The 238,283-nt window shown below is 43.2% G+C and overlaps 1 protein-coding gene and 1 long non-coding RNA gene across 9 annotated transcripts; one reads left to right on the top strand and one right to left on the bottom strand.

Annotated features, from left to right (window-relative positions):
* Positions 1 to 9,447: 9,447 nt before the first annotated feature.
* Positions 9,448 to 54,939, top strand: LOC106028160 (uncharacterized). 5 transcript variants are annotated; one of them, XR_010047989.1, is made up of 5 exons: positions 36,217 to 36,353; positions 36,690 to 36,807; positions 36,899 to 39,410; positions 52,675 to 52,875; positions 53,739 to 54,939. It is a non-coding gene; the product is annotated as an uncharacterized LOC106028160 (long non-coding RNA). The 5 variants fall into 5 exon arrangements; XR_002791830.2 differs by having other exon boundaries at positions 52,962 to 54,939; XR_010047985.1 differs by having other exon boundaries at positions 52,675 to 54,939.
* On the bottom strand, positions 20,739 to 231,600 carry Apba1 (amyloid beta precursor protein binding family A member 1). Of its 4 annotated transcripts, none has more exons than XM_063250102.1 (13): positions 231,447 to 231,600; positions 91,128 to 92,396; positions 62,102 to 62,197; positions 58,627 to 58,666; positions 55,640 to 55,785; positions 41,158 to 41,190; positions 40,053 to 40,139; positions 39,202 to 39,387; positions 36,058 to 36,237; positions 34,476 to 34,688; positions 25,797 to 25,916; positions 25,039 to 25,179; positions 20,739 to 24,427 (listed from the first exon to the last, which is right to left on the bottom strand). In XM_063250102.1, the coding sequence occupies exons 2-13, from the start codon at positions 92,325 to 92,327 to the stop codon at positions 24,356 to 24,358; spliced, it is 2,514 nt and encodes an 837-aa protein (XP_063106172.1). In that variant the 5' UTR covers positions 92,328 to 92,396; positions 231,447 to 231,600; the 3' UTR covers positions 20,739 to 24,355. The 4 variants fall into 4 exon arrangements, with proteins under 4 accessions (XP_063106172.1, XP_063106179.1, XP_063106182.1 ...); XM_063250109.1 differs by having other exon boundaries at positions 231,346 to 231,560; XM_063250112.1 differs by lacking the exon at positions 231,447 to 231,600 and adding an exon at positions 231,224 to 231,243.
* Between the last annotated feature and the right edge of the window lie 6,683 nt (positions 231,601 to 238,283).

Here is a 238,283-nt window from a genome sequence, read left to right as displayed (position 1 = left end):
CACCAGGAGACTCTAGGTCCTGGTTGGTGGAAGTTTTTCTGTGACTTTTAGCGAATGCACATGGATTCTGGTCCAAAAGGAGTATTTCCTAGGGGCAGCAGCGAGATACGAGATACGTTAGATAGGAAAGAATTCCAAGCAAGGAGGTTTGCTGGATTTCTTCCTCTAGTGAGCTTTCTTTCCTACTGGCTTTACATCTGCATGGAAGAAATGAGCAGGATTTCAGCAGTGGGACAGGCAGCATCTGCGGCGTCAGGCACAGAGTTCTGCCTCCTTATTAACAACCAGCAAGGGAAACGGGTTTGCTTCAGATCCTACAACCCTCAACTGCCAGAATGGCAGGACTTCATGATATGCCTTCTGCTTCCATCAAAACATTGCTTTCTCTTTCCGGAGCTCTGAGCTAGAAACACACCCCAGGAACTCATGTGGACTGAACATTAATACCAGGGTTTCACTTAAAAAGAGCTACAACACACGGTATTTATTGTGAGTACTTCTAGGATTGTCTTACCAAGCCCAAGAAACCTTCACAGCCATCTTCACAATTTTTACCACTTCCTAAGACTCCCCTCGCCTTCTGTGGTCTCATCATAGTGGTCTATATCTCTAGTTGCAGAGTAGAGATAACGCACATCTGCACTTTGCTTCTTATCTTAGAGGAAATGCCTTTAATGCTTCCCCATTAAATATTAGTTAGAACAAAGGCATACACCATTATCTTAGGATGGCATTCTTTGTTCCTCTTTTCTTTTTGAACTGGGAATTGAACTCAGATCCTTGCACTTATCAGGCAGGAGCTTGTGCTGCTGAGCTACATCCCTGCCCCCTATTTTCTTGAGTATTTTTTATTTTTTAATTCACACCGGAGTATTGACTTTTCTCATAGGCTGTATTAGCATCTATGGAGATAATTGCAAGATTTTTGTCTTTTTATTATTATAGACTGTGACAGTACTGAATTTCTAATAGTAAACCAATCATAAAATACTCATTAATTCATGGTGTTATTTTCATAATATGACGTTGGATTCTGTTTGCTAAGATTTTATTTAGACATTCCACAGTGACATTTATTAGTGATACCTATCCCAATATTGTTTATACTATGTTTTGCTTCATAAAGTGCATTAGGAAGTTTTTCTTTTCAGTGCTTTAAAATATTTTATACAGCATTGAGATAGCTGGTCTTTGAAAGTATAGAATTTTTTTGTGTTGGTGCTTTTATGGGAGTTAGATCCTTAATAAACTTCTGTATTTCTTTTGTGGAAATTGGTCTGTTTGAATTTTCTACCTCTAGTGGAAAGTCAGTTTGGATAATTTTTATTTTCGTCAGAATTTTTTTATTTTCACCTGGTTTTTAAAATTTATTTGCATAGAAGCCTATAGTCTCTAATAATTTAAAAAATTTCTTGTGTTCCAAGTTATTTTCCTCTTACTGTTTTTCTCTGAGTATTTTTGATTCCTCCTATTTTTCTTGATTGTTATGTAACAATTTGTTTACTATATATACATGTTTTAAACTAGGATTTGTTTCTTAATTACATGCACTGTTTCTCTGTTGTGTGTTTTGCTAATGTCTGCTTCTCTTTATTATTCTTTTTGTTCTTTTGGTTTGTTTTTCTGTTCTTTTTGTGTTATTGAGTTGGAAATTGAATTAATTTTATTTTTGTTGATAAAGTAGTGCAATGGATTTTCTTGTCATGCCTTGAATTGCATCCATCAAGGCTGGTATATTTTCAGTGTGCTTAGGGCTGCCTCTTGGAGAAAAAGAATACAAAATCAGGAATACAGAATTACATGCAGGACTTTGGAGGAGGAGACTGCAAAGCTAATTAATTCCATATGATGGCTCCTTACTTCCACTGGCCTTCTCTCATACTATCTTTGCAAGACTGACCTCTGGCTTGAGAACTTGCACCTTAGTTTTGGTAAGTGGTTGGTATTGTTGAGACAGACAGTAAGGCCAGCCTGATGCCATAAAGGAAATAGGAAAAACATGAACTGTAATGGTGTTCACATCTAGTGCCAGGCGCTTAGCAGAACTATGTATTTTATTTGATTTTTCTTATTTCCTCCCCTAGAATATAAATTACGGAATACCTGGGGTTGTTTTGTTTTGTTTACTGTCTTTTCCCCAGCTGCTGGCAGTGAGGCGATAGCACTAAATAGCACAAATTGACGTCCATGGACTGCCTGAAGGCCATGGTCTGAGTAAAAGGAACCCAAACATTTCTCTAAAACCACTCAAAGGCCTTCAGATCTGCCATTACTTTAAATAAGTGTGACGTGCCTAGGCATCTTTAGTGGTAAGCTTTCTTGGTGCATCTACACTTAGATTCCATGTTAAAGAGTTCCCTTTTCACATTACTGCTTGGTTGGTATCTTTGCTTTAGGGAATGCCTCGACCTATGGCTAGTGATCAGAGGGCCAGTGGGGAGAGACCTGGGTGGGGTTCTGGGAGGAAGGAGGAGGGGGGTCCCTGGGCCTGGGGCTGGCAGATCTCCCTGGAGCTGCCTTGGGCACACCCACCCCAGCGGGTACTGGCTGCCAGGTGTGAGGACAGCACCTGAGGCTCTCCTGCCGCAGCCCCTGGCCTGGGCACTGTGCTCCCAGCCAGTGTGCTCTCACAAACACTGTGGACCTGTGGGTGTGTAGGCCGTGTTCTCTGGGGTGGGCCGTGCTTCTGGCATCACTCCCACATGAAGGTGTCCCTGGGCACCACCAAGGCTGTACTTGGAGATTCCTGGGTAAGCGCTCTGCCTTTCTGGGGCATATTGGAATCCGGGTGGCCTGACCAGATTGGGAACCCCAGAATTCAGTGAGAGCCACTGTGCTGGTGACAACATTTTAAAATGTGGGGTAGGGTTGATGGACACATAAGTCTCTGGGCTCCAACCTGATGTCGCCTCTCTGGCTAATTTATCTACTACTTATGGAAGTTATTTAAAGATCAAAGCAGAAGAAAGGAGAGGTTTCCTTTCTCACCCTGTGCTCATCCGGTGTAGATAAATAAACCAACGAGACATCAGGTGACTCTTTCTCTCTTGCTAAGGATAAATGAGCATAACACAGAGCTGGCGCTCAGGCTCACCTCACCACACACACACATACACACAGACACACACAGCGCTGCAGTCCAGAGAGTCAGGGAGCCATGCTGTGTTCCCCAACGGCCCACCAGGTGGCTGTAGAGCATCACACATGATGCTCTACACAGGCACCCAATTAGCGGTGCCCACAGAAGTTCAGGAGAGATGATGCTGGGCGCCCTCCAATAGGGTCCTTCCCAGTATTCCCAGGGGTTCACCAGACAGATGTGGACCACCCAGAGTAGCCTAAAATAATCCTACCTATGTGCACAGAGCACCCCATGGGGCCCCTGCACCCCCACACGAAGCCTAGGCTGGCAGCTGACGAGTGGCACTCGGGACTCAGGGGCTGGCAACTGGCAATGTAGGCTGATGGTGCCATCACCCCAGAGGCCCGCGTGGGCCTTGTAACCTTACTCTGCCTCTTTTGACAAGCTGCGGTGACCGTGCTCCCCATAACCAACACGTCTGTCCCCTGCTGCCTGATCGCAGATGGATGCCCGTCTCTCTGCCAGCCCTTCCCCCTCTTCAGTCCTTATGCTGTGCACTATGTGATGGCTTTAGAAAGCAAATTTCACCTTTGAAGCGCATTAGTAACCTCTCTCCATGCTTCTCATCAGTCTGGACAGTCAGTAACACACACCCCGTGGAAGCACAGCATGGCCTTCTGTGGTGCCACCCATGCCAACGTAGTAGGTGCCTGTCCCCAAAGGAGCAGACTCAGAGAATTGCCTAGGGTGTCATGAGCTTTGCTGATTTATTACTTTTTTAAAATATGCTCATTAATTTGATTTCTAATAATGGCTGTTCAACAAGAAAAGTCCTAAAAACATCAGTATTGATTCTGGCACCTGAGTAATAGCTGACCATCACACCCCCACGGCTACAGAGAGACAACCCCTGGTGGGTGTGCAGAACCATCCTGGGGCCAGGCTTGCAGGGCACAATCTTGGGCTATGTTCCTCGGCTCAAGGCCGGGGTGCTTAGGAGGCCTGCGTCTGGAGCAGCTGTGACCCCATGTAGTGGTGGGGGGGTCTGGAGTTTGCTTCAACAGTCGAGGAGTGCAGAGCCTGTCCAGTCCTGGAAGTCAGAGCCAGCCTGGATGTGCTGCAGGGAGGGAGTCTCTCTGTGGCCCTGCCCTGAAGCCAAGTCCATTTCCTCCGGCTTTGTGGTGTGAAGAGAAGGCTGGGCTGGGGCTCCCGAAAGGGGAGGTGCAGTCTCCCCCTGCAGCCGGCTGCAGATCCCTGACATGGAGAGTGGGCCCCTCTCCTTGGCAGCTTTGGGCCCTTGGGCTAAGTCTCCTCCTGTGGCCATGGAGGAGGACTGGGGTGTGCCTAGGGCAGAGGGGACAAAGGACATGGTCCTGCCGCCCCCCACCCGCACCCCCACGGACTCGTCTTTGCAGGGTCGAGAATCATGCTTCTAGCCCACAATTCTCTTTGTGGCCTTCGTACCACAAAGATGAAGTCTCACAAAATTCAGGGGTGGGGGCAACTCCTCGGGGAGCCCCAGGGAAACCGAGGGCACCGAGCAGGTTTTGCAAAGCATTCAGTGGCAAGGCCTGGGCGGAGCTTCCCCGTGCCCCTATCCCCGCGGTAGCGGATGGCAGAGCAGCAGGCGCTGGAGCTGAAGGCCCCTGGATGGGGGGCCCAGTGGCCATGCAGACCATTGGCCAGGGCCTGTGCATGAGCTCTGGCAGCCTGCAAGGGGGGGGGGGGCGGGGAGCGCTACACTGCTGTCTCAGAAGCTCACTCGGACTTCTGCGGCCAGTCCTAGCTTAGCATCACACAGGGAAGGAATGGTAGAAAACACTGTCTCCTAGCTTTCCCACTGACTGGGGAAATACCTCTCTGTGATGTGCCGGGCTTCTACACCACTGCATGGAAAGCTGTCCTTCATGGCATGACCTGGTAAACTACTACAGCACCTTCAAAACCCTGCAGAGACCTATTCTTCTCAGAGAAAACTTCCCTGATGCTTTGCCTGCAGGACATTTCTAACCCTCACATATTATCGTGTCACATACAAGCTTCAAGGTCACATCCGAAGTGGTCAGAGCAATGAAGAAAGTGGGTCTAAGTAGCTGAGTAACTTGTCAAGGACCACATAGTGAAAACGAATATCAAAGCTACCCTGTCTGTGGCTCTTCCAGTTCTAATCCACAGTGCCTGGAAAACCGAGGAAGACCCGGTCCCGGACCCTAAGAAACTAATGGGGAGCAGGAAGAGGCAGTGAAGGTGAGGTAGCTGGCAAACTGCACGGTGCCCAGAGGAGCGGCCTGGGGGATCCCATCGAGGGGTCCCGGTGGCCACAGAGCTGCCTCCCGCCTGCCACTGCTGCAGCGGTGCCTCAGCCTCAGCCCCAGGAAGGGGTGGGGCGCGGCAGCCATCTGTGCCATCTGCGCTCAGCTTTCATACAGAGTGGAGACAGTGGGAGCTCCAGGGTCCCAGGGTCTCCCAGGGTCCGGCCAGCAGGAAATAAGACGTCCCACTGCTGTCTGTCTGCAGCTGGGGTGGCACAAAGGGTCATTAGCCTGTGAGCCTGCGAGTGACAGCTCATGCGTCCACTCTGTGGCTCCAGGCGAGGGTGGGTTGCTAGGGTCTCTTACTAGCTGGATAGGAGCCTTTCTTTCATTGCACCATTAGAGGGCGCCAAATCCAACTTTTGGTTTCTTAGGGGCGGGTTGTTGTTTCAGCGCGGAGAGCACCAAAAAGATGGGGAGCCAGTGAGGAGTCTGTGGATTTGCAAGGAGGCAATCAGGGTGTGACGCTGCACTTACCGCCACCTGTGTCCCTCAGGCGCTTGGCGGCACCTCGTGGTGCTCCGAGCACAACCCAGTAGCAGAGCTGGCCTCAGGAATCTCAGTCTTGCTTCCCCTTCAGCTTGGAGCACTCATCCCTTAGGCACCCACAGATCTTCTCTCGCACCCCGCCCCATAACTAAAGGCCTCTGCACAGTTACACCCCAGCGCTTTTTACTTTTTAAGACAGAGATTCACTAAGTTACTCAGGCTGGTCTTGAACTTGCAATCCTCCTGCCTCAGCCTCCCCAGTAGCTGGGATCACAGGCATGTGCCACCCTACTCTGCTTCCTGTCACTTCTTTCTGACCAAGCAAGACATACTACCCTAAGACAGCTTCCCCCTAAGTTCATCACCTGCTTTTGTTTAAAATTTTAAATTGTGGCAAAAGAAACTATACCATAAACTTTACCCTTTAACCACTAAAAAGTTAAAATTATACCTAAATAAGTAGAATATAAAAATTTGCACCTTAGCTTGTTTTGATCTTTTTCTTTGTGGTCCTGGGAACTGAACCAAGAGCCTCACACATGCGAGGCAAGCGCTCTGCCAACCTCCATCCCTAACCCTGCCTTAGCTATTTTTAAGGGAATGGGTTAGTGTAAAAGGCATTCACTCTGGTGTGCAACCAATTTGCATGCTCTTTTAATCTTGCAAAACTGGAAACTCTATAGCTGCTAAATAAGGACTTCCCCACCAGGAATAACGCCTCCATTCCTCCCCACCAGCCCCTGGCAATAGCCAGTCCGCATTTGCTTCTATGCGTCTGAGGACTCTAGGTATCTTAGAAGGCACCGTCCTTAGAGTGTTTGTGTGGTGACTGGCTCATTCCCACAGCAGCATGTCTTAGCCGCTGTTCCTTTGTGCGGCAGCATGTGTCAGGGTTCCCTCTCTCTTCAATGCTGGGTGATAAGCTCTTGCGTGTGTATACATTACATCTTACTTATCCATGTATCCACTGATGGGCTCGGGTTGTGTTATGTGTGCAGTTATGAATGTGGGTGACACACACATGTCTGAATGTCTACTTTTTTCTGTTTTATTTTTCTGCATAATACCATGCAACTGCTCACCCTTGAGCTTCAGCTAGAGATGCAAATAGTTTGGAAGAAAAAAATAACCCTAAGGATCATAACTGCATTGCCTTAAAGGACATTAAGGAACTGATTAGCAATTTTATTCTAACACTCCTTTTTGATTTGTTTGTTTTTTGGTACTGGGGATCTGCTTATGCCACTGAGCTAAATCCCCAGCCCCTAATATTCCTTTTTAAATGCCTATAAATATATTTAGTTCCCAAAATGTTCTTTGGACCAGCTTTTATATGATATCTGTTTAGTCTTAAGTTAATCAGTCTGATACATGTTCTTGCTATATTTGCACGAGTCATGTTTTTAACTTTAAAAACCACGCACTGACATTCCGGAAGTTTTCTAATGAGGGATATACTTGTGTTTGTGGGGTGGGATTCAGCACCCCATCACTTACAACGCTGTTATGGATAAGGTTGAGCAGGTAGCTGATCTGGGTCACCTGAGTTAAGCAGCACACACGCTCATGTGTCAGGGCCTTTTTGATTGTGGTGCCTGGTTGTGTACTCTGAGGGTTTGCAAGCTCTGGGAGGTCTATGTGGACCTGGATCTGCTGGGCCTGGGGGCATGGCAAACCTGCAGTTTTCTTCTGGAACTGGGGCTTAAACCCAGAACCTTTGCTCTGAGCTACATTCCCCACCCTTCACTCCCATTAAAAAAGTTTTTTTGAGATAGGATCTTGTTAAGTTGCCACATTGTCCAGGCTGGTCTCAAACTTGTGATCTTCCTGCCTCAGCCTCCCGGACTGCTGGGATGTCAGGCATACACCTCCTAGCTTGGCGTGACTGTTTTGGTGCCACAGTGGCCAGCACTGCCCAGCTCTCTCTCTATGAGCCGTCACATCCCGAGAGCCTCTTGTGTGGTGACGCTGACAGTCCACACCAGAGACGTGATTCACAGATGCAGAAGGAGCTCAGAGAGGTAAAGCAACTCTGAAGACCACAGTTTAGCTGAACATTTGAGAAAGAAGACCGAAGCGAGGTGGCTTTGTGTGCACTGGGCTGGTTGGGCAGGCTTTTTCTCAGGGTCTGCCGCTCCAGCCAAAGTCAAGCAGAGAGGAAAGAGGGGCAGCACTGTCCGTGTGGGCGACCCGGTGCACACAGCAGACACCCCCACCCTCTGGGATCAGTTGTCTTTCTTGGGGATCTGCACCACAGGCTCTTTGCTCGCAGCTTCTCACCCTTGTCCTGGTGACAGGAGAGGATGGCTGAGGCTGATTGTCACTTGAGGAAGTGTAGAATTCAGGAAAGGAGCACTTAGGACTTCTCTCCACCAAAGGAGAGAGAAGCGTTCCTTACCCCAGAAAAACCCTGTGTGCAAGTGGGGCGACCCCAGCCCCCATGGCCCCGGCAGCTGTCTTCCCTGACGTGGCTGAGGCCCTGGCGCCTGTGGAAGGTGTGGTCCCATTGGTGGTGGAGGGACAGACAGGGGGCAGATGATACAGGGCGGGCAGGTGACAGAGGGCCAAGGGTGGCCTGCTGGTTTTCTTTGAGGGGTAGGGAGGGGGCCGGGGTAGAGTGTGCTGCTGTGCCCTGTGGGACCCTGCGCCACTGAAGTGCTGTGCACTTTGGAGGACCCTGGCCTGGGGACCACACCATTAGGGCGCCCCACCCCCAGGCCACCTGTGTCTTAGGGAGCCCTGCTCAGGAGGTGCAGCTGCAGAATGAGCCAGGCCAGGGCTACTCCTAATGCTGGGGAAAATCTGAACCCTCTGCCCATCCCAGTCCCTGAAGGACGAAGAGAGGAAAGGAGAGAGCCTACAACCAGGGCCCACACCCTGCTCCTGGAGGGGGCTGCGCCAGGGCTGGGTGAACAGGATGTGGGGGTTTGCGGTTTATGAGGACTGCAAGGAAAGCAGTTAGCAAAGACCAGCTCATCAGCTGGGGGTGGGACCTGGATTTCTAGCACAGTTGGAACCACTGGAAAAGCACATGCAGGTCTCTGAACTCTCTATACCTCAGTTTCCCTATCTATAAAATGAAGATAATAACCCCAGGGTCCTGTAGGAGTCAAAATTAACCAAGTTACCCCATGTGCTCCAAAAAGCACCTTCCATATCAAAGGCCCGAGAAAGACCAGCTGTTAGTCATTTTGCAAGCGCACCTCTGTGTACATCAGCTAAACCTGTTTCCTCCCTACCTAACTCCTCTGCGGATGTCTTGGGCACAGGCAGGAGAGGTGCTGGGGGCCGAGAGGCAGCCCTGCGGGGGTGGTTATGATTTGTCCCCAAAGGAAGATGCGGAAGTCCTTGGCTGGGAGTGTGGTGTGGGGGTGCCGACCCCTTCCCAGGTGAGGTGGGTGAAAGCTGAAAGGTCACCATGCTCCACCCTCCGGCGGGTTCCTGCTGCCCCGGAGGGGTGGGCAGTGCGGGCGGTTGTTAGGGAGCAGAGCAGAGCCCTCTGCACTTGGCCCCTTCAGTGCTGGGCTCCTCTCTCCAGGGCTCAGCCGGGTTGTGATGTGGCCAGGGGACTCTGGACTGGATGCTGGTTCCATCGAGTTTTGGACCCTCCAGCTGCCACAGTGGTGAGTCATGACAGATGTCTTTACTCTGGTTGTTCTTCGCTGTGTTCAGATTTTTTAATGGCTGTGAGAAAGTGTCCAGATTTCTGGGTTACTGTGTGACATTTTGGTACATGTGTATTGGTGACAAAAATTCCGAGAAGTTCCAGCAACAGCCAGAAGATGCAAAGGAAGCGAGATGGGCAGTGTTGGCAACCCTGCTGCTTCTTTTCCCACTCGGTACCATTTGCTGGAGCAGCCAGGAAGTTTTATTCCTTGCTCCGTGGAAAGGAAAGGGCTTTGGATGCTGTCCAGGTGCCTTCCCCAGCAGGTGAGGTTTCTGTGGGGGCCAGGGTGTGGGGTGTGTGCTGTGTTCGGTGTGATCAGCTCTTTTGGGAGGGGAAGGTGACCTCCAAGATTCAGGCTGCCACCTTTTTTCTTCCCTGATTTGGACATCATTGTATCGGTCATGGCTCTGCCGGGTGTATTTTTAGGGCTACAGTGAAGTCATAAAGAGCCAGGGTCATCTGGTGGGTCGACATTGGGTGCAGACTGGATCAAGCTGGTCCAGAGCCCTAAACCCTTGGAGAACGGGACACAGGACAGCTGTGCTGGGGAGCTGGGAGTGTGGGATTATCCCCACCCAGGCTTTACCTTGCAAGCAGGTGATAACATTGCAGGAAAATCAGTAGTCAGATAATTTAGGAGTCTCCAAAGATTACAGCAGAGGTTCAGCTGTGATAAGCTATGGGCTGAAAAGAACAGGAAGACGTTTTATCTGCTTGAGTGTATTTAAAACCTTAACTAAAACCCCATTACTGTGGTCAGCGGGGTCCTGCGCCCTGGTTACATGTGAACTCTCGGAACTGTGAAACTGTCTGACCCAGAAACAACAGCGACCACACTTTAGGGACCTCTCAGCTCCCCAAACTCCCCCTGAGTGGTGTACCCTGCCCTTCTCATCTGTGGCCGTGTGGGTTACAGTGTTCTCCTCCCCTGGTGGTGGTTGGTGAGAATGCCCTTGGTTTGGTCCCTTGCACAATCTACATTTACTCCCTGATGCTGGAGTTTGGGGAACCTGTCCCAGGGTCTGCTCCTTTTCTGACTGGTCACCATAACAGCTCCACAAACTCTTATTTCTCAGATCTGTTGTTCTAGGAGGTTTGATTTAACAACACATGGTGTAGTGTGCAAATCTGAGTAAATGTAATACAATATCTTTGTGATTAAAGCATCAGCACCTCTTTTAGCTATTTTGACAGAGTGCATGATCCTCTACCATCTGCTACATGGTAGATTGGGGTCCAGCTGTGCACCCAGACTTATTTTTCATGTCTACCTGTACCCTAGTATTCACTGACAAACCATTACTCCTCTCTCTGGTCCTCTGTCTCCCTAGTGTCTCTAAAGGACACTTGGACTCTCAACTTTAGATTCTACACATAAGTGAGATTACATGGTATTTGTCATTGCATTCCTGGCTTAATTCTGTTAACAGAATTCCAGCTCCATCCATGTTGTAGCAAACGCCAAGGCTGCGTGGCTGAAAGGGGAGTTTGTGTATGTGTACCGCGTTTTCTTGATTAGTCAGTGGACAGGCACTGGGATTCGTTCCATTTCTTGGCTGTTGTGAATGGTGCTTTAGTAATCACAGGAGAGCAGACGCTTTTGTAATAGACTGATTCCTCACCATGGAATGCATGCCCAGAAGTGGAATTTCAGGGTCACACGGTACTCTATTTTTAGTTTTCTGAGGGATTTCCATACTGTTTTCCATAGCGATGGGCTAATTTACATTCCTACCGAAAGTATGTAAGGATTCCCTTTTCTCTACAGTACTTACGTTTTGTCTTTTTGAAAGTACTCGCTCCAGTTAGAGTCGAACCCTTGTTGTACTTTTAAAAAAAATTTTATTTAAGGAAAAAAGAAAAAAAGAAATAGGTTACAAGTTATACAGAATTTCAGAAAAAATAAACAATAGGAAATCACTAGTTGATAGATTACATATTGTCATCTTAGAAATAGTTGTTCAAGTTACAAAATTAAAGCATATAAAGTGGACTTTCAAACAGTGAGACTGCAAACAGTTCTGTTCAATGATCCAACAAAACTCAGTAATATGGTTATCTATCTTATACACTTAAATATACATGCAGTTATATCCTTTAGAGCACTTTCTTTTCCTTTCTTTTGTACAATGACAATTACACATTTTGGGTTTTATTACTCCCACAGTTCTTATTACTTTTTTTTTGAAGAGAATATAACCAAATATGACATAACAGAACAGAGTCAGTCAAATCAAAAGGATGGACATAATACATAATGTAAAAACAAAATACAAGGTGACCAACAATGGTTACCATAATGCCTCTTGCTATCTTAAAAAGAATTGCCTATATCATCAGTTATAATAAAATTGAACAAAACAGTAAAGAATAAAACCAAAACATTGGAGATATCACAGGACTTCAAAAGAAGATAATAGTCAACCAGAATGGGCATCATAATGAATCTTATTGTCTTCACAGTTGTTGCCTATACTTTCGAGCTTGGTACTATCAAGCAAAACAGAATAGAGGAAAATCAGTCAAAACAGATGGTGAGAGCAATACAGGGTTTCAAATCAAGTTAATAGGAAATCAAAGTGGGTTACTATAATATATCCTATTTTTTATTTATTTTTCCCTTAATTAAAAGGATAAAAATGAAAAAGTAAATAATAAAAAAAGGAGATTAAGATAAAAGAGGGCATAACAACAAAACAGTGCAGGTCAAAACATAACCATTTAAGCAAAATAGTATTTCACCACAAGATAATCCTGACATAAAAGTAGTTACCATAATGTCTCTTTCTTTGAAATCTTTGAGTATAACTTCATATACTGTAGCATCAAGACAACGTAAAACTGTACAAGAGAATGACAGTATTTCAAGGTATTTAGAATCAACTAACAGAAAATGAACAACGGTTTCTGTATAATCTCCTTGTCTATAAAAGTTTTTGTTTATATTATCTCATATAGTAAAATCCAATAAGATACAACATGTTAAGACTGATGGAGACAGAAGAACAAAAGCTTGATGGAACTTCAAAACAAGAGGATATTAAATCAGCACTAGCTATTATGTCGTCTTGTTTTCTCCAAAATAGCTGTTCCTACCATCCAACCATCTCTGCCTCATTTCTGTTGAGCTCTTTTTCTGTCATTAGTTGTCAGTTTGTCTTCTTCATTTCGCTTTCTGCTCCATTCATTGTGGCCTCTCTGCCACTGTTTCTGGAATCTTGGTATTTTTCTTGTTTTAGAATATCCTGCAGTATTCTCTGTAGAGTTGAATAGGTGATTACAAATTCCCCTAGTTCCTCTTTATCCTGGAAGCACCTTGTTTTTCCATCAATTTCTAGGGACAGTTGTGCAGGATATATCAATCTTTGCTGGAGGTTATTATCTTTCAAAGCTTGAATTATTTCCCCCCATGGTCTTCGTGATTTGATGGTTTGTGCCAAGAAGTCTGCTGTAATTCTGATGGGTGTTCCCTTGTAAATGATCTGTTTCTTATCTCTGATGGCTTTTAATATTCTGTTCTTATATTGGATTTCTGAATTTTGATTATTATATGCCTGGGTGTAGCTCTGTTTGGGTTGTAGGTGGCTGGGGTCCTGTATGCCTCATACATCTGAGTATCTTTACCTTTTGCTAAATTAGGGAAATTCTCCTGGATTATTTCTCTGAATAGCTTTTGTAGTTCATTTGTTTGTGTCCCTACTTCTTCCTTTGTGTTCTTAATTCTTAAGTTATAGATCCTCTTATCATCTTCTAGCCTTTGTATCATTGCTATTTTTTTCTTGTTATTTTTAAGTTTTTCCTTTCATGCTCCCACCTTACAAATCTGTCCTCCAGTTCAGATAATCTATCCTTAGTTTCTTTCAAGCTGTTATGCCAGCTTTCAATGGAGTTTTTAGTTTCCTGATAATCTCTTTGAACCTGCTTCATGTATTCTATGTTTTCTCTATTTTCTCCATCAAACAATTCTCCCCTTTTTTTCTGTTCTTCCATTTCCACTATCTGTTTTTTCTTGGGTGGTGCTTAGCATTTCTCTAACTATTCTACTTATATCTTGTTTTATTTCATTAAATACTTCATTTTTGAACTCGTCTATGAGGCTCTGGAGATATCACTTTACATCTATTGGTGCTGTGTCTGATATTGCATGTTTTCTGTCCTCATTCTCCTTTGCATTTACCTTTCCTGGATCAGTGCTCTCAGGATTGGGGACTGAGAACTCTTTCTTATTGTGTGCATGCACACACACACACTAATAGCCTTTCTTATCTCCCCCTTCCCATACTTTTTGTTCCCTCCATACAAGCATATATAGGAGGCCCAGTTTTTTTTCTCTTTGTCTGTTACAGTTTGTGTGAATCCACTGGCTAGGTGTTCCCGCCCACTGCAGTGTACTAGGGAGACACAGATCTGGGCAGCCTCTCTGCTGGGCCCGCCCCTCCAGGTCAACCTACTGAAGGCTTCACTGCTAGGGTGTACCTCCAGGTGCTGGGACCTGGTTTGGGCTAGCCTACTGGGTCTTAGTCTGCGGCATCACCAGGCCAAGCACTCCCCACAATTCCACTTGAAAGGGGAATATGCGACTAAAGTCACTGCAGTGTCCTGTTCTGGCTAGTCTGCCCAGTCCCAGAATGTCCTCTGTTGGAGCTTCCTAGTCTATGAAAGGGTTCCCATTCCTCTCACTCACCATAGGTCGATGTAGGGCTCCCCACCAGTCCCGCTCTCAACTCTGTTTGGTTCACTGATTCCCGCTCTCAGAGCTTTGGAGTGCTCTCTCTCCGTGCTGTGCCAGTTGGGATGCAGCAGTGGCAGCAGGAAATTCAAATCACAGCTTCCAGAGGCATGGGTTCCAGCTTCCGTGCTGAGATTTTATCTGATCCTATTATAGCATCGGGATTGCATTTCCAGTTGGTTTCTCTCAGCTTAGTTTGTTCTTGGGTCGGCAGGGTATCTCTCCCCTTGCTTAGGACTCCTCACACCACATCATTCCTGGATTCTAAGCTGGCTATCTCAGAGAGCCTCCATGGCTGCTGTTATCTGTCTGCCATGTTCTCCCAGAAGTCCCCTTGTTGTACTTTTGATTTGCATTTTCCTGACAATTTACAAGGATATTAAGGACTTTTTCATACACCAGTTTGCCACTCGTGTGTCTTTTTTGAGAAATGTCTATTTAGGTCTATTGCCAATTTTAAAATCAGATTGTTGTCATTTGCTACTTAGTTGTTTGAGTCCTTGTATGTTCTGGACATTGACCTCCTGTCAGATTGTAGTTTGCAAGTATATTTTCTCACTCTGCAGGTTTTTCTTTCACTCAATGGGTTGTTTCCTTTGCTGTGCAGAAGTTTTTTAGTTTGATATAATCACATTTGTTTACTTTTGTTTCTTGTGCTTTGAGTCTTACCCAAAAACATCCTTGGCCACAACACATTCTTGAGGCATTTCCTCATGTGTTCTTTTAGTTTTATAGTTTCAGATATTAATTAAATCTTTAATTCATTTTGAGCTGATACTTATACATGGTGAGAGATACGGGTCCAGTTTCATTCTTCAACTTGTGCAAATCTAACTTACTAGCTCTGTGTATTGAAGAGGGTGTGCCCTTTCTTCCATGCATGTTCTTAGCTCCTTTAATGAATATCAGCTGGCTGGGCAAAGGGTTTATTTTGAGGCTCTTCCGCTCCTTTATTTTGGTATCTATTAAGACAGAAGTATCATGCTATTTTGATTATGGTAGTTTTGTGGGGCTCTTTGAAGTCAGGTAGCATATTTACCTTTACTTTTTGCTTTTTACCTTTTGATCAAGATTTGATTTATTTAAAAAATATTTTATTTGGCTATTAGTGTGTGTGTGTGCATGCACACATGCATGTACATATGTGTGTGATTCCATAAGTATCTTATGATTTACTCTGGCTCTGAGACAAATGTCTTGTTATTTTGACAAGGATTGCTTTGAATCTATAGATAAATTTAGATAGTGTTAGACATTTAAATAATACCAATTCTTCCAAACCAAGAACTCTGAATCAATCTTTGTCTGTGTATCTCTGCCTCCCTTCTTTGGTTAAATTTATTTCTAAAGGTGTTGGGGTTTTTGGTAGCTACTGTAAATAGGATTGCTTTCTTGATTTCTCCTTCCAGTAATGCACTGTTGGCATATAGAAGCACAGTTGATTTCTGTGGTTTATTTTGTGTTCCCCTTCCTGGACTGGTTTATTAGTTCTAATAGTTTATTGGAGGTATCTTTGGGGGTAAATACACACACATATATATATATACACATATACATATATATATATATACACATATACATATATATATATACACATATACATATATATATATATACCCATCCAACATGTAAGTATATATAATATATAAAAAATGTAAAATATACATAATAATGGCATCCACAAACAGAGACAAGTTACTTCTTTTCCATTTCAGATATCCCTTATTTGTCTTGCCTGATTTCTCTGGCTTGAGCATGTGATGAACAGTGGGGGGGCCATTCCTTTCTCCAGTCATTAGAGAGAAATCTTTCAATTTTCTTCCATTCAGTATGGTTGCAGCTGTGGCTTGTAATGTGTGGCCTTCATTATATTGAGGTGGTTCTTTCCACCTAGTTGGCTCAGAGATTTTATCATGAAGACACGTTGTATTTTATCAGATGCTTTCTCTATGTGTAGGATGATCATTTGGTCTTGGTCTACTGTGCTGATGTGGGATATCATGTTTATTGATCTGCATATGTGGAACTCTTCACATCACCGGGTGAATTCCACTTAATCATAGTGAATACTCTTTTCAGTGTGCTACTGGATTAGGTTTGCCAATATTTTGTTGAAGGTTTTTGCTTCTGTGTTCATTAGTAATATTGACCTGTATTTTTTAAAAATATCTTTGTCTGGTTTGGGAATCAAGGTGTGCTAGTCTTGTAGAATTAATTTGGAAGACTTCCTTGCTTTTCAATTTGTTAAAATACTTTGAGAAGAGTTGGTGTTGGTTCTTATAACTTGTTGGTATAATTCAGCCAGGAAGCTATTTGCTCCTAGGTTTTTGTTTGATGACTGTTTATTATTGATTCAATCTCATTATTGATCTGTTCAGGTTTCCTATTTCTGCATGACTCAGTCTTGGTAAGTTGTGTCTAAGACCTTGTCCATTTCTTTTAGGTTATTAAAAGCCATGTGGTTGCTGATAATAGTCTCTATTGAGCCTTTGTATTTCTGTGATGTTGGCTGTGCTTTCTTTCGGTTTCTGCGTGTGAGTTTTCTTTCTTATTCCAGTGAGGGATTGGTAATTTTACCTTTTTTGAAAGACCACCTTTTCATTTTGTTGGTATTTTTGGTCTTATTTTTGCTGTGATTTTTATCATTTCTTCCCATCTACAATTCATTTGGTTTATTTTTGCTTTTGTAGCATCTTGAGATGTAATGATATTATTTGAGACCTGTTTTTTTGTTGTTGGCATTGATTGCTGTAAACTTTCTTTTTTTTAATACTGCTTTTGTTGTGTCTCATAGGTTTTGATGTTTGGTTTCCATTATCATTTGTCTTAAGACATTTTTAAATTTCCATTTTTGCATCTTTTACTATTGGATGTTCAGATGAATATTATTTAATCTGTATGTATTTGTGAAGTTTCCAAAGTCCTCATCTTATTGATTTCTAGTTTTACTAAGATGTTGAAAAGATACTTGATATGATTCCAATTTTCAAAATTTGTTGAGCTGCTTCTTGGCTTTTTGGCTAAGATCAAGTGTAAAAATGTGTTGAAGTTTGCTTTGTGGCCTGTCACATCCTGAAGAATGCTCCGTGTGCTGATGAAAATGTGCATACTATAGTTGTTGGCAGGCATGTTGTGTAGATAACTGTTAGGTCCATTAGTTGAGGGCAGACATGTCTGTCCAGTCTGCAGTCCACAGGCTTCTTGTTACAATAAGAAACACTGAAAAAGGATGTTTTGTTACTTATACACATCAACTGTTTTATATATTTTATATGCAGCTCAAGACAATTCCTCCTCACTCAGTGCAGACCAGGCAACCCAGTTACCTGAGCCCTGGTCTAGGTGGAGTTTACCTCTGCAGTTTCTGTGCTGCTTTCTCTCTGGATGATCTGTTCATGGTTGAAAGTGGGATATTCAAGTGCCCAACTATTGTATTGGATTCTCTCCGTCCCCTTGGGTCTGTTAATATTTGCTTTGTGTTGTCTCAGGCTTACCCTTCATCCAAAATGTACCACTTAGAATACCATGCAGCAGGCCAAGAGTTTCACATGTTGAACTGATGTGCACAGGAATCATCTAGAAATCTTTATAAAAGGGACTTCTGAGTCAGGTGTAGTCAGATGGTATTGGGTGAGTGCCCAACTGGTAGACATCCATTTACCATCAAAGTCTTATGCTGTAGCAGAAAATGTAGCCTCAAAGCTGGAAGATAAACTGTGTTTAGTGTTGCTTTGAGAGCATCCCTTATAAAAGTAACCAAAGGGGAACAAATGCTCATAAACATTTTCACCCTGATTATTCAGGAATCACAATGCTTCAGAGAGATAACTGGGAATGAGACAGCAAAGGAGAGTAACAGCACACTCTTCAAAAGTTTGATACAGTTTTCAATGCTAGTGGAAGGAGATATGAAATTTTAGAGGCGGAGGAAGTTGGAGATCACCCACTACACCTTGAGACTCAGATCTCAAAGAGATCTTCAACACATGGCTCCCAGTGTCCTCATGGTAACTACAGAACAAAGTGTATAATTATACAACAAAATAATCAACCAATCAAAAACATTGCTAGAAAGAAATTGCTTAACCACAAAAGAAGACTGTAAAAGAGGGAGACAGAAACTAAAGGGACAGTCCATACATACACTGTGTGGGTAAGCATAATTGTGTCAGCTTGATTGGCTTGGGAGCCACGAAGGGGGTTAGTAAAGCACACTTCTGGGTGTGTTTGAGTGGGACATAGAGGTGTGACTTTGGGTAATGTGTGTGGTCCCTGGCATCTTCCTGTTCCCTGTTCTGCTTCCCAGTCACCATAAGCTAAGGAGCTTTGCATTGCATTGTCACAGCTTTGGCTGTGATGTTCCTGCCTTGGGGCTGGTCAACCACGAACTGAATCCCCCAAAACTGTGAGCCACATCAAGCCACTTCTCCATTAAGTTGTGTGTTGGGTATTGTGTCCCAGTGATAGAAAAGTTGATATAACCCTAAAAAATAAGTACCAAAATGGTACTTTAAATGTCCTTTGTGCATGTTAGGTGTTCTAACATTAGGTACATTAATAATTATTTCCTCAGGCTGAATTGACCACTATTTTAGCTCTAAGTAGCACACACCTGCACTGTGCAGGTTTGCTAGAAATTTGCAGGTGGTGTGTTGCTACTGTTTTAGCACTAGAGGGTATCCCAAACCCAAGTCTATTGTAAAGCTGCAGTTAGTGTGCTGCTGATGCACGAGGGGAGGGCCTAACTAGGATGGTCTATTCATGTGTGCTGGGGCAGGCACAAACACCTCTTCCACAGTCACTGACCCATGGTCAGGTGTTGCAGGGTTTTTTTTACTCAGTGCCAGGCTTCACAAAGGAGGGACCATCTCTAACTCCCTGAATAATAAGTCATGCCTCACCCTCTTTTCTCTTCAGCATGACAACCAATGTCCCTATAATATGGTGCATGAGGGTGTGGAGGACACCAGTGTCTCTCACTGGGGTATGTCCAGAGCCCATAGCCTGCTGAGACCAGTGCAAAAGCAGGACCAAGACTCACACTATTATGGTTTGTCCGCTGTTCTGGTTACTCATAGGTTCTGCTACAGATGACCTGAACTGATGCTGGCTGGATTACATGTCCATCCTTTTTGAGTCAGTCCAGAGTCTGAGGCACTGGGGACAAGGGCCATTGGTATCTTCCAACTATTGAGTTTCCCCTGCCAAGCCCTGTGGTCCAAGGCAAAGTTCTATGCGTTCTTCCTTGTCTGACTCGCCAAGCAGATAGTCTTTTTCTACTCTGTGCTATATGAGGTAGTTCTATCAGAGTAATGTCTAGGGACACTGGCCTGGGGCTGAGGCTGTGTGGCCCTGTTCAAATGCTGGACCTCAAGTCTAGTGTCTGCAGTTTATTCCTTTTTCCTCCACCAAGTGGGAGGTGTCTCTCTATGTTGTGCTGCTTGAAGTTGGGCAAGGGCAGACAGGAACACCTCTTTCCGTCCTGTCTTCTATTATGTCTTCTCTTGCTGTTGTGCAAGGAAACAGTACTGAGACCTTGCATTTGGTTTCTCTAGCTATTGTGAAGGAATTAGATGGGTGTATAGCTGTTCAAATAGATGTTTCTATAAGAGAATTTTAGGAGGGTCTAACTCCACCATCTTGTTCTGCCTTAAATCTTTATTTTACAAGTCACTCTGCTTCAGGGCTCCATAGAACAGACTACCACAGACCTAGCCACCACCTCCCAGGGCTTCTAGAAGCTCCAATTCACATGCTCTAAGGGGAACTGTGATGAGAGAGGGAGATGGAGAGATGGTAGAGACAGAGAGATGGAGAGACAGGGAGAGATGGAGTGAGGGAGACAGAGATAGAGACAGGCAAAATGGAGAGAGATGGAGGGAGACAGACAGACAGAGAGAGAGGAACAGACAGAGACAGAGACACAGAGACAGTGAGAGAGCGAGACAGAGCGAGAGCAAGAGTGAGACAGACTTTGCTTTAGAAACAGGGCTCAATAGCGTGTTAGGAACCCCAGTGGCCCTCACACCCCTCTGGCAGCAGGAAGGTCATGCTTCCAAACTTTGAAAGGTACAATACCAAAGAGCAACTGGTGGAAACCTTCCAGAACTTTCTGACAGGACTTCAGGTGGATTTGCTGGGACACTTTTCCCAGGGGAAAGTTTTGGGCCCTTAACAAAGGCTATTTCCTTTACTGGAAGGGTGTGAGTGGGGGATATAGGGATTAATTCCTGTTACCTTTCTTTCAATGAGGATGTAGGAGGCAAAACCCAGAGACTCCCTTCTCTAGTTCACAGTGTGCTTGGTGTTAACTATCATAGCCTTTTGTGTTTAAAACTAAGTCAGTTTCATAAAATTCACACCCAGCTCCGAGACACCATGCAGTCCCTATGCAGCTGGTGGCCTGTGAAGGAAGACACCCAGGTCCTCTTCTTCCCCCAAAACAAACACTCAGTTGGCTCCAAGAGGTGAAAGTCTTGTTTATTGTTGCAGCAACTCTTACACAGACATTAGCGTTCAGTTAAATAAAGGATAGCACGTGTAGTACATCACAACCCCAAACCAGACAACTGTGGCCACAGTACGGAGGGGCGGGCAGGCTGGGACCAGTGACCAGACTGTCAGAGGAGATACATTCAGTGGGTGTGTGGTGTCAACATTCCAGGCTCACGTGTAGATATATCTTATTTATATATTTATTTATATTTATATATAGAGATCATTGAGTTCTGTGTATACAAAGAACGATATTGTTACAAATACAATACTATACTTTTCCCAACGCTTTACAGTTAAGTTCTATTGCACCCCCTTTACAGAACGGTAGCACAAGTCCATACTCTAGGTGCTGTGCTAAGTATGTACAAGAGATTTCATTCCCACATGGTCCTCACACAATGCCTCGATGGAGGGGAAGTAAAATCAGAATCGTGTGCTCAAGTGGACCCCAGCCAGGAAAGGAGCAGACAGAAGTGACAGCCCAACAAGTGGCCTTGCGGAGGTGCAAGTCACACATCAGGAAGAGGCGGCTCTTGGTTGTAAACATTGGTAACAGCTACACCACTGGGTGGGGGTGTTTTCATCAGTGAGGGGCAGGGGACACAGGCATGGACAGGGCTGCGGGGACAGGAGGAACAATGGGGGAGGTAGTAGGTTACTCTGGGCTCCCTGAAGGCCGGTGTTGATGTGCAGTGCTGAGAAAGCAAGCCCGCATCAGGGCACAGAGCCCTGGAATGCGCTCCACCCCAGGAGCTGCGCTGGGGCAGGAGGCAGGAGTCGCTTGGGAGGTGGGCTCCAGGCATTGGTCTTGGGGGTTTCTTCCTCTCATGGGCCCAAGGCTTATGGTGGCTCCCTGAAATGCTCCCACTGGAGAAGGCAGAGGCAGGGTGGTTCTGGTGCTGGACCCTGAAGGGGAGGCGAATCTGGGAGCCTGTCCCAGCTGAGTGGCCGGAGTGGCTTTGTGCCTTGCAGTGTGGGGAAAGGATGCTGTGACTAGTCTCCCCATGATGGAGGGTGCTGAGATTTTTACATATGTAAGTCTCTCTCTATGGGGATGCCAGATGGGAACAAGACCCCACTGGGGACCTCTAGACATGGAATGACTAACACCTGAGAGCCCAGTTCTGAGGCTAATCACACACAGGCCGATGCTAGAAAACGAGAGTATGCTTCAGTCCAGGGTCCTATACCAAGCTCCAAAGGCCTTCACTCCAGGTGTGAGGAGCCACTCTATATAACAAGGAACAATGGGGCCAAGGCATGTCACTTCTCTGAGGGCTTAGGAAACAGCCCTTCTCGTAGTTTCCAAAGTTTCTCTGCAGTAGAAATGGAAAGTATCTTTTCTCTCTCTGGTGTAGAAAAGCTTAACTAATTATCTGCAGTTTAGGAATGTGCTTGTGAAGCTTCAGTCCCTGGTCAGTCTCGGGCAGCCACTGGGCCTGTCCAGATACGTGAGCACCCTGGGAGCCACTCTGGAAGCAGGCAGGCAGAGTGCCTCCAGTGAGTTTGGAGGCTCCTGTTGCCTGAGATGGCACCCATATCATGTTATTCCTGTTCCACTGTCTCTTTTGGTAGAGGAGAGATGGGGTGAAGACCCTTTAGTATTTATTTCTGATACTAGGCAGGCTGTAGTTGGGTTGCTTCAGTAAAAGCAAACAGAACCTAGGTCATAGATCCTGGTCCTCATGTTGGTGGTAGGCTGGCCTTGGGCTGGTCCTCTATAGCATTCTGCTAAGAGTTCTTAAAACAAGTCCTGGGTCCTCCCTCCCTGGCCCCACCGAGGGGCAGCAGTCCTTTCCCTTCTCAGGTAGGACATGGGGAGCTGGCAGCCTCTCTTCTTGGAACTTTTTGCACTGTGGTCAGAGAGTTCAGCTGCTTATTCCTTTCCTACATTTGGCTTTTCTGATTGGTGCAGACCACCCGGAAGGTTCAGGGATCCCAAGGCAGTGACCACACTGCTCTCAGGCACAGTCTCATCGTTCCTAGCCTTGTATGTTCACTTTTCTTTCTTGCAAATAGCTCCATCCTCTATATAAATATTCCTACCCAACATTTGCTCACTGTATTTCTATTTCTACAGACAGAACATAAATATCATAGATGCAGAGAACAGGGACTATATTATTAACATTACAAAATATATTAGTTTTTCTTCCCTGTTTCTACTGAGGTCATGAATGAAACAAAACAAAACAACAAACCATACCCCACATGAAAACAAAATGCTCTTTGGACCAAGAATAAGTGAGAAGTGGCTCAGAATAATAACAATAATAATAATAATATTACTAAGATACCTGCACTGCACTGAGACGGAATCCTAAATGTGAGGCACCTGATAGAAACAGACTTCCCCAAGGCAGCTGGAAACTCAGACCACGGGGCAGTCGCGGACACTCCTAGCACATGTTTGGGGTCCTAGGCCTCACTTGAGATCACTATGGACCCCTTAGTTTTGTATCTTTGGAGCCATTCTGGCCTTTCAAACACCATATTCAGCCGAGTGCCTGATAGAGCAGAAAAGTAGGCTAGTTTCTACTCAAGGCAGGAAACATGCACCCAGGACCCCCACATCACTGTCTTCTAGGGGGACAGGTCACTGTTCCAGGGCCCCCATGGAGGGCATGTGTGACTCTAAGACACTCTTGAGTCAAGTCAAGGTGGTGGGGGAGGCCCAGGCCTCAGCCAGGGTGAGCACCCTCTCAGGACAAGGCTGACCAGGCGCTGCTGCCCAACCAGCCAGGGCAAGGATCCCCCGCGAGGTGCTGAGGGCTCTCCAGGCTTCAGCCTGCCTGGCCCTAGTGGGAGGAAAGGATCCACACCATGAGACTCTGTGCACATGCGTGTGTAATATACAGAGAGCCTGCTATGCCTGGTGATCTGCTGGCTGGGAACTGCCAGACAACCCGGCAAGGCTTCACGTGGCTGCAGACACCAGACTTGGCGGCGCTCTGGTAGCCTCCTCTGAGCCAGCATTTCCCCTTTTACCCCGGCGAGAAGCCCGCAGCAGAACATACATAGAAGCCGAAACTAAAACTAGCCATGGAAGAGGTTCAAGGTTGGCTCAGAAATTCTGGGTGGAAATAACGTACGGGACCCCAGCACAAGACGGGCTGTGCTTATTCCTATGTGATGTCCCCCTCATACCATTCCCGTCAGTGACTCCAGGGGAGCAGAGATGAGCAGCTGGGTTTAGGCACTGCTAAGGCGGCGTCTGTGCGGCCTGCGGAGTTCCTTCTATGAGGCCTGAGCCTCCTGGAGAGAGAGGACCTCCCTTCGGCAGTGACCGCCACCTCAGGACCCCCAAAGGCCCTCCAGGATAGTTTTGGGGAGATCCCAGTGGATACTTGTTCTCTATCCTCAAGGGGCACACAGGAAACTTCCCTGGTATCAGCAAGAAAAAAAAGGGGGGAAAGAGAGAGCAAAGTGGTCCTCGCGAGTCTTCTCTTCCTGTGTAAGACCGGATGCTGGGCGGGAAGGGCAATGTCTCAGTGGACACACGGATGCAGCACGAGAAACACAACCACGATGAGGAGAGTCCTCCATGCAAGCCACCGCGGGAGAGCCTGGGCGCAGGCTCAGATGTAAACGGGCTGCTCCTGGGCCGTCAGCAGTCTGTACATGGCAGCTGGCATCGTCTTCATGTGGATCTGAGGGCGGGAAATGCAGGTTAGCAGTGGGCCACGGCTCGGAGGGGCTGCAGGGGCCCCACCGAGACAGTGCCTCTCCTGTGACAGCTTTCAAGATACTGCCTACAACTTTCTAGAAAGTTCAGAGGTGATAGGAAATGAAAAGGAAAAGCAGGTATTTCCCCAGTCCAGCCCTAGGCTTCTAATCCAGCCCACCTCCTGTTCTCCCTTGGCACTGGGAGGCTGGCACTGAGAGTGCAGTCAGGACTTCCGCCGAGCTGTGCCAGGCAGAGGCGTCTGGAGGGCCACTGTGGGTCTTGAATCTGACATTTACGTCTTCCAACTACATTTGGGACTAACAGGGCAAACCAGGGCAACCTGGGCAGCAACAGAGCGAGGTGACAAAGATCTGAGAGGAAGAGAAGGGGAGAGGTGGCCTGCTTTTCTGTCACAGAGGTGTTTCCAGGCAGCTCCCCTCTAAGGGTTTGGCATTTGGTCAGGGACAGGGGTGCTGGGTACTGAGGAGCATCTGGAGGGAGAGGACGCTCAGGAAAGCTCCCTAGAAGACCCAGCATAACTTGAGGGGCCCTGATGACGCCCCGGTCCCTCTCCAGCCCAGACCTCGCTCCTACCTCCCCAACGGCATTGGAGAGGATATGGACGATCTTCTCATGGGGCGTGGCCACCACGCTCTGTCCGTTGATTTCGATGATCCGATGTCCCACGCGGACGCCTCCCCTCTCCGCTATTCCACCTCGCATGAGGCTGCAGATCTAGCAGAGCCAAAGACTAACTTATGCCTTGTGGGCGGCATCAGGTCCCAGGAGTGTGCACAGCTAAAGAGCATCTTCCGGCACCCCAAACCCCCAGCTGGGGCACCTCTGTGAAGCTGCCACAGCCAGGGCTAGAGTTCTCAAATCTCAGGTTCCTCCCACATAGCCACGCAGCACATCACGCAGTCTGTACAGTGGATGCTGCATGTCACTGGATTTCATGGCATGCTGGACACGGACACTGTCATCCCCCCGGCCTTGGTGAGAAGAGCTCTCTGAGCCTGTCATCCAGGTGACAGTGCTTCCAGCCTGTGCAGCACAAGCTGTCCTTATTTCTCACAGTCACACATGGACCCTTAGCGCTGGCTGCCCGATGCTAAGGTCAGCACTGAATGAGCCAAAGTGGCACTAGGACCCTAGTGTGTAGTCCACAGTGTGGAGAGCTAGAGGGGACAGGAACCTTTAGGCCTTCCTAGTTCAAGGTCAGTGGTACAGAGCTCGCCTAGCACACAAAAATCAAAACAAAAAAAGCGAAAACCCCTCCCACGATGGATGCTCTCTGCCTCATTTTTATTTGTCCACATTTTGGAAAAGGGCATGGAGTGAGTCGTACTTACAATTCCATTTTGGACACTGAAACCCAGTTGGTAGCGAAGGTCTGGCCTTCTGATTAACACGGTGGTCACTGGAGGACATCTTACAATATTCAGCTTGACTCGAGACTGATTCTTTAAGCCCTTAAACACAAATAAAGTGCAGTGAAGAGGGTGACCACTGATGCAAAGTAAGGAGCAGACCGCTGCCCAGGCAGACGCAGCCCCCACCAGCCTTCTGAAGTCCCCTGTGAGAGGCTGAGTGTCTGCATGGGTGTGGGCTGTTTTCAGGCACTTTCTTCTCAGACCATGCTGCTGTGGGCGGAGGCCCTGCTGGTCAGCCCTGCTTCCGGAGCTCCCTGCAGGGGAGATCAGTGCCTGTGGGCTGGCACTGACCGCCCAACCAGATCCCTATGTGGTGTCACAGCTGATCAGGAAGTCACTCAAGGTCAGTCTCCACTCCAGTGATATATGTGCACTCATGTTTATAGCAGCACAATTTGTAATAGCCAGATCTTGGAAAAAACCTAAGTGTCCATCAACTGAGGAATGGATAAAAAAGTTGTGGTATTTTTATACAGTGGAGTACTACTCAGCTACAAAGAAGGATCACATTGAGATATTTATAAATAAATGGGTACAGCTTGAGACCATACTCATAAGTGAAATAAATCAAACTCACATATATAAATACCAAATAGTTTTCCTAGTGTAAGAAATGATAATACATAAAAGTATGTGGTAATCATGATTCCCCATTATATTGCTTTGAAGCCTTATAATGTTTTCACTCATTAATTGGAATGGTTTTATTCTGGGTTGTTTCATTTTATTGTCTGTGATGGTATGAACAGCTATTTTGAAGAAACCAAGACATCATAATAGCTAAGTGCTGATTTAATATCATCTTGTTTTGAAGTCCCATCAAACTGTTGTTCTTCTGTCTCCATTGGTTTTATCATGTTGTATCTTATTGGATTTTAATATATGTGATAGTATAAACAAAATTTTTTATACGCAAAGAGATAATATAGAAACCATTGTTCGTTTTCTGTTAGCTGGTTCTAATACCCTGTAATACTTTCATTCTCTTGAATGGTTTCACACTGTCTTGATATGTTTGATGCTATACACAATTACAGTATATGAAGTTGTACTCAAATATTTCAAGGAAAGAGACACTATGGTAACTACTATTATGTCAGGGTATCTGGTGGTAAAACACTATGTTGCTTAAATTGTTCTTTTCTGACCTGTGTTGTTATGTCCTCTTTTATCTCAATCTCTCCTTTTTTTAAAAATTATTTTTTTACTTTTTTAATAAAGGGAAAAATAAATTTTAAAATAGCAGGATATATTATAGTAACTTTTTGTTTTCCTATTAACTTGATTTGAACCCCTGTATTGCTCTTGTTTTGACTGATTTTACTCTATTTTGTTTTGTTTGATAGTATCAAATTTGAGAGTATAGGCAACTACTTTGAAGGCAATAAGATTTACTATGATGCCCATTCTGGTTTCACTATTATCTTCTTTTGAAGTCCTGTAAGGTCTCCAATGTTTAGGTTTTATTGGTTTTGTTCGGTACTGTTTTGTTCAATTTTATTATACCTGATGATATAGGCAACTCTTCTTAAGATAGCAAGAGGCGTTACGGTAACCACTGTTGATCACCTGGTGTTCTGTCTTCACATCATGTACTATGTCCATCCTTTTGTTTTGACTGACTCTGTTTTGTTTTGTCACATTTGGTTTTATTCTCTTCAAAAAAAAGTAATAAGAACAGTGGGAGTAATAAAACCCCAAATGTGTAATTATTATTGTAAAAAAGAGAGGAAAAGAAAGTGCTCTCAAGGATATAACTGCATGTATATTTAAGTGTGTAAGATAGAAAACCATATTACTAAGTTTTTGTTGGATCATTGAACACAACTGTTTGTAGTCTCACTGTTTGAATGTTCACTTTGTATGCTTTAATTTTGTAACTTGAACAACTATTTCTAAGATGACAATATGTAATCTGTTAACTAGTGATTTATTATTTTTTTTGAAATTCTGTATTACTTGTACTCTTTTACTTTTTTTTTTTTTTTTTTTTTTTACTGTTTTACTGTTGGAAAAAAAAGACAGTGTTTGGGTGGGTGGGCAACCTCTTCTCCAAAAGAAAGCCACCAGAGGAGGGACAGGAATGTGGGTGGGGCACCCCTTTGGTTCAGCAGTGGGCTGTCTGTGCCCTCTGCAGATTGGGCATCCTGGGAGAATGGCAAATCCAGGAAAGGTGGACTGGGGACTGTCTCCTCTTCGCCTACAGATCCAGAGCTGCGAACTCCCAGCTGCTGCAGTGTCCTGGCCCACAAACCCTTCTCTGTGGAAGGTCAGAACTCTTATTTCACATTTTGCAGGTGTGGACAGAAACACAGACATGGACGTTGATTTGCATAGTCCAGGGGCTCTGAGGTCGGGCTTGGACTATTCACAAACTGTGCCAAGCAGAGGTGAAATCAGGTAGATACTCCTAGTGCAAACACAGCTGGGGATAAGAGAGTGACTTGCTACTCTGGCAGAGGAGACCCACATATCTTTTAAGCGATGATGATTTGCTTAGATTGCAGGCACAGCTGTTCTTTGCTCTGGCTATCTGTCCTTACTCTGCTTGCCAATGGGTGTTATACTGCTCTGTAGCCCCATGCTAGTATCTCAGCATCAATTGAAGGGAGTTCAAGTTCTAGGCGCCTCACACCTTAGACCTAAGAATCAGAAAACCTAGGAGTGGAACCCAATATCTGTGCTGACAAGTCTTCCAGGTGATCCTGATGCATTCTTGATTTTGGGAACTACAGTAGAATACCCCTGCAAATACTAGCGTCACCTGTACCCAGGTGACTTAATTTCTCCAAGAGTGATTAGGCCCATAGATGTGAATTTACCACTCCATGAAAGAAGGTGCTAGTGAGCCTGGGGGTGGGTTATAGGGTGCTGGCAGGTTCAGTCACTGCACAGCCTGCCCCTGCCAGCCATCTCCAGGGAGTACCATGCTTGAGCACCCCGGGGACCACTGCTGCACCAAACTCCCACACAACCGCAATGAAACAAGCCCCCAACCACAGTGACAGCAGCTGCCTGACAGTGAACACTGACTCCTGCCTGGGGCAACCTGGAGATTCACGGGAGCTGTTTCAGTTCATCTCCCCAGTGAACTGGCAGATATAATCACCTTCATTCTACAGAAGAGGAAGTTGAGGCTCAGAGGTACAGAGTGACTCAATCATGTTCCCAGCAGCCAGCTTCAATCCCAGATGTGTCATCTGCAAAACCCACAGTGCTTTCTCCTCTACCGTGCGGTGAGAGGGGTGTTCCACGGTTAAGGCTTGCTCCATGAAGCAGCAGCCCCGGACAGAACAGAAACTATGGTCCTGAATCTCTTATCCCAGTCATGACTTGGGGATGTATTTTTAGGCCACTTTACTACATGGGAAGAGTTCTTCAGACCTCCTGCTACTCTTGGTCCTGCTCTCTCTAGGTTCCCTCTGGTTTTGCATGATTAAAATCTGTCCTCTCAAGGGGAGTGGGACTCAGTTTCTCCACCTTTGACATCTCTTTGCTCGCTGTTCTGAACTGCTCTGTTTCCTGGAGAACTTGAGCCTTCCAATCAATAGCTGTCACTGGGTGTGAGGTCACACTAGGTGACCCAGTGCTCATACTCATTTCATTGTTACAGGGGTCTGCTAGTGGGCCCGTCTCAGCGAAGAGCAAGTGTGTATGAGGCACGTGTGGTTCTCTGGGTGGAAAAGTCTGCAGACCCTGGCCTTCTACACCACAGCATTCCCGTCATGCCTGTGGACGGGAGAGCACATTTTGGTTTTCTGCTAGCCTCATGGGCACGATTCTAGCCTGGCAAGGGAGACCGCACCAAAGTGAGAAGACCAGGCTCTGGACATGCTTCCTGAAGCACAAGCAGCGGGGCTGCAGCAGGCTCTACCTTACTCATATCTTAAGGTTTCTCATCTTCCCAGCATGCGGTGAAACTTCCTGAAGTCTCTGCCTGTTCCAAATTCCTTACTTCCTTTTAATGTGTGTTTTTCTAAATAGCTTAGTCTGCAATAGTAAATCTCAACCATTCCACTTAAAAAACCTATTACCTGCCATCAGTAGGTTTTTCCTGTAGAAAGTATGCTGTAGTTCATGAAGTGCAGCTCAGACATCACTCACATGAATGTTTCTTTCCTTTGAGTGTTTTGTCTTTTTTAGCCACTTAAAAAACAACCCACAGATCACTTGCTGTGTGTCAAGAAATGTGTTAGGCTCTGGAGATTGGGTGGAGCAAGGTGCCGCTGGACATCCTGGAGCTCAGGAGGGCTGGACCAGGAACGTCAGAACCAGGGCAGGGCTGTGCGCTGGTGTCGCTTCACCTCTGTTTCTGTGATCTCGCACCACAAAACCAGGACTTTGTGGGACACACAGCTAAGAACGCTAAGTCAGGAGCATGTTGCCGGAGTAACAACCCTCAGGCAGAACCACGCTGGGATCATTTAGGTATTCCGTGCCATGGAGGAAACCTTACAGACCATATTGAAAAGCAAGGAAGTGACCTTATTTTCTCAGTGTCCCCTAGGAAATGCACACCGCTTTGGTAGGTTTGTTTACATGAATTGATTGAAGCTGCCCCATCAGTCCCTTAGTGAGAGAATATCAGGACTGGGAAAAACGTGCTGCAAGATGAGGCTTAGGCAATCCGCAATTTGAAATAAGGAGACCATGTATTTGCTGTTTTCCTAAGCTGTGTTTCAAGTTGGGTCCCATTAACTTACATTCCTGAGGTGGCGTTTTATTAGCGGTGCCAATTAAATAAATGGTCCTTCCATTCCCATGACAACAGTGGAATGGTGTAGCAAATTAAGAAAAATGGAGGGAGGAGGACAGGGAGGAGAGGAGAGCACAGAAGCCAGACTGGTCTCCATAGTAACAGGAGAGCAGCGAGCGGTGCTCCTGTGAGGGGTACGGAACCTGGGCTCCAGTTTAAAACAGAAAAATCCAAAGAGGACCATGGAGGAAACACTATATCCAGAAACAGACACTGACATGCTTCACCTACTAATGATTATGCTACAGGAATTAATTGTAACAGGAACAGTAAGAGCTAGAAAGCTCGGTATCTGTAACTCTAGAAATATCCACTGCTTCCTGTAGTCTTGGTGGGATACCAGAACTATGTCACCCCGGGTGCTTGCTGAAAATGTAAAAAGACCTGCCAAATCAGAGCTGTACTCAGACAGGACCCCTGGCTGGCTTCCGTCGGTTTGAGAAACACTGATTTGTAAGAGCTTGAGTTAGTTGCTAAAGTCACTGCAGAGTCCTAAGACACACTGAAAGCCACAGGAACAGGAGGCTCTGACGCCCAGACACCCTCTGAAGTGGCCAGGGGTTAGCTGAGGGCACCTGTGCAGATGTAGGCAACAACGTGCTATCTAGAGAACTGAAACTACATTAATAAGCCCACTGAAAGTCAGTCTGCGTCTGGTACTGGCAATGCCAGCTCTGAGTGAGTGGTAAAGCTTTCCTCCCTGGCTGAGACAGCCACAGAGGGGCCCCCTGAGTTCTCAGCAAAGCTGCTGGTCCAGGATGTGGGGAAAGCTCAGTGGTCCAAGCTGGGGCCTGCCCGTGAGCCGGCGCTGGCTGAGGGCAGCCATGAAGGCAGCGGTTTGTTTCTCTCTTCAGCGGTTCTGTCTCTCTCCTCATGGCACATTCATCTAACCACGGAGACTCCACTCACAGACACTCAAGTCCAGCGATGGAACAAACCTTTCATTCTCTCCACCTTGACCCGGTGACGACAGCGCCCCACGTGGCCCTCATCTGGTCTCACCTTTGTGAGAGGACTGGCGCCTCCTGTCAGGCCTCTTCCCACCTCCATTCTGGGCGGCCTCTTGCTTCAGCCAGCGCAGGCTGTCCTAACACGCACTGCAGCCTGGGTGGCTTCTAGACAATGGAAGTTGCTTCGCACAGCGGGCAAGGCCAGCATGGCTGAGTCCTTGTGAGAGTCCTCTTCTGGGCTGCAGACAGCGGACTTCTGGCTGCATTCTCATGTGGACAACAGGGCCAGAGAGCTCTCTGGTGTTCCTTTTGTAAGAGGACTGATCCCATTCATAAGGGCTCCACCCTCATCACCAAATCCCCTCCAAAGGCCCCATCTCTGATGTCACCACTTTGGCTTAGGGCTTCAGTATCCGCATCTGAAGGACATGTTCAGTCCAACTCACCCGTCTTCTTGCCCTCTTACCCTCTGCCCGATCAGCCCTCCTCACTGGCCTCCCTCTCCTAACTTCCCTCTCCCACGGAGCTCCAACACTGATGCAGGGTTTCCCAAGCCTGGCTTTCTGGGGATCTGGGGCTGGAGAATTCTTTGCTTTGGGGTCTGTCCTGTGTTCTACAGGGTTCTGGGCAGCGTCTCTGGTCTCCACCTACTGGATGCTTCTGGCACTGTTTCCTCTGGGATGACAACTGAGGCTGTCTCCAGGCCATCTGAAGTGTGCGAGATCACCCTCAGCTAAGGTCCTGAGCTTGGATCTAGCACTTGACCAAAGGCCCTCCCTGGGACAGCTCTGAGTCAGAGGCAGGTTATCTACTGGCTTTACCAATGGTCTACTGCATCACTGCTGTGCCTCAGTTTCCAGATTGTACCACAGGTGAAATAAGTGTCTGCCCCACAGGAGGCCTCTGTGGGCTCAGTGAGCTGCCGTCCATGTGCACTCTCAGTACAGCACTTCATCACTGTAGGCCCCAGTCTGTCCCTTTTCCCTGTGAGACCCGTGCCCTTTCCCCACCATCATCAGTATCTGCAGTGTCCAGGCTGTATGGGAAGTGATTAGTAAATCACTTGTTCACTGGGGGCACAGAGATGTCAGGGTGGGTTGCTACTTCCTGCTCTGGGCAGCTCTCCCCTCCCCACATCACCATAGCAACCCCAGATGGGCTCCCATGGCTAGGCTCAGATCCTATCTCCAACCCGTCAGCTCCCTGTCCACCAATTTAAGTGGAGACTTCTAAAGTCCACAATCCCTTCTTCCTCACAATCTAGATTCTACTCTTCAAGGTCAATTTAAATATCATGGTACAAAATTTTTCCACTTCTGAACACTCACAGCCTTTTAAGGACCATGAAACCCTCTCAGTGACACAGTTCTCCTCATACACTGTCACTCCGGCCCCTCCACAACTCAGCTCAGCACCTAACAGAAGCCCCACTCGACAAGCCTGATGGACATTCATGCTCAGAACGGAGTCTCTCGTCTCATGATTCTGCATGGCCACATCTAGTTAACCACAGAGCACAACAGCACAGCGAGATTACGGGATAAGGAAGTGGACGCTGACCCTGTGGCTGTGCTAACACCACCACACAACTCACTGTGTGTGCGCTTGTGGCAATACTGGTATCCACGCCTCTACTGGGAGCCCAGGGCTACAGTGTAGCCTGGTGGCAGGGCACTCATCAAGCATGAGTGAGGGCACCCAAGAGAAAAAGAAGATACCAAAACCCAAAACAGCACACACACTTAGGTACAGCACATGATACTCAGCTATGATGCTGAATGCATTCACGATGTGACACCCTCTGTGGCTATTCTGGAGGGCAGTGCTCCGTGTGCTGTGTGACATGAGCAGAGCCTCACAGAGCTCATGGTTACTGTGTGTGCTGCCTGCAGCAAGAGAGAGGCCAACCCTAGGGATGGACTCGGTTTGTGTACGTCTTCCACAGCTGTAAAATGACAGAACTGCCTGATGACACATTTCTGGGAACATAAGACCCGTGACTGCTGAGTCCTGTGTGTTAGGCCAAAGGACAGAATTTATTTATGAACAGGGGCCACTGCCCCCGAGCCACGTACACTCACCTATGTACACTACCCCCTTCCCTTCCGTGGAGAGGATGGCTTTGTAAATTCGCCATATGGATTTATTCCTTTCTCCCCAAAGCTGCATGCTACCAGTCTTTCACAAAACCCCGGGGATGTGGCAAAGCTGTGCATCCCAGTCTGCCTGTGACACTGCAGTGCCGTGTGGGGGCTCCATGGAGGGTGGGGGGGGGGAATTCCACACACTGGCCACGTGGTTATCAAGCACCAGTGGGCTTGAGAGACCACACACAGATGCTTCATTTCTAAGAAGAAAATCTAATTTCTTGCCCTGAAACACTTGCATTTAATTTCTTTTAGGTGGCTCTCCTTGGCATGTATAATTGCATCAGCTCAGGGTGAGGAGTACGCCTGCAGAGGTCTGAGAGGGCATATGTGCCCTGTTACAGGCCCCTGCTCAAGGCTCTGCGGGAGAGACAGACTTGCCTGCGCCTTGGTGTTCTCAGATCTGGAACATTTCCGGGAGTTTTAATGGGGAGGTAATCATCTCACGTTCTCCTGACTGTAAGGGCTGTCTGGAATACTGAACTGTGACAGATCAGTGATAGCTGTGGTGGCTATGGCTATGGTATTAACACTGCCCTGATCTAAACAAAACTTGTGGAAGAACTTGGGAAGCCTAACTTGAAGCTACGCTGTCTGACTGCACGTCAGTTTTTATGTTTGTGTCCTTGTCAAAGCCTGACACTTGGAAAACACCTTCATAAACATTAATGACCAGAGTGTACTCACACTACTGTAATTTCCCATCTGCGAGACAAGGAGACTGGCTTTTCCCATGTCCTCGTACCTTAATGATGCTCTGGCAAGTGGACAGAGGCAGGCCCACCAGGCTGGTGCCGTTAATGGACATAATCTGGTCCCCGATATTCAGCTTCCCTGACTTCTCTGCGGGGCCACCGTGCATCATGTTGGCTATGATCACGGTCGGCAGGATGGATCCCCAGCCAGACTCCACAATCACCACGCCCAGGATTTCTCCTTTCTGCTTCTCTATGAAAACCTGAAAGAAGAAAAACACTTAGAATGCCTGAATCAGACATCAGGAAGGACAGGAATCAAAGCCATTCTAATCTGGTCTGGGAAAACAGGCAGACATTGCCAACGGACTCCGGTCCAAGTGAGCTCTTGTGTTCATGGCCTCTGGCATCTGGAGTCGGCAGGGAAGTGTTTCACAGTGCAGGCTGGACTTGAACTCACTTTGTAGCCCAGGCTGGTCTTGAACCCCCAAAAATCCTCCTGCTTCAGCCTCCAGAGTGCTGGGATTACAGGCATGTGCCACCATGCCTGGCAATCAGTGCTTTCTTGATCTTGCCCTGTGGCCTCCAGACCTGAGACACGCACACCTGCTGTTGAAACCATAAAGTCCGTGGCAGTCTGTTGCAATAAACTAACATATCCTGTGCCCAACTGTGACCCACGAGGGACACCGGGTACAGAGACCAGCTAGCTCCCTCACCCTACAGTGGGACAAAACTGTCCAGGAATGTGTAAGCTAGCGCTTCCTCTGGATCAGGAGGAAGCTGTCACCTGCTCTGGGAGGCCACACTCTCCCTCGGTGCCCAGTACCCTGCTCCCGTTTTGTTCTGTGTATGGGTCTCCACTACACTTCCTCAGCAAGAGTCTCAGGCTTTGCTTCTGACCTGAGACACCTACCATACACCAGTGGATCAAAAGAACGCTCTGTCGCTAAACATTCTTTAGTTCTCTGAATGACTAATCCTGTAGTAAGACTTGCAAAGTCTTACTTGGGTTCTGACCCAGATCTTATGCTGATCTCTAGCTTCCTCTATTCCCTCACTCACCATCTTCCTAACTGATTCCCCAGCAAATCCCCTTCACAGTTCTCTGCTGTTCCTTGAGCTCAGCTCTCTGCTTGCCCCTACATGTTCTAAGTAACTCTTGGCCCTTCAGACCAGCTCGGCAGCTTTACCTTCCTCCGGACACGGCTGGACAACCTGGCCTAAAGCAGTGGTGCCCTCACAGTCTGTCTCCTGAAGCTGTGTTCTGCTCTGTCTGGCTGAGGACGGTTGGCTTTGACCAGTGCTTGGACTGGAGCCATCGCTAATCATTTTCAGTGCTCTTATTGAGCCTGAGGGCTTCATATGGGCAGAGGCTGGCTCTAACTTGCCTCTAGAACCCACTCAAAATGGGGGTTAGGATTCCTGGGACCAGAGAGGATGTGCTGCCTCTCGGTATCAGTTCCTGACAGCATTTAACAGGGAATGGAAGGCTGGAGAACAGGCACGAGCCGCTCCAGTGTCCTGCCAAAGTCTTGCCCTGCAGTCTCTGTTCTCTTCACTTCCACCTCAGAGCTGTCTCGTTCTCCCCAAGGCCCCTCCTAGCCAGCCCAGCTGCAGGAAAGTACCTACATCTTTGCAGTTTTCCGACTTGGAGAAGTGGATCAGGTCGTCGTTGTACATGTCCTGGGTGTTGAGCAGGTCACTGTACTCCTTCTGGCTGAGGTCCTCTGGGTTAATCCCGTTGGCCCTGAGGAATTCCTGGTATGCAACGCTGAACGCTTGCCCTATGGACTGTGCAATCAGCTGGGCCTAGAACAGCAGCCAGAGGGGAAGACAGTGTTCAGCGGCAGAGCTGCAGGAGGATGCCTAGTGTCTCTCCCATCCCCACTAGAACTCTCTGCAGTCTGGGGGCCCTGCAATGTCAGGTAGGCCAGAGGTTCTGCATCAGGGGCACCAGTGCCTACCAGGAGCCATTTTCAAGATTTTCAGGGATACTTCCGATTATGATAACAATCATAACAGTGCAGACAGGAGTCAGAGATGAACACCCTGCTATACATGGGGATGCTCTTCATGGTGACAGGTGGTTCTGTAATGTGGCTTTTTTTTTTTTTTTTTGGTGGTACCGGGGATCAAATTCACACTTGCCAGGCAGGCACTTATGCTGCTGAGCTAAATTCCCCAGCCCTAAATGTGGTTTTCAAATATCCTGCTGGATGCGTGTATGCATGTAACATCTGTTTCCAATCATTTGTTTCCAGGAATGAACCCTATCAGATGCATAAACACAAAAACTCATTGTGTGATTCTGATATACACTGAATTTTTTGTTGTTGTTGTTGGTACCAGGAATTGAAGTCATGACCTTGTGCTTACCAGGTAGGCGCTTGTGCCGCTGAAGTAAACCCCCAGCCCTACACTGAATGTTTAAATACTGTATGAATTAAAGATGGTCCTTTGTTTTATTTAGGACTTTGCCAGAAGTGAGCTGCCTAGCTTTGGGAAAGCACCATGGAAACTGAGCTGCTCACACATCACCTCTCTATGTACCAGCACATTCACCGAGGCTGATCTGCATGTTTCCATGTTCATGCTCTTTATCCACCATTCCTAGAAAGCACTGACCCTGTTGCACAGAATACCATGTTCTCCTGCAGCCAGATTTATTAATCAAGTAGATGCGAGTATCTGAGGTCTCTGCTATGGCTTCTGGAGTGGGCAGACCTGAGCATTTAGGTGTTTTGCTAAGAGTTTACCTTGGGTTGATTTCTTTTTATTTCTCCTTTGTCTTATGTTTATGGCCATACATTGATTATTTTGCAAAAAACTTTTCAAAAGGTTGTGTTAGACCCAACAGAGTCAGGAACCCTGATCTGGTCCAATCCTGTATTTTCCAGGTGAGGAAACTGAGCTCTAGGGACACAGAGGAACCTGCCTGAGGTCACAAAGCTCCCAGGAGGTGAACTCTGCTTCCACTGCCCTTTTCCATGCATCAGGCTTTGGTGACTCTCCCCTGTACCCATTAAGCAGCACTATTAATCAGAATAGCCAAGAGCACCTGAGAACTCTCTGTGTGTCTGTTCTGCACCTCAGGACTCAGTGTAAATCCTCATGTCCCGCTAGGGTTGGAGCGTGTGGCTGACACTCTGGAATCCATGTTTCAGAATTTGAAATCTGCGGAGATGCTATTAAGGTAAGAGGGTGCATATATTGGGCACTGGATATATCCTGGACATCGTTCACCAACCTCTGGGGAGCTGTCCTACAAATGAACACGGTAACATTTCTGTTGCAAAATCTATCAGACTTATGATGGACTTGTCAATCCTGTAAACTGCCTGGGGCAGTTCAAATCACATTTATCAGCCAGTGGACTGCAAGAAGCCTTGGCGTTTGTAATACTATCTCCATTGAAGAGATCAGGAAAATAGAGGATGACGGATTAAGTAGCCAGTCTCGGAGAAGGGGTACTGGGGACTGAATCCGGAGCCTCTGCGGCTCACCCTCAGATGGCCTTTCTGAAGTTCTGACGGCAGGAGAATGCAAGCAACACTTCCTAGGGCAGTGTTCAGGAAACACAATCCTAACCTCTACTCCTTTTTCCACTTTGGCCAACTGTCAGTCAAGGCAACTAATTAACAGCAAAGCCAGAGCTTTCTGTGTAAACAGGACAAGAAATGCTTCACTTTTCTCAGGGAATCTGGTGACTTGTATGTCAAAAGTCACACCAAGCACCAGCCCCTCCCTCCTGCTGTGAAAGTCCACTGCTTCTTCCATCAAAGAGAAAAGTAGCTCACTCTGTCTCCTGGGAGGGAGGCTGTTTATCACAGCAGGTAAACAGTGGATGCTTCCTGCTCCACAGGAGTCTAAGGTCATCTTCCCCTACATGGGGGAAGTGACCCCCATCACAGCTCTGACGTGGCCCTCTGCAGGGCTGGGGTGGCCACACAGTTCAAACTCTGGCCCTGCCTGGGAAGGGAGCTCTGGGGCCGCAGGGTGGGTAGGTTTAAACCCTGGCTGCCTCACAGCAGTGCTGGGACCACCCTGGACTAAGGCCAGATGAAGGGATAACATCTGTTGTCACCCAGCTCTTCAGCGTTTGCCTTGTCACCTAGTAGAGGGGACTGGGAACTGCTGGAGGGAGGAGCGGGCTTCACTAAGGACTGGGTCAGGTGGACAGGTGGGTGGTACAGCTACCAGGGCGGGATACCAGTGTTCCTGTCACCCCCAGGACAGCCATGAACACTGCTTTCCAAATTCCCCCCGGTGCAGTGAGGCATGCTCAGGCCCCTACAACCTGGGTCTGTCCACCCTTCTTCCAACCTCTGCAGGAGCAAGGCTTCCTTTCCCTTCTCAAACAAACTGCCTCTGGGAATTGCACTTGGTTAGAGTCTTTGCCTGTGCTCTTTCCTTACTCACTTCATTCAGGTCTCTCCTCAAATGTCACCTTCCTAAGAGAGGCCTCTGCTGATTGTCCCACTGGAAACAGCTCCATCTCTCTACTCCTTGATCCTATTTTATTTTTCTGCAAAGCACCTCCCACTACCTAATTTTACATTAAGAATGTTTATTTTTCTCTCCCTTCAACTGCACACCTATGGCAGGTTTTATTCAGCCTTGTATCTTCGGCTCTAGAACATCAGCTGCCGTACAGTAGTAACAACATGCTTAATGTATGATGCGTTCGACTGATTTGACTGCTGAGTATTTGAATCCGGGCACCCACTGGTTTTTCAGGCCACCCGAAGGCAGGTCTGGGAAAGCCCCCCTTACATCCTCAGACTCGAAGACATGGCAGATCATCTTGTACTGCCTCTTCCCATCCTGCGATGGGTGGGACGCCTCCATGTTCTCTTGGGAGTTGGAGCGGGGCATCCGCCTGCGTGCCATCAACACGACGATGTTCCCGATGTCTGCGATGTAGGAAATGGTCCGCAGAGGGTGGTCCATCATCGTCTCCTGGAGGCAGAGGGGCACAAAGGGTAAGCCTGGCTCGGCATCGCACGACCCATGTGGGAGACAGTCTGTCACCTTGCAGCTCGGCCAGCTTCAGTGCACATATTTCGGGTGTGCTCCAGGGCTCACCAAAAGGACCTGACTGGCAGGTTTGTGCACAACCCCCAGGTCTAAGAGTATTTCCCTAGGCTAGCGAGCAAAAATGATCTGTGGTAACCGACAAGAAGTTTCAAATATTTATTGTTTTCATATGCATGTGATTTTTCTTTTTCTTTGTCAGTCAATGCCGGGAATTGAACCCAGAGCCTTTACACAGAGTTATACCCTTGGTCTCCCACTTGGTATTATTTTGAAACAGGATCTTGATAAATCACTAAATTGCAGGGCCTGGGCCCAATCTTGTGATCCTCTTGCCTCAGCTTACTGGAGATATAGGCTTGTAGGCATGTATCACCACGCCCAGCACATGTGTCATTTTAAACAAAATTTCTTAAAAGGTTTATGTGTCCACATTAGTTATAAGGAAACAGCCCAGCCCCACCCAGCAGCAGGTGCTATAGGTTACTACATATGAATCTATCTAGCAGCCAGCCTCTGGGGGGCAACAGGCATAAACTGCAGTGCGATGCTATGGGCTTCACTCGGCAGAAGACGGCAGCAGCTGGTACCTGCGTGTCAGCGTTCAACACTTTGATTCTCTGGGTTGAGATGAAGAGATCCACTTCAGTCATGGGTTGAGATTCCCCTTCAGGAGCCTGCGAAGAAAAACACACCAAGAGAGAGTTGGTCTTATTACCTGGTCTCGGGTGAATGAGAAGGCTAGCTTACACACAGAGGCACTAAGACACAGTCACCAGAACGGCAACGCAGACTCCAGGGTCCAACTGCCAAGGCCAAAGCCATCACAGAGTGGATGGACATACGGATGAGGGTCGGCATCTCTGCATTACTGGGGAAGAGGCAGAACTCTTTCTGCTGCTTCCCCTATAGAAGCAGAAACTCACGTAGCAGATCTGACCGACCGATGATGGGAAATGGCCCTTTCTGCAAGGGTTTTAGACACCAAAGGGTTAAGGGTGACTAACACACCCATGACCCCGAAGCAAGTCTTTTAGAGTTTGCCCATGCTTGGGCTGATGGAGGTCAATCTTTACAGCAGGTGCGAATGAAGCCGTTTAGATGCGGTTCTGGTAAGAGGGTCTCCACGTTCACACACCACCAGAGCAACACAGAAGCAGCTGCCCACTCCTGAAGCCACCCCATCATGACAGAGCCCCCACACAGCAACATCCCCAGAATAGTTCATAAGCACCTAGAAGCTCCACAACCAAAAAAAAGCACAGCGGGATTCATTTAGGGCTGAACTCTGCACAAGTGTGGTTATTAGCGAGTTTTCTTTTTTGCATCCAGCAATCTGACATATCCCCAAATCAAACATAACTAGAATTGGACAGACCCAAACCCCTGTCACGTCATTGCTCCTAAATGACTGGAACTTCCACACTACTATGGGGTCCATTTAGCATCTCCAATCTGCGCCCTGTCGTTCCTCTGAAGTGAAATGACTCATGAGTAACAGAAAACAGCCAATTGAGGCAACAGTGTTCTGAGAAACGCTGGTTTATGGGGCGGTTCAAAAAGAAATCTGAACAAAAAGTTGCTGGATGCAGAAAACAAAAACACGAAATAATAAAAAGGCAAAATGTAAACAAATGAAAAAAAAAAAAAAGAAACAGGCATAACACCAAGCTGATGAAGTTGTTTGTACTGCACCTTCTTTCTGCTTTTGGCTAATTTCTGGGCCATCTGCTTAGCATGGAACAAACAAAGACAGGAGAACAGTTAGAAAAGAAATTTGCAGAGACTCAAAGTCCAAAAGGGAGCGGACAGATCAATACTTGTGGTATAAAGCATTGTGGTGGGAGGAGGACTGGTTTTTTAAAAAAAACAAACAAACACCTACTTGTAAGATAAATTATGTCCCAAATCAGGATTTAATATGTGGTGAGGGAGGTGGGATGAAGGAAATGTACAGAGGTGCTTCTTACGCTTAATGGCAATTGACTTTTTCAAAGAATTTCTGCTTTTAATTCTACTTTATAGTATGTTTATTTTCTTACTATATAGAGTCTAGCCTAGATTATATCTGCTTTCTTTGGGCTTAATTTGCCCGCTTTTTCAGTATCTTGAGATAAAGACTTAAACTATGGCTTCTCAAACTCTTTTCTTATGTTTAAAGCTATGACTCTCCCTGTAAGCATGGCTTTGGCTTCATCCCACAAATCTTGGCATGCTACATTTACTGCTTTCCACTAAAATACTTCATGATTTCACCTGATTTCTTCTTTGAATCTTGAGTCATTCAGAATTGTGTTATTAATTTCAACACACCAGGGGATTTTCTAGTTATTTTTTGGTACTGGTTTCTGCATTAATTTTATTACGGTCAGAAGGCAAACTGTGTGTGATTTCAATCTGCTGACATTTGCTGAGTCTCTGTTATGACGCAGCACACAGTTAACTTTGGTGAATTTGTCATACAGACATCAAAATACACATTCTGAAGTTGTTGGTTAAGATGATTGTTCAGATTTTCTGTGTGCCTGCTGATTATTTGCTTTATTTAGTTGAGAAAGGCATGCTAAAATTTCCAGCTGTTACTGTGGATTTGTCTATGCATCCTTCTAGTTCTGACAATCTTTGCTTTATCTATCTTTATCTAGCTATGTTAGAAGGGGCTTATATTTAGGATGGTATATCTTCCTATTCAACTGATACTTTCAGTGCTATTCTTCATCTCTAGCAATACTTTTTCCTTAAGTATATATAGCATTAACATAGTTTATAGCTAACTAAAAATGGACATATTTCCTCTTTGCTAGTAACTAAAAGATAGAATAGTTGATAAAAGCTGGGACTGGGTTATCTCAAGCCAAATCCTGACTCTGACATCTACTAGCTGTGCAGCTTTGAGCAGCAGATTAATGCCTATGTCCTTTAGTTTTTTCATCTCTAAAGTGAGGCTTAAAAATAGTATCTACCTTATGGGGCTGTTTTGAGACTAAATGAACACGTGCAAAGCTCTTCAAATAGCATTATTAAGAGCCGTATTTGTGCCTGCTGAATATGATTATTATTACCTATACTGGAATGCAATTCCTGGTTTTTTGTAAGGTTTGCTAAATATACACACACAGATCTTATATGAATAGTGGTGAATCAGTGGTCAAACTGTGGGCGCTGTCTTGATGGGTGTGGTGTATGGAGGAAAAGCTGCTGGACCACATTCCTTGGTACTCACCTGGCAGGAATCTTTTTTGCTCTCAGCAGGACTTCTATCTTATTAACAACTAAAATGTGTTGCTTGCACTCCCTCACTGTGGAGAAACTGGATGAGACAGCCACTGAAACACCAAATAGCTAATCTAGTACACCCAGGAAAGTGGGGCAGCCCTGTCCCCACGCAGCAGCCCCACAGCTCTCCCCGGCAGTTTCGAGTTCCTGGGAGACCCTCTGCCCTGGAGACACTGAAGGCAGCAACTGCCTGTCAGCCTAACTGCTGCATGTGGCAGTGGGAACATCTGTGCATCTGAGAAGTGGTCCTCAACCGGAGCTGTGCCGTGCTAGAGGTTCCTGTGCGGAATCTGGGTGTACTGCCCAGGTGGGCCCTTTACAACCTGCCTGGTAAGTAACTGCTGAGACCTGGGGGTTTCCTGCTGCCTCTTCTGAAGTAAGGTAATGCACTGGGAATTTCTGTCATGTTTAAAGCCACAAACTGAAGACTGGCTGGTCAAAAGTCTTTACCTGTAGGGCACTGTAACTTGAAAGAACCCTTTTATAGGAGAACAGACTCACCACCAATGGAAACTCAAATTTTGTTTGCCCTGGACCCACTAGTGAGGAAGGATATCATAAACACAAACTGAGTATCCTGAAAAAGATTTTGAAGTGATTATTATGAGGCTAAAGATATTTTATCCACTTAGTGTAATAATCATCTGAAAATCACTTATGACATCCAAGTGCCCTGCTACAAATTAGAATATAAAATTTGGATGTGAGATGGAAAGTGGGGGAAGCCAACCAGAATGAGAAATCAGAGTATCAGAAAGAGGTGTCAGGGAAACAGGGCTAGCCCGCAACACAGAGCAAAAATGACAATATCCATTTAAGTCTCTGTGCTTTATGAGATCAGTCACGGCTTATAAGCCAGTGGATTGAGGTGCAAAAACCAGACTGTGGCCCCATACGTAGGCTCAAACCTAGTGTTGATTTAAAATTTGTGGCTTTAAATGTAACAGAAATTCTATTGCATTGCTTTACTTTGGAAAGCAGAGCAGGAAGCATTCAGGGCTCAGCAGTTATCTGCTGTGGCTGAGCCATCTAGGTTAGTTCTAGCTTTTTCTTCCCTAGCCAACATCTGCTGCTGTAGGATAGGATCCTACTTAACAGTTTACATTAAGTCAGTATAAAAATTTACAACCGTGGAGGTAGGTGCCGCATTATACTCACTTTTCAGAAGAGGAAACTGCGGCAGAGAGAGGGGCTCATTAATTTGCCTAACCTCACACAGCTATAAAGTGGCAGAACAGAGATGCCAGTGCAGGCCGTCCCAGAGCACATTCTGTGCCACCTGCTGAGGACTGGGAAGCCTGTATTCTAAGAGTTCAGTTTGCCTATGAAATGTGATTGAACTTTCTCACTTTCCAGAATTTCTGACCCTTTGCATTTTGAGGGGCAAATGAGCTATTGTATGTGGGTGCTAGTATATGCTTTACTGATCACACAAGCAAGATGGGAAATGGTGTAACTCAAGACAAAACTCAATGACAGAAACTTTAATTCTATAATAAACTCATAATTTTTGACATCTAAAGAAAATACAGTGGTACTTCAGTTCATGAACTTCACTCTTTCCACATCTCTGGTCACCAACCAAAGTGGATGAGAACTAAATCAAATTCGATGGTTAGCATCAATGTTAACCTTATGGGGAAGCTTGATTAGGTTCTTGTCCAATTCAGTTTGCAAACAGAAATGTGGAAAGAGTTAACGAAGTTCATGAATGGAGGGACCACTGTAACAAAAGAATGAAAAATCTGGTCTGTAGGATAGGTTCGTACAGACAGACAGGAGAGTGTTTAATAATGAATGTTCCTTGCAAAAACACTTGCACTATGAAATACATTAACACCATCTGTGACGTAGTTACATGAACTTCATAGAGACAGAAGAATGGAGATGCAGGCGGCACACTTTGCACGGTCAAGCAGCAGACTCTGGCTCAGGTAGGGCTCAGTGAGCCGCCTGCACAGAATTAATTGAGAATAAGGATGCGACGTAAGGATGGAGTCATAATGGACAGAAGGAAGACAGGCGAACCAGCTGCATTGGCTTCAAGTTTCACACTCTCTCAATGGGGCAGGCACAGTGTGACCACTGTGTGCCTCTGTGTAGGGCACAAGAGACACCCACAGGACAGAAGGCAAAGCTCTCTTCAGAAGCTTCTCTCAAACTTGCTTCCAGAGTGCTAGCAACAAGACATGAGCAGGTAACACCTGCTGATAGTGTATTCTGTGCTCACACCATCAGGGGACTCATAAATGAGGTCTCCTTAATTCAGGACTCCTCAGCTTGTTCCCCATTTCTATTACTAATTGTACCTATTAGTGGGGTTCTATATGACATTTCCATATACGCATGCTCTGATCACTGACCACCCCTTCCTGCTCCCCATCCCCAGCACCATTCCATCTCTTCTGATCACTATTCCAATCTCAGGCTTTTTATAGCTTCCATATGAGAAAACATTCAGCACTTGTCCTCCTGTGTCTGGCTTATTTCATTTAATGTCCTTCCGCTCCATCCATTTTGCTGCAAATGATAGGCTCTCAGTCCCATTTATGGCTAATACTACGTTGTGTATTATACTACATTTCCTCTTTATCTGTTGAGAAGCTCATTCTACACCTTGGTCATGTGTACAGAGAAGTCCTTGGTGTGTTAATTTCATTTATTTTGGATATATACATGGCAGATCTATTTCTGCTGTTTCAGAGGGACCTTCAAAGTGTTTTCCATAATAGCTGGCCTAAAGTACCACCAAGAGTGTATAAGACTTCTTTTTTATCCACATTCTTGCAAGCATTATTGCTTTTTGGGTAACAGCAATCCTCAAAAGGATGGAATGGTGTCTCATTTTAGCTTGCCCTGATATGCATTTCCCTGCTGGCTAATGATACTGAACTTTTTTGGCCATTTGTATTTCTTAGAAGTGTCTATTCAGATCATTTGCCATCTCCACCTTTTTTGAGATGCACTCTTGCTATATTGTCTAGGCTAGCCCTAGACTCCTGGGCTAGGGTGATCCTGCTACCTCAGCCTCCTATATAGCTAGGACTAGCAGTGCTTCAACACCCTTTTAAAACTGAATTACTTCTCTTAGTAAGTCTGAGTTCTTTATATATTCTTGTATTAATTTAGTCAAATGAATTAGAAATATTTTCCCATTCTGTAGGTTCCTTCACTTTGCTGTTTCCTTTGTTACGCAGAAGTTTTTAATGCAATCCCATTTGTCAATTTCTGCAATTGTTTCTTGTGCTTTTGGAGGGCTATCTAGAAAAATCATTATTGATACTAATATCTTGAAGGATTTCCTCTGTTCTTCTAGTAGTTTCAGAACCCTAAGTTTAGGTCTTTGATCCATCTTGAGTTGATTTTTGTTCCCACCCAGAAGCCAACCAGGCAGCCTTTCTGGTAAGCCATAAAAACCACATGGCATCCAGGAAGAGAGAAATCACCTCTGGTGAGCCTGCTGGCCCACAGACTGAGAATCAAGAACCATGCTCCCAGCCCTACGTAAGTAACGAGGGTTTGGAAGACAGGCTGAGTTGATAGCAACTGAGGTACAAAAGCAACCGAATGCTTGTATTGTTCACAGTGAACACAGTGACCCCTGGGGCCAGGGGTCTGGGCATCTGTTGGGAGGATGACAGTATGCAGTATAGCAAATATGGGGGATTCCTTCTATCTTGTTTTTGAGGTTCAATGTTGTTGTTTTGCTTCATTCTGATTGTTTTATTTAGTATTCTGTTTTGATTGGTTTTACTCTGTTTTGTTTTGGTTTGATTTTGCTACACCTGATGGAATGGACAACTATTGTGAAGATAACAAGATATACTATAGTGGTCATTGCTGTTTTCCTGTTATCTTGCTTTGAAGTTCTGTACCAATTTCACTGCTTCGTTTTGAGTGCCTTTACTCTGCTGGGTTTGTTATCTTTTAAAAACATTTAAAAATTTATGACAGTAACAGACACATTGCCTTCAGTTTTCCTTAAATACTGTCCCCACTTTGGATACACTTTTCCCACAGTCTCTGCCACTTTCTGAAGCAGTTCTGGAAATCTCTTCTTGTTATCTCTTTAGTTGCATGGTCATGGTTGCCTCCATGGGAACGGAATCAAAGTGCGTGCCTTTCATAGTTATTTTGAATTTGGGGAACAGTCAGAAGTCACAGGGTGTCAGATCAAGCAAATAAGGTGAACGAGGATGCACTGCGATGTTTTTATTTGATGGAAGTTGGCATAAATATTTGATGACTTCAGAGTGGTAAGAAATTAAAAATAATTTTAAAAAGTTTAAATTACAGTAAAAAGACACACTGTCATTCATTCCTTTCAAAATAATCAAAACACTCCACTTTGAAAACACTTATCCCATTGTTCTTGGCAATGTCTTTTGCTGAAAAGAGTTTTAAATTTAAACAGTCACCGTATCTTTCAATTACACCTTGTACTGATTTATTCGGGATTAAGTCTTTGGTTCAGTTTTGGTAGTTGATGCATGACAGAAATTTGTCCATGTGTTCTAAGTTTTCCAGTTTGAAACAGTTTCTCAAAATAGCTTATGTTCTTTCCATTTCTGTGGTACAATTATGTCTCCTTTCTTAAGCTCTAATTTTATATGGGTTTTTCTTCGTGGCTGGTCTAGCTAAAGGTTTGACTTTTATCTTCTCAAAGAACAGATTTTTTTTTTTGTTTCACTGATATTTTGTATGATTTTAGTTTATTTCATTGATTTCGGGTATTCATTTTTCCTTCTAATAATTTTAGGTTGGTTGGTTTTTGCTTTTCTAAGTCCTCAAGATGTTCTTGTTACATGTTTAATTCTTTTTTCTTTGGTACCAGGGATTGAACTCGTGACCTCGTACTTGCCAGGCAAGGTGCTTATGCAACTGAGCTAAATCTCTTGTCCCAAAATCTCTTTTTTAATGTAGGCATTCTGTCATAATTCTTACACAATGTTTTTGCTGCATCCTGTAAGTTTTGCTTAAATTTTTCTTTCTCACTTCCTGTGAACTACTGTTCATTCCAATGTTGTTTCCATTTATTTGTATAATTTCTAAAGTTTCTGTTTTTAACTTTTAGTGTTTTCCATTGTTATCAGAAAATACACAGAATACGGTTTCTCTGTTTTGGATAATAAATGTTGTGGCTTAATATATTGTTCATTCTAAAGAAATTTGCGTGCTTAGTCCATTTGGTCTATAGCATGGTTTCACTCTGGTGTCCCCTGACTTTTCTGTCTGGACAATCTGTCCATCGGTGAAAGTAAGTTGCTAAAATTCCTCACTCTATTTTATTGGAGCTTATCTCTCTAAGACTAATAGTGTTTGCTTAATAAAATTGGGTGCTCTGACATTAGGCCGATACATAGATTTGTAACTATTATATCTTATTGAACTGGTCCAGTGATCATTATATAATGGCCTTCTTTGTTCTTACAGTTTTTGTCTTAATGTCTATTTTATCACACATTAGAATACTCCTCGTTTTTTAGGTTTCCATGTGCTTAGAATATCATTTTCTATCCTTTCACTTTTAGTCTCTGTGTCTTTAATTGGGAAATTAATTTTTCACAGGTAGCATATTGTTAGCTTAGCCAGCCTTTATCTTTTAACTAAAGAATTTCCTTCATTTACAATTAGGTGATAACTGATAATTAAGAACTTATTCCTGTCATTTTAATGATTTTCTTTTAGTTGTTTTAAATACTTTCTTTTTCTTTGTTTATCTATAGTTTGGTAGTTTACTGTACTGCTAATTTTTTTTTAATTTACTTTTTTAAGAAAAACTTAATTGCCAACATGAATACACATGGAAATAAAGTTTTTGCTTCTGGAAATAAGGCTACCTTAGGCATCTTTTGCAGAGTTGATGAACAGCCATGAATTCCTTTAGCTTATGTTTATCTTGGAAGGTCTTTATTCCTTTCTCATTTCTAAAGGATACTCTGGTTGGGTACATAGTATTTCAGTTTCAGTTAGTTTCGGGACTTTGAATATATCATTCCATCCCCTCCTGGTCTGAGAGTTCCTGCTGAGAAATATGCTGTCAGTATAAAAAGTACTCTTAAAGTGGCATGGTACTTAGACTTCTGGCAGTAAAAACATAATATGCTGTGATTTTTTTTCTTCCGGTGATGTTTACTCCTGTTCCTGCAGTCTATGTCTGTTCCAAGATTAGGGAAGTTTTCTATCTTTGTCTGCTTGTCTTCAAGTATCCCAAAGATGTAGATGATTTTTTCTAATGTTTCAAAGTACTGGATGCCCTTACCATTGTTTCTTTTGTGTCTGAATGGGATATTTAAAATACCTCTCTTTAAATTCAGATTTTCCTTTTCCTTGAAAGTCCCATCAAAAGACTACATCAACAGCACTTTTGTCTGGCTAAATTCATCATTTCCAAGATTTCTGTTTGGTTGTTTTTCAAAAGCTCTTTGATGAATTTCCCACTTTTACTCTGCTATAACTCATACAGTGGTACCTTGGTTCACAAACACTTTTGTTTATAAACAGTTTGATTTACAAACAGAAGTGTATGGCAAAATTCTGTATTTGTTTGCATACTCTGTACTGGATGACAAACACAAACATGGCCATCTTTTCCAAAATCATAACAAATTAAGTTCATAAACCAAGGTTCCACTGTAGTTTTTCTTAACTATGCTTTTAAAATTCTTTATTGGGTATTTCACCCATTTTAATGTCTTTGGAATTTGTTGCTAGAAAGATACCTTCTTTTGGCGATCTTGTATTACCTTGTTTTTCATGTGCTCATGTTTCTTTGTTAGGATTTGTGCATCTGGTGACTGTCACTACTACTTTTAGGAGATGCTTCCTTAGAAAGCAGCTTTCTTCTGAAGTGTGTCTTGGGGGTGGCAATTAAACAAGCTGTCTTTAATTCTAGCTGGGGTCATAGTGCTGTCACCCTCTGGCTTCTCTGGCTACATTTAGTGGGTTTGAGCACAGTGCACACTCTGGTGGATTCAGAGACCCTCTGTCTCTGCTGACCACACAGGAGTGAGAGTGGGGAAAACTCTAGCAGTTCAGGCAGGTGTGGTGCTGCCAACAGTGGCTGTAAGGTGCTCATAATGCAGTGACTCTTCCAATGCGAGTGGCGGGCCCTCGTGCTGAGGGTTCCTCGGCACTGTGGGTGCTCGCTGTGACAGCGGCAAGGGTCTCTGACCGACGCATTCCCCTCAGCAGTAAAGAGCTTGAAGCACTTGCTTACTATCAGTCGAGTGTGCAGGGCTGAAAATGCACAGGGGACGGATGCAGGAAACACCAAACCCATGCCGTGGTGCTCGTACTCAGTCCTGACAGCAGTACACAGTCAGACAAGGCACAGTGCTGCTCCAACTTCTGCATTTGCGGGGGTGGTAGCAGAAATGATGGGGTTTCTCTCTGTCACTGCTATGGCTGTGCCCAAGTAGGAGTGCGACGTTGGCCCTGCTGAGCTTTGTGAACTCAGGACAAGGGTGACAGCCAGGGCTCCTTCCCACTCCCATCCAGCAGTGGCACATGGCTAAAGCAGGGCAAAGTTCTTCTTGCGCAGGGGAGCCTCCTTTTTCATGTCCCTGAGGAGCCCCATGGTAGAGGGGCAGATGGAACAGTGTGGGCACCTGCCTTCGGTCCCGACACTTGTGAGAGTCTACATATGGCTGGCATTCTTGCACATGAGTGAAAGTCACCTATCTCCCGGGTCTCAGGGGTGGTGCCCTCCATTCCTCCTCACTCACTACAGCACAGGGCACCCAGCAGGCTTCAGTCACTCTCTTGGGGCAAGTTGTGTGAGGCAGCTTCCTGTGAAGTCAGCATAGTAGAATGTTTGGGAGTTCCCTGTGACGGGAACATCCAAGGGTTTCTGACACTTAGAATCGTCCAAGGTCACATCACAATTCACATCTATCTCCAGGTGGCTCCTGGCTACAACAGCAGCCTGCAGCTGATGTGATGTGAGATACACTTTCAGAGGAAGGCTGTGCACACGGCAGGTTACTTGTCTATGTGGGCTTCAGGCCTGTGAGGATTGTGCACCTTTACCGTAGCTAAGATTGACAGCATCCAGAGCGATAGTCTGCTGGAGCCCTCTGTTCCCTCAGGTATGCAGCCAAGGTGTACATGTTGGGGATTCCGTTATCCCAGGGTTCTTAATCTTACACAGTGCTACTCTCTCTCCTGCTGGGTTTCTAGTGTTTTCCCGCAGTCACTCAGATAAAATACAGCCATGTAATATTATGTGGGTTTGTCTTTGTGGAGAAAGAGGCAAACACTGGCAACTTCATCCATTTTGAAAAACATTTCTTCTCAGCTTTTTTACTGGGAAAACACATGGCAAATGTACATGGATATTTATTTTGCAGTTTCTTAAAATTATATCAGTGACAAGCATGGGCTTGGCTAGAACGTTGCAGTCGGGTAAAGACACTTCACTGTGCTGGGTGACAATGATTCACGTACTAGCGCAGGTCAGAACCCTCCAGAAAGCTGCCCCGCAGCCTTCTGAACTTGACTCAGTGGTTCTCAGGTCAGGCCTGAGAATTTGCTATTAAGTTTGTAAGTGATGCTGCTGGTCCCGGGGACACATTTTGAAAATACCTGTTCTAATGTGTGCCTAAGGTAGGCGGGAGGGCCTGTGCCAAGGATGACATTTTTTTCTAAAAAAAAAAAGATGAATACAAAATGCAAAAATCAACATTACAGAAGGGCTAAATAAAAATGGGGGGAGAAATGGGAGGTGTCTTTGAACCTTGCTATTGTGTCCAAACATGCTTTATGTCTTCCATTTGGGTAGGTAAGACAGCCTTTCCGGTTAGAGTGCTCAGTGTGCCGCGTAGTAATGTTTCCTACACCATCTTTGTGGCTCGTTTTATAGGACTGTACTGGTCAGTTCTCAAGTGCTAACACAGGAGTCTCCAGAGGGTCAGTTTGCTTTTTTGGGGGGTCAAATTCCTTTGTTTTCTTCTCACATTATGTAGAAAATGCCTATCCAAACTACAGTTCCAAATTCTCTCATTTGGCATATAGATCTGTCATTCTTTTGTTAAACTAAGAAATCAGTAACTGGGAGGGCCAGGTGTGAGTCCCAAGAGCAATCTTTGCATACAGATGGTGAGATGTGACAGACACAGTAAACAAACAGAACAGAAATTAAAGACTGCTTTGAAATGGAAACTTCAGGTTGGAGGTCAGCAACTGCTCAGAGAAGCTCCACAGCTGGCGTGGGGCACTCACACCCCTCCTGTCAGACAGAAGCTGGAGGCTGAGGGTCCCTGTGGGGAGGCAGAAAGCAGGGAAGAAACCCCCTATCTTCAGGTAGGGGAGATCACCAAGTCCGGGCTCACTGTCACCTGGTGAGATTTGGACCCTGCTAAATGGATTGCAAAATAAACAGCGGAGAGCTTTTCTGTCTCCTTCCTTCCTGGACGCACACTATGAAATCTTTGCCTTGGTGACCTCAACTCGGTCCTGAAAGGTCAGCTTCTCTTCAGGAGAGGGTCCTACCGAGTTCCCTGGGCACAGGGTTCCATGCAGACGACTGGTCTGGGTAAATGCTCTCCCCTGCATGAGCTAAGCACCAGCTTGAGTGCTGAGGGGTCCTGATATCCACAGCCCTTGCCTAGTGGGAGAGGCTTCTGGCTGTGTGTCACGTCAACAAGCTGACAGGAATTTAAATAGATGTAAAAGGAATGTGATGCAGAAAATACTTAATGATAGGCAGTAGTTCCTTCCAGAGCACAGAAACACACTGGAAAATGATACTTAGAAATGAAATATAAGTGTTTAATTGCACATGCTATAATGAATTCCTCACACTAGAGTAATTTGCCTATAAAAATAAATGTGTTTTCCAAATGTCTACTCTGCTACAGGGAGGTTTAAAATCTATTAGGTTTAAAATCTATTTATAATTAGCCTCTATCTGATTGATAGGGTCCTTTAATTTAGGTTCGAATGAACTATGGAGCTTCTGAAAACCAATCCCTTGGAAGCTTCGGAGTAAAATTTCTGACTTCTTATGAGGGAGCTGGGCTTTCAGGGAAACGCAACACTATTACATGCTGCTGTGTAAACAAGAAACCACCGGTTCCAGATCCAGCTGGCACCAGATGGGGCCTGCAGAGATGCTGCTGTACCCCACTTGCTCAGGTAAGGTGCCTACCTTCCCCTGACGACCGTCTGAGTCCTATCTTCCCACTCCCCTCTGAGACTGAATGCAGACATTCCACTGACAGGTGTGCAGCACTAGCAGAAAGTGAATACACAAAGCGCCCAAAATAAAACCTGAATCTGAAGATTTTATAAAACACGTAGGAGAACCTAACCTCCGGCAACACGCAATTTTCTCTCCCTGAGGTCTCCAGTGCTCCTGAGGGGCAGACTTGCTTTCTTTGGAAGAGCACCTGAGTGGGTTCTGAATGCGTGTCTTGGGGTGGGCACTGTGGCATTTTGGTGGAGGTAAGTTTGTGTTGTGTGTGTGGCTTGGTCCTGGCCATCACAGAATGGTGGGCACACATACTCGTTCTGGTTCTAGAATTACTGTGACAAGCAGAAGTGCCCGTCCCCACCTGTCAGAGAACCACTGGAGAGGGTACACAAGGTCTCTGTCTTCTCCCTCTGGAAGCTAACAGGACCCCAGCTAGAAACCTGGAGCTAGGTATACTACCTGGAGGACAGGAACGACCAATGATGGCCCCGTGGCCTCTGCATGAGGCAGCACAAGAGGGTCCCTGAAAAGTAGCTCGCTCTCTATGACAGGGCTGTGTGGTATTCTGAATGCTGTGCCTGGCAGATGCTGAATTCAGATGCAGATGACCACTGGGGAGTCTGCTATCATTAACGTCACCTCTCAAGGGCAGGAAAGATGAGTCCACGTGGTATCTACAGTTCGGGTCCGGAATGTTCCCACATATTAAAGGCCTGGCTGCCAGACTGTGGCATTCTTGGGGGGTGAAGGGGTAGGGTCTACAGTGAGAAGTTCTCCCTTCTTTCTCCCTCTCTCTGCCTCCTAGTCCCCAGAAGCTGAGCAGTTTTCTGCACCACAGGCTCAAGGCAATGTGACTACATGACCACGGACTGAAATACCTCTGAATAAAGCTACCTTTCTTCCTGTCAGTGTGATAAAGTTATTAACACAGCAAGCTTGGGCAGGCAGCTCATAAATTTACCACGGCTCTGGGTGCCTCTTGGGAGCCAGCAGAATGAAGGTCCTGGTATTTCTAGGAGTTATTTACGGGGAAAGATGCACCACTGTGAAGGGCCAGAGGGAGCGGGGAAGGAGACTTCCCTTGGAAGAACCCACTCCCCACTTCATCTGTGGGGGAAGGGCTATTTTAGGAGAAGACAGGACAGGAGGGGGCTGCAGGGCTTCTGAGAGACAGGCACGCTTTGCGTCCCAGCTGAGACAGCTGAATGGGCCCCCACAGACGGATGGATGAGCGAGCCCTGTCGGTAACACTGGCACTAGTTGGCAGTAACGTAAATTACTCCTTATCCATCCTAAGCAGGACCGAAAGTGGCAGCGTGGAGCTACTGTACACACGATGGGCAGTTAAGGAAAGGACCCGCTCTGAAGAGAAGCAGCGAGTGACACACGAAGGACATGTAGGCCCCGCAGCAGGTGCAATGCAAAGCCGCATGATGAAGCAATGAGAGGGGACCTGGTGACATTCGCACAGCATCATGGGGAACTGCAGCATAGCTGGGGGCGCCAAGGCATCATAATTAGGGCAGCAACGGAACTGTGACCTGTCCAACGTTTGCCACAGGGCAGAGCCAGGACACGGGCCGTCACAGGTATCCGTTCAGCTGAAGGACATGTGACCATCACAGGTATCCCTTCAGCTGACGGACAGGCCTACAGCAGTCACCACTCTCCCTGTCAGTCCACTCTGAGGACCCCCCCACCCCGTACTCCCTGTAATCTGTGGGCTGAGGTCTACCTGTGCTGTTGAACTTACAGGTCTCACTTTACCAATCACTACTTTTTTTTTTCCTCCAAAGCCCATTAACACAATAGCCACCAGGAAGATTCTGTCAGAGAGATCAGAGACCTCATTTACTGTCTCCTCTCCCTCCCGCCTCATTCCATGTTACACCAGCACCCACTCTGAGAATGTGGAGGACACGGAAAGGGGAGTGACTCTTCTGGTGTGGCATTAAGGGTATCAAGTATGAGCAGGTGGAATGGAATAAAACTTATTTTGGTGAAAATACCTGGTTCTGGGTTTCAGTAACAAGCTGTCTGGGGGTGGCTAGCTGCAGTTCTATGAACTGGGGGTACAGTAACATTTGGATGCCATAAATGCACGTTAAATGTCTCTTCTTTCTGATTTGCCCATGATTCTAGGTAGTAGGGGCATCCTGGTGGGGAGCCCATGCTTCTAGAGCTCTGTTTCCATGGGACCAAACTGGTTTTGATTGGCTCCAAGGAGGTGTGAGTGTTTCAAACCAGATAAAAGTGGTTCTTACATCATCAAACAGGACTGGCTCTTTTAAGTCTTGATAATTAAACTGGGTGAGACTAGCCCAGTTAGCTTGATTAAGTGGTTCAATTTAATTATGAATAAGCCAGTTTCAATCCAGCCTGAATAGAATCAACAAGTTCAAGGACACCTAGTTTGAATCAACTCTGTACGAATATTCAAGTCACTGACTTCTATCAGTGTTTCAAAGTCTATAGTCATATTTACTTTTCCTCACAAGTCACCATTTAGAATAACTAGATAGTGTTTAGAGATGCCAATCCATATCGGAAATCCTCTTCTGTTCAGTACTGCCAAAAGGGACAACTGCCTGTGATGTCATCTTCTCTCTAAACTTTGCAGGACCCGACCCACAGGTGTGGGGCGATGCTGAGGGCCCAGGTGCCCACAGCTGGCTTCCATCCCCCTTCACCCACACGGCCCCTCACCTTGATCCTGCTCACTGCTTCCTGGGCCTGCATCATGCGCACGTTTTTGGAAGGAGTTTTATCTGAGAGCAGCTGGGTGGAGCCAAGGTAATTGGCGGCAAAAATGATTCCATCGATCAAGTCTTCAGGGTCACAAGGTCCAGGAACTGTAACATACAGAGCAACAGTGGTGAGTCAAGCCACCCAGGCAGGGCTTGCCAAAACCCGGAGGGTACACCAACCCTCCCCACGCTTACTATGGCAAAGGTGGGTCAGGTCCAGAGACCTCTGGCCAGCTGGTCAGTCTGCCTTCACTCACCCCTCCTCTTTCCAGTTAAAAGGCAGGGTCTCTTAGCCACCTCCCCGGATCCAGTCCAGGTACTGTGAGAAATGGTGCTTGCATTTACTTAAATACAAAGCATAAAATCCAGCAATGAAAGATGTTGTTTCTCTTAAGACCATGAAGTCTCTGAGGTCAAGGACCATGTCACATTGATCTCTGAGTCTCATGTATGTTACCCTGTGGGTATCAACTGGATTTTGCTAGATAAAGGGTTGAGTGAACAGAAGGCTATTTTACTGGGAAATGTGATTTCATAAAGCAATATCTCCCTCCTCCATAATGGAGTAAATGATTTCTATTATTAGAAAAACCGGCTATTTCTTTTGGAATATCTGGATTCCTCTCACAGCTTCTGACCTTAATTCTGAAATAAATATATATATATACCATTCTCCCCAAACCATGATCATAGACCGCCTACTTACACACCATAATATTTACCATTTGTGCCCACACACAGATCAAGTCCAAGGAAAATCAGAATCTTCTGTTCTCATTCATCATTCTAGCAAATAAAATCTTACTTTTAAATATTTTCAGTAGAGGCATCTGATTCTAACCAGAATAACCAGTAAGCTGTACATGGAATCTAATGTTAATCTGTAGTTGAAATTTTCTTTGACATGAAAAGTGCCAAATCTGGGAGAACTAAAAGTATGCATTTTCCCCACTGTTGAAACCTCAGCAACTTGGAGGGCTTATCTGAAATGGTTTTTACTTTTATCTTTAATCATCAAACTCATCTTGAGTTTACACAGCTGCTTCCCACGATAAGCTACTTACCAGGCTATAGACTTATACAATTTATTCGTTTTTCTAAAACTAAATTGGTAGTTGAACAAGGAAATTAAAAATATTTTAGAAAAGACTTTCCTAAAGCATCTTGCAGTACTGTAATAAGTAAACCTGGTACTTGTCCTAGTCTCCATCTTTCTAGGGAAGACTTCTGGACAAACGTTCTAAGTGGCATAGAGCCAACTCCCTCCACAGCACACCAGGAATTTACTTTCTCAGTGGTTCCACCCTACACTTTCATGGGTTTGAGGAGGATTCAGGTTACTTACAACAGCCAGTTTTTACAGACTGTACGATTGTGTCTTCTGAAAAGTTCCTAGTGCTGGACACTCACAATGCTAATCATTTTTCTTGACTTGATGTTGGGAAAAAAAAAAGAGCTCTTCGAGGGTACTTAAAAAACTATTTGGAATGCTAAAAGAAAAAAATTAACCTACCTTCCCTATGGGACTGCCAGTAGCATCTATTCATTCTGATTAGCTCTATTCACTGAAAAGTGGCCCTTTTCAAGCACAGTAAGTGTGAGATTGCAGGTATGTTTCACAGATATCCAAATAGGTATAAATGCCAAGCATCTATGGACATAAAAATTGGATGCAAACAAATTTTAACTCTGGTATGATCTTATGCCATTTATCCTTCAAGGAAACTGACTTTTAGCCTGGGTGCTGGAATATTTTTTAAAAAGCAAAGCTGTAATGATCCTACATCAAGAATTCCAGGTTTCACTGTGGAACACCTTTCTCCCTCCCTTTTGGGTTGCCCTGTGGGAGAATGAACACGTTACACCCTCACACCCAGATTAATGCCGAGCCTCAAATTCCTGAGGCCTCGTGGGGTGGCTAAGAAAAAAGGAGTTTCTAAACCTCTGAAAACTTTGCAAGATGTCTCACAGCACTTCAGAACTTCGCCCCACCCCTCAAGGGTGCAAGCAGTTTACAGCCTGCTCAGTAAGAAACCGACCCAACTACTAGTTTTTCCCAGGCTTCAGGCCCTTGTGTTAGTGAAGGCTTATGAATTCTGGCAACTCACTGCCAGGCAGCAAAACACAGCAACTGTTCATTCACAGGACCCAAAGGCTGTTCAAGGTGGTAGGAATCCACCCTACTAGAAAATCCTCTGTCCTGCCCCTGGTGCAGCATCAGTGTTACCTACAGCCAGAGGGTGACTGGGAATGAGGATTCTGCACCCCATGTAGGTGGCATGATCTCAAACCCTGGGTTTTGTTTTGGCCCTGCTGGTCTTCAGCCTTGAAGACAAACACTGGCTCCAGAGAAAACCATGAAGTTAAGCTGGCATCAGATGCTGCCTTCATAACCTGACTCTACTAACTGCAAACTGCTTGATGTCAGGTAGGTTATTCACCCTTTGATACCTCCATTCTCTCACGCATAACATGAGGCTAACGTAAAAACCCACTTCATGATAGATCAATATAGGAGTCAATTAGTATTACATGCAAAATGCTTAGCAAAGTACCTGCCAGAGACTGTTAAAGCTTACTCTTAACAGTTCATCCACCTAAGAGATGGGACTAACTGGGATCACTTTTCTCACATGAGGACCAAAGTTTCTTCACCAAATTCATCCCACTTGAATTGCTCTTGATGGATGTATGAGACCTGGCTAAGCTGCACCTCACTGGGGAAGCCCACAGCTTCCAGGTCCCTAGCCACACAGGGAGGAAAATTTCTGAGAAGTTCAGTGATATTATTCTTTCAGTTTAAGAACCTCAAACTGTTAGCATTGGATTTAGTAACTTTGTGGCTTTTCTTCCATGCTATTAGCTTCTTTTCAGTGCTTCAAATGCCTCAAACAATGAAAAATTCATGAGTGATTCAGTGCTCAGTACTTTCTTTTCAATGCTTACCTTCGACATAGGTTGGGAATGAAGCCAAGCTTTTTCTTGACTGTAATTAAGACAAAGAGGTTTCAAAAAGGGCAAAGCATGATTAAATAAATACATCAACACAATCACCCAGGCCAAATGAAAAAGAAACACATCACCACTGGCATTTGTTAACCAGTTATTGACTATTTATGGGCAAAGACTGTGGATAAACATGCGTTTATTACTAAAGGTTATCTAAACCAAGAACAGGTTGACCACATTTCAGAGAAGAGTCTGTCAGCTTAAAAAATATCCTACAGAATGAAATCTACACTCAGCAACAGCAGTAAAAAAGATACAATTTATATTCTTAAGCCTGAGTTCCAGACTTTTAAGTGAAAAAGTGCCAATTAGTAAGAGAACCAACATTATGATTGTATACAAAATTAAGAACTCCCTTAGACAATTTTACCTTAGGTCTTTGCTTCAAAGATATTTATGCTAAAAATGTGTGCTAGTTTATTTACCCTTCTTCCTTTCACTCTTCCTGATGTATTCACTTGAAAAATATCATTATATAAATCATTATTGTATGTTACCTTAAGAACATAAAAAGGGAAAAAAATTAAAAATCCTGGAACTTCTTTTTTGGCACTTATGTTAAGTAACATCTCATAGCAAAAGAAAACTTCTAACAGAATGGCTTGAAATGGATGTGATAAGTGGGAACCTTCTAGAACCTATTCAGAGGGCAGTTTAAGAGCTAGCTCTGAGATAAGCACAACTTGCCAGGGTCCCTCTTAGAAGCCAATGTCCTAGACAAAACTTCATGTGAAATAAGAGTAGGAGATTCACAGTGACAGAATCTGCAGCAGGGAGGTCTAGGGCAGAGGGATGCAAGTGGCCCAGAAGAACTCACATTAAAGACAGAAGTCTCTAACATCCTACAAATAGTGTTAACTATTCAATGAAAAACTAGGCACCCAAAAGAAGCCTGCTTTTAAGACTCTAACTCAGTTCAGAAGGAAGACAAGAATTCCACAGCTGCCCTGCGTGATGAATCACAGAACACACTGCAGGGCAACTTTCCTGTAAGGTGTACTCACTGGGGTGAAATAGCTCCTCATTTTTAAGAAGCTGAGGCTCTTGAGCCCCAGGAACAAAACTGCATGGTATGCAAATGGATGTCAGCTTCTTAAGGGCCAAAATTTTGAAATTATTACTTCACAGACATCTCTCTGCTGTCCCCAGCAATGAAAGCTCTGCAGTAGGCCTGGAGTGTAACATTTACCTTGTATATCAAAATAACCCAGCCTCTAGTTATATCTGAGAAGCCAATGTAGGTTTGAGAAGCCAATGTAGATTTTCTTGGGTTATTAGGATGCTTTTATCAATACTAATTTTAAAGACCATGACCAGATTTTAGCAGCTACAGAAGAATTACTTTACAGCTGTAAAAGCTACAATTTTATTTACTGCTACAATGGTAGGCATTTGGTACATTCACTGATTCTCTATTCATGAGCTCATGACTAGCTTTCCTTAGTCTCAGGGGTAGTAAAAGTGTTTGGTGAAATGAAAGAATCTCTATTTCTTACAAAGAAGATTTTCATCATTATTTCTAAGGATATTCAGAAACACATGCCAAGTCTTGCAGGAACTGAGAAACTAACAAATTTGCCTTGCTTATTATATCTGATGTGTAATCAAAGGCTGATCATAATCAGATGTCTGATTCGCCTTTCGCTGTCTCACAAGTGGGCTGAGAAGAAACCAGCTGACCTTAGCATTGGAGAATTAATAAGGCTGCATTTAAGAAGCTAAAGGCCACAATGCTCGGGGTTTCTCTGGGGGTCATATTAAAGCACTGCAGAGGCTGGAGCCTGACAGCTGGAATAATGACACACAAGTCACCTTGTGCACCATCTGCGACCTGCAACCTGCCTCTCTCGAGGCAGCAGTTTTGCCAAGTAAGAGCACAGGCCCACAGTCGTCTGGATTCAAATCCTGGTTGGCCATTCACGAGCTCTGTGCCCTCGGGTAAGTTACTCAGCCTGACAGCTTGCTCAGCTAATCAGTAATGGCAATGACAGCGCTACCTCAGAGAATCCTTCAGAAGTCAACGGGATACTACCTGGGCTTCTGAGCCAGGGGCACGGTAAATGCTCATTGTGATTAGCACCCATTACTGCAGCTGTCTTTCTTGTATTCGTCCTCACTCATCCATATGCTATGAATAAGCACGAAGCTGTATGGAAGAGGTGGAGGAACTGGGCCTCCGTCATCCTTGTCCCAGCAGACTGAGGTGTGAGGATAAATCAGACAAGTACACAGTATACTTTCAATCTAAATTCTAATTTCAGGTTCATATCAAAAAGGTCTGTGTGTATTTATTATAAACAGAGTAATAAAAATGCACTTCTTCACACGAGTAGCATGTGTATTCCATGACATGCTAAGTGTGAGTTTAAAATGTGCTTTAGAAGTGACCGGCCACTCGAGTCAAAACAGACTGTTTCCTTATACTGCATTTAACATAAAATTATCAGCAAAACAAGGAAATGTGAGACAGCCATTCATTATGTGGGGTTCACCTCTTTAACCTATCTGCTCCGTGTGGATGAGGGAGCAACTATGCAAAAATATTTGGAGCAAGCTGAGCCCACACACCCATTACCAGACAGGCCAGTACTTGCCTGAGGCTGGGCCACCAAAAGGATGCCAGTCACCTGTATGTCACAGGACACTGGATACTGGAGAAGGCAGTGGCTTGCACTTTGGAAAAAACACCTGCTCTCTTCTAGCCCCAGAATCCTCTGGAGGAGCTGGTAGCATCTCCTCCTTTAGATTCTGTACGGCACAGCTGTTTGTCCTCCACAACGGTAAACAAAGACACCAAAAGGGTCTTAGGACTGCTCTTTCAGTAGTCCCTGGCTGCTCTGCCTAGGACTTAATAGGTGCCTGAGTCCGTGGAGCTGCCTACAGACTAGACAGCAGTGGAACACTCATCGTCACAGAACATTGTTAGCTAGTACTGCTTTAGAAACAGTTAAGGATGCGCCCCAGATGGAATGCTTAGACAGGTGGTGTGAACTGGAACCATGACTTAGAGAAGATGACATGTGGTCACCTGCTCTTATGAAAGAACTTTTATTAAGGCTTGAAATAAATGCATATTTAAGAACCAACCCATTTTCTAAGCTACTCAGCAGCTGCCAGTCTATAGTATCAAAAGGCATCTAAGGGTATAGGGTGCCGACACGAGCTTTTGATGCTCAGAGCTGTCCAACAGCACATTCTGCAATAATGCTCATGTTTCCTTACCTGCTACCATCCAATGCAGTAGCTACCGCCCACAGGTTGCCACTGAGCACCAGTGGCTACCAAATCGGGCAGCATGGCTTTAACAGACAAACTGTACACTGGCGAGGAACTCTAAGAAACTGAAGAAAGCACAGAGCAGGGTTAGAATTAAAACAGGCCGATGGCTTCATGAACAAACAGTGCCCCCTACCTCTTTGTTGGTGGAGGCGTCCGCGGGGTCACTGGGATGAAGGGGTGTACTTGATGACTCTGCACCCAGAGGTGATGAACTGCCAGGAGACGGAGACTAGAACACAGCAAAAGGACAGGCATCGGTGAGAATCTGAGCAACCTCTCCTCGGGGAGCTGAGGGGAAGGAGGTGGGCAGAAGGGGCAAACTAGATCCTGGAGCTGGGAGAAGCTCCTCTGGAAACAAACCGCTCAGTACAGAACAAGCCAGCGGCATTATTTCAGTTTTCTTTTCCACTCTTGCCACTATTGGAAGAAGTTTTATTGCTCTGCCCCACCTTAGGTTAAATGTTGAAAGAATCTTTGAAAGAAGTTGACCATTAAACTTAGAGTCCTAAATGAAGAGTGAAAGATATTTCACAAATACCTTTTTTCCTTAGACACATATACTTAGGTGACCATGTCTTACAAACTGCCTGCCCCGTCACATGTGGTGTTGCACGTCTGAAGTCCCAGCTAAGGCCACCCTTAGTACACAGTGAGACTGTTTTCACAACAAAATAAACAAAATCATAAAACGCCAAAACCAAAAAAATCTGCCCAACATTTGAATGGAAAAATAAAAATTAAAACACCTGCTTTTAAAAAAACAACTGGGGCTAATTAGGCGATTAGAAATTATATACCCTGTATTTTACTATTCAGTTCAAACTCCAAATATGTTGTCCAATTTAATCCATAGCCCACTGAAAATTCAGAGATTTCTGGCATCCAAACTATATTATTGTGGATACTCTTAAATGATTAAGAAATCCTTTGTCAAATGATGTTTGGCTTTAAAAACTAGGTTTGGGGAGGAGCACAGTTCCCGCCAGACCTCATGGTGCCTCAGTGGACGGGCCCAGCCCTGCACAGCAGGGCCTGCTGGAAATGAATGAGAAAACCCTGTTTAGGGCCCAAAACACACGAGGTGCCCCGTAAGTGTCTGCTGAGCATGTAGCCAAATAAAACAAGCAAAACACAGGGACAGATACATGCAGGCTCTGGAAACATACTCTGGACACTAAGGGGACATTTCTGTGTGCTCCTAAAATCTTGGGGATGACAAGCCTCCCCCAGTGAGCCACAGAGGTCCTCAGCGGTTCTCAGCAGCGGCCCTCTGAGAGCAAGAATGCAGTCCTTTACAGTTGTAGGTGACCTTGATTGCTGGCATGAACACAGAAAGAAACTACACAGATGTATTCTCCCAGGAGGTGTGGGGAAGTGAGGGAGCCAGCAGCGGCAAGTTCCAGGCAGGGAAAGCAAATAGCACTAGGGTTTAGTCAAGTCTGCATCTGATTTCTTGAGACTGGCCCTCTTGGGGAAGCAGAGGTACAGACATCTATAAAATACCTCTGCATGGAAAGGGGGACTGTTTCACAGCGCAGTGGTGCTGGGGCACAGGGATCACATTTAAAGATGAATGGACTGGCCTTCCCTTGAGCCAGGATCCGCAATGGAGAACAAGGGGAAGAGACTCAGCAAGACAACAATCCATACCTTTGCGTGAGCCAGCCAGTGCGCTGGGAAACCAGAAGAGCGTCCCCCCACCCAACCCGTAAGCAACTGGCTGATTCGGAGGAACTCAGAGTGAGATGATAGCAGCTGAGGTGAAAGGAAGAGCTTGGGGCTTGTATTATTTGATTGACTTTGCAAAGCTGGGGCTGGTGGTCTGGGCTTCTATTTGAAGGATGACAGTGCACATTGTGGCAACTGCAGGGGATTTCCTTCTGTTTTGTTTTTGAAATCCAATGTTTTGTTTCATTTTATTGTTTTGTTTTATTCCTATATCTGGTAACCAGAGCCACTATTCTGAAGATAACAGTATGCAGTATTGTTTAACGATTGTTAAATTCCTATCATCTTGTTTTGAAAACCTACACAGCTATTGATAGTTTTGTTGTTGTTGTTTTAGGTTTGCTTGCTTCCTGATTCTGTTTTTGCTTTTTTCTCTTTAAAATTAAAAAGAAAGATGACTGGACCTCAGTGAGCCATTATGTGAGATTTGAAAAAAAAATCTTTTCAGGAAATACAGGGGTTACCAAATGAACCAAAAGATGACGAGAAGCATTATTATGCAAACCAAGAAGTTGCATGATGCAAGCCCATAGCAGCCGGGCTTGGATTTGTTTCCCGTGAGCCCACATATCACCCCACCTGGGCAGGGAGCCGAGGACCAATGAGCTCCTTAAACAGCCACATGCTCAGTCATAAGCTCTGCAGTGGAGTCAAGAGAGCAGGCACAGAGTGACGGCAGACATAAAACACCCCCCAGTCCCTGGCCACAGTAAAGCAGCCCTACGTGCCTATAAAAAGAACTCCCAATTGTTTCACTCAGTACCCAAGAGACTGGGGAGCTACTTGCTGGTTTTGCCCTGTTTAGCCTACTCAAAATTAATATAGGAAAGTATAAGAATTTGATGCCTTTAAATTTCTTCAATTTTTCAGTTTTGCAGAGTTTCTTTTGATATTTACAGCTTGATTTCTGCCTCCACCACACAATTTTTCTCTGTCACAAAGGTTTTAAGAGTCCAGCCCCTGAGAAGGCAGTACAGTTAATTTTTCTTTAACTCCTTGGTTTCTGGACTGTGTATCATACTCATTTAAAAAATATTCCTGAATGTCCTATATTTCTCGTTTCTTTATTTTTTCCTCCAAAGTTCTAAAAACAGACTCCTTACAACCTTGCCAGTCCTGGATCATCCCACACTGCTGTGAGCAGCCAGGTTATCTGGATGGTAGGCAGAGCTGCAGGGGGCTCAGACCCTATAGCAGTACAGCTAAGTATTCAGCAGTAGGGAATGCAGGGAAAAAGAGTAAATAAATTGGGAGGTGGGGCTCCCTCACAAGGGCTCTCACGGATCCAGACCCATTCCCACTCCGACCTCATCAGGGACCACTTCCCTCAGACACCAGATGCTCTGGGCTTCTGCCCAGGTACAAGCTCATGTGAGTTTTCTTCCAAGTGCATATGCAACGAATGATATCTATCTCCAGTTTCCCTCGCTCTCTCCTGCATTCGAGGTCCACTTCACAAGCACTCTTTTTCAGTACATTCCTCCCTACGGGCATATGCCATGTTCTGGAATGTTTAGGTGTATGCTCCTCCTCTATCAACAGCTCTCAGGTGGCAGAGATGTTGTCTCCTGCATCTTCATTACCCAAGTGCCCAGCCTTGGGTCATGTAAACAGCAGGTATCAACAAAGGTAGGCACAGAATAAATTATTTCAATGGGCTTTCTAGCTTTACACTGTTCTTCATTTGCATGGGAAGCAGACAGTATAGATCTGCCCACTGCTCTCCTAGATTATATTTTAGTAGCCAATGGTAGATCCTTCTTTTAAATGAAGTCCTCTGTTACAACGTTTAGAACATTCAGTTTGCACTTTGAACTAGAGGAATGATCCTTGCCTGTGAAGATTAACCTGGCTTCCAGTGAAGTTTTTTGAAAGATAGCTGTGGAAAGAAAAGAAAAGAAAAGAAAGAGGACCCATCACACAAAAGCCTACAAATCACCGCATGCTACTGTTGGCCAACTTAAGGGTGAAAAGCACGCTCAGAGAGACCCAGTGCAGTGGGGGCTGAAAGGGATTTGAATGTCTGCTGCAAAGGTCTGCTGCTAGGTCCAACTTCTGCCCCCAGACACTTTATTACAAGTGAGAGAAAAAATTGATTACTATACTGAAGCAAAATTTAGCCAATGACGTGGGAGAGAAAAACGTTAAGATCATCGTTAACTTTCTGTTGGGAGTTTCATGCCCTCTGGGCTCCTGGATGGATATTTAATCTTAGGAAAATGAGATGTGGATTTGGGACTTCATGAAGGTGAGTGCTGGGAAATCTCTTTTGCATTCCATAACCTCAAGCCCACGTTTATAGGTGCCACAGACCCTACCATCACCTGTGCTCATCTGGTGAGACCTGGCAAGGTCCTGTCCCATTCAGAAGCTCCATAACGGTGGCTGCTGGTGCCACAGGCTCAGCATTTCCCAAATCTACCCTGCAGGATCTGGTGATCTGTCAGCTTGAGGCTAAAAGACTGGGGGCTGCTGCTGCCGCCGCCGCAGCCCTCGGCATCATCTGTGCTTGCCCCGAGAGATCTGAGATCCTTTCCACACCTTGCACCACGGAGATGGTGGCAGCTGCTCCCTCCAGCTTTAGTGCCATCAGGGCTAAACTCTGCACAGCCTCAAGGCACAGCCCCAGAAGCCCTTGTCCCCTGCCAAGTGATGCAACTACATTTAGGAACTGCCGCGGTCTAACTACTGAGGCTGCTGACATCAACACAGAGAAACCAGAGACCACACTTTTGAGCTTCCCTTTAACTTAACCCAAATCTGCCCAGCTGAAATCCTACATCCCATCTAAATGAGCAAATCTTTTTCTACAAAAGTGATTTTTTAAGTTAGAGTAAACATACTCAGTGTTCTGTTTCTTGCATCCTTTTACCTGATGTCTACACATTTGGGATGTTTATTCTTCTAAACGAGACACTAATTCCCCAGGAATAGATTTCAATTTGGAGGAAGTCTATAAAATGGCTGAAAAAGAATTTAAGGTAATGATCCTAAGTAAACTAAGTGAGATGCGAGAAAATACAGGTAACAGTTCAAAAAAATGAGAAAAACAATCAAGGATATTAATGGGAAATTCCCCAAAGTGATTGAAATCAGAAAATCCAAAATCTTGTAAATAAAAACTTCAATCCGAATAGTGTTTTTCCACAACAGACTAGGATAAGGGTAAGAACGTCAGAACTTGAGGATGTGTCTTGAATTAATCCATGAAGACCAAAAAGGAGGAGACAGTGACTAAAAGGATGGTGATGATGATGATGATGAAGAAGATGAAGGCAAAGGGAGGGAGGAAGGGAGGGAGGAAAAAAAGGAAGGGAAAATACAAGAGGCATTAAAATATCTGATCTCAAAACATACTACACAAAGCTACAGTAACTAAAATAGCATTGTACTGGCATGAAGAGACACATAAGCCAGTGGAACAGGAGAGGATCATGATCATGTGAGCAACTGATTTTTGACAAAAGCATCAAGAAAAGACAGTCTCAGTAAATGGTGCTGGCAAAACTGGATATGCATATGCAGGAAAAAGAAATTAGATATCTTCCTCTTGCAGAATATAAAAACCAGTTCAAAGTGGATAAAAGACCTAAATCTTAAGCCTGAAATTATTAAATTAAAACATTAGTGTAGGTGATAATTTTTTAGATGGAATTCCAAAGACACGGGCACCAAAAGTAGAAATATGCAAATGGGATTACAATAAACTAGAAAGTTTTTATATAGTAAAAGAAATGGTCATAGAATTAAGAGACGGCCTACGGAATAGGAGACATTATTCTCACACTGCTCACCTGAGCGAGCATTTACAACCAGAATATACAGGAAACCAAAAATACCAAGAGTCCAATATAGAAATGGGCTGAAAACCAAACACTTCCTAAAAGAACGCATACAATAGAAACAAGCTCATGAAAGAATGTTTAAATTCACTCATCACAGAGAAATGAAAATCAAAACCACACTGAGATAGCATCTCACCCAATCAGAATGGCTACCTTCAAAAGGAATGAAATAAATGCCCATATGGATGCAAAGAAAAAAACCTCTTAAACACTGTGTTTGGAATGTAAATTAGTATATCTATTAGGAGAAACAAAAGGAAGAACCCTCAAAAAATTAAAAGTAGAAGCACCATATGATCCAGCAATTCTATTCCTGGGTATACACTACAAAGGAGATGAAATCATTATTCCAAAAAGCCACACGCATTTCCTCATTTAATATAGATTTTCACAACAGCCAAAATACGGGATCAACCTATATTCCCTTCAGTGGGTGAATGGATAAAAAAAAAGTAAATTCGGGCTGGGGATTTAGCTCAGCGGCATAAGCACCTGCGTAGCAAGTGCGAGGTTGTGAGTTCGAGCCCCAGTACCCCCTCCCCCCAAAAAAGAAAAAGAAATACTGGATATATAACACATCCCTTTCATGAAAAAAAAAAGTAAATTCACACAATGGAATACTATTCAGCCATTAAAAGAATTAATTTCTCTTATTTGCCACCAGTAGATGGACTAGAGGTCAATATGTTCAGTGGAACAGGCCAGACACAAAACCAAAATGCTGTATTTTCACTCATTTGTGGAAACCGTAAGTCAGTCTTGTAGAAGAACAGAATGGAACAGTGGTCACTAGAGATTTGGTAAGGGCACTGAGAAGGGGAAATGGGAAGTTCAATAAGGGACACCAAAAACAGAGACTGAGGGAATCACTCCTTGTTCCGTTTTAGCACAGTAGGGTAACAACTGGTTAAAACAATCTCTGGTATATTTAGAATAACTGGAAAAAAGTATGAAATTCCTAACACAAAAATGATCAATGGCTGAAAGGTGGAAATGCTCATTACCCTGATTTGATTGGTACACAGTCTACACATACAGTTATTATAATGCAGCCTGTAAAGAGGTACAGATATGATATCTTCATAAAAATATACACAAAGTAGTACACAAAAATAAAATGATCCTATTAACACTGTATTTTCATCAAATATAAATTTTCAACCAGCGGACTGTAGCATACTTGGAAAATTAACTGCGTTCAGATGGGAAGGCCTGTAGGCAGCATTCCTTTTGGGATATTTATAAAATTAAAGAATACGATTACTGCTAAAATTCTACCCTACATCTTTTACTATCGTTTGAACGTATCTCCCAAAATTTGTGCACTGGAAAGTTAATTCTCAGTGCCAGAGGGTGAGCTGTGGGATGTTTACAAGGTCGTTAGGTCAGAGGGCTGCCTGGGGAGGGATGCTGGCTGTTACCACGGCAGCAGGTCAGTGTCGCAAGAGGCAGTCTGCGCCCCTACCGTCTTAGGCGTGCTCTCTTGCTTTGTACACATGACAACAGCATGAAGGCCCTAGAAGATGGCAGTGCCACGCTCTTGCTCTTGGACCTCCCGCCACCAGAACTGTGACGCCAGTGCGCTTTTGTTCTTTATCAATTCCGGTCTGTCACAGCAGCAGAAAATGGGCTAAGACAAAGAAACAGATGGGAAGGATGATGATAGCCCAGAGGTGCTTTGAAACAGAATAAATGGAGTGTCACATCAGAGGACCTCAAACTCAGGTGTTCCTTAAACATTTTAGCTCAGAATATCCTCTTCATAACTGAAATGACCCTCTATGAGCATGCTACAAAAGTCACACACACACTGGAGGTTCTTTTATTGAGGGGTTTTCTCCCTATTAGATTTAAAAATATATATAATCCCCCAATAAATACTACTCTATTCTAAGGATCTATCTACAGTTAGAACTTAAATCTGTTAGTTGTCCAAAGATATACTGAGTTTATTTTTATAATGTTAATATTGCCTCTGAAGGTGAAATTTAATTGGATTCTTTTTCCCACATATGTACTTGAATTTGTGGTTGTTTTAGATGCATTAATTTGAGCAGGTGTCTGAAGGTCTGTTTACGCAGATTCTGCCCCAGAGCTTGCCAAGGGCAATGAGGCAGCGAGGCCGCCTGAACAGCTCTACCTAAGACAGCTCCAGTGGAGGACTCATGGAATCCACCCCGCTCCCGGTGCCTGGATAGTTTGCCAGTTGACTGAAACAAACAGTAATCACTTCCTAAGACACAGGGTTGAATCCTCAAAGCCATCCTGATCTGGCTTTTTAATATTAGGCTCCATTTACAAAAGGATAGTGTGATGATAGGGAACACAAATTACATTTCCAAAGAAGAAAAAGACTTAGATGTTTTAATTTTGTATTATGACAAATAGGTTAGCTTGTGCCTTATGTGTATTAATCAGCCTTCCTATTGCTAAGGTGCAATACCCAATACTCATGGCTTAAAGGAAGAGAGGCTTAATGTGCTTGTGTTTTCAGGAGATTCAGCCTGTGGCCAGCTGACTCCAACACAAATACCATGGCAGAACGGTGTGGCGGATGCTCAGTTCCTAGTGCCAGGAAGCACTACAAGGGAGCAGTGCCAAGGAAAAGGGCTCCAGGACCATATATAGTACAAAGGACACACATCCATGGCCCCCAGAAGTGCGCTTCACAAAGCTCTCAGGAAGCTCCCACTCATCAGGTTGATATAATTAAGCTTTGCCATCATACATAATGAGGTGGGTAGTGCTCTGGCCCCACACCTGTAGGTTCCAACTCTGCTCCGCCACTCTCACCTCTGACCACAGGGAACACAGTCCATTCTCTCTCATCCTTTCTGAGGAACAGAGAAACAGCTACTACCCACTTCTTGAGGATTGACTGCTGATAACACACTGTAGTGGTCAGCTCAGTGCCGGGACATGCACAAAACACTCAAAAATATTAGCAGTCTTTTACAATTTCAACACTATAGAAATTGTATTTCACTCTTGTGGGGAAGTGTTCAGAAGGCCAACACATACCCAAGGCGATGTTTTCTTCATCTCATCTAGTTTCCTTCAGTAAAATTTCACTTACAGATAAAATTACAACACAAATGGGGCTCTAGACAAATCCTACCATGAAGATTCTGCAGTAATTCGTGAGCTCCAACTCGCTGGGCGGCATGTCGGTAAGAACAGCTCACTACGGGCTAAGGCTAGAGGTATGCATCACTGCTGCATGCACTTCTGCCTTGCCCCCCATCTCCCAGGCAAGCAGCTATTTCAGGGTGTGAGTGAGAGTGAGGCTATTACAGTGACTGACAGACAAAACAGAGTCACCTACTTTTGTTCAATGATGACCTCAATACCCCCTAACTAGAACACCTAGGGTAGGTCCTCGGCAAGCTTTAGTCAACCTGATGAATTCCAATGAATGCTCTTTTCTCCAAGGAAGCTTGGTGACAAAAATTCACCATAAAAAAAATTGATAGGAGAATACTTAAAAAATTTTATAGTTTTCCCAAGTACCTGGGACTGACCTATTTACTAATTTTCTGAATAACTCAGAGAATCTGAGGATAGGGTTTTTGGGCTCCCCCTTTCTTCCTACCTCTCCAAGCAGCCAACAATACCACATTAAACTGTAGTATGCACTAAGAGTTCAAGAGTCTTCTTCACCGGAGACCTCTTGCTAAGTACTATTTTACTGTCACTTAAAACACAGTTTTTACCATTTATCATCAAGACAAGCTGTGCTGCTTCCTTTACCCAGCATACAACCTGCATGTTTTCACTTAAATGTTTTTGTTTTTGTTCTTCTCTGAATTTTACATGTCCATAAGCCCCTAAAAGTTCATTGTAAATATTACCTCGCTGATGCAGTATTCCCAATTCTCAAAGAGGAACTTTGCCTCCTGGAAGTTTTACATGCATGCATTTTATTTGCACTAGTCTTATAATGCACTGGCTTTCTGCATTGTATTTCATAAAAATATAATACTTACACTTTAATTATAATAGTATAAGAAGCACCAGGTAGGCATAGCTTGTGATTAATTTACATGTTTCCTCTCCAAATGTCCAATGCAGAAAACCTCATAAAATATGTAACAGGAAATAACTACATGGGCTGAATGGAAAGAGGCCCAACACCTATCTTGTGTCAGAGGAAAACAGGATCATGTAAGAGACCAGGTTCTGAACACACAAGCACTGTAATTATGTGCTTGTGTGGTTACAGGTACTCACATATATCTATGGGTTCTCATCCCTGATTCTTTTGTCTCATCCCTGATCTTTTTTGTGACACTGGGATATTGAGATCCCCCAATACAACTGTATTCATGCTCATTTGATTTTCCATGCCCATTAATATTTGTTTGCACTTGTATTTGTTGCATATATATTGATGATTGTTATCTCTTCTTCTTGGATTGTTCACTTTACAAGGATGTAGTGATCTTCTTTAGCTCTCAATCAATCTTGGCTTGAAAATCATTTTGTCTGCAAATAGAATAGCTACTCCTCTTTGACTTTTGGTCTATGAATTTATTTTGAATTAAATGCTTCTTGTATACAGCATATTGTTAGATCTTGCTACTTGATCGATTACCAGTCTGTGTCTTTTGATTGTAAATTGAGAACCATTAACATTGACAAATGATGTGTATTGACTTATCTTTGTCATGTTATTTTTCTGTTGTTGGCTCCTCCTCTTAGTTTCCCCTCTCCCTCTGTTTAATTCTTTGCCTTGCTTGGTGGATTACTTCTGTTGGGGTTCATGGAGTCGTAGTCCTTGTTCTCTCTTCCTAGAATGTCCTCCAAAATATTTTGGAGTGCTGGTGGTCATAAATTTCCTCAGATGTTCTTTGTTGTGGAAATATTTCTCCGTCAGTTTTGAAAGACAGTTTTGAGTGGTATGTCAGTCTGGGTCGAAGGCTGTTTTTGTTTAGAACCTGAAATGCTTCACACCAAGCTCTCCTTAACTTGGGGGTTTGTGCTGAGAAGTAAGCTGTGATTCTGAAGGGCTTTTCTTTATAGGTGATTTGTTTCTTTTCCTTAACAGCTTTTAAGATTCTATTCTTGTGTTGAATTTCTGGAATCTGGACTATACTATGCCTGGCTGTAGAATTTTTAAAATTGGGAGTTCTATGTGCCTCATTTATCTGTGTGTCAAACTCTTTTTCTCTACCAGGGAGGTTTTTGGCTATGACATCCGTGAACAGTTTTTTTTAAAATATTATTTGTGTTATCTCCTGCTTTTTTACTGACTTCAATCAATCTTAAGTTATTCTTCTTTGCCTCATCTAGCAGGTGCTGGATTGATTTCTCACAGTCCCTTGCTATTTTTAAGAAATATTTCTTTCTCATGATCACTAACCATAAGCCTAGCTTCTATATCTGAGATCCTGTCCTCACACTGGTTTAATAAGCTGCATATACTTTCAATGGAATTTTTATTCTCCTGGATATCTGCTTGAATCTGCCTATGGATTCCATATCCATCCTATGCTGAGCATTAATAGCGTCCATAATTTTCTTAAGCTCCTCTTATTTTTCTGTCTGTACCTGCTCTAAAGTCACTAAGCATGATTTTTATTGTGGATACCACCTCTGAAGTTGCCTGAGAAATTATTTCTGATTTGATTTTTTTCTAGAGCCTCATTAAATTGCTTTGTTGTTATCACTTCAGAGAGGCCAGGTGGGTGGCTTTTGGGCTGTCCCCCCTCACTGCCCCTGGGTTTGCTTTTAGAGAACTGAATGCCTCTTGTTTAAGTGTCTTCTCATATTTTTAGTTTAATTGCCGGAGTGATGCTTGCAAACTGCCTATGGTAAGTTGCTTTACTATTAGTCTTTAGGACCATTAGGAAATGATTTCTCAGAGGTATCTTCTAGGTATAGCTGGTTTTTGGGCTTTAAGTCTATTGCAAGATCCTATGTCTTCAATTTGTTGGAGATGAAAAACTGCTGCCTGTTTGGCCCAGCCCCAGATTCTCTGGTACTGTGCTATGGTGTTTTCTGTGACCCTTAGTCAATGTCAATCTTGGAATACCAGAAAGAATGGCTGTTTAGGACAATTATGTCACTTTTGTCTATAATGGTACCATCAGCAATGACAATAGCATCAAACACAGCCTAGAAAATAAGCTGAGTTAACAATTTGCCGGTTTTAACCATATGAACTAGATTTGTAGTTATGTAACAAATCTAAAACAAACCAGAAAATTATATGCAGTATGCAAGTCCTTAATATGTCAACTTTGCCTGCAGGGGTTAAACTTTAAAATGAGTTAGGGAGTCAATAGAGAAATGGAAGAAGAAGAAGAGATTAGAAGTAAGGCTGGAGGACAGAGAGGCATCAGGCTAACTCTGAGAAACTTGTACAGAAGACCGGAGGGAAAGAGAGACTGAAGAGATAAACAGAAGAACCTAGCAGAACCACAATCACAAAGTGAAACCATGAAAGAGAAACCATGTCCACACACATACAAAAAACAAGATGAAACAATGAAGGAGGAAAAAAAGAAAAATAAAAACCAGAAAACTACCACCACCAAAATAAATAGCAAGAGACAGAGACAGAGTGAGGAAGAAAAGATAAAAGTCCACTTCCAGGATCTGTTGTCACTGGTAGACAATGTGTGAAGTTAGAGTCCGATCTGCGTTATCTATCCCAGCAAGCCAGCAACAGCTTTCTGGACAATCTCAGCGAGCCTGGACTTTCTGGCTCATCCAGCCTGCAGCACACTGTCTGGGGGCCACATCCAGAGCAGACTCATCCAGCCTGCAGCACACTGTCTGGGGGCCTGAGCCCAGCTGGGAGCCACTAGATGGAGCTAGCAGCAACTCTGAGTGCTGAGCTCAGTTGGCCTCTCTCCCAAGAAGGCTCCCATCAAATGCTCTCTCATGTAGGATGACTGAACCTTCCACATTCACTGTCAGCCAGTGCAGTCCTTCATGTTCACTTCTCCCCTCTACTGCTGTGTCTCTCTGTGCAGGCCTCTGGGTGGCCAGCGGGACTGTGTCTGCAGATTTGAACTGCTCCTCATGCACAGTGAGTCCCATCTCAGGGAGAACGTGTCCTCAGATACCTCCTTTTTCTTCATTGAAATTTCTCTCTTCACTCTCTCCATGGACTTCCATTCATGCTTCAGATCCTTCCTGGGTCCAGGAGACCCACTTGCCTCCTCCCTGTCTTCCTCACACTGCTATATTACAGCATCTGGTGGTGACACTCAGACAGCCTCTTTCTCTGCTGCTGACCACTCTGCTGCCTTGGTTCTTCTTGTCACTGCTTCTTGATCATGCTCAGTCTCCCTTTTCTCTCACACAGTGCATCCCCACATGGTTAGGATAGTATGGGGCATGGTGATGAGGTGGAACAAGCATTCCCAAGGTGGCATTTCATAAAAACTAACTCAGCACTTGATCATTCCATTCCTTTTCAGCCTGAACATTCTGGTTCTGCTGCTCTTCCCATATGGGATGGGCTCACCTCCTGGTTGTTCCGGTTTTACTCATTTTGGGACTTGGTAGACCTTGAGTTTTAGCATCCTCAACTAGCTTTTTCACAGAGGCTTACTGCAGAAATAGCTTTTTCACTTAGGTTTATCTGGCTATACTACTTTTCTTAAATCAGAGTACATGGTTTCCCTTACTGATCTAAATTGCTTTAAACTTACTCCATGTTAGAATTATTTCTTTTCTTCTTTTCTGGCACTGGGGATCAAACTCACAACCTTGCACTTGCTAGATAGGTGATTATGCCACTGAGCTAAATCCTCGGCTAGAATTAGTTCTAAAATATATGATTAATCTTTTTCTTACCCCAAGATATGTTTGTACTTCTGAAAATCATAACTGGTTAAGAAATCCATAATCATTCACTCTCAATTCAAGCTATTATCAGTGTACATTGATACTTCCTAGCAAAGTTAGTCTGGGCACTGTAGAGGCAGGATTATGTTATTAAAATGATAATGGACTGGCTTAATGAAGTGTTTTATATATACATATATGATGGATTCAATTAATACCAATGGAACATTGAAAGTTGACTGCAGCTAGACTATTCTAAACTCTTCTGTTCTCTCCCACAGGCAAAGCCCACTTGCCCCTGGGCCCACATCCATCAAACGCATGTGAAAGCTGCAGGAAGGTCTAGAGCCTTGCTCCACAGCAATCTGCTCACAGGGCATGTTCATCATCGGAGCCACACAAATGATTTGTTTTCCTACCATCAATAGAGCTTTCGAAGCTGTATTTCAGAGGCAGAAAAAAATGCAACCAGTTAAAGCCACCAGTATAAGAAAGAACCAGCGCATCGTCTGGTAAAACTGGTCTATAAACAGACTGCCTTTCCCCCATTTCAAACAGCATGTGTTACAGCTTGGAAAAATAAGGGAGCCTTTCATTGACTGCCCTCTTTAAATGCATTCACTCCTTAGTAGCCTTCCCCCACATTCATTCTCAGTCCAGTGGTCCAAAGCCCAGTGAGAAGAGAAACCAAAGGCACTGCTAACACATACTAAGAGACAGCTAAAAGCACATGATTTTCTGTAATTACACAACACCTGGTAGGAATGGTGACAGCTGCCATTTTCAAAGCACTCTTGCTACCAGGCACTATACCAGGGCATATGATGCCATCACCTCATTTGCTAGCGAGGCAGGTGCCCCTGTGCAAGCCGCTAATGGCCATTGATTTTCATTAGCATCACAGGGAAGAGCAGAGAACATGGAGTGCGAGGCTCCACACTCCAGCACAACTCATTTATTACAAAGTGGAGAACCAGATTGCAATTCTGATGGAGAGGCTGCAACGGGCCACCTTTCTAAGCACCATGCTAAGTGACCAAATGGCTTCTTCCACTCCAGGTCTCCCGGAAAACCTGATTATATTTCTTTCATCTGGGTGATGCCTACACTCCCCACCTTTCTGCTTTGCTCACTGATTCCTACTGTCCAGGGAAACACAGAGAACAGCTCACATCTGCCAGGACCAGGAGAAGGAGACAGAGCAGCAACCATTCTTGCAAAGTCTGAGGATGCACCTACCTCTTCTTCATAACACTCAAACTGGTACATCCAAAAGTTCTCCATCTTTCTGGGTGCTGTTCAGGCAGCCAGGCCAGCTCTACAGCATCCACTGGTGAGCTGACTCTGTGCCCTGACTCCAGTGCTCCTTGGCTGGATTGTTTCCAGTCGTGTCAGGTACCCAGGACAACACAAATGGTAACCGGAGATGCAACCTGAGTGTCTGGGGCTCCACATTAACCCCGTAGCGCCTGCGCGCCAGGCTGTCCTGCGTCACCAGTAGAGCACCATCAGATGATGTTTCTGAGAAAAGGCTAGTCTGCCCCCACCAGCAATGGCACCTACTATTTCTGGGGAAAATAAACTCAGCTCTGAGGTGTTACCAGCAAGTTTCACACACCCAAACCCTGCTGTGTTTTATAGAACCTGTGAAGCAGCGTCTGGCTCAGGTGGAAGAAGGGCCGGGAGCCAGGAAAAGGTTCTTGCAGAATGCACCTGGACATGCAGAGAACCCAGCCAGTCAGTGGCCAGGCCTCTGGGGGCACAAGGTGCTAAAGTGGACCCTCACTTTTCTTCACATTCATTGAGTGCCCCTGAAAGCCGTGCTTTGCCACGCAAGTAGGAGGGCCATGGCATGCCAGCCACACAAGCTCAGAAAGAACTGCCCCAGGGCCAACATGGCTCGAGCTAAGCCAACAGACAGAGCTTAAGCATTGGACTGTGCTCCCAGGGCACAGCAGACAAGAGAAGGGTCTGAACAACGCTACCTTGATCTGGCTGAATGGGGTGCATGGAAACCAGGAAGCAGGGGGATCCTGACAGCAGGGGACAGCAAGCTGCAGAGAGGCCTCCCAGGACCTTTGTGCCTCACCCTGGTCATGGCTCTGAGGACAGCATGGGAGCACAGAGGCTCTCATCCCTGACCATCTAGCAGACATGCTGGCAGCTCTGCCTGGGTCCACTTGTTAATTACTGTGCTGTGATGACAGGGCCAAATGGCTGAAAAAGACACGCAAGGGGTCTGAACCAATTCACAGCTGAAAACCAGTCCATGCTCACTGGCTGTGGACAAATTTTGCAGGCCAACGTGAGAAACAGGGGAGAGGTCTGTGGCATTCTCCCCTCTTTTGCCACTGTTCTTGTGTTTCTGACCACTGTCACTAGCAGTCAGACTGTAACCATAATAACCTGGATGGATCTGATACAAGTCCTGGGGCTGTCCAGCACCATTCCAGAAAGCTCTTTCCAAAGCAGTAGGCACTGAAGGAGGTAATCCTCCCCCATTGACGGCAACTGGGCTTCTCGAAAAACACTTTTTTTTTCCATTAATTATTTAAAAGAGAAAAATCTGTGGGTGTTGATTCACAAGTGTCTCTGCTCTGTAACTCCCCCTTGTTCATGCTGAAGTAATTTCCTCTCTCACTCCTGCAGAATGGTTCAGCTTGGATTCATGAGCCAGCCAGGACAGGGTGGCTCAAGCCAGTAGTCTTTACTGCCACTGCAGAAAGCTTATAAATTTCCAGTTATTAGCTGGAGAACAACCAACTCACACAAGACTGAAGATCTAAAGCAAACACAGAAACAATGCCTAAGCCTTCTGGAAAGTTATAGAGAGCACCTGCCCATGGCATCCAATTGACACAACAGAACTCAGAGTTCTTTCCCTCACTCTTTTGTTTGCATTTTTCCTCTCCTTTAATGTTCCTTGTGCACCTGAAACCTGCTTAATTATTTACCACTACCCCCTCCGTGCTTCGTCAATAATGGATAACATCTGTGATGGAAAAGTTCCGCCTCATGGAGGCAGCTGAGATGGGAACACGCAGGATAGAATCCACATGCGGTACCCAAAGGAGAGGCCAGAGCCCGAGGAAACACCGGCCTTGAGGCTGGCTCCTTCCCATTTGGTTCCCTCGGCAGTACAGTACTCAATTCTGAGCCTCCCTCCTCTTTTTCTATCTTGGCACACAAAGAAATGATAATATTTACACAACACACTGCAATGACCAGAGCCCCAGGGGAGGCTGCAACATGTCCGGTGGCCCAGGTCACCTCCAGTCCAAAGCCCAGGGAGATCCTCAGCACAATGACTGAAGAATTGCTAGGATGTATGAGTCATTGCAGCAACTTCCCTGGACACTGAAGCTGCTTGAGAGTAAAGTTAAAATCCTTCTACTTACAATCTACCGTGGACACACTTGTTCCTGCAGGGAAATGCTGCCTCTTTTCATTTCCACGGGGCTCCTCAGTGCCAGCTTTCTCTGGTGCAGACACCTGCCCTACCTCTGTGCTGGCTCACACACACCCTCCTCCCTTTATACCACACTGCTCAGTTCTCCATTGGTCTCTTCGGGGTCTGCAGATCTGCCTACTCTCCCCAAAACAAGAGAACAAATATAGCCTAGGGACTGGAAATGGCTGGCCCAGTCCCTGTGGAGGACAAACCCAGCAGCTGCTCTGCTCTGAGGCTGAAAGCCCAGCCACTCTGCTGGACCAAGACAATGATACACGTCAAGTGTGGGAGGCAGATTTCACAGATGCCCCCTAGTAAAGATCTCCTCTCATTTTTAGACTCTTGTATATTCCCCTTCCTGGCGATAAAGCAAGGGACAGTCAGTAGTCAAAGCCACACAACACAGCAGAAGTGATGGGATATCCCCGTGGGACTGGGGTACCATGGACTGTGGCTTCACCTTGCTTTCAGGACTCTGCAGCTTTCTGGTCTTGCACACTCTATCAAGCTAGTTGCCTGAAGGAGATGGAGATGTGGCAAAGGACTGAAATGCCTCTGGCCAATAATCAATGGGGGAAGGGAGGCTGTTGGTCCAATGGCCAGCAAGGAGCTGAAGTTAGCCAGTTGGAATGTGAGCCCGGAAGCTGACAGGAACAGGCCAGCCTGGCCGCAGCCTTTTCGAGTCTTTAAAGTAAACTGAAATAATTACTGAGCAGCCATGAGGGTTCCTGGAATGCTGCTGTTTGGAGCCAGTGTGTTATGCAGCAGTATATAACTCAGACACCAAACAAAGCTGCAGGTGAAATCCGCGAGAGCAGAGAAGGCTGAGAGGTCTGACTGGGACTCAACAAAGGATGACCCGGAGTAAACGGCATACACCGCCCACACAGAACCTCTGCCTGTCATGGCTGTGTCCCTGGGGTCTTGCACAATGCCTCAAGTATGAAACTAAACACACACCTGTTGAATGAGTGGACGATAAACTATAAAACGGGCTTTTAATTTGTGGACAGGAACAACAGTTACAACTCTCTCTAGTTCACTGGAAAATGAGGAACAGTGTAGACTTGCGATCAGGCCCTACTTCTTATTCACAGACAACAGACCGCAGGGAGTAGATGTTCAAGTAAACTCAAAGTGACTGGGGTGAATCAACGATGTCACGGTGTTTAACATCTGCTTTGGAAATGGACGAGAACACATTTCTTCTGATTTCATCTCCTGGTCTAAGGAGCGGCTTCCTATCCCTGTCTGAGGTTTGAATCACAGCATATACAGGGTCTCACTGCTGCTGGGCTGCCAGCAGGTCTGTTGGCTTTACAGTGACCTGTCACATAAGCTTCTGGGACACTGACCTAAACGGTTTATCTCTGCCCTATTGTGTACGTTTCAGCCACGTAAGAGCAGAGCTGGTTTTAGAGCCAACACTGGGATGTACTCTCTTCCTCCGCAGGCCAGGAGAACGATCTGAGATGAGGATGCTTGGGGATCCAGTCCTCTCCAGGTTACATGTGACATAGAATGAAGATGGCTTTGGGGGACCATTCTTCCTTTTCCCAAGAATCTATCCCGTTCCAGCCAGGAATTTCTTTGTGAAAGTTAGGCTCCAATAAAGCATATACGTATCCTAAATTTTGTCTACCTGACATCAGGTCTCTTGAAAACTCCCTGCCCTGCCACCTAGAAAAAAAAAATGGTCCTAACATTTATATGGAACTAGAGGAAAACATGACAATGAAAACAATCCGGGCAATAAGAAGAAAACAGGAGAGACACAACTATCCTAGATATCAAGCTAGGAGCAGTGGCACACATTTCAAGCCAGCACTTGAGAGGCTGAGTCAGGAGGAACCATATAAGTTTGAGGCCAGCTTTAGCAACATAACAAGACCGTGTCTCACAAACAAAACAAACACAAAACAATCTCAGATCTCTACTTCTATCACAAAGCTACAGTAAGGAAAACAACATGGTACTGGCAGAAAAAGAGACTCTGATCAGTGGGACAGAACTGAATATGCAGATACAATTTCAAAACCCTTTAGCCATCTGATCTTGGGGAAAAGGATATAGACACTGGAGAAAACACAGCTTCTGTCACAAATGTGCTGTAAAAACTGGCTATTTACATGGGAAGACTGAATGTAGATCCGTATCTCTCATTCTGTACTACAGTCAAAATCCATTAAAGACCTACATATAAAATCAGAAGCTGCTGGAGTATTCTGAGTTGGTTGAGAAGATAAAACAGATAAAACTCTTGAAGACACAGGCATTCAGACTTTCTCAACCGAGCACCAATTGTACAAGAATAATACCAAGCATAAACAAATGCGACTACATCAAATTAAAAACCTTCTACACACCAAAGGGAGCAATCAACAGAGAGAAGAGACAATCTAAAGGAGGAAAAATCTTGGCCAGCTACTTCTCAGCAGAGGACTTTATCTAGAATACATAAAGAGCTCAAAACATTAGAGCCCTCCATGTAAGAAATCCAGTCATTAAATGGGCAATTGAACACTTCTCAAAAGAAGTACAAATGGCCAGTGAGTACATGCAAAGGTGTTCAGCATCTTTGGACATCAGAGAAATTCATCTGAAATTGCATCTCATTCCAGAAAGAATAGCTATCATCAAAAACTCAAAAACCAACAAATGCTGGTGAGGTTGTGGGGTAGAAGGAACTCTTCTACATTGTTAGTGGGAATGTAAATTAGTGTAATCACTATGGAAATCACTATGGAGATTCCTCAGAATCAAAACTAGAAATTCCATTTGGCCCACTAGTCCACTTCTAGGTGTCTTTCCAAGAGTTAAACACATCATAGTACAGTGATACATGTGTACCTATGTTTATAGGAGCACAGCTCACAACAGGTGTATCTTGGAAGTTGCTCATCAACAGATAAAATGTGGTACATATTCAACACAGAGCACTATTCAAATAAAGAATAAAATTGAGCTCTCTGTAGAAAAATGAATGCATCTTGAGGTCATAATGCTAAATGAAATAAATCAGACACACAAGGTTAAATATCACAAGGTTTCTCTTATAATGAGAAACCCAAAGTACAAATAATTTGAAGAGCAAAATAAAAGATGATAGGGGCCAGGCACGGTGGCACTTCCTATAATCCTAGCATTCAAGAAGCTAAAGGAGGAGGATCGTTGCAAGTTCGAGATCAGCCCGGGCTACAAAGTGAGCTCAAGGCCAGCCTGAACTTCATAGCAAGACTCTGTCTCAAAAAGACAAAAAAAAAAAAAACAGAGAGTAGGGAGATACACTATGTGGACACAAGAAGGGAATCTTCTGAGGGGAAGCAGAAGTACTAAGGACCATGATGCGATATGTATCTGTACCAATTCTCCATCACAAATATTTATTGTGCATCACAATTTATTAATAAAAGAAAAAAAAACCCTTTCAGCTAGTTCTTTTCATTCACCTTTGTGAGCTTGACACCACCACTTCACAGTCAATAGAGTAAGATGCTGCTAATAAGACTTAATGAATTAGCAGGTGCACTTAACCTTGGTCAGTGGTCTCCTAGCAACAGTTTTTTTCAAACATGTTGGCTGCATGTTGAATTCAAGGTGGGGCAGGATGACATCAAGGAATTTGAGACCTGAGATGAACCTAGGGTGTGGTGTTCCTCTAGTCTTCTTAGATCTTGCTTAAAATTATCAAACAACCAAAAACCACAAAACAAACATGGGCACAAGGAATACAAGATCAGGGCAGGTGTTAACATCATACCTATACTTGCCAGGGTTCTGATGATTGCCCCCACCTAGCAAGAAAGCCTCTGGTTTCTGACTGAGAAGTGTTACTGCTGAAATGATTATCTGCTTCCAAAGCCTTTTTCCATTGATCTCTGGACTGGGAAGCAGGATGCCAATAAAAGGTAGCTGTTGTCTGAAGGTGTGAGGTGTCATATGGTGCCTTTACCCCTAACTAGCAGGTTAATCTGACTAAATCAGAGGAGTCCTGGACAAAAATGATGACGATACGATCAGGTAGAAGCTGAGACCCAGACTCCTCAGAGTGTCTGATTGAGCAGCACAGTGATGACCTGAGTGCTGGGGACAGCAGAGGGGAAACCCTGGCCCTGAGAAGATTAGGACTGGACATGAAGGCCAACTCCCCTTACTTCTTTTTGCCAAGGAGTTGAGAGAATCGACTCCCCGTTTGTAATGTAACACCCCCCCCCCCCAGCTATAGAACAGAGCTATAAGGAATGTTTCACTCCCTAAACCTTTCCCAGGAGATAATCAGAGCAGGGCAGAAAGGAATGTCTCTGCTAGTCATTAACCACTAGATGTTCTGTTCTCTGTAAAGATAGAGATAAGCAAAAGAATGTACTGCATAAACAGGACCAGGGGGCACCTGGCACTCTAAGGTCAACCCAAGACCCTCGGTCTCCATGGTTACTCAGCCCCAGACCCTCAAATCAGCGTTAGCCAAGTCCTGCGCCGTTCAAAATTAACCAATGCGATTTGCTTCTGTAAACTTGCTTGCCTCCTGCTTGTACCTTTAAAAACCCTGCACAGATTCCCCTCGGGGCCCCTCCGCACACGTTTGCCTGAGGGACCCCATGCGCATGGAAATAAACTTTTTTCCCTCACCAAGAGTTGAGTCCTTGGGGTCTCTTTCCCTGCGGCGTCGGCCCTAACAGAGTAACCCTGAGGATCAAATGATCTTTGACTTTGGAGTCAGCCTACGCACCACACGTGTGATCCTTATTCACATTTCCATGGAAGACTCAGCATCTCCAGAACCATTTTCTCTTATAGGCACCTGGAAGAAAAAATCTGGTAATTCATCTTACTGATGAGGAAACCGAAATGGAACAAGAGGGAGGGTGACCAACTCAAGGCACCCTGAAGTGAGGGTGAGGGCCTGATGTCCAAGTATGGGAGCCAGGGTAAAAAATAACTGCACAGCAAACTGGGGAGACTGAGGTGTTGTACACTACAAAAAAAGAGCTTCATTATATTTGTATTATACCAAAATACCTGTAAACGTGGCTGTACTGTATATGTTTCCCTTCCCCCTTCTCCCTTCTCCCTCTGGGTGACCTAATTGATATGTTAATCAATGCTCTCCTCTGTAAAGAATTGTAAATTCCTGCGGGACTTCTCTGTCGCGTCCTAAGGGAAACAAAGGTCTTCCTCAATTCCTCAGCGGATCAAGGAATTTCTCATTTCCTGATCCACGCCCACGACCTTTACTTTGTGAGCTGTGATAGGTACTGGAGGGGCGGCAAGTGTGGAGGAGGGAGTCACACAGCTTTTGCAATCTCCAACTATACTGTGTCGCTGGGCCCAGGATAAAATAAATCAGCGCTGCTTTTTAAAATATGTTTTTGCCTCATTTTTTGAACTCGAGCTTGGGGGTCGTTTGTGGATTACAAGATGAGGCAGTCTTAGTCTAAGCCAAAGAACATCCTCTCTCACGCCTTCTCCCAAAAAAGTGGTCAGCGAAAATATTATAAAATCTGAGTTAAGAACATGTTGCTAATTATATTTACGATGGAATATTTTTCATTTGAGATGACCATTACAGACCAATTACACTTCCTAATCTGCAGGACTACATGAGCTGCAAAGTGTACCCCGGTCACATCAGGAACCTGGTGATCTCTGACACAGCTGTTCCGCTCCCAGAACCTGAGAGCCCTAACCCCGACAGCGCCCCACGACACTGAGAATAGGATATTTCCAGAGGGCACAGTCGGGAAAGAGGACACGGTTGTTTTTAATGACTCCCAGGGAAAGAGGACACAATTGTTTTAATGACTCCCATACAGTGAGTTGAGCTCCCACTTACAAATTAAGCACATTAAACACCCAAACTGTGGTCCTGTGTATGGAAAATCTAACTGAAAAGTGGTACAATTCTCTCTTATTAAGAGATCTCCTTCCCTGTTGCTTATCCTATTGTTTCTTGGCAGTGTTGATTACAGTGTCTGGGGAGACAATCCATTAAAAAGCTGGGAAAGATTCCTGGGGTGGGGGGGAAGCACCAGAGACAGAGAGAGAGAGAGAGAGAGAGAGAGAGAGAGAGAGAACTTAGAGAGTCCAAGAGTTTTTTAAAATATCAATCTTTCCCATCACTCCTTTTTAAATTATTCCATGGAGCACAAAGTAACTGGAGAGCTTGCCTTCTGGTGTGCAGATCAGCGAGCAGGCTTCGCTCCAATGGTTCTCACTCGACAGAGGTCTGCTGGCAGCAGGGAAGGTCTGTCAGGCCACTGGGCCAGCTCAGTGATGGACTGACCAGTGAAGCTCTGGAGGTGAGCTGAGCTAATTTGAGGCAACACTTCAAACCCAGGAGGAGAGTACCAAAGCAAACACGCTGCCTTCTCTTTTTGTTTGCGATTGAAATGAATCATTTGCTCTTCAAAAGAGATTTCGAGGTCAAGCCTTTTCATTTTGAAGATCATTACATCTTAAAAAAAAAAGACCCTGGTCGCCTCTGGTCCCCATAGTTTACAGAAAAAACGCCTCATTCATGTTGTTGCTATTGACGACTAAGTTCTGCTGGGCCAAGCACCACTCCCGCTGGCAAGAATATGCCACTTTACCATGGCGCCTACACGACAGGATCGGCCACTTAATGGTAAAAGAAGAGTCTCAAGAACATTTCAGTTGGAAAGGCCATTACCCTACGTAATTATTCAAACCTGTGAGAAATCAATGCCCCCGCACGGGACCCCAGCACGTTACCCTCTTGCTGTTACTGTGCTGGCCGCTGACCTTCCCATGAATGTTCTGTGGTTTCCAATCCAGAGGCACAGCAGCACACCCCTGGCTGGAAATCCACTAATTAGTGTTTCTCACCTTAAGGAGCACAGCTCCCGCCCTGACCTACTTTTTTATTCCTTTACTCCTACGTGTATGATGAAAGCCAAAAGGAAGTGTTCAGGCTTAATACAAACGCCACATAAAATTAACATGGGAAGCTTAATGCACTAATTTTACCTTAAAGGCACCTTAATAAAAGTGCCAACGTTTCCTGTAAGTGCGCTGAGCCACGTACACAGGTGCTCACCCTTCTTGAGACTCATACAAGAGAAGAGAAAAATGAGACCACCTCTGGGCCATGACTGAGCTCTGTGACGATTCCATTTCTTATTTCAATTTAAGGCAACAAGTACACAAATACCATTTTCACATTCAAACTATTTTACAGCTTACGGCAAATTTCAAAGGCTTTTTCCTCTTTCCCACTTTCTTCTGGTATTTACGTCTGTAATCATGAATAGCACATGTCTAGCTTTCACTTTTCAACTTTAGACAACTCTTGGCTTCTACTACAAATTATTAAGACCTACTTCTTTTATACCTGTCTCCTCATGCTCTCAATATTACAAATTTTGGTTAATCAATATTCAGTTTGCAGTCTGAAGACTTGCATTTTCCTGCTGCACCACAGGCAAACTATTAATGCATTTCTTGCTTTGGTACTTGTTTACAGTAGGGTAAATAACGCAATTGGTTTTTGTTCTGCTTAAGTTTTTATGTACTGATCAATTACTTTTGCCAAACTCTTCCAAAACTATCTATAATTCCTGTCAGTCTAAACATATTCTCCTGTCCGGAATGTTTCAACCCTTTATCTTTCTAAGGATTTTTTTTTTCTCTTTTTAATTTTAAACTGGCACTGCTGTATTTTAAAAGAGCTGTCATTTTAAGAATTTTGAAAAAATGGCACCCTACTCTAATTTCCTGTCTTCCCTGTCTTCTCCCACCTCTCTGAGCACACTGATTATAAATGTTGTATCATCCTCCTCTGCCTTTAGCCCCGCCTTTGTACCTCCAAGTGCCCCTTTCCATTTGTTCATGTTTTGTCTTTCATGTTAGAGAGATCCTTCGTATGTCTGATGGCCTTGGCTGTCCATATTTGAGAGAGGGTCCCAAAAAGCCTAATGGGGCATCATGAGTGGCAGGAATCTTTCCTGTGGGGTCACAAGGCATAGACTCAACTGTGCCAGGAAAGTTGCAATATCAGCATCAATATTTAGAAGTATCTTCCTTGCTTATTCCTGGGAGAGGAACACAATACTCTAATCTGTTGGGAACCGAAGGCTCTGGGCAGGTGGGCTGTCACCTGGACAACTAAAATTCTAAGGCCCTATCACTGCAAAGCAGTCACCCTGTTCTAGGGTACTCTGTACCCACTCTCAGCTGTGCTGGTATTCTCAGTGTCATGCTCTCCTCTTTCCCCGTTTTACAGAAGACATACCATCTTCTGCAGGAAGGAGTCCCCTCAGCACACAGGACTCTGACGTGTCCTGTGCCTGCCTTGCAAACGATCCTCTTATTTCTCCAGCTATGGCTCCACACGCCTGCCACCTGCGCTATCCGGTGCCTCGCATTGCTGAGACTTTCTGGGGAGTCTACAGCACAAATGCTCACAAACACTCGGCAGAACAGAGGACACAGAGGCCTCATCACTGTATTAGTCACGGCTGACCAGGCTCTGCTGTGGTAACAGATCACCCAGCCCTGTGTGAGTCAGCTCACTGCAGTCACGCGGGTCTGTGCCGTGATGACAGAGGGGCCCCCATACCGCGACATCTCATCTCAACACAAGTTTCCCAGTATTGCTGCTAGGGAAGAAAGAGGGATGTGAACTGTTCCTAAGTGGAAACAGCACACTTCAGGGCTCACATTTCACTCGCAATGCCCTCTAGAGGTTTCTAGGCCATGAAGGAGTACAGGTCTCTATATTTGAAAGGAGATGAGAACCAGTAACATTGGGAGTTCTACGTCTAGTACAACCAATTACCAAAATTTTAAACATTTTACTACTATCTACTCTTTCCTGTTTTTATTATTATGCTCTATCTCTAAATGCAGCTTAGGAGGGAGTATATAGACGCAGCATTTCAGGCTCCGCAGAACACCACTCAAGGAGCCCCAACCCTCCAATGCACACGGCATGCCTGCTCCCAGCAGTCTCTGACTCCATCCTACCAGAAGTGCTGTCTACTCGGAACAACTGTCACCTCCAGAGACATCAGTTAAGTATGGAACTTTTCAGAACAGGCCATTCATTATCAATATGTCTTAAAGGAGCTGGAAGGCAGCTCTCAAATCTGTACCAGGTACACACACTCCTTACTAGAAGCAAAGCACATGTATTTTTCTCAGAAAACAATTATTTTCATTTGGCACTAGGCATTGGTGAGCTCTGTAAATTCTTGCAGATGAACAATCCTGCCCTATTCTGTATAATTTACCAGCGAACAAACACTATTTTGTGCCACAAAGTTTTACAAGAGTTAAACGCAGACTTAATGCTTAGCTATTATCTCTGGTAAGTGATAACGCAGTGTTAATTTTCTTCTTTTGCTCCACTGTAGTTTCTCATATTGACATTTTGAGAACATACCTGCTTAGCGTAAGAATTGAGGGCCACTCTCCAGGTCTGCTGACCATTACCATGGGGCAATTCCTTTCATAGGAAAGATTTTTCAAGTCCACTTATCTTACATGAGAAAGCTGCTCAGACATCCCCTCAGCTCCCAACAAATCAGTGGGTTCTCAACCTTTCACATGCTTAGCAATTTCAGGAGGGTTTACAAAACAAAACACCAGATCATGGGGCTCTATCTCAGACGCTTAGGTTTGGGGAAGGGAGACAGTAATGCATTTTTAACAAGACCTCCATCTTCCCATCACTCTGCCCTTTGCAGTGACTGTATCTTCTACAATACCATGCACAGGATGAGTTTTCGATGCTAACATGGAATCAAAGTGGTACCAAATGAAAGTCAGTCTTATAAATATAGCATTTCAGATGGAACTTACCACACAGATTCAAGAGGCTTCAAAGTGACTGGGGGTTATTTTGAAGTACAGGTTTTTGGTTTTTGGTTTGAATGAACTATTCATCACCCAGTAAGCCCTACCAACCAATTTCTTAGCATCAAGCTGAATTTCTGATGGTATAGGTTCCTAAAGCAGCTATCATTAATTCTAGGTTTGGAATGAACTATTGTGCAAGAGGATTACATTATCGTAGTTCAAACGAATAAAAGGCACCTGGCTCAGCCACTGGCTGTGCTCCTGGCTCAGAGTGAAGTCCCAAGGGTCACACAGGTAAGCAGGTCATTTCACAGAGCTGGCGTCAAAGGGGAAGGCTATCAGAAGAGGCCAGCAGCTGGACCTAACATTTAGGCAACTTTTCTAAGTTTCTAAAAGGATGTGCCACCCAGCCTCTTGAACAGCTCCCTACTTTTGAACACTCTGCTCAATTTCCACCTTATTTGCAAAATGCTTTCTGCAAGCCTTCCTAGCTGAGAGAAACTTAGAGACAGCTGAAGATCAAGGAGAACACTCCGCAAGAGCATACCTGTTTCTACAGATGCCAGGGATATATGGACTAAGTGACCCAGTGCTGCCCCCTTGCCGGGCAGGATGCACTTGCCTTCCTGACCTGTGTCCACCCTTTCCTAAAAAGGGTTACAAATTTAATCAGCCAACTGCAATTGCCGACTGTTACTAAGCAGCAGGTGAATGGTACTGCTTTGACCTGTGCAGCCTTTCATGTATTAGTCAAATGCACAAGTGGCTTCTAATAATGGCTTCTTACTCCAAAACATTTTGTGAGAAAACAGCCTGATACAATCACAAAATACAGAATTAAATGGAGTTAAACCTCTTGACCCTTCTCTGACACCAAGTTCCAATTTTAAGTGAAATTGTTTAAAAACTATTCAAGAGAATGTAAAAGTGGAACTGGGTCAGAAAGAATCTTTATAGCAAGGTAAAGGTGAAAAGGTTAGTCTTCTTGATTTATTCGGAACAGACTGTGACCCACCCCCTCCAAGCTTGCCAAGTTACCAAACTTCGTTGGTATTTCAAACACAGAAAATGCAGCTTGGTGTGAAGGACTTGAATTCAACCCCCAGCACCATCAAACAGGAAAAATAAAATGCCCACAAAGCTTTGTGTAGCTCTTCACACCAAAGCACAGTTAGGTGGGAAGGTTGCCCTGGTACCAAAATAATTGAAAACTAAGAACTTAATGAAATCTATAATGAGCAATAAGGGGCTGAAAAAAAATGACAGAAGCTCTGAGAGGTCAGGACTCGGAGGGTTTCCAATAATTCCTCCAAAGGAACTGCAGCTGTCCCAAATCCACTAAGGGACAGCTTTAAAGCAGCGGTTCTCCAACTGTGGTCCTGGGCCCAGCATTATCACCTGGGACTTGTTAGTGGCAACAGTGACCTCTATCTGGGCCCTGCCATTCTAGAAATAGCTACAGTTAGAAACTGCCCACCCTTATGCTTCCTGGGAAGGGGCTGACTGCAAAGAGACCTTCTTCCCTAACATACTGTCCTAGGCCTCTCAGATGCCCCTGTGTACTCACAGGATCAGACACAGACCTTTCAAATTCCCATGCTCTGCCTCATAAATGATTAGCAGACCCGCTGATAGCCCTAACAAAATCCTTGTTAACCTAACTTCATTCAGCGTCTCCCTTTCCCCAAGATGTCCAACCTTTGGTCAGCATATATCCCAGGTGTAGTTTAGAAAAAGTAACTCAGACATTGACATCTTTTATTTTAAAGACAACACATCACCACCACTGATCCAGCCCTCCTTTAGGCCAGGCTGGTTTCCGGACTTTTATCTTCTGATCTACATCATATTAAGCCACTCTTCCAGCCCACTTCTCACATCTCACTCTCTATAATCTCAGTTACTCATCCCCAAGAAGGAACACCTTTCCTTCCCACAGAAAGCCATTCAGATCTTACTGCTAGAGGGTCAGTACCTTTCTCCCCAGTGCAATAATGGTTTCCTATAAAACCTCTCCTTAGTCCTGACTTCATTTTCGCCATTATAAGTAAAGAAAAACTTAAGATGTGCTATGTACATATACCAACTCTCCCACGACAGTGGATGTAATAATTATGTACTGCAAACATGCAGTAATAAAAATTTTAAAAAGTGCAAATGCTTGGACCCTACTCCAGATCTCCGGAATTAGCAACTAGTTGGTGGGAGGCCTTGTGCCTTGAAAACTGATTATCAGCAAGCTCTCCAGATACAGTTTGGGAATCACTGATTCACAGCGATCCCTCTATGGGTCGAACACATGCAATTCGACCCTCTCCAGTTGGTGAGTCACTGACCAGAGCTTGTGCACAGTTTCTGAGGCTTAGGGTACAGAGGTTCTTAGCGCCCCCATAGTCCTTTATCCCATAAAATCCCTTGCCAATGGTGCACGGGCCACTGAACTCCCGTCCCATCCCACCCCAGCCCCGCGATGCCACGCGTGGAGCTGCACCAAGTCTGAGCGCGCGCACACTTACATCTCCATCCACTGGCCTCTGGTCGTCACAGTCCCTGGTGGGGCTAATGTCTTGGCGCATGACCCAGATGGGTTCTTTGGGCTCGTCAGGGGTATAAGGCGAACGGATGGTCCTGGTTTTCACCTCTTCGATGGCCTCCTTGATGTCCTTGATGGCCAGCGAGATGGCATCCCTCTTCTCCTTACTGTACCGCTGTCCTCCTTCACCGCCCGTGGGGCCGGCTGCTCGTGGCTGCCCCACCGGTGCCTGCAGCCCCGGACTCTCGGGGCGACCCCCGCCTGGGGTGGGGGCACGCTCCAGGTCCTGCTCGGCCTCGGGCATGTCCTCTGCCGCCTTGTCCAGGCTCTGCGAGCTCATGCTCTGCTTGACCTCGGCCACGATCTGATCGATGTCCTCCTCCTGCTCATAGCTGTCCATGCGCGGGTAGGGCGCGAACTCGGCCTCCTTCTCGGGGCTGTCGGACTCGCCGTCCGAGCGCTCGTCGTAGTGGTGCAGCCGCGCGCCTAGGGCCTCCTGGCGGTAGGCGGCAGCCTCGTCGCACTCCTGCTCGTAGAGCCTCAGGCCGTCGCGCGCGTCCAGCTCGGGCGCGTCCCCGATCTCCTCGTACACGTGCTCCTGCAGCCCGCCGTAGTCGGCGTAGGGCTCGGCGTAGGGCTCGTCCTCGCCGCGGTGGAAGAGCCGGTGCGTGTAGACGTAGCCTGAGTAGGCCGCGTTCATGGCCTCCTCGTGCTCCAGCGAGTGGAAGTGCAGGTGGTTGGGCAGCGCGCGGCGGTGCGAGGCCTCGGCGTGCTCGGCCTCGGCCTGCTCCGTGTACTCCTCGGCTTCCGGCCGGTACTGCACCGCGTACGCGCTCTCGTCCTCCGCGTCCTGCGCACGCTCCGCATCGTAGCCGTCGCGGGCCGCGGCGATCACGTCGCCCTCGGCGGTGTCGCTGTGGTTGTGGAAGCCGCTCTCCGTGCTGGCCGAGCGCGCCAGGCTCTCGCCGCGCTCCTCGTCCTCCTGCGGCCCGACCTGCGCGCCCTGCAGGTCCTCGACGGCGCGCCCGCACGGCTGCCGGCCGGGGTAGCGCTGCGGCCGCGGGGCCTGCTGCTCCTCCTCCACCTCGGGGTGCTCCAGGTCGGCCTCCACCGACTCGTTCACCTCCCCGCCGGCCGCCTCGTCGGGCACCTCCACCTCCGCGGAGCCCTCCGAGTGGTTCATGGTGGGCGTGGGAGAAGGCCGGGAATGAGGCGGGGCCGGCTTACTGCGCTCTCATTTTGCTGCGCTGGCCTGGAAAAACAAGAAGGGGAGAGGCTATTACGAGATTCAAACACTAGTTAAGAGCTGAGCGCCATAACCGTAAAAATCAACCGCTGTTGATTCCAGCTGAATCTGGGTCAATTAAAAAATGATTACAAATTTGAGCCCAGCCTGACGGTATGCTGATCATTTTTTTCATCGCACATGTATCATAACTCTTAATTACATGTCTGCTTGTTTAATTGCTTACGGATGCCCACCCTTCCCCACGCCTCACTGCGCGAATCTCCAGGCCGCGTTGATCTGTATCACGCATACTATTTAGGTTCCATTTCTGATGTTTATGAATAAAGAATACTGCTGAATTGAATGGGCCAATTGGCACATTTTCCATCTGCTGAGGAATAAATCTCTCTAAATTAAACTAGGATCCTAGATACTTCAGAAGCAATTCTTTAAATAAATTCCAAGGGAAAAATGACTTTGAAAATCCATTTGCAGCCACTGCTGCCAACACAGAGATGCAGCGATACTTAGGGAGGCTATTAACCCTTTGAGCCGCCAGTCTGGTTCTGTCAATGCTGGTTGGGTTATCTCTGATGAGTGGCTGAGTTTTCTGGCCATTGGTGAAGAGACTGGACTCTTTTTCACTGTGGGGTGTTAACAGCCATTACACATCGACAGATAAGTTTGGGAAGTGCTAAGTTAGTTGATTTTTATTGTGAATGTTAAAGAGGAAGAAAATAAACAGCACAAAGTTTCCCTAACTTGTTTGACCAAGACTGGTTTTCCCCTAGAGTTCAGAGTTCTGACAAATATAAATACTAGCTGGGTACCAATACTGGGAGCATTATGGCCCGGATCTACAAATTTGGGCGCTCAAAGACTTGCTATATATATATATATATATATAAAAGACTTGTCATATACCTGCAACCTAGGTGATTTTAGAAAGTTTAGGTGGGCTTCTACCTGTTTCTAGAGAAACTTGTAGCTACATAATTTGGTTCGACCCTCTATCAAATTGCTGACTAAATAGCTTTATACACGGTCTGTGGATGGTGCATATGCAAATAGACATGAAACAAGTAAAGAACAGGCAAGATCCTTAGGATTCTTCCACACATGTGGTAACTGGGTTCAACACTATGTGTGGCACATGCCTATAATCCCAGCACTCAGGAGCTTGTGGCAGGAGGATCGCTGTAAGTTCCAGGCCAGCCTGAACTACATAGTTGAGACCCTATGAGAAACCAGCAGCAACAGCAAAAAACTACTATGTATCAGTTTCTGTCATGTTCTTTTGGAGAGTCCTTCCAAGTGGGCCAATGGACTGGGCATAAACTCTTAAATAAAAAGCAGACAGTGCACTTTTCTTCCAAAACCTGGGCCCCTTCCTTCACTCCTGTAAAGGCCAAGGCTGCCATTCCCTGACCTCCTTCCCCAAAGCAGTGAGGGAGTGGTGCTTTAGTAACTCTCGGCTCATCCTCATGGCCCCTCATTGTCTTGGCCCATCTTCCCTAGACACTTCTTTCCTCCACTGCATTCTCAGCCCCCTCTAACTAATTCTCTTTCCTGCCAGCCTGGGGAGCTTCCAAAAACACAGGCCCAAGTCCATACCATGTTCCTCAGACCTTCAGTGATTCCCCTGTTATGCATAGCAAAAATGCTTAGCTATGTGCTAGGTGCTGCTGGGATTTGCCACGTAACAACTCAGTTTTCACACCAGTCTAAGAAGAGCATTTTGGCTCTTTTTGCAAATGAGGAAATGGAGGCACAGAAAGGTGAGGTCACTGCCTGGTTTGCACACATGGTAAGGAATGGCACTGGCATTCGAGCTCTGGTTTCTAGCTCTTGACTCCTATTCGTGGCAAAATGCGTCATTCTGCTCCTCCAGCACCACTTCCAAGCCTCCTTTTGCAGTCTGTTCCACCAGCCCAGAGTCCTGGTGTCTTCCCTGATTGAGGTGATTCTTTCTTGTTTTCCCCAGAGCAATTTCATACTTGATGAGTGTCCAATAGGTAACAGCCTCCAGGCCATATCCTGGTCATCAGGACCAGTGGGCACTAAGTGAGACCAACCTTTCTGCTTACAGGAAGCCCTGTTTGCCCATGCTCTGCAGGGGGCAGAGGGAAAGGCGAGGGAGAACAGACAATGATTACACAGGAAGTAAACAAGGCAAATTCACAGTGAAATATTTCATGGAAAAACTACACCCTGGTGATGGCATGGAGAGGGCTTCATGATGATCTTGGCTAGAAGAGAGAACAGTTAGCTGAGGGCTGAGTGATCAAGAAAGAGGCTGCCTTTGAGCTCAGGGCAAGGCCCCTGAAGTTAGAAAGGACTTGCTGTAAGTACTTAAGGACAAAAATAACACCACGAGCAGGTGTGGAGTAAGAGACAGTGGGCAGGAGATGAGGATGGAGACATGGGAAGAGGCTGAGGAGCTGGCACATTGTGGGTAAGGGTATAAGTCTCTTTTCTGGAGCTGTAGATACCACTGGGAGTTCGGAGAGGGGGGATCCAGGTAGTCTCCCTCTCCGACCTCTAACCTACCATCCATGTATCTCATTTATTTCTCCTGCCATTCTTCACAATAATGCCTTACAAATATGAAGGTCTCTAGTGCCAAATACAGAGGATAAATCAATTTTTAGTGCTTAAAAAGAAAAAAATCCTTTATTCTGTCCTTTTCTGACCCAATTGCGACAGTCCACTAGACAATGCCATGGTCAGCTATTCGGGGACCATCTTCTGTCCATCTTGAATCTGTATTGCACTGTTGTCTGTATCTGGATGTCCCTCTCATGCAGTCATGGAGGTGGCCGAATTCAGCCTTTGTGATTGGTTTGTTGTCTAGCACTAGGATTGGCAGTGTGAGTGCTGCACTTGCCCGGGGTGGGTACCTGGCATACAGCATAAGTGAGGGAAGGAGGCATGTTTTCCTCTTTTGCCCTTTTGCTCTTATTGCTTGTGCCATGAATGGCTGCCCCTAAGCCACACCACCCTGCCTTGGAGCCAGCTGAGTATGAACTGAAACCTCCAAAAACTGTAGCTAAATAAACCTTTCCTTCCTTCAGGTTGGGCATCAGGTATTTTGTCTCAACAACTACAGAAAAGTAACCAAGACATGTACTTATCCACCTCCTTCAACTTCTTCTGATGTTTAAGGGCCCCCCAAAATGCCAGTGATCCAACACTTTCCTACGTTTGAGTGTATTGATCCAGTCGGCCTTTATTGGACATATTTCCAGCACTATGCAGACAAAAGGACATTCAAAAGTTTTTAAGCCACAGTCCCAGCCTTCTAAGGCAGACAGTTTTAATAAGTATAATTCTGGATGCTAAATGCAAAATAGAAATAGATTCAAGATACAAAAGGAGCCTAGAGTTACAACAATTTGCGTCACTTTGTGAATCCATTTCAGTGCTGTTGCTCTGATGGGCTGTGGATTCCATAAGCTGGTCCACCTCTTGGGCACTGGGCCTAAGAGACTGATGGCCACCTTGGTGATGGTGCAGCTGCCTCTGGAGGGGTGAGCACAGGGTGGACAAGAGGCTGGTTGAAGAAAATCCTTTCCTTCTACATAAAGGCGGGGTGTCCTGGATGACAGCCAATAGTGTCCCCTTCACAGGGCACCTGCACAGTATGGAGAGGGGTCCTACAGGAGGTAAAGGGCCTCAGGCTGCCAGCAGGGAAGCACAGGTATCTCTCAAGCCCCTAGTTCCGAAATATTCCCAGCCTGGCTAGAAAAACTGAATACCTGGATGCACCATTTAGAATAGAGCATTTCAGGATTCAGCAGTCAAATCCCATGCCTCATAATGTTAGCTGAAGCTCACCTTGATTTGAGGCTGATAGAACAGGAGGCTATAAATTACTTTCCTTGATCTTTCCTTTAGTTGTTGACCAGAATTGCAAATAGACTGTCCCTTTTAACACATTCAGAAAGGTCTGATTGAAGACAAGATAGAATGTGAAAAGGAATAAAAAGAATCACACGGGGTTGCTAACACAGAGGATACCGTGTATGCCTGTGTGTTTGGGTGGGGGTCGGGCTGGGTGTCCCTAATGCAAGCAGCTATAGGGAAAACTGGCTCAGGGGGAAAAGGAGGAGAAGTGGGGAACGAAGGAAAAAGATGTACTAGTTGCTCTATGCTCCCTGCAAAAACTAAAGTAGTAAAGTTATCCCCTTCACATAAAAGCTTTTATATTTGTATATATTTAAACTTTTTTGTTGTGCTGCATCCTTGGGTGGTGGTAGACTCCCTGCTGGACTGTACTTCCATCTTTGTATTCTACTGGACCCACCTTCTAGCACCTGCCTGGCACAGGGGGTGGATCCTGGTTCCTCTCAATAGTCCTTGGGAGGTAAAATACTTAAACTTGCTTCCCATGGATTAAGTGAGAGCTTCTTGCCTTTCCGCCCTGGGGTAGGAAGTACAGTCTTATTTCTTAGACTGAGACTGTCCTAAACCACCTGGACATGTACTGGAGTAAGAAGGACCTGGCCAGCTAGCATTCTGGACAGCGTATGACCCTGAAACCACAGTGAACTGCTAATGTCTGTATCATCAGCCAGTTATCAGGCGGCTAAAGAGGATGCTGTATCTCACTGCCCAAACCCATGATGTACTCAGGAAGATTAATCGTTCTCATAAGAAGGATGAAAGTGTAAGAGTGCATATGCATTCCTGTATGTTTCTCTACCTGCTAAGAGACATTTTCTTCCTGTGAATTAGATCAGTTGTGAAGCATCTACCAGGGAATCAAAGGCAATCAGGAACTCTACGTGCATCAACAGCTTTTTAAAACACAATGCACCTATTTGCCAGAGTAACATAAAAGACAGAGATAAAAGACTAGAGTTTATTAAACCTCCATTTCCTTTGGAAATTACATTTAGTGGTAATGGGAGCCAAACACACATTTCTCTTTCCAGAAATCATTTTGAGTTTAGATAGACTCACTGGGTCCAAAACGCCCTCTGGCATACATCTTATTTCAGCAAAATATTTTGTTTCCCTTGATGTCCTTGTTCCTGAAAGGGTCATCGCGGTCTGGCAGACAGCACCGGGAATGAGTTCAGAGGGAGGTGAGTGCCTGGTCCTTGACCTTCTCCAGCTCAGCGGAAGACAGGCTGCGCATCTTCAGTTTCCCCTGGAGAAGGACTCTTCCCTTCTACCTGTGCTGCTCGGCAGCACTGCCCGTCACTGTCTGGGCTCTGGCTGCTGTGTGCGTTTGGCCAAGGGGAGCTCTAGTGAGATATCAGAGAGGGAGGAAGCTGAGACTGGGATATTTGTTCTCCCTGTTGCCTCCCTATAAAGTCACTTCCGAGGGCACCACGTCTACCCTAGAGGGCAGCCCTACTGGGCTTGGATGCTGGGCCTTTCCCCGTCCCTTTAGGCTTATGGGCCACACAGCGAGGTTCCACATAGCTCACACCTTTGTAAACGGCCCTGGCCTCACTGTTACCTGCCTCCTATGCTTCCCACTGAGCCCTAACTGATGCCAGAGGTGTGCTACTCATATACATAGTTGGAAAAAAGACATCAAACAATAGCTGGTATATTTAAAGCCATATAGGAGCCTACAAATGTTACAGCTATAATAAACATCATGCAGGGAATACCCTAATGGGAAATCCTGTACCTGGCTCTGCTATGCCCCAGCTCTTTCCTTCTCCAGTGGTTAATGACATTCAAGGAATCACTGCAGGAAATCCACACCGGAAGCCTCACGGGCTGGTGCAACAAAGCCTGCCTGCCTGCATCTCAGCCTCTCCCTCTCCCTTGAGCAGAGCCCCTTGATTTTCTTTCACCATCCTGCCCCATCCACAGCACACTCAGCCTCTGCGCAGGCTCCAGTCAATCCTGACTTTAGCCTTAGATGTGCCTTTCTGTCTAGGACCAGGAGCTGGCCCCTGATGACACATCAGGGTCCCCTGAAGACTGGCTGCTCAGGATTGACTGCCTCATTACCTTCAAAACTCTGTTTTTTGGATCAAGAACACCAATGGCTTGTTTGGTGGCCACCTCTTGATAACTGCTGTGTCCCATAAGAGGGTAAACTCCCTGCAGGGCTACACTTTTTCTTACACCTGTAATTGGACCTGCCCATCTCAGGTAAGGGGATCCTGGTCCTTCAGCAAGCCCTAGCTGACATGCTAACACAACTCAAGTGCATTTTCTTTGCTTGAAGATCTTGCCTATGCCTTTATTTTTGGAATAGCTTTCAAAGTTAATTTATGGCATTTGAAGTTAGCTGCAAAGCATTCTCAATATTCTGTCATAACATTTAGTTATATTATTAGATTTTTAAAAACCTCAAACGATATATTATTACTTTATTAACAGAGCTGATTATAGACTGTGCTTGATATTATTCAAATAGCAGGTCTATCCCTGAAGGATTATCGCACCATCTCCTGCTTAAAGGAACAGATTTGGGAGACAAAATGCTTGACTCTGAACCTCAGTTTTATCACTTATTTGCTCTTTGACTTTGGAGAACTTAGAGCAAATGACCCTATGTTATCGTTTCTAAAATGATATAATAATAGTTCTTACAGCACAGGGTTAGCGTAAGGATAATACCAGTTAATATAGTACTTATCACAATGTCTGATACAGCTCAAGTGTATCATTTGTAACATTTACTAATGTAGGTTTTGCAATATCGTAATTAGTATTTAACAAATCAATACATATTTTTAAAAAGTAAACATTAATATTGCCAGGTGTGGTGGTGCATACCTTTCATCCTGGCACTTGGGAGGCTGAGGCAGGAGGATTGCTATGAGTTTGAGCCCAGTCTGGGCTACATAGTGAGTTCAAGGAAAGCCTGAACTACATCACGAGACTGTGTCTTGGGGAAAAAAAAACCAACAAAAATAATATAAATGTTTTAAGCATATGATACATTTATTAATATTAGAATTCCCTAAGTAAGGCTATATAGGGGTAAAAAACAAGCTACCTGGAATCAGTTTTTAACTAATCCTGGGTATGAATAAATCCATCAGATAATAATCACACTTACCTATGACAGGCACGATATATATATTTACTTTAATACTATATTTCTAGCCATCACAACAGTCCTCCTGAAAATTATTATCTTCATTTTCTGATTATGAAGTAGTAGCTCAGAGAGCTTAAAGAAATTGTCCAAGGTCTCTCAAAACTGAAAGGAGCAGAGAGATCTGCTGGGTCTAACTGTTCATGTTCTTTCTATTGCATTACAGGGAGCCCGTAAAGTGATGTGATTGATTTTTTTTTTAAACAACAAACATCTAAATTGGCATGATCCCTCCAGAATAGTCACCTTGGCAGACTATGCTTCCATGTTCCAAGGGCACTGCATTTGATCAAACACTAGGGCTCTCCTATATTGGAATTGATTTCAAATTGAAAGCACCAGCAAGTAATTTTCAATATTCTATAGTCATACTGATTTGTATCATCCAGAGGTATCACGATGCATCTTGTTTACAAGATTTGGTCAGGCATGCTTGTCTTTATTTTTTTATTTTCCTCTTTCTTGTCTGTGTGCATGCTTTTTGATGTTCTTCAAATATCTAATCTATCCCTAAAGGATGATGTACAACAGCCAAGATTAGGAAAGACTCTGCTTCAGGCTGTGAAGTTAATTCCAAAGGGTTGTTTTGGAACTGGTTTGGTCAGTGAGCACACCTTTAACATAAGCCTGCATCCTCACAGAAGAAGCAGTAGGGCAGAGGCCACTGGGGCGAATGCACTCTTGTGTGATTACTGTGAAATCAAGTTCATTCCTTTCATTCCACCTTGAAATCAGTGGCTGGCGCTAACTAGGCAGGAAAATTAATTAGTGCACTTGGATTAATTGAGCAGTGCCAACCACAAAGCTCTGATCATAACCCAGCCTGGATTAAAGAGAAATTCCTGAATTTATGCAGATTTACTCATCCTCTAGTTCTTTGTTTAGCATGTTAATGATCAAATCATTCATCATTCTGATTGCAATACAATACATAAAATCATCTTAAAGCAATCACAGAAAATCAGAAGGGAAATCTTGCAGATTTTATAGAAAAACCCAAGGGAAATGCTCTGGCAATCAAAGCCTATAAAAGTCTACCTGACTTTTATGAAATGCTCCTGGTATAAAATCAAAACTATCTACATAATTCATAATTTACTGAGGGTTAGAGAAGCTTGATGATTTTCCTTGTTTCTCTTCTTTTTTGATAACCCCCAACAACTTCCTTTCCACCACCTGTGGTGTTTATTTTTGTGTTGCTACTTTACACTCAGTGTGGGGGTATTAAATCTCTAGTCACAATCAATCTGGACCCTTTTCCTGATATTCCTACCACACACACACACACACACACACACACACACACACACACACAATGACACAACGTTCAGGACAGTAAGTTTCTAAAATCAGTTCAGCTAGGTTAGTTTTCATTAATTCATACTGCAGAAGGAAAATGAAATGTGGGAATCTTAGGCTAAGGAAGAAAGGAACAGTAATTCATTAAAATGTAGTCTTTCCTTTGAGATCACATCACCTCAATTTACTGCTGTTGTTACTTTTATAAATTATTTGGCTCATTAGAAGTGCGTTAACTTGCTCTTCTCTGTTCTCTCTAGTGTTCTGTTTTCCTTCCTCCAACAATATGCCAGAATGTCAGCCAGGGTCCTAATTACACAGTTTCAAATTAAATTCGTGTTTCTGAGCTTCTTTTTATTCATGGGTTAGGAAAGCAGCTTAGGATACGCTAGTCATTATCTTCAAACAATTATCCTAGCTGTGTCTCAAATCTGTTATTCCAGGGCTACCCTCAGTGGTTAAAAGCAGTCGTACCCAGGAAAGTTCCCTCTTTAACAATCCAACTTCACAGCTCCTAAAAAACAAAAGTCATCGAGCAACTATGTTAGCGACAATGGAGATGATGTCGATTTGAATCTGATGAGCTAGAAGTGCCATACAAACTAAACCCTCCTAGGACAGCCAGGTCTCTCAGTTCAGTCATATTAGCAAAAGTTAACAGGGAAAAAAAGAAACATAATGTGGGGAAAAGTGAAAATTACTTCCCCTTCCAAAAGACTTGCAGATGACCAAAGCCTTGTAAGAATTCTCTTGATTAGAATGTCAGAAAGGAGTATGCTTCCAGCTACCCTCTTCTACTAGTTCTCAATTTTATTTAGGCCTTAACAAAGTGAAAAATATACTGAAGTGTGTTTTTCTAGGATTTGCAGCCTTTTGAGCACCACAAAGGAAGACATGAGCTTCCAAGGGAAATAGTTTTTAAAGCATTGTATTAAACACTAATGTAGCTGGGTATGGTGGTGCATGCCTGTAATCCCAGCACTTGGGAGGCTGAGGCAGGAAGATTGCTGCAAATCTGAAGTCAGGCAAGGCTGCAAAATGAGTTCAGGGCCAGCCTGTACTGCATAGTGAGATGCTGCCTCAAAAATACAAAACAAAACTAGTGTAGATTTTACTCAAGATGTCATAGGAAGATAGACATAAAAGATAACAACACACCTCACGCCTCTTATAGCTTCCTGAACACTTCATTGGTAAAATTTTCCTGTCTTTCTTCTCAGGCACCAGCCACAGAGTCTCCCTCTCTTAGGAACCTTCCTTTACATGATCTGATTTTCTTTTTTGTTCATGGGTGTTGAACCCAGAGCCTTCACACTGTGCTATTTCTCCAGACATTTTAATTATTATTTCTTATTTTGCTTTGAGAAAAAAACCTTGCTAAATCACTAAATTATCCAGGCTAGACTTGAATTTGCGATCTTTTTGCCTCAGCCTCCCAGAGTGTTAGAATTACAATTGTACACTGTTATACCTCATGTACACTCCTAAGTCTTTGTGGTTCATGTTCCTTCTTTCTGGATCACCCCAGTGTAATATATATATTACAAGCCACACCTGTAATTTTAAGTTTTCTAGGACTCATATCTTAAAAAGATAAAAAGTAACAATAAAAATTAATCTATTTTGGTTTCCCTAATATATCCACAATTGCATCATTTTAACATGTGATCAGTATAAATTATTACTGAGAAAATCTACATTCTTTTCTCCTGCTAAGTCATCAAAATGTGATATGAATTTTACATTAGTACAGGTCAAGTGAAGGCCACGTGAGGCTAGTGGTTACCATAACCAACAACGCAGCTCTAGATTTGCCTTCTGTGCCTCCCAAATTCTCTTTGTGTTTTGCAGAACTGACCTGTGTTCCAGCTCTTCTAGAAGCATATATTATCACCTTCCTGTCTTACCTCATGCAAGAAGCAAAGGGCCCTCCAGTGATGAGATTGTACTGCCAGGTCATCAGACTCCCAAGGGGACCACCCCACGTTCCTCTTTTGCCTAGTCTACACTGCTGTCCTGGGATCTCAGATGCTTGGGACCCTGAGTCCTGCACCTGCACCTGATCCCCATCCCTGTTATTCCCAGTCTCACGCTCCCTTTGTCCCTCTGTGCACCTCATAGATAATACTTGGGAACATGACTGCAGCCAGCCCTTGTCCTTTAGCATCCAAGTCCCCTGCTGCAGAAAACAGAAGTTCCTCAGAGATTCCTCCAATAGACCGGAGGACCCAGGAGAAGTGAGATCAGAGAAACTTCTTGACAACCTGGGGGACTGGTGGGGAGGGAAAAGAAGCCAGGGACAGGGATTAGAGTCAGAGACACAATAACACAGTGGTTAAGAATGCACACTGAGAAGCAGCACATTCACCCTTCCATGAGCCACTAGTGGCTAGGTGGGGCTGGGAAGAGAAACGAGAAGCCAAACTGCCCTTCCTGTGAGCCAGCAGGTGTGCGGGCCAGGTGACAAGTGTGTCTCCCACACCCACTGTGAGCACCAGCTGGTTCAGAGGAGAGGAGGGTCACTGGGTGGGCCCCCAGTTTATGGCTGTTCTCATGGACCTAGCACCAGAGAGCAACAAGTGCTTTTTAAGTGCTGCCTTCCACCACAGTGCCAATGGATTCCCTTAGAAAGAGGACACAGTATCCGGTTATGGTAAGCACAGCTACTAAGTGAAAGAAAAAAATGTTGAAGTGCTCAGAAAAGTGATAGCAGAATGAGGGGAAAGAATTACAAGTGTGCAAATGACTCAAAGCAAAGCTGATGGGCGGTCACCCTTCCTGCCCTCCAACACATGCACTCTGTGGGCAGAGGGCAAGGGACATATGCCGTTTAACCATAATGGTTATTTGGAAAAAGAAGGTGAACAAAACGAGTTGTCACCCATCCCAAATTTAAGCTCACCCTCGTGCTATGGTTTGAATGTCCCTTCCAAAGCCCATGATGAACTCAGCTGCTATTGTAACAGAGTTGAGATGGGGCATTTGAGAGATGATTAGGTCACGTGAGTACTGCCCATATGAATGGACTAAGGCTTGTATGACTGGGTTAGGAGCCAACTCCTGGAAAGGTTGCCTTGGGCCCAGTTTCCCTTCCATCTTTGCATGTACACGTCCTGCCCATGCTATATTCTCTGCCCTGTTGTAAATCGGAAGGAAAACCCCCATCCAGATTCTAGCACGATGCTTTCTGACATCCCACTTCCAGGACCATAAGAAATACAGTTTTGTTCTTTTTGAGACAGGGCTTCACTATGTAGTTCAGGCTGGCCTTGAACTCACTTTGTAGCCCAGAATGGCCTCAGACTCACAGCGATCCTTCTGCCTCAGTCCTGAGCCCTGGATATACAGGTGTGCAACACCATACACAGCCAATCTTTGTTCTTTATAAACTACCCAGTCTCAGATATTCTGCTACAGCAGCAGAAAACAAACTAAGATACTCTATAATGCAGACCTCTCCAGAAACTCCACTCACAAGCTCTCCTTAGATCTGGATGGGATGGTGACTAGTTCTCTCAAAGGAATGAAAGTGGAACTGAAGGTGCCATTTCTGAGCGAGGTCATTTAAGCAGTGAGTTTTCTTTATCAACTAGCTAAATGCAGAAGACTTACAAAATTGCAAGATAGCATCACAAGAGAAAGTGGCTGGGGTCCTGGAATCAACCGTGGGAAGAAAAGCTTTCTACTGAGTAGGAATGACCCACACTGGAAATTAACTTGTAACACACCACAACAATACATTTTTGAAGCTTGTTTATGTCACTCTAATTAATCAATTCATACGACTATTTCAGTAGGACTTGGAAATAGGTCATTAATTAGATTTCAAAAACAAAAACATGAGTGTAATGAGAAATACACCACTGTTTCACTATTTGTGTTTTTCATGGAGAGGGTTATTCTAATTCTTCCAGGAGTTACCTCCATAGCTCTGCACAGTATGTCAGAATTTATGGACTTAAATTAGGCAATATCTCTTGATCTCCTACTATAAAGATGAGACTATGCCTTCATCGCCCTCATTTCATGTTTCCTAATGCTTAATATTTATAGTTATTGGCTGCTTTTGTAATGTTAAATGTTATGTAAATAATTAGTATTTTGGCTTCTTTTACTGTAAATGATACACCATCCTATGTTTTCTAGCTTGTCTTGGCCCTTCTGCCCCCCACCTGCCACTGAGCACAAATTTACACTTTATATTTGTCAGTAGAATATTTACTTTATCATACGTAACCACCATCTTGTCCCATATACCTTGTCTATATGTTGAATAGAAATCCTGAAAGTAACAGTGATCCATAACCTTACTGTGAGTATTTATAATGCCACGGAGACTGACGTGGTCACAAACCCAATACGATGACCCCTGGGCCATTCAAAGGAGATGTTCCTAAGCATCAAGTTCAAATTAAATGTCTTTTCCTCTAAAATCCATCAATTGCTATATTTTAGTTTACTTCATATTCAGACTATGATGAACTTTGTTATTTTTTTATTTTAATTATCCTGGACTTTCTTATTGACCTTCTTTTATCCTATTAAGCAACAAAAACAACAACAACAACAAAAAAAAAACAATTGCCTTCACCACCACTTCGACTTTTCTATTGTCTCAATCAAATTATGGGGGAAATGGATCTGTCTTTATCTAGCAGTCTGACCTCTTTTTGGACATCTAATAGATCCAAGTTCTGTTTCTATAATGCTGCCGTGTGGACTGTTTCCTTCCTAATTTACTTCACGAGTATCAGAGGTGAATCCCCTTCAATGATCTCTCTTTTTTTTACTGGTACCAGGGATTGAACTCACAACTGCCTGCTTACAAGGCAGGTGCTTATGCCGCTGAGCTAAATCCCCAGCCCCCTTCAATGATCTCTTGATACACTGCTTTTTGGATCCCCTGGTCATCCCTTTGTTTTCTTTTTGTTTGGGGTTTTTTTTCCCCCCTTCGGTACCAGGAATCAAACTCATAATCTCATGCTTGCCAGGCAGGCGCTAATGCCACTGAGCTAAATCCCCAGCCCGATCCCTTTGTTTTCATCCTTTCCTGGACAACATCCTCAAAAACTTCTGATACCTGTTTTGAGTCATCGCATGCCGTCAAGTGCTTCGATTTGCCCTTGCACACAATTGATCATTGGGCACACAATTCCAAGTCAGCAATGATTCTTTTCCTCATTGGTGTGTTTGTTAATGTGCATGCAAATCACTCAGCGATCTTGGTAACTTACAAATCTGACGAGGGAATCTGAGGCTTGAGGGTCTGTATCTTGGAAAACCCGAGGTGCTGACTCTGCTGAGCTGAGGGCCACCCTGAAGTAGTGAATTTCCTGGACCTGCCATGCTGGTGAGAAGTCTGGTACTGGCTTAAATCACAGCCTTGGTGGGTTTTTTCTTTCTAGTACCTTTCAACGTATCTTTCTTGTTCTCATTATTTGGAAATTTCAAAAGACTGAGCCCAGGCATTCATTAGTCTCTTCTATGCCTTCATGGTCGACCATATTGACCTGAAGAGCTGTTTCTTTCCTAGGTTTGCAGAATGCTTTATTGCTTATTCATAATTTCCTCTTTTACTGGCCAGATGTCAGAGTTTCTGGACGGATCCTCTAATTCTCTTTTCTTTGTCTTTAGTACTTCTCCCCCCTGACCTCCCATGTCCTGTTAGATTTCCTCAAGTTGTTTTTTTCTTAAACCCTTCCATTGAATGCTTGCAGAATCTATGTTTAATCTTAGAGAGTTTTTCTTTTTTCTTATCTAATGTGTTTTTCTTTTTTCATGTATACTATGAGTCTTGGGTGTTGGGAGCCGCAGCCCCGAGCCCGGTCGCCTTACTTGGCGGACGTGAGGCCTGTAGTAAAGAGTAAAGCCTGAGGTAGATTACCCCTCCCATCGAGCACGTTAGTTTCCTGCTTACCGCGTAAGCAACCCGCTCAACAATATAGTCTGCCTGGCAACTGATGATGTTAGCCAATCAGCTTGCCTTGCTTACTTTAACATGATTGGACACTGTATCCGTATATATACTGGTGCCACCCCTGGGGGGGAAGAAGAAGCCCGGAAGTAGAAGCCCAAAAGGAGCCGCGGGGAGCGGACCAAAGGAGGCTTCGGCTGGGAGCGATCCCAGGGCAGGCTGTACGGAGAAGGAAAATAAAAGAAAAGGTTGTCCACTGCCAGACTTTGTCGTGTGTCCTTCCTGCCGGCCGGGAGCGACATCGACATTTGGAGGCCCGCACGGGGACTGATCACCCCCGAGACGTGACAGCGGACAATGCTCCAGTACAGAGCTGCGAGACAGGTGAGTTGGGGATAAGCCTGGGCTCTGGGTGGCGCGCACCTACAGGGCTTTTAGACTCCCCTCAGGCTCACGCGTAAGTGGCGGATTCCTTGGGCCTCACGCAGTGAGTAACATATTAAAAGATGGGAAACATGCTAGGTAGCAACACTAAGAGCGAGGGTGGTTGTGGAGAAAGCTCTCAAGAGCTTACAAAAGTACGCAGGGTATTTGAGCAGGCCCAGTCAGGGAGCTCCCGAGAGGGGCCCGTCAAGGGGAACAAAGATGCTAAGGAGAAGGACGGGGCTCTAGCCTCGGAGTCGTCTGACTCCGAGGACGAGGGAAAGTTGAATGGCAAGGAGGCCAAAGAGACCAGCTGTCAGGAGCCTAAGTCGCTCGATAAGGAGTCGAAGGGTTCTTTCCCAGCGTTGCGCCGTGAATTGCGCTCCGCTCAACTTGGTCTGCGGAGGAGTAGAGAGCTCCTGAGCGCTCCCCGGCGCGAGAGGGAGGCGAAGCCTTCCGCCCCACCTTGGGGGCTGTTCCCGGAGGCGATCCCTCGCCGCGGGGCGGCCGCCCGGGAGCTCCCTTCCCCTTCGCCAGAACAGGAAGTGATGCACGGGCCCCCATTTTCCGCCCAATCACGGCCGCCGTCTTATGCTCCGCCGCCGGCGGGTCGGTATTTTTACAGGCGGCTTTGGCAGGGGGGACGTTTGTCTCATGAGGTACATCCACCACCTGGGATAGATAGTGGCCCCTACGGGATATTTCCTGTACAAGTAGCTATGGGCCAGGGACGTAATGCATGGGAGCCTATTGAGATAAAGCAGATTAGAGAACTTAAAAATGCAGTTACAACCTTTGGGCCGACTGCGCCTTACGCCATTGCCATGCTGGAGAACCTGTCTTCTGGGCCCCTCACCCCCGCGGACTGGATTCAGCTGGCAAAGGCGTGTCTGCCCTCGGGTAGTTACCTGGATTGGCGAGCCTGGTACGCAGAGTTCTCTGCAGAGCAGGCTGAGAGAAACGCCAGTCGGGGAAACCGGGGGTGGAACAAGGAAATGCTTATGGGAGAAGGTCGGCACGCTGATGACCAGACCCAGTTCCCTCCCTCCTCATAAGAACAAGGACCTCAACGCCTGGATTAGGATATGCAGAGAGATAGGGGGGCCGCTCTCCAACTCGGGAGTGGCTGCTCTCCTGGCCGCGGCTGTACAGCAGAGGGGACCTCGCGGGTTAGAAGGGGAATGTAAGGCTAAAGGGTGTTTTGCCTGCGGGGAGCCAGGACACATTAAACGTCATTGCCCAAACAATGCAGATGCTAGGCCTCGCCCTAGGAATGAAGAACCATATGTTTGTGGGCGATGCAAGAGGGGATCACACAAAGCTGAGGAGTGTAGGTCGGTCTTTGATGCTCAGGGCAACCGTATTTGTGGACGAGATGCTAGAGAGCCAAAAAACGGCCAGAGGGGGCCCCCTTCACAGGCGGGCCCCCGCCCCAGAGACAGGACAGCTCAGGATGGCAGCCTTCAACAAGGGCCACCCCTGGGTCAGCAGGTGTGGACCTCAGTGTCGCCTCCAGACTTATATTAGTGCCTGATATGGGTGTTCAAGTGGTTGAAACCACCTTTAAGGGACCGTTACCCGAAAATTCCGTGGGTCTGGTGATCGGGAGATCCTCCACGGCCCTTCGGGGTCTCATAGTAGTCCCGGGGGTCATAGACTCAGACTACACAGGACACATTAAAATTATGGTTCAATCTCTTGTGGGTACTATGGTAATCAATAAAGGAGACAAGATAGCGCAGCTCTTGCTGCTCCCCAGTCTCCACAAGAGATTCCCCTCAAAGCAGAAAATTAGAGAAAGTCAAGGTTTCGGTTCCTCAGGGGAAGTCTTCGAGGGACTCCATATAATACTTGATAAAAGGCCCATGCTCTCACTTAAGGTCAATGGCAAGAATATAACAGGGCTCCTAGACACAGGAGCTGACCGTTCCATTATCTCTAGAAAGGATTGGCCCTCCAACTGGCCCACCAACACTGCAGATAACACGCTGCAGGGCCTGGGGATGGTGTCAGCTCCTCAGGTTAGTGCTTCAACCCTGCTCTGGTGTGATGAGGAGGGTCATCAGGGCCATTTCCAACCATTTGTGTTACAGTTGCCAGTGTCTCTATGGGGAAGGGACATCCTCACTCAGATGGATGTCACGCTTACGTCAAACTGCTCCCCCCAGGCTAAGGATATACTCAGGAACCAGGGATATACCCCCGGCAAAGGCTTGGGCAATGCCCTACAGGGTCGGACATCCCCAATACCAGTAGAGAACAAAAAAGGTAGGCAAGGGCTGGGTTTTTCTTAGGGGCCGCTGAAGAAGCTCTCCTACCCACTTCGATCAAAATCACCTGGAGGTCAAATGATCCGGTTTGGGTACCTCAGTGGCCCCTGCCTAAGGAGAAGCTATTAGCCTTGTCAAAAATAGTCAGTACACAACTTAGATTAGGACACATTAAGCCGTCAACCTCCCCATGGAACACCCCCATTTTTATAATTAAGAAAAAGTCTGGCAAATGGAGGCTGCTCCATGATCTAAGGGCGGTCAACGCGCAGATGCAGTCCCTGGGGGCGGTCCAGAGGGGGCTGCCAGCTCTCTCAGTCATCCCTCAGTCCTGGCCAGTTTATGTTATAGATCTTAGAGACTGTTTCTTCTCAATCCCCCTGCATCCAGAGGACACCCATAGGTTCGCCTTTACTTTACCCACCATTAACCAAGAAAGCCCTGATCTCAGATACGAGTGGATAACGCTGCCCCAAGGTATGGCCAACAGTCCCACTATGTGTCAGATTTACCTTGATTCCCTACTGGCCCCCCTACGGAAATCCTTTCCCAAGATAAGATGTGTACATTACATAGACGACCTTTTGCTCAGCGGCAGGGACCCAGACATGCTAAATAATATGCTCGGCCAGTTGGTCGAGGCCCTGAGACAAGCTAATCTGCATGTTGCCCCCGACAAGATTCAGGGAGGAGAAATGGTGACCTACTTAGGCGCGAGAATCTCCCCTATGCTAGTCTCTCCGCAGAAGGTCACCATTAGGACGGATGGCGTTAGGACCCTAAATGACATGCAAAAGCTATTGGGAGACATTAATTGGATTAGGCCATATTTACATATACCAAATTCAGATCTCAAACCCCTGTTCGACCTTCTAAAGGGAGACCCAGATATAGCCTCCCACAGGAGGCTCACTCCTGAGGCAAGAGCTGCCTTACAGAGAGTAGAGGAAGCCTTAGGTGGGGCTACCTTACACAGAATTAAACCAGGGCGACCCTTTGATGTCTGTTTGCTACAGACTAGTCTACAGCCCACAGCGGTGATTTGGCAGAAAGGACCATTACTGTGGATACACCCTAAGGTCTCACCTGCAAAAGTCATAGAGCATTACCCGGAGGCAGTCGCTTCATTGGCCCTTGAAGCGCATGATAGAGCTGTCCAACATTTTGGCTCAGGACCACAAGCCATCCGAGTACCCTATACCGCCAGCCAGATCAAGACCCTGGCTGCCTCCATAGATACGTGGGCCATTCTGAGATGTGTTTTCCATGGGGATATAAACAATCAATACCCTAAAGACCCTATCTTGTCATTTGTCACTCAGCACCCTATAATTTTTCCAAAGGTTACTGCCTCTGAGCCATTAGTCCCAGCAACTACAATATACACAGATGGCTCCAAGACGGGAATAGGCGCCTATGTGATCCTAGGCAAGCCCCCGGTTACCATACAATTTGAACCTGATCAGCCTCAGGTGGTGGAACTACAGATCGTTAAAATGATTCTTGAACGGTTCTCAGAAGCCATTAATATTGTCTCCGATTCTAGATATGTGGTCAATGCTATGCAAGTGCTTGAGACTGCCGGTTTAATTAGATCCACTTCCACAGTGGCTGGACTGTTCCTGTCTATCCAGACATTGCTTCAGAACAGACACCATAAGGTCTTCACCACCCACATAAGAGCACATACATCCCTGCCGGGGCCCATGGCACAGGGGAATGCGGCTGCTGATACTGCCACTCGCCCGTTATGGATTTTTACCTTACTAACACCAATCGAGCGAGCCCGTGCCTTCCATGATAAGTTTCATGTCAATGCCAGGACACTAGCAAACCATTTCCATGTTTCCAGAGCAGATGCACGAGATATCGTGCGACTATGTGACTCCTGTGCCACATACAAACCTGCCATACCGATGGGAGTAAACCCTCGAGGTTTGATCCCTGGTGATGTTTGGCAGATGGACATCACACATATACAAGAGTTTGGGACTCTTAAATATGTTCATGTTTCCACAGACACCTGTTCTCACGTCATATTTGCAACAGCAGAAACAGGTGAAAAAGTGTCTAATGTGATCAATCATTGCCTGGCGGCTTGGGCCGCATGGGGCAAACCAAAAATATTAAAAACTGATAATGGACCAGCCTATATAGGCAAAGCCTTCAATGAGTTCTGCAAAATGATGGAGGTTCAATTAAAACATGGTATCCCATACAATCCCCAAGGTCAAGGAATCATTGAGAGGGCTCATAGAAGCCTCAAAGAAATTTTACAAAAACAAAAAGGGGGAGTAGGCCAAGGCCTGGCCCCAAAGGCACGATTATCCATGGCACTATTCACACACAATTTTTTAAATTTAAATAATGATAATTGCTCCCCAGCCGTGGAGCACTGCAACCCTTCCCCCAACCATAAAGGGTGGGTGAAGTGGAAAGATGTCCTGACAGGACAATGGATGGGCCCGGATCCAGTGGTCAGCTGGAACCGAGGCGCGGTTTGTGTTTTCCCACAGGAATCGGGACGAGAACCACTGTGGGTACCGGAGAGACTGACACGGGCGACAAAGCCCTCGACTGAAGATCAGACCTGCCCTACCGGAGATCCATCACAGACCAACCAACAAGATGAATAGAAATAGCGGTAGCCCAAAATGGACAAGAAGATCCTCAGGCATATGCATGGCTCGCTCGCCTAGCCTACGACCGAGTCTAGGGACGGTGAGCTTCCCACACTCCTCCTCTAAAAAATTATGACATAGCTGGGTAGGAGAGTCAATGACGGGTAAGAGCGTACTCCCCCGGTGCGACTCAACCTAAGCCAGGCCCTACCCCATCCTGCACGTAAGCCGCTGGACTGTTAGATGCTGCCCAGGTCTAAATTTCTCTCCGAGGGGATTTCTTTACGGAGAGAAAATGAGTGCAAGCTTGTGTGCATCCAGGTTCCGTCCAGTTTGTGCCTGGCCCTAGAAAAAGGACGAGGGCCTCAGGGCCTTGGCGGACCATGGGACGGCCGACCAGGGTCTAAGCCAAGGACCTACGGTGGGCCTACACATAGGGCATAAGCCTCTGCACCCAGTCCAGGAAGGGCTACGATGCGCACATTCATAAAAAATAAAAAAGGGGGAGATGTTGGGAGCCGCAGCCCCGAGCCCGGTCGCCTCACTTGGCGGACGTGAGGCCTGTAGTAAAGAGTAAAGCCTGAGGTAGATTACCCCTCCCATCGAGCACGTTAGTTTCCTGCTTACCGCGTAAGCAACCCGCTCAACAATATAGTCTGCCTGGCAACTGATGATGTTAGCCAATCAGCTTGCCTTGCTTACTTTAACATGATTGGACACTGTATCCGTATATATACTGGTGCCACCCCTGGGGGGGAAGAAGAAGCCCGGAAGTAGAAGCCCAAAAGGAGCCGCGGGGAGCGGACCAAAGGAGGCTTCGGCTGGGAGCGATCCCAGGGCAGGCTGTACAGAGAAGGAAAATAAAAGAAAAGGTTGTCCACTGCCAGACTTTGTCGTGTGTCCTTCCTGCCGGCCGGGAGCGACATCGACACTTGGGGCTCTCTGATCATTCTAAGGAGAGTTCTTCAATGAAATCTCTTATTTTGTCTTTGCTTCCTTTGGGTCAAGCTTTCTGTTTATCTTTCTCGTGCTGCTACCCCCTCCCCCCCATAACTTGGTAATTATTGTTACCTATTTTCAATATAGTATAGTTTGTGTATCCATTCCCTTATTAGTGATCATTAGATTATTTCCATATTTTTCCTATACAAACAATGTTTCAATAAATGTTCCAGTAGACATACATCTTTATGGGAAAGCATGGCTACTCTCATGGAATAAATTCCTAAGAATGAAAAGAATGGTTAAAAATAGTACACATTAAAATATAACTTTTTAATATGGAAAATTAAAATAGTAGAGAGAATACTAGAGCATATAGCCATAGCTACATTTTTATTTTTCTTCTTTTTTTTTTTTTAGGTGGGGAGAAGACAGGAAACAATACACACTCCACTATTCCTTTCCCGAGCTCTGAACCAATAAAAAGCATATATACAGGAGCCACTGAAATGGGGGTTAAAATATATTACTGCAACAGCTGGATTGGATGGTGTCTTTAGATATGCAGTCAAAGTGTCCTAGTGATATTTCTGCATTAGGTAGGAAGCCTGACAGGGACATTTGTCAACCACAGGTGTTTCTTGCAGGCACAGAGCCTGTCCGGGGAAGCCTTTTGTAAGGCTATTAGAACATGGGGTGCACCCTCGCTGTCTCCTCCCTCGAAAAGAGGGCTCAATAGCCCCCATTGAGAGTTCAGCTTCCTTCCTGAATTCACCAGTGAGTCCCCCTTCCAGAGTGGAGGGAACAAGGGGCAGGAAGACAAAGAAGCCTGGAGCCCTGGACCACCAGACACCCTGAGGCAGGACAGGCAGTTCTCCAAGAGACGCAGATTCAACAGCCAAACTGGTAGGTGATGTTTTAACTGTAGCTCCCTGACATCTACAGAGGTGGCTTCTTTTTCGTAGGCCTGTTAGCCATGGCATTTCCTTTTCTGCAGGCTGCCTGATTTCCTGTGGAGTTTTCTTTTTCCTCATCTACTCGGAGACCTCGCAACACTGGAGATAGTCAGTGGTCCTCTACCACCCTACTGCAAACATTTTCTCCCAGCGAGCCTCTCATTTGTCTTTTGCTGGCTTTGTACTGTAGTTTGGGTTTTATTTTGTAACTCCACTCAGCATAGGTGAGGACCGCTTTGTTGTGCTGAAGAACAACAGGATCTTGGGCACCGCGGGTTTATTGAAAAAACTCTGAAAGCTGACTGAAAAAGCTGATGTCAGTTCTTTTAATTGATGAAGTAGAAAGACCTGTTACAATAGTTTTTCCTGTTTCCCTTTGCGATGACAAAAACCTCATTAAAATCTGCTAGTACTTCTCCAGCTACCACTGGGTATCTGGGCATCTGACCACTTACATGGACCAAAAATTATAAAATCAATTGAAATAGTTTGGGAAGTGAATGAGGTCACTGCCACCTGATTTTAATCTACTGAACTAATTGCACCTTAAGTGCCCCCACACATTTCCCCTGATTAAAATTTCTAATTAAGCACTGACATCTTTAAAACATCCCAGAGCTATACACAGGACAGAGTGGAAAAATCTGGACTGATTCTCCCTTCATCTGAGGGTAAAAGGATCTTCTCCTTCCCAAAGCCCATGGAACTTAAGGATAAGAAAGGCACTTGGAGCTTTCTGGCCCAAACTCCCCATTTAAGAGATGCTAAGACTGAGAGCTCAGAGGCTGTCCTGCCTGTCTCAGCGGCTGCCCCATCCCTTCTTCCTGCTCCTGGTCCTGGAAAGGTTCTCTGTTATTTTTCTGTGCCTGGCAGGTAACAGGACTTCGAAGGTGTCTGTTGAGTGGTGAGTTCCTCGAGGTCACACAGTTAACAGGGGTCAAGGCTGACTCCTGGCCTGGACTCTAAACTGAGGTCAGCTACCCACAGTCTGGAGAAGGGATGCTTAGGTTAGAAGGCCAGGTTTGCCACCTACATAGATGGGTTTAACAGCAAGCTTACTAGCCCTCCGGCACTGTTTTGCAGTCTCTCTTTCCCCTTTTCTTCTGTTTTAAGGCCCTTGCAGCTAGATTCTTAACCCTACCGCTCCAGCGAATCCACTTTGATCATGTCCCATGCACGCTCCACGTCGCGAACTCGGGCGGGCATCGCCCTTGACCTGTGGGCAGCATTTGACGCCCTCCTCTCCTGACTGCCCCTCGCTGTTTCATTGTCTGGTTCCTCCCAGGCCTTTCTCCCCTGGAGGACCCGGGCTGGGTCCTTGCACCTTTCTCTTGATGTTGCCCCCCAGGTGATGTTGTGCAAGCTCCTGGCCGACCCATCACCTACTCAAGGATAGTGCTCAAGTTTGGGCTACCAGCTCAGCCCACGCTAGCTCTCCAGCTCACCCTGCCTGCACACCTCATGATGAATATCTTCTATGACTGTGCACGCACAGATTTCTGCTGCTCATTCGTCACCATTCCTCCCACCATCTTCCCCATCACCCCTCTTTTAGTTGCTTGGAGAAAACCTTGATATCACCTTAAATCCTTTCTCTCACACCCTACCTCAAGTTTGCCAACAGTTTTTGTCATTTCTACTTTCAAAATGGCTCCAGAACCAACCGAATACTCCTTCCTGCTGCTAAGACCACCACCATCTCTCACCTAGGCCATCCCAACGGCACCGCAGCTGTCCCCAGGGTTCCCCGACTCTACCAAAGTGTGAGTTGCATCAGGGGTCTACTCTCACAATGCCTTTTCTCAATTCACAGTGTGTTAGCTGGGTGTGAGGCAGATGTAGAGCTCACCTGGGGCCTCTGACCCGTAGCCCATGTCTGCGCAGCTGCCTGGGCCTCCTGGCAATTCCAGGAGACGCCAGCATCTCCTTTGCATGCTCTATTCTCCCTGCTTCGACCAATCTCTCAGAGAAATCACATAGCTTATTCCCATCATGTCTCTCCCCAAACGTCCCTGTGGGAGAGAGGCTCTCGGGCCACTTGTCTAAACAGCAGCCCCTCACTGTCAGCGACTTCTTCTCCATAGCACTTTTCACTGAACCTACTTTCCATCCGTCTGTTGTTTCATTCGCTCCCTTGTAGCTGTGCCTACAGTGTCTGGAAGAGGGTGTAACACTTCACAGGTGATCAGTAATGTTTTTCATTGTGCACACGAGATACACTCTCTTAAATTTTGAAACACTTTAACACAGAATTGCTGACTTTAAGTAAAATGTAGTATGACAGCTCTCTGGAAATTACTCACCGGATACAACCGAAACTTGATACTTCTGTACAGCAGTTATATCCTGCACCTAGCCTGTCATCCTAGTCAAGGCGGCTTTGACACGGATGGGCTACGGGACCCTGACAAAGTCATCACTTGAACATCTTTGAGGTCCTGTTGTGTGCCACGCACAGATGCATTAAAAAGAGCGTCTCCATCTCCTCCTCCTGTCTGAGATTTTTTAGCTTCAGTTCACAGTATGTTACCCGGGTGCAAGGTGGAGATGCCACCCAGACTCCCTAGGACTAGCCCTGTTTATACTTTTTGAAAAATAATTTTATTTTTGAAAATTACTTTATTTATAATAAAACTGACAAATATACTCAAAATAAGCTGATATTAAAAATTTATGATAACTTAGTCGTCACAACCTCTCTCAGCTCTTCCCCACTGAAGTGGCGCCCGCGTTACAATCAACGAACTGACAGTGCCACGTCAGTGTCTGTTGGGAGCCGCGTCTGTGATAGCTCGCCTTGCGCGGCGGACGTGCGGCCTGTGGTAAAGAGCAAAGCCTGGGGTAGATTACCCCTCCCATCGAATATGTTAGTTTCCTGCTTACCGCATAAACAACCCGCTCAACAATATAGTCTGCCTGGCAACTGATGATGTTAGCCAATCAGCTTGCCTTGCTTACTTTAACATGATTGGACACTGTACCCGTATATATACCGGTGCCACCCCTGGGCGGAAGAAGAAGCCAGGTAGAAGCCCAGAAGTAAAAGCACAAAAGGAGCCGCGGAGAGCGGACCAGTAGAGGCTTTGGGGCAGACTGAAGCACAAAAGGAGCCGCGGGGAGCGGACCAGAGGAGGCTTCAGCTGGGAGAACCCAGGACAGGCTGTACGGAGAAGGAAAATAAAAAAAAAAGGGTTGTCCACTACCAGACTTTGTCGTGTGTCCTTCCTGCCGGCCGGGAGCGGACATCGACAAGTGTCGAAGTCCTTCGCTCACACTGGAGTTCGCACTGGGTGCAGATTCTGCAGGTCTTGACAATGCTCGGTATGTGCAGCCAGTGTCCGGTGTCAATGGTGTCGTTTCACCACCCAGAATATCCCCGTGCCCTTCCTGTTCACCTCTCCATCCCCCTAACCCCTGACAGCCACTCAGGGATTTTTTCCTGCCTCAGCAGCGTTAGCTTTTCTAGAATGTCACACACAGTCTTTGCCAATGATTCCACTTGCAGAATGTTTTGAATTCACAGTGGTGTGAAACACTGCAAGGCACAGGACTTCCAAGTTTGCATTTTGATCCTATCCACAGCCACCATTGCAGAACAGACCCTCTCCTGAGATACCGGGCCATGGCAATGGGCCGGAGCCCTCAGTCAGCCCGAGACCTCAAAAGGAAACAGAGGCTCCTCTATAGTGTGCTGTGAGGCTGAGCTAAAACGTTCTGTAGGGTAGAGGTATTAACGCATTTTTGACTTAATATTTTCAGTGTATGATGGATTTACAGGGCCTTTCCCTGAGTCAGGGAACATCCGTAGTTGGAATTACACAGTATGTAACATTTTCAGATGGGCTTTTTTCACTAGGAATATGCATTTAGGTTCTTTTATGTCTCTTAATGCTTCGATAACTGCTTTTCAGTGCAGAGTAATATTTCATTGTATGGATGTGCCACAATCTATCTATTCACCTACCTTGACTGCTTCCAGGTTTGGGCAATTATGAATGAAAGTGCTGTAACATTCCTGCAGAGGTTTTGAGTGAATATCAATTTTCAATTCATTTGGGTAAATACCACAGATCCTGACTGATAGGTCATACGTACAATAAGTGTATATTTAGTTTTGTTAAGAAACTGCCAAACCATGTTCAAGAAAAACTATGATTTTCTTTGAGATCCTGGGCATTAAACCTGAGGCCTTCACACTGAACTTACATCCAAAGGTCTTCTAACTTTTTATTTTAAGAATGAGTCTCGCTAAATTGCTAAGTTGCCCAAGTTTCAGCCCTCCTTCCTCGGCCCCTCGGAGCGTTAGGATTACAGGTATGGATCACTGTGCCAGGTGGAAAATTATGACATTTTCATTAGGCTTTGTACCTTCACTCCCCGAACTGGTCCAAATTTGGGTGCGAGGTGACATGGTCACTGTACTTGAGAGATCATGTCCCTTGAATTACAGAACCTCAGTATGTTTGGACCTCATATTTTGTAGTTGTGTCTCTCTGAACCAAATCTAAATGAAGCACAAATAGTAATTAACCTTCTGAGGATGCCTGCGGAGGAAGGCACGGGCGGGTGAGAGGTTCTTATTTTCCTTGTAGAAGAAATCAGCAGGGTAGGGCTCAGAGGCTTCAGCAGGCCCCGGCAGGCAGCTGCAGAGCTGAGTGTGGTCAACATCACTGTGGACTCTGCTGGACCTGCCAGCCTCTCATGACCAAAATCCCCTTTCCCTGTCCTCTTAGTTAGGGTTCCTTCGTGCCTAAGAATGTTACCCGACGGAGTTAAAGCAGACTGCAGTAGTCCTGGGAGAGGTAGTGGCTGCTACTTGAATTGGAGGGACCAAAGACTGTGGGCCTCGGCTCTCTGCTCTGATGAGCCCCACTATGCTGGGGCTCCCCTCCCGGCTCGTCTGCAGCCTGGCTGAATTGTGCCCCTGAGTCATGGGCAGAACAAAGAAGTTTCAAACTGCTAGAAAATGGAGACTCGAAGGCCTGAGAAGGTACTTGGCTTTGTGCCCTGCTGGCTCTCAGGCTGGCCTGCTGGAGCGGCCGGTTATACTTACAGCTAAGCTCACACGCTGGCCGCACAGGCCACAGGCGGTGAGGTGGTTCCTGGGTTCTAGGGACTGCATCCCTTAGAACAACTCTGGCAGGTACTTGTTATTTGCCTCAGAATGAACGCAGGGAAACTGAGGGACAGATCAGGTCAAATAACTTTTGCAGAGTCACAAAGCACGTAAAAAGGGGGGGCAGGGATTTGAACTTGCAGAGTCTGAGTTGTTCCAAGAATCTGATCTTGATAATGAAAGCTATGTGTTTCGGCTGTGCCTACCATGTCTGAATCTTCTCTACTTAACCTAGGGGGCTATTCTGCGCTTTGTTCTTACCACTCCCCTTCAAGGGGTACTTAGATGCATAGTAAAAGTGCATTACTTTAGGTATAAATCATATACCTTGTCATATTACATTTACAATCATATTACATTGTATAAACAATGTAAATTGCAGGCCTTTCAAATTCATTTGGATAAAAAGGCATAGAGGCAGTATCCATGTTCACTAGAAAAATAAAATAAAATGTGGTTTATGGACTGCTAAGTCCTTGTATCAAGAAACTGCATGGAGATACCAGTTTGTACCGTTAGTATTTTATTGCTGATCTTTTTAGGTTGAAATGGAACTTTCTTTTGTAACATGTATGAAAAGAGCTCCCAAAGGGTGGCAAAGAGTATGTTTTCAATATCTAGGATACATTTAAGGAATTTTAAAAAATCAATTTGAAAGCATCTGCTCACACATCAGCAGTCCCCATGCATTTTACAAGCCACATTTAAATATTCTAACGGCACAAGGCAAAGGGCCTTTGCCTACAGACCTTTGGTTGGCTGAGTGCTTGCTACTGAATGCACTGAACATAACAGAGGCCCTTTTAATATTCTCAGTCATTTCGAATGGGTGCTCTCTAACTTTATTATGTATTTGCGTACAATCGCACACAGTAATATGTCTGCAGACAGCTCCATGATCATAAAAGGAGGGACAAACAGACTCTGCGAAGCTTCCTGAAAACAGGGGTGAACAGTTCTGGCCCTCAGGACTCTCAGTCCTTGCCTCACCTCACACAGGGGGTCTGAACCGCTTTGCATAATAGCAACTGCCACAAACCACAGCCAGTGATACAGGATGACCACAAGAGCTGAGTGCCACACTGAAGGGGATTTAGCTAGCATGGATTTAATCTGCTAACTTACAGAAGATGCTGTCAAATAGACAGCACTGACTCTTTTTGATCTTACTATTATTATGTTTAGTCCATGGGTCCCTTTGAATTCTAAATACACTGGTGGCAGAGTCCAATCCTCTGTTTACCCTGCCTACGTAGGAAGTTCTCCCTAAACTTGGCTTCCTGGTGATTTTACAGTCTCTAGAATCCTAAGCTGTTTGGCTCACCTGTGAAATGTTTTGGATGCTAAAAGAAAGACAACTTGAAACAGAATGTTTAAACCCACTGATGTAAACTAGCCAAGGGATGACCTTCAACACAGGGCCTGTAAATGTCCTGGACAGTCCAGGTGGAAATCGCCGAGTCACAGGAAAAGGACAATAGGAGGACTCTCTCCGCTTTGGTTGGTGGGAACACTTTCTTTATTCTCTTCACTGTATCCGTTCTGAAAGTATGCTGAACTTTGAAGTCATACATGATAAATTTACTATTATAAGTTCACATTTTAGTCCTTCAGTCCTCCAATGGAAGTGCAACCTGAAAAAGGAGGGTCTCTTTTGTATTTGGGGGTATCATGTGTGCTTTTTGGCTTTGATTCTATTTCATCATCATAAAAGTCAGCATTTTGCCTTTCATACAAACCCTTGAGATTTAGAAAATATGAAGTCTTTCTGACCAGATTGTTTACAACATCAGTAGAGTGATTTTTTTTTTTTTTTGTTTTTCAGATGGGGTCTTGCTAAGTTGCCCAGGCTGGCCTGGACTTTGTGATTCTCCAGCCTTCGGCAGAGCTGGGATTGTAGACCAGCAAAGCACGCTGGGGTAGAGCGTTAACCTTGTTTAAAAGTCCACTGACTTTAACACTGTGAAGTAACTGTCAGGCTCCAGCTGGTGCCACACTTTGATTCTCTAGAGACTGTCCACCCAGTGACTCTGCTCTGGCTGCCTCTGAGTTACAGGGGAGACCAGGAGGCTTGGAGGAAGGCAGAGAACCCGGGCCGCCCTGCCTCGCGGCTCTCAGGGCCGTGGCTCCCTTCCCAAGCCAGGCAGTGCTGCCTCTGAGGTCTCCCTCTGGGTATCACCGCCTCAGCCTTCATCAGAGCAGCTGAGCAAGTCATTCATTCGTGAGGCAGGGAGCCTTGGAGAAAAATAATCTTACAATCTTTCCATGTTACACATATAAGGTAGACAAAAGGAAAGAAACGTTGTACGTTTTTCACAGTGCATACAATGTAGCATTTAGGAATAAACGTTAAAGGGTGGGAAAGCGTCAGTCAATTTTTATTAATTTCCCATTTCTAAGATACTTCAAAGCGAGGCATTGAAGTACTTATACTATAAACAAATATGCAAACAAACCAGAACTTAAAGCTCCACAGGTTCCTGATGGCAGGGCTGGGACAAGACACAAGCTTTCCCCTCCCAGGCAAGTGCTTTTTGTAACAGAGCGGTCTGGCTGCAAACTGATGCACTGTGTGGGGTTCTCACCAAGCACAGAGCTGGGCTCTGCGCTGTGCTCCGCGGAGTCACAGCCCCTAAAGACGCCTGTGCCCTAATTCTCGGGGCTCGTGCAGATGCTTCCTTACATCACGAAGGGATTTTGGAGATGGGATTAAGGGGGTGGACCTTGAGGCAAGGAGATTATCCTGGATTATCTGGTTGGGCCCAACCTAATCAGGGGTCCTTTAAAGTGGAGAATCTTTTCCAGCTGTGTCAGAGTGAAGAAACCAAAAATCTGGGGGTCGGGGGTGGGAGGTGGGGCATGGGGGTGGGAGCTGAAGCAGGAGGAGGGCTTGACTCCATTGTCTATTTGAAGGCAGCGGAAGGGGGCCTTTCAGCTGGCAGCCAGCCGGAAGTAGGGACCCCAGTCCTGCACCCTCCAGGAACAGAATGTCAAGGAGCCCAAGGAGGAAAGGCATGGGACCTTCCTCAGAGCCTCCAGAGGGAAAAGTGTCCTGGGTGGTGCCTGTCCCTGGTCTCTAGAACTCTCAGGTAAAACAGTCTCGTGCTCAGTCACTGTCTGGAGTCACCTGCCGCAGCAGCAGCAGCAACAGTTGCAGCAGCAGCAGATGCACGCTCTTCTGAAATGCTTTTCCTAGTCTCCAGCCTGCTAATCAGTGAAACATCTCCCCCATACCCCAACGGGAGCAGCTGTGACATGAGCGGAGCGCAGGCCTTGCAGGCTGAGCCCAACCAATGCAGCTGTAGGTGAGCGACCTCCCGCGCCGTGGGGACCGCTGGGGACCGCGCGGGGGCGCCAGGCCCGAGCCCTCGGAGCGCAGCTCAGGAGCCACGCAGCCCCAGGCCCAGAGTCCCAGCCCGGGCCGCGCCCAGCCCCGGGGCAGTCAGTGCCTGCTGCGGCCGCCAGGGGGCGCAGGGCGCGGGGACGCGCCAGGGAGCCGGGAAAGTTGAGGACCAGAGGTCGGAAAAAGAAAAAGGACGAAGAGGTGACAGCGGGAGAGAGAGCACGGCGCCGCCCTGGGGGGAGAGCCCGGCTGACCCCCGCCTGGCTCCCTGCGGTTCTCCGCCCCCGCCGAGCATTCTCAGCCCCGGGCGGACGGGGCTGCGGGGAGCGGCTGCACCCTGGTCACCCCGCAAACGCTGCGCGCTGGGGCGCGGGGGAGGGCGCCAGCGAGGCTGCGGCTGCTTCTGTTCCCCCTTCTTCTGTTCCGTCCGCTTTCACCTAAGGTTGTTCCCCCACCCGAAGCTGCTTTTCTTCCTGTCGCCGTGACCCGGTGGACCGTCCCTTCCCACCCTGCAGGAGTCACGATGGGGTTACACAGTTTGATTCCCGAGTTCGGCTTCTCTGAACCCCTTCAACCGGTTTTGCCCTGGATGGCCCGGAAGTGCCCTCTTGTGGTGAAAATGGGGAACTGCAGTGTGAAAAATCCACATTGCAAAAATTTGATTTCAAGTCCACTGAAATCAGTCACCATGTCTGAGAGGAAGGAGAGCGAGAGAAGACTCTAAAATAACTTTTTAATTAACAAAAGGAGTTCTTTGAGGTGGATGTCGGCATAACAAGGAGGCTCATGTTAAGACAGAAAAGCTCTAATGTTCTAAATTCTTTTAAAAACTTCCCGGGATTGCAGTGAAAATTGGAGGTGAGTTTCCCCTCGTACTCTGTAGGCTTCGGATCCGATGTGGCCTCGAATGCAGAACCTGGGACGCCTCAGTCTCTGGGTCTTCGTCTGTACCTATGAAAATGGGGCATCAGCATTATACCCACCCTGCTTACCTCGTCTTGCTTCATGAGGCCCAGACTAGACGAAGGACAGCGCTTTAGGGCTGGACCGGTCAGCTGAGGTGCGGGGCGCCCTCTCAGCATCGTCCTCCGTCGCTTGATTTTAGTCAGCCGTTTACTTATTTTTAAATGTCATTTACTATACTTATAACCAGGTAAAAATAATTTCTCAGTACTCTGGAATAAAAGTAATAAACCCTGTGGGAAATGAGGCTGTATCTACCCACCACGCGTCTTCCCAGGAGATAAACAGAGGTCAGGTTGATTTCTGCTACCTCCTTTCTTCCAAATGTTATTTGGAAATTTCTCCTTTTTCTCAGCACGGCCTTGGTCCTCCTTTGTTTACCGAGTTTGATACCTATTATTTTATAAGTGCCCTTTAATTAGGAAATGATGCAAAAGGAATCCGTGTGTGTGACGGAGGGTTGGCTCAGCGACCTTTAATCATCCATCCTTCTGTTCATCTTGCAAATATTCACTCAATGTCCATGATCTGTATCACACTGTGATAAACACCAGGGTCATAAAATGAACAAAACAGACAAACGCTCATTTTCACATTCTTACACTGAGGGGCAAATAACCAGATACAGTGTACACTGGGGGTTCTGAAAAGCTCTGTGGAAGACCCAACAAAGGTGAAAGAGGAGATGGGACACAGAGAATATAGTTATCTGGGGAAAAGGCATTTCAGGCAGAGGGAACAGCAGGTTCAAAGGTCCTGAGGGTGGGGCAAGGAGGAGCATTAGCCAGTCCACCAACACTGGTACATAATTTACATTTGTTAGATATGCAGGTCGACTGCAGTGATGTGTATACATATACTGCATATATATACATACTGTATGTGCAATGATATATGTTATATACATGTGTACAAGCATGTGGGAAAATAAGAAATACATGTATGAATGTCTCCAAACTATCAGGAGTAATGTTACAACCTTACTTACCTATCAAGTGAATTAATGTTGCCTTCAAATAATGCTCATTAGACACACATTTTGTGACAAGAAAAATGTGAAGAAAGCGACTCAGTGTTCACCTTTTGGGCCTCTGCCTGGTGATCAGACCTCGGTGACAGATTCCAGGGGCCGAGGTCCTGGCTGCCGGCTCACGCGGCTGCACACCGCGGCGCCCGCCAGCGTGTGGGGCTTCACAATTTAAAACGAACATAAAATAAAACTACAGTGAGAACATGATCACGTTTCCTCCTTATTTTATACTATTTCGAAATCATTTTTCGTTTACCTTTTCCTGCCACTATTAAACTATTCTGTTACAAAAAAGAAGTCGGGATGACCTTTTCGGTTGCGGGAACAGAACTCCTAATTACCGGGTTCAGTGTAGAAGGCCGGGAGAAGGTTCCGTGAGATCTTTATTAGTGCACAACCTGCGCACCAGGGAACGCGGTCTCTGCCTTTCGCGTCTGCGGTGCAGACAGCTGCGGGCTTTCTCTTCCCTGCTTCCCTTCCTGCCCTAACTTTCTCACCCCTGCTCTGCGCGGGGCCTGGTTTTTGTGGTTAAGGAGAGAAAACAGGAGGCCGAGAGAAGTCGCTGTGCTTAGACCCTGCGATGGGACCGCTCTGAGAGCTTAACCAAGCGTCCTGCAGTTCAGGGAGAACAGAAAAAGCGGGGTGAGGGCTCCCGAAGAGGAGAAACTGATGGAGAAAAGATGTGAAGCCAGGCAGAGTAAGCAGCACATTCCTGTAACCCCAGCATTTCGGGAGGCTGAGGCGGGAGGCTGACAAGCTCAAACCCAGCCTGGACAACTTAATGACTTAGTGAAGCTCTTTTTCAAAATACAAAAGGAATAAAAAAGGAGGTGTGGATGTAGCTAGTGTGGAGGCCCTGAGTTGAATCCCCAGTACGAGGGCGAGGCGAGATACTTTTACGGAAGAGGTTGCTTATAAAGTTTTACACCATCATGAAAGTTTTTAAGGGACAGGTGAAAGGCTAGCACTGGTGTTGGCTTCCCAAGTGACCTCACAAGTCAGTGCTTATTATATTTGGGGTGAGCCTAGGTATGTCCCTGCCTTCCTGGATTCATGGTGATCTCTCCCGGTTTTAGCAAGGAGCCACAGAGCAGGAGAGAGCAGCTACTGGCTCATTCTTATGCACGAAGTGAAGATGTCCTGCGTGAAAATCAATTTATGTTGAGCGTTCAGCTCGAAGCAGCCTGTCCTCCAGCGTCCCCGTGGAGGAGTTTCCCCAAGCCAGGGAAGATGAAATTACAAAACAGTTTGTTCTTTTCTTTGCACTGTATGATCAATGCCTCCAAAGAGACATTTAAAATCAATGCTGCTTCTAAATTCAAAACAGACACACCATATAGGGTTCCAGGGCCAGGACTGGTCGTTAAAAAGGAGACTTGTTTGTGTTGCTTATTTTGTTGCAGGGCAGAGACTTTACTTTAAAAGTTGGGATTCAACTCATTCATCTACTAGGAGGCACCCTGACAGGTCTCATTTAGTTTAAATGCCAGAGTTGAGTGGGAGAGTTGCTCTTCTAGAAACAGAATGTATAAAAATATAAACTCCAGATGACTGCATAACTATACGATATAATTTTTCCAGGCATTAGGTATACAGTTAATATATGTTAGTGGAAATGTTACCATAATACAGAAGACATGCTTACGAAAAAGACAAGTGATATTTTAGGTAGACCCTACCGCCACGGTTCACACACTTAAATAATTCGTAAGTGGTGATGAAGGGTGTGATATCCCATACTACCACTTACAAATTATTTAAGTAATCTTAGGAACATTTAAAACCTCAGTGACATAGACCACTAGTAGAGCTCAGTTCCTTCTGCATGTTAGAAAATGATGCTCTGTTTGTTATTAAAGCTTACCTACGTAGTTAAGTCATCCACTATGCTTGGAAGAAACCTAGATGCTTCCAAGCAAAATGGCTTTCCAGGTGTCATGGCTTGTGTCTGGATGTCCCCCCAAAGCCTCCTGCAGCCATGGGCGGGGCTTTTCCAGAAGTGGCTGAATCTAAAGTGTGTGCCTCTGAGGTTCAGAGGGTGTGATCACTAAATCAGCCCACCGGTGCTTTTGGCACCACCCCAACTCTAGCTGTTTAGGCAGAGCAGAAAAAAGCTGCTCGGGCTGTGTGCTTGATTGCTTTGCTGTCTTCTGCCTGCCATAAACTGTTTCTCCTCTGCAATGCCTCTCCGCCAACTCACCCCAGTTTGGAGCCAGAAAATTATGAATAGAAATCTCTACTAACTGTGAGCTAAGTAAACCTTTTCCCTTTAACTTTGGGTGTCAGATATTTTGTCTCAGTAAAATTTAAGATGCCAAGATTGGAATAAATCTATTCTGCAGAGGCTCACTGAGATTGAATACTTAAATTATGGGGTTGTTTTCTCGGGACACATGTGGGATATTGGACTCGTGGGAAGTTGCTCTGCTGCCTTAGCTTTTTATTCTTCTCACAATCACCCCTTCACATCTGTGATGAATTTTGAAGAAAGCTGATCTTTCTGCAGGTGTTCTTACTACAGAATCAAGATGCACAGAAAACACTCACAGCCCAAGCTTAACTCAAAATGAGGATACAGTTTGGTGGCCAAAACAAAGTGAAAAAAATCACAAACCAAACCACTTTTACATTTACAGTTCAGTATGAACTGCTACTGGAGTCATGAACAGAAAACTCGATTCACATGAAGAGAATGGAGTCTTTCATGGCACAGCAATACGCAAACATAGCGAGGAAATCTGTGAATGTGCTTCTTCCCTTTACATCAAGCAGAAAATACTGCATCAATTCAAATGAAACAGGACCTGAAACGCAACCAGGTCTCCTCTGGTCAGCAGAAAACAAGCTGTGGCATTTGCTTCTTTGTTCACTTCACACATTAGAGTCTGAAGTCTCGGGCAGTTCTACAAAACCAGAGAAAAGATGGATGTAGGTGCCAAGACTGGAAAGCCACCCGGGTTTACACAAATTCAGCTGAAGACAACTTCCAGTAGGAGCAGGATCCTGATGCTCAGGGCAAATTTGTGACCAAGGACAGCTGTAGCTTCTTCCTCTTTGCCAAAGGTCCCATAGCATTCTTTGAAAAGCATAAATCTGTACTCTGTATCTATTCCTCAGAGACAGAATGACACTCACCCTCAACGGTTGGTTTAGCCCTTCAATTACACTGTAAAATTAACTGTGACAGGTTGCTTTATTCTTTTCGTGTCAATGAGAAACACCCATGGGATACATAATTTGATGATCAAAGCCTTAACTTAAGAGAGATAAGGAAGATTTTAGGAGACAGACTTATCTCCAATGCACAAAGGCAGAGCATGGAAGAAAACTAGCAAACATCAACTAAAATGTTCTCAAGGGCAGGGTTCGTGGTAATAAATGGAATCATTTCAAGCTTGAAGAAGGTTACCTGTAGGAGACTGCAGATCACTTCAGGGATCACTGCGTCTCATCAGCCTAAAAATGGAGCTGCCTATGGAATTTCTAGGTCAACAACAGATGCAGAAGAGACACTAAAATCTAACCAAATGAGAAGCCAGCATGACTCATTTATAAAGGGCTAAGAATGCTATAGATTTGCAAATTAGGAGGATATATACCAAATCTAAAATATTAGAATCAAAATAATGAACAGTCTTTTTCACACAGGATGAAAAGAGGCAAGGAAAATCAGTGTTTCGGTAAAGTTCCGATAATCACCATGATAACTTCTACACTCACTCAACCCACAAAAAGAATCTATGTCTAAGCATCCTCAGGGTCCTTCAGCTGTGACAAAGCACAGCACTTGGTAATGTACTTCCTTCTTCTTACTCAATTATTATGAGCCTCTAAAGGAGGGTATTTGGACCAATTCTTCCATCTGATTCTGGTTACTGTCCATGGGCACTGTCTACCCTGCTGCTGGAATCTGATTCTGTTGCACTCAGGTCTCTCCTGAGCCCCTAGGGTTTTGGAGTGGTTAACAGAAGGGTGCTTCAGCTGGAGACCCAGAATTAGCTATTTGATATGTGGCCATTTATTTAGACTTTCTAAGCCTCAGTTTCCTCATCTCTAAAAGGAACATGGTAGTAAGTCTTACCTCAAAGTATTGCTGGGAAAACAAAATAAGCAAATTCATGTAAAGCAGTGATTATGAGTAATCACTCATAAATAACAACATGCCAAACAATGGAAAACAATAGGATCCAATGTATTAATTTACCTTCCTAGGACTCAGAATTTTGTACAAATCGATGCCACATAGGCACAGAAAATTATCTTTCATGGAGAAGTAAACCAAATAAATGAAAGTGATTATGCAGGCCATGTATATGTTGGCTAGAGTATGGGGGGCGCTTATGTGTGGAGGATACATCACCAACCTCCCCCCAGCAGATGCCTAAAATCTCTGATGAACTCTATATATACTATGAACTCTATTCTGAACTCTATATATACTATGCTGCAGTCTCTCTTCCCCTTCTTCCCCCTCTATACATGTATTTTATATGTATACACACTTTGATAAAGTTATGATAAATAACAAAGTTTAATTTGTAAGTCAGGCACAGAAACAGACATAATATGATAGCAATTTTAACAACATACTGTAATAAAATTTATGTAAATGTTCTTTCTCTCCTGTCCTCCCTCTCAATGTCTCATTCCTTGTTGCACTATAGTAATATTTCAGACCATGTTTGACTGGAAAGAACTGAAGCCATGTGTGATGATTAGGATCTATTGTCAACCTGATTGGCTTGGAAGCTACCTAGGGATTAGTAAAACACATTTCTGGGTGCATCTGGGTGGGCCATGGAAGTGTGACCCACCCAGGTGGGTAGTGCATGTAATCTCTGGCCTCCTGCTCTATGTTGTTTTTCTGCTCTTCTCCTGGATAACATGAAAACAGCTTTCCTCCACCTCACCTTTCTCCAGGATGTTCACGCCTTAGAACCAGCTGACTGTAGACTGTACCACCTGAAACCATGAGCCAAATTAAACCTTTCCTCTTTTAAGTTCATTTAACCTTTCTTCCTTAAACTGTCCTTCCTGAGGCTAAGTTATTGTGTCCCAGCAGTGGAAAGCTGACTAATACACCATGGAAAGCAAAACTTCAGACAACAGGGCACTACTACTACACGCAGAGGTGCTCTTTACAAATGCCACCCAACGAACAGTACCATGTTCCTGTAATTTTCCAAAGTCTGAAAAAATCTTTGAAAGTCACAAAGAACATTAAGAGTGAGAGGTCCCAGGGCATAATGAGGTAAGGGTTTGCCCAGAATGTACATGAATGCATTTGCTTTCTTCATTGAGGAAGTTACTGAGATTGAAAGGTAAACTGAACAGTGTGCCCAGCATTGTCATTAATTTATATAATGATGCGGCTCCATGCAGACCAACAATGAACAGCTTAGTGCCTGGGTGTGAGCATCAACCTTCAGTTTCATTGTTTTAGGGTCATATTTATAATATCATAAACGTGATACCTTTGTTACACAGGGAGAAAGTGCCTTGGATTTTCAGGGCCTGAATTAAGCAGTAACCTCAGGTGGCAAAAATTTAAAAAATGAATTATGCCACATAATTCAAGAAAGTTCAATAAAAAACATCAACTTTTGCCATAAAGTGCAGAGGTTCACTGGTGTCTTGATGGCAGTAGATATTTGGGACTGAATCTTTTAAGGTAACTGTGATTTCTGCAAAAATTCATTTCTTCTGTTCATCCCCAACAGTGTTTTGGGGGGGACCAATGATTTTCCTTAGTTTTTTATTATTGTTCCAAAGCAGCAGCAGTTGGACTAACTTGGTGTATTCCCAAAGTAGACCTAATGTTTCCCATGTGTGTCAGGAAGGAATTAGCTCGCTACTTTAGGTCAAATCAAGTATTAGGTTTAATTTGTAGCCAGGGGATTATGCACTATAGGGTAAATATTATTGGTACTCTTAAAAGATCTCAGGTTCTGGCAATGGTACTTGCACTTTAGACAGAACTTACACTTTAGACAGAACTTTTAAAGATTAATGTAAGAAGCGTACACACGAACATTTGTGCATATATAGTACATGCGGCCTGCTGAAGGGGAAAACACAGATCTGCTGAAACAGAAAATTTTAATTCAGGGATTAAAAATAATACAAGGATCTTTTAAAATACAGATGTAGTAAATAAAGAAACTAAAAGAACAGTTTGATAAAACAGCATTGGTAGACTTGAGCACTGCAGAAAATAATTCCAAAAGGTGTTGTTCACAAAATTTAGCTTGCTGCTTTGAAATGACTCTTTTCTAAATCTTGAATAAGATTTAAAGTCATCATATGATACTTAAAAGCCTTCAGCTAATGCTTGCTCTGGACTTTGGCTGTCCATATACCAGGCCAGTCTGTTTATAAATTCGAGCCTCACACACACGAGGCTCAAGTCTATCTTATCCTACATACATTGGATGGTCTAAATTTGGCAAGACCCTTAAAAACCTGAATTTGTAATCTTTCACTTTGGATTATATTACTGATAAATTTAAGAACATATATATCTACATCCTACCTCTCATTTTTCAGTTAAAAGTAACTTGTTTTCCCATCCATGAAAATGGACTTTAAAATATAAAAAAAATCTACTAAATTTCTCCTTTATTGTCAATAGCAAAGGAGATACCATAAAATCTCCTCTTCCTAAATGACTACAGGTGAAAAGTTGTCCCAGGACTGCAGTTTTAAGCAATATCCTGTTTAAGGCCTACTTTCTATTCTCTTAAATGAAAATATTCCTTTAAATTCAAACATAGAAAAGATTATTGAGTTCATATATTTATTTAGATTGTATGGTTACCAAATAAGGGTACCCATACCCCTTATATATTAACTTCTTCGTCTGACTCCTATTGGTAGAAAATGTATTGGCTCATGTTTTCCAATATATTGATGATTTTATTTTAATATTTTAAAAAATTCTCTAGAATTATGTGTCTGTTAAGATTCAAGTCATTATGATACGCTTCACAGAAGACCCCAAAAACTCCACCAAAAGACTTCTAGATTTAATAAGCAAATTCAGTAATGTAGCGGGTTACAAAGTCAATACTCAAACATCAATAGCATTCCTGTACACAAATAACAAACTCACTGAGAGAGATATCAGGGAAAGAACACTGTTCGCAGTAGAATTCAAAAAAATGAAATACCCAGGGATCAATCTAATGAAGGATGTAAAAGTCCTCTATATTAAAAAGCACAGTACTCTGAAAAGGAGATTAAAGAGGATATTAGAAAATGGAGAGATATCCCATGCTCTTGGATAGGAAGAACCAATATAGTGAAAATGGCCATACTTCCAAAACTGTTATACTGATTCAATACAATCCCAATTAAAAGCCTAATTAGCACATTGCACAGACATAGAGAAAATGATCCTAAAATTCATCTGGAACCAGAAGAGACTAGAATAGCAAAGGTGATACTGAGCAACAAAGACAAGACAGGAGACATCACAATCCCTGACTTCAAATTATACTATAAAGCTACTGTGATAAAAATAGTGTGGTACTGGCAAAACAAACCAAAAACAAGACCCAAAGATTAATGGAATATATTAGAAGATGGAGAAACAACTCCAGATACACTAAGCCATCATATCTTTGACAAAGGTGCCAAACACATTCCCTAGAAGATAGTCTGTTTAAATAAATGGTGCTAGAAAAACTGGCTCTGCATATGGCGAAGATTAACGTTGGAACTATGTCTTCCACTATGCACTAAATTAAATTCAAAACAGATCAAAGATCTTAATATTAAAACAGAAACATTAAATCTGCTGGAAACTAGAGTAGGTAAAACTCTTGAAGACACTGCTGTAGGCAAAGACTTTTGAACAAATCCCTGATTGCACAGGATCTACCACAAACAATTAACAATTGGGATCTTATCCTATGGAAAAACTTTAAGACAACCCATAATCTGGGAGAAAATGTTTGACAGCTGTTTTTCAAAGGATTGCTATTAAGAACATATGAAGAACTCAAAAAAAAAAAAAATCAGTCCTCCCAGATTTAAAGACCAAATTAAAAAATGGGCATCTGAGATGACCATATACTTTTCAGATAAATAAATACAAGCAGCATTTAAAAAATGTTCAGCATCACTGGTCATTTGAGAGATGCAAATTAAAACAACAAAGATTCCACCTCATCCCAGAGAGAATGGCTCATATCAAGCAATAACAAATGCTGGAAGGGTTGCGGGAGGGAGGGGAGAAAGCCTACCCTGCTTTTGATGGGAGTGTGACTGGTGCAACCACTGTGGAAATCAGTGTGGAGATTCCTTTAAAGAACTAGGATTCAAAGCCCCATTCAACCCAGCTATTCTTCTTCTGGGTATCTTTCCAAAAGAATTAAAAACATCATACCACAGCAATATATGTGTACCCATGTGTATAGCAGCACAATTTGTAATAGCTAGATCTTGGAAACAACCTAAATGCTTGATTGAGGAATGGATATAAAAGATGTTATTTTTATACAACGGAATACTATTAAGCCATAAAGAAGGATAAATAGGAAACTTTTATAGGTAAATGGATGCAACTTGAGAACCATACTCATTAGTGAAATAAATCAGACTCACATGTGTAAACATTGTATTGTCTCAGTAGTATGAGCTGAAAGAAAAAACATATATACTATATATACATATACATATATACTATATGTACATATATACTATATATACATATGTATATGTATATATAGTATATGTATATAAAAAGATAGATAAGCTAGTTATGCTATTGATTTCTCTGAGTTCACTGAAGAGAAGGATTTGTGCTGGTATTGTTCAGATAATTGGATGCAGATGTCTTGTGCTCTGGGTGAATCATTTGGGGATGACAATGCACAATGTATGTACCATTGTTGCCCCCTGATTGATGTGTTTTGAAATTTTATTTTTCTTTCTTTGAAATAAAATGGATTAGAAAACAAGTCAGTTCTGACGTGTTTAAAAAAAAAAAGATTCAGGTCACTGTGAAAAAATCAACCCCTTCTACCTCGACATCTTTGGGTCCTATGGCTCCTAACACTCAGGTGATCAGCTTTCTCCAAGATGTGCAGAGGAATGGGGTCTTTAACTGTCCATAGCACCCACTGGCTTGTGTTAGTGTGAATGCCCTTGGGACAGAACGTCAAGAAACACTAGCTCTCTGCTTTGAAGACAAGCAGTGCAGCCTCTCCTCCATCCTGAGTGCTGCTCAGTCATGTTTGGTGGCATTTGCTGACAGGGAGAGGCTGCTTAATCCTGGCAGTGTTCTGCTCTCAAACACCATCTCCATGAAGTGCCCATACAAACTCAGCTCCAGAAGCTTCTTCCAAAGCATTCTCTCCAACCTTGGCATTTCTCATACCACGTCTCAGTTTCAGGAGCACCAGCTTGCAGATCGGTGGTGGAACTTACAGTCAAACACAGCCTATCTGAAGAGCACTGGAAGAGCACGGCAAGTGAATCTCTGCAGCAGGGCTCTGAAACCCAGTGGCAACCGCAAAGGCCTTAATGGCAATCTCCTTTCAAGAGCTTTATGAATATTAATACAGTGGTCACAGAGAGCAACATTTAAAAACGAGAGTGTCTTCACTTTTGATGGCAGTATCTCTGAATTAGAAAAGACCCATTTTCCCCTGATTTCCAGATGTGCTTTCAGTTTATTAAGGAGACCGTGACATTGCCTTTTACAGCTGGAGTAGGAGGTCTCAGAGAGACCTCATTTTGCTCTTGTTTAACTATCAAAAGTGAAACTTCTTATTCCAATCTGTCAATTTTAAAATAAATAACTACCCAATGTGCTCAGGAGAAGGCCAGAATTTTTGGAAGAGGTAGGACACATTGCTTCACATGCATTAGGATGGCTATTATCTAAATGTCAGAAAATAACAAGTTTTGCTGGGGACACATTGGGACCCTTGTGCCTCACTGGTGGGAAGGCGAAATGGTGTGTCCACTGTGGACGCTGTATGGCTGTCCCCTCAAAACATCAGCAGAACAATCACAGGATCCTGCAAGTCTGCTTCACCCGGAAGAAACGAGAGCAGACACTTACACAGACTTGCATAACCCTGATCCTGGAGGCGTTATCATGAGAGCCACAGACACAGTAGAAACGATCCAAGCGGGAAAAGCCCTTTTTAAATAACAGTGCAGTAACCTTTTGAAGGCCACATCAAGTATTTCTGAAGTGAGATTTGTAAAGAAGTTAGTGTTAGGGAAAAAAGGCAATTTGCTTTTGTTGCTCCTCATGCAGTTTGAGCATAAAGTCAAGAGAAAGAGGTGTCCTAAAATATTCAACCACCCTTTTTAAGTACAATGCAGAAAAACAAGACGGATCGATCATTCACTTAAATGCCTCCAAACTACTACCGCGAGAAGATGATGGGAAGCACTTCTCAGGCAGAGGCTTCAACTCATCCATCACCTGCAGGCCACCTGTCCACAGGCCCTGCTGCTGCAAGGGTGTCTGTCCCCCCTCAGCAGCCTCCTGATGTGCGCCACAGTGCAGACCTATGCTCGGACAGTTGCGAAGCACCTGAGATGTGATGTCCCCGGAGATCCCATTCACTGTCCCCTGAGTTACTTGCCTGCTGGTACTCCCAAGGGCATATCCTCACTTCAGTCTTCCCACCCAAAGCAGCTGTGTCAAACTGCTCCCCAAAGTACGCATCATCATCCACTCCCATCCTACTTCTGTCCCACATGGTATTGTTTGTTTTGCTGTCTGGGCAAACACTTGTGACACCCACCATTTCCAAAATGGCACTGTGCGGGTTGTTAATAATTCATCTTTCTTGGGATACAGTCCACATCCAATTGCTCATCCGGGCCTCTCCCCGCTCTACCTCCTGCGCATGCTCAGAAGTCCACGTGCTCATCCGGGCCTGTCCCGGCTCCACTTCCTGCGCATGCTCAGACCCACTCTGCCGCCTCCCCGCCATGACCACTCCTGTCTGGGCCTCAGCATGGCGCAGCAGCTCCCAACCGTTCACCAACTCATGCCTTTTTCTTTCTTTCAAAACATTTCCATTCTGTCAGCCAGTGACCTTCCAAGATGCAGGCCCAGGCGCATCCCTTGACTGTTTACAGATGCTCTCAGATCAGGGGCCCAGGCCTTAACTGTGGCCTCAAGGCTTGCTGGCCTGACCCTGCCAGCCAGTCAGCTGCTCCCTCTGCTGCCTTGGGCCTTCCATAGACTGGACCCTGCCTGTCCGCTGCTTTCCATTTTTCAGAATGTGGCCTGGAAATCAAACTCTCCTTTCCTCAGAGCTCTCCCCTGAACTCTGTCGGATTGAAGGGTGTCTCTGTGGCCCATCCCCACAGCAGTGCTACCCCGGCGTTTTTCACACGGGTTAGGGACATCACCAATGCTCTCCTCCCTGGGACTCTCCTCCTGCGCCCTCGGCTTGGGTCCCTGAGTGCGGGTCTCAGCCCTCCAAGTGAGGCCCATGTCATCAGCCTGATGAGCCCTGCTTGTCTATTTCTCTAGCGATATCCACACCAGATCAGATTGCAGAGTTCCCAAAACCATGTACTGTGTCCTTTAACTGCCACTGCCCAGTGTCCAGGGCATAACTATCATACAGTAATGCTTGATGAATGCACCAGTAAAAGATTATGAAGATGCTGAGAATGGTCCTCACAAGTATAAATCTGATGATGGTTCTTTCCTGCCCACTGGTGTCATTTGGATCTCTTCTGAGGTCAATCAAGCTTGGGGTGCCTTGGTCTCTGCTGCCTGTCTGACCTAGTCACCTAAAGCTGTCCTGTTGCTCTTTCTCAACCATGGCCTTTGCACCAGCTGTGTGCACATCTGGGCCCACTTTGCCCTGGAAGTCGCCATGGCTGGCTCCTCAGCTACATCCAGCCCTCACCTCAGATGTCCCCTGTCCCATCTGGCTCGAGTGGCATTGTGCCTACCTGACCCTTCCTGACAGGTTCACTCTCCCTCTCATGGAGTTATTATCTGCCATGATAAATTTGCTGTTGGTTCAGTCTGCCTGGCCCACCTAGAATATCGAATTTGTAGAAGCCAAAAATCTGTGTTCCTCATTCCTCTACAGTACTCCTATCTACTAGAGTAACAGCCGACATTCATGAATGTTTATTGAATGAATGATGGATGGCTAAATACTCAAAACTGAATGGTTTATATATTTCAGTATGGCTTAACGTTTTAAACAAGGATAATTTGTTACTATAAACAGCACTGCTCCTACTATGGACTAGCACGTTCATTCAACAAGTATGTGCTGAACTCTGTGAATGACAGGAAAGAGATCCATTATTTCCATACAGAAGAAACAATCATGAAGTTTCTCCTGAAAGAAGGATGACCTGTCCTGGATGGAGAAGGATGTTTCTGCCAGAGAAAGTAACGCCCTCCAAAGGAAAGGCCAGAGATGTGAACTGTTCCTCAAACACTCCGGGGACCCCTGCCCATCCCCAGGACGTGGTCTCTCACTTCACTGGAGTTCCGGCTCTGCTGCATTCCTTGCTGACTGCGAGTTCCAGCTTGGGCCCCGTCTTCTCCTGGCAGTGACACCAAGCAAGGCACAGGCCAGCCAGGAGCTGAAGCTGTCCATTGACAGCAGGTTTGGTGAAGCCACCAGCTCCTCTCACATGACTTCCCCCAGGCATCTCTGTCCCTGACCCTGTGCTCCGTGTGGGTGCTGCACCCACACTGTGAGGCAGGTGGAGAAACAGGGAACCCGCTGGGCTTGGGTTGACTGCCCGCTCCAGATTCTTGAGAAAATTCCCCACACTAGCCCCAGAAATGTAGTCACACTTTTGTGTCTCAAGAGCTCAGCAACATCACGGGTGACAAGGTCAATCTCCACTCCTGGGCAGCACAAGCCACCCTGCTGCCTGGAAGGCAGAGGCAGGAACATTTTCCACGTGGAGAAGAGCATTGGGAAGCCACGGGGCCTTCCTGAGAAGTTCCCACAGCCTCCACGTGGAGTTTCTCCTCTTCAGAGCTCCTGGTCACAGCTGGCCTGTGATCGCACCTCAGCCACAGCAGCAGGAGAATGACCCAGCCCTCCTCAAAGCTTAGGATGAACCACTCCTTCCTTTGAACATTTAAATTTGGGGAGAAATAATCCAGCTAAGCACTCTACATTTTACAGCTTAAGCCATTCTTTAAAACGGCAGAGAACTAGTTATGCCTCACCCTTAATTACTGTAAGAACACAGTCAGAATGCATACACAGATCACATGTACGTCTACCCGAGGAGAAGCAGCCTTCCCAAGCAGGTTTCTGGGTGCTTCTGCTAGAGCATGCAGTGTGTCCCCACCTTCCCTAACCCCTCACATTTTCAACCAGCGGTCAAAGCAGTGGGCAGTACTGGTGCTGGCCAGCTGTACGTGCTCAGTTCTGCACCTGGTGGGCTTATTGTAAAGACTAAAAGAAGTGATGTGGATTAAGTGTCCTAACCCTAACCCTAAGAACATAGTAAGCAATCTAAAAATAGCAGGCGTGACGTCCAAATAAGCGTGTTAGAATGTACCTGAGCCAGTCTGCGAGAACCGGGCTTCCCAAGGGCTCAATCTGCACAATGGGATACCCAGCAGTGGTTAGAAGAGGTGAAAAAAGGAGCAGAATGTGGGCCTTCCTCACTGGGAGGCTCACTGCCCTGTCTCCATTTGGCTTCCTGAAGCACTTCCTCTCTGAAAAAGAGCACTAATTGTCACCCTTCCAAGGGAGGCTATCTTTCCGTTTGAGTGTGGCTTTACCTACACACCCTATATATCACATCCCACTTCTAAACCGGAAAGATCATTTCTAAAACAAATGACTTTCATGTAATGAGTGAATTTTTCAAGGTTAGATGAGAGTGTCAGCATGTATGTCATGAGCATGTAGGTCTGTGTGTCATAGGGTATGTATTCATGGTTTGCAATGGGACTGTTTTGCTCTGCATCCCATAGTACTTGCCAGTGTCTGGGGAATGTTTGATTGTCACATGTGTGTGTGTGTGTGTGTGTGTGTATGTGTGTGCACATGTATATTACTAGCATCTAATAGAGGGGTACTATTAGCAGCTAGTAGGTAAAAGCCAGCGACCCTACAAAACCTCCTATAATGTACAGGATGAAGAATTATTCAGCTCAGAATGCCAATAGTACCAAGGTTGAGAAAGTCTGAAAAATATGCATTTGTTTATATTATGCATAAGATTGAGGGTAACCAAGGCAACACTAGACATTTCTACTAACTTTGTATGAAGGAATAAAAAACTTTATTCATAAATTTTAATGTTCTCTTGAAATTAAAAAAAAAAACACCTCTGCTCTAGGGGTGAATGCCAAGTTTACACTGGAAAAAAGTCTCTTGCTTTTTTTTTGGCATAACATTGATTCAAAAGTGGCCAAAAAATACTAGAGTATTCTTTTTCTTCATAGGCAGATGAGAATGGCCTGAATTGAGCTCCAGAAATAATTAAATCAAGTTGCCAGGCATGCAATCTTCCTTGTGAGAATCACTGTAAATTCTTGTTTCCGTGCCAGGTGGGTCAGACTGGAGGAGAGGTTTAAGCATATTCCAAGATAGGAATCAGAGAATATTAATCAGGCATCTGGGAGGCTGGAGGAGTCTTAACTCACTGCCTGTTGTAGTTAGGGGTTGTACACAGAGAACAATTAGGATTAGGACATGGAGTTTATAATATTATTTTTATAATGTCACCGGGAGTTAACACAGGAAAATGCACCAAAGACATAGATTATTTAGTCAAGAACCCAAACCCCACAGCAATGTCCCACATGAGTCCAGATAAAAATCCAGAGCTCAGGACAATGCCTCCCCCAGTCTAACTGGAGGTCCAGCGCCCACAAGAAGGACTCATGCCAGTCTCTTTTACGGATCTGTGCTGGGAAGACCCAAAGGTCAGTGGTGGAAGCCAGAAAGCCTATGCCAGCAGGATGCAGGAGCTGTGCTAGTTGGGATGAGGGTTCTATGCTGGAGCCGAGAAGTCACACTCACAACAAAGACCAGGGCTATCCTGAAAGGCATCCTCAGCCACATGGGGCCCCGAGCTTCTCCGACAACAAGCACAGTCGGGTACATGCCAGGAAGCAGCCTGACGAGTTCATCTTGAAGACCAAGCAGCACATGTCTTCCCCTCTGGAGCCAGGAAGCAATGCTCGATGTGAGGACCAGAGCTCCTCCAGGAGAACCAACAGCTCAAACAGCAACTCGTAGGAGAACCCACAATGCCTCCATGCAACAGTGCATTAATGCCTCAACCCTTGACACCTCCCTTCTTCTCCACCTATTTATCCTAGCAGCTTTCCTCAGGTGGAGCATCTTCGCTCAGTGCCATGCCGATGTAATCCAGCTGGCATTAAGTTGACCACCAGTTCTTAAACTATAACACTGCCTTTCCTTATAGAAATCAAAGGGGTTGGTATAGGCATCTCTGAGACTGCTGGGAACCTGTCCAGCCTCTGGACATACAGCTACACCACACATTGAAGTAAGAGCCGCTTGCTTCATACAATTAAGTGTTTACTTTGATGTAAACCATACTGTGTGTCCACTGTATGCCAGGCAGGGAGGACACAGAGGAGAGTGAGACGTAACTCTTGCTCAGGGTGGAGAGATACATAACAAAAGAATGGTAGTGTGGCACCCAAGGGCAACAGGCTGAGATTCAAAGAATCCCAGAGAAGATAGAGAAATCACAAACGAGGCAGATAAGGAAGGCATGCCAGCAAAGGGAGATGGCTTCCTTGGGTTTTGAAGGATGAAGAAACATTTGTCAGGTATGTGGTTGTCGTGTGTGCAAAGGTACTGAGATTGTGTGTATATGTGTGTGTGCATGCATGTGCGTGTGTGCAAAGGCACCGAGGTTGACAACGGCAGCAAGTTCAGGAGGTATTGGAGTGTGGCACTGTGAGGAGCTGAGACGGCAGGAGATATTATGAGATGTATCAGTTTTGGAGCCTGACAAATACAGACAACTTTGATGATCTAAAGTTAGGGTTTCTCCTGGTAATCCAGGAGAATTTGTGAAATAGACTTACAATCTATCCTTCATGTAAATTTAAAGTTACTCTCCCCCAATAGTTTGGAGCCCTTTTTACAACAAACCTCTAAAGTGAAAAATATTTCTAAAACAAAGTGACATTTTCTTTGACATTTAGAGGTGTATAAACAAATATAATATGGTAGACTGGTTCCCAAATGGGGCTGAGTGCCTGCTTTTTTATTAGGAAAAGCTTTCTGGGGCCAGTCCTGCTGCTGGCTCAGGACTGCGGGGTGGTGCCTGACATTGGCTTCTCTTCCTCTCTGTCTGCAGCGTCTCCCACCCTGCTCACAGGTGACCCCCTCCCTGTGCAAGGCGGCCTGCGGGCCTCTGCCCATGCAGCAGTGCCGGTGCCCCAGAACAGCACAAGCAGGCCACAAATTACTGACCAAGTAATTCTGCATCTCTAGGGGGCTGTGGTTGGCATACCCTGCGGGGCGGGCAGCACAGAGAGCACCCCTTCTCCCAAATCCCGTGCTCTGGGGCAGGCACGTCTCCTGTCACAGCAGTGACACTGGGAAGGCACCCAGGAGCTCCCCCACTCTTCCTCCTCCTCCCCCCAAACCCAGCACCAGGCCGGATGGCAAACAGAAGTACAACTTTCTCCATTAGCCTCTCCTGAACAATGTTACTTGTTGAGTCAACAAACACCAAAGATTAAGACATCTTTTTTTAACACTGAATTGTGAAAATAATCACGTTTAAGACAATAGAATTTCCCCACAATGCAAACATTATTAATTTGTTTCCACAGTTCCCCACAGCTATCACCACAAAGTCTACATGGTATTTATCTTTCCAAATTCATTTAAATTGACTATTTCTCTGTAAAACTGGATATTATTCAGATGCTAAAATGTATGTTTTCTGAGAATATTTAATGGTATGAGTGGTAAAATGCTTGCAAATTCATGTTAAAAACTAATATGAGATAGACCTTAATCTTAATTTTTGTGTGTCATATATATGTGATATGTAACACATATGTACTATTCACACATACAAATAGAAATAGCATTTTAAAAATTATTACTTGGCTGAATGTTTAAAATTTATTTTTTATTAATTTACAAAAAAATTTTAGTACCAAGTCCTCATAATACTTAGCATTATACAATGGAAAAATGTCCAAATATTACATTATAATTTCCCTATATTTCAAATGCTGATAATTATTATTTTAATGCTCACATCACATTCGATTAAGTGGACGTAACCTTTTCAATTTAATTCTCTGTAGGCCAAACTAGGCCATTTCCCATTTTGAATTAAGAATTGAGTATTCTTTGTATGAAAACTGGGATCAGAACTGTTTCAGATTTCAGAGTTTTCCAGATTTTGGAATATGTATATACAAGGTTGATCATTCCTAATCTGCAAATCAAACATGCTCTAAAACCTGAAACTTTTTGATCAGAATGTCAGCACTTAAAAGGCTTTGGTTTTGGAACATTTCAGGTTTCAGACTAAGGCTGCTCGGCCTACAGCTCATGCTTTGAATGTCTTCCCACATCCAAACTGCTTTACATGGACAACATGGCCCTTGCTGACCTCTGCTGACCACTAGAGTCTCAGGGCAGAGCTGAGGGGACGGGACTCAGAGTGGGATGTTCTGGTGAGAATCCTGCTTTAGCGTCTGTTGAAGTGCCAGGGTCGTGAGATGAACAAGGTGCAAGGAGGGTTGGCGTCTCCGCACACTGCTGGCAGAGAAAGGTGTTGCTACTATTAAGATCTCACCCTCACCCAAAGCTCCAGCAAGACAGAACCACTGAAGTGGGCTGAATACGACCCCACCACCCCAGCCCTGCAGCTTCCAGGGCCTCTCCGTGGACATTTCTCTTTCTAGAAATCCCTTCCTTCTACTTCATCTCTACTGCGGCCAACTCATGCCCACCCAGTTCAGGTGTCTCGTGATCTTTCTGAGGGCTTTGTCTGGGTCATGTGCTGCTTTCCGGATGTCCCAGGTTCCTGGTATGTACCTCCACCCGAGTGCCACATTTTGTTTGCCTGTTTATTTCTCTCTTCTCCATGAGACTGAAAAGTCCTCTAGCTCAGAGCTGTGATTTGCAGCTTGATCTGACAAACAATAGGTGTTCAAGATCTTAGATGCCTGAATGCTTTTTCTGGTCATTCATCTTTAAAAATTAGAATTTTGGAGGTTGTATGATATTTTGCTATGCTACAGATGCTATGGCTTAACATTTTTCTACTACAGTCCTTTGTTTGCGGAGAGAGAATAATTTACACCATATATCATAGTAGTAGAATATCTTTAAGGATGAAATTTGGGGGGAGAATTGTTAACTTTTAACATCTTTACACCCTGAATTTATATCACAAAACTGGAGGCCTTGGTATCTTTAGGTTCCAGCCTCCATTCTGTGTATTTCATACTGGACACTGCAAATGAATCAACACAGTAGCTAAGTGACCGCTTCCCCTTGCAAAATGCATTCTTCTGGAGACTCAGCAGTGTCTGATGGTCCCCGGCTGCAGAGCCTGGAGCTCTGATGACACACACATAACACCTGCAGGGTGGAAAAGGTGGTGCAGTTTGATTTCTTCAGCTTTCTGCCCACATAGGTCAGAAAGCTAATGTGAACCGGGGCTCCCTGCAATCCAGCACAATGACTTAGAAACAAGTGCTCTCATGCTTGGTGATGCTTCTTCTCCCCGATCTCCCTTAATGATGCCTCCCTTTGTTGCATTAGGTAATATAAAATCGATATTCAAACATTTTCCAATACAAAAATAGCAGTTCTTTTATATGTGTATGTGTCTACACACATGAATGTATTCATGCATTACCACACTAATGCTTTATTAGTAAAGCAAACTCTCCCCAAATATATTAAAAATAGTAAACTTTTACATGAGGATGATAAACTTCAAATGCGGTGTAGTCCTGAAGTTGGGTAAGAATTACCTGGTCTGTACCTATATGGTGAGTGGACACAGGGTTCTGTGTCTTCAAAAAGCCCCCAAACAGTTGTGAACTTGCTTAAGTTTGCAAATCATTACCATAGAGCCTGTCCCGTCCTTCTGTAACACAACGACGTCCTCCCCCACACACATTTCCCCTTCCTTTAATTTTAAAAGAATATTTAAATTTAATTTTAAAAGAACTTGCTGCTACATACCTTCTCTTCACTAGTAACTGTACTTGAATCACTTGGAGTTGAAATTTGGGGTCAGCAGAATAAATATAAATTAATAAATTAATGTTTTTTAAAAGCCTCCATTTGCAGAGATGATACAAATAAATGTATTTATCTATTGAAACTCTATGGAAAGAGACTTATGAGGTTTCCTGGCAACAAGTGTAAATAGTGTAACGGATCAGTATAAGACTTGGTAGTAGGTGTACTGTTTTTCTTTTATTTTAGGTAATATGAAAACATTTGTAAGAACTTTACGAATTATTTAAAAGTAAAAAACAAGCTAAGTCATCCATCTGAAGAAAACAGTAAATCTCTCCGAGTGGTCATGCCACCTGGACATGGTGACAGTTGGGAGTACTGCCCCATGGTCACTTGGGAGTGAAGGAATCACACGAGGAGTGTGTTATGCAGGTTAAATTATTTTTAAAAAATAAAAGGACAGCATTACCGGCCTAGTCCCACCTTGCAAAAATGGAATCTGATCATGAAAAATGGACATAATCTAGGAAACCGACAATGCTCATCCTTCAGCCACATAAAACCATCCAGCTAACCAGTCTGAGAACATTTTCATTTGACTTACGTGCTTCATATTTTAGATGATTCAAAAATTAAAAAGGCCCAGAGAGGGTAACAGACTGGGCTAAAGTACTGCAGTTGGAGTTCACACCTCTGGACGTCTCTCCCACGGAATCACAGGGTGGCAGCACCGCAGGTGCACACAAGAACTGGTCCAGCTGGAGAAATCCTTTTGCCCCAAGGGACTCTGCAAATACTCTTCTGTACTTCTCGCTAATCTAAAATAAAGTACTTCAGAGCTGCTGTGCTAAAGGTAACTACAAAAAGGAGTCTAGAGGCAAATTAGAAAGCATAGATTGTAATTTCTTTCTCTGGAGTGAGAAATTAAATCAACCAAGCAAAATCAGGACATCCCAGCTGCTGTGGCAAGGGAGCCCTTGGTGAGGCCCCAGGCAGCAGAGGAGAGGGGAACCCAACCCTCCCTGTGATCACTGGGCAGCCAGCCAAGTACCCGGATCCACACACCATGCGCCAGAGCTGCTCTGTGTCCTCACAGACACCTCTCAGCCAGCCCACACCAGGCCACATGGTGGTTTTCTTCCTGAGCGTTTGCTAATTCAACACAGGAAATCTCAGGTTTGTAAGGTCAAGCTTTCAGTCACCTATTAAGGCTCAAATTACAGAACCCCTGGTAAGGGGTTTCCAACCCTTCTACATTCACGGGTTTCTCTTCTTCCTAACTTAGAATTTGTGGATAGAATGGGTTTTGAAGTGGCAATCTAGTTGAAAGCAGGCATATTGTTTATATGCTTTGAATAAAAAACCACACAATTTCTAAAATGTTTTTATTTGTACTTTACAAATGTTGAGATGGTGATGATGATTTGGTACCAGGGATTGAACTCATGACCTTGCGTGCCAGGAAGGTGCTTGTGCCCCTGAGCTAAACTCCTGGCCCTAAATGTTGAGAAATTAATTGTCTCTGACTAGGGATATTATGCAGAGGGGTGGGAGATGCAGTGGATTTGGGGGGGGGAATACAGAGCCCCTGTCCTGGCCATAACAGGTACCATTTCTGCTTTTTCCATTTTGGTTTTTGCTGTCTCGTTTATTACATTCAGTCTGTCTGCTTTTGCAGGATATCTGCATTAGAACAAAAGCAATTTTACCAGAAATTTCCAAATTATAAGTTATAGAGCTTCAAAGGACAGGGGTTCTGTCTCTGTGTACACCATTGTATCCAGAACCTAGTATTACATCAGCACACACGAGGTATTAAATACACGTTGGACAGCTGGATGGATTTTATGAATAGCTAAAGGTCTGACAGAAGGACAGAGGGATGGATAAGAGAACAAAAGTCTTTGGTTGTTGAAGATGATTTTATAGGAATACAACTTAAGATCAAGGTCAGGGATAAAAAGGTTCAGAATCACTTATGTAAACAGCGGGTTGCCTCCCTAATCTAAAAACTAAAGGAGTTAGTGGGATCCAAAATGTACAGTGCACTCTGTGAAAGTGAAAGGGGAGGAATTGTCTATAAAAGGAAGGCAGAGGACATTGGTAATAATGTATCATGATTTAAAATCTACATTATTCTTATTGCTCTGTTTAGTTTGGTTATATTCTGTTCCAATCTGTCTACTTGTACTAGATTTGAGGGCATACATAGCTATTCCAAAAATAGCAGGATATAATACAGTAACCATCTTTAATTTCCTGTTAATTTAATCTGAAGCCCTGTATTACTTACACTGTCTTATTATGACTGATCATTTTTTAAATCTGGTTTGTTAGATTGCTGTCTTGTCTTGACTGATTTTATTCAAATCTGTTATGTTTGATAGTATCAAGTCTGATAGTATAGGCAACTACTCTGAATATGATAAGATTCACTAGGATACCCATTCTGGTTTGACTACTACCTGCTTTTGAAGTTCCATAATATCTCCAATACTTTGTTTTTATTGATATTGTACTGTACTGCTATGTTCAATGTTACTATGCTTGATGATACAGACAATTCTATTAAAGATAACAAGAGACATCATAGTAACCATTGTAGATCACCTTGTATTGTGGTTATAAGTCATGTACTATGTCCATCCTCTTTTTTTTTAAAATTTTTTTGGTCTTTTTCTTTTTTTATCAGTACCAGGGATCGAACTCGCGACTGCCTGCTTGCAAGGCAGGCGCTTATGCCGCTGAGTTAAATCCCCAGCCCCCATCCTTTTGTTTTGAATGACCCCACTTTGTTTTCTTTCTCATTTGATTTTATTCTTTTCAAAATTAAAAAAAAAAAAAGAAAATGACTTTATAGTAGATAAAAGAGGATTAGGTAATGGAGTTCTAGCAACAACTGATTTCTATTTCACATAAAAATTTCCATGCAATTTTTATAAATAAAAAGTGCAGCTAAAGAATCTCAAACCAAAACACACAGTGTTTGCTAATAGGGCACTCTAAATGTCTCCAACCCCAGCCACTACCCCTGCGACCTGCATCAGTGCTGTATACACAGTATAATCCCACTCCAGTGTCAAGGTGTACAGATACACAGAGAACTCCAAGCAACATTTTCTTTGTATGCAAGGTTGATAGTAATTACTGAGAAAGACTAGGTCATTATCAATGAAGTAAAGGATAACACGTATGTCAGTCAGCTTTCCAATGTGGTAACAAAATACCAGAAATAAACAATTTAGAAGGACTAAAGATTAATTTGGCCGATGGTTGCAGTCTATGGTCAGTTAGCCCTCTAGCTTTGGGCCACAGTAAGGCAGATTGTGGTGGTGAAGCATGAGACAGACAAAGCTGGTCACCTTGTGGAAGCCGGGAAGAGAGAAAGGGAGAGGTGAGGGTCTCGATGTCCCCATTTAGGGACATATCTCTGGACCTAACTTCTTTTCACAAAGCCTCTTCCTCAAAGTACTACCTCCCAAAGTGGCACCTAAGCTAGAGACCAATCCTTTAGCCATCGCCTTTAAGGGACATTACAGATTCAAGCCATAACACTACGTTTCCCAAATTATGAATTATCGTATCTATAAGCTTGCTCTTTATGGTTACTAGGAATGTACACTTTTTTTGGTTTTCTCCCACAATCTAATTGCTCACTTAAAGTGTAAATAGGGGCTATATTTTCTATTCATCTGGGTAACAGTAACAGTATTTTTCACCCTCACAATAGCTCATTGCTGGTGTTAGCTTACGTTTTATTGCTGAGCACTTTGAGGCTCTGAGGAATTAAGTAATTTAGTCAAGGTCGTAGCTGGTACAGGAAGGCTTGGAGAATCAAAACCAGCTAGTCTCATTTTTAAGCTAATGTACTGAAGCATCTCACCAAAGCTATCATGATGCTCTCAGAGTGGTAGATCTCTATTAGGTATGTTCCCTGATTTCCTGTAAATCTGTCACAACTGAAATAAGATGGAAAGGGAGAGGAAACAGAGTGGGTGGGGGAGGAGGAAGAGAGGAAACAGAGAAAAGCTGAACTGGGAATAGATCTAGTTTGAGTCTCACTCATTTTATCTCATTTCTCAAAAGCCAATGAACCACAGGGGTGGTTTCTGTAGCTGTGCACACACTAACTGTATCACTCAGCCTTTGACCCTGAGCTATGATTCTCTGTAGCCTTGCACGGACTTTTTCTCCACTTAAAAAATATACCCACAGCGGCTGTGGGTACTATGCTCAAGATGCACATTCTAATTTAACAGCAGACCTTTCCTGGGCAGCAAATACAGCTATGTGTTAAGTGAGGAGCTGTGGTTTCTTGTCCCTGAGAAAATCATTCTAAATGCCAGGATGGCACTTGGGTGTTACTTTGCTTGCCAAGGCCTGCTGACCTTTTGTGGCTGCCAGGAGCCCTCTGTCAAGGACACTTAGCCTGAGCCTAGGCTTAGCAGTCGGTGCTGCGGTCAGTTAGCAATGTCTGCCCAGGGCACATAGTGTGAATGCTTTCAGTGTTGTAACACTGAGTGCATATGGAAACACTTGTTCCCTTATTTTGAATTAAGTCACAGCAACCTTCACCTCAACCAGTGCATCACCTTTTCTTCATCAAGTCTGAAACCAGGACAGAGACCAGTCCTTTGAGGAAGAAAGATGGGCTTGACCTAAAGGTAAGGACCACTATTCAGTCATTGTGCCCAACCCTCCTGGCCTGCATTAATACGTCCACCATCACCACAAAGGAAGTAATTACATCCAACCGGAAGTGATTAGTATCCTATTATTCCAGCAAAGCCCTGAATCCCTCCTCACTGTCCTACGGCATTATCTGATTGGATAGGACTCTCAGTGATATTCCATGGTGGCACAGCTATTTTCTGCTGTAGGAAACTTGCTGACAGGCTTCCTTTGAAAAACTAAAAGCATGAAATGCGTTCCACTGTCCTGAATGGTGTCCACATGACACACTGATTGAGCCTACAGAATCCTGTGGGCTATATAAAGCCCTGTCAGTTCTCTGTGACATAACCTTTGTGTCCCTCTAGGTCACCTTGGCAGCTTCATGGGAGTATTCTCAAGTAGTTAAATAAAATGAAAACCCATTAGGAACTCCGTACTTATCCCTAACTGAATAGCTGGATTGTTTTTGCAGATTCTTGATCAGTATCCTGACCTGGATTTATCTTTGATATGCCTCTAGGAGCCTCACATCTTATATAATTTATAGTCACTCATTTCTTTAGCAGCAGGTGACAGTGATCAAAGATAGCCCCAATCAGTGGCACCAACAATATGCCCTGAAAATGGTGCCATCTCCTGGCACTGTAATTTACTGGTACACCTGACCTAAGTCAAATTCAGGCTGATGAGGGGCCATATAAATAAGTGGCAAGAGGGTCAAAAGTGTACTTTCCCCTAGCCCTGTCCAGTAATTTCTCCACCTTGGAATTATATGTCAGTAAGGCTACTGCTGTCATCTCTGCTGCAAGAAGAAACAAGACAGGCACTGAGATTCACTGAAAAAACGATGCTGACATTTACCTTAGAGCAGTGGTGGGACAGCTGTGGCTCGTGAGCTTCAGTGGGCAGCTTATTACTAAACAAAGCTCTAAAAGGTTTGCTATCACTGCGGAGCGCATCCAAAAGGCTTAATCTACTCTCCTTTTCTGAAGTGGGGGAGTCTTGTCTTTTTCAAAAAAGTTACCTAGGACAAAGGGACAAATTATTTTAGGGAAATATACAGCCTTCAGGTGTGTCGGGAGGCACGCTGACTATATGGAACATCCATACTTCAAGGACAATTATATTTTGCTTTTATGAAATTTGGTTCCAGTCCAAGAGGGCAGAGCCTCAACCTACCCAGTAGCAGTGGCACACAGTAAGGACTCCATAAGTTTAATGTATCTATGGAGATCCCTGCAGCAAGAATATTCTTTCCTGACTAGGGAAAAAGGAGACAGAGGACTCTCCCACTGAGAAGAGCGGATCTGACCTCAGATCCTACCCCAGTTGCTTCCCAGCTGTGTGATTCCATCAAGTCACCTCGCTCGCTCACTGCTCCTTGGTCTTCTAGCAGATAATCTGATGTGAGACCAAGGCCTGGCTTCCCTAGGAAGCAGTGTGAAGGCACAACTGGGTGGCCTGAGGGTGATCTATGACGATGGGATGGTAACCCAGCATGGTCTAGTTGGCCGACAGTCCTGGATGGATAACCATTATGTGAAGTGTCCTCATAGGACTACTAACAGCTTTTCATGAGCAAATAAATCATACTCTTGCTCTGTGTGACTCCTTATAAAAATCTGAGATCCTTTCTTTAGTGAGGACCAAGTTGTTTATACAAGGAGAAAGGCTGAAGCCACATTTCCAGCCAACCTGTAGATCTATTCTGAGCCCATGGGCATCTACCCTAGCACAAACACATCTAGGAGAGCTACAATTTGCTTTCTGATTTAAATGATCAGACACAAAGTAAGGTCAGCAAACAATGGCAGGTTCTTTGAGAGGTGACCTTCCTTTGAGCCATCTGAGGGATCCAAATGAAGACTTGAATTCTTGCCCATCCCCACTTGCTTTTCCTGGAGCTCCAACAGCCCTCTCCCTATAGAATTGGTTGCTCTCTGCTCTTGAGAATTAGAGGAGACAGCACTGCTACAGGCTGTCAAGCTCAACTCCAGAGGAAGGGACAAAGGAATATGCAAATTGGGTATTTTTGCAGATTTTGCCTAGTATCTCTTCTCTGCTCAGTGTTGCTTCCTGTTCTACCGGCCAACTCTCCCCTAATGCAGTTTTGTCCAGGGAAGATGGGGTGATACCACGGACTCTTCCCTCTCCCTTTTGGAACCCACTCTACTCCTACTCTGCTGGGTTTTTCTTCCCATTCAGGCTGTTCTCATTTTGGTTTCCCTTCACCAGCACCACCCACTATTGATGACTGCTTTTTCAAATTGGGGACTTAGCTTTTCTACCCAGCCCCTAATTTTCTGTCTTAACCTGCTTCCCTAGCAATTTCAACTGTGAGAGTGAGGTAAGATCAATGCAAGCTGGAAGCTGTCGGGTTCGTTTAGAAAAAAAAAAAAAAAAATCCCATGTAGATTCATGACACATATTTGTTGAATGAAGGAATGAATGAACAAAATAAATCAATGTAGAAAAAGACAACCAGCCTATATAGAAAACCTGGGAATTAATGGATATGATAACTGGGATTTATTTTAAATCTATTACTGTGTGATGAAATTATCTTTCATCAATCAGGCTCTGCTCTTAAGACTTCTATCTTAGGCACCTATATCTCAAGTAATTATACTAAAATGGTGTTATTAGAGCTAGTTCAAGAAAATTATTCAGCAAATGAATGGGATTTAAAAGAAAAAAAAATCAACTTAAGAGAGACTTCTAATTACATAGTTTAAAAAGTTACCAGGGCTTCTATCCTGACTATGCCTTGTATTTTGTAAAAAACCTCAGGTGGCAGCAGTTTTCATACAACCTCCCCTTACTAGCAAAGGAGTTTGATGTTACAATGGCTGGAATTGCAGAATCACTGAGAGCACCGGCCCAACAGTGCACCGCAGTCAGCTGGGGGACCCTAGGCAAGGGCGAGCCTCCCCAGGCTTTCATCTCTCTGTCTCTGGAACACAGACCCCAGTACTAACTAGAAGGGATATGGTAAGGGCTCAAGGGCACAACACAGTACATAGTAAGCGCTGAGTAAATGTCAGCTGCTTTTACTTGTGGATTGCTTTTCCCGCAGGTCTGCTGAAGAGCCACACTCCCTCTCTGTGTGTTTGCAAAATAAACTTTATTTAATGTCACTGACCCTGTGGTTCTTCTCTCTGAACTTCTTCTAGTGAAAAGATGAAACCTGATATCCCTATGTCTCCTTTAGATCAGTCAAAAGGAGATTTTCGATCCCTGCCTAGGCAGGGTCACTGTCCCTCCTCAGCCTGAAGCAGTGACATGAAGAGAAGTCACTGGGCCTTCTGCACCCCGCAGTCCGGACCAGGGGGCATGAAGTAGGATGGAAGAAATAAAAGCCAGGCAGAAAGGAGAAAGGGAAATTGAGATTTTTAAAGATTGCATTTAAAGAAAAACTGCAGCTTCAGAATACAAGCCCAGTTTATTATTATTATTTTTTTCTCTCACTTCTTCCAAAACAGAGTAAACCTGGGCAACTTCCTTTCACCTACAAATGAGGTTGCTTCCTTTCACCTACAAAGGACCCCCACTGGACCACTCTTTGGAAATTTCCCATATGAATGGAGCATTATCTCACTATCTCGCCATACTCTACCACCCACTTGAGTAGACTAAGACTACAGATTGTTGAATTCTACAGACTTCTCCAACCAAAACAAAAAAAGATTCAATCCCTAGTTACCAAATGCATTGTGCCTTATTTCTCTGAGCATCTGTGCTCTGCCTTGAGTGCATCCTATATCAACCTCTAAAAAATCCTTCCCATGTCTCTATAAAAAAAAAGGCTGACCATCCCTCCCCCCAAATCTAAAGGGATATGTTTGTGTATGTATGTGTGTCTCAGTGTGCGTGTATGAATTATATCTATCATACGTATATCTTCCACAAGACTGAGTTTCTGCAGGGGTGGTAGATTAAAAAGGCTAACATTTGTTGAGTGCTTAGCATGTGGCAGTTCCTGACTTAACTGTTTTGCATGTATTAACTCATTTCATCCTCATGCGAAGTTTTTGAGGCAGTTAATACATCTCATATACCAACTTCTCAGTCAGTGAATAAAGACTTATGTGACATTTACTGATGTACCAGTATAGGTTCAATAGTCTAGGGGTCAAGCACATTTCTGGATGCTCCACTTACTAGTAGTATGACTTTTGGTAAATTACTTAACCTCCACATATCCCAAATCGCTGTAGACAAAGTAAGAATCATTAGAATAACAATAGCAGTACTACATGCAATTATTATACAGATGACCCAGAAGATTAGGGCGTGGCATAGCTGGCTGGGGAAGTTGGCATGGCTTGTTAATTATGGGATCCCAGAGCACATGCACAGAACAGTGCCCAAAGCTCTGGACGTAGACTTCTCATGAGAACTGGAGCAGGTTTTCAATAGGACGCCCTGGGTCCCGCCTGAGGCGTGGGATCCCAGCACTGCCTCTCAGGACCAGTATGTAAAAGCCCTCAGAGGCTTCCTCTCCATTTGGACAGTGCTAAAGGACAAATACCAAGAGGAGCTTGCTATCCCATTCCTCACCATATCCTTCCTCCAGGGTGTGATTTTATCTTTTACTCAGCTCCCGCTTGTTCTGCAGAGCCAATTCCTCCCCGACTCTTCACTTTTACCTTTTCAAATAAACTCTGCCACTACTTTTTGCTTGTTCTATTCAATTCTTCGAGATGAGAAGAATCTGGAATCTAACACCAGGAGAAGCAAGCAACCCAGAACTTGGTAATATTTATGTAGTGAGCCACTTTTAGAACGGGCTACCCAATAACAAGGTGACACATGGAAAGAACTTAGAAAATACAGGTAAATAATAAGCATTCAGTAAATTTTAAGGCAAACAATAGTCTTTCTCTGAAATGACATCCATCCCATTCATTATAAACACAAATAAGCATAGCTCACCTTTCTTGTAGAAAAACAAAAAGAAAAGGTCAAAGATTGCAGTGACATAAAAATATGAATGACTATTCGAGTAGCCAAGAAAACAAAGGAATAATCCCATGATATTCAGGATAAGTTTGTTAGGTCTGAGAAAGGGGAAGAAGGGAAGGAGGACTGGAAGGAAGGAGTGGGAGGGGAGTGGAGTGGAGGGAGTGGAGTGGCCGGCGGTGGCTGCAAAGATAAGAAGTATAAAATATAAGTAACCTTTATTTCGGAAATGTGGGGAGAGATCCCCCCTCCCCCCGCCCCCGGGGCGCAGCATCTCCACCCCGGGCCGGCGAACTCTCTCTGGAACACTCACTCTTCTTGAACATGTGGAGTGAGTCACATGAGTAGTCCTTGTCTGGGGTGGACCCCAAGGGGCATTAGGGATGCACAGGTAGCCCATTGGCACACGTTTGGCGCCAGAGGCAGGTTACTAAGCGCAGGGGTATAGGGTTACAGGTAAGTCTCTAAGGGGCGGGGGAGGCAGGAGCTGCTTAATTTGGCTGAGGCTTCTCCTGGTTAAAGTGTCCGGTCTGGGCCAGCAACCCTTTCAAAGTTAATTAGTCATCATTTACATATAGTATGCAGAGGAAACTTTTAATTAAGTTCTATGAACTTGTGAATATTCTTATTTGCACATGATGTGCCTATGGCACACACGCAGGCCTATTAGAGTTGAATGTTCACTGGATTTTTCATTTATTCATGTATGTTTTCATTTATTCATGCTGGGCTTCTCCCCTATGAAAGACACTGTTCTAGGCATTGGGAACACAGCAGTGATAAAGCAAAGTCTCTGCCCTTGCGAGACTGGCAATCTTGTTTAGGTGAGGCAGAAAACAAACAAATAAATACATATGTCAGGCATTGATAATACCATATCTAACTAGGAAATCTGTATTTGAAAATTATCTGTTCCTTAATATAGTAGAGGCAGAGTGATCAAAAGACTAAAATGGTTGCTGATCCATGGTAACCTGTCAGGTCAGTTAACCTAGCTACCACCCTCAAATCTCTACCAGGATCTTCTGAACAGAGGTAGAAGAGACGGAAAAAAAAAAAAAAAAAAGAGCCTGAGGCACAAAGAGGGGTATATGTAACAGCTTCCACCAATCCTGCCAGGGTCAAAAGCTGGTCTTGGCCAAGTACCCTGGAGAAATGCAGAACACTTAAGAGACTCTGGGTCCAGCTTCTGTGTCTCTCCCCTGGCTCCCGTGACGCCAGCTGAGCCCCAATGAAGGTTCATTCCCACAAGGTCACCACAACTCAGTCGTGACTGCTTCTGGGGCTCTCATCTGGGTTCGGTGTCTAGATCTCTAGACCACTCCTAACCTACACTACCTGACTCTCTCATTCTGCTGTTACTCAGCTCCAATGGTACTGGAACAGGTCAAGCCCCTTTTTTGTCGCAAGATCTTTGCTCTGGGTGTTTCATATGTGTTCTTTCTTCCGCCTCTGCCCCAACAGCTTCACTGTTTTCTGACCTTTACAAATCGGGTCTCTGTTCAAATGTCGTTTTCTTGAAGAAGTCTTTCCTGATACTACCTGTATTTCATCCCACTGCCTGGTCCAATACCATCTGCAACATCTCCCAGAATGTAGAGATGTGTGTATGCATGTGTGTTTGACAGGGTACTGCAGGATCACATGGGTGATTTTTAGGGGAAGGCTTGAAAGTGGCTTACATCACTTCTGCTTATATTTCTTTAGTGTGAACTCAATTTTATAGACTTAACCCATCTGTATGGAGAAATTGATTGATTGATTGATTGATTGCTCAGGAAGAAGCAACAGAAGGTAAAAAAGACGATGAATTCAACATCACACATAACTAAGAGTTTAGGTATGTGACTTCATCTAGATAGTCAATGGCACCAGACTCTAGTTTTTCTCTCTCCATTTGGGGATCCTCTTTGACTTTGACAACATTCTCAGACTCTTCTCTTACTAATACAAGAGACACACATAGTCTGTATGTTGCCACTACAATGAAAGTCTCCTAGAAGCCACAGCAGAAGTCTCATAGATTCTAGCAGGGTCACCTTCTTATCACTGAACCAATTACTATGATGAGGTTTATGTGACCAGTGTTACATTCTCTGTCCCTGAATTTGGGGGATGAGTTGGGGTAGGCAACTGAACCACAGTAGATCAAAGAGGAATCTTTAAAGGCATTTTACAGGAAGTAAGATGAATTGATGCCAATGATAAAAACGAAAATCAAATACCCACTGTAACAGTTTAAATGGTTGATCAACCAACAATACACAATTCTAACTGCTCTCAAAGTTAACCTCAAGATGAATATATCATATTTTCACAACCACGGCTATGTTTTAAAGTACATAAAAACTCATGGTGCTTTGTTTCGACTTATTTTAGCCTGAATTTTTTGTTGACTGAGAAGACATTTAAAGCTTCCATGTCAGAGCTCACTTCCTCTAAAGCACAATGATGATAATGATGATGATAGCAACTAATATTTACTAAGCATATATTATTATATGTCAGGCACTATACGAGGTGCTTCACATAGGTTATATCTTTAAGTTTCATTACAGTCCAGTAAACTACTGTCCTTAGTTTGCAGATGAGGAAACAGAGGTTCAGATTTCCTTGGTGACAGCAATACTGCTAATGAATAACTAGGTCATATGTTTTCACTTTATACAATCACAGGTAAGGTGACTGAGGAGAGGCACATTACCTTTTCATTTTTGGGATCCCCAAAGCATTAAGAAATCTGGGTTACTCATGAGAGGAGGCCAAGTGACATGGAGCCAGGCTTTCGCATTAGTTTTCTTATCCCGCTCTTTTGTCTCCCTTTCCCTCCCCTCCGTGTGAGAAGAGGCTTCTGACCCACAGGCTCACCTTCCTCTTTTATAAGCAGTAAGAGCATGACACACAGGGGTATGAGCAGTGTGTTATGGCTGCTATGGAACACGAAGCCATCAGAAACAAGGACAGGCAGAGGCCTCCATCCACACTTTCACTTAGCATCCAATTTGATCTATGATTGTCAGCTAGACCCTTCGGACTGTTGGGGTAGTCTTTAGTGCTTCAAAGCTAAACCATTTTGTCCATCAGTCCCCCTCCCCCACCACACCTTCATACAGTTTCCAAAAAGAGCATCTGAGAGCTGGACTGAATCAGATTCAAGCAATTCCAGCTGCAACTGGATTTTCTATTTCTCTCCAGTCAATGTTTTAGGTCAAGCCTCCACTTGATGAAACAGAAAAAAGTATAATTTAAAAATACTCACTGCATCTTCTACCTGCAATTTTAAGAGAAACAAGGTTACTGAATTAAAGGTGAAGACCCTTCTGTTTCTCAATGGAGAATCACAAGGGATTACTTGGTAGTGGAAGCACAAAGGGAGGCACCTGCTGCTCATTCTGCTAGATGCTGTCCTTGTCCTTTGTCTTCTCTGGACTGAGTCCTGCCGATCCGTAAAGCCTCTGCTCAAACAGCACCACCTGCAGCCCTCTTACCACGCTCCATGTGCTTTTCCACTGTACCTCTATGTCTGTGATCATTCTTGTTTTAAGTTTCTAAAATTGGTGAGATATACTATTAATGTATCCCTCTCTCTTCCGCTCTTTGTCTCAACTATGAAGGATCATGTCTTACTCAGCTTAGAAACCCCAGGGCTTAGCCCAGTTTAGCAGATACGGTGAGTTCAAATAAATAGCAGCTGAATCAAATAGTGGATGGAATAACATTGTATGAGGCTGAGAAAACAATATTCTGCAAATGAGGGATCTTGGTTCTAGTCCTGGCTTTGGGACCACTTGTCACATGCTGCAGGGCAAGCCCGAGCCTTTCTGGGTCTATTCATCAACCAAAATAACAGGGCTGGACCAGCTCGGCTCTGAAGGCTTGCAGCTCTGGCACAGAGCAATCTGTGTGTACAGCCAGGATGCAGCTGAGGATAATACATCCACATAGGCTGGTTCCACAGAGCCCGCATCATTAATCACAATTCTCCCATCTGACAAAATTCCCTCCCCAAGCGATCTCAAAAGTATGCTGCACACAATGAAGGAGAAATAATCACCCACAATTTCCAGACAGAGAATCATGTCCTGATGTCTACTAATTGTGTCAGTCTTTTTCTGGCCAAGTGTAGACACCAGCTTCTCATGCCTGGCTTCTCCAGGATGGGGGTAGGCAGGGGACATGATTGGGTACCAAATGACAGTGGGTCTTGGCATGCATATGGCATGCCAGGCATGTGCACGGTTAAGTGGCACAGAATATTCTATATGTTTTAATCTCCACACTGAAGTTTACACTCAACCTTAGACCAAAGTCCTAAGGAAATGCTGATGGTTTCCAGTGGGAAGTTGTGTTTGCAGAGTGTAAATCTGAATGGACCCATGATGAACTCCTTTCCTATTGTTGCCAGGACTCCAGGAGGGCCTTTGTATCTCTGTCCCACATTGTGAGTGGAGGTGAAAATCTGCATGTGATGCTTGGCTCCAGGGGCTGATTCAGGGCAGCTGGGGGAGAACACGGGCACTGCCCACTGGGCTCCACTTCCCAAGTGCATTAACTGGGGCTTCTGACCTGAGGTCTCTGTATGTTCCAGGCAACCTCGTTGTCCATCTTGCCCCATGTGCCTTTTTCCTCCTTCTCTTTAGTTTTATGTATTTAATTTTTTTTTTCCTTCTGTGGATTCCTGAATTCACAATCCACCAGGAGCTATTCCAGTGGAGGAATGCTGTATGCTACAAATACAGATAGCTTCTAAATACTCCCAAGTGTTGCAATGTATAACATGTCCAGTCTCCTCTGGAAAGCCGAGGGCTATGCCTACCACTTGTTTTGAGCACCCAGCATACAGGCCATTGAGAGTACATGCCCAACATCAACCATCCAGGTCTTTGGGGTGTAAAAGCTTCCCAGGTGACACATACATGGCCGGTGTTTACAACTGCAACAACAGGGCTTTATTGGATCACTGCTAAAATTAATTTTATAGATCATATTTGATTGCTTTACATTTTCCTATGTGAAAGTGATTTTTAAATAACAATATTTTTGATAGTTTTTTACCTAAACTATTCCTGTCCAAATGCTGAACAGAAACCTTAAGTTCCTCCATGTTTTGTTGGCACAGAATTTTATAATGTCTTCATTCTTTTTTTAATTTTTAAATTGAGTTTATTGGTACATTTTAGGTACACATAATGGTCAGATTTATTATAGGAAATTTGTGCCTGTTTGTGATATAACTTGATTCTTTTTTCTCCCTATTTCCCTACCCTCACCGTCAACCCTTTTCCCCCTCCTTATTTACAAAATCTTTGTTTCCATCTTTTCCCATCATTTTTTCTTTTCCCTTCCTTCCTTTCTCCCCCTCCTCTCCCCTTCCCATTTGAACATTATCTTCCTATTTCACAATACCTGTTACATTTTTGACCCTTATTTACACTTCTGGTTTCTCACACCAGAGAGACAATGCCATATCTACCCATATGTGTCCAGTTTATTTCACTTAAGAGAATGGCCTCAAGGTGCATCCATTTAGCTAGAAATGTCTCAAGCTTAGCCTTCTTTATGGTAGAGTAGTACTCCATTGTATATATATATTTAAAACTCCCATCTCCTTAATCCACTTATCAGTTGGTGGACATTTGGGCTGTTTCTGAAATTTAGCTATTATTAACTTCTGCTATAAACATTGGTGTGTATCACTGTGGTATGATGCTTTTCTTTCTGGAGAACAGCTGGTTTAAATGGAACCCTAGCTTTTTGAGGAATCTCCACACTGATTTCCACACTGGTTGTACCAGTTTATTCTTGCACCAATAGTGGAGAAGGATTTCTCCTATCAGCATTTGTTATTGGTTGATTTCTTGATAGCAGTCATTCTTTCTGGGATGTGATGGAATCTCAATGTTGTTTTTCAGTTGTACTTCTTGAACGTATAATGTCTTTATTCTTATGGGTTACAAAGCACATCATTTCCATACTAAAGAAAGTGTTTCTTCATACTGTTAAGAATATAACTCTCTTAATGAGAAAACTGTAAATACAACTGTGGATCATGAATACAAACCGAGGTTTTCTATATAATAAGAATGTTATGCCATTTTATCAAATTAAATGAAATAAAATGATAAAAGCTTCTGCAACCAGTAAATGTTACAAAATACTACATAAGAAATTTACTGGCCATTCAAATACTTCAGAGTCATTATCACTATTAGAAGACCCTAATCTTTGGTATCACAATGTCTGTCTCTTATAAAATCAGAACACTTTCCAAAGATGCTATATTTAAAATACAAAGCCAAGAGTCTGCATTTCTGCTACATTTTTGAAATTTACTCTTTGGAAGTCAACAACAAAGTGTGTTGTTAAAATCTCATCAGAATATTTTAAGCCTGACAGAAATATACCTGTGCTTATCTATTTGTTTATAATCTATAGGAAGCATATTTTTTCCAGAACTGGTTTTGAAATCTCAATCATGTACCATGCATATATGACATAAAGTTGCTTTGATAGGAAAAATGTAGCATGTGATACCACATGCGCTTAGATCTAATTTTCACTGGGAAAATATTACAAGAATTACAGCCATAAGAAATATCAATCCATTATCGACAAGCACCCAAAAGAATATAAATGAGCTGTGGAGCCTGAGGAGCTGAGGTTCGTGTACAAGCAGAAAACAGATGCGCTAGTGAATCAGGGAATCACAGGAGGTTAAGGGCACCAGCACATGCCTGAAGCATAAGCATTATTTTTATGCACCAGTTTTGAAAACAATAGAGCAGAAAACAAAGGTTTGACCATTTGCTGAAAGGAAATTTCAAATGAGGTCAATTTTTTCACACTCCTATTGACTCCAATGAAATCCAAAGTAGATAAGAGGGCTAGGCTTTTAAAAATTTAAGCAAAATCAACAAAATTACTTTTCAAAAGGAAATCTTTTGTTTTATCAGCTTTTTTTTTATGCCTGAAGGAACCACTACTTAGAAAATTTGTTCAGTTAAGTCCTCTTACATGAATTCCCTTTAATGACCTCATGACCTTGATTACCCAAGGTCTTGACTACCTAACTCTTAAGTTTTCTTCACAGTTTCCTGGTTGAGTTGGCATCTTCACCTTGCATGTGTGCAGTGATGGATGTGCTGGATCTGGTGTTAGGGTCTATTCTTTACATTTTCTTCCCTACATTTTTCAGGCCTCTAGTTGGGCCTTCCTCTTGCTGATTCTGTCCTTTCCTCTCCTTTGGACACTGCCTCTGGGATGGTCTGTGCCACATCATGTTTGCTCTGTGGACACAGGATCTGTGCTGCCCAAATCTTACTGTATCTAAAATCCCTTAGAGTCCTTAAGTCCCTTGGAGCCAATTCTGATCTAGTGGGGTTAGGGAGTGATTATGAATTTCTATTAAACTCCAAATTGACACCAACACAGGACATAGGACAGACTACTATGGACTGCATACTGAGTCTCAGGGAAGCAGGATTTTATAACCAAGTTCTTGGAGCCTCATCTCCTCTGGTGAGCCAACACATCGAACCAGTGATAGACACAATCTCTGTTTCTGGATAGGCAAAACCAATATTGTCAAAATGGCCAGATATCCAAAACTGGTACATGGATTAAATGTAATCCCAATCAAAATACCAATAGCATTCCTCACAGAACTAGAGGAAACAATCCTAAAATTCATATGGAACCAAGACAGACCTCGAATAGAAAAGCAAACTTGAGTAGAAGAGCAAAGCAGGAGACATCACAATCCCAAATTTATAGTTACGGGGCTGGGGGTTTAGCTCAGCGGCGTAAGCACCTGCCTTGCAAGCAGGCAGTCGTGAGTTTGATCCCTGGTACCGATAAAAAGGAAAAAGACAAAAAAAAAAAAAAAAAAAAAAAAAAAGAAACCAAATTTATAGTTACATTACAAAGCTCCAGTGATAACAGCAGGATGTGGTGCACACAGACATATGGATCTGTGGAACAGAACAAGGGCACAGAAACAACCTCAGGCGCATTCACTATCTGACCTTTGACAAAGAGGCCAAACTCATATGCTGGAGGAAAGACAGCCTCGTTAATAAATGGTGCTGGAGAAACAGGCTATACACATGCAGAAGACTAGACTGAAATGTCCCACCATGCGTTAAACTAAATCCAAAATGAGTCCAAGACCTAAGTATTACAATAGAAACACTTAATATTCTAGGAGATATAGTAGTTAAAACCCTTAAAGTCATAGGCTTAGGCAAGGATGTTTTGAATGGAGCCTCAGTTGTACAAGAACATCAGGAATCAACAAATGGGGGCTGGGGATTTAGCTCAGTGGCATAAGCGCCTGCCTTGCAAGCAGGCAGTCGTGAGTTCAATCCCCAGTACTGATAAAAAAGGAAAAAGACCAAAAAAAAGAGGTATCAGGAATCAACAAATGGAATCATATCAACTTAAAAAGCTTCTGTTAAAGGAAATACCAGCAAAATGGAGAGACAATCCACTGAATGGGGAAAAAATTTCCAGGTATTCCTAGAACAGAGGACTCACATCTAGAATATAGAAAGAACTAAAAAAGAGTAGATCCCCCTAAAATAAAAGATTTAATTTAAAAATGAGCAAACTAAAATGAATAGACAATTTTCAAAAGAAGTAAAAATGGCTGCTAACTATAAGGAAAAATTCTCAACATCTCTAGTCACCAGAGAAATGCAATTAAAATAACAGTGAAATTCCATTTTATTCTAGAAAGAATAGCTATCATCAAAAAAATTAATAACAAATGCTAGCAAAGCTGTAGGGGAGAAGGAACCCATAAGGCATCATTGATGAAAGTGGTAAACTACCACACTACAACTGCTATGGAAATCAGTATGGAGATTCCTCAAAATCTAAAAGTAGAAATTCCATGAGACCCAGTTCTTGTCCTTCCAAGTATCTTCCCCCAAAAGTTAAAGACATCATATTACAGTGCTGCACGCATATCCATGTGGATAGCAGCATATTTCATAAGAGCTATACTTAGACTCAGCTCCTCCATCAATAGATGAATGGATAAAGAAAATGTGGTATTTATAGACAATGGAGTACCGCTCTGTTACAAAGGAGGATAAACTTGAGACATCTGTAGGAAAATGGATGCACCTTGAGACATAACGTTAAGTGAGATAAACCAGGGAGACAAGTTTAAATATCACATGGTTTCTCTTATATCAAAGGCCAAAATGTAAAGAAAGAGCAAAATAGGAGACAGGTGATAAGAAACAGAAAGATACACCTTTTGCAGAAGGGAAGAGGACCAAGAGCTGGAGGAGAGGGGGCTGGAGGGAGTGAAGATGTGTTATATACATGTACCAGTTGCCTTTGCGGAATGTAATCATTATGTATGCAAACATATACTAATAATAAATAAAAACTTAAAAAATAAATACTTCCATGATTTACTAATTCAGAGACCATTATACGACCATTGACAGTATTGAGGGTGGCTCCATATGTCTTACATGTAAAGAACATGGATTTAGTAATAACTGTTTTCATTTGTATTCAAAGGTATTTTCTGTTTATTTCCAGGTGGGTGAAGTTGCTAAAGGCTCACCAGGCTACATAGATCTAGCTATATTTGCACTGAGGAGTGCAGGGGCCTGTGGTAAATGGTAAGGGCAGGTGTCCACGGAGGCACCAAGAGGGAGCTTAAAACCTTAGCAGTCTGAGGACGGCTTTGTCCACCTTGCGGTCGGGGCCTACACTCTGGAAAGGACCTGCATATCAATTTTCAAACTGTCCTGTGGCAGTTCATCATTGGAGGCACTCCAGGGACCTGGGGACAGGGAAGCTGAGCTAGTGAGAGTCTGGATGCGCTACCCACCCAGAGCATCTTCCTTTTTCATCTACATTATATGGTGAGGCATTAGTGGCCATTGTTTTAAACCACTGATGTGGAACTCCTCACTCTCCAGGCATCTAAATCCCTTCATCAGATGCATTTCTGTGGACTCCTTATGAAGGGATTTCACTGAAAATAGCCAAGACACAAACTCATAGTGAAAAAATACAAGTTTACTTCTCTTTTACGTAAAAATCTAGATGGTGCCCGATGTGATAGCATCAGTTATGTGGGACTAGATAACTTTAAGCATTCTGTTCCACTTTCCCCAAATATGTTTTTCTTATCCTTATGGTCCAGGCTGGAACGCCACCTAGCACACTGATGTTTTAAGCATGTTACAAAGAAGGGTGCACACTGTCTTGATCCCCCAGTCCACTGAAGTTACATTCTCTTTTGCATCTCACTGACTAGTACTTACTCTTGCTGGCCACATACAGTTGCAAGGGAGACCAGGAAATGCAGTTTCCCCGTTTTGGTGCCATAGATACTCTTCAACTCAGGATGGGTACATGATAAACCCACTATAGACTGAAACCACTGTAACTTACAGAGGCATTAATGCACCTAAACTATGCCTCAGCACCCTGTAAGGTTCACCCCCATGAATGTGTGGTTGCCTGGGAGCTATGCCTCACTGCCATGCCCAGCTTCTCAAGACAGTGCTCTAGCTTAGATCTCTATGCCAGGAGAAGGTCGAACTCCACAATGTGAAGAATGGTCTCTATTTCTTTCTTTTTATTATCATAAAGCTGAAAAATATTATGTTGGCCTGCCCATAAGTCAGGAGCCATCTACACTGAGAATTTTTACACACATAAAAGTAGAACGTAGGTATAAAAGGCACACAAACTCTCTTCCAATGCAGTCTTCAGTTCAGCAAGTTGGTTCAAAGCTTGGAATATCTGATTATTTTTCCTTAGATCTTCCCAGAGCGAGTGGATTAGCAGGCAACATGAAGACACCTTGAGGAGTGATGGTTGAAACAGCAGCAGTGGCCAACTTACATGCAGCTGCCCTGAGCCATTTAGTGAGAGAGCAAATCAATATTTACAGTGCAACACAGACCTTGGCTATGGAGGAAAGGTTAAATTACATCCAGCACCTTCTGCTTCAGGCATGGGAGGACAGATAAATTAAAAAGATTCCCACTGACTTAGTTAAAAGTTGTAAAAGACATTTAGAGTCAGAAGTTTTGTTACCTGGGAAGTCTACTAGATGCCACATATGTCACTCTGCATGTGCAGATAAACGAGGGCAGCTCTCACTCAAGTTCTGGGACCCCACTGGAAAGTCTGGGGTGAAGAGGATATGGGGAAGCAGAGAAGATAGGGCTCCTTTGAGGCCCCTGCACCTTGAATGGCTCTTGTACCTAGTGCGTGCCGAATGTGTATCTGCCAACAAATAAATGAATGGATGAGTTTGGCATCCTGAGACCCCGGCTTTGTGGGCAAAAAAAGGATAGTGGTATTGGGGATCAAACCAGGGCCTTCACATCAAGCTGTATTCCCCTCCCCTTTGATTTTGAGATAGAACCTTGCTAAGTTGCTAAGTTACCCAGGCCGTGCTTGAACTTGTAATTCTCTTGTCTTGGTCTTCTAGAGTACTGGTGTTACAGGGATGGGGTTCTTGTAAGAATGGGGAACAATATTCACTTACTAGGAAAGAAGAGAAAAGGAGTCCATGTGTTTAGAGTAACCTTGGGCCTATAGTACCCCAATAAATAGGTTTCAAATAGGATAATAAAGGCTCTCTAAAGCCCAAAGGTCATGGTTCCCAAATTGATTTTTTTAAATATTTCTAATGTTTGCTTATATCCCATTCACCTGGTGAATGGTGGTTCAGACTTACAGGGTAGGAATGGCGGTGGCAGTGTGGCCTTATGATGGCTGTTTCTACAGTACAGCACTGTATTGTACAGTACTGCAGTTTTATGTTCTCTTACATATTATAGTACTCCGTGTAAGTCTTACGCAAATAAAAGTAAAGTCATCAAATTGGAGTTTCCTTTGACCATTTCTTTGTTCTGCATATGGTATATACACTATATATATTTCCTCATTTGGCAACCAATTCATTTAATGACCTAGTCACAGGAACAGAACTTGGTAGTTAAATGAGGACTGTCTGAGCTGTATTTTTATAACTGAGGGTCTATCCAAATCACAGAAGTATATGCCAATCACAAAAGATAATGTTATAAGATTTCCCTTATATGAGAGGCCTGGAGTGGTCATATTTCTACAGACAGGAAGTAATTCTACTACAGTGATTGCTTGGGTCTGCAGAGAGAGAGAAGGGGAAAAGGGAAACTGATGTTTAGTGGGTTCAGAGTTAGTTTGGCAAAATGCGAGAGTTCTGAAGTGGGAAGGTACTGATGACGATAATACAACCATGTGAATGTACTTAATGCTGAGCTGTATACTTAAAACTGTTTGAATGATAAATCGTAAATTATATATTCAAAAATTAGCCTATTAGTTGTCTTTCATTCCAACTGTCAATTTTTTAAAAAGTGTTTTAGCCATATCTAGTAAATACTAGAAACATTTTTGATTAGTACATTTGCAGTACATACTGATTACATGTCCATACATGTACAGAATACATTTTAATTCTTTTTAAATCTCCTTTTTCCAATTCTCTGCTGATTCCTCCAACTATTGTTCCTCTTCCATTTAAAGCATTTTAAAGCACTTCTTACAGCTTGCCCACAATAGCCAGTGTCCCCCTCTGGGTCCTCTAGGAGCTCATGGTTTCCTAGGTGCTTTCCTTAACTGAGTCATGAAAGCAATTATCAGCTGTTCAGTAACTGACATCCCATCTACTCCTTTCAATGTCAAACCACTCCCCAATGGTAAACCAATAAACCAATTTACCAAGTCTGATACTTCATGAGCTCCCACTATCAACCCGGTATCTCTATCCAAGTAGAAAGTATAGAGCTTTCAGTAAAATTCCCTTAAAAAGTGCTTCTGAATGTGTGATCTTGGCCCACCAGTACCAGCATCACCGAGGGCATGTTAGAAATGCAGATTCTCAGGCATTCTGGAGGTTTTTTTTGATCTATAGTGTAAGGGTGGGGCTCAGGTCAGCAAGAGAATTCTCATGCATGTGAAAGAAGGGAATCAGTACTCTGAGGTTTCTGGGATCCCCAGGTTGTTAACCAGTGCAGTCATTAAAAGAATGAGAACACTGAGGTCAATGTGTTTCTTTCTTCATGCAGGATCTTCATCTTTAAAGGAAAGATATTAATGCAGCCTTCAATTTAGAAGGTTGTTGTGGCGATTAAATAATATAAATAAAGAAAGGAAACCCATCCCAGACCCCTCCTGTCTCTCAGGAGCTATTCCTATTCCCCATTCATTTCCTCCAATAAATTTGCATACTCTTTAAAAAAATAAGTAAATGAGTACAGTGCACGTCCTAAAAGATGGTAGGAAAAAATCATAAATGCTTAATACTAATAGTCCTAAAAAGTTTATGTTGTAGTTTGTGTTTAGATGTTCCCCAAAGCCTCATGTGGTCACAGATGGAGCTTTGTCAGAGGTGGCTGGATGTAGAGTGTATGACTGATTCATGGTGCAATGCTGGAATGAAAGGTTTGTGATTCTTAAACTGGTCCACTGATGGTTTTGCAGCACCCTAATCCTGGTGACCTAGATAGAGTGTAAAGTGGCAGAAAGATGCTGCTAACATCCCTCCCTTATTGTTTTTGCTATCTTATGGATGCCATGAACTGTTCTTGTCTGTGATGCCTGTCTGCCATGCTACCCTGCCTTGGAGTCAGTTGATTATGGACTGAAACCTCTACAAACTGTGAGCAAAATAAACCTTTCCTCATTTAACTTTGGGTGGTGGATATTTTGTCATAGCAATGAGAAAAGTAATAAACGCAGCTTATAGCTATGTTAAGTATCAGTATCTGTAGTATAATTTTAGAGATAAAACAAAAATTGCTAATACAACAGTAAAGGAAAGTAATTCACATACTTCAATGATAAAAAGAGGAAAAGATACAAGCTATTGAAAGAATTAGTCTAATGTGGATAAGACAGAATATTTGTCTTCCAGATACAGTTTTAAACAAAAAGCTAACATATTCTAAAGCCCAAGATTCTTAAATTCCTTGTAAGATCAAGAAGTCATTTTCTTATTTCTCTCAACATAATTCTTGATAAAGGATAAAAATGATACTGTGTATATACATAGCAATAAACACTTTTAAAAATGAATTCATATCTATTACTTGAGAGAAAAGACAATATAAGAAAGTCACCAGAAACCCAGGAAGCTATTATTTTTGTAGTTCTACATGACCTGGGATAGATAGCATGTAAAATATCCCCATCTCCCCAGTCAGCCTTTAATGACTTGAACAACTATATATAACATCCTGTTGGCAATTTTAAGTGGTTCAATTACATGAATTCTGATAAATCCTTCAGGATTACTAGTCACAGTATAGTTACACATTTTGGGTGATGGCATTGATCTGTTTTGACAGATTTTGCTGTCTGAAGAGCAACAGATTCATAGGACTTCAAACTGATTTTACAAAAGTATCAAATAAGAACTGGAAAGATGTGAACTTGAACTAGTATGGACAGAGGTCTCTGTCCCAAAGCTAAAAACTTCAAAAAATGTATCACACAGCTGTCTTCTTTGGTGGACCTAGAACAGAAGAGTTTCAGTTATCTCTGACTCACAAACAAAACTATTTTCCCAGAGAAACTACGACATATTTTCCAAAGTGTGTTCCAACTCCTCTAAACCTCTGAACAGAGGTCAGACTCCATAGTAAAACCACAAACTTCATAAATGCAAATGTTTTTAACCAAATGATGACCAAATCATACAACTAAAACACCATGCTCCGAGAGAAACAGTATTTTGGTAAAGACAAATTCATTCATTCATCCAAAAAATATATTTATTAAGCACCAACTATGACAGTGTGTAAGGCATATAACTTTTCCTTTTCACTGCAATTACAAAGGGGATATATTTAACGTTCTATTAAGTTAATCATGTTAAAATGTATAATACTGTGGGGGTTTTTAGTATGTTCACTAATTATACAACCATCACCACTATCTTATGCCAACAAATTTCCAATACTACCAAGAAGAAATAGGAGCCACTCCATTATTCTCCAATAAGAGAAATTTGTCTACTTTCTCTCTCCATGGCATTCCTTTATTCTTATGAGTTTTGACACATACTTGGCCCCAGGCACTTGTAGATACAGGGGAACAGACTGATAAGCAAAATACCTTTAAGACTTCCTAAAGGAATTTTTATACTAGTATATGCATGAATTTCACAAAAATGAAAAACACTACATATTTAGTGATATAGAAATACCCAAAATGAAATAGAATACAGTAGAAGATCCTTTATCTGTGATTTCATTTTTCACAGTTTCAGTTACACATGTTCAATCTGAAAATATTAAATGGAAAATTTCAGAAATAAACAATCCATAAGTTTTAAATTACATGCCATTTTGTGTAGTGTGAGGAAAATCTTTTTTCATACTGCTTTGTTCCTTCCAGAATACAAATCATCCCTTTGTCCAATATATCCAAGTGCTATATTGTACCCTCCCACTAGTCATTTAGTAGCTATCTCAATTGTCAGATGGATTGAACAATATCACAGTTTCTGTGCTCAAATAACCCTTATTTTACTAAATAAAATGCAAAGGCAGTGACGCTGGTAATTCCGATATGCCAAAGAGAAACTGTAAAATGAACAAGTAAAAGTTGTTCACTGAAGGAAAGAAAATCGTTGAATGACAAGGTTGCCAAGATCCATGGTAAGAATAAATAGTCTGTCCGTGAACTTGTGAAAAAGAAAAAGAAGATTCATACGAGTTTTGCTGTCACTTCTCAAACTGCAGTATTGGTAACTTCACTTCATCTTGTCACAAAGGCATAATTCATCTCACATCACAGAAAGAAAGGTGGTTACAGTACGGTAAAATACTCTGAGGATGGAAACCATATTCACAAACTTTTATCATACTATATTGTTTTGTTTCTTATTACTAGTTATTATTAAACTCTTACTGTACCTAATTTATAAACTGAACTTTATCATAGATATGTATGTAGATATAGGGAACAAACAGTGCATATATATACATAGGGTTTTGTATTATCTGCAGTTTCAAGTATCTACTGGGATTCTTGGGACGTATCTCTCAGAAATAAGGGAAGAATGTTGTACATACATACACAATCAATTAATCAATTGTGAAAATATACAAAGCAGATACAATCTGTGAGGGTTTCACACTTCTTTCCTCTTACCCTCTGGGAGGGTTGTAAGGATGTAAACAGCTAAAGATCAAGAATCGAAAGGGGAAGCGAGGACTGGACCCTGGGCAAACCGGACAGCTTCCTCCAGAACAGTCAGAAGGTGTCTTCTCGTTCCCCTGTCCGCATTCCTTTCTCCAAAAAACACCACAGTGCTCAACCACTGGCTTAAAACATCAGACTTAACATAAAAAAAGTAAGTTTGGATGAAGGCAAAATCACTCAAAATAACAGATTGCAGACAAAATTTCTGAGCCCCAATCAGGGAAACACACATTTGTTGCAGGCAGAATATAGTAGTGCAATTTCACTTTTAAAGTTTTGAAGGAAAAGTGTGTATAACTCTAGTCATCCATTGTGGTGACAGGCTTCTACCTCCAAGGTGTGAAAGAGTCTGATCAGTTCACAATGAAGAAGTTCTGCTGAAGCTCAATCATTGCTCCAAAATGATCGCCCCTGCTAGCTGTCAAACTTGCTAAACTCCCAAAAGGGACATCACAAGAAGTCCTTGAAAATGGCCAGGTCTGTTTTTTTTTTTTTTTTTTTTATGTCTTTTTCTTTTTTATTGGTACCAGAGATTGAACTCACGACTGCCTGCTTGCAAGGCAGGCGCTTATGCCATTGAGCTAAATCCTCAGCTCCTGAAAATGGCCAGATCTTTATACATCAACATTTATTTTTCAATAATATAAATTGAAGCATAAGACTACAGTCAATAATAGTGAAGAAAGAGACTTAGAAAGTAACTTTGAAATAGCTTTATCTGGATCTTGTAGGGCCAAAAGGTTAAAGTGTTTTGTGTAAGTAGAGTGATCTTATACTTTATCGTAGAAAAGAGAAAAAAGAGAGTGCCATTAACAATTAAGCTGAGACAGCAGCTACAAATCCAGACAGTGACAGAAAAAAGGGGGGCACAAACATACAGTCATGCTGTGAGTGGCATCATGGAAAGTCCTGCCCTACAACCTACAATCTAGAGATCAGATTTTCCTATGTCACGCGTTAGCAAATGCTAATCATAAAAAGACAGTTTTATATAATTAGTCTTCAATACTTTCTGGATAGGATAAAATTACTTTGAATATGAAAAGCTTCTAACAAACAAATCTTGCAACCAGGTACAGAGCAATATATAGTGAGATGTAGTATTTGGTGTCAATGCCCTAACAGTCACAAATCATTGTAGGCACTAAAACTCAAACATTTCATTTCAAGGTGGTGATATAGTGAGTCTCAGGTAAGTGGTGAGTATAAGTTGGGGAGAAGATGTTACAGGGCGAGGTGTGCATACATGCACAGGAGTGCCCACATTTGCATACACATGTGGGTGAGTGGAGAGATATGGCAAGGAAGAGAGAGGTTGGTATGATTTCTTTCTTTCTTTTTTTTTAATGGTCTTTCACAACAAAATCTTTTAATGACAAGTTTTCTTCACCCACTTCCCTTTACCAGTGTATGCCCATCCCACCTGCCAATGCCCTTCCCACTTCTGCCAGGGTAGAGTTTAGCAAATGTCTGTAGAAGTGTCAGTACCCAAATTTTACTAAGCATTTTACACAAATTCTGTACAAACAGATGACCTGGTTTTCAGGATTTGTTTTTAAGATTACCTACCTACTTCAGCAAAGCACTACATATTTCTTTCTTTCTTTTTTTTTATAGAATCTGAAAATGATTTTATAAGTTCATGTAAATTGCACAGAATAGTGGATTACATTTTGGTGTACTGCAACTTGCATATAATATACATTGATTTTTTTTTTTTTTTTTGGAGGTGCTGGTTTGGCTTCCCAGAGTCCTAAGTTCCAACATGGCGTGGATCTCAGGAGACACTGCTAGTTCTCCCCCTGGAAGGGCTGCGGTCTGCCACCCTGCCTCCGCTTACAGGGAGGGGAGTTGCTGGCTTGGCTTCCCAGAGTCCTAAGTTCCAGCATGGCGTGGATCTCAGGAGACACTGCTAGTTCTCCCCCTGGAAGGGCTGCAGTGGGCCACACTACTGCTGCTTACTAGGGAGGGGAGGTGCTGGCTTCTACATATTTAAACCTGTCTGGGAGCTGACTCAGGCCACCCTGCCTTGGTACCACCATTCCGGTCCACACCTGCCCCCTCTGCGCCATGATTTCTTTCTTTAAAAAGAATTAATGAGAAATACATACACAGATAATAATTCAATGGTGATGTAAAAATAGCTCAGTTTAAAAACATAAAACAGTGATTTTAGATAAAAACAATAGCTACAACCTTTTCTTGCAACCCTTTTAAAATTTTTCTGAAAAATTAAGGGTGCAACTAGTTGTTATTATTCTTATATACAAAGAAAAAAAACTTACCTGCAGAGAAACTTACTCTAGAATACACTTCTGCACTTTAATAATGGTACTAAGCTCCTTTATAAAAAAAATGAAAAAACAAATTCAGGCTTTCTAAAAATTTATTATGAGGCTATAAGTACCTTATGTTGCAAGTTTTTACCTAGCTATCAAATCAGTGTATACAGCAGAACCTCAGGTTACAAACTTAATTTGTTTTATGATTTTGAGGAAGATGGTATTTGTGTTTGTGTGGGGAAGGTGGAAAGATGGCTATGGTTGAGTTTGTCACTTGATATAGAGTTTGTAAATGGAAGCAAAATTTTGCCAAATGCTTTTGTTTGCAAAACAAATTCTTTGCAAACAGAAGCATTTATGAACCAAGCTATTACTGTATCTATAATGATAATATAAACAATCCACAGAGTAAATCAAGTTAAATGAATCCCATCAATTAATCTGATAAGCACATATTGTCAAAATTAAATTTTCATAGGTTTCCATGTGGTAACCTGGTTCTTTTGAGTGTGGCCTCCCTATTCTACTGAATGTCATATGATGGCTCAATTCCCCAACTACTCTTGCCTGTTCTGGTTCAATGTGGAGGATTCGCTGTCATAAATAATGCCCCGTACTGTCATTCAGCCTTGCTTTGGCTGGAAGGTATTACTTGTAATTATATTCACCTCTGTTCTTTGAGCTGCCAATTATTGAAGAAAACTATTTGGTATCAGTGCCCTAAGAATCACACATCATTGTAGGCATTAAAACTTAAACATTTCATTTCAAGGTGATGACCTAGTGAGTTTCAAACATGCTTATGATACATTTATTTTAAAACTATCAAAACGATTTTCACTAGAATTGTAAGTTCTACATGGTAGATCTACTTTGTTGACTGTGATAACTCCAGTACTCAGCAGAATATCTAAAACATAGTAAGCTCCATTCCCCATATATATGTGTACTTGTATAATATGTATCCACAGTATATTCATATACAATGAACTTATGATTGTAAATGAATGGAAAATTCTCCACAAGAATTCCTGTGACCATATGAAATGTATCTATGATCTCAGTCTTCTAGGATCTGAAGGAAGAATGTAGGTCAAGACTCCTGCCAATAGCTTTGCCAACTGTATGTACACACAGAAGGAACTCACTCTGATACTTGATTTTACATCTGTATCACTACAACAAATAGCAGTGGCTCACAAAGTCACTGGTCTTTTTCAAGACTATCACTGCAGCCAAAGAAGACTCTTTGCCTCTATCCACTGGCAAAGAACTGCTCTTGGTGAGTAGAATTCAAAGCCATCAAACTGCGGGGCAATGAAGCAAAAGAGAGGAAAGTGGGAGGGAGCTAGAATCTGTTGTTTTCACATCTACTGTTGGTCAACAGACATCGATTGGGAATTGACCTCTGTTGCTTAAACTTCCCAAGAACTCTTAGAGGTGGGCTTTACTGGATTACTTCTTGACAGATAAAATAATTGATGCTCAGAGCAATGAAACAAAGTTGGCAGAGTAAGGGACGGGGAAGTGGTTTGGGATCTTTCCACAGTTCTCTGGTCATGCTGCTCCCTAAAAGAAGTGTGACACTTGGCAAGGACAGGGCAAAAGGACAAGTGCAGAAAGCAGAAGGTGGAGGGATTTTCTGTCTTGAAAGTAAATGGATATATTAATAATAAAATGCTACTTCCCCATTTATTTCTAAGAAACATAGCAGAATTTTTAAAAAAATTCTCATAATCCCAGCTAGAATTTCATTTGCTTTGACAATGAGAGGTTTGGCCTGTAGTTGATCTGTGCAGAGGACTCACTGTCATTTCAAGGACTAGTGACAGGCACATTTATAGTTTTTAATCCAAGCTTTCTGAAACCTTCAAAGATAATTTTTACCCAAGCACTTGAACAACACATGACCATACCCAACCCTAAATTAAACTACTGACTTTCTTACATTTATTCCATTTATTGGCACTGACTTTTGACTTACTAAAGTAAAACTACCAGGACAAAGACTGGTCTGGTTGTGCCAGCCAGTATCTCACGGAAGGTGGAATTAAGCAGTTGTGTAGCCAGCTGTGGTTCTGGCGATGCTGCCTGGAGAGCAACCTCAAGTTTGACTCTTGCTGGCTCTTTGTCTTTGAAAAAGTTTCTTAAACTCATTAAGGCTCACTTTCCTCTTGTATAAAATGGAGATGTTGCCAGCAGCTCTCTCAAAAAGTCTTCATGAATGTACGCACATAAAGCACTCAGCATTTGACACGTAAGAACTAAATAGGTGAGACTGGAAAGATGGCAGATCGATAAGTAGCAAAGTAAAGAGCCTCTCTGAGAGAAAGAGCTCAGATGCTACAATTTAACACCATGGAGAATACCAGATGAAAAGAGAGGGATTCTCATGACCCAGGAAAAAGAAAAAAAAACAAAGGAAAAACATGGACGGAAGGCTGGAGCCAAATGCGTTCTCACTGAAGCCAGGCCCATGGTGTGCTAGGTGAGGCTGGAGTCCCATGACTAGTGGTCGCTCTGAAGTTGGCAGCTGGTAAGCCTGAGGACCTCACGGGGAGGACACGTTGCAATGGAGAACAGAGCTGGCATGGAGATCTGCACTGGCCGGAAGTGAGTGCTTGGAATTTGGTCCTCCTATGGGAGGGGGTGACCAGCTGGGCAACATTTTGGCGGGCAGGATGGGCCTGAACCCAGAACCAAAGCAGCTTCAGTTGGCCACTCCTGGTGCAGAGCAGATTGGTAGGAACTGCTTGGACTGGGTCCCACCCCTGTGGGGGACCCAATAGCCAGGGACGAAATTGCCCCTGAAGCTGCCCCAAACTGGTTCTGTCCTTGTGGCACTATGATAGACTATCAAAACTTGAAGACAGGTTTGTGTGATTGCAAAAGGAAAGATCTCTTAAAAATAACAAGGAACCAGGAAGTAATAATACAAGAGCTAGAAGATTATAAGAGGATCTATAACTTAAAATAAAAAACATGCGTGAAGAAGCAGGGGTAAAAACAAATGAAATACAAAGGCTATTCACAGAAATAATTAAGGAAAACTTCCCAAGCACAGGAAAAGGAAATGATATCCAGATAAATGAGGCATACAGAACTCCAGCGAGCTACAACCAAAACAGATCTACACCCAAACAAATAATAATCAAGATCCCAGAAATTCATCACAAGAACAGAATAAGAGGTCAGAGAAAAGAAACAGATCACCTATAAAGGAAAATCCATCAGAATCATGACAGACTTCTTGACGCAAACCATCAAATCAAGAAGAGCTTGGAGCAAAGTATTCCAAGCCCTGAAAGAAAATAACCTCCAACCCAGACTGATGTACTCTGCAAAACCATCTCTCAAAATTAATGGAGAAACAATATGCTTCCATGACAAAAAGGAACTGGGGGTGTTCTTGATCACCAATCCAACCCTACAAAAAATACTGAAGGACATCCTAGAGAGAAAGAGAAAAAAACCACCAGGGTTTCAGGAACAGTGGCAGAGAGGCCTCAATGAATGAGGCAGACAGTGGAATGAAGGAGAAAAGTAGACAACCAATGGCAGAAAAATAGCATAGCAGAGATGAGGCAGAGGAGGTTGGCTATAATTTCTAACATAGATAATCCTGATTCACTAACAAAAAGAAACACAGGCAGAGTAGATCAGGAGATAGGGTCCATCGAGATGCTCAGTATAGGAAACATAATCAACCTGAAATAGTTTTTATGGACTGAAAGTCAAAGATGAGAAAATAATGCTTTATGTGACAGGGAACCAGAGAAAAATATGGGTAGTTCACCCAGCATCTGCAGATAGGTTGGAAAGACATGACACTTTTATGAAGTGGAGAACTACTCAGCTATAAGGAAGAAAAACCTTGAGGCTTTTGTAGGTAAAAGGAATAAATCTCAAGATTATGCTCAGGGATAAAAAGGTTCAGACTCACTTAAAAACTAAAGGAGTTAGTGAAATCCAAAATGTACAATGCACCCTGTGAAAGTGAAAGGGGAGGAAGTGTCTAAAATAGGAAAGCAGAGGACATTGGTAATCTTGTATCATGATTTAAAACCCACATTGTCCTCATCACTCTGTTTAGTTTGGTTATATTCTGTGCCAGTTTGTCTACTTGTACTAGATTTGAGGGCATAGATAGCTATTCCAACAATAGCAAGATATACTATGGTAACTATCCTTAATTTCCTATTAACTTAACCTGAAGTCCTGTGTTACTTACACTATCTTATTATAACTGATCTTATTTGATTCTGGTTTATTAAATTGCTGTCTTTCCTTAACTGGGTTTATTTGAATCTGCTTTGTTTGACAGTATCAAGTCTGAGAGTATAGGCAACTACTCTGAAGATGATAAGATTCTCTAGGATACCCATTCTGGTTTGACTATTACCTGCTTTTGAAGTCCTATAAAGTCTCCAATGTTTTGTTTTTATTGATATTGTACTGTACTGCTATGTTCAATGTTACTATTCCTGATGGTATAGGCAATTCTATTGAAGATAACAGGAGACATCATAGTAACCATTGTAGATCACCTTGTATTGTGGTTTTAATCATGTGCTATGTCCATCCTTTTGTTTTGAAAGACCCTGTTTTGTATTCTTTCTCATTTGGTTTTGTTCTTTTCAAAATAAAGTAAAAAAAGAACTAAATAAATGTCAGTTATTATTATTAGATTATAACTATAAAATATTAGAGCTAACAAGATGGTACATGGTAAAAACAGGCCATGTCTACTATTTTTAGGTTGCTCTGATCACAATAGATTGTCACATTTACTTAATTGGAAGCACATAAAAAACACTGTAAACTAACCTACAACTCACCCTTTTTATACTCAGTGGCATTCCCCCAAGAATACTTAGGACTATATTTGGAAAAGAAATCACAGAATCTTTTAATTAAAATAATGAACACCATTTGGCTGCAAGCTCAGTGGTTAAAAAAAACCGTGAAAACTGCTACAGCGATAAAGTAATATACTCATAAAAGATTAGACATAACTTCATTTCTCTGGTATATATTTTTTAATTCTAAGGAACTTTTTGAATCATATCACCATTGAATTACTCAAAATAATAGCACTAGATGAACACAGAGCAGAACTCTAAAAAGAACAAAAAGGAAAAATTTAGAGCTGAAGAACGATAACAGCTTGGGAAAGATCAGTGCTTGGACGAGTTTTGTTTTTTTTGTTTTTTTTTTTTAAGGCATCGGTCCCCACAAACAGTATAATTTCTAATATGCTATTTCAGCAGACACAGGGCAAAAGGGACAAAGGAACATGCATAAACACAGTTATCTTCTAGAAGCCCCCATCGGGTCCTATTGTCCTCCTAGAACTAGAAATAAAGACTGAAACAGGAAATTACACACAATTACCTAAGCTAATTAAATTAAAGCAAACTGAATTAAAGGGCACCCACAGCAACAGCATGGTGTCGTTCAGTCCCACCAAGTATACTTTCCCAAATCGGAGCCCTAATTTTCTGATGTTCCTTCTCGTTCGTTCTGTTCTTCCTCCATAGTATGTGTAGCTTTTGGCCACCAGTGTTATCTTTAATATTTTCTAGATTTAATCTAATAAATATCAGTTTTCATCTCTTATGTGCAAGTAGGTGATCCTTAATGTGGTATAGTATTTGCTTTTGATTTAAAACATCAGGTTTAGCCAATAACAATTGTATTGTGTGTATGACAGAATGGGAGATGAATATAAAAACAAGTCAGATGTCAACCCTCTTTATTTATTCAACGATTTTTAAAAAGTGCTCACATTAATTCCTGTGGGACTCTGGACTCAGGAGCTGGGTGAGGAAAGGCTGCTGAATAAAAGAGGAGATTCCCATTCCAGAGGCTGATTTACATGAGGCAAAGTCAGTGGAAAAGAAAGCTTACATGCTAAGAAGATGACATAATGTAGAAAATGACAGTGAATTATAACTGTTCTAGATAATCAGTAATGGCTGGCAGGGTTAAGTGTCCCCTCTGAAATTCAAGTCTTGTCAATGATGTAGTATTAAAGGTGAAAACATTAAGAGATGATTAGGGAGGAAAGCTCCTCCCGCATGAGTAGGATTAGGTGCCCCTGTAAAAGGGGTTGAGGATAGGGCTCACCACTGTGCCCTTCCACTCTGAGATGCAGTAAGCAGGCCTTCACCACAGGCCAGCACCTTGACCTGGACCTCATGATTCCAGAACTGCAAAAAAATATATTTCTGCTCTTTATAAAATTACTCAGGCTGTAGTATTCTTGTTACTGCAGCAAAAACAGACTAGGACAATGAATCTAGTAGTATGTGTACATGCAGTTTAGACTTGATCATTACCATCATCAACAAACTGTATTGATTTAAATAGCTCCAATATAAGGATCTGAAATTCAGCTTAATTATAAAGTTACCCCAGATCATGATGCACATTTGCTATTGGCTTGGGGAAATACTGCAAATATAAGAGTATAATGAAAAATAAACAGGGGAGCAGCCATGGGGCCAGGAAGAGAAACAAGAATTCAGTTTGTCCTTCCTGTAAGCCAGCAGGTGTGCAGGCTGGGAGACAAGAAGAGACCCCTCCCCAAGCAACCAGCTGATTTAGAGGATCACAAGTTGAGGTTAATGGCAACTGAGGTACAAAAAACAACTTACTCCTTGCACTGTTTGATTGATTTTGCAGGCCTAAGGTTGGTGGTCTGAGCATCTATGTAGAGGATAACATTATGCAATGTAGCAACTATGGAGGATTTCCTTCTGTCTTGTTCTTTAAACCCAATATTGTTCTCATTTTTTTGTTTTATTGTTTTATTTTCGTCAATTTTCTGTTTTCATTGGTTTTATTGTTTTGTCGTGTTTGATTTTATTATGTCTGATGGCAGCAATTCTGAAGAAACAAGAGGCATTACAGTTACCATTGTTGATTTCCTATTACCTTCTTTTGAAGTCCTGTATCACTTTCACTGTTTTGTTTTGATGGGCTTTGTTCTATTTTATTTTGTTTGGTTTTATTCTCTTTAACATAAAATTTTAAAACGAAAGAAAGGATAAACAGGAACCCCATGCTCCTCAAAACCTCTACACACTCCTAGTACCCAGGCACGTAACTGTCAACACCAAACATTTAAATTTTTAACCCCTTTTTAAAAGAGTAGCAAAACATACATAATAAACATTTATAGATATAACCATTTCAGGCATACAAATCAGTGGCATTAAGTACAATCACACGTGTGTCACTATGCTTCCTTTTACATCTTGCTTATTGCCAATGAGAAGGTCAAGTGTGGGTATTTACTGATACACTTACAGCTGGCAACAGTAAGCCCTGGCCTCTCACGAGCTACTGCCAGGCACACACCCACACACCCACATCCACACTCACCCATCCAGCCACACCCACACACCACACTCTATGTAGAGAAACACAGGAGCAGCAAACACATATCCTTATATATCAACTATAATTGCCTAGCGGTGTTTCCTATGCCACCTGGAATGTAAGTAACGTGCCACAATTGAAGAGCTGCTTGCCTCTAGCGCAGGCTAGAGTGATGGTGGCATGCATGCTGCATTTTTATTTGTCCTTGCACTAGTCATTTTAATTCAGGGCCATAGAAACAGAACAGGGCTTGGGCTCTTTGACAAGCACAGTCACAGATGATAGCTCTGTATAGCATTCCCAGCATTCACCAGACTTTTCAAGAGCTGATGACATCAGCCACTGGACTGGCATCAGTCACTTGTCTAGGAACTATTTGCTTGATTCCATTTAATTCCCTCAACATTGAGTGCATTCTCATTACATCCAAGAGATACCACTCTACGTGCTGCAGTAACTAAAGGCTAGGCAGGACAACTCAATACCCTAGGCAGTAAAGGCAGATTCCTGAATAATCATTACATAAGGAAAGATCTAACTCTTCCCATGGAAAGACAAACAAAATGGTGTTGAGGATCAGGCTACGTGACCGGGGCCCTGTGGTCTCAAGGCCAGTGTGACCTTGCCTTAGGGACAGAGAAGCATGTGGAAGGCTGCCATGCTTCCTGGATGTGCAGAGAAATTTCATAGCCACAGTGACCCTAAGGCAAAATAACATCTGTGGAGGACAATGTAAAGATGCAGGCATCTGGGTACAGGGAAGAACGTCTCCATTTTCTCTGTCTACCACAGTCCCTGTTCCAGGAAAAGTGCACCACTCCTTCTCCTAATCAAATTGGGTCAACCATGAGGGTAATATCCTGTTCACCATAGGGAGGTTCTTCCAGGTCCTGCTGTACCTTGAATATTGATTGTCTTTTGTCTTTCCTTATTCCTTGTTTAGTTATCTGTGGGTCTGATCAGCCCCCGGATGGCAAAATGTAAGTCAAGTTCATCAGTTATATTCAGTGAAAGATAATCTGGGATATGAAAAATCAGAGAGTTGTGACAAGTAGAAATCAGAGTAGCAAAGAAGGTAGAGAAAAGCAGGACCTACAGCTCAGGCCCAAGAAGGACCTATGATGAGGTCATAGTCACTGACACAGAGAAGTTGGGGCACAAGATCTGCCGTAAGAAATTCTTAGCAAAATATTTCCACTTTAGTTTCTAAAGACATTTTCTGTACAGTAAAGTCTATAAACATGTAGAAGCAAGAAGAGATAACCCCGTAACTATCAGCTGGAGGATTTTTGTTAAGTCTTACAACCCCTCCACATCTCTATCTCCAAAATAGGGAGAGTTATGTTTAACTAACCAGCATATCTTTTTGAATGCCTGATACCTTTTGTTCTGTATCAGACCATATTTACTAAAGCAATCATTGTATGCGGGGGGGGGGGGCAATTCAAAGGCGTTTTAAACCTTAATTCCCATTCTCAAGGATCCATCAACTGTTGAAAAGAAGACAATATGTATCTTAAAAGCCTGTAAGAAAAGAAACTACATGCATTGAAAAGTCCACAGCATGAACATTATGTTAGGCACTTGTACTCACTGAGTGAGTACACAATAGTCATTTGTGAAGCCCCAGGAGACTACTGAAGCAGCTAAAAAGATCTGTATAAATTAGGGAAGGAAATGGGAGACAGATACATACTATAACACATTTTCTGTTTCAGCCCTCATCTTTATTAGCTGTGTGACTTGTGCAAATTTCTAACCTTTTTGAGCTTCCATTCCCATAGTCATAAGGACCAGGGTATCTCTCTCCTGTTTGTCTCTCATGGGAGCTTTGAGATTCAAACAGAATAGTGTGCGAGGATGGGCTTTTCCAACCACCAAAGCCATGCAAGGCAAGGCATCATGATTACCACCATCTAAAAGAGCAGAAGCAAAATCCCTCAGTGAAACACAGGCTCCCTCCCTACTTGTGTGTAGGCTGGGACAAACTGAAAAGCCCAGATGAAAATTCACCTGCTTATACTATAAAACTTGCAAGAGAGTTTGAGCCAGATGCACAGTCATCCTTAAATTCATATTTTAAGTGGACATGGCCTGACCTACTTGTTTTTGTGGGCAGACGCATCTGGGTGGCCCCTGTGCACGCCACACTGTCACACACATACTACGCTTTGCTTAGTGACACCAATAGCACATTTCCCACTCCATGTTTGCACAGCCAACAGAATTTTCTGATGAAAATAAAAAACTTTTACTCTGGGTTTCTGAGTGAAAAACTACCTGAAATCTCTAGAACATTGGCATGGGGGAGGGGTGCCTACAATACTCAAAAACAAGCAGTTAAATACTGAATTGGAAACAATCTTCCCTGACAACTTGGTCTTGGAGCCCCATGTGTCTTCTAGAAAAGAGGGTGTGAGTTATCTGCACCGCCTCTTCTTCTCTCACAAATGAGGTCCGTCAGTCAATACCACAGCCTTCCATCTCTCCTGACAATGGTCTAGGCCACTGTTGGCAAACCTGTGGCATGCATGCTGCAGCTGGGTATTTATATCATTGAAAGTTCTATCATTGCATTTTTCTTTTAAGACAAAAGATGTTAACATATGAGTTGTTTTTTCTGAATAGTGCTGGCACTTCCTGATAAATAAGTGGGTTTTGGGTTTCAGTTTGGGCACTTGATCTCTATAAGGTTCGCCATCATTAGTTATTTCACCTTCTGTTGATCTTTCCTTTCTTCCTACCTTTGCTCAGGCTGTTTCCTCTATCTACAATAGTGATAGTAAACCTTGTAGAGACCAAGTGCCCAAAAATGCAACCCAAAACCCACTTATTTACCGCAAGGGGCCAATGCTGTAATTAAACCTGAATACTGAGGCTTTAGCTTAGAACAACAACACATACACTTGGCTCACATGCTGGCAGAAAGGGCTCTGAGTGCCTGCTGTAGTATACATGCCACAGGTTTGTCACTACTGGTCTAGAGGATTTAAAACAAAATTATTCCTGATACAGGGCAAAGCTTAATATGAATTGTGGCTGTTTCTCTCTACGTATCACATTACTGGTCTTCAGCAAGAAAACAAGAGAATGTAGGGTACATGCGAAGAAAGTGGGTGGTACCCAGTATAGTGGTGAGATTGTGAGTCTGTCCCTAAAGACTTGTAAGCAGGACAGATACCTCCCTCTTCCCTCTTACGGCTTGCCAGAAGTCAAATACTTAGAGGTCAGAAAACAGCTGTAGGGCCCTGTCCTGGTCATTAAAACCCACTCCATCCTCCTCGTGGGATGCACATGGAGGGGTGCGAATATTCTAGGTAGCCTATGCACGTGAGGAGTTGCACAGTGGAGTGGCCATGAGGTTCCAGAGATTAAGAGCAGCCTGAACCTGCAGCAGGGCTCGGGTAGCCAGCAGAGGCAGGCCCCAGGAACTGAATATGGGGTATGTTTTGCTTCACTCTGGGAAGCTGGGGAGCTAAGCTCGATGCCTTAGTTCCTTTGTCTGGAAAACAGGAATAGAGAGGAGGCTTTGTAAAGATTAGTGATTGCCATAAAATATGGGTTCAGTTATTATCAGCCACGAAGCAAGTTTAACTAAAGATACCAGAACTAGAAAGGTGTCAACTGCCTGGTCATCTTGATGACAGAGGGACTGTCTTAGTGTTAATCCCATAGGTATCACTTCATGAAGATCACATGAATTAAATACAGCACATTAACACTATTTCATCTGGGACTATGATGTTACAGAAGTTCTGTTCTGAAAGTTACTGATGTTACCAGTTGGTCAATTTCTACCATCTCCCCAGTTTTTCATGTATTTTTGCATTGTATTTCCATCTTTAATTGGAGAAAATCTATGCCCTCTTGGTTTCCTGGAATGGTGCTTCCTGGCTCTCTCACTTCACTGACTATTCCCTTGCCCTGCCGTGGCTCCTGGGGAGATATCTGCCCCTGATCTGCAGGTGTTCTCCATGATTCTCCAGGCACACTATACCTTCCTTCTCACCTATGCTGTTTATCTCTGTCCTGGTATCATCCCACTCTGCTATGTTAGACATGTCTCTTCTTCCAAATGTGGGACCTAAATTTTCCCAACATCCACAACAAACCTCAAATTGATGGAGGTATCCGAAGATCTTTCCTGGTCACACTTGTGCCTATTTGGAGTATTGCCCAGCCCCTCTTCCAGCGAGCCAGGATGGAGGTCTGGAGGAAAAGCCAATGCCGTAGTCTTGCCTTGGAGACTATACAGCATGGTATCTGGGTTCCTGATTCTTCTTTTCCCCTTTGGTAAAGGAGATTGAGCTTAGGACCTTTGCACTAGACTATATCCTCAGCCCTTTTATTTTATTTTTTGCAGGGGGATAGGGTTTTTCTAAGTTGTTAAGTTGTCCAGGTTAGGCTCAAACTTGTGATGCTCTGACCTTAACCTTCCAGCGTTGGGTACCTGATTCTTGGTTCAGACTACAAGGGTTCAAGTCCTGGCCACACTACTTATTAACTGTAAGACCACGGGAAATGCTTTATTTATTCTGCTTCTATAAAATAGGTATTTCACAGCCTGTGATGGTTTTGTCTAGATGTCTCCCCAAAGTCTCAGGCAGTCCTGGGAACAGGTTTCTAGAGTTTGTGACTAATTCATGGTTCAGTGCTAGGACTACGGGTGTGTTACAGCCTCTGTAGGGTGGGTAGCCTGCATTCAATATAAGGGGCCGGAAGAGTCTTCTCTTATGCTCCTCCCTTTTTACTTTTATTCCTTTGGTGTCTTCTGCTACCATGAACTGTTGTTCTCCTGCCCCACCATCCTGCCTTGGAGCCAGCTGATTACGGACTACAACCTCCAAAAACTGAGCTAAATAAACTTTTTCTTCCTTAATTCTGGGTGTTGGGTATTTTGCCTCAGCAATGAGAGAAAGGAAACCAGGACAGAATCTGGTACCAGGGAAGTGGGATTGTTTCTGTGACTACACCTGACTATGTGGCTCAAGAGCCTTTAAGAATGGCTTGTGGGAAGAGTATGAAAAGATTTGGAGACGTTACCTGAAAGGATAGAGCTGGAATTCCTTAGGCTGTTCCATATGGGAGATTCAGGTATTTTGTCTCAGTAATGAGAGAGGAGTAACCAAGACACAGCCTCATGAAAGTGGTTGTGGAGATCAAAGCAGTTCATACCTGGATTGAGTACTTAGACGAAAAGTATCTGGTACACAGCACTACACGAATGCTGGTCACCACTACAACTCTTCTTTAGGAATACAAAAAAAAAAAAAAAAATATGAGTGAGTCAGGCTCAGCAGGTTTCTGAGGCAAATGTTTTAAGATCTGATTCTACTAGTGACTAAAGCCTTGTATTTGGCAGAAATGAAGAAATTAATCGGAACTTAACATAGACTGTGATTGGCAACAAACCATGTCCTTCTGTCCCACATGGCAACCTGAAATATAGGGCAGATGCTGCTTCCCAGTCCACCAGTGCCAGAGGAGTTGTAAAAACCACATGACAGCTAACCTCTAAGCTTGAGGAACACCCAAATCACCCAAGCAGCTTTCAAAAATACATATGTCAGGACCCTAACTCAGAGTGGGTGTCTCATTAGGTCTGAGAAGAGTCCTAGGAATTTAGGATGTCATGTTTGTTTGGATCGACTGATTTAATCCAATCTCATTTTGTTAACTCAGTAGGATTAACCTGTCCCACATTTAAGACTGAGGCAGAAGCAAAGCTCACATGTATCACATGTCTCCTCCACCAAAATCATCTCTAGAAAGTGAAACAGAAATGAACCTCACAGTGAGGACTTACTGTCCAATAGTAAACATGAGCATACCCCTGTCCAGTTCATTATAGGAACAGGTAGGTTCTGGCTAAGTTTCATGAGTACTTCCATTTGTAGAAGTAAGTGCTATTAGGGGCTGGGGGTTTAGCTCAGCAGCATAAGCGCCTGCCTTGCAAGCAGGCAGTCGTGAGTTCGATCCCCAGTACCGATTAAAAAAAAAATTTAAAAAAAGAAGTATATGCTATTGGAAAATGTTTCTAATCTGTTAGGTCAGTCAGTAATAAGACACCTAATCCCAATGCACCTTAAAAGAAAACCTGAGTTTTTTTACTTTTTTATCCCAAGCAGACTTTGGAAATCTTTTATAACATGTCCAAGAACAACCTCTTCTAAATTCCTGGCAAATGAAAGATCTCTTCATCAAAGGTTCAATGGATACAAGAAGAATGATTTTTCAACTTCAAACCTTCTAATATCTGGAGAGAGTCTCATTGTCAGCTCTGGCTTTGGCAATCACAGCTCATGGAAACAGCATGTATTGTCTCTGTGATTAGCACAGGCAGCAACAGAATCTACAACAATGACCTCATGACTCAAGTGTCCACTCCCTTGGCAGAGCCCTGAGTCCCACTACAAAGATAAGGCCCAGGCTTTATCACCCTAGGCCAATGGCTGACGTGATCTGTGGCCCTGGTGACCAAATAGCACTTGAAAAATCTGGAAAAGAGCAAATTCAGGAGTGGCTCAGAGGCCTCCACCCACAAACCTATGTTATTTATTGTTTCCAAATACGCAGCTGGTAAAGGAGGGGCTGGACTCTGCTGTTTCCATTTATTCTGCACCCAAAACAGGCCTGAGCCTGCAATGAAATCACTGACACAACAGTGATCTTATGGTTCAAGATGGCCTCATTTTCTTTAATTCCCAAATGCCTCCCCTGCTTCTACGGATCTTTTTTTCCCTTTTCTTTTCTTCTTTTTTGCTTAGAAACTGGTATTGAGTAAAAAGAAAAAAGCTTAAGGCCTATGAAAGAGTGATACTTTTAGCTTTTTCCCATCTGCAGAAGGGATTTGATAAAAGAGCAGGAAGCAAGCTTGAAGCCTGGAAGGGAGGAACATGGTTCAGAACAGGAGGTAGATGGGTCACAGAAACTCTCCTCAACCCTGCAATCTTGCGTTGGGCTGACTGTGTGTAGAACTAATTGTTCTTTACTGTAAGTGTTCTCCACTTCAATCCGTACAAAAGTTAGCTGGGAGAGGGGTGCTTTAAAATGCAGATTCCTGGACACTAGGCCTGGGGTCTGACGCAGAAAGTTTGGGGTGGGGCATGCATTGGCTCAGGCTTCCTGGCCACGAGAGGCAAGTGGATGGCCCCATCTGTGACGAACATAGGCTGACACCCTTCACAAGGTTTGACTAAAATTGGTGAAGATTTTTATTCTAGCTTGTGACCCTGAGCAGGTGACTTTAAAATTGATTCCCCCCTGATATGTAGTGATATCACATGTGGATATCTTGAAATCTTTTACTGCAATCTCTCTCACACCCATGAGTACATGTAAAGTGGGGGAATGCACTTTTAGAAATGTAAGGCAACATAAAATGTAAATCATTATATTTTTTATTTTCACTCATTTGTAATTTATTTTTAGAACATTTTGGCAAACTGCTTCTGAGGGATTAGAGATATAAAATAAAAAATTCCCTATGGCCCAAATTAGGATACTATGCAGCCTAAGCCAATTTTCAGGGGAAATGTAACAAAGAATAGGATGACTTTACAATACAGTGAATTCCAGAAGCCTAAAATCAGCATGATGATGGCCTGGGGCAGGCTTACCCCACACACGTACAGAGCCAACAGTGTTCATTCTTGTGCTCACACGACCCTAGATTCCAAATGAAGAATGCATTCAATTTTGAAATAATTTTTATATTTCCAATAATTAACTTTCTTCTATCAGTAATTATCTTTAAAGCTGCCACAAAAGAGAATTTTTTCTGTGAGAGGGGGATCTTGTTCAGTGCCTGCTGAGGCTTTACAGGGAGCTGAATGTAGTCGCCCCACCAGGGCCACAGAGCACAGGGGAGATGCCCAGCAGATGCATGTACCTCAGCTAGGCCTGCCTCATCCAGACTAATTACATGTAGTTAATGATAGAAAGCATTTCACTGAAGTCAGATTTCCAAGAAATTACATCAGTTCTTGAAACAAAATTATAACAGTATGACCAAAAACTTGGTTCTTGAGCAAGAGTTTTAGAAAGCACGGCATAATTTATAGCTTGGATTTTCACAAATGCAGAAAAACCCACAGATGGACTTTAGATAGCAATAGTCTCTTCTCAGATCTCTTCCCTCCACATTGTCATCATGGAGCTGATACCCCAGGAATCTTTGGGTTCTATCTGTGCTTAAAACACACCCAATTTATTTCCCTGATACATAAAGTTCTGCCCAAATTTGGCTCTTACTCTGGACCAAGGTAGTCTCCTACCACCTCACGGCACAGAGCCTTCTACCTGTGCTTTAGCACTCCATGGTTGTACCTGCAGTCCCTTCTAGAATGTCTTCTGCCCTTCTCCTCACCAGAGCTGCTCTTCTTCACATCAGGATCTCCATTTCAAGTCTGTATTTTTCAATGAGACCTTCCTTCCCAGGCCACCTACTCTCCAGTGCCTGTTCCATCACCCTGTATCACAATGCCCTGATTAATTCTCCGCTGGGGCTTACCTCTAGCTGAGAGTTTGCTTGAATAGCTACATTTTTCTTATCATCATGTTACTCAAATGGAATATAAGCTCCAAATGAACAGGGCTCTCCCTGCTCTAGAACTGTTTCTGGAACATAGAGGGGCCCACAGATATTTATTGGACCTGTTAAAGATAGGAAATACTTGGATTGCCTAATTCATGTTAAATCTTAAGAAATCTTAAGGTTCAAGTATTAATTGGGCTCAGAGATATGTCACTCACAGATCCAATTAGTTTAATTAAGTTAGTCTTCTGCTGGGGCTAACTTAATTAAAACATTATTCAAACATTTCATTTTCTTTATAAAATTTAATATTTTATGAAATTTTTGCTATGAAACTCTAAATTATCCCAATAACTTCTGACTGACTGCACAACCATCAATTTGAATAGATGAGAGGGCAACATATGTCACTGGGCTCGAATCTCATCACTGCCTAAATTACTGTCTGCGAATAAAGTCGGCAGATTAATCTTAAGTACATTATGGGGGCAGTATATCCGGTGCTACCCCGATCATCTACAAAGGCTTTATCTGAGTTATGATTGGGGGCTTAACTTGGATGGGGGGGAGACTCAAACATTAACTATCATTTAAATATTACTCCAGGTCTAGGAAAAAGCAATTTGTTAAGTAAAGGACATAGAGAATTTTTATTCAGACATGTAGATAAGGTGAGTATTTTTCTAGAACAATTGGTGGATTCTAAATATAGTTCATAAGCTTTTAAGGTCAGCAAAGAGCAGCATGCACATGGGTGGTATGTGCAGCCGTGCTGGAGACAGTTGAGCCTCAGTTATAGCAAAAAGCAGTAGCAGTGGTGTTGGCTCTGGTCATAGAACTATTTTCTGACAAACATATATTAAAACCAACTAGCAACTTTAAACAATGATATGAAATGTAACAGTGGAGAAGATAAAACTCAAATATTTATTTCTCCATTTTATTACACAATATTAAAGGCCTAGGAGTCAGAAATTTTATTATAACACGCAAAGGAGAAAGAATGTACTGTAAGCTAAACTGTATTAATAAACATCAGAAAAATACCGACTAGGAAAAATGAGATGTGTTGTCCTTTTTACCTGTCAACAGATTTCTGAGGAGAACCTGGCACGTTTGTCTTTTTATATTAATCTACTTTTCAGACTTGGCCAAACCTCCTGGAGAGAATGGAATAGGAGCATAAGCTTTTCAAACCTAAGAAAAGAAAAAGATATTATGATTTTATGTTCATGGCCTAAGGCATATTGCTATCCATAAAAGCCAGTGGCATCTCTTCTCCTATTTATTTACTTACTAATGCTAGTAAGCTCTTGCAGTTTAAACGCCTGCAGCCATTGAGAAAAAAGAAATAGCACTTATGGGGGGAGGGCTTCAATAAATTGGAAATGATTATTTTAAGTAATGCCTTCACGTTTGAAGATTTCTACCTCAGTAACTCTAGTCATCAATGTTTAAAAGTGGCTTCTAGTCACTATTCAAAACCCTTCACACAAAGTGACACATTGCTGACCTGTTCTCTATTCTGAATAAAACGAACGCATGCTGTGGGCACCTCTTACAGCCTTTTAAAAGTCAGTCATTAGTAGAATATAGCAGAAAATGCTACATAATAATTACAAAAATATGGGCACTCTGGATGTGAGAGAATTTTAAAAATATCTCAGAAGCCATGATTGTTTTAAAACTGGGAGGGACTGCCATTATCTTTCTTTGTATTGTTTTTTGTTATTGGAATCTAATAACACTGTCTTTAGGTTCATTATAGTTTAATACAGTAAGATTCACCCGGGAGCTTTTATTTTTCCTTCTCTCTCTGTCAGATTTGAAAAACAGTTCTCCCATTAACTAGTTCCACAGGGGATATGTCCTTTCCTGACTGGCTTTCATGGGAGAGCGCACTTTCTGATTTTATAGCACAAATACACAATTTGTGGGTCGGGCGAGCTCACTGAGTGCATCTGAACAGGCTCCAGCTCCGACTGCAGGATTCCTTCAACAGTGTGTGTGCCATCTGGGTGGCAATTTGTTGTAACCTAAACGACTTTCTTGGGTGACATAATGAGAAACCAAATGGAAAGAGCATTAAGGCCACATGAAACACAGATGACAGCTACTCTACAAATCTGCAAGCAAACTTCTCTTCTTAAAAGCAAAGTCTCTCTTCCCTCTGCCATCCTCAGGGGCTCTCTCCCACCTAGGGGAGCTATGAAATATCCCCAGACACAGAAAGAAGTGAGATAATACAAATTAGTGCCACAACTAAAAAAATAAAGTAAGACCCAAAGTCATTTATTACCACTCATGATGAGACAGTACTGGTGGAGGGAGGAGACAGCATGGCAGAGACACCCTAAGGCGACTCCAGTGACCAACCTCTTCCCCCGCCTTGCTCATGGCTTTCTGCAATCCTTTCTGTGAGTACGACTCCTGACTTGCATTTAACCAACAACAGCACAAGGGTACAAGAACATCATTCTCATAACTATCACACCAGACCCTGGTCTCGTGAGCTGGACTCAGTCCTTTTCAAGCTCACTGCATGAGATGCTATGCTGAGAAGCACACCTGGCAAAGCACTGAGGGTGGACCCCAATCCACCCCTAGCAAAAAATCGAATCCTCAGGAAATTCTACCACCACTCTGAATGAGCACTAAAGCAGGCAGTGCATCCCCAAACCTGTCAGGCCTACAAATTAAAATGCAGACCAATAGACACCTTGACTACAGTCTGCAAACGCTGCTCTATACACAGGCTTCTGCCCCATAGCAACTGTGAGATAAGAAATGTACACTGTTTGAAGCCATGAAATTTGTGATAATCTGCTATGCAGAAACAGAAGACTAACACATTGAGAAAAGAAACGAGGCCCTTTCCTGCCCATCCCTAAAGCAAATCAGAGTCAGCCTGTCTGGCTGAAAAATTCTTTGTCCCGCCCCATTCCTTCTTCTGCTAATAGTCATAGAAAGCAATATTCAGGGAGCCACGGACAGAGCCATTTGAGCGCTCTGGCAACCATTCCAAAGGACATCTACTAGCTTCTTAGATGTTCTGAGTTCTAAGATGGAAAGCTTATTAACCAGGGGACCACTTAAGCTGGTAATGAAACATAATGGGCATGGTGACATGTTCAAAAACCTTATTATACTACACTGGAAATTTCTAAGTAGCTTTACTTAAACTTACTTGAAATGCAGAACAGTGAAGAAAATCAATATGTCTTCATCTGTATATAGTGGATGTTTTTGCAAATAAGTTTCCCTTAAATTACCATACCTGAGAGTTCAGATAACAGTTCTTTAATGAAAATAAATTAAGGGCTCTCACCTGGAGTGCACACCGCAGCTGCCCGCCTGGAGGAGTGAGTTAGTCCAAGCTGCGGGACCCCATTCCGGCCTTGCTGAACACCCTCTCTCACCTGGAGGGCACACCGCAGCTGTCTGCCAGGAAGAGGGAGCTGGGCCGAGCCACAGGACCCTACTCTGGCCTGGCTAGCTGCCTTCTCTCTGCCTACTCTCTCCTGGAGTGCACACCACAGCTGCCACCTGGAGGAGGGAGTTGGGCCCTCCCAGCTGTGGGCCCCTGCTCCAGCCTTGCCGACTACCTTCTCTTAGCCTGGAGAGCACCAGCACTACTGCCACTGCTGGAGGAGGGAGCAGCCCTGCTGAGGAGGTTTGAGGCCTATCTAGGCCATGGGGGACCCTCTATCAGCCTGGGGAGCTTTGCTATCCAAGGAGCTGGATGGTTACACAACATCCAATCCCCGGGAGAGTATGAGATCCTTGCTTTCAGGGGTTAAGGGCCCACTGGGTTTGCAGCCACACTAGATTGGGCTTAGCAGGATTTGGGATTGCCTGGACCACACCAGGTGGCCTTCTTTCCCTCAGGGGAACTTTGCTGCCAGAGGGGGGTAGCTGTGTAGCTTGAGGAGGATTTAGGTCTACCTGAGAGGAGCCTGGCAACCTTCTTTTAATCCAGGGGCCTCGATGCCCAAGGAGGGAGCTACACTACCAGAGGAGTCCCAGGAGTCCAGGACATAAGAGACAATTTCCAACATGCCCAGGGGAAGTTTTGGAACAACACTTGAAACACAGAAATATAGGAAAATGACAAAACAAAAGACCAAAATGCAATCTCAAACATCCAGCCCATCCCAAGAAAGCCTAGGAGCCATGTACATAGAAGAAAATACATGCCATACGCCTGAAATACCTGAAATAATAGTAACTGAAATAAAGAAGCAACTCCGGTAAGCTTTAACGGAATTCAAACTAGAAATAATCTCTCAGGTAAAAGAAGAAATAATAAAAGAAATTAAGGAGATGCTGAACATATCTAAAGAAGACACAGTTAAACAATTGGAGGAACTAAACAAAAGGATAGAATCCCTGGATGAACAATATAAGAAACAAACAGAATATATAAAGCAGATGCAAAGAGATATACAGCAAATCAAAAATTCCATTGAAAGCTGTAAAAACCACCTCAATGAATGTGAAGACAGAATTTCAGACCTCGAAGACAAGACTGCAGCCAGTGAACAGGAAAGGAAAGATCTTTTAAAAATAACAAGAAATCAGGAAATAACAATTCAACACCTGCAAGATGACGCAAAGAAAAACAACATAAGGTTGATAGGGATAAATGAAAAAGAAGGGGACAACATAAAGGATGTCAAGAGGGTATTTAGAGAAGTAATAGCTGAAAATTTCTCAAACATGAGATTGGAAACTGATATGAAGATCAGTGAAGCATATAGAACTCCAAATAGCCATAACCAAAATAAAACTACACCCAGACATATAATAATCACCATCCCAGAAATCAAACAAAAGAATAGAATATTAAAAGTGTCAGAGAGAAAAGACAGATCACCTATAAAGGAAAACCTATCAGAATCACAGCAGACTTCTCAGCACAAACAATAAAGTCAAGAAGAGCATAGAGTGAAGTATTTCAGATCCTAAAGGAAAATTACTTCCAACCTAGACTGATGTACCCTGCAAAACTGTCCTTCAAAATCAATGGAAAAATAAGATACTTCCATGACAAAGAACAGCTGAAGAACTTCATGATCACCAAACCAACCCTGCAAAGAATACTGAAAGACAGTTTAGATACACTTAGGGAAAAAACCACTACACAAAGCAGACAATTAAACCGAACAGAAAGATATAAGATACAACAGCAGAAAGATAACATGTCAACAGTAAATCACATATAACAGTTATAACCATTAATGTAAATGGTCTCAATGCACCAATTAAAAGAAACACACTGGAAGAATGAATCAAGAAACAAAATCCAACCATATGCTGTCTACAAGAAACCCATCTAACCCAAAAGGATACTCACAGACTAAAAATCAAAGGATAGAAAACAATACTTCATGCAACAGGAACCCCCCAAAAAAGCGGTGGTAGCTATTCTGTTTGCAGACAATGTGAACTTCAAACCAATAATGATCAGAAGAGATAAAGAAGGGGAAAACTTCAAGAGGAAGAGATAACTATCTTAAATATATATGCACCAAATTCCAGAGCACTCAGTTATATAAAACAAGTATTAACAGAAATGAAAAACCAAATTAGCAGTAATACAATTATAACAGGAGATCTTAACACACCATTGACACCAATGGACAGATCAACCAGACAGAAAATCAGCAAAGAAATAAAAGAACTGAATCATACCTGTGAACAAATGGACTTGATAGACTTATACAGAGTATTCTACCTAACAACAACAGAATGCACATTCTTCTCAGTAGTACATGAGTCAGTCTATAAGACAGATCATATATTAACTCACAGAACATATTTAAATAAATGCAAAACAGTTGAAATTATCCCTTGCATGTTATCGGATCATAGTGCTATGAAATTAGAAATTAATGATAAAAGATACTGCAAAAATCCCACAAACACATGGAAACTGATTAACACACTCTTGAGTAATCAGTAGGTCACAGAAGAAATTAAGGAAGAAATTAAACAACACCTACAAACAAATAAAAACACAAATACAATTTACCAGAATCTGTGGGATACAATGAAAGCTGTCCTCAAAGGAAAATTTATTGCACTGAGTTCCCACATCAGGAAAACAGAATGAATACAAACAAATAACCTGATGTTACACCTCAAACATCTAGAAAAAGAAGAGCAAGTCAAGCCCAAAGCCCAGAGAGGAAATTATAAAAATCAGAAGAGAGATCAATGCAATAGAGACTAAGAAAACAACCCCCAAAAAAATCAATGAATCAAAGAGCTGGTTCTTTGAAAGAATAAATAAAATCAATAAGCCACTAGCCAACCTTATTTTTAAAAAAGGGAAGAAAAAGCTCAAATTCATGCAATAAGGAATGAAAAGTTGAAATCACTACAGACTGTATAGAAATACAGAAGATCATCAACACCTATTTCGAAAACCTCTACTCTTAAAGGTTTGATAACACAGAAGAAATAGAAGCATATGAAGTACCAAAGCTAGGTCAAGAAAATGAAAAACTGCTGAATAACCCAATTTCTATTAATGAAATTGGAAATGTAATTAAGTGCTTACCTACAAAGAAGAGCCCAAGCCTAGACAGATTCACTGCAGAATTCTACAAGAAATACAAAGAAGAACTAATGCCGACACTCCTCAAACTCTTCAAGGAAATTGCAAGGGAAGCAATCCTTCTTAAGTTGTTCCTGGAAGCAAATATTACTCTAGTACCAAAACCTGAGAAGGACCCAGCTGAAAAAGAGAACTACAGACCAATCTCCCTAATGAACACAGATGCAAAAATCCTCAATACTATATTGGCAAATATGATACAGAAAATCATCAAGATTATACACCATGACCAAGTAGGATTCATTCCAGACATGCAGGGATGGTTCAACATACGTAAATCAATAAATGTAACCCACCATATCAATAGAGCCAAAAGTAAGAATCACATGATCATTTCTACCGATGCAGAAAAAGCTTTTGATAAGGTCCAACATTCGTTTATAATAAGAACCTTGCATAAAATTGGGATAGTCTTTACCTCAATATAATAAAGGCCGTCTATGACAAACCAACAGCCAGTATCATACTGAATGGCCAAAAACTGAAGGCCTTTACTTTAAAATCAGGCACGAGACAAGGATGTCCCTTATCACCGCTCCTATTTAATACAGCACTTGAAATTCTAGCCAGAGCAATTAGACAAGAGAGAGAAATAAAAGGCGTAAAGATAGGAAAAGAAGAAGTTAAATTATCATTATTTGCAGATGAAATGATACTCTACATAGAAGTCCCCCAAAACTCCATTGAAAGACTCCTCGATATAAGAAATAAATTCAGCAATGTGACTGGCTACAAAATCAATACTCAAAAATCAATAGCATTCCTCTACACTAACAAGAAAATCACAGAGAGAGAAATAAGAGAAGCAACACCCTTCACATTAGCAACCAAAAAAAGAGAAATATTTAAGAATTACTCTCATAAAAGAAGTGAAAGATCTATACAGGGAAAATTATAATACACTGAAAAATGAAATTGAAGATGATCTCAGAAAATGGAAAGACATCCCTTGCTCATGGACAGGAAGAATAAATATTGTAAAAATGGCCATTCTCCCAAAACCGTCATACAGATTCAATGCAATCCTGATAAAAATACCATCGACGTACCTCACAGATCTTGAGAAATCACTCCTAAAATTCATCTGGAGCGAGAAGAGACCTAGAATAGCAAAGACAGTTCTAAGCAGCAAAGGCAAGGCAGGAGGCATCACAATCCTTGACTTGAAGTTATACTACAAAGCAACTGTAGTAAAACCAACATTTTATTACAGAACCAAAACAGAGCCGAAGATCAGTGGAATAGATTAGAAGATACAATCACAACTACAAACACACTCAATCACCTTATCTTTGATAAACATGTTCACTGGAAGAACGACAGTTTCTTTAATAAATGGTGTTGGAAAAACTGGCTCTCCATATGCCGAAAACTAAAACAGACCCATGTCTATCACCATGTACTAAAATAAAATCTAAATGGATCAAAGATCTGAATATTAAAACAGAAACACTAAATCTATTGGAAAACAAATTGAGTAAAAACCTTGAAGACATAGGGGTAGGTAGAGAATTCATGAACAGGACTCAAACTGCACGGGAAATACTTCCCAGAATCAATAACTGGGATCACCTCTTATTAAAAAGTTTCTGCACCTCAAAAGAAATCTCCAGCATAGTGAAAAGAAAACCCACAAACTGGGAAAAAAATCTTAGTGAACTGCCCCTCAGACAAAGGACTTCTGTCTAAAACATATAAAGAATTTTAAAAATCAGACCCCCAAAATTCAAAGACCCAATCCAAAAATGGGCATCTGAGATGAATACACAATTCTCAGATAAAGAAATACAAATGGCAAATAAATACATGAAAAAATGTTCATCATCATTAGTCATTAGAGAAATGCAAATTAAAACCACACTGAGATTTCATCTCACTCCTGAAAGAATGGTCAAGATCAAGAAAACCACCACCAACAAATGCTGGAGAGGCTGTGGGGAAAAAGGAACTCTCCTGCACTGTTGGTGGGAGTGTAGACTGGTGCAACTATTGTGGAGGTCAGTCTGGAGACTTCTCAGAAAGCTGGGATTGGAAGCCCCATTTGACCCAGCTATTCCACTTCTAGGCATATTCCCAGAAGAACTGAAAGCATCATACCACAGTGATATATGTGCACCCATGTTTATAGCAGCGCAATTTGTAATAGCCAGATCTTAGAAACAACCTAAGTGTCCATCAACTGAGGAATGGATAAAAAAGTTTTGGTATTTTTATACAATGGAGTACTACTCAGCTATAAAGAATGATCACATTGAGATATTTATAAATAAATGGATGCAGCTTGAGACCATACTCATAAATGAAATAAATAAATCAAATTCACATGGATAAATACCGAAGTTTCCCTAGTGTAAGAAATGATAATAATACATAAAAGTACGTGGTAATCATGATTCCCAATCATACTGATTTGAAGCCATATGTTTTCACTCATTAATTGGAATGGTTTTAATCTGAGTTGTTTGATTTTATTGTCTGTGATAGTATGAATACCTATTTTGAAGAAAACAAGACATCATAATAGCTAATGCTGATTTAATATCATTTTGTTTTGAAGTCCCATTAAGCTGTTGTTCATCTGTTTCCATTGGTTTTAACATGTTGTATCTTATTATATTTTAATACATGTGATAGTATAAACAAAAATTTTTATAGGCAAAGAAATAATATAGAAACCGTTGTTTGTTTTCTGTTAGCTGGTTCTAAATACCCTGTAATACTTTCATTCTCTTGAATGGTTTCACACTATCTTGATACGTTTGATGCTATAGTATATGAAGTTATACTCAAATATTGCAAGGAAAGAGACACTATGGTGACTACTATTACGTCAGGTTATCTGGTGGTGAAACACTATGATGCTTAAGTTGTTCTATTCTGATCTGTGTTGTTCTGTTGTTATGTACTCTTTTATCTCAATCTCCCCTTTTTTTCTTTTTAAAATAAATAAATTAATTTATTATTTTTTAATTAAGGGAAAAATAAATTTAAAAATAGCGAGATATATTATAGTAACTTTTTTGTTTTCCTATTAACCTGATTTGAACCCCTGTATTGCTTTCCCCATCTTGTTTTGACTGATTTTACTCTATTCTATTTTGTTTGATAGTATCAAGTTTGAGGATATAGGCAACCACTTTGAAGGCAATAAGATTCACTATGATGCCCATTCTGGTTTGACTATTATGTTCTTTTGAAGTCCTGTAAGCTCTCCAATGTTTAGGTTTTATTGGTTTTGTTCTGTACTATTTTGTTCAATTCTATTATACCTGATGATATAGTCAACTCTTTTTAAGATAGCAAGAGGCATAATAGTAACCATTGTTGATCACCTGGTATTCTGTTTTTACATGATGTACTATGTCCATCCTTCTGTTTTAACTGACTCTGTTTTGCTTTGTCACATTTGGTTTTTTCTCTTCAAAAAAAAGTAATAAGAACTGTGGGAGTAATAAAAACCAAAATGTGTAATTGTTATTGTAAAAAAGAGAGGAAAAGAAAGTGCTCTAAAGGATATTAACTGCATGTATATTTAAATGTGTAAGATAGAAAACCATATTACTTTTTGTTGGATCATTGAACAGAATTGTTTGCAATCTTACTGAATGTCCACTTTGTATGCTTTAATTTTGTAATTCTATTAACTATTGATTTCTTACTGTATAATTTTTTTCTTGAAATTCTGTATTACTTGTACCCTTTTACTATTTTGGTTTTTTTTCTCTTTAAATAAAAAAAAAGTAAATTAAGGAAAAAATGAGTCATATAACCTCCTATCGTGAAGGTCTTTTTATACGGTTATGATACTTTATCGTTAATCTAGTCCTATGTTAATTCTAAATTATATTTTTAGACTTTCAATAACTTCATAGCTTTTTAAAATAGGATGACTTCAAAAGTCAACCACACAAATTGACTTGCATAAACTACATAAAAGCTAACTACAGAATATGTGATCTCTATAATAAGGGACGCTAAAGCCTGAATTGAAACCAATTATAACTTTTGAATGTATGAACATATGTTCAGGATTCTATTAGTTTTCCCTTTCACTTATCCAAATCTGTATCAAGTATTTTATTAATGGCATAACTGTCTGATATTTAGAAACTTTAGCTCTTAGTTGAATTATTTTGTGTGATGATCAGACAGCAGATGTTAATGTCAGTTATTTCTGACATTAACCACCATATATGCCACACTGTAAATTATCCCTATGGTTTTTTCTAATGCTAATTGTTCATCACTAAACTTAACTTTTGAAAAATATTAAGCATTTATAGACACTAAGAGTTTATTTGAGTTAAAAGACACATACATGGTGTGATTAAAAGAAACTGGTAAATGCTTATACTTTTTTTAAAAAAAAATAGCACAGTAAAAAATACATAGCCAATAATCCTCCTCAATATATTTCTCCTTGCCTAAAACAGCTATCCCGCCATTCCTGTTACATTCTAAAGCAACTCTGGACAAAGGCTTCTTTCATGATTTAGCTATGGTGGCTACTTCAATGTCCTGGACTGACTCAAAACTTTTTTTTTTTTTTTTTTGTCTTTTTCGTTTTTATCGGTAACAGGGATTGAACTCACGACCGCCTGCTTGCAAGGCAGGCACTTATGCCGCTGAGCTAAATCCCCAGCCCCAAAACATTTATCTTTTAGGGTCATTTTCATTTTGTAGAAGAATCAGATATAGTGACTGAGGTGTAGACAGACACAACATAGTATTTTTCATGAGCCTACCTTTCCATCAGATGGCACCTGACAGCAGCGTTCACCATAGTTTTTGTTATACCCCATGAAGACACCTGTGGAAAAGACTCCAGAACTGCTACCGAAAGTGGTGAGAACAACAGGTGTGTCCAAAGCAAGGAGGCGCAGTATTTTGAGAGGAACTAATAGCAACGTGTCTTTTACTGTAGAAAATTTCTAAGATTTAAGCATTCGCTGTGTATTTTGATCATGCCATGTAGGATCACTTCTATAATGTTGAAAGTGGCAGAAAATGGAGTCAGAATCCATATTTTGTGTTATAGAAGATGTTGATGGTCCAGAGATTTCTGGCACACAAGGCATGGCCATAGTCTGAAACCAACAGCGCAGTGTGATCTGTGTGTGGGGTGAGCCAATTGTCTACAGCCTGGAGTCTGGACAAATTAGGGGATACAGTCACCAATCATATAACATATATGAGCTAAACTACATGCTAGTACTATGTACTTGGGTACAGTTCTAAAGCTGGGGTTAATTCATTAGGAGGTTATACGTTCCTATAGAAAATACAAGGTCCCTTCTTATATTCAAAATCGAGGGGGCAGATAATTAAGGGAGGAAACAACTGATTGAGATAGTTTCAGAAATTAGAAAGTTACACCAATTCGAATGAACAGTTAAGTGAGTTCCTACTCCCTGGCAGGCAGTGTTGTGCTCTTGGGATCCAATAGTAAACAAAGCAAATACAGATTCCCAGTCTTCCCAGGTGATCTGCATAGTGTGTTAACAGGTATATGCTATGCCAGTGACGGCAAAACTTTTACAGACTGAATGCCAAACTGCCACCCGAAGCCCACTTATTACAAAATGCCAACATTCAATTAAACCTGAATATTGGGATTTTAGTTTAGAAAAAACAATTCTACATGAACATCTTTTGTCTTAAAAAAAAAAAAACAGTAATACAAGTGCCACAGGTTTGCCACCATCGAGCTATGGTAAAAAAAAAAATAACAAGTGAACTAGCAGGATAAAAGAGACTAAACGTGTAACTGAAGAGGGCAAGAGGTCACAATTTTAATGGGCTGTCAAGAGTAGGCACCAGTAAGAAGGTAACTGTGGAGGGTCTACCATGGGGAACCGGAAGAGACCCAGCAGGAAGACAAACCACCCATTCCCATCAGCCAGCCAGTGTACAAGCTGGAAAACCAGAAGCACATGATACATACACACACACACACACACACACACACGCACACGCACACGCACACGCACACGCACACACACATGCACACACATCCAGCAAGCAACTGGCTGATTCTGAGGAACTGCAGGTGACATGATAGCAACTTAGGTAAAAGGAACAGCTCAATGCTTGTACTGTTTGGTGACTCTGCAGCCTGGGCCTGGTGGTCTGAGCACCTACTTGGAGGATGGCAGTGTGCACTGTGGCAACTGTGGGGGATTTCCTCCTGTCTTCTTTTTGAAATCTAATGATTTGTTCTGTTTTACTGATTTGTTTTATTCCAGTATCTGGTAACCTGAGCAACTAGTCTGAAGATAACAGTATGCAATATAAAACCATTGTTAAATTCTTATCATCTTGTTTTGAAAGCCTATAAAGCTATTTTTTTGTCATTTTGCTTTTGTTGTTTTTGAGATTTGTTTTCTTAATTTTTTTCTCTTTAAAATAAACTTTTAAAAAAATTAGAAGTTGACTGTGACAGCTTAATGTGACCATGTCGACCTCATTGCTTCAGGAGCTACCCAGGAGATTGGTAGAGCTCACTTCTGAGTCTGTCTCTGCCACGTCCTTCTGACATTATGTTTTGTGATTGGTCCAAATTCTTTGAAACCATGAACCAAACTACTCCTCTCCTCCTTCAAATTGTGGGTGTCAGGAATTGTGTCTCAGCAACCGGAAAGCTGATACAGTGGCCTTGAGAAGACTTGGGGGAATGAATGGACTTTGCATGTAGCTCAGAAGTAGAGCACTTGGCCGCCATGCACAAAGCCCTGAGTTCCATACCCAGCACCACACACAAAAAAAATTTCTGAGAGAGGGAATGTGCCTTGAATAAAAAACCACAGAATCATGAGTGGCTGGAGGAAGCTATAGGGCATTACTCTAGATGGAGGTCAAGAAAAATTCTTTCTGAGATGATTGTTTCTGAGATAAGACCATTATGCTAAAGGAAAAGACAAACAAATATAGAGATTTAGGGATTAAGCATGCCTAGAAGTAGGAACTAAAAATGCTGTAACACAGTGGTGCCATGTTATTGTGTTTTTAAGATAAAAGACATTAATGTGTAAGTTTTTTTTTTCTAAACTAAAACCTCAGTATTCAGGTTTAATTGCTGTGTTGGCACTTTGCAATAAATAGGTGGGTTTTAGTTTGGGCATCCAAGCTCTAAAGGGCTTTCCATCACTACATGACTGAGTTTGGCATGGAAGACCAGAAAGAGAGCTACAGAGGGCATAAAATCAACAGATAGGGCCTTCAATGAGGGCAGTGGGCAGATTATATGGAACTAAGGGCAGAAGTTCAACCTGGATCCTCGGTTGCATTTCTGCTACACTGATTTCTATTCCTGTCATGGACTCTACTCACCAGTTTCAAACACATTCTGACACTGCTCATCTGTAATCAACCCACCTCTGGTTATCCTTGATTTCTTCTTTTTCCCCAGCAGTTTCTCCAGAAAAGTCTAAACATGCCGGTCCCACATGAGTCCTGCAGTGCACTCTAATTGCACTTGTCTTTCTTTGTCTGGCTTTCTGCAGCTTCTGGCAGAGATGACCACACTCAGATCCCTGACACCATAGTTATCCTCATATCCTACCACCAATTCTGACTTTTTCATTCTCTTCTTGAGAATGATTCATGAATAAAAATGTAGGTATTCACATGGAGAAAAGTACTTAAGGGCTTTGGTTATCTGAAGGCTCCTCCAATAGCCTTGCGGACCTTAAATCTACAGGGCCTCTTCAGTGGAGAAGAGGAAGCCTCAGCACAAATGAGATCTGCCTGTGAGTGTACTCGATAACAGCATGACCTTGGACTCAGTCTTCTCATCTACAAAATAGAGATTTTAATAGTCACCTTGCAAGGATGTTATGAAGAATAAACAATTTATCCTTCTCAATGTTTCCAGCCAATGCCTACCACTTAGGAGATGCCATTCTGTTGTTCCTATCTCCTAGAGCCTCAGAAAAACCTTCTATTTGAATAGCAGAGGAAAGAAAAATACCATGAAAGGCATGGGAGAGTATAGCTATTGTTACACAGTTCTGGAGGAAGTCACTGTTAATGACCCAAGATCAAATGAATTTTGTCATCTAAATCTAACAGGACCCATATGCCTATGTATCAATCTCTTAACTATAATATGGGAGCAATTATAGTATCTCTATCTGGCTATTTTGAAAATTAAGTGAGCAGACACAGATGACTATTTAGAGCAGGATCCTGGACAGAGTAAGCTCCCAATAAACATGAAGATGTCAACAGTGACAAGTACTGCCATCATCAGCCCCATGCCATTGGAGCTCACTCTTCCAACCCACTGAGGTATCTGAAATCAGCGATCTGGGTTGCTTGTCCATAGATGCCATTTCCCTATATAAAATATTCCCCACATGGACTTATTATAGGAAAGAAAAAATAGACGTTTGGGGATATTGTCCATTTACCTTTCTGGGTCTACTAATGTTCCTTTATCTCGTGTTCCAGGAGGCTGACCTTCCACCTCAGGGAACTTCTTTACCTCTGGCTTCTATTTGAGTTCAGCCAATGGAGACATTGGTAGAAAAGAACAAAGAGGATGAAAAGTGGGTGCTGGCTATCTATTCTTCTAATGCCTTCGCTACCAGGTAAAGTGACAGCTGACTTGACCCAAAGGACACTGCCCCTGCCAGGCTGCTTTCTCAACAGTCATGGCTACTCTTTCCAGGGTTTGATTACTCTCCCTCTTCTTACCCGAGCAGGTTTGGAAGGAGTAAAGTCTTTCCACTGCTGCAGCCCCAGGATGCTTCCCCATCTCTTACTTATGTCATCCAGGTTTTAGATTGTACCTTTCTTAAACTCTTCTACATTACCTGATGCTTTCCTGCTGGAACCCAGACTGACACATAGATGAAGCTTAGTGACATACAGCCATACGCAACATGATGGGAAAGTGGCACCTTAAACACATCATACAAATGAAATGCAGCAGTGAGCCCAGAAGCTGAGGTTCTCTCCACTTCCAACTGTTCGGCCGCTGGATCTGGGTAACTCATGCGGAGGGCAAAGGGAGAGCCTCAGTATTCGCTGCTCCTCACTGACTGTCAACTAAGGCAAATGCTATTTCCTCTAGACCTGTGAAATAAGGGAACCTGCTGATACTTGAACTCTCAAGTGCTCAAAGTTTCTTCACCCTCCACTCCATTAGATGTTTGCTACCACATCCTTGGGAACCAGTTCAAACGCAAATTGCCTCTTCAAAACTGGCCTAGCTGAATTGAAGTTATAAGATACATCCTGTTAGCAATCAAGCTTTCAGTAATAGTGAACGCCATAGAGCTGCAGCTCTTAATTATAATCAGAAGGTTAATTTTAGAAGGCGACTCTAATATCAGCTTTTGGCTTCATGATATATCATATAAATAATTGTATTTAAATCATAATCTATATGAAGAAATTATTCAACCAATGTTTGGGCGCTGCTTTAGTGACAAACCATCAGTCCAAATAAATAAAATGGACAAAGCATATTTCAATACTATAACACAATATACCTAGACTAAGAAGTAGTTCTAGTAAGTTCTAATGCAGAAAAACCTCATTCATCTTATATAATGCTGTCTACAATTTGATGTGGACCCAAACCACATAAGAGCAAAAGTGCTATAACACGAGACCCTTCAAACTTATAAGGATATTTTTAAACTCACAATTATGAATGATAAATGCTGGTTATTTTTTGTTAAAAATGAATAATATTAAATAGTGCACCAGACAGGAGATGTTGGAAAAAGAAGCAGGACATATGAGATAAAGAAGGAAAATCAGGTCGACATCCTCGTTCAGTTGCAGAACACAGTTTATGAATCCTGACATTCCACTGAATGTCTTCTTGTGGAATTCACAATTGAGCAGCATTAGCACCTTTATAAAATGGTGCTGTTTCTTTCAAAACACAACAACAGCTGATGAGCTGTAATTTTATCTACTCAAGAGATATGTTGCTAAACTGCTGTACACAAATGAGATTTTTGTACAGACAATCAATCATATTTCAAATGCACTGGGGACCCAGATGTATAGCAGCAATGTTCAAGTAAATACTTTGTAATGTGAATAATGAAGTCCTTAGTCCTGGCTCTCTCTTCCCATATGAGATTAAACAGCGTGTTTGTAAACACGCACATGAATGTGTCTAAGCATGTAGGTATAGGCTTAAATTATTTAAAGCATCGTTCAGGAAGAATAAAAGCCACGTTAGATGTTTACTAACAAAAGATAAACAAGATATCCATTTAAGCAAAGATATGAAAAACATTTCCCTTTGATATAGTATATAATAAGATTATGAACAGGCAACTTTTTATTTATTTGTCAAGTTATTTTTATGCTAGCCTTTATGTACATTGCATAACAACCACAGGAACCAACCTATTTCTTCAAAAAGAGACAATAACTTGCCCAAAGCTAATAGCTAGTAAAAAAGGTCATAAAGTCATCTCAATACATTTAGAAAAGACATTTCACAAACTCACTTCCTATTCATAACAAAAACTCTTAGTAATGGACGATAGGGCAGCTATAAAAAAACCTAAACCTAATACCATACTTCATAAAGAAAAACCATTTATCTCACTACTTCAAATAATAAGACAAGGAAAAAAAACAAAGCAGTATAATTTCTTTATTTGCAGATAACATAAACATCTACATAGAAAATCCCAAAACACATATTGAAGTTATAAAACCAACAACTGAGTTTATTAATGTCACAACATGTAAGTCCAATGTACAAATATCAACTGCATTTTTACATACCAAAAATGAGCTGGAAGTTGAAATTAAAAAGAAAGCATAAAACACATGACACATACTTAAAGATAAATTTAAAACTATAAACATTGTTAAGAAAATAAGACCAGTTGTAGACTAAGAGAAAACATTTTCAAAATACATATATAAGAGACTTGTAACCTGAAAATATAAACAATCCTTAGAAGTCAATAATAAACAGTATACTAAAAAATATAAACCAAAGATCTGAATGAAAACTTGACTAAAGAAAACACATGAGGCCATTAAGTATATGAAGAGATACTCAATTAATTATGAAGGACATGGACTGGCTTAGCTCTATCACCCAATTAGGATGACCAAAATTTAAATGTCTGTAAATTCTAAGTGTTTGGAAGAATGCAGAATAACTGGAACTCTAGCATATTACCAGTAATATGATGGTTAATTTTATATTCCACATTTGCAGGACCAAAGTGCCTTGATATTAAGTTAAACATAATTTTAGATACGTCTATAGCAATTTTGGGTTTTTTAAAGAAGAAATTAACACTTAATCATAATACACTGAATAAAGCAGATTAGCCTTATGTTACCCAAGTCTTGAGAATCAGGTGACCCAGGTAGTTAAGCTTAAATAAATAACCAAACCCCTACACATTCGTTGTAATTTCTGTTTGTCTGGAGAACCCTAACATGGACAGTTTCTTTCAAACTAAAACTGTATTTATAAAATGAGGCATGGTGGGAGGCTGAGGCAGGATAATTCCAAATTTAAACCCAGCCTGGGAGATTTAGTGAGACCCTTTCTCATAAGGCTGTATGAGGCTCCACTGATCCTTGAATAACGTCTGCAAACCATGCACTTCCAGTGTTTCATATAACCCAAGAACTCCAAGCATGCTTCTGCCTCAGGGCCTTTGCATTCGCTGTTCTTGCCACCTTGAAGGCTTTCCCCATGAATATTCACAGGCCGTACTTCCTCTTTCCATCAAAAAGCCTAGGAATATAGCTCAGCACTAAGGTCCTGAGTTCAATCCCCTGCTCCACAATCAATCGGGCAATCAAACAGCCTGTCAAATGTACTTACACATGATCCAGCCATCTTACTATGAAGGGTTTGTCTCTCATATCTGTGTCTTTCCCCTCATGTCTCATCCTGCTTACTCTTCCTTGTTCCTCCAGACTGAAAACAAATGTCTCACAAAAGGTCTTATGTAATTACTCTTAGCGGCTTTATTCATAAGAGTAAAAATGAAAAATAACTAACATGCACAGCAAATAGCACATGGATAAACAAGCTGGTAACAGAACATGCTTGGCAGTAAAAATGAATGAACTACTGACCTATGCAACAACGGGGATTTAATCTCTGAAGTATTATGCTTCGTGAATAAAGGAAGACACAAAAGACTATACACTGTACAATTTCATTTCAATGAAATGAAATTTCATCGAAGTTTCATTTTCATAAACAGCAAAACCGTAAAAGCAGAAGACAGATCAGTGCCTGCCAGGGTGGGAGGGGAGGGGACTGGCCACAAAAAGGCACATGGGAACATTCTGGACAGCCTTATGAGAAAGGGTCTCACTGAATCTCCCAGGCTGGCGGTGAGTTCACTGCTGGTGGAGGCCACAGAACTGTACGCATGTGTCAAAACCTATCAAACCTTCACATTTACTTTAAAAAGGTGAATTTTACTGCACCTCTGTTATACCTCAACTTTTTAAAAAGAGTAACAGGTGGTTGTAAGGTACGTATGAAGACTAAAAATACTTCCCCAGGTGACGCTAACTGCCTTCTTGAGGCCCGTGAGCCTCCTGTGAGGTCTTTCGTCCCCTTTCAGTCCCCGGGACGTCGCCCTCCTTAATGGCTGCCGCCTCATCTCCTTGCCTTCTGTGCGGCAGGATCACACTGGAAGCAGCAGCCCATCCGCTGATCCAAATGGAAACTCACTGGAGCTGCCCTAAGCACACTGTGCAGAATTCCAGAGCGGGAAGTACACCTGGGAATTGACACATTCTCCTCGGGATCCACGGTCTTTCTTGTCCCCTCATGCCTCATTCTTCACTGTTGTTGTCATCTTTTCCTCCTCCTCCTTCTCCTTTTTTCTCCTACCATTTCTCTATGTAGAGGAACTAAACATGGCTGGTCCAGCCCAGACCCACTTGGCCTCCTATCGCTATATAATCTCCCACCTAAATTCTCAGGAAAAAGAATCGGATTGATTCACCTTGAGTTCCCTTTGGTTCTGGATACACAGTTCCTGTGTTGAGGTCTATTGCGCAGTGAGCAAGGGGGTAGAAAACAACTCTCAGGGAAGGAGATATGGATCAGGGAAGAAATAAGGCTGTATGAGGCTGAGCTCATCCTTGAATAACATCTGCAAACCATGCACTGCATATAACCCAAGAACTCCAGGCATGCTTCTGCCGCAGGGCCTTTGCATTTGCTGTTCCCACTTGAAAGCTTTTCCCATGGATATTCACAGGGCTTACTTCCTCTTTCCATCAGACTGCTGCTCAAATGGTGAGGTTTTTCTGACCACCATATCTAAAACAGAAACTCCTTTGTCATGTTCTTAGCTATTAATCTGCTGCATTTTTCCTCAGAGCAACTTAAAAATAAGATATGATCATATATGTTTCTTAGTCTATTTACTATTTCTCCCAGAATATAAGCTTCATGAAAGTGAGAACTGTCATGGTTCCTATCATATCCCTAGGATGCTTACTATCAGGCACAGAGTAGATATTCCATAAATATTTGTTGAATAAAGTATAAAGTTTTGCATGACACTTTTACATGCCTACTAATTGTAAATGACCCCATCAATGTTCATTTATCCCCAGAGATCCTGTCCCTACTGTTTTAGTTATTTTTTCATTGCTGAGAGAAACATCCAATATCCATAGATTAAGAGAGGAGAACATTTTATTTTAGCTCACAGTTTGTAGAGGTTTCAGTCCATGGTTGGGTGGTTCCAAGGCAGGGCAGAATGACAGAGGGGCATTGCACAGGAGAAACAGTTCATGGAGGGCAGGGGGCAGTAGCTTTTCTGCCTCTTTCCTTTTTTATTCCATCCAGGCTACAAACCCCATTGGTTGTTGCTACCCACACCCAGGTGGATCTTCCCTCTTCAGTAAATCTATCATCCACATCCAGAACAATACTAAATGGATCAGTGAATTAATCCAGTGTCACATACCCACGATCCAGTCACTTCCAAAAGCCTCACCTATGAGGGCATGAGGCTTTTAGCACCTCCCATTCCTCTGCTGGTATTCTTCAATGCTGACACTAGCTTTTTTTCTTTCCTGACCCTCTCCTAAAATTCTGCTGTAGTTCTCAATCAGTTTAATTCCTCTTAGCCATTCAATCACATTCTGGCATCTTCATTGTGGCTTCCTCCACCCAAACAAGTCACATGCTCTCACTACAAAATTCTATTTCTAAGAAGTCCTACCGAGATCCAGCTTTGTCATGTCTTAGATAACATCTCAAGAGTTTAAACTCTTTTAAATGCATCCACAGGAGTTTGCACAGTGAATTGAAAACAAAATATGCATAATAAATACTTGTGCTATCTACTGTTTATTAAGTACAATCGGAGCTAAAAACAAAAAATTTTTGCATCAGGCAATATATTCATTGCGACCACTTACTACTGTTGCACTGTATAGTAGGGGCCAGAGCTGAAGAGATCAACAATCATGGCTCCTACACACTGCTAAACATGCAGAGACTAAAAAACCCACACAGGTAATAAGACAGATACAAGACAAAAAATATTCTCAAAGTCAAGAATGGTAGAGTGAGACAAATACTACAATGTATGATGAGGAAAGTGCTAGGAAAAGAGAGAGCATATTTAAAAGGCCTTGAAGAATGGAAGAAATATTTAGAGTGGAATTAGAATATAAATATTACATGAGAAAAATTTGGAGACATGGTCAAAACAGTAGAGGAAAACATAGCTTTAAATGCATTTACTGGGAACAAAGAAAATTTAAAAATAAGTTAACCATTCAGATAGAAAAGCTGGAAAATCAAAAGAAAAGAAGCTCAAAGAAATAAAAGTAAGGAAATAAGGTATGAATCAGTAGATTAGAGAACTACAACACACTCAGAGGTTGGTTCTTTAAAAAGGTTTGGCACGGTAAACATCTGCCAGGACTAATCAAGCGAAAGAGAAGAGTTCAACAAAACAGAGCAAAAAAAGAAATAACTAGAGATATAATAGAAGTTCAGGAAGGAATGAGTGAGGCTGTTTTTGATGTTTTGATGGATGAAGGTGGGGGAAGGAACTCCGGAGACAGCACAGCCTGGGCTGTGCAAAGCCTGGGGTGAGCTTGCGTCGTCGGGAGCTGACAGTGTGTGGGGAGCAAGCTGGGAATGTCTGCTGAGAACCTCCAGATATGTGGACGGAGCCATTAATAAACCCTAATGGTAATGCACCTTGGATGCAGATATTATTCTGGGACTAGGAGCGAATTGATGATTTCTGGGCAAGGAAGGCAATGAGAGCTGTGCCTTAAGAAGACTCCTGCTTGCAACCAGGATGATAGTTTGAAGCAGAAACAGAAGCAGCCCCAGGGAAGAAGACAGAGCCAATGATCTGTAGTTTGGGAAGTGACTAAAAGTATGTTTGGGGATAGCAGTGGGAGATGGAGATGGAAAAGTGTCGGACGTCCTGACAGTCAAGTTGGAAGAAGTCACGGGGTCCATCCATGGTAGTTTCCAGGACAGACGTCAGATGGGGTAGAAATGGGAAGCAGACAGAAAGAAATTGGTTGAGGAGTTGAGTATTTTAAGTTATGTATGTTCTTTATTTTTTTCTAATGCATTTAAATCTTTGATCCTTACCATCCTAGGGGATAGACAGGTAAGAAAGACAGCAACTTGTTTAAACTGCACAACCCAACAAAACCAAAGCCAATTTCTCTAACATGATCAAAAAGTGGAGTGTGGTAGCCAAGTCTGTAATCTCAGTACTCAGGAGGCTGAAGCAGGAAGGTCCTCATGAATTCAAGGTGAGCCTGGGTCACCTAGTCTGTTCAAGGCCATCCTGGAACATTGCAAGACTCTGTCTCCAAAAACCAAAATCAAACCAAACCAAACAATAACAACAACAAAGAAAACATGATCAGGACAGTAAATTGGTTATTGAAAACATCAGGTTAGGCAAAGATTCATAGTTTGCATGACACATATGAAACATTTCCTTTCTCTTGGCTACTATGGCTTGAAAAGCATTGTGCATTTGGCATATTCACCCAATCCAAGTAGGATGAGGCATGGATGCCTCCTCAAAGCAAGAAGGAAGAAAACAGGTACCTGGTTTGGAGTTAGGAAAGAGGCTTCAGGGAGAGCTGAGCTCTGCCCACCAGGCAACCCTGCACAGGGGTGGACTTGGGACTTCCAGATGGGAGAGGGCAGGGAGGAGTGTACTGTTCAGTGCTGGCAGCGGCCATTGATGGTGGCAGCACTGAAACTCGTGATTGAGTTCAGGTCCTGACACACAAGTACCACACTAAGAGGTAGCAGATGTCGCGTTTTCTTAGCAGACCAGTTCTGATGCCTGGTGCTGGGTATTGTTCCAAGCAGCTCACCTTTATCCCAGCTCTCCAGTTTTCCCAACGGTTCTCCAGTTGCTGAGTTCTCTCCTGCTCAGTCAGCCATAGCCACTGTCTGATGTTTGTATCTAAGAGGCCTGACAGATACACATTAGTAGCATAAATGCTTTATTTTAAATGCTAACTATAGATATATAATATATGTATGTATGTATATATTCATCCACCAATCTTATAATCAGTTGAAAGCCAGACTTCTTTAAAAAAATATGTATTTTTAAGGATTTACTTTAACAAATGAAAAGGATTTATTTTAACAAACAGGCAGGAATTCTTTTCTAGATTTATTAAAACTTATTTATGATATTGTTAAGTGAAATGAAGCAAGATGCAAAACAGTATATATTTTGTACTTCTGTTACTTACACAGAAGATTATACCAAAATGCTAACAGAACTAAGAGGATAATGAGTAATATCGATTCTCTTTGTTTTGCTTATACACAGCTGATAAATGCTCTACCATGCATATGCCATTATTGTATAATTTTCTACTGACCAATAATAATTGTACATCTTCATAGGCTACAGTGTGCTGTTTGTAAAAAACTGTTGTTCAAGCACACAGAAACCCACCTGTTTTCTTCTACAATATGCAGATCATTATTTTCCATCTCCACTGGGCAGTTTCAGAAGCAATTTGTTTGCTTTTGTCTGGGTTCTCACAGAGGATTTGCAGGAAACAATACCCTGGGCCTCTCTAGCTGCACCTCGCCCCTCAACATGTGCTCTTCATGGACAGTTTAGGAGAAGATCTTGGGCGCGTCCGGCTGCAGTCTCTCCTCTCTGGCTTTCACCTCAATCTGCCCAGAGGACCGTGTATTCTGGTCTGCTCTCTGGTCTGCAAGTTAGGTCACCAGGCATGTGCTGCTTCTGCCATGCTAGAGTTCAGAGGGTGAGTAATGTGATTCCAGACAGTCCTACAGCCATAGACCTAAGACACAGTTTCTACCTGCCCTTATCACTAGCGGGGTTCCATTTGTCTCCTTCACTTTATTCCTCATCAGGCTCCAAATTTGAGAGATATCTTAGCCCGTTTTTTTGATGCTCTAACAAAATACCATTGACGAAGTAAATTACAAATCATAGTGGCTTATTTGATTCATGGTTCTAGAAACTGGGAAGCCCAAGGGCATGGTGCATGTATCCGTGAAGGCCTTTCTGCTGCATCATGGCATAGAGAGGATGTCATACAGCAAGACCCAGCAAGTATGCATCACCTCAGCCTCTCCTCTTCTTACAAGATAACAGGCCCCTCCCTGGTAAATTTATCTATCCCAGTTATATCCAAAGGCCTCACCTCTAAACCATCAACATACCACTAGAGGGATTAAATTTTGACATGAAATTTTGAAGGCCAAGTTTATAACACTGCAGGAGTGGGGTGAGGGAAGTGATTTAGTAGGTCCAGATAAACAGCACCAGAAATCTGTGATTAACACTGTTTCCTTAGGCATCTCAAGGCTCTCTGTGCATAAATCCTGAGCACAGAGAAATATGGGTTGGTTGACAACTTTTCTCAATCACCTGTGGTACTGGGGAGAAGACCCACAGCCCCCTAAGTTGCTCCCAGTCCTGCCTACAGCATCCCTTTTTACTGTTTCTGTGGGCTATGCATTACTTAACACTCAGAACTGCTCTAATACAATCCAGGGCATTAGTAACAGCAGTAGAAAGCCTTGGTCACCAAGAACAACTTCTGAAGCTGGGCCCTGAGGTATCATTAGCAGCAAGACGTTTTAATGGGATTATAGCTTTCTTTCTTCTTTGGGTTCAGAAAGCACACAGCTTAGCCCTAGAAAGCTTATCCATTGATCTTAACCTCTTTCACAAAGTATATGAAAAGAAAGCAAATCCTAGGTCTCAAACCAGCAGCTCTGCCTCTGCTGTGTTTTAGTATTCCTTGCCTCATTCAGATACAGCTTCTAAGTTTCATAAATCATTACTCGTAAGTCAAGCCATAAAACCACTCCCATCTTCCCAGCAGTTTAATCAGTATTTTGCAAAGTAGCGGGATATGGGACGTGCTTTAAAAACCATAATAAAGTGGTCAGCCAAATTCCAAATATTACAAGTGATCTTTATCTGGCAGCTTCAGGGTACACAATAACTGAAGTCAATCATCTGATTTCAAGTTTCCTGACTGTATTTTCCTCAAATTTATGCTTAAATTATAATTCAAGGTCACAAAAGCAATGGTTTTACATATGCACATTAAACAGAAAAATAAACCTCATCAAATGTCTGAGCCTTAAAAATTTATGTCCATAAGGCACCAGAATGTAGGATGTAGAAACAAAGAAATATAAAGGCACACAAAAAATGGAATAATACAATTGAGTATTTAAAAGTCTTCAGTGAAAATGTTTCTAACAACGTTGTTTCCCAGGAAGTCAAATAAAAGGTGCAGAATGAACAGTGAAGTTGTGATTAGTCCTTTCTAATCGAAAACAGCAAACTGATGGCTGGTATTTTGGTCTGGTATTTGGATATCCTGTTGAGGGACAGAGACACAGGCTTCATAATGACAGTATTTGAAAGCCAGGGCTGGGGGGGGGGGTGTGCCTGGGTTGAGCTACACTGCAGGCCCTGGACCTGCCCATCCAGTTCCGAGCTGGAAGTTCTCTGGTATCAACTTCACAGTGCCTCAGCAGGTGAAGGGCTGGTCACCTGCCCAGAAGTGAAGAATGTGGTCAAAACCTCTCTCCTAGCTCTTCATAATCACTGGCCCATAGATGCATGGCCTCCTATCTCTCACTAAGAGCAATGGTCATGTGGGGAATTAAAAGGGAAGGAGAGAAAGGTTAGCAATAAAACCACTCTGGGAACTGGGTCAGAATGCCTCAGTGGGTAGTTTAACTTCACAATGAAGTGCCAAGGAGTACTCCAATAAGCTGTCCTGATACACCAAGTGCTGTGGACACAGATGTTAAGGGATGACTCAGTACCTGACGCTGTGAACTTTACTACTGAAAAAGTTTACCTGGAGACACACTTATACACATTTACACATGCCACTCATATATGGTGAAGATAACTATTTAGAAATCAGCAAGACACATCTGCTCAGCCATTTCTCTCTTTAGCCTACCTACTCATTTCACAGTGGACAAGAATCATTATTTTTAAATCATAAGGTTCTCAAGTTAGCAGTATCGACCACTCAGCTATCACAGAATTCTAGTTTTAGGACTCCATAGTGAGTTCCAGATGAAGTCAGAGAAGTCTGGAGCTTAAACTAAAGGAAAAATCCAACCACTCTCCTTCCTGGCTGCCTGCTCTGGTGCACATCCACGTGGCCTCCTGAAGGTACTTTATCTCCCAGTGCTTAAGGCATCCACATGGATAACTTACTCTGATTTCCACTCTATTATGCTTGATGAGCATAACCTCCACGTCAGAAGCCCCCTTCGCATTTTAGATTCTATATCTAAGAGCCCATCTCAGGTTTCTCCTTGTGAGTCTCATGCTTACTTTGAAGTCAGTTTCTTTTGTTTCCTGCCCAGCCTCCCACCTGGGTCATCTTCTAATTTCTACCCTTTATTTTAGTGCAGGACAACCCTGCCTTCCTACAGCACAAGACGGAACCTGGGGGGTCTGTCCTGTTGCCTTTGTTTCCTGCTCCCCCACATCCAATCCATTCTGAATCTCTGACAGCTTTACCTGCTAAGTACTTCCTAGTCTGGTCATCTCCTTCCTGGGCTTCTATGGACTATATTCCAAACCTCCACTGCCCCTTGAAGCTCTGTAATGTTTCTTAAAGGAAACAACCTTCCATTTTGTAAAATGTGTTAGCTGTTTCTTTTTTGCCCACTTTCTAACCTAGGATCATAGGAAAGCATAAATATGACCATGTCTTTCCTTTATTTGAGATGCTAAAATGGTTTTCTATTGTTAGATGAAAAAGCAAAATTCCTAAGGTGGCCGGGAGTGCCACCTGCCTAGGCACGGCTCAGATTCCAGCTAGGGACCCACACTGTCCTCTCAGGAGCCTTCTTCCCCGACAAGACCTAGTGCCTGCTTTCCCTTCTGCCCTTCCTGAAGCAGCCTGCACATGGTGGGGTCCCCGTCACATGCTAGCACCCTCCCTTCTCCCCACAGCACACACCCATGCATGTGTGGCACTGTGTGTACCAGGGAAAGGGTGGATCTCCTCGGCCCAGGGCTCCGGTCCTGCCATCCCCAGGGCCTGCAATGGAGTGTCAGTGTTAGACAGAAGCAGAACTCAGATCCCAGTGGCTCACGATCATCATGGCTAATAACCCTCACTCAGGATCACCCTCTGGTCATTCAAGGGGAAGCTGTCCAGGCCCTCACAGATCTGGAGAATTAATATTCTCTCTGCGTGTCTCTGCCTCCCTGCCACATGTCCAGTTTGACCTCTAGTCTTGAAAGGGGGAGAGGGTAGCATTTGATATGAATTTTAAAGACAGGGGCAGCAGGTTGATATCCTTTAAGTGCCTGACTAATAGAATCTTTTAAAATAATGATAAAGATTTTAACATCAGTTCAAATTGAGAAAGTCTGTGAGAAGTGAGAAAGCAGGAATGCTCTTTCCAATAGCCTTTCTCCCCATGTAGAAACAGAAAGAGACCCAATTCAAAGGCAGTGTGGCTGGATGGTTCTATGTGCACAAACTCTACACCCGGCTGTGTGGCTTACTGGCTGTGCCATCTTGGATCAGTCACTTAGCCTCTCTATTTTTCAATGTCCTCATCTGTAAAATATGGACAAACCAGCAACTCTTCTAGAGGTGTTGTACAGTGTGGGTTAATGTACATTCAGTGCTTTGAACAGCGTCTTAAGGTAAACAATACACATACGTCTGCCATGCCACTGTTCTAGGAGTTTTCAAAAGATGCTTCACAGCATTCTGTTATATTTTAGTTAGAAGAAAACTCAATTAATGGCTAAAACTAAAATGGTCACTGGCTTATCCTGGTAAGCAAAACTTTGAATGACAATATTCTGAATAGGTAACCTTGTTGATTCTGATAAAACAAACCACAAAGTTCCTGTTGGTAGATGGTTGTTGGCTTAACAGAGTGTGACAAAAACATTCCTCAAATACATATGAATAACTGGTTCAGTATCCAGTAAATTCATAAGCATATGCCTCGTTTACCTTTGATATACACAGTAATAAAAATCATATTCAGTTAACTGAGCTAGAAGATAAAACAGAAATAAACCACTGCATTAAAACAGTGCTTATATACCTACATCTATCCTTGAGTTGTACCGAGTACGTGTTAAAAAGCTGAGGGTAACTCAGGGGTAGAGAGTACTCACCTATTGTATGAGGCCTTAGGTTTGATCCCCCAGGCCACAAAAACAAACAAAAACCAAGAACATATGTTAAGATTACATCAAACTGAAAGGTACTTATAAAAACAGTTAAAGAGTTGGTGTAGATGATTCCAGCTACACATATATATATGTACCTAAGAAATATGAATGAGGAAAGAAAGACATACAAAAATGTTCACAGTAGCTTTGTCTATGATAATTAAAACTGAAAATAACCTATCAATAGGCGAATGGCTAAACAAATTGTCACACAGTAATAAGAATGGACAATAAGAAAACGTATGTAATAACACTGATATGTCTAACAGAAATTTTCAAGTGGGAGAATCTACATACACACAAAGAATATACAATGACTGCAGTGTCTCAAAGGCTTGTCCTTAGGATGGGGGTTACTGGTAAGTGGTAGGATAGGTAAGAAGTGGGCTGGTGGGAGGTCCTTAGGTCACTCAAGTTATGCTTTAAAGAGTATTGTGGGACCCCAGGTTCCTCTCTGCCTTTTCTTTTTGAGTCTCCTGGCCATAAGGCAGGCAGTTTTGCTCCACCTCATGTTCCCACCATGACATGATGCCTTGGAACAGGTTCAAAGCAGCAGGGTCAGTTGACAATGCACTCAAACCTCAAAAACTGTGAGCCCAAATCAACTTTTCTTTTTGGAGGCTGATCATCTCAGGTATTTTGTGATAGTGCATACAGAGCTAATCTAATCCTATCATGCTCTTCATACGATTAAGAATCATCAAAACCAACGAATAATGGTAGAAGTCACAACAGTGGTTACCTCTTGGGAGTACAAAACAGGGACAGACTGGGCAGAAATATAAGAAAATCTTCTTCAGTGTGGACAGTGTTGTACATCTTGATATGGGAGATGGTTATATGGGCTTATACTTAGGTAAAAGATGTCAAGCTGTATACTTGAGATTTGTATATTTCATGCACTTTTCTGTAGGTGTTTTATTTCTACTGTACTACATAAAAAAATCTTCCCAACTAAGTAATTTAAATCATCGCTGATGTACCTTGATTTAACAAAAGTGACTGCTGTTTGCGTCCTTCGCATGTTGGAGAGCTGGCAGAGTGCTCTACCCACAAACACACCAAAGCGCTATGGACTGAATATGTCACCCATGAAAGTCATAAGCTGAAGCCTGTTACCCAATGTGCTTATATTTGAAGACAGGGCCTACAACATATAATTAAGGTTAAATGAAATGTGGCTCTGATCCAGTATGACCAGTATCCTTACAAGCACAGGAAGAGACAAAGGGATGTAGAGTTAGAGGAAAGAACATAGAAGGACACGGCAAGAAGGTATCATCTGCAGTCCAAAGAGAGAGGCTGCTGGAGAAATCAGACTACTGACGTTTTTGATCTTGGACTTCTAGCCACTAGAACAGAGAGAAAATAAATCAGTTGTTTAAGCCTCCCTTGCTGCAGTATATTGCTACAACCATCCAAGCAGACTAAGACACCAAGTAAAGAAGTCTTCAAGAGAAACTCCAGGAGCCTAACGTGGGCCTTGTGGAGTTAACAGGACCCCACCGTCCGTATCTGCATCTTGCTTGGAGACATCAAAAGGCTAGTCAGAGCTTGCAGGGCAAACCAAGAGAGGGAATACATTTGGAGCAAAGGTGCTTTCCTGCCAGGAGCACAGTGTATGCGGTTTTCATGGCTATAATGCAGGCCCGGCAGAAGAAGCCTTTCTGAGCTGCAAGAGGTGAAGTTTAAAATGTGATGAGTTTAACATTATTATACACTTGCTGGAATAGCTAAAGCTAAATCAATGTGGCTGTAGTGCCCTGTATCCTGGGAGTGGTGGAATAGCCACCACTCTCCTGAACTGCAGCTGGGAAATGGTGCAACCACGTTGGAAAGCTGCTCAGCAATATCTCTAATGCTAAACGCACATTTATTCTGTGACCTGGCAATTCTACTCTTGAGCTTACACCTCGCAGAAATCAAGGTGCATACATGCACCAACATACATGTATGAAAATGTTCCCACTGCAAAAACATAAAAAGTTCATAACAGAAGAATGGATAAACTCAATGTATGCACAGTGATGATTAAATAGCAATAAAAGGGAAAGAACTAGTGATACATATGAAACATGAATGAATCTCTAAAATATTAAATAAGTCATGCAAAGAACAATAAATACTGTATGACTCCAATTACAAAAATAGACAAAACTGCTGTACAGTGATAGAGGTCCACGTTGGTGTCTTTTAGGTGGTGGTTGATTGTGACTGAGAAGGAACACAGAAGGCCTTCCCTGGGACAGACACTGATATCGTTGGATATTGACCCAAACGCTAGTTACACAGGTTTTCAGATGTGAGAAATTCATCAGGCACTTGATATTTCTGCTCTTTCCTATATTAAAGCCATACTGAAATTTTAAAAAATCAAATGTTAGAAGGAGCCTGGAATTTTTATTACCACACTAAATAGTACTATATGATTAACAAATTGCATTTGACTCTATCATTTAAGAATAACTGGGAAATCTAAGAGACCTAACCAACAGAGAAGAGATGTTATGAAGTGGATATAAAAGAGCTATGAGAGAACCTACGACAGTTGTTATGTGCAGTTTACTCAGTCAAGCCCACTCAGTAATCTGTTACACCTAAAAGGCAGCTTTTTAAATTTGAGATTCTTTGAACAAGACGGGGTTTTCAGTGTGTCAAAGTTATTGCTTAGGCTCCTGTTTACTGTTTCTTTCCAAAGGTGAACTCTGATGTGGTAACATGGTAGCCATGGTCTATGCTGCCAGCTGAAGTTTACTGACCTGCATCTGAGGATGATATTCAAAAAGTCTGGAGAAGACAGACAAATCCTTGCTTAGTCCAACGATATCAACAGTAGCTCACATTGCCCAGCTAATGATGGGTTATAACACTTTGCTTGGATTAGTACAGTAACTTTGCTAAATGATGCTTGGATAAGCTAGTTCCCAACTACAGTATTGGTCTTTGGATTGCATGTTTAAGTGTAGGCAAATACACACACACACACACACACACACACACACACACACACACACAAACCTATTTAAAGTTTGTACTTTTTTGGCAGTGCTGGAGATTGAACCTAGAGCCTCATGCATGATAGGCAAATTTTACCACTGAGTTACATTCCAAGCCCTAACTTTCTACTTCAATATACTTCAGATTCTCCTTTAGCTTTTGTTTTGAGTGGCTCCTAGTTAAAGACGGCAAATAATTTACTTTTTCATCTCAAGTAAAGGAATACGTCAGGTATAGATTTACGAAGAGAATGGAAGAGAGAATATTCACAAGTAAGAGATTTTAATACATTTCTATGAGTGAATTGAAAACCTTAGGGTCAAATATCTAGCAAAGAATGCCATGGAAGACTCAAGAAACAAAGGATTTACTGGATCAGAGCAGTTGACTCTCCAGGCCTCTGATCCATGGCACACACAGTTATCATGCAATCCAGCAATACTCAGGGAGAAGACTGGTATCTTAGGATTCCCAGAGAGGAGGCCTCCTGACTGTCCCTTGTAAAGTGGAGAGGTTACTGGTTTGCTTTCAGTGTCTTTGCTGACCTCCACAAGGTCCCCGTTTTCAATATTTTCCCATTAAGCTGTAGTATTTGGGGGAGGAGAGTTGCTTGGCTTTGTCTTTTCATGTAGAAGCCAGACATACCTCACAATTTAGGATCCCCCTCATTCAAAACCCCTCCTCCTGGGTCCTTAGCCAATGACCCACAAGTATGGAGTAAGAATTGCTGCACCCACTAACTGGGGCAGTTACAGCAGTGGGCTGATTCACACTCCAGAGCTCCTCTGCCATCAAGCTGGAGTCACCCTCTGTGGCACTTTGACCAGTATCACACTTTTGTTTGATTTTTGTTTTTCTTCTCAGGTTCTCTGGGGGACATCTCCTTACTAAAGAAGCTCACATACACATGAACTCTGACCTATGACATCTTGACTAATACAGACCTTCTGACCTGCCACAGCCCTAAGAGTGGACAATCAGGAATAATCTGGTATGTGCTGGAAACCTGCAGACTTACAAAGGTCAATCAAAACAAACAGTGAGATGTAAACAGCCCACCGTGATATCCCCTGTGGAAGGAAGGAGAAGCAGTTGTAAGAAAGGGAAAAGTTAAGCTCCCAGAAGAAGAAAAGGTTTACCTTTGTGAACACTATGTGCAGATAGCATAATAAATGACACTGGAATCATCTGCCTTCATAAGCTCATTCTCTGTGCTTCATCAAGGGAGCCTCATGCCACATAAGCAAAAGTGGACAGATGGATAATTACCTCCCCACCACCATACAAGCCTGCCTTCCCCATCCCTCACCCTGCCTCTCTGTATCCACCCACCAAGAGTAATTTTGAAAACAGCCTTTGCACTGCAGTAAGCCCTATGTTGCATCTCACACGAGCTGCTTAGACATAACAGGGAACAAATTCTGAAACTCTTATCCTCCCAAGCAGCCTTCAAACACCTTGCATGACTTAAATGTAATAATGTACTTTAAACACTGGCTTACCATTCTGTCTTTAGGACTAGACATCATTAACCATAGCAATAACAATTTACTCAAGTCAAAAGCACACTTATATTTATTTTACACATGCTGTGGATCTTTCTTTTTAAACAGGCTGTAGCAAATTAACATATTTTGGCAAACTAAAATGGTTAAGTACTTAATTGAAAGTTGACTTAATTGCATCTTTCCTTAGCAAATTTCTGTGAAGAATATACGCCACTAATGATTTGGTCCTGATTTTCTAGTTCTTTCTTCCAATTCTTTAAGTATACTCAGACACACACACAAAATTTCCTTATTAGAGGGTAATACACTGAGTCTCTGAGTTAAAATGGTTCAACTTACAATTTTTCAACTATATAACAGTGCAAAAGCAATGTGCACTCAGTAGAAATGATGAACTTCGATCTTTCCGTGGGCTACTGAGTGGAGGCAGGACAGCTCGCAGGCTCCTGGGCAGCAGCACTGAGCTGCAGCAGTTCTGGTCAGCCCCTCGATCACGATGGGAAATAACTGAAGCTCTCCAGGGTGCTGTTACTAAGCAAGGGCATTCAGTAGATTAGGAGGACTCCATGCATTTGTGCCACATGATATATTCATTTTACAAGAGCTTGTTGCACACAACCCCCTCATAAGTTGAGGAACATCTGTTTCGGAATATGCAGAAAAATAAACACATGCAAACAGGTCCTGGTATTAATCTTCCACCCCCTTTTGTCCATCTCATTTTGAGAAAATTTTATGTATTTCTTTATAATCCAACTTTCAAGTTTGTACCTATTAAAAAGTAAGACAAGTTGTGCTCAAGGGTTTTGCTTTTGAGACAGATGTCTATGATTTCTGAATACATAATGGGGAAAAACAGACAAAACAGTAAATACACTCTACTAAATTCTCTTTATTTATACCCAAATGCACCAAATTCTTGTTTCTGTTTGAATATTGAGGAAAGCACACCAAAAGGCAGTGCTACTGGCATAGAAGCACCTTAGCCTGTTCTAGAGTTTCCTGTATCGACAGAAAGCCCAAGGGAGAAGAGCTAAGCATTTGGTCATTTTGGCTATGCTTTCATGCTGAACTTTTGGCTTTATCTGTTTTCTCTCCATTCTCTCTTGACACTCTTCTCCTTTTATTGTTAATGGGAGTGGGCTTTAACACAAGAATCTCGAAGTCCTTAATTTAATCACAAAATGTTAACAATCACTTTTGGAGATTTGCTAGAGAATAAGCAGAATTTCTTTTAGAGACAGAAAAACAAGATGCATAGAAAAGTAACAAATATTCTCATTGCCATTTCCTCAGTATGTACTTGGTTACTATATAGGGTTTGTGCGCATTAGGCACAGATAGAAAAGAACACGACCTGGTGGACTCCAAAGTGGGACAAAATGCAGTGAGAGTCTAGACTGGGGATCAGCAATCTCAGGTCTGGGACAGATGCAGCCAACAGTCTGTTATTGTACTGCTAAGGTGCTATGATTGATTTTATGTTTTTAGATGGCTGAAAAGAAAGTCAAGACAAGTACAAATGTCCTGATACATAGTAATATAAAATTCAAATCCCAGCATTCATAAATCAACTTTTATTGGAGCATAGCCAAGCTCATTGGCTTACATACTGTCTACAGCCGATTTTGCACTATCACAGCTGAACTGAAAAGCTACAACAGAGACTACATGACCCACAAAACCTAGTCACGGTCAGGCTCTATACAGAGAAGTTTGCTGACCCCTGGTTTAGAAAGAGGCGATGCTTTGAGATCTAGGGAGTCATTTCTGTTCAACATCATTATGAAGGAAACTGCATCTTCTTGCTTTTCTTTAGCCTTTTATATCTCATTTGACTCTTCCATAATACCTGAATAGATGAGAAGACCAGGTTTCTTTTTTTTTTTCTGTTTTTTTTTTTTTTTGTCTTTTTTCGTTTTTATCGGTACCAGGGATCGAACTCATGACTGCCTGCTTGCAAGGCAGGCGCTTATGCCGCTGAGCTAAATCCCCAGCCCCGAGACCAGGTTTCTTCATGCCCCTTCTACAGCTGGCAAGCTGAGGCTCAGTCCAACCTGGAGATGTGCTCACTGCTGACAACTTGCTATGGCAATTCTTTAACACAGTCTGGGTCCTTTCCAAGCCACAGTGCCAAAACTGCAGAGAGCAATGCAGTTCACACACACACACCATGTGGGATGAGGACATCACAAACAAGAGTGCAGGTGGGGTGGGAGGCTGTTTCCAAGCCCAGAAGACAAGGTCTTTGGACCTGTAGTTGTCTAGACCTGTTCCTACCCCTGGACCTAAGGCAGTTTCTCTTCTGCCCTGTTCTTTAGTCACACAGCCTCTGAGACCCCCCCCCCCCAAGTTTTATTTGCAGTGCAATGTAAGTTCTCTCCTGAGGTGGTCTGGTCTGATTTTGTTTTGAGACAGGATCTCACTATGCATTCCAGGCTGGCCTAGAAACGTGCTTATGTAGCCAACGTTGGCCTTGAACTCATGGTGATACTTCTGCCTCTACCTCTCAAGTGCTGGGTTACAGGTGTGCACCACCATGCCAGGATCCTGATATGGACTTAAAGAGTAAATAAGATCATTATGAAACATACATTAGCCAGTCATGTGGATAGTATAAAACACTTTACATATGGCCTGGTACTATATGATGCTAACTTGTTATTAGTCACTGGATGGAGCTTATGTTTTATCTTTTATTTTAATTAATTAGTTAATTTTGTCTTTTTGAGACAGGGTCTCACTATGCAGATCAGGCTGGCCTTGAGCTCACTTTGTAGCCTGGGGCTGGTCTTGAACTTGCAGCTTCCTGCGTGCTGGGATTATAGGTGTACACCAGCATGCCAGGCTTTGGATGGAGCATTTTAAAAAAAGAGATTCATATGTATGGTATTTACATTAGATAACCAGACAGTCAGAAAAGACACAATCATACTTCAACCCAAGATTCATTAGGCTTTCTTTCATATGATCCGACACCATGGAAACCTTCTACCTGTAGAACAGCCTCTATCTCCTTCAGGGAAAATCTCCCCCAGGTGTTAGCTCGGGAAAAAAGAATTTTACACTTTCAAAGTTATTTGGAAGAAAAGTAGGTATAAAAACCATTTGCACACCTGGGAAGAAACTGAGATTGTAATTTAGAATTAACTAATTGGATTGAACACCTGAAACTTGAGTAGCTCCAGTAATAAGCCAGGGAGAGAGCCAGGAAGGGAGAAGCCCAGGACAGCACTGAGGAGACAGAACCTGGCATGGGAGGAAGTAAGCTCACCGGGACAGGAATGTCATGGATTTAAGAACCTGTGTATTTCCACCTTGCTCCAGTTTCCAATTTCCACATTCATATTTTCTTCTTTTGGAAATAAAATGTTTACTTAAAAATAAAGTTTCACTTTGTGAGTGTTGTGACATCATACATCTATACCACCAAATACTCAGATATGCTAATGATGTGAAACAAATGGGGAAAAAATACCATGCTAACACGAAATTATTTCATACTATGAGAAAATAAGCATTCTTCTGATGAATGTAATACAATGAGGCAGTGTGTTTTACACTGTGAGTCAGGATTTATTAAGGTTGAACTCAGTTTTCTGTGTTAGCAAACATGAAAAAAAAGCCAGCCAGAATAGGATAGAAAATATCAGCATGCATAAACGTAAGGAACGGCAAACACTGCTGCATGAAACCTGTTTGGGTGCTGTACGTGTATCTATGTGTTTACAATGCCAGATGATCATATAAATTGTATTGTCACTAAGAATTATGGTAAGAAAATGTGCAAAAGCCATTGCAAGAAGGTATCACCCAGTTTGGTACAGTCTGATATAAAAATTCTAATTTATTAGTCAATCTAGGAGGCAAGCATTCCTGTTAAATGGGATTTCTTTAAATGACAAGCTCCTTTTTTTGCATTGTAAATATACTACAGTGGGGCTGGGGATGTAGTCGGCCTAGCATATGCTAGGCCCTGGGTTCCATCTCCAGAACCCCCACCTCCCCAAAATGCTACAATTTATACACACCTTGTCAAGTACACTTCTTCAAAATAGTATGAATCTGTTAATAAACACAGAACTGATTTTTAGATACAAAATTTGTCAAAAGCCAGAAACATAAATCAACACATCATTTGGAAGGGATGGCCAGTCAACTCCTTTGTGAAAAAAAAAACCACTGCTATTTCTCACACTAATTGTAACTAATTAATCTACCACAGAACAGGAGAGGAGAAGGCTGCCCGGGAAACCTGGTGGGCAGGGATGGCTTCACCACAATCATTCCTTGACAACTTCCCACGACTGCTTTACATATACAAAAATAAGATGTGATTTCTGTCCTCCAAAATAGTATATTTCAGAAAAGAGAAAGCTGCCTTATGTGGGAATACTTACGAAGTCTCCCATTTTATAGAACATTTTCTTCATTACTTTCTTCTGAAGGCTAAAAAGCCTATCACCTCCAAAATAACCAGAATTGAAAAATCAAACAATGCCTGAATGCTGCATGTGATGGTGACGGATTACAAAGGAAGAAATGAAGTCTAAAAACGGTTATCTGGGAAGGCTGCAGATTTCGTGAAAGGGGATGTGTATTTGAAGTTTCAGAAGTATCTGGAAAAGACAGCCAGAAGCAACCTCAGTCAGTACAAGATAGGGATGTTTATGGAGGTTGTGTGATTGAAAACCAATAAATGACTGAATGAATGTGTAAAAGAGACCCAGAGTTAATACTGAGATAAGTAAACATTCATGGGAGAAGCTTTGTGACGACCTTACACCAACCACAGGGAAGTGCTGGGTTACAGATACCATGAAAAGGAAGAAAGAAAAAACAAAATGTTCTTGTGTTATGTGAATGGGCACAGAGTGTGTGGAATAAAGTCAGTAGTGGTACCATCATACAGAAACGCAAGCAGTAATGTGTATCAAGCAAGCCAGATGGAAATCAATATACCAAAAGTGGCTGGTGATGACAGACTCTAAAGTCACACAGGCCTGGAAGACATCTGAATAAACTACCCTGTAACGTGTTACAGTGGATATAACACCTATAAATTATAACGTAATTTAAAATAGAAGCAAGTAAATTAATTAAATGTAAAAGTATTTCACTCTTTCCCTATATTCCTAGAATTTGCATATTCAAATTGACATAAAATGTGTTTTGAAAACCTCATTGGAAAACCTAATCGAGGGTTCCTTATACACAACAAGCATATGGGATAATCTGTACCTCAGGTAACAAGCTTATGAGTTACATTAAAATCTCTAAGTTAAAGCACCAACAACTTCTGACAAATTTTTATCTGTCAGAAAATTCTTTAGGCTCTCCATGAGTCATGTAGAACAGAGGCCCCAGCTCCCCTCAGTTCACTTGTAGCTTTGATTAACAGTTCTTATACACTGACAGCCGGGCCTTCCCCTTAGCCTCTCTACCTGAGAGCTTTCTGTGTTGCTGCCTCTGGAGCTTGCTCAGGCTGCTAGGTGTAGTCCTAAAATGGTGAGGTTAATGCCTCCAGGGTAAGTGGAGGGAAAATGCGTGTTTCACTATTGCTTGATGGCTCACATGACACCAGCAGAGCCAAGCCTCAGTCGTGCTCAGCGGTGGCCTGCTCATTAATCTCATCTTCCTCAGTCTTGCACTTGTGCTTCCTGGGCTTGCCTCCCAAATCAATGATCTTGACTCCAGGTCTGCATGCATAAACCACTTCAGCATCTTGTAGAGATTCTGTGTCCTCTTTTGCAAATCTCTGCAGAAGTCAAGGTAAAAGAGCTTTAGCCTCATCCATTCCATTCAGTAAGTATTTAAGGCTCTCTTATTAATGCAGAGATTGTTGTGCTGTTGTATATACTCAGATAAAAGGACGGAGTTATATACTTACGGACATTATACTTAAGGATGGAAAAGGAAAGGGGAGGGAACAAAAGAAAACTATATTTAAAGAAGATTCAGACCACAGAAGAATGAGGTGGCAGATGCAAAGACAGAGATTACTTCCAACTGACAAGTGTTTCATCACAGACTCACTCTTCAAGTTTTCTAACTTTTATAAGTTTGCTTTAGGACATCCACCTTTGTCGAAAGCCAGCACTGACTCATGAATGGGCCCAAATATGATATGCAGTGATGCAGCTTTATGGGTGATTAATTCACTCTCAAAAGGCTAAGCATCTGATCAGATTCCCTAAATGGCTGCTCCATCTCTCAGATGCGATACCACAAGTCCAGGTGAAACACAGGTCCCAAGGTACATTTCCGCTGTCTCTTGATCTTGCCAAGCATGTTCCAACTTGAGGTCCTCACACTGAATGTTTTTTCTGACTAAAAACCTATTCCCTCTGGCTGAGTTACTTTCTCATTGCTAAGACAAAATACTCAAAGTTAAAAGGGGAAACATTTATTTAGTTTACAGTTTGTAGAGGTTTCAGTCCATAATCCCATAATTGGCTGGCTCCAAGGCAGAGTAGCATGGCTGAGAGGCAATAGGTCATGGCAGCAGAAGGCAGCAACAGCAAGAGAGCATGAGGCAAGCCTCTTTATGTTTTTTATATTACATCCAGTCTACTGGGGTTGGGCTGATGCCAATCAAATCAGTGAACTGAACCAGCAGTCACCTACCCTTAACCCCCAGCATACTCAATTCCAGCATTGCACTACAAATCATACACTCTAGATTCAGCACCCTCTAAAAAGCCTGCCCCTATGACTGCATGATGCCTTGGGAGATGTCTAAACACAAGCCATAACACTTCCAAATGGCTTATTCCTTCACATTCTTATTAAGCCCTCTTACTTAAGGCTTTCCATGACTACCCTGTATAAAATAACATCACACCCCTACAATGTCTTACTCTGTTGTCTTTGCTGTTTAATTCTTCATAGCACTTACTGCCTGACATATGTATTTGCTTATCTGTTTATTTTTAGTCTCCTCTCACTAAACTCTCCATAATATTAGAAATTTCTTTACTCTTTGCATCTTGAATAGTGGCTGGCCAAGACAGGTTGCTCAATAAATATTTGCTGAAAAATGATTAAACTTCACAATTAGAACCTAAAAATCGTCACCCACCACAGCTGAAGTTCCACAAACGCACTTAGAATCAACACCGAAACTTGGTGATGACAAACCTCTTAGAGTCTTCTTCAGTGATACAAACATAGCACGCGTCCACAGATTCGCTACCACTGCCAAAACTCGAGCGCCAAAAGGCTACACAATTATTTTGTGAAAGAAAAAACTGTGGTGCAAGTTTTTTGTTTATCTTTGGGCCAAGCACCAATATATCTAATAAGTACAAATAAAGGAGATTTAATGGTAACATAAACTTGTACAGGCCACAGGACTCATTCAATGTTCATTGTATAAGATATTGTAAAACTTCAAATCTCACATACTATGCCTACCTTACTAAAATAAATTAATTTATTCATGTATTCATGTGACAAATATACAGTGTTTATGAAGTGTATGGTGTTGGATGAAGTGCTATATTTTATTTTTCATTTGAAAAATTGACTCTACACTTGACTATAAAACTCTCAGTCATTATAGATGAAAAAAAGCTCATCCTTTTGAAAATCCTTGTATTTTTCAATTATTTGTTATAAACCTTATTTATTTAGTTCAGAGATCCCTGAGAAAGTATTCATAAATAATCCATCAAGTGGAGTCTTTTATTCAGATAATTTAAAGGTAAACATTCCTCTCTTTTCACGAGCATAAGGAAGAACCATAGAATTTAACGACATTAAATACTCATTGTTACAAAAACTACCTAAGTAATTGTTGAGCTCTAATTACACAAGGCTAATTGGTTCCACTAAAATTTATGCTCTTTGAATACAGGAGTTCCTCAAAGTTGGGTCATAATTTCTTATCCATTCCAATGGTCTCACTGCTAGATTTTCACAATAAAAACAAGTTTTTGTCATTCTACTCTTGGCCTAAACCTGCCCACAGCTTTTCTGATTTTACCCAAAAGACTATAAGCCACTTTTTATCCCAACTCAAAATTCTTATGCTTCTTCTCAAAAGTTACACCTTCACCGAGTACCTTTCCATGATCTCGAAGACCTCCTCATTTAGCTTCCCCTTAAACTGTCAAATTCCTCTTCTTTGGAAAAGATTCTTATCTTAGGTTCCAACCCTTCTATACTAATTACATTCCTTCCCTCAATACATCTTTCTTTCTCCTTTGCATTCAACTTATGGAAAAGGAGATCCATTTTCACTTCTTGCCATTCTTTCAATTATTTGTTTTGTGTAGAATAAAAGCCCTATATCCCCATGCCTGGTGGTTTATTCCTTTTGGCCCCACAGGTCAATTTGCAAATGTCTTTTACTTCCATGTCTTCTGAAAAAATTAACTTTTAAGAGGACAAAAAATGGGAAAGAAAAGCACTGATACACTAAGTGAAGAAAAGGCATCCATGCCAAACAAATGGCTTGCTGCAGGCTACAGCAAAAGGTACAATCGTTTACCGGACTGAATCACAAATTCAAGCTGTATCATTAACCTTACCAGCCCAATCGAAACACCAGGCATTTCATTTAAAAAATTACCCTACTTACAGTAGAAACAAAATCACTAATTCCTGAGTCATAAATTTTGTTGTGGTATAATTACTTGTTCTCTAAACAGGTTATTTAACCTGCTAATCCCTAATATTCTTAAACTTTAAGAAATTTACATCTCTAGTTTTAACTTGCAAATATAAACAGGAAGACTTTAAAAACCTCTTAGGATACCTTTTAAATCCCAAAAGTACTTTTCTCAGAAAGAGATTTGGCAGAACCAATAAGAGAGTAAAGAACTAATATTCAAAATTCATTTTCATAAATCTATCCTTAAATCTTGGATGACATCCAATAACCTTATATTAAAATTTTAGAAGGCCTGACTTGAAGGATGTGGGAAATTTACTTTATGTTGGCAGCTTCCAGAACACCTGGCCTATATATCACCATTAATTAAGAAAAGATAAATGGAAAGAAAAAAATGTGGATAGCTCTAGTCTTATTATTTTCAATGTAACAATTATGTCATACAAGTTTTGCCAAAAAAAATACCCTAAATCTTTAATAAAGAAAAAGAAAAGAAACCTTTCTTGCCAATGTGTTGTTAATTTATTTCTATAGATTTGAATGCTACAGGCTTTTCAAAGAGGGCCAGGGCAGCCAGTGACAGCAATGCAGTAGAATTTAAAGTGTTATGACTAAAATGTGTCCTAAACAGGCTCATCTAGTCATGCGACATTCTAATAAAGAAGTACCAAGAGAGTGAGCATAAAGGTGCACTTATTTCTATGAATCCTGCAGGAGAAACAGTGACGGGGTGGGTGGGGGGAGTCCAGCTGCGATGGACACACAGGGATATGCCTTTCTATCTTTCTCTACCAAAGCCTAGCGTTATCACACAGAGACAATTAAAAACTCCAGACTCTGGATACGTTTGTGTCCTAGCTTCCAGGTGGAAGCCTGACATTTCATAAATTTCATATTAGTGTGCTACACTGGAGAGGAAAGCAGGGACTTTACTGCCGCGATCCCATCATCATGGGTCTTCGGAGATTTCAGTTCCGAACGACGGGCACCACCTAGCCATTGTGGAAGCCAGAATGCTACCAAGCAGCAGATTTAAAGTATCTTGTCTTCTAAGGAAAACACCCTGGCCAAGTGATGTTGGCCAAGGAGATCCCAGATATTTCTCAGTATGACCTTTTTTCCTTCATTTTTACCTCACTTCTTCCACATCTCTCCTCTTTTTAGAGTCCCCTCCCATCTATCTTTCCATGCACACCTCCAGAGTTCATTCTGAAATAAACCAACACTACCCATTCTTCAGCCGGAGGTTTTCAGCATTTAAATGTGCAAGGAAAAGGTTTAGCTGGCAATCAAAGTTGTGGAGAAGGGGCGAGAAAAGTGACCATTAAAGAAAGACCCTCCCCTTTAGAAGAGGTTAGACAAGGGATAAACAATACAATAGAAACTGCAGAGTCAGAGTCCGAGATCCTCGCGGAAAAGGGTCTTGGGGACACAAGTACAGGACGCAGGCTCCCTTCAAAACCTGGGACACCAGCAAGTCCAGAAAGTGCAACCATTATCCTGTTTCCTTGCTCTGTGCCCCAAAACGACAGCCCACTTCCACATCCCCACCTCAGGCGGCCAGAGAAAGAGGAAGCGAGAATCCCTACCCGGGGCCATCTGCAAGCAGGGGCAGAACAGAGACTGCACTCAGAGTTGCAGGCTCAAAATAACACTGTCCCACAGTGCTCGCTGGTGACATTAACTCAGGCTCCGGCAGACGTCTGGATCTGGGGCACAGTTTGGGGAGCGTGGATGCAACCACCCGCGTACGCACACTTGGAGATTTTACAAACCCGCCCCTACCCTACTGCTTCCGTCCACGCTCCGCACACCAAGTGCGTCCTGCCCACCTCGGGGTTTCCATCGTCACAGTCTTTCTCCGAGAGCCAGCTGCCAGCAGAGGGATTCTAGCAGGGATTCCTGGAAATTTCATCCCCCAGCACCTCAGGTCTGGGTCCGCTACCGCCATCCCTCTTGCTGTACCTTTTACACACACGCGAGCACACACACACACACACACATGCACTCCAGCCATGACTGTCATTAGGCCCGCTGGCTGCCCTCCAAGCCCGGCATCGCGGCGCGCACCGGACGCCAGGCATCTCTGCCACAACCCTTCCCCGGCCTCGCCGGCCACAGGCATTGCCCCCTGGATGTCGCCCTCTGGGCTGCGCCTCCTCACCATTGTTCCACGCAGCGCTTCTCGCGCCCGGGAGCGCCCTTCCCGGCGAGGACCAGGGCTCCGTCCCGGGCGGCACCGGCGCCGGGCACCCTCGCTCTCCCACCCCTCCCTGGCGATGGTACCTTGCCTGACAGCTGGGTCCGCGGGCCCGCGGAAGCAGGCGGCGCTAATGACAGCGACGGTGCCAAACCTGGGAATAAAGCTCCGCTCCAGCCGCTCCTACCTCCAGCGCCACCATCTTCTCCCACCGCTGCCGACACCGCCGACAGGACCGCAGCCGCCCTCGCCCAGCTCCGGCTCCGGCTCAGCAGCCGCCGCCTCCCGGGCCCCTCCGGCCCCGCGGCCCCACCCCCTCTCCACTCCCGCCCGCCCGCCGCTCGCCCTTGTGACGCGCTCGGGCCGGGCTGAGGGCGCGCGGGGGAGCGCGCACGCCGCGTGCTAGTAGCGCCCGTGCCGCCCACGCCCGCCCGCGCGCGCGCGCGGCGCGCAAGCCCCAGGCGGTGGCGCGAGTGTTCTGCGCCGCCCGCCGGCCGCAGCGCCCTGGCTTTTGCGCGGGTAGGAAGGCACTGGGTCCGCGGTTCTGGACCTCCGTCGCGCCCCTCCTGCTGGCCAAGGGAGAGGCAGACGCGGCGCGTCCCAGGGGACCACCCTCCTCGGCAGCTGCCCCGGGGGCCCCGGGTTCCTAACCGGCAGCTGTGGCCCACGTCTGCGTGGGAGAACTGGCCACGCTCCAGGACCACGAAGCCGGGCGGCCTCGTGAACTCCTGCGGCGCGTCTTCGCCTTAGTTACTCCGGGCTTTCCCGCCTTCCAGGCCCCAGAACTACTACTGCCTTGCACTTCCGAAAAGGAGGTGGAAGGACCGGGTCTCCGAAGTGCGCCGCACTCTGCGTTTCCGCCACAAGGGGGAGAGCCGCGCGGGTTTGGGCCAGAGAGGAGCGACCCAGGTTTGCATCTCTAGGGGACCTGCCCGGTCCCGCCCAGGAGAGCAGAAAGCCTCGGCGTATACTGCTGGAAAATGCTTGGCTTCATTTTCCTGCTCGCTTCCTCGGTTCTGCCCCATTAGAATTTAAAGTGTCCTTGAGCCCTGCAGAGGCCGTCTGCCCTAGACATGGCTTCTAGTTCGCGAGGGTGGATGGGGATCCTTTCAGCGGGGACCAGATGGCAAGTTCCCTGCGCTGATGAAAGCTGGGTGCTGGATGGTCCCCTGAGACCTGGGTTCTGGCGCCAGCCCCACCTGTAATCTTTGATATAGTACCCAATGATTTCCCCACTGGGGGATGGGTTTCTCAAGCATACTAATGATAATACTACTAATAATAACTGGCATACATATTCTCATCTAGTAAAACGAAGATAAGCATTGGTTATCCAGATCCTTGTGAAATGGTTGCTTACCACACAGTTTCCATATTATTTTAAGCACAATGCCTCCAGAAAAATCTGGGGGTGTAGCCTGAAGAATTTTGAAAATCTTTTTTAGCTTTAAAATTCATGGTTTTTTTTTTTCATTTCTACTCTATAATGAATTTTTCTTTAGTAAATTCTAAATATTATATACCAGGAAGATGCATCGTGTTTGTCCTGTGACGTTATCTTCTTTTTTAGCAGTAAACATATATTCAGCATATACAGAAGCCAGATATGGTCCTTGTTCCACCAGAGCTCATGGGCACTAGAGGGAATATTGATTAGTCAGACTAATTAAGAACAACTGTAAATGTGCTAACAGTGAACAGGGAAAGCGAAAACTCCAGGACTAGGTAAGGCTTGTTTGTTTAGCAGTAAGGCATTGAACCCAGGGCCTTCTCACTGAGCTACATCCCCAGTCACTTACTCATTTCTTTATACTTTGAGACAGACCCTTGCTACGTTGCCCAGGCTGGGCTCCAACTTGTGATCCTACTGCCTCAGCTTCCCAGAGTGCTGGGATCCTGCACCACCATGACACCTAAGGTAATCTTTCTAAGGAAATGACATTGCACACTAACAGAAGCAGCAGCAGTGAGACCTTCCAGATAGAGGGAAGGAAATGTGAAATGACCCAAGCAGGCAAGGATTAAAGGAAGAAGAGCCTGGTCAACAGGCAGGAGATAGAATGGTGACCTGTGGGCCATTTTAAGTAAGGATTTTATCTCATGGACCTAGAAAGACACAAAGATTACAAATTGTGTGTGAGCAAACAGGATGGTATTTCTGTCCCTGAAAGGTTGCCTGAAGTAATTCTGTGAAATGCTGATTTATGAAGGATTGGGGTCCAGGGCCAGAAAGTGAGGCTCATCACATCGTTCTATCTATTGTAGCGTTTAAGGGCTGCAATATGAACTCTAACAGTCTTGATGCATTTCTTACCTCTGCCTTCCCAAGAGCCCACTTTGGAAAGATATATGTCATAGTTTTTCTGTAGTAATTTGATTGCTTTTGATCTACTGTAACTTTAAAGGAAAATTAATGATCTTTATTAGAATTTTAGGTTACGTAAGAGGATAGAGGTCCTAAATGAGAGGCTCTTTTCTGTGTACCAGTATACACTTGCTGCCCTCTGGTTTGCTGTCTTGGGGTTCTTTGGGCATATTTTCTATTTGTTGTGTTCCCTGTTAGACAGGATCCCTCGATTCATGAGTGAGAGATATATTATTTTTTGTTACATTATTGTTTTAATAATACTCTCAAATTTTACCTCACAGTACTTTAATGCTTTTATAACTATCTTAGTTCATTAAAAAGAAAGTTCTGTGTTACTGTGTTTCTTTTTCTGTAAGAATCTTTATGGACTGTGTCTTGCACTCTGAGTAACTACTTTGAAGACAGTGATACACAGTGTAATAACTATTGTTATTCTCTTAGTATTTGGTCATGAAGTTTTATTTTTTCATAAAACAAGAAATAAAATACCATTTGAAGTATTAAGTGACACCTAAAGGAAAATAATTGTTCTAATGACATTTTAGAGGCCTCTGAAAGTAGTTATCAAATATTTGTATACAGAAATCCCCACTCCCTATTTCTTTTGCACCATGTAAAACATTGTTTTAAGTGTTCCTGTTACTCGCTGTACCTTGGCTGGAAGAAAATTAAAAGTCAAATTTGTAGTTCATTGTAGGAAATGGGGAGGAATAAGACATTCATATCTTTATTTTACCCTCCTTTCATCTGTATTCTGTGGCTTTCTTATGCCTGTTTTATGGCTATTTTTCTATTTTATTACAGATAGTCTTTTAAGGCACTTCAAATATTTTTATCCCCACTTACCCTTATTAACAAGGATCAAAATTGCTACTTAGTGTTTGAAAAGGCAGTATATAAAATATTGGAAGCCTGCCCACCATTATAGCAGGTAATAATACTACACACACAGTGCCCACAACATACCCACCTTGTCCACCACTGTGTATGGATCAGAAGTCTCTGTGCATACCACTTTAAAGCTACACAGTGGAGGCATACTTGAGTACGTCTCCCACTGGCTCATAGATAGATTCTGTTATGGTTTGAGCCTGGATCACCCCATGAGCCTCATGCAGTAGGGGAGTTGGGCTTCTAGAGTTTGTGAATGACTCATGGTACAATGCTGGGATTATGAGTGTGAGTGCCATGCCCAAGTGGATGTGGCCTACATAAAATATAAGGGACAGAAAGAGTCTTCTCTCTGTGCTCCTCCTCTTTTCCTCTTGTTGCTTGTGCTGTTTTCTACCACCATGAACTGTTGCCCTCTGCCATGTGCCATTCTTCTTTGGAGCCAGCTGATTATGGACTGAAACCTCCACAAACTGTGAGCTAAATAAACCCTTCCTTCCCTCACTTTGGGTGTCAGATATTTTGTCACAGCAAAGAGAGAAAAGCAATCAAGACAGCTTCTTTTCAGGAAAAGCTAGAGGTCTCAAACTTAAACCAGTGTACCTTGTACTTATAAATACATCTTATTGGTGCAAACATTATTTGTCATGGGGTAAGAGAGAACAGATCCATGAACTTGTATTCTTCTAGGTTTCTTTTTGTTAGCAAAGCCTTGAAGACTCACTGAACTTCAAACCCTACAAGAAAGTGGCCATATAATTCAGCTTCTGAGGTAGTTCTGGATAGTCGAAATCAGGGATTCCTTTTCTGCTAATAGTAGGCACATCCCTTTGTTTGAGTTCTTTAACAAGTTCTTTTTCTCTCTCAATCCTTCAGTTTGAAGCTTGTGGGCTGCGGTCACATGTAGGACAAATACACATTTCGACAGCAACCTTTGGTAATGAGATCTTTCTTGATTTCAGCTCTGCTAATATTTGATGGTCCAGCATGCTATCTATTGTTCTGTATCTAGCCATTTTGTCATAGTATTTAAAATGTGGAAAGAAAGATGGAATTACGAAGTGGGTGAAGCAAATTTCAATGTTTGATTTTTATATCAACATTTTTATTTTAGGGGCTGGGGATTTAGCTCAGCGGCATAAGTACCTGCCTTGCAAGCAGGCGGTCGTGAGTTCGATCCCTGGTACCGATAAAAAATGAAAAAGACAAAAAAAAAAAAAAAAAACATTTTTATTTTAGCAGCTATTCCTCTAGAATATAAAGTTTATCCTGATTACAATAAGTTTCCTTTTTTCTGCCTTCTTAGAAATGGTTTTATCTCCCTACATAAACCATCCTCCATGGCCAGGGACATAGAAGTCATGGCTAGCCTGAGCAAGTCAGCTCCCAGTTCTAGAACTGGATCAGTACCCACCCCCCAAACCCGCGGTTTCCAAGGATAGAGCAAGAGCATGATATGGATTTCACAAGAAGCAGAACTTGGACAGAGGGGAACAAAAACATCCACTGTCCTGTTCATTTTAGTCTTAAAATAATGAAAAATAGGAAACTTTTATTAATGCACCATCATAAGACTATTATCTTGTTTTAAAGTTCTGTATCATTGCATTGTTTTGTTTTGTTTGATTTTATTACATCTGATGGTATGGGCAGTTATTTTGACTATAACAAGATATATTATGGTAGCCATTGATTTCCTATGATCTTGTTTTGAAGTGCTGTATCACTTTCATTGTTTTGTTTTGATTGGCTTTATCTATTTTACTTTGTTTGGTTTTATTCTCTTTAAAATAAAATTTTAAAAAGTTCTAAAAATGCACAGAATAAAGTACATCAAAATGTCAACACAGTAGTAGTTCACTAAAGTAGTAGGGTTATTTTCTTTATGTGGTCTAGTTGTTCAAAAAACTTAACAATGGTCTTAATTTGAAAAGAAAACCAAGATTATTAAAACATGACTGTACAAAGTAGCACTGTTACCATCAGGTGCCGTAACAATAACCGTTTTTGCATTTGTAAAGCATTTTTTTAAGTTTGATTAATTTTTCAAGGCCTATCTCAAATGCTGTCGACTCCACAGAAACATTTTCAGAGTTAGGGTGTTCTCAGTGGTGCACTTCATTGTCTGAGTGTAGCACCTCAAGCAGCCCTCACAGCCTTTATGGATGTTAGCATAGAAATAGACAAAAGCTGATAAAGTGGGCTGTTCATTTTATGTAGCACTTACTTAGCTATTTGGTTGTATCCAAATTTATTTCCATAGTAAAGTACCTGAGTATTGTGGCCATCTGGTTGGAACACTATAAAATATTCATGTATCTATTTCATCCTACAAACTAAGGACAATTTTACCAGGAGGAAATATGATGTATTTCTACATAAAATATGGTATAATCAGGAGCATATTTCCTTAAAAATAAGCTATAAAATTAAGTGTTTGGCAATTTCATAACTTTTTTCTCTCAGTACACATTTGCTACAGATGTATATCTTTTTGCTATCTTATTACTAAACAGTATTACATACCAGCATCTTAAGGCAGATATCTAGAATTAAAATATAAAATTTCATACAATTTTAATTACCGATTTCTCTTTTACTAATTTGTTTGTAAACCTAAAACCAAAAAAGTAGTAGGCTACCATTGCTTGTTGTCTCACTTTTCTCATTGCTAAAACCAAATACCTAACACCTAATGTTAAAGGAGGAGAGGTTTATTTGGCTCATAGTTTGTAGAGGTTTCAGTCCGTGGTTGGCTGACTCCAAGGCAGGGTGGCATGGCAGAGGGGCATCGTAGAGGATAGGTGGTCCATGGCAAAGCAGGGCAGGCAGAAGGCAACAGGCAGCAAGCAAGAGACCCTCTTTCTGTCCCTTTTTTTCCATACAAGCTACCTATCTGTAGAGCAGGTGGCACTCATACCCACGGTGGGGCACCGTTAATCCTACCCAGAATTATGCCAACCAAACAGTGGACTGATTTGGTAATGACACACACTTGACCCCAGCATTACACAATCTCAGCATCACTCACTCTAGATCCAGCCACTTCTGAAAAGCCCCGTATGTGACCAAATGAGGCTTTCCGAATTATCTAGATACAAACTGTAACACTTGTGTTTTTTGGCAGAAGCCCACCTTAGTGCTGTTCCTAAAATAGCACTGACATATGGAGGTATGATTTAAAATTGTTGATCTGTTCCTATTATCTGTTAAGTGTTTTGTCCAGGTACATCAGCATCATTTCCCCAGTTAGTTCCTGAGCCTTAGACGAGAAGTGCCCAAATATCCATCTTAATCAAATTTAGAAAAATGCTTTCTTTGCCCAAACGTGTAGCATATTGTAGATCATCTAGGAAGCACTCATCAAATATTTGCTGACTTACATTTACTACCTTTCAGTTACTCTATTAGATCATTCAGGGGATTATCAAAATGATTTGTTTATAAACTGATTTCCTTTTTGTTGCTACTATTCTATTAATATTAGTGTCTGTAAAAAGTCATAGGCATGTTTATTGACTCAAAGAGCTCAGTTAAGGCTTTAATAGTAAATAAATCAGAGCCATCAATTTTATCAGACCTTCATTTCTTCCATCCATCAAGAAAGATCCTTTTCTTTTATATTCTCTCTCTCCTCTCTCTCTTGTCTGTCTGTCTGTCTCTGTGACATATACCATGTACATAAGGGAGAGACTATGAAATTTTAGTTTATTTAAGCACTGCTGAGTAGTTTCCCCCATATGCTTGCAAAGACACTTACATAAG

Source organism: Cavia porcellus, unplaced genomic scaffold, assembly GCF_034190915.1.
Source record: "Cavia porcellus strain 051 isolate PalLab524CR breed Dunkin Hartley unplaced genomic scaffold, mCavPor4.1 scaffold_1, whole genome shotgun sequence".
In the NCBI taxonomy this organism is placed as follows: domain Eukaryota; kingdom Metazoa; phylum Chordata; class Mammalia; order Rodentia; family Caviidae; genus Cavia; species Cavia porcellus.
Note: the sequence above shows the minus strand (reverse complement) of the source record. Positions and strands in the feature narration are given on the sequence as shown.

Bases quoted from the DNA above. Each gene is read 5' to 3' on its own strand.
- Apba1 (XM_063250102.1), bottom strand. From the start codon at position 92,327: ATGAACCACTCGGAGGGCTCCGCGGAGGTGGAGGTGCCCGACGAGGCG. The intron at 62,198-91,127 runs GTAAGTGTGCGC...GCTGTGTTCTAG, and splicing joins AGAGGCCAGTGGATGGAGAT to TCTCCGTCTCCTGGCAGTTC. The intron at 25,917-34,475 runs GTACGAGGACAT...TTTGTGTTTAAG, and splicing joins CTTGCCAGAGCATCATTAAG to GGCTTAAAGAATCAGTCTCG.